At 42.1% G+C, this 215,514-nt stretch overlaps 2 protein-coding genes across 3 annotated transcripts; one reads left to right on the top strand and one right to left on the bottom strand.

Moving 5' to 3' along the window:
* Nucleotides 1-3,432: 3,432 nt before the first annotated feature.
* On the bottom strand, nt 3,433-12,351 carry hnrnpub (heterogeneous nuclear ribonucleoprotein Ub). Of its 2 annotated transcripts, none has more exons than XM_018735289.2 (14): nt 11,653-12,351; nt 10,489-10,603; nt 8,133-8,206; nt 7,450-7,589; nt 6,871-6,970; nt 6,672-6,784; nt 6,321-6,584; nt 6,078-6,197; nt 5,678-5,806; nt 5,424-5,592; nt 5,076-5,345; nt 4,617-4,849; nt 4,275-4,376; nt 3,433-4,104 (listed from the first exon to the last, which is right to left on the bottom strand). In XM_018735289.2, exons 1-14 carry the CDS (start codon nt 12,167-12,169, stop codon nt 4,054-4,056), a joined length of 2,397 nt encoding a protein of 798 aa, XP_018590805.2. In that variant the 5' UTR covers nt 12,170-12,351; the 3' UTR covers nt 3,433-4,053. The 2 variants fall into 2 exon arrangements, with proteins under 2 accessions (XP_018590805.2, XP_018590806.2); XM_018735290.2 differs by having other exon boundaries at nt 4,275-4,373.
* A 10,354-nt stretch (nt 12,352-22,705) lies between these two features.
* Nucleotides 22,706-113,827, top strand: kif26bb (kinesin family member 26Bb). Its single transcript, XM_018735255.2, has 15 exons — nt 22,706-22,830; nt 23,148-23,537; nt 59,890-60,426; nt 67,096-67,262; nt 79,607-79,790; nt 90,029-90,241; nt 90,435-90,528; nt 94,730-94,992; nt 96,142-96,325; nt 98,060-98,219; nt 106,548-106,710; nt 106,866-110,250; nt 110,733-110,935; nt 111,106-111,256; nt 111,713-113,827. The coding sequence occupies exons 1-15, from the start codon at nt 22,768-22,770 to the stop codon at nt 111,859-111,861; spliced, it is 6,306 nt and encodes a 2,101-aa protein (XP_018590771.1). The 5' UTR covers nt 22,706-22,767; the 3' UTR covers nt 111,862-113,827.
* Nucleotides 113,828-215,514: the final 101,687 nt, after the last annotated feature.

Raw genomic sequence — 215,514 nt, 5'->3', positions numbered from 1 at the left:
AGAGCGGGACCCGGCAAAACCCGCTGCGCCGCCGTGCTCCATGTCTACAAAATTATTAAGAGTAAATGGTGTGAAGAATTTGGAGCAGTACTTTCACTTTATTTGAGCTGCAGTATTTAAGGGGGGGGTTCAGTGGCGCAGCAGGTTTGACCACATCCTGCCCTGTGTTGGGTCTGGGGCTCAAGTCCTGCTTGGGGTGCCTTGCGGTGGACTGTCGTCCCGTCCGGGGTATGCTCCCCTCCCCCTCCAGCCCTGTGCCCTGTGCTGCTGGGCTAGGCCCCAGGCTTGCTGCGACCCCACTTGGGATAAGAGATTGCACACAGTGCGCGTGTGTGTTTATTTAAGGGGCGTAAGCCAGGCCTTACTCTACTTTACATCACTTCTGCAAAACATGCCAAAACACACACACACACACACACTTTCTGAACCCCTTGTCCCATATGGGGTCACGGGGAACCGGAGCCTACCCGGCAACACAGGGCGTAAGGCCGGAGGGGGAGAGGACACACCCAGGATGGGATGCCAGTCCATCACAAGGCACCCCAAAGCAGGACTCAAACCCCAGACCCACCAGAGAGCAGGACCTGGTCCAACCCACTGCGCCACCGTGCCCCCTATTCATGCCAAAACAGTGCAATGTAATAAAGTCCTGTTCAGCACAGTCATAAGACTCTGATGTGCTCTTGGGAACAATGTTTCTGAGCACTGTGCTTGAAAAAAAATCCAAGCAGTTTCAGATCAGTATCTTGAGTCTTTACATTTATTCATTTAGCTGATGCTTTACTCCAAAGTAATTTATAATCTTACCCATTTATACAGGTGGGTAATTTTTTTTACTGGAGCAATTTAGAGTAAGTACCTTGCTTAAGAGTACTGTAGCTAGAGGTGGGGCTCAAACCTGCAACCTTTGGATCCAAAGGCAGCAGCTCTAACTTACTTGGAGTATCTGAATTAATGGCTTTTTTCATTTGTTAGTTATTTGAATGGTATCCCTATGTCTGTTATTATGGGACAAATGTTATTTTAGCAGTTAGAACTAATGATGTAATATGTAATATAAATTTCATATGTGTGTGATACTGGTTTGAGTCTTACTCCTGCCAGTTGTAAATCGCTTTGCATAACAGTGTCAGTTAAACAGTATATGGTATAATGATGATATAACATTGTGGCAGTGGGTTGTGTAGTGGTTCATGACAGTGACAAGACTTTTTTCTTTGCCCAGTGTGGTATTTCACATTTCACAGCCGTAGGTTAGAGTGGGGTGGATGTGGCTGTAGTGGAGAAAGGCGCTTCTTTTACATGTCAGGTTTGTTAATCTGACTGAGATAAATGTAATTAAGTTTCTTTGCATAGGTAAGAGTGAATTTGTGTTCCCTAATTTTCTTAAATATACCCATGAGTTTATGCCATGTTAATTTTACTCTGTTTAGTAAATTCTCTGATCCGAAGATCATGGATAGAAGTTGTGTTGTTGGGAAACACATACTGTATGTAGGGTTGACTTCATGCATATGTGGTTGTACTATACTGTATGGTGCATGTTTGTCAAGAACATGTATGGAAGTACTTTGTGCTGGTGGCTGTGGAAGGGTTGCGAGTATCGGAGGAGAGCGAATACCAGAGTAATTGGACTATCATGAGCATTGGCCAATGAGTGCTGTGGGACTGAGAGATTGGGTGTATTAGACAACAGTCCCTGCACATTGCTCCAGCAATAGCTGTATCCTGGAAGTTTTTGGGATAGGAAAAGCTGACTAGAGATATGGAAGGGGAGACCTGAGGAGGGGGTAAGTTAAGGTGGTGTTAGTTACCTTCATGGAATCTGCTGTGCAGCAGAACCAGATTGATTATACTGTACTGGAGAACTAGATTCTTTTTCATTTCAACCTTTGCATTTCATGGAACACAAATAAACAAAAGATCAATACATGGTGTGGCATGATGCCTGAGGGAGGGTTTGGTTTTTCTTTTTTTTAAATGTATTTTTTTTTGACTATCCACCTCTAATTTCCCTAGCTGTATCACTCTATAATTCTACCTTGGGAAGGTGGTTTCATTTTGAATTTTTAAGGAGTTGTATTTGAAGTGCATCCACTGAATTTTAACAGATGAATTAAAAATAAAATGGAATAGAGGTCTTAACTCCAAGACCAGAACACTTTGTATTAATAAATTTTCATTGTGAACAAATTTAACCACTTATTTCCAGGTTTATAAAGTTGAGAATACAATCTCATGTTGAGAAGTGAATACATTAAAAGCAATATGCACACTCAAGCACTGTTAAGCGTATCTGCACATACATTTAAATGCAATTATTTGCATTTTCCAAATCCTGGTTTAAATAGTCAGAATTTCAGGGCTCCATATCACAGAAAGCTGTTGAAAATTGCTCTATGAAGCAAGTGTCCCATGATCTTTCTTTTTAAGAAGAGGTGGGTGGGTGTGTATGGAGGATTGTGGGTAGGTAGAATAAACTGAATATTTGTCATTTTATTTCTGTTTTAATTCTCATAGCAAAATACAAAACATTTCAATGTATAAAAACAAAACTGAATTTGTCTATTTTACAAAAAAGAACATCTGTGTACATCCAGAAACACTGCCAAGTAAGCTTTATGTCAAACCTGTCAAGCACTGTCACTCATTGAAGTACTGTAACCGTTTTGCCCTCAGTGCTCATTTGTGCGCTGCACAGGTGAACTGGCCAAGGAGGTTTTCTACAAACTACTATTCTGATCATTAATACAGTAATAGCCAGTGTTTCACTGCTCTAACCTATGCAAGATTGCAATCCATGAAAATGGCCATGGATCTAACCATTTGAAGGTTGAATCACAGCACCATTTGTAGACATATCCCCATTCCAAAATGAGTGGTAACCTGACTGCTGTATGCAATGTGTAAAATACAAACAAGCTTATGTGCAAGTAACTGCGCACCTTGCTAGATATATTCATTTCCCAAAATAAAGCACCACTGCAGGTCAACTTGATAGTAAAATGGCAGTTTCTCATCACTTAAATAAGTGGTCAAACAACTCCCCCCCCAAAACCTGTTAAGTGACAGTCAGGCCTGTGCTCCTCTGTAATACTATACCTTGGCCTTCATAAATAGCTTGAGTACTGCAAGTATTCCTAAACTACAAAAACAGCGTGTTATAATCAATGGGGTCACTACTGACAAAGACCAACAGCATGGAAATGTTGCTTTATTCATGATGGGTTCTTTAAATTCACTGTACTGCCAGCATCCCAGTGGCTTACTGTGGGAAGGCAATTCTGTCCCTTGGTGATGTTGCTTTTCTTTACCACAAGCCTGATCTTGTGTGACAAAGCAGGCTGGTGTCTCTCAGCAATCAGCTACCCCAATCACATTCAAAGGCTGCTTAACACCTTTGTTATAAATGGCAGAAACAAGCCATACAAGTTTTAAAAAAAGCAAAGAACCCATTTATTGTAAACCTGCTGTTAGCTATTACAAGGTTTTAGTATTTTTAACCAACAAATGAAGCATTAAAAGGAAAAAAAAAAAAAAAAATCCAACCCTCACAGCTTCATCCATTAGAAACACATTTGATGCAGCAAGACTACAATACAAATTTACCACAATGACAACATGCTTCTAAAAGGAGCACTATGTGCTCCTGATTTATAAGCGTCAAAGTTAACACTAATAAGGACAACTGGTACTATGCAAAAGTCAGATACTTCAGTAAAAATCACATTGTACAGATAAAATGTTGACCCCTGAAATTCACCAAAAAAACATCCCACCCTGAATCAATGCTGAGGTTCCTGACACTTAACGTCTTAAAGCATGGGATTTAAAATAAACGGATAACCAATATACAAAAAAAAAAAAAAAAAAAAAAAAAAATTCATAAAGCTGCAAACAGAACCCACAGGCACTTCTCCTAAGATGCGGAATGTTTTTTTTTTTTTTTTTTTCCATTAAAAGTAGGGACTTCCAAAAAAAAAAAAAAAGTAAGCATCTGCAGTGGGGGGTATGGGGTGTCATTGTGCCACCAGTCCATTCTTCTGCAAGTCCTCAATAATATCCTGGATGATACTGCTGGCTCCATGGCTTCTGGTTCCAGAACTACAGATGAAAACTGAATTAGTTAATATCAGGTTTAATGATGCATATATGTTGAATTTACAGCTCATAACTGAAAATGAAGTGTGTTGCTGAATGTTGATACATTTCATAAGTAAAATTACTTTAGCTTCTAGTAATGGAATGATAAAACTCATTTTATAAACACCTACCCCCTGTTGCCAGTTCTGGTTGAAGGCCTGGGCCTTATTCATTCCAAAGTTGCCGTTTTTGAAGCCACGGTTGTTGTTGCTGCCCCTGCCTCGAAATTTCTGCTGTAAAATATTTAAGACAACCTGTCCATGACACTCAACACCAGAAGAGCTACCCTGAGAAATGCAAGTATCAACCCATAACATCTGAAGCATTTCTGAATTCTACAACTTGACATTGTCAGCATATAAAAGTAAATACATAAAAATGGGGAATATACTGAATTAATTCTCAAAATGAGTGAATGCACCAGTGAAATAATGACTGCAACCTTCAACCTCCCTTAATGTCAATCCACATACCTGGTTGAAGTTGCCTCTGTTGCCGCCACCCCCACGGGCCATGCTGCCCCTGTTCATAGCGCCTCCCCTGTGGCCCATGTTCCCCCTAGCAGGTCCGCCTCTGGGGGCTGCGCCCCGACTGGGCATGCCACCACCTCGATTAAAGCTGCCGCGATTAGAGAAGCCCCCTCGGAAAGCAGGTGGAGGCAAGAATGCTCGAGGTGGCCTGCTGAATCCACCCCTGGGTCCAGGCACTACAGAGACATACACCTCATTGTCAGTCTCCTTGGGTCTTCTACAATCACTTCAACCAGTGATCCTGAAAATGAGCATCCTAACATATTCCATTTTCATTATGAGCCATACATGCAGAATACATGTAAATTACAAGAAATAACAGGAGGAAATTTGGTTTCAAATGGTCTGAGGGAAAAAAGAAAAAAAAAAAAATTTAAGCCTCACATAACCACTTGGTCTCACCTCCCCTGAAGCTGCCTCGGTTCTGGAAACCACCCCGGCCTCCTCTCTGTCCTGGTCCTCCGCCGCGGTTGAACTGGTTCTTGCCACCGCGGCCACGGTTTCCCCCTTTCTTAGCAGGAGCTCCACCCTGGTTGGGTTTTTTCTCTGGTGGCAGGGCAGTTTTGCTCTCCTCCTTGTACTGCTCCAGCAGCTTGGAAGCCTCCTCCTTCTGCAGCTCTACGTATATGACCTCATTGAAGCACTCGCCTTCCTCTGGCAGCGTGTAGATACCTGCAGCAGGGGGCCTGTAAGTCTGAGCTTTTGTACAGCTGAAAGTTTATCTGAAAAAGGACTGAAATGTGGTCAAACCTTTCATTTTGAGCACAGCATGCTCAGGGACATCTTTTCCATCTGTCTCAGCCTTCTTTTGTGTCCTCTGTTTGTAGTCCTCATCTGTTGGACAGACCACCACAGCCTTGCGCTGAAACCCAGCAAACAGGCACATTTTCCTCCTTTGGGCAGGAGCAGACACATTGGTCTGTTCAGAGGAAGAAATTAGGGGTTAATGTGTGTACTTGGACACTGAAGAAACAGCACTTTATCCACATAAGACAATTCTTCACCTGGTCCAGGATGTAGTTGCGCTTTTTGCGGGCAGCAATCTCAATGAACTTCCCCAGGAACAGAGGGGCACGCTGGGAGATGGCAGTCAGTTTTGTTGTGTCCTTCATTTGTCTCTTCAAGCTAGATATCTGCACATGGACACAAGTTACTGTTTAAAAGCAAGTTTCAATTCATAAGATACACATACTTGACTAGGGAAAACCTGCATTAATTACATTTTTGATTAACCTGTTTGAGCAAATCACACTAATTAAATGTCTTGTGTGGCACATTAAACAAAATTCATGCTGAGGCTAAACATCAGTGAAGATCACAACATTGCTACAGGTGCATTTTTGCTAATTAAACATTCCATTTATTGGATCTTTGTGAAGCAAGATAAATTAGTATTAAACTAACCATCATTTTCTCCAAGATAGTGTTGGTGCCCAGGACATTGTACTTCCCAGGGTTTTCTTCCACATGTTTAGTCACCCAAGCAGTCTTTCCAGCACCAGGGAGGCCAACCATAACAATGACCTTCAGAATAAGGTGTTCATGTTAGTAGGGACAAAACAGCAGCATAAATCCACAAATTGCCTGGCACAGAGAGACAATGACATTCTTTTCCCCACCACCTTCACTGAGCACCTCAAATCATACCTCGCAGTCCTTCTTGGTCTCTGGCCCTTTGGGGCCACGCACACGGTCTTCCACTGGAATCTGCTGCAGAAAGTTGAAGCCCTCTGGCTGGGAGAAGTATGGCATCTCTCGCTGGCCAAAGTTGAACTCCACAGCACAGTTATGACACAGGACATGAGGGAAAAGGGGCCGTCCAGTCAACAAATCCTTGCTGACTTTGAAGGCCACACCAAGGTCCCGACCATTCTTGGAGTAGGACAGCTCCACTTCGTCCGCTTCAAAGTTCTGTGATAAACAATGTACTATAAACAGCTATATTTTGCAACTTGTCACAGCAGTACAGCACCTGACTACTTAAAACTGAGCACTTACAACAAGACAACCGATAACATCGTTCTCATCATAGGTCTCCCCATAGTCTTCAGTCACACAGTTAATGGTTTTCTTTCCCTTGACGGAATAGGCGTAGGAGTGCTCCTCCTCACCTGATGGGAATAGTTACCAGACTTAATTTGGAAATCTCCAGATATTTAAGCATATGCAAGTCAAATTCACTCCTTTAAAACCTCACCCAAGAGAAGGCTGCCACTAGCCAAGGACCAGCCCACTTGGACATCGTGGATCTCAATGCCTTTGCTGGACACATGCTTCACAGGAATCTTCTCAATGATCTGTTCAGTTACAACAGCAATTCATTTTTACAGAGCGCTATTCTCACGTAGTGAAACAGAATGCTTTAACACAGGCCTAAGGCAAGAAAAACAAATACATCAGATAAACAATGAAGACAGCTGACTAATGACTACCATAATATAGTATTTCTATAGAGCTATAAGTATGCTTACTGGCCATGGAGCAAAGGAACAAAAACTCAACTGAAAATCGAGGGAGAAAAAAAAACCTCTGGGGATCCAAGGGCCAGTGGCTGCCCACCCCTCCTGGGCATTCTAGATTAGTAACAATTCTAAGCCAGTTAACAAGTAATAATGATATTGTTGCTATATGGTATCTTGAGAATCCCCAGCTCAGCATGGTACGTCTCATCTAATCTGGCAGTTGGTCATCATCTTCAGTGTGTAGTCAAATGGGGAAAAATACAAACCCTACCGCCCCTATAATCTGTTTAATGTAAACAGTAGCATGGTCTCACCTTCATTTCAAAACAGGCCTTGCCCTTAGCCACTCCATAGGAGGCCCTGCCACCTGCCCACAAGTAGGCAAAGCTCTCCATGGTGAGAGAGGAGGCACTGTAGCGGTCCCGTGACACTTTGAAATGCAGATCACTGTTGTCTGCTCAGAACCAAGAGAAGCCATGCAATCGGGTCAAAATGTCTTTAGAAAAATCTTTCATGTTTTACAGAGCAACAAAAAAAATGCTTTAGTATTAATAACATCTATTCAGAAAAAGTAGAATGTTATTGAACTTTCTTTTACTTATAGGTTTTTGGCAGTAATATTAAACACCCTGTCTCATTTCTTTTGTTTCTTGTATAGGATCTTGACCACTACCACCCTGCACTGGACAAGTAGATGTTGATTATGGACAACATGAATGGAGGAATATTGTAAATCAATATAAAAAAAGACTAGCCTTTATGCGTTCTTCGATTTTTGCAATAAAGTCTCTACAAGACGCTTTCGCTGAACATAAGACTAGCTACCAAACACTAATAAACACAGGATTTTAAATGAGTGGAACAAATGCTATACAGTAAAATAAATTTAAAAGGGATTAAAGGTCCTAACAGAGTAAAGGGTGGGATCTTTAAGCATCTTACATTCTGGTTAAGATTTTACCAGTATTGTTTAACCACGCACACACTGTTCACTCACAAGTGTCGAGACAGACGGTGGTGTCATCAAACTCCTCATCTTCCTCCTCCAAAGGTGGCTGTGGAGACTTGGCCCTAAAACAAATTGCAGCGTCAGCCTTATTAACTTTAAAAACCTACAGAGCACCTGAGGGCGAGGGACCCAGAACAGTCCAGGAAGAAATCAATGACGACTCCAGTGTGGTACATGTGGAAATAAAACCTTCCTTGAAATGCATGAGCGTTGCAAATATCTTGTTACAAGAAACAGTTCACAAAGGGCCATGAAACAGATGCTGTGTAGCATGAGACCCCCCATATTCAATAAAGCTGAAAGTACATCAGACCGGTGCGCAAGCACAGGCATCTAGTCTTAAATCAGAATTGCTAGTTATCTTTAACAAAATAACCACAGCAACCAGTGATGTTTAAGAAAAAGTGACATAAACCCTTAAGTTAATTTCAGTGAATTAATTGCAAGAGAATGCAGAAAAGCTCCACTCATTCTTGGTGAATGATCGTATGATTCCACACACAGGATACATTAAGGAGACACTATCTATATATGCCTGTAACAACCATGCCCCCCAGTGGTTATTCTCAGCTGCCAGCCAGGAATTAATTTGTTGAAAAATCCATTATCAGACATGAACAGGCTATGCAAGGTGGCACCCAAACAAATCAATACAGCTGGTGGATGTTCAACTTGCACAAAACTGGCAATGCATTAATCATTATGAAGATTTGTATTTTACATTGAACCAAATAGGTCAGTCAGTCTTGCCACCTATTACACAGACTAAACAGCCTATGCAGGCTACATTAAATAATAAAAATGCTGCTTTACCATAAGCTCATATTCTTTAACCACACAATTTTTTTTCCTACAGACACACTTCATTTAGCTGACGCTTTTCTAGAAAGTGACTTGCAGTGTTAACCTACTTACAATTATTTACCCATTTATACAGCTGGGTTTTTTTTTTTTTTTTTTTTTACTGGAGCAATTTAGGGTAAGTACCTTGCTCAAGGGTATTACAGCTAGAGGGGCCAATGAACCTGTGACCTTTAGGTTCAAAGGCAGCAGCTCTAACCACGACACCACCAGGTGCCCCCCTGTGTTTTATTAGTGGGCAAAAATGCAGCCATGCTATGCTGCAATACATCTGAAATTTACAGCTATACATTATTTAGTTGTCTAGGGTAACATATTAGATTTCTGTAATATACTTATGATTTACCCATTTATACACTGAAATATTCTTACAGAAGCAACTCAACACAAGTACCTTGCTCAAGGGTACTACATTAGGAGGAAGACTCAAAACAAGGACATTCTGACAGTACAAGCCATTTTTTTTAAACTACAGGTTAAAAGTTGCTTCATCTTGTGATCTGTTTATTAAAATAACTTTCTTCAAGAAGCAAAACTATTTTGTATTCTCAACAATATTACTGTGTGTAAATAAGGGGAAAATTAAAAGCACGCGGCACTTAATTTGTCAAACAGCACAGTTAACATTTATCAAACTTTAGTAGCCAGCTTATTACAACAATAAAAGGTTGATATAATTATATGAAAAACACCACATAAAGAGTTTCCTATAAGCACAAGTCTAACAAAAAACAAGATACACCGATTCAGGAACAAAGAAGCAAAGAAGCAACAAAATAAAATGTGCCTGTAAAAAAAGGGAAAGAAGTACATTACTGCACAATCACACAGCAAGGAAAAGACTGCAGAAACCAACTCACCGATGAAATGAAACGATGAAAATAAATAAGTCCAAACTGTAGCATCAGTGCATCCCTTCCCACCTCCCCCAATAGGCGCACTAGTCATGTAAATTCCCACTCCAAAGACTGACAGATGTTCCATATGGATTGTCCACTGAGCATGCGCGCTGCCTGCACCACCACTCGCTGCGTTCACTGCACAGAGCGACCCCCCCCCCCCTCTCCCGCCCCTCAGGCTCCGCTCCTTTGTCACCCTGCGCGAGGGAAACCCAACCTCATACCGCGTCCCCACAGATACAGGACACCCATAAAGCTCACTTTTCGTGTATAAAATATGGAAATGCAACAATGTTCGACTAAAACAACATTCGTGTTCACCAACTACACACAGATAACGTGTATTTGTGGAAGCAAAATTCTTTAGCCAGTTTCTTTTCCCCCCGTTTTTTGTTGCAGTTGTTAACCGCAGACAATATACACCGAGATATCCTTCACCCCTCCCCCCAAATTCATTTTTTATTATTATTATTAAAAACAGTAAATATAGGATGTACGCATTGGCTTTTTAAGCCAATACGGTGTTTAAGACGACATCGAGTGGCACTTCAGGCATACCGAAGGCCAGACTCTACCATCCTTACCGGCTGTATTTGCTCTCTTCAATAAATTCAAAGTAGCCCCTTCCATGTTCCTCCCGACGTCTCTTAACACCCTTCTTATTCTTCTGTTCAGCGTTCTTGTCTTTGTCCGCATCCCCTTTGAAAAATAAAACAGTACACAGTAATGAGGCGCTCCTCCTCCGTGTCGGAGCCAGGCTGTTAATGGCGGCCCACGACGAGGCACCGCTCGGCCTCCCTCTGCCGTCACCAAAGGACCCAGAGTCAGAGATTCAGGTTCAAAATACAGCACTGAACAGAAAATACCCCGGTGGGATGTCTTTCACCATTAACATCATATCATATACTCATGCCGGTCAAGCTTGAACTTAGTACGTCGTTGTAACATCATGTCTCGTCCTCACGGTATCGCATGATGATGAGGGGGAAAAAGGAAAAACCGTCCGAACTGAATAATAATGAATGATGAGCTGAGCGTCAAGTGCGCAAGATTTGGGTTTTAGATGCACCTTTTTTCAGCTTTTAACAGTGACTGGTAGTGCTCCTCGAGTCCAAATAAACCGCACAAACAAAAGGAAAGTCGCGTGTTATATAAATAAGAGCCGGTCTGAGCGCCGCGAAGAAGCGCTCGGGCGCCCGGTCTCCGAGGCCTCTCGTCCCCGCGTCGCAAAACCCGGCCAGACCGCGCCGAGCGGCCCCGGCGTTAGATCGAGACTGAAAGTCGGCACCGGGAGTACTGTGTGCGCCGTGTTTGCCTGTTAACCGCGAGCTAGAGAGACCGGCCGGAGTGAAACCTACTTCATCATCATCATCATGTGTCCTCGTTCCCACAACAATGGAGTCGGCGTGATGCCATGTGCATCCTCATCTACGATCTACTACAGCGTCGGTTCGGATCCACACGGGAACCTCCTCACGGACCGCGAAAAGCTAACCTCGGTGACCCCTGAAATTCAGGCTGAATATGTCTACAATTCCAAATCCGAAATCGTACTACTCTACCAAAGACCACAGAAGCTGCATCGCCGTCGGCAAGCTAAATTAACGTTAAAATGACCGCGGCCCGGCGTCCAGGCAGAGCTACGCAACGACTCGACAGCACCAGGCAGGGCTACTATACCGTATACCGCCAAGAATCTAATGATGCGAATATTAACCTGTTTCCGTTCATTTTTAACCGGGACTCACCGTCTATTGGCTGCGATCCAGGCAATCCGTCATCGTCGTCCAGTTTCTCCATATCCTCATCGTCCTCCTTCAGCAGCGCCGCGTCCTCGTCTTCGTCCACTAGCTTGTCCATCTCGAGCGCGGCGTCCTCGTCCTCCTCGTCGCCCATCTCATCGTCCTGCTGCCCGCCGACGTCCTCGCATCCACCTTCGGCCGCGGGCTCCTCAGCGTCCGCCTCACCCACCTCGTCCCCCTCCTCGGGCTCCCCATCGGCCTCCATGCTCTCTCCAGCCATATCCTCCTCTAGATCTTCTACCATCTCATCTGCGACGCCCGCGCCGTCGTTGTAGCCGCCCTCGTCGCCGTTCTCCTCGGCTCCGGGCCCCGGGAACTCTCCCCCGGCCTGGGCCTCCTCGTCAAGCGCGGCCTGCAGCCGGTCCATGAGCTCGGCCTTCAGCCCCTTGTCGGAGAGCTGCCGTTTCTTCAGCTCGTCCTTCAGCTCGTTTACTTTCAGCTTCTTTACGTTGATCGAACTCATGTTGCGATTTTATTCGTGCTTATCGCTTAATATATATATGACACAGATATAAAAGTAAAGATATAACAATTAAAAAAATAATAAATCGAAAAGAGAACCGCCAACAGACGATGTGTTTCAGTGAAAGGACAGAAAATCGCCCGGTGTTCGTACTGCGCCAAACGGCACCTCCCCCGTCTTTCTCTGTAGCCCCCGCCAGAACGCGGCCGACGACCGCCTACCGTAGGCGTGTAATAGACTCTGACCGTAATCCTACGATTATAGAGGCATTAAAATAAACCGTAACGAGGATTCCAGGAGTCCACAAAATTTTGTTCGTTTCGGCGCCAAACCAACAAAATACCTGCGTTTCGTAGTCCAGCCGTTAGTTCGCAGTGAAATTTACCCACACAACACAAAAGTGTGGGACCATCAATCATAATTCACTCACTTGTACTGTATTTAAAAGTTAATTTAACTTGTTTGTGGCGGTTGATCGTGTGCTGTTAGATATTGAGATTAACTGGTCAAGAACGTGGTCTGAATAAGAGTTAGTGGTCGGGAATATATATTTTTTTCTCTCATTTTAAACCGCTTTAATTGTAGCTAGACGTTAATCCTTAATAATTGTATTAAGATGGAAACTATTACAACACATCTTTATTTGTCAGACTTTTACCCAAGATTTTTTTTTGCAGAAACTAACCTGTAAATAATTTGAAGGACCTCTGTCTGTGTCTGCATTACTATTTTTTTTTTTTTTTTTTTTGCATGAGCTTTTAATTGTGTAGGTAATAAAATGACAACTGAAAGAAACCTACCACACTGAACATGTTGTGAGATGAAACATGGTTCCACATAGTGTGAGAGAGTGTGTGCGTGTTCGTTCCAGTGATGTATGGATGAGTGACCCAGTGTAAGTAGTGTATCTAGCCAGTGTAAGTCACCTTGGTGAATAAATGTGTGTGGGATGGTAACACTATATAGAGTTCATTGGAAGTAGCTTTGGAGAAAAGCATCTGCTAAATAAAGTAATGTAAACCAGTGCTGTGGAATCGGGGTCGAAAGCAGTTATTGGGTTACTGGAGTCGGAGACGGTAGAAATGTACCGACTCCAACTACTAAATGTACCGTATATGCCGGCGTATAAGTCGATCCGGTGTATGTCGTCCCCCTAAAATTAGAGGTGTAATATAGGTTGAGGCCTATATTTGCCGGAGGAGTCGACCCCCAAAATAATGTGCAACTTTTGGCCAGTTCTGCGGAGTCGGAAGCAATTATTGGGTTACTGGAGTTGGAGTTGTAGGTTTTGTGTACTGACTCCAGAGCCCTGATGTAAACGAGTTTTCGCCCGGTGGAGCGAGGGTTCGTATTGATGCAGTTGCTAAAAAAGTTGTGGGTTAAGTGTTGCATTTTTTGTTTGTTTTCAATAAAATACTCAGTAGATCCACCTGGACACTTCCTTAACCTGGTCTACCACATTATTTTGAAGTAATGTCTATTAATTTATTGCCTTTGTCCAAGATGTCATATGATGCAGAATGTAGTTGAGCTCCTGTTTTTGCATTTGTTCATTTTGCTGATGCTTTTCTTCAAATTGACTTATAATGTTAAGCTATTGACAATTATTTACCCCTTTATACAGCTGGGTAATTTTTACTGGAACAATTTAGGGTAAATAGCTTCCCTAAGGGTACTACAGCTGGAGGTGGGATTTGAACCTATGACCTTTTTGGTTTAAATGCAGAAGCTCTAATCACTATGCTACCAGCTGCACCAGCAATGTCAAACATAAACAGCTTTTAAACATATTAAATCGTATTTTAATACTAATTGAAATAAACGTGCATTAACATTGTCTCTTCCAGAACAGATACAAAATATGTACTGTAGTTTGTGCCGTGTGTGACCGTGCCAATGTAACAAGGGGAGGAAATGGGCACCCAAGGCACAGCAGTGCCCCATCGCCTAGTCACTGACTCCCCATTTGACTGTCTTTTCAGTAAGGCAGGGTGTTTGAGATTCAGGAGGCGAGCCTGCGATTGTGCCAGCACATCCCGTGTGTAAACGTGGGCCCTTAAATGTGTTGCCCTGTGTACCAAACCCGACATCATTTCTGCACTCCCGCTGTCTGCACCTTTGAAACACTGCACAGCACAAACTTGTACAATAAAAGTTTTTCTGTTTGCTCCTTACCCCAAGTCCACATCTCATCCTGTTCTCTGGAAAAGGGCTGTATAACATAGTTATTATAAGTATTATACCTTTATTATATGTTACGGGGGGGTGCTGCAGTGGGTTGGACCTGGTCTTGCTCTGGGGCTTAAGTCCTGCTTGGGGTGCCTTGCGATGGACTGGCGTTTCATCCTGGGTGTGTCACACACTGTCTGAACTGCTTGTCCCAGATGGGGTCGCAGGGAACCGGAGCCTAACCCGGCAACACAGGGCGTGGGGCTGGAAGGGGAGGGGACACACCCAGGATGGGACGCCAGTCCGCCACAAGGCACCCCAAGCGGGACTCAAACCCCAGACCCACCGGCAAGCCGGACCTGGTCCAACCCACTGCGCCACCGCGCCACCGCGCCCCCGCACCCCCCTACCATGGATATATATATATATATATATGTACACTAATCCTCCCAGGTAACTTGTGGTTCCTCCTACAAATCATTAAAATTTAATGTTTCTGATCAGCAGCCCACTTCAGAATCATAGCCATCAAACGGGTGAACACTTGGAAATCTGGCACTATTTGAATAGACTTAGCATTGACATTATCAGTATTCATGCATGGTTTGCAACAATAGGGAAATTCAAAAATTTGGAAGGATAGAATTATTGCAATTGTTAATTCGCTAAGAGCAATTTAAAGTGAGCAGTGTGATGAGAGAGAGACGATGGTGGAAACAGGAGAGGAAAGAAAGGAAACGTGCTATTTATAAGGGATTTTCAACATGTGGCTCTCAAACCTGCACAAAGGTGTCCAAAGCAGCTCTGAGGGCTTCTTATTTTAGGTTTGATTTTGAATTAGATTCTCTCTGTGTTTAAAAAAAATAAGTGGAGAAAGTGGTGGAATTTTTGTGGCTCATGAACACATTTTTCCTATTAAAATTAGTAGTGAAGTAGATTGGTTTCATAAGAAATCTTTTTAGTAGCAGATCTTCACCAATAAATTATGTTATGCAAGCAAAACCTGTACACCGACTCCTCACCTTAAAAACACAGTTGAGACCGGAAGTCTTTTCCTAACTCAATTTGTTCAAAGCTCCAAAGACATTTTCACAACTAAATCATAACAAGTAACAGTTATATAACACAGATGTCCTTCAGTTTATTCATGGGCTGGGTTCTGCGCAACACATCAGATAAAGTTATAAAAAGATTAAACTCTGTAACACATCCATCTATCAATCCATTATCAATACCTGCATGTCCCAATTTTGGGTCTATGCAGTGAGGAGCCTAACTTTGGTAAAAAGGGTGTAAAGTTGGACAGGTCCTGCACAAGACACTACTCTATTACAAAGTAATGTTTATGTTATCATTTTCTCTTTAAGTTTACTTTTAAATTGTAGTTTACAGTAGATTTACATTGACATTTGATTAACATTAGATTAACATTTAACATTGTTGTACATTTACGTTGTATTAGTTCCAGCTACAGTAAAAAGAATTTTTAAAATTAATTTTAATTGACTGAAAATAAAAACTCCTTCTGAAGTCACAATTGTCAGTTTCATCTTACAAACATGTTCAGTGTGTGTGAGTTTTTGGCCTCTTTCAGTTTTCTTTATTACCTACACAGTTAAAAGCTTATGCCCTATTAAGTCATAATTAACAGCATGTCTTTGGACTGTGCGCGGAAACCAGAGGACCTGCAGGAAATCCACACAGACACAGGTAGACTCCACACTGACCGAGTGAAGAGTAAACCTACATCTTGTCACACCACCCAGGCGCTGTGAGACAGCAGCACTACACACTGTGCCACCGTACCGCACCTCAAGTCCTTTGTCAAGCCATTCAACACTATGCCCACACCTGACCCTTGTCTCTTAGTCAGGTGTGACTGATAGTCCCAGAGGTGGGTGTGGCCATGCTTCTGTGTGCCACAAATAGTTCACGTTTTTAAATTTATTTTGCAGCTCTGGTGCTTACATACTTTAATGCGTAAGGTGCTATTTCACAAAATGTATAGTAAAACAATTACATACATGTTGCCATTTCCCAACTGTTTAGCTGAAACAGTACCAGTCATAGGATCTCGAAGGATGAAATATTTTCCCCAACCGAGCAGTTTGAAGACAAGTGTGATTAACAGTAGTTTTTCGGTTAAAATCCCTCATGTTAAAAGTAAACCTTAGTATTTCTAACCTGGATACTTTCCAAACTCTGAGTGTACCTTGATGTTCTGTCCCTGAATACCATAATTATAAGAGCAGACACGATACACCGTTGGCTGAGTCAAACACCTACACTCAGTGAGTACCGATCAACACTGGTAATGTGGACTGCAGTCCTGCTCTCCGGTGGGTCTGGGATTCGAGTCCCGCTTGGGGTGCCTTGCGGCAGACTGGTGTCCCGTCCTGGGTGTGTCCCCTTCCCCCTCCGGCCTTACGCCCTGTGTTACCGGGTAGGCTCCGGTTCCCCGTGACCCCGTATGGGACAAGCGGTTCTGAAAATGTGTGTGTGTGTGGTATATAGCTGGAACAAATGAGCTACAGAAGAAGCCTTCAGACCTCATATTCCTACCCAGCCTATCAAAGTGTACACTGCGGTAAATGAGCCTCAGTCCAGGAAGTGGTAGGTAACAAATTAGGTTTGCTTGAGACTTTCATGTCTGCAGCTATGTCTCCTTCTCTTAATGTAATGCATAAATTGTACTTTTGCTGAGATGTATGTCGCTTTGGACAAAAGTGTCTGCTACATGAGTAAATGTAAATGTAAATGACTGTAGGCCTTCTCCATTTCTACAAGGCTAATCTAAAATCGCTTTCTGAAATCATACAATGCCTTAAATGTCCTTACAAAGAGGACGAGTTGGTCCACTGGAATTGACATTGTTGACAATTTTCTTCTCCAGCACCATGGCGTAGGCATTCCCAGAATGACAGAAAAGCATGATTTCATGATATTTAGAGCATATTTTCTTGTCTACCTTTTAAAAATGGCAACCATCACCCTTATTTCCAGTTTCAAGGTACAGCTTCAGTGTTCCATGCAAAACTGAAGAGGTATCTTAATCAAGAAAACACAACAATATGCAGTGTTTTTGACATTTCTGGATGAAGCACGACCATCCCCACAGTCCAGTTGCTGTGGCGCTGTCTCACTGCAGTAACTTTGGCCTGAGGGATAAACCCTGATTGTTCAGGACCCAGACTCACATCTTACCTTGAGCTACTGGTGAGGGTCACTTTTGTCAAGTAGGTTGAAGGTAAGGATCCAGACACAAAAAAGTTTCAAATAGACTGGGTGGAGTTCAGTGAGGTCATGTGAAGTGAGTTTTGGATGTACTTGGCAATGTTCTGGAAACTGTTTTGTGACAAAGGAGGTGAACAGGATGGTACTCCAGGACTTCTCTGTAAAGTGGGGCTATATTGACCTCAAGTGGGGACATCATCGGGAGATGGGAAAAACGGAGATACCTCTGAACCCAACAAGCCTGCCTTTCTTACAAAAGGCAGTGCCACAGGATAACAGTAAGCAATAGTATGGTAATGTATGAAATTGCTCTTGGAATTATTTTGCTAGCTGAATAAAATTTCAAGATAAAAACAACTATAGCTGCTTCTATAAATAACAAGCCGAAATTAGAGATGCATCATTGAACACGTATGTAAGCAGCCAAGTCACTTTTAATGGAAGCTTCTGCCTAGTGGAGTAATAACTGAGAATAGCTCAACTCCGGTTTCATGTTTATTTGGTGATGTCTCCAGGTGTAAATTCAGTGCTGTTAATGCTGCCCTGTTGTTGGGTTTAATCAAATAAAAAGAAATTTTAATTCAGATTGATTTCCAGCATTGCAAATATTAAGCATCTGAATTTGGGCTATATTTCTCTTGCAGCAGCATCAGAGATTAGTTACATTTATTCATAAACCAGATGGTTTTCTCCAAAGTAAAAGGCTGAAGACAGCTATTAGTGTAGTGGTTAGTGCTGCTCAGTTTATGCCCAAAGGTTGCAGGTTTGAATCTCACCTTGAGCACAGTATTTACCCTTAGCTGTTTTAGTAAAATTAACCCTCTGTATAAATGGGTAAATAACTGTAAATAGGGGGTGCCGTGGCGCAGTGGGTTGGACCACAGTCCTGCTCTTCGGTGGGTCTGGGGTTCAAGTCCTGCTTGGGGTGCCTTGCGACGGACTGGCGTCCCGTCCTGGGTGTGTCCCCTCCCCCTCCAGCCTTACGCTCTGAGTTGCCGGGTTAGGCTCCGGTTCCCCGTGACCCCGTATGGGACAAGCGGTTCTGAAAATGTGTGTGTAATTGTAAATAGACTAACATTGTAAGTTGCTTTGGAGAAAAGCGTCAGCTAAATGAGTAAATGTAAAAATTGCTCTGCTAAATCGGTCATGTAATTTAAATGCACAGTGTGACTGCAGGGGTCCTTTGAGCACCAAAACAATATTGCAGCAGAATTCTTTTGATGCACAGAATATGTATGTAAAGCCAGTTTGAATTAATTAAAAGATGATGTCATTTTCCCTTCTGCAACAGAGCCTCAGTATATACACTGCCCCACTTTTGATTGGCACACACATTAATTCCATCACCTGAGGTTACAGTCATTCACATATGTCGGCATCCAGATGTTGACCCAGAAATATGACTCTATGTTACACTCAGTTGGTTATAGCAGAGCCATGTAGGTCACTATGTCTAGTCAAGCTTTGGATAAAGTCTGGGAGAAAAAGGATATAATTCAGACTTCAGATGTCTTAGAGCTCTGAAAAATGAAAATTAAAACGTGGACAGTCGCAAGTTAGCTCTGCACTCCAGCGGCTCAGTTGGGCCTTCAGTTGTACCTTTGGGGCCTCAGTTATTTTTTTATTTTTTTCCTCTAGGCAATTTAGTGCATCTCTGCTTTCTTGGTGATTAAAATAAATAAATTTTGACTGTTTTCAACTAAAGGTTTATAAGATAACTTTTAAAGATTCATTCACTGAAAACTTATTGTTTTTCTTATAGCCCGTACCATTACATTGGCTTTTTACTCCAAAAGTATTTGTAATATTTCACAGCCATAAAATTACTAATTTCATCTACCAAATATTTTAACGTAACATTCGTGTGCACTATTTGCACCACATTAATACGATCGTTGTGGTTCAGCAAGTGAGCAGAACCGAACGCACTCAATCTTGTGAGTGATTTTAAGCTTTTACACTGCTCCACCTAACCAAGATACTGTGGGTGAGATACCCTGACATGTTCAAGTTCATTTTACAAGGATAGAAAAAGATGTTTGAAGACAGTGATGTTTTTACCTAATACTCCTATAAGACCTCATTTACACTAAGTCGTTAAGCCAAAATAATTGTAACTTAGTAATTAGTCCATGCAGATAGCATAAGATATAAATATGTAAATTGAATGCTCCGGGGTGAAGCTTTGCTGTGGGTCCTTGGAGTAGTACTCATAGTTTATTTATTGAACTGATTATATTTTTAGTATCTTACAATACTAGGTTTGCATACTAAGCTACTTACAACTATTCACCAATTTATGGAGTATAATTTTTAGTGGAACAATTCAAGGGGACATCTTGTTCAAGGGTACTACAGCAGGGGGGGGATTCAAACCTGGGTCTTCTGTTTGCAGGGTGACAGTACTACACTCTGATCCACCTGCTGCTTCGGTAGTTACTAAGCCAGCAGAACAGTGAGATGTGTGAATGGGCCAAACTGTAAGCTGCTTTGCATGCATAATATAACATTTTAGCTACTGAAAATTCTAAATTACATGGATGTTCAAATGCTCTAAAGAAGTTGCATTGAAACAAATACCTTAATGTCAAGGAGGTAGAGAGACCATCTGAGAACTGTAGAAGATACCTTGCACTGAATCTATCAGAGAGAGCTGAGGGATACTTCTATGTATTGTGGAGTTCAACTGTACATAAGCACAAAAAAAATGACTATGAATAAATGACATCTCACTCATCATCTGACACATATTTTATGATCCATGTTACAGCATTGCACTGAATTATAAAATGAGGTGAAAGAGATATTACATCCCTTGCATTAATATTATAGTGTTTACCTTCCAAAATTGTTGATCTCAACAAATAGAGAATTTTGATCCAGGTTTTCAGCTTTTTAAAGTACCGTACGAATCTGCTATTGAGATATGAAAACCCATAAATCACTGTTTTCTTTTCATTATGATACATTGTGAAATCTGAGCCCTTCACCTTACAAATCTCCAAAAGGAAATGTGAATAGATCATTAAGTATAAGACACCTCTGATATTTCCTTGTTCTGTCATTCTGGGCCATAACAGAGGCTGTTATACAAATAAGAAGAGGACTGAAAGGAAGCGATGTGCATATTTCACACTGTATTTCCATATACGCAATTGCATCATTTTGCATAAATGTTATGTTGCTGTACTCCATCACCAGTATATGTCTGAGAAATTCCCATTTATCTTCATGCTCACCTGTTTCAGTTATACTCTGTCATAGAGAACCTATGAATAGAATGTTTTTCTTGCTCTCAGGAAAAGCATTTGCAGAATAAATAAATTAACTAAAACATAAATTCCTGTTTTAGTTAAGATCCAGGGGCGTGGTAGTGCAGTGGGTTGAACCGGGTCCTGCTCTCCAGTGGGTCTGGGGTTCAAGTCCTGCTTGGGGTCCTGGGTGTGTCCCCTCCCCCTCCAGCCTTACGCCCTGTGTTGCCAGGTTAGGCTCTGGCTCCCCGCAACCCTGTATGGGACAAGCAGTTCAGACAGTGTGTGTGTGTAGTTAAGATCTCAAGAGTAAAATGACTATTTCATACAAGTTACTCAGTTTGATCCAAAGTCCTCACTAGGCTGTGCTGATTCAATTTTCTTGTATCAGCAATTAATTTCATCTGGGGCAATTTAATGTTCACAGATGGATCTCCTGCACGTACACTGTAACATCTTAGAGATATGGAGCACGGTATCAAATCTTTGCTGCTTCGAAGAACACCTTGACATGCCGACTCACTGGGCCTACTGTGCCTTTAATTAAAAACCATGCAGTTACTTTAATGCATATGCCTAATCATGGCTATGAAATGGGCACAAGGGGAGCATAACCCCCCACAACTTTCATAAAGATGTTTCCAAAACAAATGAACGCATTTCCCCCCCCCCTCTGGTGCCAACTGCTGCTATTCAGATTAAAACAGAACCATGTAGATGCTGTAATAATTTTGATTAAAACCGTTTTACATATATCTAAAGGTAGGGTGTAAAATGAGGCTAGGTTTCGTATTTATATGAAGCTGATTTTTTTTCCCTGCGCTCTATGGAAGGGGGACAGGTAATAAAGGTAATTGATGAACATTTTTAACACCTAGTACTCGAATGAATACGCAACTGTAGGTGGCGCTGTTGAACCAAACAAGAATGAACGGTAACCCGATCACCGGTGTTGGGTTTCACTTTATCCGCGCGACAGACCCCCCCCAGCTGTATGGATTTATTCGATACATTTGTATTAGTGGTTCAAAGGATTACCTGTCTAGCGTGCGTTCTAAGGGAAAGAGCGTCATGTTGTAATGCAAAACTCGTTCTCAACGGTATACGTTAGTGAACAGTTCCAACTGTACATTATTACATGGTGGCTTCACGTGATGTGACAAATTAATAACTGTACTTTACAATTACGCGTGTGCATCAAGTCTCTCCTGTTGCTCTCACTGCATTTTTCTCTCTCTGAGACGCACTTCGCTGTGGAGAAAAGCGTCCGCTAAGTCAGTAAATGTAAATGCAAACGCAAGTCCACTTTTCCAGCGTTTTGTCGCAGGAAACGATTGGCGGAGCATTTTTTTTTTTTCAGTTTTCGCAAGTAGCTTAAGAACCGCTTCGGTGGCGACGCGCTTGTCCTCGCGCGGGGTGGAAGTGGGCACCGACTCCCGGCTCATTTATTGGCTCGTGGCGCGGGGGGCAAGTCCACCCACCGCCACAGGCACACGCTGACATTTTCGGGCTCCCTACAAATTACTCGCTGAGCCTCCCGGCGCGTCGCGAGCCAGGAGAAGGGCTCGCTCGTGCAGGCGCGCGCTTCAGGGCTCGACACCGCGCGCCGCCTCACCGCCCCGCTCGGCGAGCGGAGTGTTTCGCAGTCGCAGCGGCAGCGGCAGCGCACCTCGGACGTGCTCACGGAACATGCTGGCGTCGCGGGGGGTTCTCAAAGGGTCGAGGGAGGCGCGCTGAGAAAAGTGGATGTCATCTGGGGGAGAAAGTTGCTCAAGTGGCGTCCATTGCACATTTCGCACCGTTCGCCGGGCTACGGGGAGCAGTCGGATGCTCGCCTTCTTTACTTTGTTCGCGCTGCGCGCTCTCACTCCGGATCGTTGAACCTCCGCTGGATGTGAAAGAAGACAAGAGAAACATTATTACTGCTTTCGCGTCACGCTCGTCATGACTTCTCTCACAGGGAATAAAGAGAGGTCTTCTGCTACGGCAAGGAGCCGAAAATATGCGGTATGTTTCTTCTTTTTCTTCTTCTTAATAATAATAATAATAATAATGGAATTAAAACTTGTTTTCAATATTTGTAAGGTCTAGCACAAAGTGCTGTCAACATATTTCCAGAAGTATTTATTTATGCTGAACATAAAATGTCTATTTCTTTGTCTTTGGCGTTATGATGAGTACGGAACTTAGTAATTATGTTACATTATTACACATAATAATATATTGCCAATGCAGTTGTGACAGAATACATGGCCAGTACTTGCGGAAAAGCCTTCGGAAAGGGGCCATGTGTGGGAAATTACTTGTTCCGATGTTTTCTACAGATCATTGATGACTCCCCGACGAAATCAGCGTCTTACTCTCCCGAGATGTGGTATCGGAAGACGTGTGAAGAATCCCGGTCCGGAACCCGCCCAGCCCCGGAAGGTGCGGGGTCTATACCCGGTTCGTCTGGCACTCCTTCTCCCGGATCTGGCATTTCCTCCCCAGGCTCCTTCACTGGATCTCCGGGCACCACATCCCCGGGTGTGTGTACGGGTTCCCCGGGCTCTCTGGGCGGTTCCCCGGGGTTCGGGACTGGATCACCCGGTTCGGGTAGTGGCAGCTCACCGGGATCGGACCGAGGCGTGTGGTGTGAGAACTGCAACGCGCGGCTCATAGAGCTCAAAAGACAGGCTCTGAAGCTTCTCATCCCCGGACCCTTCTCCAGTAAGGTAGGAGCACGTAAACATGTAAAAATTACACTAAACGTTACGCCAGACTGCAAGATGCCAGATAAAGTTTTCATGAGATCCAACTCAATCAATGCCAAGTACAATGAATATTTTGTACATTATATGAGCTGAATCTGAGATCTAGTCCTACATTTAGATCTTATGGAAGCGGTATTGTGGAGAAATGATTTAATTTTATGAATTGCCCCCCCCCACACACGTTGCTCTAAATCAGGGATTTGGAGGTCCATCTATCTCTTGAGGATCAATGTATGGACTTAAGGAGCTCAGTGAAGCACACGCGTGCTTTAAAAAAATAACTGTTTAAAGTTAAAAAAACTAAAGAAATTAAAATGCAGTAAAAGATTCACAATTTTTTGTGGCCAGTTTTTAGTACAATAAATGAATTTAATATTGAATAAATTCAATATTTCCCAACTTTAATCTGATTCGGTCCTTGGACGAGAAAAGTTAAGAACCTTTGTTCTCAGAGAACAAAAATGGGCATATGTTCATTAAAGGAGTCCTAAAGATATTTAGAATGTGTGATCACTGCAAGTTCCATGTGGTGAACCTGAGCCTCAGGCTGAGGAGATGAGGTGACAGTGCATGTTCATGTTTTTAATTAACAATCTGAAAAATTATAACAGTACAGTTGCACCACTATTTAAATGATGTTAATAAACATTAATTGCGATTAAAGAAGTATGTTATGTCCCCAGATTTATTCAGTTCATGGATTATTACTTTTGCGCGTTGTGTTCTGCACGGCACTGTGTGTTATCGAACTCGTGAAGCATGGCGCGCGCGCGCGCCCGCACACGCGCAGCCAGTCGCTCGTGGCTTCGCGCAATTCGTTCCATATCAATATTTTTATTATTCATTCAGATGTTTCTTTCGTCCAAAGTAACTTCTATTGTCAGAACTTGGTTATGTAACTTGCTAACTCATTACATTATGCATCGCAAAAAATGATGGGTAATGCCTTTTTAATCATACATGATGTGCCAACTTTATCATTATCGAACTGCTGCAGAATTTAACAACTTGAAATCTGTCGATGAAACGTATCATTAGACCAACACATTTATGTTGTACGGTTAGGGATATTAAATGATCGACTTATGTACGAAGCACGTAAACACCGAGTCTACATCTACTTGATGAACTTGAAGAGAGAACTAATGCGCCTTTGCGTTTATTAAGTTACGTTTCTTTTGGCAGGTTTGCGTGTCAGATCTCTCTCTGTTTCAGATGTCAAATGTACTGCTTTTTTTTTTTCCCACACGGTCACACTCGGACCGATCTGTCCACACGACGAGTCTGTGCTGAAATGGGACCAGTTCCCACGGATTCCCGCCCACAGCGTTTTTCCTTTTGTGTTTGAACCCGACTGTCCGTGGAGCTTTTATGCCTGTCAGACAAACCACAGTTTGCAGGTTACGAACAGAAAACTATGTGCAGTAGAGACGACATTTTCTCCAAATCGTGACGGGCGAAGGGGCTCCCGCCAACTGCGGACTGTGGGGCTGGTTCGGGGGGGGGTGTGCACCGGATCAGCTGGAACACGACAGTCCTTTGTGGCCTGAAATGGCTTCAAGACTTATAAAGTGTGTCTGTCTTGGACGGCCATTGTCATCTGTACTTTTTCACGTAGTACACACTTTTCTGCAGAGTGACGTGCAGTGATTATTAATTAGTATTTAGTTAACACCTATAAAGACAACTAGTTGCACTACACTGACCTGCCTCCAATCGTCCGCCCATATAAGTAGAGCAGAGCAATGCAACGCGCACACACACACACACACACACACACACACACACACACACACACTATTATTTAGTGTCACAATTCACCAAAAACATGTCTTTGGGCTGTGAGAGAAAACACATACAAATATGGGTGGTACGGTGGCACAGCGAGTAGCGCTGCTCTCTCACAGTGCCTGGGTGGTGCAAGAGGACATGGATTTGATCCCTGCTGTCTGTGTGGAGTTTCCATTATTCTCCCTGCATCTGTGTGGGTTTCCTCCCACAGTCCAAAGACATGCTGTTCAGGTTCCCCCCTTAGTGTGTGAGTGACACAGCGTGTGTGTTCCACTGATGTATGGATGAGTGACCCGTTGTAAGTAGTGTATCTAGCAGTGTAAGTCACCTTGGTGAACAAGGTGTGTGGCCTGATAACACTACATAGAGTTCATTGGAAGTTGCTTTAGAGAAAAGTGTCTGCCCAGAGAAATGAATATAAATATGGAGAGCATGCAAGCTCCACATAGGCCAGGTTGCATTCAAGCCCAGCCCAAGAGCTGTGGAGCACAAACACTACCCACTGTGCTACTATGCCGCTCATTGCATTGCTCTGAGTAGTAATGGTAAAGCTTCTTTATTACTGCACTGATGCCACACACATACTGCAACATAATGTTTTTAAGAGCAATATGCAGATTACACATGCTTACCTTCCTTAAGATAAGGAAAGTAACTTACGTTATTTACATGTAACGTAAATGTTTATAACAGGGGGGTGCGGTGGTGCAGTGGGTTGCACCAGGTCCTGCTCTCCGGTGGGTCTGGGGTTCCAATCCCGCTTGGGGTGCCTTGCGATGGACTGGCGTCCCGTCCTGGGTGTGTCCCCTCCCCCTCCAGCCTTACGCCCTGTGTTGTCGGGTTAGGCTCCGTGACCCCGTATGGGACGAGCAGTTCAGAAAATGTGTGTGTGTGTGTAAATGTTTCTATGTATATCAAAAATTAAAAAATATTAGCAGGAAGGTGATCAGGAATTGTGAACATTTTGATCAAGTTTTATGCAGCTGCTCATGTGATGAACATTGGTTCATATGGTGGAAAGATACGAACTAACTGCACTTAAGAATCACACGTCTGCATTTATGTCTCTCTTCATGCTAATTTAATGCACACATTGTATTTTCTATGAGATGTTCGTCGCTTTGGAGAAAAGGATTGCTAAATGAATAAATTTAACTGTACTACAATTGTGATGACTCACTTTCACTTTCACATGGACTATAAACCGCAGTGGTTAAATGGAAAACGGCACAAGAGAGATGTGATTTGGAAAAGAAAGAAATAATGGAACATGCTGCTCCATCTCCTTTAGTAACAAAATACTTCTCAGAAGATGGAGAGAATATTTGGGCTGAGGTGGTTGCATCACTCACACGTGAAGTGAAAATCATTGTAACTCTGTCTAGACACTGAGAACACTGTGATGTTTGCACTTCAGAAGCATCTCCACAAGCCTAAACTTGTATTTAAACAGTATGTTAAATACAAAATTAAATGGAATTATTTATGTTTGTGTAGAGAAGGAAAACAGATGAAGAAATTACGAAAAGCAGTTTTCAGATTTTATAACTTCATTGTAGCGAAGCTGTTAGTAGCATGCTTACTGCATGTTTGAAATACATGCCATTTTACATTTCTTGTGTTGTCTTGGGGTTTGATGTGAGCTAAGTGGACCCAGCTGTGTCATTCCATAATTTGGCCCCATGTCCCCAGAACCTGCTGTGCAAATGGTGCAACAGCATTCACATGACGTCAGTCGTGGGGTTGTAGAGGAGCAGTCATCTGCTGCCTTTAATCGGAGGCAGTGGAGATGATCCCTTATCCCTGCTGAGGTCCTGGTGGCTCTCTGGGTGTTCCTACATTCTGCTGCATGAATCATTTGTAGGCAAAGTACAGGCCAGTCTCTTGGTCAGCAGTGTTTTCAACCATTATCATCTCAGCCATCTGAAACACAAATAAGAGTCCATCACACCAGAATCTTTGATACATACAAATTATGACCTTTAAATTTCCACTTCACTTACTTTTCTCCAGGTAATTGGAGCAAAATATCTCCGTTATGTAAAAACAACTAATCACAAAGAAGAACAAAAGACAAACTGGCAAGAACACAAAAAGTAAAAACTTTAAGACTTCAAGACACCGTTTGCTGTTGATGTGGAATTGTCGATGATGGAATTGAGTGTCTCACATTATGAAGGACATGTGAACGCTCAACTACAGAGCAAAAAGCATCCTGTTGCCCCTGCTGAGCAGATGTGTTTTAAGCCCCCCCCATGGAAAAAGCTGAAGTTTTATCGGTGTGTTTCTTCCCCTCTCTTTGATGGAGAGCACTTCTCAGGTTCATGTTAGAGGCATTATGTTCTCCTACACCTTTTATTGCAGGTCATGGTTGGCACCACGGAGAAAGAGATGGTGACAGAACTCAAAAAGGAAGGTGAAATCTAAGGGTCATACTGGTGTTCTGGGGGAGGGAACCAGGACCCTTTTCAATAGTGTGATTTGCAACAGAAGGCTTTTCAGTAAAGAGAGATGGAAAACTGCCATTTGCTGCTTCCGCTGGTCATACTTGTTTCTAGCTTCCTTCTCCTTCAAAGAGATGGCTTGACCTGGTCACAGTGCAAGCACCCACCCACGCAGACCCAAGGCGGACAAATTCTGACACGCATTCTGAAAGAATAAAGAAACCGAAACCAGGATACTAGTTTTTATTCTTCTTACAGCTGTAAAAGCCATTGTAACTGGCTTCTCAGAACACTTTTTGATCAGAGTACTTAGAATTTTCTCTTTTATGGTTCCGTTTTAGTTTGGTCTGAGATTCACCCTAGATAGGTTCGGTTTGTGCAAACATCCAACATGATCATTGTTCAAGCAGATGTCCGAGAGTGGGTTATGATCAGCTGAAGTAAACACTCCCGTTTCACACTCTACTTGCTTGTTGCTTTCTTGTCATGGAGGAAAGACTGACGCAGTTGGCAAGTGGAAAGATAATTAAAAAGCAAATATTCAAAATTGCAGCAAGTTAAGCAACAAGCACATTAATGAGCACCACTAAAGTGGTCATGTGAGAGGCCACATGATCGTAATGGTTTTGCGGGCTCAACCCATGATGGTTTGCCAAAACCCAGCACTAAAATGGAGCTCCTCTGAGGATGGTTCCTGGCATATAGACAGCGAAAAGAACTGTGACCTGTTCCCCACGAGCAAATCTCATGATAGATGCAGCCTGCATACCAATGTCACATTTATGAGTGCCTTATGTCTCTCAAGTAGAAAATGCATTATCATATAAAGAGACCGCATTATGGGCAAATTGCAGGAAAGGGGCAGAAAATGGAATGTTGATGGTTCTCATGCTTCTTAATTTCTTTACTGGTTTGAGTTCTGTTTACCATTACTGATGTGCTATTGCCTTGGGGTGAGCAGCACTGCAACAGATGCCACTGGCGAAATATTTCCGCTGTTCAGAGTGTCAAACGTGCTATTGGTCATGCTTCATCGGTTTGCAGATCCACAAACAACAGGCAAAGAATAATACAATTGCTATGAAACAATACCCCTCTGTCTGTGGCATTATGACCTGTGGCGTTTCTAGCCATACAGTGACAATAGTCATTTTGAAAATAAAGCTATTCTGAATACAAGCCACAATATGTACATCAATATACTGTCATGAAACACAGACGGTCCCTGAGTTACGATGGTCCCACTTACGATTTTTTGACTTTGACTATGATGCGATAGTGATATGCTTTCAGTAGATATACTTTGAATTTAGATTTTTTTCCCGGGCAAGCAATATGCGGTACAATCCTCTCTTGTGATGCTGGGCATTGGCAGCAATCCACATCTCCCAGTCTGCCACGCGGTCGCTAGTGTATACAACCGATACTCTACAGTGTTCCCTAGAGTTCTGTTCTGTTCTGTTGCCAGCATTTTTTTGGATACCCCCCGTATCTACGTTGTGTTTTGTGCATCCATCATGTCTACGAAACGCCCACCTGTGTTTCCTGCTACTGGTGAGAAGAAGAGGAAGGAAATTACTTTTGAGGAGAAACTCAAGATAGTTGCCCAGCATGAAGGCGACAAGCCCATAATGGCCATCGCACGTGAACTTGCACTTTCGCAATCGACGATCTCGACCATCTTAAAGGATAAGAAGCGATGATGTTCGGTAGGTTAGGTGTTTTAAATGCATTTTCGTCTTACGATATTTTCGACTTATGATGGGTTTATCGGAACGTAACCCAGTTCTAAGTCGGGGACCGTCTGTAAACAGAACTTGTCTGCAGTGTTAAAGACCTCAAAATCCACGTCATCATATTTCATCCAGCCACTGATGTATCAATCGCTGCCAGCGAAACAGACACCATTTCTGTCTCTGTGACCTGCATTGTCAGCCAATCTCCTGTTGGATTATCTCGAATGAGGTTATTAGCAGTGTCCAAGTAATTCTGGCTTAATAAAGACCTTGGATGCCCCGATGGACTAAATATGGGCTTGTTGGTGTTTCAGTGAGACCCTGTGTTAGCTGTGAGTCCAGGTTTGAGTACAAATAAAAAAATTACACAAAGGGCTTAACTTTCACTGAAATCCAGAGTAAAAACTAAAGCAAAAACCACTCATTAAAATCCATTGAGTTTTCACTTTGCAAACTAATGCCATGCATTATAAAAGGTTACATTTTATGGAATGATCTCACATATTAATGTAATTTCCCAGTAATGACCAGGGACATTACCGCAGGGCAAGCTAAAATCATGTCTACCTAGTATTAAAATTTGTGCTTAAGCTTTCTCAGTTTGGTCATCACAAACATTTAAATCTAACTGACTTTCCAGAGAACTAGATTTGAAATTATAGGTAGCCAAGAAATACATATTTTATCATATTTATATCATTCTTCACAGTGTAACAAAGTCAACACTTGTGCTGTGTTTGTGTTGTATAGGACTCGCTTTTAGTTTCTGGTTGAGTACGTTTTCATTTTTGAAAGTCACTTTGGAGCACTGAGCAGTTACATATCAAATAAATATTAAGGCAGTTTACGTAATAGGAAGAGCCATCCTGCAAGTTTTTTTATGGTTCTTCAGACAAAATGTTGTCCATGTAAGGATCGGAAATCATTCATCCGCTCACCCACACACACGTACACACTATGCACACTGTGTCCAGACTGTACGGTCACCTGTTGAGATGTTTTAGCCAAGGACGCTGAGTCATTGCTGTCATGGTAACCCTTACATGCAGCCAACCTATTCTCCTGTTTTATATAAAAAATGTAGAAAATGTTTATGCTTCCACATCAGTTACACCGTGTAGGTTGTGTCTTCTTGTACAGCATCTGTCTCTTTGTGTTCAAAGTATAATTTGCCAAAGTTTGTCTTCCCAGCTGAGCCTTATTTCTTGATTATTGCCCATATTTTGGGTATTGTCATCATTCCCTTGCAACATGAGTTAAAATCCCAGGTGAGAAACTTCTTCCTCTGAAATACTGTATCTTCATACTGACAATATTTACATTCAGTTTTTCACTAGTCTAACATTCAGTCACTCATTTTCCATAACCACTTGTCCTGGTCAGGATTATAATGGATCAAAACCTATCCTGGAGTCAATGACAGCAAGGCTGGGGGGTATACAGGACAACAGTCCATGACAGGTTAGTAACATACACACTCTAAGGGAAAATCAGAAGGGATAATTCACCTGCACTACATCTCCTTGTAGTGTGGGAGGAAATAGGAGCACCCAGATGAAACCCACACAGATACAGGGAGATCACGCAAACTGCAAAGACCCTAAACTAGATTAAAACATATACCTACACAGCAGAACCACTGTCATGCTGCACCACCATGCCATCCGGTAGCCGAACCTTTCTGCATTTCTATTGTCCTAGTTCTTCCAGTATTTTGTGTTCTGTCCTAGACATTCACAAAAAAACCTATAAACAACTACTTGTAGTTCTTCAGCTGTTTTGGATGTTGCCACTGTGGCACTCACTGACATGAACGTTAATATATGATGCAAAACAATTCCATTTTGTGCTTCCTGGGGAGAGTGCTGCCTATCCAGATATCTGCCTTAACTGAAAGTAAAGTGATGTTTCCAAGTATCTTTCAGTCTTGGATCTCCTCAAAATATAGGCTACATGTAATGGAACAGCACAATGTTTTTTTAATTTTGCTTTCTGTTGCACGGTTGAGTATTATCGTAAATTAAGCCCTGGGGAACTGATCCCATATATCATGGCTCTGTCAACTGTCAAGTGGGTTTTGCTGAATTCTCAGATGCTGACCGATACAGAGTTCAATCAGTGTGGAGACACACTTAGAGGGTTTAGGAATTGTATACAAGTAGAATAGTACTTTTTATTACTGTAGAGCTTGCTGTTGAAACAGATTTCTGGAGATTATTATGAGTTTGTATGAGATCTGAATTTCTTTTGCTAATGATTTTTTCCACCTATGCAAATATGTGCAATTCTATTAGCTGTGCTAACCATCACCTGCGTTGCAACACTGTAAACTTAAATTTACATTTATTTAATTTAGCTGAGCCCTGGGAACACAAGTGAATAATGCATCTCAATATATTTGTGAGATTATAAACAGTTATTCAGTTATTTGGTTATTTAGTAAGAATTAGAAATAATTATGTGGGTTTCGGGGGGCATGGTGGTGCAGTGGGTTTGACCGGGTCCTGCTTTCCGGTGGGTCTGGGGTTCGAGTCCCGCTTGGGGTGCCTTGTTATGGACTGGTGTCCTGTCCTGGGTGTGTCCCCTTCCCTTCCAGCCTTGTGCCCTGTGTTGCCGGGTTAGGCTCCGGCTCCCTCCGATCCCGTATGTAACAGGTGGTTTCAGACAATGTGTATGTGGGTATCCATTGAATTTCTTTTTTTTGCTGGTTAAGTATATCAGGAAAGTTTCAGTCTGATCATAAGTGAAAGCACGGCATACTGTAATTAGTAATTCTACTACAGAATGTTGAGCTGTAAGAGAATGAACTAATATAAAATAGATAGAGAAAGGATGTTAAATGCTGGATGAGAGCTGAGTCAAGGAAATGTTTTTTGCTTCACAAAGACATGAGTGTTTGCTGATGTAACTGTTTTGCCCATGGAAGATAGGAAGACAAAGCAAGACTTTTTCTAAGGACAAGAGTTGGTCACTCTCAACTATTATTATTTTGATTATACTGTAAGTGTAGTCTACTGTAAATGGGTGTTTGTATTAGACATTCCAGCGTTTTGTTTTCTTAAAATATGTTCATGGTTTTAAATAATTTCTTTCACCAAAGCCACTGCTAGAGGTGGTGGTGATTCTTAGCAGGGCTGTGGAGTCGATACACAAAACCTTCGACTCTGACTCCAGTAACCCAATAATTTCTCCCGACTCAGACTCCACAGAACTGCCCAAAAGTTGCACGTTATTTTGGGGGTCGACTTTTCCGGTGAATATAGGCCTAAATAGGCCACCTCTAATTTTTGGGGGTTGACTTATACGCCGGATCGACTTATACACCGATATACATGGTACATTTAGTCGGTGTCGGTACATTTTTACTGACTCAGACTCCAGTAACCCAGTAATTTCTTCCAACTCCGACTCCACGACTCCGACTGCACAACACTGATTGTTAGGGTACACACCTTGAGAGGGCATTGACAAATTCAAGACAAGATTTTTTTAAAAGGGAAAGAGTAAACCCTCAGCCTTGTGCTCAATGATTCAGGGTTAGGCTCCGATCCACCATGACCCTTCTCAGGTCAAGTGGTTATTGAAATTGGATGGATGGATGGGAGGGGAGATCATTATACTTTCAGGAGGCCCAGAATTCCTAAACATGCCTCTGTTTTTCACTACACTATTTTTGCTAAGTGTACAGTTTTTCTCTTTTTTTTTTTTTTACAAAAAGTATATATCGTACTAACTCATCAGTATTACACACACACATTTTCGGAACTGGTTGTCCCATACGGGGTCGCAGGGAACCGGAGCCTACCCGGCAACACAGGGCGTAAGGCCAGAGGGGGAGGGGACACATCCAGGACGGGATGCCAGTCCGTCGCAAGGCACCCCAAGCAGGACTCGAACCCCAGACCCACTGGAGAGCAGGACCCGGTCCAACCCACTGCGCCACTGCACCTCATCAGTATTAGTCTTTATGAATGTAAGATAAATTTTTAGTTTTCATTTGTTCTTTAAAAAAATCTTCCAACTCTTCAGCTGTAGTAGGATGTTGTTTATTGTGTCCAATTCCAGTACAAAGCTTCAGGGAACAATAGATTATCTGCCCTTGCCAACCTTGACGGGGCTCAAAGGAGAGACTCACACCATTCAAGCCTTTCAATTATTTCCACAACATGAAGAACAGCAGAACGTTTAAGAAATGAAACAACCTTAACTCTGTTATTGATGTTTTTTTGCTCTGCTGGAAGCACACAAAAACTGTGTGGGTGGGAAAATTGTACAAATCTCAGGGAAGACAGATCAAAGGCAGGCTGATCGAGGACTGGCAGATTTTTTTTTTTTTCCCACTGCCTTACAGTTATTGATATACGCTGCTCCCTGTGTGTTTTTCTATTTGTATTATGTATCTTTTCCTATCCGGTGTCATATTGCAGCAGACCTGTACCGCAGGATGGTCCTTCCCAGACTTTGGGAGTTTGGGATTTTAAGATTCCCATAGAAGAACTTGCACTGATTTATATGCAGTCTTTTGTGTTTTCATGAAAGGAAATTTTGTGTGTATGTCCAGTGTGTGTTGTGGCAGTGTGTTATAGCCCTGGCCTATGGTACTGCTTAGAGACAAAGATTTTAGGTCCCTTTATTTAGTCCGCATGTTCATGACTGAAGACTATAAAGTAACGTAAAGAGTTCTGCGAAGGTGTGCAATATCGCTGTTAGGGAAACCCAGTTTTTTTAACAATCTACTTTTTTCTCACAATTTAACGGTAGCCAACGCTACGGAACAGATAAAAACAAAGCCACCCTGGGATGGGTGTAAACAGGCACACCTCCTGTGATGTGCATGCTTGGCTCCACAGACATCCCTTCACTCCACGGGTTTTAGTCCTCATTTGGCAGCGTATCATGCTTGGAAGAGAGTACTACAGTATTTGTCTGATTCCACGTTCAGCTGTATAAATCAGAGGCACTTTGTTAGAAAAATTTAAGGGTAAAATCCATATTTTGAATTCTTATGGGCCTCTTAAACTCTTATTTTATAGAACTATGTTTTTAGACTTTGAGAGGGATTTCAGGTTTTGAGATAATAATATTTCTATGTTTTATATGTGTGTCTTCAGCTTAAATTGCACTGAGGAATCCTGGTGATCCCAGAACACATAGGTTAGTTTTATGTATATGATATGTAAAAGTATATTTATTGTTGTCAATTTTCATTTTTCTACATATCAAAAGTCTCTTTTGTAAATTATTATTAATTAGCTTGCCGATATTAACATCTGATCTGCCAGTACTACTGGTTTTTTCAAAGACAGCTGCTATAATGTGTGTAAAAATACTGTATTTGTAGTCTGTCATCTAACAGGCAGGTAGCAGATAAATTTCACTGTATCTTAGTATATATTATTGGTGAATGGAATGATGATAAAGGAACAGATAACTTTAGAAGATGATTCCTGAATATGACTCCGTCGAGCAACTATAAGTTGCATTGTTTTTGCTTTGAAATGTTCCTGTGGTGAGTGACGTTGGTGTATTGCCAAGTGACATCCTGAATTTTGGAGAGTTTTATCCTATATATAGGGTGCACCTAGGTAAAAAGTGCATTTTTTACCTAGGTATACCCTATACATAGGGTAAAATTGTGCATAATAGCTGAGATTTTTCTGTTTTTTGTTTTTTCCAGTCTTTTTTTCTAAAATTCCTCTGTTGCTGAGCAAACTGGCTTGGCCTTATTGGTGGGGCAGCTCCGTTGAGCTCTGCAGGACAAGTTTCATTCAGCGTATTTATTATGGCTATACTGTATCACAGACTTTTACAGAAAGTACACAGTGAATAAACTGCGGTACAGGACTATTAAATATTCTTCTTGATTGCAGGATGAAAGTGACCAGATGCTGACAGACATTGCACATACTTACGTGATGAATTGGTGTCATCCTCATTATCACTTTTGTTGTGCCCTCAGTCACAGATGAGACACATTTTTGTTATTTCAGACACTTTTCCACACTTTTTCTATTGCATACCTGTGGCGCCTGAAGCGCAGGAGGGTGCACTGTATTGCTTTTGTAAAGCAGAACACACTGAATAGGTTTTTGGAGGTTGTGGAGATATTGTGAGTCACTGTTAAAAGTAGGCTTAACTTTAATAATGTTTCAAGTTAATAAAAAATAATAAAATTAAAGCCCTGAGAAAGACTGGTGTCCCATCCATGGTTTACCCTGGATCTTGCCTTGTGTCTCCGGAACAGAGGGGCATGGAGGCTCTGCATTGAATGAGCTGTTTTTGAAAATAAGTATGTAAGTCTTGCAGTGATTTTTAAATTCATTATAGGAGTATTTGACTTTTTTAACAGAACCTACTTTTTGAATCGATTCAGGAACGTCTGTACTGTTACAGTTTTATTGATTGCAGGATAACGGTAGGACTTCTGAACAACAGAAGTTACAGGCTTCTGGTCCCAATGAGGTGCAAGTGTACAGTTCAGTAATGAAATATTTTCATTTAATAAATTTACGTGGTAGACTTGTGTCTTGATTTTGTTCATGTTTGTACTTAGTTTAATGTACACTATGCAATGATGTGGTATTTCAGAATGCATTTGCTTCTTGATTTAGAGTGAAAGGATTAGGAGAAAAAGCACACACACACACACACACACACTGGCTGAGGCCGCTTGTCCCAGGCGGGGTCACGGTTAACCGGAGCCTAACTCGGCAACGCAGGGTGTGGGGCTGGAGAGGGAGGGGACACACCCAGGACGGGACGCCAGTCCATCACAAGGCACCCCAAGCAGGACTTGAACTCCACACCCGCCAGAGAGCAGGACCCGGCCAAACCTACTACGCCACCGAGGAGAAAAAGCGAGAAAAGCAAAAATGAAATGCAAAAAAGCCCAAGATTAAAACTGGAATAAAATAAAAAGAACTATTGTAGAGCTCATGAGGTAAGAAGCGAGTTCTTTGTAAACAAACTCTCTTGCTCAATCTGACCCACAAAGAGACACTCACCAAGAGAATAAGCCTTCAGGCTGTTGTACTATGCCGCATTTATTCACTGGGGACAACACTTACTAAGCTTTCAGTAATTATACAATTAATGCTAAGTGAAAGGTTTTACTCAGTGCTTTTAGAATACTCCAGTATTTCTGACATACATCAGACCAAGTATATTACCAAGTACAGAATGTGTTCATGGAACAGGGAAAACAGACTAGCTGAGAACTCTAAGAAGCATCAAAACATACACTGGCATGCACTCGCACATAAGACACACAACAATATGGGGGAACACACAAACACTCAGAGATATGCACAAACGCATCACCCCAGTTTCTGTTACAAATAAGCAGAGATACATGTCTGATTAAATTAATGTTTTACTGGAAGGGTTCAATAAAAGGGAGTTATCCTCCATTTAACCTGTTTGACCTTTAGAAAACTCAGTCACCTTAGATAGCAGTCTATTTAAATTTTAAAGTTCTCTTATGGGATCTTCCTTGAAATTATTACAGTTCAGCCTTCACTTCTTAAAGCACTTATTCCTAGTTATTTACATCTATCTGTTACATCTCATGATTCATTATAATGATCAGTCTTTGCAATGTGCAAATGTTTCAGCAGGAATATAGCTGAACTAGTCATAACATGAGACGTGATATAATGGCATTATATTTTCATGGGGATACAGGGTATATGAACGGTTATACAGAAACAAAAACATTCTATAAATTCCAGTAAACCTATTGCACATCTTGAAAGAAAATTGTGCATTTCAATTACGAATTTGGTTTTAGTGAATATCAAAATGATAGGGAAAGGAATGTTATGATATTTGCTTGACTGTATTTCCCCAAGTTCCAGTGCAGGTTTCCCTTGCAAAAGGTGAATAATTCATACTTGAATATCTGCTTGAACAGAGAATTCTTGTCAAAACAGCTCATTACCTCTAGTTAGCATTAATTAAAATGGGAAAAAGAACACAAATTTTCAGTAGAAATATGTAATTCCTGCTTTATGTTTTAAACACAGAGAATATATAATTCAAAACAATGTATGTCCAGAATGTCAGAACTGCTTTTTGCATCATTATATCCAAGCTTGAGACCCACATGTTCAAAGTCAGTCCTATGAAATACATTTCTGTGGTCCTTCCCCTTCTTTATTTATAATTACTTATTTTACTGTTTTTTTCTTTTTATTGTTTTATTCTGTTGCTCAGTTATTGTTGTAATTTCTAAAATTCTGATATTTATTGCTATGGGGATGCAGTGGCACAGTAGGCTTGGCCAGGGCCTGCTATCTGGTCGGTCTGGAGTTTGAGTCCTGCTTTGGGTGCCTTGTGATGGACTGGTGTCCTGTCCTAGGTGTGTCCCCTCCCACTCCAGCCCTACATGCTGTGTTGCTGGGTTAGACTCCAGCTTGCTGGAACCCTGCCTGGAATGTGTGTGTGAGATTTATTGGAAATTGTTTCAAAGTTACACGCACATATATTTCTTTACTGTAAAGCTCTTTGAGGAGCTGCTTTTAAATGTCCCATTTAAAATAAAGGTTTGGGTTTCACAACAAATGAACTCCTTAAAATTTTGAACGGAAGGAGAAAAGATTGAGTTCTTTAAAAAAGTGAGGTGTTGAAAAATATTTGGAACACTTTAATGACAGAACTTCTTAAAACATACAATTATGTAATGTAATAATCAAGAATTATTAATCATTCCAATCTTCAGTTGTTCATTTACAGTAAGTAGCCTTGCATGCCTAAATATTATTAAAATACATTTATAACACCTAACCAGCATTTGACAGCAAAGAAAGAAAGAAAGAAACATCCATTGTTAACAACCACTTGTCCTGAGCAGGGTTACAGCAAGCCAAATGACGTGCCCAGGACGGGACGCCAGTCCATTGCAGGGCACCCGAAGCAGGGCTTGTACCCCGGACCTGCTACACAGCACGCACCGGTCAAACCTGCTGCACCAACGTGCCCTCCAAGTAGAGACATAGTTAATGCAATTTCACTGTTCTTCTGGTCTCTCTACTTCACAGTAGACATACAGTATAATAATTTATTCACTGCCATTTCATTCCTATTAAAAACTTGCAAGGAAGGGTGCAGTTTCTGCTAAAGCTAAATGAATACATGTAAATATATTAAACCTCTTGGGGTATCTGACTGGAGGTTTTGTTCTTCTGGATTAAACCGCGCTCTTGGGCTATGACTGTATATGAGCTGAAAAATATGCAAATAAGCTTGAAGCAAAACTATTTTGATAACCCATGCAAGAAAGTAAGGAAGAGAGCACATACCTTTTATTCCAAGAACGGCAAAGCTGGGTAAAAAATGAAATTAGGGGCTCACAACACTTGGAAAACAAGAGGTGAATCTAATAAGGGAAACATTTATGTAAAACTAATGAATATTTTAGCAAATAGATATTCGTCTAATAGAGATATTTGATTAAAAATTGACTTCCAAGATTACAGAATATATAAGTAGACTTTATTCAGTAGAGTACAGTACATTTGTGTTCTAACTGTATCTGAGAAGGAGCTTATATAAATGCACATATGAATGCAAATAAGACTACAATGTCTTAAAAGTAAAGATTTAATGGATACAAGAAATTTCTAGAAGAAAATGGTACCTGCACACAGGCTTTACACCCAGAAGGGCAGAACAATAAGCAGAAATATTCAGAAAATACTAACATTGTAGTCATATAGTGGTTAATCAATAGTTAGTTCTGAGAAAGAATACTAGTCTGAAATAAATTTTCACAATTACACCCATGCACAGGAGGAAAAGGCTAAGGGTGTCTCCAGACATGTTGTGAGCAGGACTGCAGCGGAAGGCTTATCTTCAATGCTCTTGCTACGTACTCCCTTCTGACCTAAGGAACTCTGTCCTGCAGATCCTGCTTTCTGCGGGAGCATGAGATCAGTCTTCAGACAGCCATAAGTGGGAGCACGCCAGCTTTAGGGTCAAACAGGCCAGGCTTCAGCTGGCTTCTGCAAGACCGGCTCCCACAGAGCTGTCAGGTACCCCCGGGTTTCAGCGCAGAAATGCACCACCTTCCAGCAGGTGCTCTCTCTCCTGCATGGCACATGTGACCTGTTCTTTAACCTTTGACGGAATGTAGGTTTTACATATTTATTTTTTCATGTTCCGTAAATATACCATAGGCTTTAGTGTGATGGCATGTCAACGCACTTCACCAAAGCATCACGCAATGTTAAACTATTGCAACCATTAACCCGCTTATACAGTTGGGTAATTTTTACTAGAGCAATTAAGCGTAATTTCCTTGCTGAAGGGTAGTGCGGTAGGAGTTGGGATTCAAAACTCAGTGCTTCAAATCTAAGGTCTCACCTCTATGCTACCTGCTACCTCCTTTATGCTATGCAATGAGATGAGTTTGATTTAAGCTTCAGCCATGCGTAACCACTCCTGCAAGAGCCCAAGGAGCAAGTATGATAACATGCTATGGTCTTTCTGAATGAGGTATTGTGATATGGTGCAAAGGTGTTTCAAGGAGTTGGCAAGGCAGCATGTGATGTTTAATGCCAGAAGTCAGTTTAAAAACTGGTAATTTGTTAAACAAATAGTCTTCTCCTGCTTTATGAAGGTAATACCTTCCTGAGAAAGCCTTTGTAATGTGTTCAGTTTTAAATTACAAAATGGCTTTATATAATAATAATAATAATAATAATAATAATAGTACTACATCCAAGCTTTGGAAGCATTGGCTGCAAGGCTGGGTGGTGCACCCTGGACAGGGTGCCAGTCCATTGCAGGGTAACCACACACACACTCACTCACCCATTCACATATTACAGGCAACTTAGAGTCCCCTAATCACCTGAACTGTGTGTCTTTGGACAGAGGGAAGAACATGAACATGAATAATAATAGTAATAATGGTTCATTAATAGTAGGATGTACTTCTGGATTTTGTTGTTCATTCATTTTACTTGTCGAAATAAAGCAGGAGTTATTAAGCCGTGTGCAAAGGCCCTCAAATCAAAGACTTGCAAATGAAATTATGTTTTACCCTCATAAACTGATAAAATGGTGATATTGCCAAGATTTCGATATATTTTGGAAGCTCCCATAAATACCCATATACATGGCTTGAATGTGGTCCATTGCATGTGTCTTCTTTGTGATGTGTTCTTGGTGGATCCACTGAAACACAGGCAGGACTTATTCTGCTATGGTAACGGAGCTTTGGAAAGGAAAAAAATGTGGCCATCCCTATTCCCCTCGTATCCCTTGCCATATTCAAAAGCACATAATAATTTGTATTGGTATAATTTTTATACTATACCAACCAGTATACCAACCTTTTCCTGCAGTCCAGGCAGCACTGGCATTTCTTTTGTCTTGAGCTACTAAATTTCATCTTGACACTCAAAAATTTCTGTTGCAGGAAAGCAACAGATTTTACCTCTGCTTTATATGTTTATGAGCCACCAGTTTGGATATAAATTTGCATGTTTTAGCCGGTCTGAAAAATTTGTTTGCTGAGACTGATGACAATTTGTAAACTCACATGAGGACCCCATGAACTGAAAAAAATTATTTTAACTGAACACTACATCCCACTGAAGAACACACAACTTGTCCCACGTTAAAATTTCGCCTAACCCATAGAGAATTTTGGCTCTTGCCACGATGTGGTAAATAGTTTAATCATTTAAAAAAAGCACACTGTTTTCACAATGTTCATACCCAGGTTTTTCTTAGCCTTTGCCTTTCGTACGACCAAAATCTCCTGCAGCCAACTGTAGTGCAAGTATCATCCATCATTCATTTCATTGCACAGGTAAGGGAGCAGCTCTGCGCACCACCCCCAGTCCTTCATTTTAGACACTGTGGCAAAGAGCCTCACCTTCCGGAAAGATCCAGCTGCAATTCATTACAAGATGACAAAGTGAGGCTCCCTGCTTTCTGGGAGATGGGCTCCATTTCCTGTGTCAGATCTCTCCTGTGCTCCAAGGTCTAATTTCCTATTCACTTCTCCTTCGGGGGAGCGGGCCAGGCTCGGGATTTGTGGTGTTTCTCTGGCAAAGAGATACAGGCAGGAGGCAGTGAGGAGAACGGAGCCACATGCATCTGCTTTTCTAAGCAAGATTTCCAGTGAAGGCTGGCAGTGGTGGCTCAGCCACAATTCTGTCAAATAACAAGTGGTCCTGTTTGCGTTTCACTGTAGTTATCGAGAGGAGCCGCTTACGGACTGCAACCTTTAGCCTGGCAAAAAAGGCATTTACATTTATATTTATTCATTTAGCAGACTCTTTTCTCCAAAGCGACATACATCGCACAAAAAATACAGAAAGTGCATTACATCAACAGAAGGAGAGAGTTGAATGCAGACACGTCGTTCTAGAATACAGTCAATTTATCACATTTATATAGATTTATATATATAGATATACATATACACACACTGTCTGAGACTGCTTGTCCCAAGGCGAGCCGGAGCCTCACCCAGCAACACAGGGCGTAAGGTTGGAGGGGGAGGGGACACACCCAGGACGGGACGCCAGTCCATCGCAAGACACCCCAAGCAGGACTCGAACCCCAGACCCACCAGAGACCAGGACCCGGTCAAACCCGCAGCACCCCCCCACTATATATACATACACATTTTTACTTTTATGCTATAATATTTATATTGTACATCTGTGATGTAGAATAGTTATTGACTGGTACTTAGCTGACACTCTTGTACAAGGCAGCTAACAACGCTAGATACTCTACAATCCACACTGTACAATCCTTCAGCATTTTTACAGTGGAGCAATGTAACACACACACACACACACACAGACACGTCTGGACTGTGGGAGGAAACTGAAGCACCTAGAGGGAACCGTTACAAACGTAGGGAGAATGTTCAAATTCCACAAAGACTGGAGGTTCAAACCTACGCCAGATTGCACTCTCAAGGTCTCACCTGTACGCCCTTCATGTAGGACTCACCTGTGCTACCTGCTATATGTATGTCTATACACATATGCACACAGTAAATAGAATAGATTTTCATGCACACTATATACAATACATGACTTACTGTGGAAAGAAATTACACAAGGTGTTCAAAATCCATTTAGCTTTCCATTTATTACCATGACTACACAAACGATATTTCTTTCTCACTAAGTGCACTTGGCTGGAAGCCTTTTTTCCTTACGTGTCCTCAGTCCACCACCACCCTTTAGTTCTGTCTCCTTAGCACAAAGAGGTCTTGATGGAGATAATCAATCAGCTGCACTCCAGTATAAAGTTCTTGCTCATGGTGGAAAGAAGAAAGAAAGCCAGTCTGGCTGGAATTAACTTGTGGGCACATTGAGTCTGGCTACTTGTCGTTATGTTGTGTGGGTGAACTTGGAAGGGGAAAAAGGCTCTCTTTCATGGAATACTGATGGCAGGTAACTCCCACTGCTGTGGAAAGCAGCTCACCTTGAGTGACCTGTACTGTACTCCAGTAACAGACACTGTGTTTGTGTGTATGTGTATGGGTATGTGTATGGTGGAGGTATTACTTAGGATTCTGGAAATTTTACACTGTAGTATGGGAAAGAAAGAAACAATAAAAAAGAATTACAAATTTACATCTGCAAATCATTTAATGTATTGCATTAAATGTTGAGAGCTTTAATTATGTATCAGCATTTTTCACCAAAACTTTGATCTTTATTAACGTTTGTGGAAATATGTATTTTCCCATTTTCTCCCTTGCTGTTGGAATGCATGTCTCTCAGACAATGCTTGCAATTTAACAAATAATTTTGATTAGAATGTGCCATAACACTTGTTAATTTTACCTACATAAATAAGTACGCATGTAATACACACACACACATTTTCAGAACCGCCTGTCCCATACAGGGTCGCGGGGAACCGGAGCCTACCCGGTAACACAGGGTGTAAGGCAGTAGGGGGAGGGGACACACCCAGGATGGGACGCCAGTCTGTCGCAAGGCACCCCAAGCAGGACTCGAACCCCAGACCCACCGGAAAGCAGGACCATGGTCCAACCCACTGTGCCACCGCACCCCTGTGCATGTAATACATAAATGTTATAATACGCACACATACATGTCAATATTCACCCAGGAAAGAAGAAAATGTACTTATTACAATAACCAAATAACGCTGTTTATAGTACAGATACCTAATGCCACGCCCACACCTCCGAGCCGACACGGAACACCTGGGACGCAACGCAGACTGGGGCATAAAAGGCTGCGTCAGACCAGCAGCTGATGCGGAACCTTGTTCAGCCTTCTCGTTTGCGACCTTCTAGCCAATTCCTGTTCCCGAACGCCTTCCCCGATCCCGTCCCTTCTTCCCACGATCCTGTGCCTCTTTATGATCCTCGACCTCTTGCCTGTGTACCGACCTTGCCTTTTGGATTCTCCCTGTTACGACGTTCGCACCTCGAAGACCAATCGCCTGTTCTCTGACCTCCTCTCTTGGATTTCCCCGAAGACACCACGTATACCGCTCTGCACTTGAGCCGGACATGACACCTAAGGCATGCCGAAAGGTCAATTTCCATAGATTTTTAGTCCCCTTTTCTTTTCATTATGAGAACAACATTTAACCAGGTTCACATACGATTTAAATATCTACCTGCAAAAAGCAATATCTTAATTTTTCCAAAGCAGAATTTACAAAATGTGCAAAAAGCTTTTCTGTTTCTGAAAATTACTGAATTGTATAAGATTAAAAACCTATGCTTCCAATTTATCTTGCTTTGATACTACGGAAACACTATTAGTTTTCATTAAAATGAGTTACTGCCCCATTAGTTGTTGCAGACTTGCATCTACTTGTCCTGGATGCCATAACATATTGTCACATACTTCCTTGTTCCTGACTCAGTAGTTGTATTTCCATAATATAACTTCTGCATACCACTGGGCTTGGGGACAGGGTTTCTGACCCCTTTTGCACGTTAGTGTAACTACTGGATGATATTATCTTGATTACACCCCTTAATGGGCCAGCATCCCAAACCTTAGAATGGGATGTTTCTCAGCTGTGTGAAATGATGACCCTAATATTTTTAAATGATAAAACTGCAAGCTAAATTAGAGACAGAATGTGAGACAGGCAAATGTAAACACACACACACTTATACACAACAGCAGGAGAAAAGGGATGGTATTGGATATAAGTGCAGAGGTTTTTTATGGTGACAAATGAACACAAAGTAAGGTAGCGGTACGAGTATGTATAAACACTGACAGATGAGAGTATATATGGAGCTAAATTGAGTATATCAGAGGAGACCTGGTGGGTGTGTACAAGAATCCACAAAGGCAGATGAGTTCAGCCTCCTCTTTTAAAGCCTCCCCTGATTGCTTGATGGAGCTGTGGTGTGGAATCAGGACTTGATCAGATGGAGTTTGTACAGAGAGAATCTGCATTAAACTCCAGACAACAAACATTATTGATTTAGATTTAATCAGTAGTAATCTTATAAAGGATAAAAAAAACGAATAAAATGTATGCAAATTGCGGTGGCGCAGTGGGTTGGACCACAGTCCTGCTCTCCGGTGGGTCTGGGGTTCGAGTCCCGCTTGGGGTGCCTTGCGATGGACTGGCGTCCCGTCCTGGGTGTGTCCCCTCCCCCTCCAGCCTTACGCCCTGAGTTGCCGGGTAGGCTCCGGTTCCCCGTGACCCCGTATGGGACAAGCGGTTCTGATAGTGTGTGTGTGTGTATGCAAATTCTGATTAAATTGAAAATTCTTTATTTGCATGATGAGTTGCCTTGTGTTATAAATATAGTGAACAGAAAAACATACATCAATGTGAAAGCATGAGCAAAACCAGAACAGAACAAAAAATTAATGACAAGAAAACAAGCCCATGTAAATCAAAACTACATCTGTTGCTATTAATATAATTATTGTAGCTGTTGCAATCATGTAACCATAATATACAATGTTTATTACAGTTATTAATTTTAAGAAGTTGTGTTTTTTAATCAAATGAAAACTGTGAACCAACTGTATGTGAACCAACTCACACTGGTCGCATCTTCCAGTAACGAAACATTTTTTCCTCTGTCGGGTTGAAGAAAAAACTGGCTGTTGGATGTGTAATGTGGGGTTTTTGGGCCAGGTCAACAGCATCTGTTGCTATTGCTCAACTTCACCGTATTGCACTGGATGTAATGACTGTCCTCTTTATTTTCTCACATGGTTTTATGGTGGAGAGGGGTGCTGTGGCGCAGTGGGTTGGCCTGCGTCCTGCTCTCTGGTGGGTCTGGGGTTCGAGTCCTGCTTGGGGTGCCTTGTGACAGACTGGTGTCCTGTCCTGGGTGTGTCCCCTCCCCCTCCAGCCTTATGCTCTGTGTTGCTGGGTTAGACTCTGGCTCTCTACAACCCCAAATGGGGCAAGTGTGTGTGTTCCAAAGGGGAGGCTGTGAGTACAAGTTCCTTATATCCTTATTGTAAATGTGATATATTCCTGAGACTGCTCAGGTTTGGTGGTTAAACATAAAAGGCTTTCACTGCCTTAGAGACACAAGCAGTTGATGCTGGAGATTTATAATAAGGGTGGAAATGGTGGTGCTGCTGCCTCACAACACTTGGGTGAGGTGAGAGAATGTGGGTCCGATTCCAGCTAAATGTGTGTGGAGTTCACATGTCCTTATTGTATTTATGTGGGTTTTCTCCTACAGTCCAAAGACATGCAGTTCAGGTGAACTGGTGGTCCTGAGTGTGTTTGTGTGTGGTTACCCTGCGATGGACTGGTGTTCTGTCCAGGGTGTGGACTGCCCTGATCCTGACAAGGATAAGCACTTATAGAAAGCGAGACATTGTATGTCTGATAACATTCTTGCTTATTATTTAGCTACTTTGAGCCAGGTAGAAATGTATGTCATTTTGTTTCTGAAAGCATTACATTCATTTCAGGCAGAAATTGGCTCCTTCATAAAAATCTGATGTAGTGGTGAATGAAAGCAGGTACCCTGTGGCTCACGCAACAGACCTTTTGATTGATATTATGTGATTTTTGCCCATTATGTTGGTCAGTTTATCAGTGAAAATGTTTTGAAAAATCATATACATTGCAGACCTGTTTAAAAATGACTGTTTTTCATTTAAACCACAGTAGGATCATGGCCCACAATGCTTCCAATGTTGTATCTGTTACAACATCAATACAGAATTCATTAAGGCCATGGGCCTGCCTCGTTTATTATGTATTTGTCCGTCCGCCCCCCTGCTGAATAAATAAATCTTATATATATGTAATGTAAGGCGGGTGCGGTGGCGCAGTGGGTTGGACCGGGTCCTGCTCTCTGGTGGGTCTGGGGTTCGGGTCCCGCTTGGGGTGCCTTGCGGCGGACTGGCGTCCCGTCCTGGGTGTGCCCCCTCCCCCGCCGGCCTTACGCCCTGAGTTTCCGGGTAGGCTCCGGTTCCCCGCGACCCCGTATGGGATAAGCGGTTCAGAAAATGTGTGTGTGTGTGTGTGTGTATTTATTCAGCTAAAAGTCTCATGGGACAGCAGGAAGCATCGTGGTTAGTAGGGCTGCCGCTGGCTATATGTTCCAGTCCCACTTCCCACAGTAACTCACCCTGATGTACTCCAGTAAAAGCTGTACTGTATATGGTAAATATGTATGCAGTTGTAGGTAGCTTAGTATAGCAAGTTACTCTGAGGCCTTATAACACTTTATTTAATTTTTTTGAAGGCTTTAGCACCCCTTGTGACAGCTTCACCTGAATTTTGGTGAGCACATATTTAAATTCCCATTAAAATTCATTAAAGAAAATTTTCACTAAGTGTTTAATCTTTTTCTTATTTTTGAATAATGCTGGACTTTATAGCCTAAGTGATGTGAATGAAAATGGTACTGTACCTGTTTTCCTGAGATCAAGCCCTTTTGTAGAGGACTGTGGCTTTTGGCCAGATTTACTTTCAATGCCCAGGAGGTTACTGTCTGCTTGGTCCTTTTGGTAGGTTACGCTCCGCTTTCTTTGTGGCTGTTTTACTTTATGGGGATTGCTGTGTGGCTCAATGCAAGGAAGTGTCTGTATCTGTGTCAGAAATGTGAGTCCTTGAGGTGTGTTTTTCTACTGACACAGGTCTGGAATTTAAAGTGTGCTATGCATGCTCCTCAGTGCCCTTTTTTTCAGTCACTTTACCGATTCCTAATTGCAACTCTTCTTTCACTCTGTGAAGGTCAGTCTTCAGGGCTGAATCATGCCATTCATCCACTTGATTCGTAGTACTGCGCAGTTCTTGTAGTTCAGGTCTATGTTATCTTATTAGGCTGCAGTTTTTTTTACTGGTGTACAGTTTCTTGTGCTCTGTTTTGAGGTTTATATTTGAATTTAGCACATTTGTTTGATATCCTGGAAATTCATTTCGGATTTGTCCACGTCAGTCTCAGAATCTTATGTCATTAATTGTGGTACACGCTGATTATTATTATGGTGTAGCTGTCCTCATTATTCTTCAGTGCTGGTATTTGCCTTTGCTGATGTGATTGTTAGTGAGTTGGTAAGACTGACTTCCAGGCAGTGAGATGCAGGGCAACGAACAGCATCTTGCATGTTATTCTGTTGTCTCTTGTTCCAGTGTAGTCTGATATTTAAGGTCTCTGGATAGTACCTTTGTTTTTTCTGTGCACTGATTTCGTACATGTCTTAGATGATAATTTCCATAATTTTTCTTCATACGTTGGATGATTAAAAAACGTTACATTCGTAGGAGACCTTACATGTTGCACAATGCAACTGAAATTAATAAATAACCTGGTAGAGCACTTCTGTATGAAGAGCCTGGGTGGTCAAAGAGGTCAAATGCAGGGAATGACACAAAAATGCAGAAGTCATTCCGCCTTGACTTGACTTGGCACCATTGTTACTGCCGATGCACTGAAGCATAGCTTGAATAAAGAAGCGTACAGAATAACGTAAGATTGCAGGAAGAATAATAACCCTGGGCAGTGGAAAAGCTGTGAGTGGCAGGAATGAATTCAGTTTGAATGTGAGAGTAACCATGGACACTGTTCTGAAGCTATTCTTCACAGTAGCATTCTGTATCTAAGCCAGATTTAATAGCAGCTCTCAGACACATATGGGAGATGGAAAGTCAACAGAATGGCAAGCATATGTAATAACCTCCAGATATCAAAGCTGATTTACAGGCACTGAGGACACTTCTGGAAAAGGTGGTAATTTTCACCAAGCTCCTGTGATTAGCAAAAGCAATTGGGCACCATTGCAATAAAATAATAGCAAGAATCCAGGTCAGATTTCCATACTTAGTGCATTGGGTTGTAAGGAAATGGAAAGGTCAAGACCACAAGCAAGGCAACCTTGGGTGCTAGTTACTGTACCTTCTCAAAATAATTAATATTAGCATGCTAAAATAAGCTTTTCTCAGCTCTCTGCTTTTTTAGTTAGATTCATAAGCAGTGTGTGTTCAGGCATCTGTATGTTCTACATAGCTGCAATATCGATTAACGTGCAGAGTGTAAAAGCTGATAAATGTAAAAGGAAGTTCCATGCACCCAATTTTAATATTCCTTGTCCTGAGCAGGGTCGCAGTGATCAGGAACCTACACCGGAAGCAATAGCCGCAAAGCTGAGGGCTGGTACACCCCGAACAGTATGCCAGTCCATTGCAGGGTGCAAAAGGATAGTGAATTTTTCATAAGCTGCTGCCAAGTAGAGACTGTAGTGTAATATGTAGTATGTTTGTAATGCAATTACATCAGGTGGCATGGTGGCATGGCAAATAACACTGCTGTTTCATAGTGCCTGGGTGGTGTGAGAGAAAATGGATTTAATCCCTACTAGTCTGTGTGGAGTTTGCATGTTCTGTCTTTGTGGGTTTCCTCCAAGTGCTCTGGTTTCCTCCCACAGTCCAAAGACATGCTGTTCAGGTTCTCCATAGTGTGTGAGTGACAGAGAGAGTGTGTGTGTGTTCCACTGATGTATGGATGAGTGACCCATTCTAAGTAGTGTATCTTGCAGTGTAAATCACCTTGGTGAATAAGGTGTGCGGGCTGATAACACTACATAGTACCCATTGGAAGTTGTTTTAGAGAAAAGGATCTGCTAAATAAATGTAATAATTACTAATGTGTATCGTTACAGTGAGTGTGATCATTTTAACAAAGCAGATGGTCCCCGACTTACAATGCGGTTATGTTCCGCAAAACCTATCATAAGCCAAAAAGGCATTTAATACACCTAACCTACCGAACATCATAGACTACTATACATGCGATGGACATTGTGGGCTTGTCGCACGCTGCCAGGCTATATTGCTTGCCTGGGAAAAAATCAAAGTAAAGTTTCTACTGAATGTCTATTGCAAGCTCACCGTCGTAAAGTCGAAAAATTGTAAGTCGAACCATCGCAAGTGGAGGAGCATCTGTACGTGATAAAAATAAAGAGACTTCTGGGTTAGTAGGTGACATTTTGCTCAAGGAAGAGAGGGAGTCAGCTGGTAAGAGTGGCATGGTGGTAAATTTGGTTACGAATCCTTGAGCAGGGTTCTGGAAAAGTGGCAGCAGAAGGAAACAGCAGGAGCTTCAGAGGGGAAAGTAAACTGCATCACTAAGAACTGGCACAGAGCAGTGCAGATGTGACCCTTGCAGAAATATTTGGCAGACCTACACAATGGGACGCAGAGCACCTACAAGAAATATACTTTTTCATTCAGCAAGGAAATACCTGCAGCAGTTTCAATGTGTACATGAGTCTGTTTCCTAGAAAAACTGCTAAAGCCCTCATTCCAGCCTGCTGGGCGTATGACAATATATTATTAGAACTTCCTTCAAATACAGTGGATTGTATTAAGAATTTCGCAACATTTCAAAATTCAGAATCACCATTAAAAAAAGAAAAAATTAGCATAGATTTTTGCGGAGTTGTTGTCACCGGTGCGGGAATCAATTGCGGAAATGTTGCGCTGATGCTAGCAATAAACAGAAAGAAGTGTCAGATGTTTTGTGTTTGGGGCATAACTCAGGGCAGAATGTCAGAACGATTCCTGGTGTGCTTGAGTCACTGATTGTTTTCTGCTGTAGATGAAAGGATTAATTGCTTTTTTGTTCTGAGATGAATCAGATTTTTTTCCAAGGCATTTCATTAGCAGAAAATGCAAGCTGCTTATAAATGCTGTTTTTTATTAAAAATAATATGGCATGGAATTGGGGGGCATGGTGGCACAGTGGGTTGGACTGGATCCTCCTCTCTGGTGGGTCTGGGGTTCAAGTCCTGCTTGGGGTACCTTGCAACAGATTGACATCCTGTCCTGGGTGTGTCCCCTCCCCCTCCAGCCTTACGCCCTGTGTTGCCGGGTTAGGCTCCGGCTCCCCGTGACCCCGAATAGGACAAGTGGTTCAGACGGTGTCTGTGTCATGGAATTTGTTTTATTTAAAAAAAAAAACAACCAGTTGCATAGACTTTAAACTGTCTACTCTTAAACAGTCTTGGAAACATGGCAGTGCTGCGGTGGAGCAGGTGACTCTGCACCCTCACAGCGCCTGGGCTGTTCAAGATTCAAATCCAGCTCATTCTTTGTGAAATTGCATGTTCTCCCTTTGTCTGCTTTGATTACCTCTGGTTTCGTCCCACTATGCGAGGAAATTTGTTTGCGGTGCATTGGATACCCGCCCGGTGCCTCTCACCTCGTGCAACTCCTGAGTAGGAGAGGGACCACCCCTTATCGAGGAGTTTGGTTCCAGAGCCAGCATTGTGAGTGGAGGTGAGCCCAAGTATATCTAGTTGGTATTTCTCAACCTCCCGCACCAGTTCCGGCTCCTTCTTCCCAAGTGAGGTGACATTCCACGTACCAAGAGCCAGTTTTCGTCGCGAGGGGCCGTGACGCCATGCGCCATCCCGCCCCCTCCTCCCGCTAGGTATACATAGCACCGGACCCCCGCGTTGGACCTTGCAGGTGGTGGGCCCACATGGCGCCCCCACGATGCCTTGGATACTCTAAATTGCCCATAGTGTGTCAACGTGTGTTGCATGTGGCTACCCTGCGACTGTCTGGTTTCCCGTTCTAAGTATACCGTGATAGGCCTTGCACCCTGTGCTTCAGGGATAGTCTCTGGACCACTGTTACCCTGAGTTTGACAAGTGGTCACTGAGATCACTGATATTGAGTAAGTGGGTTGCCTTGGAAAAGAAGCATTGTGTACAAATGTGAAAGATGATATTGAAAGGTTGCTCTGCAGGACAAAGACGTGTTTTAGGAGAATTGATGACTAAATTTCCCATTGCCTGTGTATATGTGAGTGAAGAATTGTGTTTGGTTGCCCTGTGGTGCACTCTGCCTATGTCATACCCCCAACTGCATGCCCAACGACTGCACCTGTGGGAGTTTAGGGAGGACGGGCATAAAAGCTGCGGCTTGGAAACACCTGATTGCGGAACCTCACCTTTGAGAAGACGCAACTCACAACCTGCTCCATGACCCGTTTCCCCTGTTTGCTCCTCATTCTCTCCTCTTCCCTCCGTGTCCTTGTGCCCTGGTTTCAGATATCCTTGGCTCTTTGACCTACGGCTTTGTTTCTCCGACCATGGTTTTGTGTTAACAAACGTTTGCTGATCGCCTCACCCTTGGCTTGCCTATCCCCAACCATGCCTTCGTCTTTCCCCTTGACTGGACTACAGCCCGTCGTGTCAGCTGCCCACCATAACAGCCTATTGCCCTGTGCTTCAGGGATGGGCACCAGGCCACCTTGACAAAAATTTACTGATCATTGATCACCTTTCAACAGATGCAGTTGTTTCATCTATTTTTGACCAATGAGCTACTGAGTTTACTGAGATTTTTAACATATTCTTTCAAGAAACCTGGAAGAAGTGATTTCTTGTCTTGTTCCATTAGTTATGCTCGGATAATCAGAACTGCCCTTCAGAGGTACTCTAATTTTTAATGACAGGGAATTCAAATTATCTCTATTTCCTTTGATAGAGTGCACATTTTCATGCATAGTCTTTGACCACCTCCACTGCCGTTAGCGATTAATCTTGTTCTCTTCTTTATTTCAGGGGGGCATGGTGGTGTGGTGGGTTCACCCAGTGCCCACTGTGTGGCAGATCTGGGGTTCAAGTTCTGCTGGGGGTGTCCTGTGATGGGCTGGCATCCCATCCTGGGCATATCCTCTCCCACTTGGCCTTGTGCCCTGTGTTGCTGGGTTAGGCTCTGGCTCACTGCAACCCCGGTCAAGACAAGAAGTTGTTGACAATGGATGTATGGTCTTTACTTCCTATAGGTTGCAAACATTATCCTCTGTTTGCAGCCGTAATATGTTTTCCAACACATCTCAGTGGGATTTTTGATTTCCCTCCATTATCACAGCGTTTGTGACTCTACATACATCCATGTGGTGTTTATGCTCTTTAGAATGAGATCAGTGTGCCTCTGCATAGAAATGAATTTTGTTTCTGCGTTCTGGCGCTGTGCTTTTTGGTCAAGTGTTTGTCGAAGAATGCTGAAATGTCCTCATGTATTGGTGCTGAAGAACAAATGGATATGCAGAGGGAAGAACGCACACACACACACACACACACACACACACACACACACACACACACACACACATATATACACATAGAGTCCGAAACTGCTTGTCCTGAGTGGAGTTGCGGCGAACCGGAGCCTAAGAGGGAAAAACGGTTATTATAAACATTAATTCAAAGAAAATTACATTTTAATTTTTTAAGACTCAGTGAGTCATGTTTATATAGAAATGTTATGGCATAGCTCTAGGAATGGGTGTCAGACAATCATGAAGTAACACAACTTAAACCCTTTTCATCCATGGTGTTGGTGTTTTTGGCTTTGTTCAAACTTGGTAGTCCATAAAATAGCCCATCTTTATTAGGATTTTCAAATTGAAACTCTCTCTAGGCTGAAATTGATCAGCTGATTGCAACAAAACAACTTTACTCACGACCACATACCATATTGAAAACACCAATAACCTTATCCTGTGGACGATAATCATTCTTCTGTCTTGGGCTATATTTACACTGCCTGCTAAATACATGGGCATTGATCATTTTTCCATTTTACTCCAGTTTTAATATGTGGTTTGGGGTCATAAACTAGGTGGCACCCGTTTCTAGAAGTGGACATTGATCGTTCTTCTCTTTGCGTCTTTATATTTTCTCAATCTGTAGTTATTTTGTCACTGAAGCATCTTTCAAAACACACATAAGATGAATAAACAGCTTCAGCATTAACAATAAATCACTACGAAACACAAACAACTTTAACTGGAATGTCCAAGTAGAGACTTCTGTATAAAAGTGCAAGATATTGTGCTTCCTGATTCTGAGATGCTCCACATGTTTGGAAACAAGCCTAGTGCTAAGTGTCAGGCAATGAGCAGTCTATAAAGATGATGTGAACAGCATCAGTTCATCCAGTCTGACCACAGCTGCATTATTGTGGCGCCATTTACTCAACAGCTGGTTTTTGTCTGTTTAAAACCCAGAAGGAAAATGTAATAGCTGTAGCTTTTAAAATAAAAAATGCCTTTTAATTTTTTTATGAAAAAAAAAAAAAACTCATACCCTCAGCCTTTATTTCTGTATTTCTTTAATCCCTCTGCATTTATTAATGAGATTAATTTTGATTTAACATCCAGTAAGGTCAACGTGGGTAAAAACTGAAGATGTCATTAATTTTCGGTGATTTGACTATGTTCTCTGCTTTTGGACCCAGAAGTCACAGAAGTGGAAACAGAAGTCTCCCCATGATTCCCTCTCTCTAGCTGTAGTACCTTTGAGCAAGACGTTTTTCCTAAATTGCTCCAGTAAAATTACCCAGCTGTATAAATGGGTAAATAATTGCAGCTAACTTAACATTGTAAGTCACTTTTGAGCAAAGTGTCAGCTAAATGAATAAATGTGAATGATGCACTTTTCCATGTTTGCTTAGTAATGTGATTTTATTGAAAAAGCCTCTAAACATAACAAAATTTTTAAAAAAAGTGGAAAAATTCAGGTTAAACACTTTGCTCAGGAGCCCCGTAGAAGTACTAATGTGACTTAGAAAAATGCTACATACTGTACTCAATTCACATAGTCATTCATCCCAAAAATCTACTCTAAGTGGAGGAATGGAAAGAAAACAAGGATGTTTATTAGTCTGCAGCATACAATAAACAGAGCTCTCATCGCATTTGTAGAATGGAATCCAAACAAATAATTACAAAATGTTGTCCTGTGACTGCTCTTTGTAGACATCAGGTTGCCCTTTTCAGTACAGCAGACACAGGTACATGGGTCAGTGCAGAGTACAAAGAGCACATTTCCTCTGAACTTCTGTTCAGATGAAAAACATTTCCCCTAAGAATTTACAGCATGAATTTTGACAGATTCTTTGCATTTGGAGAAAGTACATCAAGAATATGTAATCCTTCATATCTGAGGGATTCTGAACAGTTGTACTTTAATCACATGCTTTGTAAGTTCAGAGTTCTATGTATATTTGCATTTTTCCCTCTGTGAACATTATACATGATGTAGGTATTAAACGAATAAAAGGATGACAAAAATGACAGCTACGCTTATTCTGATTTGCCGTATCCATGGGAACAGATTTCCCAAAGGTAATGGTCTCTTCCCCTTTATGAAGAAGAGGTGCTGCTCAGCGCTGTTGGTTGGAGGGCAGTTTATTATAACAAGTCCAGAAACATATTCTAGGCCACCTAATGACAATTCCTGTGGACAGATCTATGTGCTTCCTGGGCTTTTTAAAAATAAATATTTCTAGTGATTTTTCACAGTGAGCTCCTGAAGAAATAAATCGGGTAAAATAGAGACTTTTTTTTGAGTGCTGAGTATCTGTGCTGTTGAATGATCTTACACAACAGCAGGATATGTGGTTCTTGTGATGTTTTTTGCATGCGTTTTGTCTTATGCTCAGCGGCCTTTAAAATTGTTTTAATGGCTCAAGTACTTTGAAACCATAACAATATCACACTGGATTTTATTTATGACTTTAGTTGCAATGAGATGTGACTGATGTGGTCATCAACAATATTCAGTCTTTTTATTGCCAGTACAGCCTTTGACATACATCATAATTTACTTTGAAACCATCATTTGTGACTTTGCTTAATGTTGCATTACTGAACCAACAAAGTCATCGCATATGTCAGTGGTTAAGAAGCGTTAGCAGATTTGCAGAGAAGTGACAGGTGTGTCTTTTTACCAAATGGGAGAGTGGGGTGTCAGTGTAGTCTGAAAGTTACCACAGTAAATGATCTTCGTAACCTTTGGGGTGAGCACATAGCATACACGTATGAAACATTTGTGACATCATACGGAAATGTGAGGTCTGAGAGATCTGTAACATCATAGAAATTTAGAAGTCTGGGATATTCCACTGCAAAGGGATGTCTGTGAGATCAGCCAAATGCTCAACTGTCCAAATGGGAGACATGGATTTACATTGACATGAGGGACCTGCTTCGTCAGTTAGAGCCAACCTCCCCCCCCTCTGCTTGAGAGCAGGCTTGGTGATCCAGACATGTGCCTTATGTTGCCCTTTCACTCATGTAAAGTTGGGCTGGGATGAAGGATGCCAGGCATATGTACTCCGTGGGGCTGATGAAAACCCCATACCAGCTGGGCATCTCCATGCCTGTCCGTCCTTTGACAAGGCACGACTCGCGTGGTAAGATGCTCACTGCTCACACAGGAGGAGGGTGAAACCATGCTGAGGATCTTCTGTCCATTTTCAACCCATTCCACAATACTTCCCTCAGCTTCAGCAACAAGAAGCTCTTTTAATTTTTTAGCGCCGGCTGTTTTACAGCCATACTATAAATGTCTTTTGAATGTCTTTTGAATTTGACATTTTACACTGATTATTTCTTTTTTTTAGCCTTTTTGACAATAATGTGAAATACAAGCATTTGATCATCTTACTTCTCACTGTACATTTTTATGAATATGTGTTCTTACATGTATCTATATATGTGTGTGTGTGTGTGTGTGTGTGTGTGTGTGTGTGTGTGTGTGTATGCTGCTTCAGTGCATGACTGGGTTTTTTGAGCAGTTCAGCCTGTGAACTGCAGGCAGTGTGGGTTGGTGGACCCAGAGTGCTATCCCGCCAGGCTTCACATGTGTTCATCTGCTTATGGCAAATCTGTGCTGTGAACATTTGCTTCTCCCTTTCAATTCTAAACTCAATTTGGGTTAATGAGACTTTTGGGTTGATCCTAAAAACACACTAATCTTTCAGGATTGATCTGAAAGTTGTTTACAAATTCCAAAGCACAATTTATGCCCCTGAACTACATTATTTATTATTGCTAGGTCGTAATTTAAAATTGCAGTGAGCTCTTAAGTAAGTGTTATGAGTAGTTTGGGTCATTAATATCTCATTACAATGATATTGCATTACTTGCTTTTTTTGATGTGTACGTTGCTTTTTCATCGCTGATCTTGTATTTTAACTTAAAGCCCCTTACAGTTTTGCCACTTTTTATAGCTGGGAATTTTATAGTTACAATTCAGATTAAGAACCTCAGCAGTAAGAGAACAATGTCCTGCTTAGGATTCTTGCAAGCAGACTTTAGATTCCAAGCCCATGTCCTTAAACTCTTCGCTGTGTGTTGCTGTACATTATCTACTGAATGTCCAAAAAAAAAAAAATCTGTCTAATTATTATACGAGAACAATCAACTCATCAAAAAAATTGACAATATACTGTCAGCCAGGCTGTCAACATGCTGCAATGTTCTTTACAGAGGTGGGTGGTTTGAAGCATGAGGTCCTGTAAGGTAAGATAGTGTCGTTATCTCAGCATCTCAGCACATGTTGCTGTGTCTTGTGTCACTGCGATAATTCTCAGAGAAGTCTTATATGGTATATGTTAATGCTAGGATTCACAGTATGACTAACAAATGAAAATGCAAGGAGAATAACAGCCATCAACTGAATCACTCCTCTGTTTTGCGCTACTTAGCACACACCAGAATTATATAGCATCCAGAAATGAATTCATTATTGATGAGGACCTATTCCATTGACGTGTTCCACTGATATAGCTTCCCTAGGCTCATTAGCAAAACCCTATGGAAGCTCCTGATGATCCTCCCCACCATGATTATTTGCTGAGTCAGGCATACTAGCATTAACCAGTAGGTGGCAAGGAGTTCAAACTTGTTACCCAGTAGATGGAGGGAAATGAAATCACACCATTGAAAAATGGACCAAAACTACTTGAGCTGCAAAGTAACTTGCCGCATCTACACTTGTATAAACATAATGTAATATGCTCTAAAAGTTGCTTGGTATAAAACCATCTCCTCAGCAGCTAAATAATATATTGAGCAGCAAAACTTGTTCTGTGTTGTATTTTTTTGCTGTGATGCCTTTGAGGACAGAACAATAATATGCAGTGGCTGGGGTGTCCTAGGAAGCCAAAATATGTCATCAACTGAGGTTCAAAACTTGAAGTAGCATGTCCTCTATTTAATTATGGATTAAATACTGCTTGAACTTTTTCTGCATTTTTTAAGGGCCTGTTAAGATTTCCGTGAAAAACGGTAAGAGTAGGCAACTCTGGAACTTGTTAATTTAGATGCCTGTATAAACCCCAACCCCTCCATGACCTCACACACTATGAATAGCATTGCGTCATTTCAACAATAATGCACAGCTAATGAAGATATGTCAAAAAACCTTTTTTTTTCTCTTCTTTGCCACTGGTATTTTCTCACTAGGCAGTGTTGACTACAGTGCTCTCTACTTCTTTTTGTGTAGGAATATTTGAATTGCAAAAAACAACTGTACATTTCCTTTTCCATTAATTAACAAGAAAACAAAATTAGGTCACAGCAATACAGACAGACATTGTATAAAGTTGGTCTCCTACCGGGGGTGCGGTGACACAGCCGACTTGGCAGGGTCCTGCTCATCAGTGGGTCTGGGGTTCGAGTCCTGCTTGGGGTGCCTTGCGATGGACTGGCGTCCCATCCTGGGTGTGTCCCCTCCCCCTCCAGCCTTGTGCCCTGTGTTGCCAGGTTAAGCTCTGGTTTGCCATCACCCTGTTTGGGACAAATGGCTTCAGCCAATGTGTGTGTGTGTGGTCTCCTGCTTACAACATTAACTGGGACCAAGAGTTAGTTTGTTACTTGAAAACTTTTAAGTTGAATGTAACACAGAGCAGCCAAGGGACTCCTCATCAACTCTGTACGTAGCTACTTGTACACCTGCAAAAACAGAGATATTGGACTAAGTAACTACTTGAATTGCATGTCTGTACCTCTGGTAGTGAAATGCATTTTATTTATTCTGAGCTATATGCTGTTTTGGAGAAAAGCATCTGCTGAATGAATAAATGCAACGTAAATATTAAGAACCCAGACAGCTATGCGGGGGGAGGGAGGCAACAGTGGGGATTTTCGGATGTGAACTGAGCCGTGCAGCAGACTGGCTCTCTCTGTCCTCGGTCCTCCCCTTGGTGAGCCGGAGCATCTTGTGCACATGCCTGGGTGTTCTGAGTTCCAGGTCATAAGTATTTATGACATGTTGTAAATAAGATGGCATAACCAGGGTGTTTGTGCTCATTTGCAGTTCCAGGATCCTTTTTTAACCAACAAAAAAATCACTACTATCCAATACAAATGTAGCAATAAGAAATGCTGACATAATTATAAGAAATGTATTAAACTATGGAAGTTTTACATTTTTAAGCGCAGACAGAAGCTGTGCATCATCTTGGAACTGGAGCTATTACATGGCAGTGTTACTAGCAGTGGAGGATAATGGAAAAGCGGCTCATAATTGGTAGATATCGAAGACATGGGATCATCAATAGCTTCTTCACCTGTTGTTTACTTCTCCACTCTTTTGAAAACGCAAGGCTTGTTATTTGCAATCGCTATCTGTCGGCACAGTGGGCAAAGCTTTGGCATGCAATCTGAATTGACATATTGGCTTTCTTTATGAAACAATAAATACTGCTAGCTCACTAATAAGAAAAAAAAATAAATACTGTCTTCTTAGGGTTAGATGATAATTCCGGCTAAATATCTATTATGTATTTGATCTCAGTACAGTGGATTTCATACTTACAAACTTTTTGCCCTTCGGAACTTTTTGGAGAATAAATGCTGAATACTTTTTTTTCTAAACACTTGCACAGGATTTACAGATGCAAAAATGCTGTATTCTCGAACACAGTACTTGTCAGCACAATGTATGTCACTGTGCTTAGTTACTCCTTTGTATTCTGTCACAGTGCCAGCTGCAGTGGATAGAGAAATCTGCCCGTGAGGGCTTATCTCATATCTTTGTGTCAACCATGATGCTCTGTCTCTTCCCCCAGGACCCCTCTTTCCCTGCACTGCTCAATGACAAGCTCCAGGTGCCCAACAGTGCTCGCAAGGCATGGAACGAGCGCGATGGCCGCTGTGATGTCTGTGCAACCCACCTGAGCCAGCTGAAGCAGGAGGCCGTCTACATGGTACTGTCTCTGGAGCAGGCTGCCTGCCCCGAGGGCTCTGAGCACTCCCCCAGCTCCCCCCAACCCCTTGCCAGCCTGCCCTCACTGGTGGGCTCACGCAACATCCTTCAGGGAGTGCCGCGGGACCGTGCCCAGCCCTCTGCCGCATATCCCTCACCCAGCTGTGGTGGCCCTGGGCCAGCCCCCGCAGGCTTCTCCAAGCATGGCCCCAAACCAAGCAGTCTAGGAGTTGGCAGTGGGGTGGAGCGAAGGGTAGGGAAAACAGGAGCACAAATTCCACCCCAGCAGCCCACGGTTCCCAGCAACGTTCTTAGCTCAGTGGCCCTACAAGCCCACCAATACCTGGAAAGCACATGGTCCATGTCCCGGGCCAATGGAGTCACCCTGTACCCTTGCCAGGTATGCATGAATCCTCATTCCAACAGCTTGTTTCTACAGTGTTGGATAACATCATTCTGGTAGACCATGACCTTGATCTGTCTCCTGTCTTCTTCCTGCAGTGTGGAATGAGTATTCACATTCAACCTATTCACACTGGTTCATCAAAACATGTATTTTGCATTCTATGTGAACAGACCACGAGTATTAACTCACTGTCAAAATGAGCATGATTTGTGATTAAATACATTAAGCAACACATTAAATAAATCCAAATCTAATTCTAATGTTAATGCATTGCACTCTTTTAGCATCAGTAGGGAAATTCCTAAAGTGTCTTGTGATGGGAAGAAAAAAGAGGCTTTGTGTCATTAATCTTTAATCTAGCAAAGGGGGATGGACGTTGTGGTTAAACAACAGAGTAATCATTCTCAGATCAGTCTTATGTGGTATATGTTAATGCTAGGACTCACAATGTGACTAACAAATAAAAATGCAAGGAGAACAATAGTACCAGCAATGCCATTAACACGCAAGAGACACAAGCTGCAGCAACGACAAAGCAAGGTTTCAACAGATTGTGTAATGGGCTCCTTGCAGCTTACAGTAAATGTACTCATATTATACAATCTTTGTGTTTTCTTATTATTCTCGTAATTAATAGTACTGTATTTCAGCTAGGGTACTAGGCTAAAATAAAGGTATAATGTTGCTCTACTCAATGTATACTTTAGGTATATTTATTGCGTACCTAAGTATGTTATATTTAATGTTTACAGTATATTAAAAATTTATTGAAGGTGACTATACATGTATATAAGAAATACATTTTTAGAACAGTTTTGTTTTCCCCCAAAAATACACTCCTTAGATAAGAAAGTATCTAAGACAACACTTAAAAATTAAATTTATGTACATTTTCTCTAAGGGTGTAGCAGAATAGTCAGTAAGCTAAAGAGGCCAGCCTCATATTGTGGTCTCACTGATTGCTTCTCTTCCTTCACTACTACTGAATCATCATCATCTGTATAGTATTACGCTCATAATGTGAATTGCCTTGATGTATGACTTTGTTGCGGAATGACACATACGAAAGCCATTAACCATTAGCACAGATCGTTGCCATTGCAAAGACCTGTTGTGTCAGTTATTAAAAGTATTATTGTCATGACTACCATCTTAGTGGTCTTCTTACAGGAACTTAAAATTTCTGTCTGATTGCACAAATATGTAATTGACAAAAATACCTCCTTCTCATCGTGATATGTACTCGATAATCAATAAGTGTAATTGCTAGAGGAACCTTTGTTTTTTCACCCAAGAAAGGATGAAGCAGATTTGGAAAAAATCTGCTTTCCCCACCCTCCAGTCAGTTCACTTTTAAGGTATTTCAAATGCTCGTCTCACAGACTGCTCCAGACTATAATAATTGTATCAAAAGTCTGCCCAAAAGCATTCAGTTACATTGTATAAATTATTTGGCCTTTTTTTTGTGGAATGATGCCGCCGCTAATTTAATTTTTAGTATAACTCAATACGCTAAGTGGTTGCATTGGAAAAAGACAAAAACAATCCACTTACTTTGAAAAAGCAGATATGTAAACTTTGGTGCTATATTTTGCATGACATATCATAGCATTAGTAGGTCAAGAAAAGACTTACTGGGAAGAACCTTTAAGTAGAGACTAAGAATAAAGAGATAAGGGACGAATTAGATAAAAACTGCTTTTTTTACGTTACAGTTAACAAATGACAACAAAAACAAATGAACCAGATCAGTTATTTTCCTTTTCCTCGTAATTCTCTTCACCTTTAATTAATTTTTACCTACTCTGACATTTTTTGTGCAAAAAGAAAGTAAGATGTGATCAACTCTGTGTTTTTCACAAAGTTTATAGCCTTAATATTTTGCATTCCGGTCTGGCTGTGGGGCTATGCCACTTAATAGAAAGGTTACATGTCCTTTGGTAATATTATGGAACCATAACAAAAACCGGTTTAAATCATACAACCTTAGTATTTTTACTGTTGAACGAGTCTTTTGCTTTGACTGAGCTCTGTGGTTTGCAGTCTGGCAATGGAATTAGAGCCGAGTCCCCTTTCGTAACTTAGGGACTATTGAGTCTGGCATTTATAAAAATTAATGAAACATGTTATGTATTAGCTAACCTATTTAAGCCTGCTGAAAATTAAATTGGTTCGCCAAAAGTCAAGGACACTGGAGGGCTGGGTATAGTGCTTGTGGTTGACCTAGGTCTTTTTTATGAATAATGACTGTGTCAGTAGAGAAAAGGGATGACTATTGTTTCTGCTTGTGGTTTTAAATGGGCACAGGCAGCTTCACACTGGAATAAAATGGCCCTTGGTTATTATTCTTTTGAGGCTGGAGCCCTAAGCCCCGATGTTCCTTCCTCTCTGTCCCTCCCCGCGCTCTCTCCCGCCTTCTCTCTGGCTAAAGTGCAGTCCTATCTCCTACATCTCAATGACTCTTGAGTGGTTTTCATTACTGTTTACTTTGTCCAGCTCTTTTCTCTCTCTGTCCTGGTGCTTAAAGGGATACAAAGGAATGCAGGAAATTCAGAAGAATTATATCAGAGAGCTTGTAAGTAACTATTAGTCCTAGTTCTGGACCTTGTTAAAAAAAATCAGTTTATGTAAAGGACACATTAGATTTCCCTTCTTCCCAGCAGGGCTGTGTCACTGACCTGTGAATAACTGTGGTGTGTTTCATGTGTGCTTGGTTTTCTGAGCAGATGAGGCACTTCAGTTAGATGGAAACCTAAGGCAGTAGAGATGAGTTGTCTGCTTTCCAAGATTCCTTAAACAAATGCATGTTGCCCAGGAGGGGTGGGCAGCCACTGGCACTTGGACCCCCAGAGGTTTTTTTTCTCCTTCGACTTTCAGTTGGGAGTTTTTCGTTCCTTTCCTCCACGGCCAGTAGGTGTACTTATAACTTTATAAAGGCATTGATAATGTATTACGCCAGTGTGTAGTCAACTGTCTTCTTTGTTTCCTTGTCTGATGTATTTGTTTCTCTACCCTATGCCTTTGTTCAAGCGCTCTGTGTCACTGCGTGAGAAGAGCGCTCTATAAAAATAAATTGAATTGAATATAGATACACACATTCACCTGACTGTACAATATTTAAAACTGGAAGCAAAACGTGTTTCCACTAGACTTGACAAAATAAGAAATCTACTAAATAAAACTGCTGTATTTGTAAGAATTTATGTAGAGTCACATGAACTGGATATTGAGCTTGTTTGCGGTCTTCTAAGAGCCAGAAATAAAACATATAGTCCTGTGTTCCCTTTTACTATATGAACTGCAGCACTGTGCACCATTTGTGTGTCTTCTGAATTTTTATCTCGACTGCCCTGATTTCAGCACTAGTTGTGCTGGAACAGCACCGCAGATGGGTGGGGAAGGGGGGGGGGGGGGGTGTTCCTATAGGGAAATGGGTGAAGTGGCTGCAGAGAAAGGAAGGGGAAAGGTGCCTTAATGATGATGAATGGGAGACCCACCTCACTTAAAAGGTGTATGTGTATGTGTGTGTGTGTGTGTGTGTGTGTGTGTGTGTGTCTCCGCTTCACTTGACTTGTGTGACACGTGGTCACCATCAACTTCTTTTTGTGCATTCGATGCAGGCAGACAAGTTCATTAGTCCTTCGTGGTAACGGTACAGTATACTTTGATTGGGACTGAAAAAGAGTACACTGCAGTACAAAATTATAATGTGGATAATTAAATACACACATAAATCACTTCACATTTTATTTTCTTACAAGTGGTCTTCCTATATGTATCATTATATACGTTTACAGTCAAAATTTAAAGGGAAGCAATACTTTAAATGTACTTCATAATGAAAAGCACCCCCTTTTGCATGTGTACTCTTGCAATGTATGCTTTAATGTAATAATGTAGTGTTTAACTTAATTTTTAACACAACGTTACTATTAAACAATTGAACAAGTGAGTACACCCGAAATGTGCTTTGTGCTGACCTACACTGAAAGCTTACAGATTTTCTATAAGGGATTTGAGTCAAGCTGCAAGTGACTGGAAAAAGGCTGCTCTTCCACAAGTGGGTGCCAGCCCACAGCTAGCGCCGTTCTTCGTCATACTTCATTACAGCGGTGTGGCAGTACATAACAACTCCTGAATCTCAGCTCCTTCCAATGCCCAAGCACTGAACGGCATAGTTTTTGTTTATTGTAGACAAAGAAGCATGTCTTATTCTAATAGCGCATGAAGCAAAACGCTCGATTATTTGTAAATATTTAATGGCTGGTGCAATGACCATAGTAAATAAAAATGACAGAAGTGTGGATGATGGGAATCTGGCTATTGGTAATGCCAGTATTAGTCTGTTAATGTTCATAATTCACTCTTTCTTACTGCTTGGAGCTCTGCAGAATACCGGTGAAATAAGCAAACAACTGCAAAAAAAATCCTACTGGGAAAGGATCAGAAGAAAAGCATTGGTCATGGTTCATTTCATTATTGGCTGTAACCATAAGTGTAGTTTACGTGTTTTTCTTTTCCTTCAACATGATTTATGCTGCTGGCAGCACTTCGTTCTGTAGCTTCCAAGTACAAAGTCTGAAAGAAGAGGATAGATTATTCCAGAATTCTATACATGGATGATTAAGAGCTTGATTGAAAACACAACCATATTCAATCATCCCAAATCATCAATCTTTGACAGAAATTATTCCAGACACATGCAAAAGAGAGGACTGAACAAGCAACAACAAACTATTCTGCTCTTTTGTCTGAAAAAACAGAAAAGGTCAAGTTTAACTCTGACAATGTACCAATCTCACAATCAGCTTTATCATGTAAACTCTTATCCTGTAATTTGTCTCATGATCTTTAAGTCAGTCATTCTGAAGTCATTACTGGAAATGAATGGAAGACTATAGTGCCTTAAAAGCAGCTGATAATTCTGGGTGGATTTGTAGGTCATTTACATCTGAAACCCTCCACCTTGAACTAGTTTGCATGGATTTATGACTCACTTGAGCATTTAGATAGAGTTTGGACTAGCATTTTGTCTCTCTCCGAAATTGTCAGGGTGGGAGAGATCAGTGAGGGACAGAGAACTGGACATGAGGAAGAAACTGTGGTTAGCATCATGGAGGCCAACATGGTGGTCCTCAGGTCTTTTAATAGGCTTGCTGACATGCTAGAAGACACGGAGACCCCCTTTTCACCTCTCTGATCCCTTCTTTTTGCTTTCCTCCTCCTGGGGTTTTCAACCTACCCACTTTAACTCCTTATTTATGCTTTAAAAACCCAGGGAGACATACAGATCCACAGAGTGAGGGTCAGTATGATTTACTACTTGGTCGCAGGAGGGGGTAATGCACACATCTAAGCTGGGGTAGTTGGTCCAGCATCCCTCTGCTCAGTATTCTCTTGACCTTGTTGCCTCCCTCTTACCTTCGATACTTCAGCCCAGCGTGGACAGGGGCCTATTGCATTGGACATGGAGCTCCAGATTAAGTAAAGAGGGGATTATGGTGCTGTCGCCCCTGGGATGTGTTGGCTGTCTGCTGAACTTGATCTGGACTCAGCAGCTGGAGACTGATTGCCTGTCTGCGTCACCGATATATGGGCCATTTATAAGTGACGGCTTGAAGCCAAGAGATACTTTTCTTGGTGTCAGAGACTTCACACATAATGTTATAATAGTATTAATGTGTCCTGTTGCAGCTACAGAGTGCACTGCACCTATGGAATCAGGAGATGGTCACGTTTCAATTGACTTACTCTTAACATAGAGTGTGAAAAACAGTCACCATGTTACCTTAGTCTTCTCCCAGTTTTACAGTAGTAACTTGTACTTACAATGGTCAGCTACTAATCAGAAATATACGGCGCTAACTGGCTCTCTGTCTTTCTGCTGGTCCTCATTGTGGCTTGGCTGTGTACAATCAGGTTGTTCTTTCAGAAGTATGTCATCACGCAGAACAAGAAAGTGTTCAACTAGTTTGTTCAATATTAAATTATATGTTTGTTTAAATGTCAAAATGAAATGTGTTATTTTTCAACTCTTGTGTATGGTGGATAAGAGGTAAGAGCATGCAACCACAGTCAAGGTTTTTGTTGCCCCAGTCTGTGTAACCATCTAGTACCTATCATGGACCTGATGATGTTAGTGTTGTGGGCAAACACAGAGCAGTGCAAGATACAAAGCCACTGTCTGCTCCATCTGCCTCCTACACTGTTTCCATATTTGGGCTGGCAAGAGCGATTTATTAATGGCCTACAGCCAAAGTTAACGGAGTGCAGCTTCTTTTCTAGCCTCTCCGGGTTCTCTTTCAGGGGCTGTCTTGCAAGCCATGTCTTTTCAAGGTTTTTAAATTCAGTTCTGTGGGCCCCGGTTCTTTCTTAAACATGTCAAACGTAATATTCAACGTCAGAAGTCTTAGATCTGGGAAAATAGGTCAGATTTAGGGTTTAGAGGAAGATGATCCTTGCAAAGACACAAATTCCCATCTTTGTGACATAACAGTGGTTGTAAGCACATGATGTACAATAGCATACTTTTGTTTTTCTGTGGAAGTTCAGTGTCACACCCAGTGAGCGCTGCTAATGAGCAGAGGCAGTGACCCGCACTATGTCATTCACACAACTTCTCCTGGATCCTTATGACCTCAGTGTGCTGCACTTCGCCTGCAGATCTCCCAGCTGGTTGCAGAGGGAGGCAGTGATGGACTGACAGAGGCCACTTTGAACCGCTACAATGCAGACCATCCGGTTCCACACAGCTCACCTGCCCAAAATGCTCCACCAGTCATCGCAGCACCCTCCAGTGGCACCTCTGCTGCTGCCTCTTTCTTTGCCAGGTCAGAACACTGTTCTCAAATGTCTGCTGAATACTGGTAACAAATGTTGCACTGGTGTAGTTTGCCTAACTATCCGATATTCACAATATTTAATAATGAAACTTATATTAGACCAGTTCCCTGGACACATCCCATGTTTCCATGTGTTTTTTTTCTCCTTGTCTTAGATGATGGAATTCAGAGTGTAACTGTACAGTCAATCTTATACTGTACAGCATCTCTGCTGTGGATTCTAATAGGCTGTAATGTAGCCGTACCTGTGATGTAAGAACAGCAAGCGTCATATTCACCACAAGCAGTGTGATCGCAAATTTGGTGTTAATGTAAGGTTCCTGTTATTAGTAAACCAGTTAAGAACGTATAATCTTTAGTTTCAGTGGTGTTGTCTATGTCTCATAGAGGCGGCTTAAAGTTCAGGTTCACTATGTATGAGAGATTTGACATCACAGGATGTGTCCTGCGGGTTTCTGAGCCGAATTTGCAGGCTCCTAACGGTGGTGCCTGAGGCCAGTGGTAACTGCCACAGCCAACACACAACTGAGAGCATCCCAGCAACAGCAGAATACCTTACATTGATCTAGTTGCAGGGCTGTCTTCACCCAGAGCGAGACAGCTGAAGAATCTGTTGCCCATAAATCAGAAGGGTTTATCCGTTACCTAATGCAGGAGCAAGAAGGTGGAAAATGCAGTAAAACGCTGTGGACTACCGGCTAGAGAGAGCTTCAGGAATGGAAACTTTGAATGGAAGGATGATCCTCCCTATAAATCCATCAGTTCACAGTAAATATATTTTCAAACCTGATTTGGAGTTAATGCACAACATAACACAGTGATATTTTTCCAGTAATTTTCTCTTTCCTCACTTTCATACCTAAATGTAACATAAAGCTTTAGAATGATTGTCCTGTAGGAATGGCTTTCTCTAGATTTTGACATCATGGCATTTGTATTTTTTGTAATGAGATCTAAGACATCACAGTGAAATTAAACCTTCAATTTACCACCCATGGTAACTTAATAAGATATAATAATATAATATAATATAATAATATTTTTCCTTTTCCTGGAACAGCCAAAATTGGTTTAGCCTCTACTGCTGTCATGAATGGATCCACCTGGTTAGCAGTAATGTTTAGGTATACTGTGGCATTCAAACAGTGCTCATTTGGCTCTATAGTAGATTGGACAGGCCTTTGTGATTTGCTTTCTTGTGTCCTGCCTATTTGCTTACAAAAGATTGACCATTCTGTTCTCTCTCATCATTAAGACATTTTTGCCCATGGACTGCTGCTGATTGGATTTTTTAACTTATCACACCCCCGTCTGTAAATTTTGACTCTGTTGAGCATGAAAATCCCCGAAGGGTGACCATTTTCTTGGCCATGCTGGAATTAAAATATTTGCTACCAACAGTCATGCAACATTCAAAGTTGCTTAGATCACATGGCTTGGCCCTTGTAATGTTTGCTTGAATAGCAATTGGTTTCTTGATCCTGTCTTATTGCTTTATGTCTTGAAGCAAAGCCTGGTGAGTTGCTGTTTTAAGGATGAGCTATATGTGGAAATGAGTAGATGTACCTAATAAAGTGGCCGATATGTGTATGTCTTTATTCTCTTTTGTTACAATACATTTGTTGTGTCTCTAAGTATGGCATTTGGCTGTCATAAGAGAAAATTGCTGTTCTTTTTCTGAATAATAGACATTTTTATTTTAGGTCCCATGCGAAAAAGGGAATATTATGTTGGTTCACCTTCCAAAATGAAATGTCTTCCTCTCTGGTTGGAGTTCCATCATCTCTACTGCCTAACAGCCTCACAAAATTATAAAAGATGACTTCACAAAAACAAATACAGATTCAACAGAGGGAGATGTTTCCTGAGGGAAAACTTTTATGCTGTTTGATACTAGTGATAGAACATGTTTTTTTTTTGTCATTTGGCAAAGAAATTTCTGAAAATTACTTCTAAATTAATGAGATTTATCTGGACAATATCCTCAATACTAAACAAACACATTTTTCTTTAGTGGATCAATCTGTTGTTTTCATTTCTGTTCCTCTAGTGATTATATAAGCTCAACTAAAGCAAAAGCAGTGAAGATTGTTTGACACTTTGGAATTCTCATATACAGATTGTGCATAACAAACTTGCTTTTTTTAAAAAGAAAAATGTGATGTTTTTTAGGCAATTTTTTCCTTACTTTCTTCTTCCTGGTTGAGAAATTTGCTCAAAAATGGCTTAATCAGCCAGCAGTTATCAGAAGGAATAAAGCTTATGATCCAGAAGGTTGAGGTTTCATATCCCAGAGGTGTATTGCTACTGCTGCCCCACCAAGACATGTGCAAGTGATGTAACAAACTGCAATACTGCTGCTAGTGCTCAAAGTACCTAAAGTGTAAAATATACATTGTGTTATTTTTATATGATATTCAACTTGAACTTCCATTGTGTACATATAGCCTAATTAAATATTTGCTGTGCTATTCAGATAATACTGTTAATTTCATACATATCATGTACAGCAAAGAATGTTTGTGTACTTTGTGCTTTATTAAGTTTTCAGGCTATAAAATGCATACATGCATGAGATTTTTATAGGTTGTCCACCTCTGACAGTGACTGTTATGGACTCAAAGTACACAGTAAGCATCCATCAGTATTCTCTGCCAAGGCTCAAAGCAGGAGGAAGTAAATCATGTGGATTTCAGCATCTTGGTCTGTGCCACTTTGCTCAGGGGTCAGTAGCTGTAATTCACCCTATGGTCAAAGGAGAGGGACTTGGGCTGTCGCTTTTCATCTACCCCCACCAGTCAACAAACCACATTAAGGCTCTTGGGTTCTTTGCTCATGCACCTGGTCCATGTCAGTTTCCGCTGTGTTGGGGCAGGAGTGATGCCTGGATTGCACTGCTCAATCTCTACTGTCCTCCTGAGAAGGTCAGCAAGGACAATGAGTTGCACCTTATCAGCCTCCTTTTTTGTCAGGAGTGCGTGACTAGATTTTGTTGTGTGCTCAATTTGGGCTTAGAGGGACTTGTAGTCTGGAGGCGATCAGTATTGTGAAGTATTTATTTTTGGCTGAGACACTCTCTGTTGCCTGTGATTCAGTAATCGTGGCATTTCCACCTTCTGCGCGAGGGGTGCACGGCTCCAGTCCTCAGGGACAACTGGAGTGTGATGATCAGCTCAATTATTTTGACAGTAAGTCACCTCAAGTGTTGTTTAAGTTGTCAAGTCAGTCAGACTGAAATGTGTTCTCTAAAACCAACAGGGCTCAGGTCCTCCACACGTTTTCTTGTCACCCCAGACCCATGCCGTTTCCCCTGCTCCGCAAAATGACTATGACCTTCATCAGTTCAGTCTTCTCTCTGTTGATTCTAATTCGTAGACGTCATCCTCAGCACTGCTCGGTCACAGACGGAGGTGGGTGTTATTGAGTTACGCTTACTCAGTCATCTGTTCTTCAGTAAATTTTTCAGTTTCTAAAGGAAAACTGTACTTTACCAAAAAAAAAATGTACATTACATTTGTTATTCTCTTTTTGTTACTTTTATTTTTGGTATTTAATGTTTTGACTTTCTTTCCTTAATTATTCGTAAACTTAATGAAGTCAGTGTAACCACAAACCATGATACCTTTTGTGCAAAACACTAGCCATAGTCGGTGTCAGCGACGAGGATGGGAGACAGGAGGTAGGGTTTGGACCCAAGTGCGGGTGTGTTTATTTCCGTGTAAAACACAGGGTCAAACAGTGAACGGAGGTCGGGGACAGGCGTGGGTCTTCCGAGGCGCGGATGTCGAACTCAGTAGACGGGTGAACAAGCAGGGGTCAGAAGCCAGGAGGATCAGGAACAATGAATAGGGAATAGGGTATTGCGAACAGACCGCTGAATCACAAGCCGTGGCGGCACTTCCTTTATACCCGGTCGTTCTGATGAGCAACGGGTGCGGTCGCTTGGCTTGCTGACGTGGGCATGACAGTCGGCTGTCAATCGCTGTCACATTTCTGGTGAACCATTAAAAATGTCTGCTTACTTCTTTTGGTGATTGTTTTGGCAAAGTTCACTAGCAGTGAGCACAGAGTTCAGTGTGGACCAATCAATCGGAATCGAGTTCATTTAGATCCAAGGAAGTGAACATTCTTAATATCTTGAATACAGTTATTTATTGCATTAATTTACATTAATACAACATGTTTTTCTTTGTATTATGCAAATTGTATGAGTTTAAAGGGCCTTCGTTTTGCAAAATGTTTTAAATATTTAAAATTTTTTGTTCAGTGAGCTGCTCCTGTTTTATAAATTTAAGTGTATGTGCTAACAAATGTTTTGCATTAATGGTTGAAAATACTCACCGTAAGTTAAATGCTTTAAAAGAGCTGTGAAAAATTATGTAGGTTAAAAACATTTTACTTAATTTAAATATACATAAAATATTATGCACTTATAATGACTGACCTTCATATATAACATAATGCATTTACTTACATTAATTACATTAACAGTTTTGCAGATGTTGTTGTGGGCTGCATTACATGACATAGCGGGCCACATGCAGCTCTCAGCCGCACCTCGGGCAATCTTGAGCGCTGTGTTTCTTCCAAGACTTCTGTTTTTTCCATGTTCAGTGATAGTTATCTTTCATTCATAAGAGTGTGATCCTATCTGTCTAAAGTACTGGTCAGATCACAAACACTGTAGCCACACCTGTATGCGGCTCCACCCCTACACCCCCAGAACCCCTCTCCTCTCTTGTTTACTCAGCCTTCTGAAATTGACTGCCACATGGCTGATCAGAGATTTCTTGATAGAACTGCTCATCCATGATGAGATGGCCCTAAGCCCATCTTTGTTCCTTACACAGTATGTACCAAATGGTGAGGAATGGGTAAGACCTCAGGTTTGAGCTGATTGGAGGAGAGAAAGCTCTGAATTTACAGAGAGTGACTGAAAGAACACCATGGGAGCAGACAGGTAGCCTACAGAAGCAGGAGGAACAGGAGCGACCTGGTGTTTTCAGTAATTCTGGTGTGTGTGGCTCAGTGCAAGGCAGTGTGTGTCTCTGTTTTCACAGAACATAGAAGAGTGTTGCTCTTTGTCTTTCTTAGGCATCCCTTCTTCTTCACCCTGGAAGAGAGGGTAAGGTGTGGAAGGAGGGAGGGGTGTCTCTGTCAGTACGATGACAGTGTCTAACACTGGCCTGTTAGGCGCTGCCCACTTCATGTTGTAATATCTGCTATGAAATGGTCTGGTTTCCTTCCACTGCTGAGTGTCTGATTGAAAGTTCTCCCTTTCTAAAAAACTCTGCTGAAAACACTAAGGAGCATCCCGCACATTAGCTTCATGCTTGTAAAGACATATCATAGCAATACTTCATATCGTTCACATACCATAGCTGTCATACATCAGCCCTTCCCCACCCTGCACACACACACACACACACACACACACACACACACACACACACACGCGATCGATGGCATGACTAAGCTGCTGGAATGGACTCATGTAGTAAGTGAGCACTTTCATTAGCTCCAGCTACGCTTAGAATATCTCATTGTCAAAAGAGTGAGCCTAATATATTCCACAAATATTTCCCCTGAGGGGCGTTCTGAGTGTGGCATATCACGTCACGTCTTTGCAGCGCATTATGCGCAAATTATGTATAAAACGGTTACAAAAACAAGATGCCAGAGCAGAGCACATAATTTTAATTTTTGTATTTATTTATCTGGCACAGTTACAACGAGTATGGTTAATGCTGCTGGAGGAGGACGATTTGTCCCGTGTTTTTCAGGGATTGCAGTGCTTCCACAACTCTGTGTGGGGTATTTAAAGATATGTGATTATATTTACTTAACATGAAAACCACAGATGGAGGCTGGGTCTGGGGCAGCTTGTGGTACTTATGAGAGAGGTCTGGAGGAATTTACGTGCGAAGCGTCGGCCACAGATTGCGTGTAATTAAGAAACCTGAAAACCAGACTTCAACTGTCATTGTTAGTCTTACAGCTTTAATTAGCTCTAATTTTTCAGTGAAAAATAATAAAAGATGTAGACATGAGAGGCAATTATTTAAAAAGGAAAAGATTCTCATACTTGGGTTATCTTGCAGTAACAGACATGTAATGCCATGAAAATAAGAATATTTTCGGCTGAACCATGATGACGGTACAATACTAATGTATCAGAGCAGAAAACTGTACAAGCATATACTGTAATAATTTAGCAGGAGGCTGTTACACTCAGTAGTTAAAAGGCAACTTGCTGTCTTGCGGCAGATCAAAGTCAAACATTACCAAATCAGGTCTAACATACCGTTTTGCAAAATTAATCTGTCAGTGGGTTGCAGGTAGGGAGGACAAACCACAACTGTTGTGCCTACAAATGCACCTTGCAGTGACTTTGCTCAGAAGAGATAAAAGGAAATGGGTCGAAACCATTTGGGCATTTAGCCCCATATCATGCACAAGGCCCTTTCCAGTGATCACAATTAAGGCATGGTTCCATCCATTTTAGCATGAAAGTGTGAAAAAGGAAGATATGTGACTGTGCCTTTACGCAACACCCATTCCTGCCCTGGAAATTTTGTCTGGACAGAGCTGTTATCATTCATTGGAAAATTATTATTATTTTTTTCCGTTAAACATGTTTGTAGTTGTCAATAGTTTTTTTGGAAAATTAATAGCGTTCGTAAACCAAATTTTATTTTTTTCCAAACCCTGATTTTCTGCCAGGGCACAGAGGGCAACTGAATCACAGCATATCCCTCAGATCCCCAACCTCTTTTCATATTGCCATGTCAGAGCTTCAATTGTTGGATTACCATCACCATGAAGTGTATCACCAGCTCATATTTGCAATGAGATATTATTACTCCTAACTGTTAAGTGCTTTATTATTAAACCACAACACCTTCAGCACACATTTTCCAACACTCAAAACTTCTTTTCAATTAACGAGTACTAACAGAGCTTTAAAACGTGCTCAAACAATGGTGTGTCCATTCTTCTAGTCCCTACTCATCATGTGAAACATCAGATGATTTCTCGCTATTGTAAGCCAATACATTAACACTACATTTACATTTATTCATTTAGCAGACGCTTTTCTCCAAAGTAACATACGTCTCAGTACAGTCCTACAGAACCCTAACACTCAATGTAGAGGTGTGCATTATGCATTTGTTTATGTTTGTACCAAAAGAAAATTAGCATGATTAATATTTATTTGCTATATAGTCCAATATCCTGTTAATGTCAGAAAGTGCAAGAAAAACTATAATGAGATTTATATGATGTACACACTCTGCTGGTTTACTATGAAATGCAAGTATATCATTTTAATGATGCGTAATGATGAATTTTTCCCAGATAAAAATATTATGTAAGAAAAAGCAATATTTGCGGGTTATTAAAGATGTCTCCTGTGGAATTTGAAATTACATACTTCTTGGTAATCCTAGACTAGTGGGACTGTTATAATTTTAACATCTAATGATGTTCTTTTCATTTGTGCTGCAGTACTTTCAATGCTTTATATGCCCTAATAGTTTTACTGGTGAAAGAATGGAAATCAAGGTGTGTGTTAGACCAGATTTTTGGGTATGTTTGTTACTTGGACTTGAGTTGATGTCTAATGATTTCTCCTGCAGAGCATGAGAGTGTCTATTTACACTCTTGCTCTAGTACCAGTTTAGGCTAATATGCTTCAATATGAGGGTTTTATTTATTTTTACGGTACCAGTCAAAAGTTCGACTAAACCTGCAGGTTTCACCAGACATCAGCCAGTGTATCTTCCCAGCCCTTCTGCATCAATTTCTAGAGATTGGATGACAGTAGCATTTCTATCACTTTTCTGTCCAGTTTGTCCCCGTGAAAGTATTGCTCAAACATTTGACTGGTACTGTACTTTTATGTGTGAGCATTATAATAAACATACATAGACTTTTGAACTGGAGAATTTTGGTTTACACTTATTTATTTAGCTGGCACTTTTCTTCAAAGCAACTTCCAATGAGCTCTTTGTAGCATTATCAGGCCACACACCTAATTCACCGTGGTGACTTACACTGCTAGATACACTACTTACAATGGGTCACTCATCCATACATCAGTGAAACACACTCTCTCTCTGTCACTCACACACAATGGGGGAACATGAAGAGCATGTCTTTGGACTGTGGGAGGAAACCCATGCAGACATGGGGAGAACATGCAAACTCCACACAGACTGAGCAGGGATTGAACCCATGTCATCTCACACCACCCAGGCACTGTAAGACAGCAACATTACTTGCTGTGCTGCCTGGTTTGCATAGCTGAGTTTAGAAGCTGGAGGAATCAAGACTAAAACCTCCTATAATAGTTTACATTTATTTGACAGTTTTTGCCAAACCAAAGCAACTTACAGCATTAAGCGACTTAATTATTTACAGGAGCAATTTAGGATAAGCACCTTGCTCAAGGGTACTTGAATAGGTAAAATTTGAACTGGCAACCTTTAGATCCAAAGACACCAGCGGTGACCACTATGGTACCAGGTCCCCCTGGCTAGTTTACTAGTGTGCAGTTCATTCTCATTTGGTTTTCTTGTCTTTCTCCCTCTCCTCCACTGCATTCATTTCTTCACCAGAGCAGTGATGTACCCCGTAGCATGAAATGCGTAGGTGGGAGGTGAGGGGGGACCGGCTGCTCAGGTGTGGGTGACGCAATGCTGCACAACAGTCAACTGTTTCAGGCTGTTGCCCCCAGCCCACACTGCCACCCTAGACCACTCCTCGGAAACGGGATAGAAGAGGTGGGGAATGAGTGGAATTTCAGAATTCTTAACTTGGTTCAAGGATTTTTCACACTGCATCTTCCCCTTCAATGAGATGGCATATGGGAGCAGAATGGAACATAGTGCACTACTGGAGGTGGCAGTAAGCTCTCACAGAGTGATGGACAGAGGAGTGCTGTGAGTAATCCAATGCACAGTCTGACTATGACTAATACGCACTGTGACTCTGCCGCCTAACATGGATTTTAACTGCGAAGATCTGCAATGCAGATTTGATTGCTGTTTTCTCATTGTGTATTAGATGCAATGATGCCGGCCCTTCATTTTCTGAAAACTTTATGAAAATCTGTAGGAAATACCTGATTAAGCTGTAAACAAATTACTTCACAGAAATCATTTTGAATGACTACCTATTAGCCTTCTTAAGAGTAAGTATCATGCTAACCAAGCAGTTCTCTGTAGTGAAATCATATCTTTAACATATTGAGGGCAATATTTCTGAAACTGGTAGCACATGGGTGGTGCAGATATGAGAATTATGGGAACTTTGAAAGCCTTCTCTGCCAGATCATTAAAAGTAAAAACTTTCTGGTCAGTGTGAAACCCAAGAGAAATTTGCTGGACAGCTAGACAGCCCAGTTTCACAAGAAGTAATGAGTGCCATGATTATTACCTTCCTTTGCATTTGACATTTTTTTGAGGTTTGCTGAAATTTTCTTAAACACTTGCAGAAATGTTTGAATACTGTGTAGGAGACACACACATCTATCTATCTATCTATCTATCTATCTATCTATCTATCTATCTATCTATCTATCTATCTATCATGTTCGGCACGTATTAATTGATGCTCACATCTCAGACCAAACCTTCAGAAACCAAACAATAATATTGGCCTGTGTGCAGGGAATGCAGCTTGCACATGTGCATAGCTGTATATTCAAGTGTACCGTGTATATTCTGCAACATAAAACAACTTGGACAAGATGAGAAATGATCACTTTTTAATTTAAAAAATTGTGCCATGTCGGGTGTGCTGGGTTTTGTTAGTGACCGGATGTGGCATTACGGAGTATACTTATGGTGTGTTTTATTAAAAACAGGAGCTTTTGGTAGCAACCACATTAGTCCTGGCTCGGGAGTGCGATCACCCCTGTCCTTCGTCCATCCATTAAATGCTATGGCTGCACCTGAGCCTTGTCTCTTAATAATACAATCCAGGAGATGGAGGTTGCCACACTCCTGTATGTCACTAATAATACAGGTTTTAAAATTTATTATGCAACTCTGGTGGTAGTGTGCTTTAATGTATAAGGTGTTATTCCAAGGTGGGGGGTGCGGTGGTGCAGTGGGTTGGACCACAGTCCTCCTCTCCGGGGGGTCTGGGGTTTGAGTCCCGCTTGGGGTGCCTTGCGACGGACTGGCGTCCCGTCCTGGGTGTGTCCCCTCCCCCTCCGGCCTTACGCCCTGTGTTACCGGGTTAGGCTCCGGTTCCCCGTAACCCCGTATGGGACAAGCGGTTCTGAAAATGTGTGTGTGTGTTATTCCAACACATTCGTATTAAAATAATTATGTATTGCCAGGTATGGGACCTCAGTAGATGTGGGATGTCCCATAAATCATGTGGTCTGTCTGTCTATATTGCTCTGTTACTATTCTGTTTTTCTTTAAATGCAAGCTGGGTGGACAGAGCAAAAACATTGTTTACTGTCTTATCATTATCATTTGTGCCACCTTCCAGTGTATTTTTCTGCTTCTACTGTATCTGTAGGTTCAGTGTAAATTATTCAAGTCCTTGATGTCCCGCATTATTTCTATGGAGAAAAAAAAATCAGAGACACAATGACCAGAATAATGTACTTTTGGCTTCTTTGAAAACCTCAGCAACAGTTCTCACGGAATACCACAACTTGAATTTAGTGTAAGTACAGTCCTGCCCAGCTCAGTCTCCCTGTGGGGTATTTCATTGGTCTAGATTTGGTTTTGAAAGTGTTTCTATGAGAACACACATTCTCTTCCCCCGAAGCAGACGACGGGTTCCCCTGGGAGAGACTGCAGGATGCTGAGAGTATTTCAAAATGCTGTTAAAGAGTTGACTCACGTATCTTGCGGGCAGAGATTAATGCGGTATGGTACGTTTCTGTTGATTCACTGTGCACATTTCTTATCCATACTGACAGGGGCTTTAATATCACTAATCACCTTGGTTATTTGGACAGTATTGTGTTTTATTCTTGGGGGGTCCGTTGCAGTGTCCTTTGCTTTAATCCACAATGGAACAAGGCTTCCAGTACATTTGAACATCACGGACTGGCACTCACAGCTAGTTGTACATTAACCCAGCTGTGACATCCATTCAAAACAGTTGCGCTAATCTTTAGTTATGTCATTTCAATTTCAGTCTTGCAATCACTGAAATTTTAGGTTTTCAGTCCTTTAAAGATTTACGGGGGGGTCTTTAGTGACATCATCTTTGGAGCGGTTACCTTTGGATCTGAAGGTTGCTGGTTCCATCCCCGCCTCTGGCTGAAATGCCCCTGAGCAAGGCGCTTGCCTTGCAATTGCTCCAGTACCTTCGCCCAGCTGTGTGACTGGGTGACTAGTTGTAGCCCTGTAATTAACTGGTGTCCCATCCAGGGTGTTCACCCATCCATTCAGCCTTGCGCCCAATGTCACAGGGATAGGCTCCAGCGCACCGCAACCACTGCTTGGGACAAGTGGTTCTTGAAATTGGTTGGTTGGTAAATATTTATGGGCAGCGCAGAATTTTGTAAAGATATCTAGGTAGATTTCTACATAAACTGCTGCTACTGTGGTCTTTGGCTTTTTCAGTAATGAGTACAGTAAATCATCCTACAGGAGCAGAAGTTGCAGGAGGAGAAGAAGGGTACAGTGCTGTAGAGCAGGCGAGCGTGACGAAGGCTGTGCAGATGTCCCTCTACTCCCCAGAGAGCAGTTACTGAAAGTTATGTTGAAAACCATCAAGGACACAAAGTGTTCATTAAGATTTTTTTAAAAAAAAAAAAAAACACGCCATGTTAGTCCATTAGGAAACAACAGAGAGAATACCAGCACGGTGTTGAAATGTGACTTGCTGTATGACTAATAGGTTCTTGTTGACTGAAGTGTGTATTGGAGGAGGTTCATTCGTCTTGGAAATGTACAATCAACAGTGTTGGGTGCAGATGGAAAAACACACACACACACACACATTTTCAGAACCGCTTGTCCCATACAGGGTCGCGGGGAACCGGAGCCTACCCGGCAACACAGGGCGTAAGGCCGGAGGGGGAGGGGACACACCCAGGACAGGATGCCAGTCTGTCACAAGGCACCCCAAGCGAGACTTGAACCCTAGACCTGCCGGAGAGCAGGACCCAGTCCAACCCACTGCGCCACCGCACCCCCCGATGGAAAAACAAAACACAAAAAAAAAAGAGCAAATAAATTATAAATGTCCCTTCACTGCTGTTTGATGTTAATTATTAATTTAGGCAATATAAATTGCTCCATTTTCAGTTTTTTTGATTACACCGTGATGATGTGCTACCTGCTTCTTCACAGAGCGGCACAGAAGCTGAACCTGTCTTCAAAGAAGAAGAAGCCTCGAACCACACCTTCACCTGCATGTGATCCGCCCTCCTTCCCCACCAACTTCAGTGGGATCCTGCAGACCTCTCCACCCCCTGCTCCACCCTGCCTTCTCCGAGCTGTCAACAAGGTCAAAGACACCCCTGGACTGGGCAAGGTGGGTTTCCATTCCACACCATATCTAACTCGAAAGGGTTGCTCATTTGGTTCAGTACTTTATGCTACTGATGCTGCCCTTTGGTTCCCTAGAAGCTCCTCTGATTTAAAGTCTAGACTCTTAAATAGTCAGATATTTTTACTGAAGTTAACAAATCTAAACATTCTGCAGTGAGATCATTACATCAGGACCTTAACCATTTCTTTTTCCTTTTGCTCAACTCCCTTCAAGCACAGCTTTATTTCGTACTGTGTCTGCTCTTCCACTGGTTCAGTGAATGTCTTATTAAGGTGTATCTTAGTCACATGATGAGGATATTTCAGTTTGGCCGTGACTGCAGGAAACTCAAACGAAGAGGAAACATTAGAACATGAAAGGAGGCAAACAGAAGACAGCTGAACTCGTCCTTCAACCTGTCTAAAACATCCTTAGTGACCCTGCGTTGAGTGTGAAGGTCATCCAGCCCAAAGCTTTGCATGGCTGCCTGCCATTTACTCCAGGCCCCGGATGGATCTCAGTTATGTGCAGCAGTGGTGATAGGAAAGAGGTGTGTGCCTGCGTGTGTGGCTTTGTATGTATGTATGGTGTGGTTCTGTTGTATTGATCTATCATGTAATAGCTTTTTAAACTCTCCTTTCTTGCATTTCTAATGGAACTGGGACTGCAGAGTAAAATGAGCATGCTGTGAACATGCTATTTCACAAGGAGTCAACAGTTGCATCTTTGAAACAGTAGACGTAGCATTGCTTAAGTGAATAATAGCTTTTTAAGCCATTCAGCTTTTCAGTTCACTTCAGTTCCATTTACAGAGCCCTTCCGAACATACTGTACTGCCTTAGAACAGTATAAATACAAAGAGCCCAGAAAGAAAGTACATTGCAATCAAGATGTACATTTTGACACAAGGGCAGGGAAAACCCTAGAAAACAAAGAGAAGAAATAAAGCTGCTAAGAAATAAAAAGTTCTTAAGGCCATCTGCCTATCAGTATGTAATTAAGAAAAATTCTGAAAGTTTAATGTTTAATAAGCAGTGCCAACCGGGTGGTCATCTGGCCTCGCCTTTTCTGAATCTCAGATGAGTGTTCAGTGGGTTAAGAAATGCAAACAAGATGGATTTTCAGGTTTCAGCATTGCAAAGCTCCCCCCAGGCATGCTGGTACCCTTGAGAGTCAGAGGGTGGATAAATACGGTTAAAGCACATAACAGAAAGCCTCACCACCAGCAGCTGATTTATTTAACAGTACATTTCCCAAGAAAGGCTGCATCCTGTGGCGGAAGAGTGCTTTCTGGCTCGTATGTGCTAATGAGTTCGGATAAACAAGTCGGGACCAAACCCTTCCAAGGCCTGGAACACAATAAGACTTTCAAGTCTGTCATAAACTTTACTGGGAGGCATTGGAGGGTCTTAAGAGCTGACATAATATGATTATATTTCCTGGTTCTTCTTGTTATTATACTCGCTGCAACATTCTGAATTTGTAAAATGGCAAGAGTGATGTTTGGACTCACTGACAGTTCAAATAGTCAACTTAGTTGTAGAAAAATGTAGGAAAGATCTGAATCTTGAATACAAAGAAATCTGGAAACATGTCCTTGACAAACAATTCACATGAATTTTAAAAGATGAAACGTGGTCCGAATGCCTTAATTCCTAGCTAAGTCTGCAAAGGCGAAGTTTAAATCCCTCAAGTTAATAGCTTATTTCCCCTAAGCAAGAGGACTTAGAAACAACGGTTTAGTTCAAGTGCTTTTAAGGCTGACAAGTGTGTCTGCTGTAATTCCTCAGTCAGTTTCAAGATTGATGTATGGTATACACATGATATAGCCTCCGTCGTTTATCTGCATATTTATTAACTGATCCATTACATCAGACATTGGTAATGCACTTTATGAACTGCTGTCTTTTATATTTACATTTACATTTATTCATTTAGCAGATGCTTTTCTCCAAAGTGATGTACATGTCATAGAAAATACAATGCCTGCATTACATCAGAAGAAAGAGAGACATTAGATGCAGATGTTTGATACTTAAGTACACGCACTTTGTTTCTTTCCACCATATGCACCAATGTACATCATGCAACTAGCTGCAAAAAATTTTATCAGAAAAAGCAAGATCACAAAACATAGCTCAGATGCCTAACACATAGCTCATGCCCCAAGGTTCCACAGAGTTTGCCCTAAGTTTGTCTTAATGTTCATGCTGTGAACCCCGGGGCCAGTGTGTGTGTGTCTGGAGGGGATGGTGTTGACTGAAGAACCATGGTGTATGCCTGTTTCTTCCCTCTTTTTAACAGATGATCCCGGTCTCAGTACGTTACCCTCCTGACTCAAACATTCCTCACTGATGTCTTTCATGGTCATCCACTTTACCAGTCTCTTTGAATGCTTGTTGCCTCCCTGAGCCCCTGTTTGAAAACATCTATTGCCAGAGGAGAGAACAGATTCTTCCCAACAGCTGTCATTTCATTGAACTGACTATAGGCCTCGCAGTGATGTCCACATGCCCACTGTTTAAAGCAATGTCTATCAATCATTCTGAAACAGATCTTCACGCTATACCTTTTCTAAATCTTCAGCTTTTTTACACTGCGGATTGAGAACGTCTGGAGGAAACACAATTGTCGCAATTAAGATTGTGGGGTGGGGGGGGCACTACCTGAACAAACTCAGTATTTTATAAAAAAGATAACTATAGTAACAGAATAGTGCAAAATAGCTAGTATATGTTCTGTAAGTGACATTATCGACCTCAGGTACTGTATACTGTCAGCCCCAGGTCTTCTAAAGACCTGTGAATTTATGACAGACATACATTATTGTTACTCTGTTCAATCTTTCTCAGTTTCTAACAAAAAATAATTTTGATTTTCTGTAGTCAAACCCCATTCGGGGGGTGCAGTGGCAAAGCGGGTTTGGCTTGTGCCTCCTCTCTGGTGGGTCTGGGGTTCAAGTCTTGCTTGGGGTGCCTTGTGATGGACTGATATCTTGTCCTGGGTGTGTCTCCTTCTCCTCCATCCTTGTGCCCTGCATTGCTGGGTTAGGCTCTGGCTTGCCGTGACCCTGCTTGGGACAAGCAGTTTCAGACTGTGTGTGTGTGTGTGTGTGTTTGAGAGAGAATTTTATTTATGAGCTTATTCACAAGAAGAGGAAGCCTTTCCACAATAATATTCCCACTATACCTAAAATTAAGGCTATAACTGCATGATGATAATATGATAAAAGTTTGTTTTCCTCCTATTGAGTCTCATTATTCTGGTAAAAAGTCACCACATTTCGATGATAATTTCAGGATTTTTGCTGAACCTTCTGTTATCTCCCATGAGGCCTTTCTCTCCCTTATGCCTGACTTGTCTATTACTTGAGAGTTGTCCGCAATGCCACTCGCAGACTAGTCTCATCAGCTGCCTTGGCAAATCACCCTCCAAGCACAATCAATTTTTAATGTCTTATTTCTAATAAGACAGAGATATAATATCTCAGTAAAAGCAAGAAAGCTTGTGGTATAGAAATTCAATATTCTTTGTGTCTTTTCCTTGGAACGTCAATTACAATTTAACTTCGATTGGCCTTGCTTCGCTTAGTTGTGTGACAGATAATAAATGGAAGCCAAGGCACAAGGATCATTACAAAGTGCAACTTTTTTGAAAATGATCTGTGGTGTTATACAGTATGTAATGGTATATTTTTTTTTTACATTATTTCAGTTTGACAAAAACAGACCCTTCAAACATGACAGTGGAAATATTTTAATAACCTGAAAATAAAATACTGAGTGTGTTGTACTGTGAAAGTTTATATCTGTGGTACTAAGGATGTGTGACTGCATTTATGTTACATTAATTCATTTAGCTGATGCTTTTCTCCAAAGGCACTTACAAGTATTTACCCATTTAAAAAGCTGGGTAATTTTTACTGGGGCAATTTAGGTAAGTACTTTTCTCAGCTGTACAAAAGCTGGAGGAGGGGTGTGGTGGCACAACAGGTTTGGCTGGTGTCCACTCTGTGATGGGTCTGGAGTTCAAGTCCTGCTGGGGGTGCCCTCTAATGGACTGGCATCCCACCCAGGGTGTATCCTCTCTAGCCTTGTGCTTCTGGGATAGGCTCCAGCTCACTGCAACCCTTCTTGGGACAAGTGGCAAAGGCTGTAACCACTACACTACCAGCTGCAACGGGACCATTTTTTGAGTTACAAAACCACCAACATTTCACACTGTTTCCATTTAAAATGAGTCTTCAGTTAATTGTCTTTCAAAGAGGGAGACTCATGCCTGCATCCTGTATTCTGACCAGCGAGTCTCCTGTCTCCTGTGGCTGCAATGTGCAGCACTGGGTGTTTACATCTCCTTTCAGAGCAACCTTTGTATTATGGGCCCTTGCGTGTCCCAGGGGTGTCCGGTGTAATTAAGTTTCACTGTAATTAGGTAGCCAGCTCTGGGACAGACACTGAGCGACTGTGCACTACCTGTTTGTTATCCAGATATAAAAGGCACAGGTCAGATAGAGGCAAGCAGTTAATTGTTTTAACAAAATCACATTATTGAATTTAAATTTATAAGCACAGCTGTTTAGGAAGCTTCCTGGAACTGGAACATATGTATTGACTTTGGACGTGCAGCTTAAGAGACAACAATTTACGAGTATAAAGGATTTATTGGTATATTTTGAAAAGCATTGATACGAATTTGGTTCTTCCTTATGTTTCATTCACCTATTTAATTTGTCATCCACGTCATGGCATTTCTCCAGTGGATAAATCTGTAACCCTGAACTGATGTGTGTGACACCCCAATACATAAATCTTTTCAGTGGGAGGTGTTTGTTTTTCAGGATTCAGACCTAAAATGTAAATTTGCCCTGTGTTTCAGTAAAAACCATACTGGCAAAGATTAAGATGCGTTTTACATTGAAATAGTCAGAAATGTTGTTCTTTTGCTCTACCCTTTGCATGATTAATCTCATCTTGATAACTGACAGTGCAGCCCTGGGATATTCTGGATGACATTATATGAAGAATAATTTAAAATGTAATGTGCCAACAAATAACAGACCAAAAAAAAACTTTTTAGCAAATAATTTAAAAAAGTAAGATCACTGATGACTCTGTGTCTCATCTTTATTGGATTATTTATTCAGCTTTTTAACTCTTTGCTTTTCTTCGTACGATCTTAGTTGTTGAAAGTCACTTTGAAGTTATAATATCTCTTACAAGTAAGTATTATATGCTTGTCATTTGTATTATCTGTAACTTTTAAATGCATGTAGGACATGGAAAGGAAAATGCTTACTATAGCAAAGTAACAAAGTACTTTGAAATTTAAAAAAAAACCCAGTTCTATTAACTTGGAAATGTTCAGTGCACTTTTAGAGGAACTCTGACTTTAGAAATTTTGGTTGAAATGAAGTGTGAATACTGGCATGTGGGGTGTACCGTCCCTCAGCCTTGCTTGCAGTGACTCTGGGAATGACTGCAGACCACTGCAGCTCCCGATCAGGGCAAGTGGTTATTGAAAATGGTTAGGTGGATGGAATAAATTTAAATTTATCCAGACATTGTATTGTACCATGCATCTCAATTGCCTCCAAATAAACTTAACAGCTTTGAATTTTCAGCATTAGTGCCTTCACACAAGCTTCTGTCACATTAAAACTTTTGGTGAAGATCCTGATGTAGCCTATTTTTACCCCATTCCTTTCAACTATCCCTACTGTAGATCAGAGCTGAGATTTGCTAGTATGAGTATGAAATGATCACCCCAGTAACAGTGTTTAATGGGAAAACAGCAGTCTTGAGAAACCCACAGAACACACTCAGCCCTCATGTCTAAGCATCATGCATGGTTGGCTCTTCTTGCATATAAACAAGCTTTCCTTTGAGAAACACATTATTCATGACTTTTCTGCAATGAACACAGACATGTAGTATGCCATGTCAGTAGGATCCATCCATGCTGTCTTCTGACTGAGGCCTGCAGCATTATGGATACTTTGCAGTTAGGGGCTGATTCATGACCAAAGCATTAATGGATCTGACTTTTGGCCAAACAATGACTTCAGTCACACCACTTGAGCAGTGAACATCTGTGGTCCAGAGAGGTGGAATGGTAAACCTCAGGCTGAAACTATGAAAAACAAAATGGTCCAGTATGAAAAAGTCCAGGACAAGTCTGATCCTGTGTGTGACCTTTGCATCAGTTCCTCTCAACACTTAAACAGTACCAAAGTAAAGATGACTGCACCCTTAGCTGCAGAAATAAGAGGTAGTGAAACAATTCAATTATTGATGTCATAGAACTAGTGTATGAAGAAGTCCAAAGGTGGCTAATATCTGCAGTGGGTTGTGTGAGGAAACTAACTTCCATCCACACTTCTTTTAAATCTAAAGTAGTCCACACATTGCAGATGGGGTCCTCAATCCTGGACAGACTCCTTCACATGACCTGTATAAAAGCCTTGATACCCTGTGTTGTGTTTTGATGGTATACTTGAAAGGTCTGTTTTACATTTTTCTTTTTTGTAAGAATGGCTCTGCAAAAATAGATTCCACCTTCTAGGGAAGTAAGTTCACATTTCTCTTGTTACAATGACCTGTTTTAGACAGAATTCTAAATCACAGCCATGTAGGGCATCTGTCTCTTGATGCGAAAGGAACATTCAGCTCTGTATGTGGCCTTACTCTCTCTTAAAGTGAATTGACTCCTGAATAATTCACTCTTGAATAATTCAGTGCTCGTAAATATAACCAGAAAGATGGTCAATAAGTGGAAAATGGATGCAGCCAGCTTTCAGCTCAGCTTTTACCATTTGACTATATGATTTTGTGATTCATGACCCTTCATTTGTCGAGAAAAGAAAGTACAGACAAATGTGTTTTTAACAGAGTTAAGCTGTACAAAGTTTTGCTTTTCTTGAATTCATTTTTTAAAATAATAAAGCCCAGATGCACATTTTTGCTGCAAATGCTTTTCGGGGTCAACACCCCTCCAAACACACACACACACACACACACACACACCTTTTCGGAACCGCTTGTCCCATACGGGGTTGCAAGGAACCGGAGCCTACCCGGCAACACAGGGTGTAAGGCCAGAGGGGGAGGGGACACACCCAGGACGAGACACCAGTCCGCCACAAGGCACCCCAAGCGGGACTCGAACACCAGACCCACTGGAGAGCAGGACCCGGTCCAACCCACTGCACCACCACGCCCCCTATCTCCTCCAAACAAAGGAATGGATTCTGCTAATCATTCAATTTTTTTTGAATGTGTAGCCAAGAGTATTATCTCATCCTATGGAAAGTGGGTATGGAAGATGAGGAGTGCCATGTAAAAAGCAACTGAGTAATCGCCACACACACACACACACACATTTGTCCCATACAGGGTCATGGGAAACCAGAACCTAACCTGGCAACACAGGGCAAAAGGGGACATACCCAGGACAGGACACCAATCCTTCACAAGGCACCCCAAGCAGGATTCAAACCTCAGACCCACCACCGAGCAGGACCTGGTCTAACCCACTGCGCCACTTCACCCCCATCCTGAGTAATCCATCAATCACTCATTTAAACTGAAAAACTTGGAAACAGTACATCAAATGATAGAATAAGTGGAAAAACAATAAAGCAATCTGGTCCTTTGGAATTTGGTTAGAATACACACTGTCTGAAACCTCAAGACCTTTATTCCTTCCAAGTATCTGTACAAACAGCATGCTGGGAGGCAACTACAAAGAGAAGTTCTGCGAACAATGCATCTCTATACAGTATATATATATGCGTTATACTATAAGGAAGGGTGCATGAATACTCATAAGTGGAAAACTATCAAAACAGAGCACCAGTGGTGGGTGCTTAGTGAGTACATAGGGTGAGTGCTGAAACAGTTTGTATGAGACAAGTGGCAAGTAGGGCATTGATTTGCAGAGCAGAGGGGTCCAGGGGACGGCAGCCTTGGCTAGGTAAGAGCAGTCCCATGTCATGCACAACATGATTCCATTGGACAAAAGACAAAACATCTGCTTCATCATTAATTTTCTATTGCAAAAGAAAATAATCAGTGCATCAATAAGCAAATTATTAATGAACGTAAAACAATGAATTTCTGCACAAATTAAACCTTGCATTTCCTATTTTGCTTTTCATATTTGAACATTGCTTTGGTATTAATACTGTACTACTGCAGTGCCTACTGTATTTGTATTTACCTTTTTTGTTTTACCTTTTCCTTTTTCCATTTTACAATTTTCCAGAAGCTTTTTAGTTTGCTTTTCCTTTCCCTACAAGCAACCGGGAGTGCCATGAATCTCATGCAACCAACAACTGGACCCACCCCCATCACTCTTCTCATCCATCACCTCTTCCTCCGTGCTGTGATGCAAACAGCACTTTGAAGTAGCAAACCTTAGTTTGTTAGCAGTAATAAACCAAGCATCCAATAAGAAGATGCCTCGATAGATCAGGCCGACAATACCAACAACAAAAACATGCAGTCCTCAATGAGCTCTTGTCCTCTACAGGTGGCTAGATCTCAGAGGGCAGCTAATGAGTAGTTTGTGTGCTACATGCTTTTACTTTTAGTTAAAAGTTTGCAGAGGCTGACACAAAAAGCAGATACTGTGGACAGAGCATGCTGGAAAATGTATAAATGATGAGTGCTGCCTTGCAATCAGAGCTGCAGAGGTGCTGTGGTCTAGCCTCAGGGAGGTAGGTCATCAGCAAGAGGCTGGCCTGACTGGAAAGATCCTGAGTCAGGGGCTGGCATTGAAATGTGGCCTCCCACAGCAGTGCAATTACCTCTATGCCCAAGCCATGGAGAACAAGGATGACTCCACATGAAGGAGAAATGAGTCACAGGAAGCGATTAGCTTGATAAAAGCTCATCAATGTGAATTTCCAGCTTATAGTCTTGGTCCTGACGGGAACTTTGCAAGTCGTAAATTCTGCATTTTGTTGGCTGTGTATTTTTGAGGCCGTCGTAAACTGACAAATTCAGTATTATCAGTTCTTAGAATACAATTTCTGGTGTGGAATGCCCTTCCACCCAATGTGTTGTCTCTGTTACAAGAAATGTGCTCGGATTATACAAACTGAAAGTTTTAAGTTTCGATGATTACGTCAAAAGTGTAACATTTGTTGGAAGTGTTAAAAAAATGTTTTTATTGCTAAGTGTATCAATACAGGGGATCTGCGGTGGTGCAGTGGATTGGACTGGGCCCTGCTCTCCGGTAGGTCTGGGGTTCAAGCCCCGCTTGGGGTGCCTTGTGACGGACCGGCGTCCCGTCCGGGGTGTGTCCCCTCCCCTTCCAGCCTTACGCCCTATGTTGCTGGGTTAGGCTCAGGCTCCCTGCGACCCCGTATGGGACAAGCGGTTCAGATGGTGTGTGACAATACATTTTTTAGTCTGACAATGCAGCAATAATAATTATAAAAGAAGCCATTCATTTATTAGTATTACCTTAGGCTGCTGAATCAGGTGTGAAAGGAAGACTGATCAATACACAACATGCAGCAGTGATTCAAACCGTGAGCACAGTCCTGGATGTCTGATCTCTCCTTGGTGTAGCTATGGAAGAGAACGCATAGGTGTGTGGTGGACGGGAGAAGTTGAGAAAGCTTTTAATGTTGTGGTAATACCTGCATTTGAACATGTCTGTGGAGCCTCGCTGACATATGACAGCACGCATCTCTGAAATATCAGCCTCGGACCGTCTGCATTGCGGGGGGAGACAGGCACTTTCATCCAGACGGTTTTTTATATTCACCAGACAGGCTGTCTGTAATCCCAGCCTTTGTCAAAGACCTGTCATCTCAAGGCAATGTTTAGCAGCAGCTTACAGGCCTGGTGTTCTCACTTTGCTTCTCACTATCCAGCTGAATGATGTTTCCAATCTGTGCCTTGCACCTTTCCGCCCCTCACCCTACCTTTTTTTTCTGCTCAAATGCCGTACCTTTTTTGGAAGTGAAAGATGAGCAAAGTTGAAAAACTTGAAAAAAACTGTACTTTAAGCTAAGAGAGGCTGACAGACTTCCCATCTAGAAGGACAGAAGACCTTGCCTACTGTTTGGTGCACCTCTGTGTGTTTGTTGAAAAGGGCAGAAATGCTTTAATGTCTGTATCTTCTGACAGCGTGCAGGTATAGAATTCGCTGACTGGCCTAAATGTGCAGGTGAAGCTTAATCTATGGTCCGCTTGTGTGTTTATGTGATCTGTGTGTCTGTATCCGTCCAGGTGAAGGTGATGCTGAGAGTGTGTCCAATCCTGTCCTCTGACACCTCAGAGTCACGCTCTTTCCTCAAGGTGGACTCAAGAAAGAAGCAAGTCACCATTATGGACCCAGCTGCCAACCTAGGACAGGGTGCCCAGCAGAAAAGAGCTGGTGGCAGCCAGAGCTCACCCAAAATTTTTGCCTTTGATGCCACTTTCTCCCATGAGGCTTCCCAGGTACAGGGCCAGTGTAGGTTGTTTTCATGGTGGGGTTTGGGCAGTGGGGGTGTCACATCTGGCCTGCTGCAACAGCTCGCCTTCTGGCACAACTGATTTGCACCTGCCTTCTGGGCAGTGATGACTGGAAAGACAGCATGCTGCTGGCTCACTGACCAGCCCCCCTTTCCGCTGTGCCACTTTCCCAAACCAGGCGGAGGTGTGTGCTGGCACGGTGGCCGAAGTCATCCAGTCTGTGGTCAATGGGGCTGATGGCTGTGTGTTCTGTTTCGGACACGCAAAACTGGGTGAGTGTGTACCTTCCTTTATTTATTTATGAGAATTTCATCACTCAATAATTTCAATAAACGTCAACAGACAAAACATAATAAAAATGAGCCAGTGTTTGGTTGATATGTTGGCGGCACTAAGTCATGTATAAAGCTGCAGCTGGATATAATTTCTGTACCTTTATATTTTATACCATTGTTAAAACAGCCATTTGAAACTGAACCTGTCCAAGCACTGTATCTGATGACTGCTTTAACAAAATTCCTACAATGGTTCTTAGCTTCTTTAATATCACTTTGTCATATACTGTAGCTGTAGCATATTGTCACATGTAGCTCGCTAGTCTTTAATTTTGTTGCTCTGTTGGTTCTTTGCCAAAAATATCATGAGTTTCCATTTATTATTTTTCAGCATAATCCTGCTACATTGTGAGGCTGAACATTATATTAGTGAATACTCACTCCACTCAGAGAGGTTTATAACAAATTAAATTAGATTCTAACCTGATTTTTACTAACCGTGGTTTAAATCAGAACTTATTACGGTCAATTCTACATTCTGGTTTTTTTCAAGGTGAGAAATTAAAAATTAAAAGCAGCCAGAAGATAAACAACATTTTGGCTTTTGTTGTTTTTTTATTAATTGGAATGTATTTTTGCAAGTTGATTTATCCCACTGAAACAGGCTACTCTTGTTTGAGTTATATACCAGTGATTTAGCACAGAATCAAGGATCTTTGACCTCTTGGGCCCATTGTCCTGTCAGTTTTCAGGATCCTTCAGACTGATGAGCCATCTCATACATGACGTAGAACATAGGATTCAGCCGGATGCTTTGATCTTGTTTCTGTTGTTCTCCCATGTGACCATGGTTCTGTCAGAGCCCCTGTCTTGCATTGCCAAAGAATAATGAAGCTGCCAGCCTAGAGAGTGCAGTGTAGAGGGATGGGACTAATTCCACACCAAAGGAAGCTGTCTGAAAGCATAACTGTATATTTACCTTTTGACAATTTCTGCATCAGTTTGACTTTTTTTTAACATTTTTAAAATGACCTCCTTCTCATCGAAATGAATGTCTCATTTTGTGATGCTGTGCACTGAACCAGCCTGAGAGAAACCATATGCTATAGCGAGCACTGTTGATGTGCTCGCTTTTCTGTTAAACATTAACTGGAAATGTAAAACTATTTAATAGTTTAAAACTACTATTTAAGTTAAAGATTATTCATACATGAAAAATGCTTAATAGCAATTACATAAAAATAATAACAATATTGAAAATTCAAAATATTCTGCTCTCAGTCTGTTGCTGAAACTCATGCCATGACAATGTATTAATATACAAAATGATCTAAAATTCTGGTTAAATAAGTGAAGAAGCCACTTTTTCCATGTGTTAATATAGTCTACAGATGTTTTACACAGTTTATACACCTCTGTGCAGCACATGCATGAATAGTCTTGTCGCTTGTTCCATATGAACAATTTCCATTTTGTTTTTGAGAATTTCATACTAAATGTCAGCTAAATGAACATGATAGTGTCTAAAGCAGGGAGCACACAGAGAAAAAACCTTTGCTGAACGATGGAAGTGTACTTCATTTCAGAATTCTGCTTACGTATATAAACCATTGCAGTACTTAAAGGACTAGAAACTTGAGTGCATAAACTTGTTTTATTATTCATTTTTTTAGTTTTGATGGTAGCAGTCCATAAAAGTGGTCACATGAAATAAACATCAAGTCATTCTTCGCTTACCATCACTCTCACATGTGGTTAGGACAAGGTAACAGAAACCTGGGTCCATCAGCATGATAAAAACTAAATGGATATAGTGCTATAAATTCTCAACCATGATTTATGGGAGTATTTTACCGATGCTGTTGATTACGGTCTGCAGCAGAAATAAATCAATAAACTCTAAAGTAGTTTTTTTTACCCTTTAATGGATGTTCTCAACATAATAAAAAAGAAAAGGGTGGTGGTTTGTGGAGGGGGGGGGGGGGTAATTGTAGCTTCAGACTGTTTCTCCACATTACATCACCCTCTATTAATCTGATTGAATCACTGCCTATCTTTAAGGGTTTTGGCCATTTAGCAAAGGACATTATTCCTTCTAAAGGTGCATAACTGTTTATGACTAATGGTACTTTGGCATATTAGATGGAGAAGATGTACCCTGCTGAGCAATTTTGACTGTGGGTGACTGCAATATGCTGATTGTAACTGGTCAGGTTTGGATCAATACTACAGCTAAATAGCTGACCTGGTCATCTTGTGTATCAGTTTATCAGCATAAAAACAGTTACCTGAAAAGATGATTGAATAAAAAATCTTCAATAGATCTATTCCTGTTAGATTGCTGGCAGACATACAGCACCAATATGCACACTTTGATCGAAAACTGAATCAGTGTGTCCCCTCCTCCTTCAGCCTTGCGCCCTGTGCTTCCGGGATAGGCTCCGGCTTGCAACCCCGCTCAGGACAAGCAGTTGTAGACATTTGTTGGTGGGCTGGTTTAATCAGTGGTCCATTGTTGATGTGACCAGATCTAGGCAACAAGGAAAACGTGTGCAGATGTTGACATATAACATCTGAGTTTTCCTTACATTAAAATTGACTAAACACTTTTCATCCAAAGCTTAGCTTCAATCCTTCATATTCAGTTTTGACTTTTTTTCCATTTTAGGCCTGTAAATGTTTGATTTGAGCTGAAGATATTGACAGATACCAGGTTTGCCTGCATGGAAATTATGTATTTCTACAGAAATGACATAGAATGGTCTGCGTCCTTCTTATCTCCCTGTGGCATATGAGTGGTTAGCAGATCACTGGAATTTTAATTGTAGTATGTGTGCTGGTGAAGGATAAATTAAACTTTATTAGTATTTAGCACTGCATTGGTTACTTCCTGTCAACCATAGATCAGACTAGTTACAACAATATCAATGAAAATTTGGGCTTGTTGGGCATCTGATGGAATGTATGCTTCAATCATAGAATATAATGAATATACAGATGAAACAAATCAAACTTCAGTGACATGAATGTTGATTAATTTTAAAAAAATGCAATACCTTTGCTGCAAATGTTTAATCCAAAAGTAAATGACTATAAGTATACTTTGGCTGACAGAACGTGTAAGATATAATAAACTCATCTAATATTTTTAAGCTCAGTATAAATTGAATGCAGCAGTTTACCAAAAATCTTTAATTTAAATAGTACAGAATTTGTTTCTCCATTTACAGTACTGTGCAAAAGTCTTAGGCACTTAGCTGCAAATGTTTGAAATCATGAAAAAGCCAGCTTGGCAAGAAAATAATATGGGTATCCCCCATTCCATAGCATTCTTATGATACATTCTAGAAAAATCCTCTAAGACTGAGTGCAGCACATGGAGTTGTTTTTCCTTGTTTGGTTTGCCTCAATGGGACTTGAATGACTTCAGATTTGTATACATCATGTTTATGGGTTCAACCACAGAAAAGCATGAAAAATATCAAAGTGCAACAAGGCTTGATTGGGGATGAAGTCACAATGTGATCAACAAAAACACCAATGTTTATAAAATAAATATTTTAGAAGCATAAAAAGCTTCACAGTTGCTTTATTTCACTAATGATTGATCTTATTTACTATACCCCTTTCAGCAATTTAGTCTTAGCAATTTCTACCACCTTCTGCAATTAACTGTCTAAAGTAGTGAAAAAGTGTAACTCTTTGGGGAATGTTGGCACATGCCCAGTTGAGGTGAAGCAATGTAGAGTGGACCTAGGGATGCTTTTATTCCAGAAAGTCTAAAAATATTCCAAAATTTCACACACACACACACATATTTTCAGAACCGCTTGTCCCATACGGGGTCACGGGGAACCGGAGCCAACCCAGCAACACAGGGCGTAAGGGGACACACCCAGGACGGGACGCCAGTCCATCGCAAGGGACCCCAAGCGGGACTCGAACCCCAGACCCACCGGAGAGCAGGACTGCGGTCCAACCCACTGTGCCACCGCACCCCCCCAAAATTTCAAATATTCCAAAATAAAACTTATAAAAGAAACATAAAACAGGAGGGTCAAGAAGCATCTGCATCCACACCAAAGCAACCTCTGCAGTGCAATCAATCCAGTTCTCCAATTGTCCATGTTAATGCAACCAAACCACATCAGCCAGTTACACTTTGCAGACACCGAAAGCCCATCTCTCTTCCCTACAGGAAAGTCCTATACCATGATTGGGAAAGATGACTCCACACAGAGCTTAGGCATCATCCCTTGCACCATTTCCTGGCTCTTCAAGCTCATCCATGAGAGGAAGGAGAAGACAGGAGCTCGCTTTTCTGTACGGGTCTCTGCTGTGGAGGTCTCGGGAAGGGACGAAGTCCTCACGGACCTGCTCTCTGAGGTGGCCACAGGCAGTCTACAGGATGGCCAATCCCCTGGTGTCTACCTGTGTGAGGATCCCATCTGTGGAATGCAGGTCAGGCAGGGGAATGTGTGTTTCTCACTTACCTATAGTTTTCTGAAAGCCTCTTGCATTCTAGAAGATTTACATTTATTCATTTAGCAGACATTTTTCTCCAAACAGATTTCCAACAAACTTTGTGTAGTGTTATCAGCACATACCTTATTCATCAAGGTAACTCATACCACTAGTACTGTACAGTACTCACAATGGGTCACTCATCCATACATCAGTGGAACACACTCTCTCTGTGAATCACACACTATGGCAGAGCCTGAACAGCATGTTTTTGGATTGTTGGAGGAAATCCAGGCAGACACAGGGAGAACATGCAAACTCCACGCAGACTGAGCAGGGATCAAACCTACATCCTCTCGCACCACTCAGGCACTGTGAGACAGCAGCACTAATTACTGTGCCACCGTGCCGCTCGTGATGAATAATACAGCAACAAAAAAATTGTTCTGGAAGCTGACTGTCTTAGACACACATTTCTAATTTCTCAGACTTGGGCCTGTATGTGTCGTACATCGTTGACATAATTTCCTTCTCGCTAGTTGGTTTAATTTTTTGTCTTGTTTGTATAGCACAGGGCTCGCAATTTGCTTTGGATTGTAGAATTCAAAGGTTTTAGTGTCTAGGCTATAGAATAAGAAGTAGATCTCAAAAGTGATCTCAGTAACTACAGGCTGTGTTCTGTTTTAAGGACGAACAAGACTATCACAGACGTGAACAAAAAATTTTATAGCATCTAGCCCAAACAAATAAATCAGCATAATGGTCATCTGTTGTCATTTGTAATGTTTTGAGTATAAACCTTTTCTGGCAGTCTTCACACATGTACTCCAGCTGGTCCATTTCTTCAAATACCTGTAATGTGTTGATAAGTGCATTTTCTGAAATGCATATAATGAAATGCGTTGCTTTAATAATAATTGAAAATTCCACAGTGCAAAAGATTATTTGTTACTGTCACGTGGATCTACAATATTTCGCTTCAAAATGTGGTTTTTATGTGTGATGCTCTATGCTGTGACCCCTCCCATTCTATATTTTTCCTCCTACGTGTAGAATGCAATTCCCTCAGTTTAAGTGTAACTGTGTTGAGTTGCCATGTAGTTGTTCTCGTCTCCTACCATCCTACCCATGAACCCACCTCCACAGCTTCAGAACCAGAGTGAGCTCCGAGCCCCCACCCCAGAGAAAGCGGCCTACTTCTTGGATGCTGCCATCGCCGCACGGAGCAGTAGCAGGCCTAGCTGTGGGGAGGAGGAGCGCCGCAACTCGCACATGCTGTTCACATTGCATGTATACCAATACCGCATGGACAAGGCCAGCAAAGGAGGCAGTGAGTGTGGCCAGCACCGAAATACTGTGACGCAATGCAACCCGTCATTTCTAAAAACTCATGTCATTTATATGCAAATAGAGTCAGTGCAAGTCATTTTTCTGTGGGTAACAAAAATTTGTGGCACACATCAGAACCTGTTCATGAGGGTTACCATGGCTGACCGCCAACTGGAAGGAGATGGTCTCATAACGTATTCACTCTAACAAGACCTACACTGTCACATTCTTTATTTAATTCTACAAGGAGCTGAAAAACTCCACCCTAGGTTTTAAGTTTCATATTAAGCCTGTTCGCTAGACCTTCTTTTCAAGGCTTTTTCATAGCTTATTCTAGTCATTTCAGATGTATTTTCAGGTCAGTTGTGCAGGCAGTTACTATGAATATACAGTACACACATATTGAATAGATGAGTTTGAGGCTTTATTTGCATTTCCTATTCGTCATATGCACAAGACACTCAAACAAGCAATTTCTACACTTCATGGTTAATTTTCATGGTGTCAAAGTATAACTAGAGCAATAATACAAGCAGCCTCCAGAGAGCAGAACTAATTTTCCTTATCATAAAAAACACCACTGGGCTGTCAGAGCTGCTTGGCCGCCTGCATTCAGAGAACACAGGGATGCAAACATATCCAGATGTGCTTGTCTGGCCTTGCATGGCTAACATTCAGAAGTAAGCGAATAATGAGAAAAACCATATAGTAGGTGTGCTGGGTGTATAAATTAGGGGCATCTCTCACTGGGTGACTGTTTATCAAGCAACACTGATGTCTTTAACCCAACTGTAACCTAGGAAAAGCTGACAGCATTTCAGCTAGGCTTCAGAACGACCTTTCGGGTACAGCCAGGAGTAAAAAAAAAACTGTCAGATGAGGAGATGTTTGACAGCATGCCGCACTCACCCTAACAGGCCCCCATTCTCGATGCTTCACAGGGGTCTTTATGTTCATCGTTGTGAGTCTATTTTTATCCTGCCAGCCATCTTTTCTACAGTTTGTCATAAGGTTTCTCTAACATTGGTATTTGGAGTTCTCATTCCATCACGACACATTTCATGGATGGTTTAAATGTATGTTTTGCAAGTTTGTTGGATGTTGATGCAGTTTATTGCTCTTGCCCAGCTATCATACCCCTGTCCCCAGCCACAATCCTTAGCAACACAAACTCCTGTACATACGTACTGTCTTTAAGGACCACAAATAATGCAGTCTACATGTAGCGGTGTCATGGGACCAGCGTGATATTTCATGAGTCAGACGTGGCTAGTGGCCTGAAATATGCTTTCAAAGGAAATATCAGGTGACAGTTTAGTTTGTCTGTCATGGGACAGTGAGAATCATCACAGTGTCAAAGTCAGGATGGAAATTGACTTAATTTTTGCTCTGAGTGTGCAGCTCGGGGAGGTGAGTGCATGTTGCCAGTCAGTCATCACTGTTAGCACAGTCCGATTGGTCATATAACGTGCTGGTGATTCAGTTCACTCCTGGCTTCATGAGACAATAACAGTCCTCAAGGGGTGTTTCCAGTTTTACGTGCACAATAGCATGCCGTGCAATGCTTTTTGTAAACCAATTGTTTCTCTCTAAAGTTATCTCATTCATTCCCCAGCCACCTATTTAGATTGCTTCTAAGCTACGTTTAACAGCTGCCTTCTGTTTTGTTTATCCCCTCCCCCTTCTCCATGCCCCCTACCTCCTGTTCCTCTTGCTTCTGAATCTTCTACTTCAGTGTCTGGGGGCCGAAGCAGACTGCACCTCATTGATCTGGGGAGCTGTGTGAAGGTGCTTAGTAAGACCCGTGATGTTTCTGGCGGGCTCTGTCTGTCTCTTTCTGCCCTGGGCAATGTCATCCTGGCTCTGGTCAACGGAAGCAAGCACATCCCCTACAAGTATGGCTTTTTTGGGCTCATGTTGTGTTTGTATGTGTTTGCATGTGTCTGTGTGTTGTTTGTGTCAGTGAGACAGGATGAAAAAACACATCCTGGTTTTATCTTCAGTGATTCCCTGAATGCAGCATTTCTTCAAATATGGCTCTTGAATCACGAGAGTAAAGCTGTGGTGTATTTTGAATTGCTGGATGTGTGTTTGAGTTTATGATCTTGAAGTTTATATTTTTGTGCTCTACAGTCACATTGCACTGTCATTTTGCCATAAATCATGTCATTTTGTCCCCATATCAGGACTTTGGGTAGGATCAATCAATTAACCACTTGTAGCAGCGATTGTTTTGGCCAATACTCCCACGGAAATAAATATACATATGCGTATAAGTCTCAGTTGCTTTCTGTGGGCTTAAATGAGTAATAAAGAATGGTATCCACAGTTCTGTTTACACAAATCCTCTGCTATTGAGTCCTAATTTGTTTAAAAACAAAATAACTAAAAAAAACTGATATAGAAATGACCATTTCCATTATTTCTTGTGGTGAAAACTCCAAGCCCATCTGAAGTTCACCCAGAATTCACCCTAAATTATTCATAATATTATAAGGAAAAAGTAGTTAAACTACTAAGCAGTGTAAACTACGATGAATAACAACGACATGGTTTTACTTTTTTGTGGCTTGTTCCTGGATAATAATTTTTAATAAATAATTTGTCTGTGTCACTGTACCCATGAAGCTTTTTTTTTTATTTTGCATACGTGACTGCAAATTAAAAAAAATACATTTGCATAACTTATACAATCATAACTTTGGGTATGTGGTTCTTACAAAGTAATGATTCTCAAAGTCTCTCTCATTCTTCTGCTTGGTGTAATCTTCAAATGTGGTCCCAATTTATTGTGCCAGACCAGATGTTGGAGGCCCAGACTGGATGTGGTAGACCAGATAGATGAAAATCTCTATGAATTAACGATAATTGTTTTTAACAATCTCAGACTGGAAATGTGAAAAACCACATCAGTACACCAAATCATGGAGAATGAGTGTATATGTGTCAAGCGGAACATAGGGGCCTGGGATGGCTGGACCCAAGTTCAGCATCGTTCACCTGGAGGTGAGGGATGAGGCAAGTTCTCGGTGTCGGGGACAGACGAAGGGTCGGTTGACTGGTGGTCAGGGTCAGAGCAAAGATCCATGGGCGAGGTCAGGGGACTTAGCAAAGGGTCGGTTGAACGATGAACAGGACAGGAACAAGGATCCGTGGACGTGGTTGGGAAACAAAGCGAAGAGTCAGAAACCGGAGGATGTGAATGAAGAGCTAGCGATGCTTGTGAACGAAGAGTCACAAGAAAGGGCGGTTGTCCCCGACGAGATTCCACAAAGGCCTGGGAGTTGCAGAGTGTCTTTTAAAGGGTAGGTGTTGAACTGGAGTCAGGTGCTGTTGACTGAGTTGTGGGCCTGGGCGTGACAGTACCCCCCTCCCTACGAGCAGCTCCAGCTGCCCTGCGACGCCTGGAAGGAGGGCGGCCCCGGGGACGAGGCACCGGTTTATCGGGATGGTCTCTGTGGGTCTCGAGGATGAGCGATGGATCGAGGATGTCGTGGGCTGGCACCCCGCTGCGTTCTTCTGGACGATACCCTTCCCAGTCCACCAGGTAGTATAGCCCCCACGCTGGCGCTTGGAATCAAGGAGGACACGAACCATGTAGGTGTCTTCCCCCTCCACATCTGGTGGAGGGGGCGTTGGCTCACCTCAGGTGGCTTGAAGCATGGAAGTGCTGTAGGGTTTGAGAAGGGAAACGTGAAACGTAGGGTTGAAGCGCAAGTGTGGGGGCAACTGTAACCGGTAGGTGAGTGGGGTGATTCTCCAAAGGATTTTATAGGGACCGATAAACCAGGGGCTGAACTTCTTGGAGGGTAGTTTCATGCGAATGTCTCTTGTGGACAACTACACCTGTTGGCCTGGCTGGAAAAACAAGGTGTGGCGGTGTTGGTCCGCTTGTTCCTTGTACCGGCTGATGCTTCACTAGAGGTGGTCCTTCACTGCCCGCCAGGTGGTCTCACTCTGCAGGTACTAGGAATTCATAGCCGGGACCTCTGAGGATGTGGGGTGCCAAGGGAACAAGGGAGGGTGGTAACCAAGGAAACACTGGAAAGGGGACAGGCCTGTGGAGGAATGGGACAGAATTATGGGTGTATTCAGTCCATGGCAGGAAGCGTGACCACTGGTTTTGATCTTTCCCGCAGTAGCTTCTAAGGAACAGCAAAGGTCTTGGTTCAGACCCTCCACCCGTCCATTGGCTTGGGGGTGGTACCCAGAAATGAGGCTCACGGACACTCCGAGCCTCTGCCAGAACGCCCTCCATACCCTGGACAAGAGCTGGGGTCCGTGGTCGGAGACAATGTCCTCGGGTAACCCGAATATCCGGAGGACATTCTGAAACAGAAGCTCAGCCATTGCCAGGGCAGTAGGGAGTCGGGACAAAGGGAGCAGACGACAGGACTTGGAGAACCTGTCCAGTACAACGAGGATTACTGTGTTACCTTCTGAGGGGGGTAGGTCCGTTAGGAAATCCACCTCTACATGGGACCATGGCCTGGTAGGGACCGGAAGGGGCTCCAATAGCCCTGCCAGTTTCTGGTTCCGGATCCTGGACTGGGCACATACCTCGCACGTCTCCACACACTCCTGCACATTCTCCCAAAGAGAGGGCCACCACTATGTCTTCTCGAGCAGAGCCCCGGTCCGTCGAGCCCCTGGATGGCCTGCGGCCGGGGTGTCATGTGCCCAGTGGAGTAACTGGGACCGCATCCTGGGAGGAACGTACTCTTTACCTTTGGGGGTGTCAGTTGGTTTGGGTTCCTTCCTTTATGCCTGCTGGAGATCCTGGGTGAACTGCCAGTGAATGGGACCCACGAAGCAGGTGCTTGGCAGGATGGGTTCAAGCGTGTCTGGAGTTGGGTCCTTATCATATAGGAGAGACAGGGCGTCCCCCTTGGTGTTCTTGGACCCGGGGCGGTACAAAACAGTGAACCTGAATTTGGCAAAAAAAAAAGACCCCAACAGGCTTGTCGGGGATTGAGTCTACGGGCAGCCTTAAGGTGTTCTAGATTCCTATGGTCCGTAAGAACCAAGAATAGGCAAGCAGCCCCCTCCAACCAGTGCCTCCACTCCTCTAGCGCCAGTTTAATTGCCAACAGTTCCCTGTTACCAATGTCATAATTTCTTTCAGCAGGCAACAGTTTACGGGAGAAATACACACACATGGGAAGAGCTTGGCTGGTGTTCCCTGCCTCTGGGACAACACCGCCCCGACGCCTACAATTGACACATCTACTTCCACGGTGAACGGTACTGACGGGTCAGGATGCTTGAGTATTGGGGCAGTTGTGAACCGCCGCTTGAGTTCCTGGAAAGCCTCATCGGCTTCCTTGGACCAGGAGAGCCGGGGCTGTTTGCCCTTGAGCAATGAGGTGAGGGGTGCTGCAATGCTGCTGAAACCACAAATGAATCGCCGGTAAAAGTTAGAAAACCCCAAGAAATGTTGAAGGGCCTTCGCTGTGGTCGGACGGGGCCAATCCAGCACTCCCTGGACCTTACTTGGATCCATCTCTACCCTGTCAGGACCAAGAACGAAGCCCAGGAAGGAGACCCTTTCCTGATGAAATAAACATTTCTCTCCCTTGACAAATAGGCCGTTAGCTAAGAGACGACTGAGCACTTGTCTTACATAAGTTACATGTTCAGCCATCGACGGCAAGAACACCAAGATGTCATCCAAATATACTAGGACGCACTTGTTGACTAAATCCCCCAACACGTGATTAACAAACGCCTGGAATACTGAGGGGGCATTGGCTAATCCGAATGGCATGACCAGGTACTCGGAGTGGCCTAGGGCAGTACTAAATGTGGTTTTCCACTCATTACCCTCTCTTATCCGGATGAGGTTATAAGTACTGTGGAGATCTAACTTGGTAAAAACCCGTGTGCCGTGTACCTGTTCAAGTGCGGCCGTGATCAGAGGCAGGGGATGTGAATATTTAACAGTGGTCTCGTTGAGACCTCTGTAATCTATACACGGGCGGAGATCCCCGTCTTTCTTTTCCACAAAAAAGAACCCGGCTGAGGCTGGTGAAGTGGACGGTCTAATAACGCCTAAGGCTAGGGCCTCTGTCACGTATGCCTCCATAGCCTTCTGCTCGGGCAGCAACAGCGGGTAAACTCGACCCCTGGGAGGGGTAGTTCCAGGCAGGAGGTCAATAGCACAGTCCCATGGGCGGTGCAGTGGTAGGGCAGATGCCCAGGATTTACTAAACACCTCGGCAAAGTCTGCATAGTGCGCTGGCATTGTCAGAGGCTGTGTGGACTCAGGGCTCTCAATCGATGTGGCTCGGCAAGGCAAAGCAAGGCATGAGGAGGTACACTGCTTTCCCCACAATACTAGTTCCCCGGAACTCCATGAAAACACCGAGTCATGTGCGGACAGCCAGGTGTAACCCAGAATCACTGGAATGTCAGGGGCCTTATTATGAAAAAGGAGATGTTCTCCATATGACATGCCCCTGTCTGGAAGCCAATCTCCACCGTTTTGGTGTCCATGTGTTTTAAGGCGGAATCTTCTGTCACGCGAAACATAGCGGCCTGGGACGGCTGGACCCAATTGCAGCGTTGTTTGTCCGGAGACGAGGGATGAGGCAAGTTTTCGGTGTCGGAGACAGGCGAAGGGTCAGTTGATCGGCGGTCAGGGTCAGAGCAAAGATCCATGGGCAAGGTCAGGAGACTTAGCGAAGGGTCAGTCGAACGGCGAACAGGACAGGAACGAGGATCTGTGGACGTGGTCGGGAAACGAAGCGAAGAGTCAGAAACCGGAGGACGTGAATGAAGAGCTAGCGATGCTTGTGAACGAAGAGTCATGAGAAAGGGCGGTTGTCCCTGACGAGATTCCACAAAGGTCTGAGAGTTGTGGAGTATTGGTGCTGTCGATTGAGTTGTGGGCATGTGATTTAAAGGGTAGGTGCTGAACTGGAGTCAGGTGCTGTCGATTGAGTTGTGGGCGTGGACATGACAATATGGACACATTTTCAGTAACAATTACGTGGATTTAAAAATGACCAAACTCCAAAAACATCTTTAAACTTCATGACATAGGTAAAGGGCTTTTCCAGGTGAAGCAGAAGCTTTCAGGAAGCAGATTGTCAACAAGTCAGACACCATTCTAATAAAATTTCACTTTTTCTTTGTATAATTTGTTGTTTTTGAGAAATTTTTGTATCAGGATCTGAATATGTGTTACTTTGAAAAATAATGACTTAACCTTTGCATGTGACATGTCATGCACTTTTACGGTTTCTAGTACATCTTATTTACTTCATGACTTTGACTTATTTGCTGTGGTGTTCAGGCACAGCTTTTGACCTGCAAAGTAATTCACTGATATCACTGCATGAAATTCGGTCCCAGAAATTCTCATCTGTATCACAACTTGAAAAAGTTTAAGAGCCTTCATCTTTAACGACAGTTGCTAAACATTTTATTTTGTAAACTTATGGTCAAACATGCATATATAAGGTTAATATATTAGCTCAGCAGGAAATATACAAGTAGAATTTATATCATGTAAATAATGCTTTGCATTTGCCACCACTGAACTGAAGACTTTTGTGCATATGGCACAATCAGGACATTATCGTGGAATGCTTAGCTTCAGGTCATGATGGATGATCAGAGCAAACCTGAGCACAGCAGCAGCTGTTGTTTCATATTCATAGCTTTGCTTTCAAACATGGGTTGTGCTGTAACGAGGCTGGGGCAAAGGCAGAGTGACTATGTTTATTCTGGCAGTCCATGAGGCATAGATTTGAAAAAACACCTTTGAATATTACCACAGGAAAGCTCTTTAAAAATGTGCTGAACTCCATTCCCTGCTTTGGGGCACATAGACTCTCTCACAGCGTACATATAATTTAATCATGCCACATTTACATTGCAAAGCACCCGCATCAGTGTAAGCCGGAACTGAGAACACTTCAGAGGGTAGAAACACTATGTACGTTTGAAGCTCACAGGAAGGAGCGTGGCTTTTGCTAGAGATGACTGTAATGTACACTTTAAGAACATGAATCTTTGGCAAATGTCAATGACCTCATGTTTAATTTAATCTAGGCTGAATAGCAATCTCTCAATTTCTTTGTTCTTCCTTTTTCCCTCATAACAAGACACTTAAAGGACTCAAATTTAGTTTAATGTAGGACCAGACATCGTCTATCTTAACTCAAAACAATGATCAATATGCTTGTAGGGAAAAGATAAGTGATTAATGTGATGTAATGCACTTGTGTAGAATGAAGGAAGCACCAAACTGATCATATGACTGTAATGAAAATGTGTCTCTTCTGTGTCCAAGATAAACAGATTCCATAACAATGTCTTGGGATGAGGTCACATCAACCTAAAACACAATACCATGCTTAGGAGACACATACTCAGGATATCCAAGAATATTTTGCTTTAATTAAAATGGTTCAGGGGGTGCGGTGGCGCAGTGGGTAGGACTGGGTCCTGCTCTCCAGTGGGTCTGGGGTTCGAATCCTGCTTGGGGTGCCTTGCGATGGACTGGCGTCCTGTCCTGGGTGTGTCCCCTCCATCCTTACGCCGTGAGTTGCCGGGTTAGGCTCCGGTTCCCCGCGACCCCATATGGGACAAGCGGTTCAGAAAGTGTGTGTGTGTGTGTGTGTGTGTGTAAAATGGTTCATAATTAACAAAGTCTGTCAGCTTCTGCTGTGTCTTAGGTACTACAAAGTGACTTCTTTCTTCTAATTTCAATTTATATTTTGTGGAAAATTGTGTTCTTCTGATCAGTTTGCTGACATAGCTATTAACTTTTTAAAAATAAATTTATCACTGGACTTTCTTTATAAAACAGCTGAATTTGAGAAGCTTAAATATATGGTATATGTATATCTCAGCAGTGTTCCAGCACTGTATTTTATAAGTACTATTTAAATTAAGGAAGGGAGTATGTTTACTTGTTTGATTGAAGTTTAATAATATCCAGTTTTCCACACAGAGACACATGATAATGTATGATTATCAAACACTTACTATAAGAAACTCCCTGTCAGAATCAGGGTCACAGTGGTTGGGAGCCTCTCCCAGAAGCATATGGTGCAAGGCTGGTCAAGGGTATACCCTGGGTGAGATGCCATTCCAATGCAGGGTAGCAACACACACATAGTCTCTGACCCATACATACGTTATGGAGAATTTAGAGCTAGCAATCCACCTGAAATGCATCCCTCTGGACCATAACAGGAAACCAGAATACCTACAGGAAACCAACACAACTCCATACAGACTGAGACTCTGTGAATGAACAGCGCTACCCACTGCAGCGCCATGCTGCTTAAAATATAACTATCTCTGTTATAATTTTTGTTATTGTATGTAACTTTACTTTATAGAATATAACAATTAATACTTTTGGATGTCTTGCTTTTGTCAGTTTGCTAAATATAGTCAAGTGCTCTAACCATGTTTCATTCACTAGTTTTGACACTAAAATGTTTAATAGTTTGTCTTATGTTAAATAATTGTTCCATCTTAAACTGCACTATCAAGTTAGTAATGAGCAATATATAGATCCATCTTACTGGCCACCAGGGGTAATGTTCACTGACATCTCTCAGAAATTAAGTGTGCTGGAGTTTAAAAGCCGATGCTTAATGCCTGACAGCTGTATTTTGAGAATGGGAGTATGGAGGCAGCTATGAATAAGTTACCATCCCTTTGGGCCACAAATGTTTTATCATTGCTTAAAGCTCTTGTAAGTAAGAGGATTAACATATCAATGTGGAATTTGGAGTATATACCATGCTAACTCTGCTGAATGTCCATAATAGTAAAACATCACATATGCATTTATTAAAATGCATAAAATATTTGCTCAAAGCACTTTTAGTGTTGAGAAAAACAGGCATGTTACAAACCAAGCAAACAAATAAATTAATAAAACATGTCCTCATTTGAAAACACTAAGGAAAAATGCCATTACAGTAAAGAACTGGCAATGCTTTTACATATTTTCACTGCTTTTACTATTAAACACACACATGCACAAACATACAAAGGGGTCTTCAGTGAGTGTCTTGCGACACGTGGTTTCTTTTGCAGAAACTGCAGCATATCTATGAGTAGGGACTAGAGCTGATATAAACATATAAACATATTAGGGTGAAACTGTATTGCATGATTAATAGCATATATGATTAATGCAACAAGGAGGAGGCTTGCAAGCAGTGTTAGTTCCTGCATCTTGTCACACTCTGCAGGGACAGCAAGCTAACCATGCTTCTGCGGGAATCTCTGGGCAACATGAACTGCCGCACCACCATGATTGCTCACATCTCCGCCTCACCCAGCAATTTTTCAGAGACGCTTTCCACCATCCAGATAGCTTCACGAGTGCTTAGGATGAAGAAAAAGAAAGCTAAGGTATGTGTTTGGGGCAGTGAAGTGCACTGAATTACTTTTTTGTATATTCATAATATAGAAATTATTTCCCACTTCACATTTAAAGTGCAGCTTTTTTGCATTCATCTGTCTCAATGAAAAATACAATGGCTCTTGTCTTTCTATCTGTACCTCAGCAATACACTTCAAGCTCCTCAGGGGGAGAGAGCTCCTGTGAGGAGGGAAGAATACGAAGGCCCACCCAACTGAGGACACTCCATTTCCAGAATGTAGTGGATTCTGAGCTCCCTTTACTGCACCTCTCTAGTGACCATGATGATTACTCCAGCAGTGAACACTCCTGTGACACAGTCATTTATGTAGGGCCTGATGGCACTGCCCTTTCAGACAAGGAACTGACAGACAATGAGGGGCCCCCTGAGGTTGTACCCATTGTCCCCTCTCTGCAGAAGAACAGAAATGAGAAAGGGGGGACGCCATTACGACCACCATTGCAGGAGCCACCACCCACTCAGCAGAAGTTGCAGCAGGAGCCTCCAAGTGAGGACAGTCAGACGGGCAAGCCTGAGCAGGACTGCCTGAAATGCAACACATTTGCAGAGCTGCAGGAACGACTGGAGTGCATTGATGGAAGCGAGGAGGTCAGCCGTTTCCCCTTTGAGGAGGTGCCAGCTACTAAGTCCCCCAAAGGTGACCTCTCCTCAACCCAGTCTCAGACAATCAGATATGGTCAGGAGAAACATCAGGCAAAGAAGCACTTGCATAACCAACAGCAAGACAACATCCAAGAGGTGACGGTGGAGGCAGAGATGACTCAATGCATAATCCAGAGCTTTACTCAGTCTTCACCTGGCAACAGTGAATTGTCCAGCAACAGGTGTGTGCCAGGAGGCAGCAACAGCATTTTGCCAATTGACCCCCTGCAGAAAACACAGACTCTTAATGAAAACAAAGAATCTCTCAGTACGGTCAACCACAGTGAGAGCAAAGTTCGGAACATGGGCTCTCCTAGGCTGGGCATTGCCAGCTTGACAAAAACATCTGAGTACAAGCCACCGTCTTCCCCATCTCAGCGTTGCAAGGTATACACTCAAAAGGGAATCTTGCCTAGTATGTCATCAGCATCATCACTGAGTTCAACTGGAAAATCCTCTACAGAGTCCTTGCTGCAACCCGAGGCTAGGATCTCTCCTGTTGGCATGGGTCCACAGGTTATCAAGAAGTCTACCTCCTCGTCTAGTATGGGCTCCAGTGACATGCAAAGTGAAAATCCAGTTCAGCCTGCTTTAGAGAATAAGGTAGAAGTCCAAACCAGCACAACTTTGACAGTACAGCAGCCACTAGAATTGAATGGAGAAGATGAGCTTGTATTCACACTGGTGAAAGAGCTCAGCATAAGTGGTTTGGTGGAAAATGGTAGGCCCACAAGCATCATCAGTTTCAACAGTGATTGCTCAGTCCAGGCCTTAGCCTCGGGATCCAGGCCTGTCAGTATCATCAGCAGCATCAGTGAGGACCTGGATGGCTTTCCTATCACTTCCTCATCCACCACCACAGCAACCTCAGCAGTAAGCATCACCACATTTTTGCCTCTCTCCAAGGTGCACAATACACTATCACCTAGTCAGCACTCCTCCATAAACTCCTGGCTTAGGGATTTGGACAGCAGCCATAATAAAGAGCAGCCCTGTACCAATTTCACAGTTCAACCATGCTGTAATCAGAGAAAAAATCAGGTTGAACCACTTAAATATAACCTTCCAGAAGTGCAGATTGACACTGAAGGAAAGACCTCTGAGACCGATGGTCATACTGCTAAAGTTAATGAAAAGTCTGAAGTATCTAAAGAAATTCCTCATTTTGGCAAAGCAACAGTTACCATTTCCAGCGTTCAAAATTTGGCAAACTCAAAAGACCTGGTCCCTATCAAGGCAATAATTACTGTTAATCCTTGTGATGTACTTAAAACAGCAGTGAAGCACGATTCTGCTGAAATGTCCCAGTGCATGAAAACCACACAAATACAAGATCTAAAGACTCCTCCAGTCTCCATTTCCAGCAAAATAAAGTTTGAGGATCCATGGATGAAAAGAGAAAAAGAGGAGTCAAAATTCAAAGAAAATGTTTGTGTGGTTAAACCAGAAATTAAGACTTCCTGTTCCGAGACAAACAAGAGGCAAATAGAGAGTTGTGTCCCTGAGAAAAAAGGCTTCTTGGGTGACTCTCTGAAAAGAGTGGTGGATGGTTGCGAAATAGTGTTGAACACACCTGATAGTCTGACCCCTGTGTGCAAAGAAGATATTCTCAGGACTGCAAGCCTTCCTAGAGGTTGGCATCGTCTCAACAGGCAGGATGAGCCTGAGGAGCCCTCGTCTCATTACTTCTATGGAGAATACAACAGCCTAGGTGTCACAACATCCACTCCATGCAGTCCAAGGGCTACTCTGGAAAGGAAAGGATTGTCTGCAAAGCAGAGTATCTTTGCACGGACAAAGGGCATCCCACCCTTACCACCTGTACGAAGGTCTAGTCTAGACCAGAGGAACCGTGTAAACCTCCAGTTTGGTACTGGCAACACTTCTACACTCAACCAGACATTAACCTTCATTCGCAGCCCAGCTGATGATGTAGGCAACAATGGGAAACTAAAAAGTACAAATGTAGAAAGCAGCAAGCTCTTCAGTGCAAAGCTTGAACAACTGGCTAACAGGACTAGCTCTCTAGGGAGATCTCATGCAGCTGGAAACTATGACTGTTTCTCTCTGGAGAGGGCTGATAGCTTGATGTCAGTAGGATCCAGGAGCAGCACTGGGAGGGACTGTACTATGCCACGAGTTGGCCGAAGCTTACGACGGAGTTCAGTGTCCTCACCGCCTAATGCATCCCCTGGCAATAACACACCACAGTCACCAAAGGCCAGCCCATCCAAAATCTCAGCTGTCAGTAAGCTTCTAATGGCCAACCCCAAAGCTCGCAGTTTGTCTGCTTCCAGCACTAAGACCCTGAGCTTCTCCACCAAGTCTCTCCCACAGTCTGTAAACAGGAGCTCCAGCTTGCCTCCCAATGGGAAGAACCAAAATCAAGGCTCATGGTCAACTCAGTCCTTGAGTCGGAGTCGGGGATCAGGGTTGGCCTCCAAACTTCCTCTGAAAGCTGTGAATGGGCGTATCTCTGAACTCCTCCAGGGTGGCTCCTCTCGTGGTGGCCATGGCCGCAGAAACTCAGGTGTTGATGATGGTGGTGTGCTGCAGGGGGAGGAAAGGCAGGCCACCCAGACTTTGCCCTCTCCTTATAGCAAAATCACTCCACCCCGCAGGCCCCACCGTTGCAGCAGTGGCCATGCCAGTGACAACAGTAGTGTGCTGAGTGGAGAATTGCCGCCTGCTATGGGAAAGACTGCCTTGTTCTATCACAGTGGGGGCAGCAGTGGATATGAGAGTATGTTGCGGGATAGTGAAGCCACAGGGAGTACCTCCTCTGCTCAAGACTCAACAAGTGACAACAGCAGCTCAGTAAGTGGACACAGGAGTGTCAAGAATCAAAAGAAAAAAAACAACACTGGTAAGAGTTTTTTCAATGTCTCTTTGGCCACATTTTTTAGATTTACAAAAGCCATATCTAATGACATTGAATGTTAAACACTTTTTAATTGATTGGTCTGCGCACAAAAATATAATGGGAACTTACATTTGATTTTCACACTTCTTAGCCCAAAGAGTAAAACAATTATCTAAAAAATATAAATGTAAATAGAAGTTTTACTCTGGATGTCAAGTCTTTGTTGGTTAGGACTGCATCAAATTGGATTTTATTTTAAAAAGAGCGCATCTTCTGTTATAGGGAATATAGACTTTGGCATTCATATGTGCAATGTATCTGCTTTGATAGCTAATGCCCAGATGAAGCATGTTCTAAAACTGGATGTTTGTTCAGTGCTGGTGTATTTAATTAACAAGATAAGTTAAAAACTAATATGAACCCAAAAGAAAAGTTTATATTGCCTCCGTCTTGTAGTTTCTGACCTCTGGCTTCTCTGTTCAAAGGGTCCCAAAGGCGACGGCTGATTCCTGCACTCTCAGTTGATACAGCTTCCCCTGTCAGAAAGCCAGTCATCAGTCCTGGAGTACGCTGGGTAGATGGCCCTCTGAGACCCTCTCAGAGAGGCCTGTCTGACACCTTTGAGATTAAAGTCTATGAAATTGATGACGTGGAGCGACTACAGAGGAGAAGGGGTGTGGCCAACAAGGTGAGGGGAGCTCAGCAGTAGGCTAGATATGCAGTTTTCATTGGTGTCTCCTGTCAGTGGAATTTAGTGTTGTAAGTAATGAGTTGTGAAACTAACATGCGGAGTCAATGAACAAGATCTAAGCGTTCTTGTCCAGCAGCCTCACTCATTTCCATTGGCTCTATTCACAGGAAATGGTCTTGTTTAGTGCTAAACTGAAGATCCTAGAACACCGACAGCAGCGCATCTCCGTGGTGCGGGCCAAGTACGACTGGTTGAAGAAGGAACTGGAGCAGACCAAGCAGCACTTGATGATAGCCCCGGAGAAGTGGACTAATGAATGTGAGCTGCTGTATACATCTATTTCCAGAGACACAATGAGAAACTGATGTTTTTTTTCCATCCTGCTGGCATATATATGACCCACACCTAGATATCTGGAGAAACTAGTCATAATTGGCATCATATAGTACATAATATAATACATAGTTACAGAGAATGACATTCATTGTTCAAATGACATTCATGTATGTTTTGGGACAGCGTAATGGTTAGCAATACTGCCTTTGGACCCAAGGGTCACAGGTTTGATCCCCCCTCTGGCTGTAGTATCCTTGTACTTACCCAGCTGTATAAATGGGTAAATAATTGTAAATACCTCAACACTCTAAGTTGCTTTGGATAAAAGCGTCAGATAAATGTAATGTACTTATACTAAAACTGCTGAATTATCACATTCAAGTCATCCATGATATGGGTTTGCTGCTTATGCTGTTACGTCTCTGGTATGTTTCACAGTTGATTTGCAGCAGACGTTTGAGGTGGACTCTCTGGAGTACCTGGAAGCCCTGGAGTTTGTCACTGGGAGACTGGAAAACCGAGTTAATTTCTACAAGGCGCATCTCATGATGATAACATGCTTTGATGTGACCTCCAGGCGGCGATAGAGGAGGAGATGGCACAAACCTCAAGAGCTGCGAACACCCATTGGAGGTTTAAACAATGCCAGAGTGATGTTCGGAAGATGGAGTAGTGGAAAGAGCTCTGTGCTTACCTAATGCTCATGTTAGTGTAAAGGAGGACATAGAAGATAACGGATTGACTCAGCGGGAATTACTATGGGATGTGTACGAAGCCAGGAAATCAGTTGTATTAAGAAACATTTTGTGGTATTTAGTTGTTCTATTTCATATAAATAGGGCTTTCCCTATTTACTTGCAGTCAGTAAACTTGAGATGTTAGGAGAATGTTGAGGGAAAAGAAAGTTTAAAAATAAACGAGAGAAAGAGAAGTAGAGAAGTGCCTTGTAATGACTCCATTTTCCAAACATATCTGATTACGTGTACAGACAATACTAGCTTATGTAAATCAAAAATAAATATACACATAATTTTCATTTCATTCATAGGATTGTTTACCCTGTACTGTTTATGCTTGCCGGGAAGGACAGCTAGTATTGATATATGTGGTTTTCTCAAATCTGTTGTCTTGAAAGATTTTTGCAAGAACTTTGAGAAAACCTTGATGAGAAGCAAAAGAATAACAAAGGGAAAAGGCTTAATATTAGTAACAAGTTCTGGCACAGTGGTTTTGTTTTTCCTGCAGCCATGCTTTCGGATGACCCGAAGAACCAATGGGGCGGCCACTTCACTGTCTGCATGCAAGTGGTACATGAGTATTGTGCCGCTGGAAGTTCACCTGCTCAAAACAAGTTGTTGCAGGAAATCACTGTCATCCTTGTAAATGACTGTCATGCTAGGTAATAAAAATTAACCTATTAAGTTGAGCACGGTGGAGATAATGTCTGGAGAACTGTTGCTGAAAGCCTCTTGAAGCTGTCAGTGTCACCTCTTAAGCATGTAAAAATTTTACTTGTCAGAGAATCATGCTTAATTCCATTAGCTGCGGTAGATATATTTGACTGTTATGCAGTAATATGCAGCTGGAGAATTTTGTCGCATTAATTTGTTTTTCATCAGGCGTTCTCCAGGTAGTATTGCCAAGAGCTTCAGCACACAAGGACTCAAGGCATGGATATACATGACCGAAATTGACTGCAATTTTGCCACATGATAGGTTGTCGCTTCACTATCAGATCATATAATGTGTTGTTGCCTCTGGGGTGCCTATGAACGCAAGAAAATCCCATTTTCTCTTTACTCTAATACAGTCAACTATTGCAAACACATGGTGCTTATTATCAGCTCAGCTACAATTTTTGTAAATATTAATTCATATTTTCATTTAATAACACTTTCATTTTTCAGAATCACATACATACTCTTACTTCATATATCATTCCTTACCTGCATCATTTGTAACCAATGTAATTTATTTCCAAACTCAGGAGGCTAGACTTGCGTATATTAAAGTATTTATTTACACTTGTTTGCAAAGTGCTATGCATTGAAAACTGTATAACAGCAGTTGCCATTTCATATATAGTGTATATAGAAAATTCCTGAATAAACTATCATTATATCAGTATGCATTTTCACCTATTACTGTAGTATTTTTATCCACCAGTCTGTGGATGCTGTGTCAGTGTTCCTAGTTACAGACATTAATCATCGGCATCTTTTCAATGTGAGACTAAAATGATAAACACAGATTGTCATACAGTCTGGTTTATGGTGCATAGTAGAGTGAATGTTTTTTATGAAATTTTCTCAAATGATTGACAAACTACAACACTGATTTTTGTTATCAACAGTTCTACCATTTTGTGTCTGGCAGAATTCCCTTCACGTATAGGAAATTGTTGTCAATAATTACCCACATGCTGACATTGTGTTTGTGTTGTTGTGTTATGTACAGCCAGCCAGAAAAGCCCTTGTATATGAATCAAGCTGCCATCCAGTTAATTTCAATTAAAGAGAAGAATGACATTCTGAAGATTAATTAAATAAAGAATGCAATGGGTGAAAGACATGATCTTTATTAAATTTTTCCATTTCATTTTCTCAGTTTTATTCATTCTACCTGGACTTGGTAAAAAAAAAATGCAATTTTATTTTTATTTTTAAATATATGTTTATTGTCTAATAAACACACATGTAGACTGAAATGTTACGTGGAAATGGAAATGTCACATGCCTTAGTTGTCTTCACAACTTAGGCATTCACAAACCAAGACTTATTGTGGGTTACTTTGTTTCTCTGAGGTGTTCTTTCGCACTGTTTGGGTGAACGTACTGATGATGTACGCTGCCTCCCTCCCTGATTGAAGTGTCCTCATTATGGTTTTCCACATCTTTCTTGACCATTTACTCTTTCATTGGTAGATGATGCCCTGCCCACATCATAGTATCTCAGATCAAAAGAACTGCCTGTTTCCGCCCCTGCCATGCGTTTCTAATTAGCTCTGAAATGGAATGCATATGAAACTAACAGAAATCTGACCCTTGACAGTACTATTTCTGTTTCAGCTCACTTTATTCTCCTCAAACATTTTGCCCAATAATTATCAATCATAAACAATTTAAGGGTTTTGAAAGAGAAACCACTCAAGCAACTCACAACAGTGTATATAAGATTGTCAAAGCATTACCAGGACCTTTAGATCGTCTTAATGTTTCTTGATGTTTCTACATTAACTTGACTGGTGCTTAGGCAAGTGAGATTACCAGCAACCATACAAAAAACCTTTAACATAGTAATTCTGCTTTGTCTTCAATTAAAGGCAGAATTTTGCAATAAGCTGCTTTTCATATTATCTTTAATTAACTTAAATATTTTATGATGGTTTCTTGCTGGGATCACATAGTACAAATCTACCTTCCTTTTGTCTCAAACTTCAGAAATTCAGCATATCAAAATTCCGTGTTGTCTTTGACCATGAATTGCTTCACAGGATAGCGAAAAATAACAGACAGCTTCCTTCTTTTTGATAATAGCTTTTGTCTGAAATGCTGGAATGCAATTATAATGCTTATACCAAAGGAATTATGAAATGTGACTCTCTGACAGCCACATGTAGGCTGCTGAAATAGAAAAGGGACAGGCTAACTACTCTGCCAGTTACCATGAACTGTGGAAGCTGCATATTTTCATGGATGAAATACTTCTCATTTTTGATCAATAATGCTATATGACACAACTATTCTTGTTTCAGAGTAGTAAATGAAGCTGAGAATTGCCACGAAATGAGTTGCAGTTAAATGATCAAATTATGTCATAATAACCATCTACTACTTTCCAAACACAACTGTGTTTTTGAAGCACTAGGGCTCTATTCAAAATATTTGCTATAAAAATCCTGTCATTTTGCAGTCAGATGTCACACAACCTTCTAGTAACATATGGGAGCATTTGGGTCACCCATATACCCATTTGATTAATCATCTTGATGGATAATCGCCTCTTCTCACGATGTGTGTTGCTCACCTAATTGCAACTGGATTTCTGCACTCAGCTGCCATTTTTTTGGGTTCAGAGCAGTGGGGTTCAAAGTGTTGCTCCAATATTCTCCAAAACAGTATGTAAAGTTTGAAAAACAGGCATAAAATCTACATGGTATAATGAATTTATTTAGTAAAGTATGTTTATCAAATACCATGGAAAATATTTAATAATTTCTAACATTTACATAAACGTGTTTGCAGGGCACAGTATATCTTATGAACAAGTCTCACTAATACAGGCATTGCTTTGCATTTGAAGAGTCCAGAATATTTCTCCATTCATAACACAGTGTTCTATACAATGGCCTGACAGTGTTTTGTTGATTTTGTCTTGGAGTCTTCAGTTTCACATCTTTCTCTACATTGTGAAAACCCTTTAACCCTTAGAAAACCTCTGATAGATACACTGTGTCTCAACAATGCCCAAAATGCTTCAACAACATAGTTAACATGCAGTCAACATCTTTATTGTTTGGCTGATCAAGGACAGATCTGGACTGACAACTCTTTCCAATTATGTGTTCATAATTCCTTTTTCAAAATAAAAAATTAGCAATAATTGAAAACTCATCAAATTCACATTTTCATGAGATCAGAAAATTTCGATTAAACCCTCACTGCTAAACCACTGCTCCTGAAAAGAGGAAATTGACACATTGTTGATAAAAGAATAAATGCACATATGTAAAACATACAAAACAGCTTTTAAAAAATTAAGCATACTGTCAGAAAAATGCATGAATAAAATACTCACTCCATATTGTCTTGTCTTGTCACACAAAAACTCTGAGTTACACATGATTATGTGACTTCTGACGGAATACCTTAGGAAAAGGGATGAATATTTTAACAATTAATTATTTTGTTTTTCATGTTTTATTTTTTTAACTCCAAGCCAAACATAAGAAAAATTCCTATCAGAGAAACAGTACAGATAATATACATACCATTGCACATATGACAAACACACACACACACACACATTTTCAGAACCGCTTGTCCCTCACGGGGTCACGGGAAACCGGAGCCTACCCGGCAACACAGGGCGTAAGGGGAAGGGGACACACCCAGGACGGGACGCCAGTCCGTCGCAAGGCACCCCAAGCGGGACTCGAACCCCAGACCCACCAAAGAGCAGGACTGCGGTCCAACCCACTGCGCCACCGCATCCCCCTATGACAAACAGCATATATTATATATATTATAGGAAACTGCATAACACTGACTCTGAGCCCCCATTTGTGTATTGTTAAATTAATCAGGAGAAAGGATATATTTTTGGAGCATTCTGCAAAATAAATAAACAACAGGTAGTGTTCAGTTCACAGGAGTGTGTGCTGAACAGCAGTAGCTTATGGATTATACAGCATGAGAGCTATCTGTTATTGTGAAGGACAATAAGCATGAAAATGAAAACTGAGTAAAGTCTCCTGAAAAATTACACCACTAAATAACTCCTATGCCATAGAGACTCTCTCCTATAGGTAAGAAGTGGGTCTGGTCCTGATCTGCTGTGACTGAATGCCAATCATAACATGGGGCAGACACAACCCAAGATAAGACCTGTATTTCATTTATCTGATGTTTTTTGCCAAAGCAAAATACAGCTTTAACCTACTTACATTGTACTTGTAATCAACCAATTTATTCAGCTGGGTAACTTTCACTGGGTTATTTAAGGATACATGTCTTGCTCAAGAATGTTGCACCAGGCGGTGGGTTGCAAGCCTGCAGCCTCCAAGTCCTGAGACAGTGGCTCTAACCATTGCACCTCCTATTGCCCACGCCTTGTGCTGAGATGAGGTCAATTTACCCTAAACTCTTTTAACAAATTTCATTCATATGATGACATTCTTAGGTTACTTTAATGCGCTATGTAGTACAGAAAAAGCAAGAATAAAGCACTGTGTGACAGAGTATGAAAAGCACAGTGCAATAATCACAATATGAATTATGTTTAGTTCATTATATCAAAAAATTGTAGACTAATATGCCTTTAATGCCTGTAATACCTGTATTTTTTTGTGTCAAGACAAGATTCTTAATTACAGTACCTTTATCACATGTTGACATGTTGCACATGTGAAGGTGAGAGATGAGGTTAAGCTTCAGGCTAACAGTGCAACACTGTTTTAACAAAGAATGGCAGAAACTGACTGGACTTGAAGGAATGACCTTTAGGGATACCTGCTAATGTGACTGGTTTTCCAGATTCAAACAATAGGTATTGTACATTCTTAGGGCTGCCAAAACTGAAAAACTTTTTTAGTGTTTAAAGTTTACATTTTCTCACAGATCTTTTCTTCACTATGTTGTGACATGGATTGCTACCTGATACTTCAGGTGTGAACGTTTGTCACAGACTGCTATATGTACAATTCTCGACTTTCTGTTTGTTCCTGATTTGTCTGACATTGATTTCTACATTGCATTCTTAAGCTGTATTTCAAGGCCTTCATGCTGCTAGTTGCCTTTGAACATTAGTAGGTTTGTACTAGAAAAATATTAACAGAAATATTATCAAAGAGTAATAAAGATTTTAATTTTGTCAGTGGTTCGTATGCTCATTCCATTCAACTGATGTCAATATTATTCAGGCACAGAGCAAGAGCACTCATGCCTTATATGTGGATGATAGTTTATGGGCATCTTTTTTTTCTTTTGCTACCAATGTCTGAAAATTATTCAGTGAAGCGTACTGTATCATAAAATTTAACTTCCAGTTACATTAACTAGTTGCATACTGTGGTTCAGTCCCATCAACAACCCTTACAGTGGAACATGCTATGTAACTTCATGTATGTAATTTCCTTTGAATTTGAGAAATAAAAATCATGCATTTAATTAGTTTGTTTTTTTTTTGATCGCCCTAACTGATCACAATTAAATCTTAGTATTAAGAACTTTTAATGAGGCACTAATTGGGGCACACTGATACATACAAATGAACATATACACTTTTGTTCTGCATTAAAAATCTCAGATGCATTGAATAAACACATTATAATTAATCTCTTCTGATAAATCACACTTCCCCAGGCTATAGCATTTCATTATCAGATGCAGAGCAGTTAAATAGGGAAGGATGTGCATCAGAATATCTACTGCACTGGGAGTAATAGAACTAAGTGCTTAATCTTTTCATTGCTGTCTGACTTACATTTGAGTGATAAATGATCCAGGCTTTTAAAAATACATTGCATTTTGTTCCAAAAAGATGAAATGATCGTGCTTCATAAAACTTTCAAATTCACTATATATGGATACATAAGGAATTGACTGTTGATTGGACTGAACATTTTGAAACCGTATGTTTATGTTTTGCATAAAATTAAGCAAAGAAGTATAAAACATATTTTTTTCAAAGTTATAAGCATACAGAAATATATGTTTTGATATATGCTACACATAATCTTGCTCTTGTTGCTGGTGTTACTTCCTGAGCTGCTGAGTTGGGCCACTAATCAGTTTGAATGCCATATTTAACTTCATGGATGCACCTTAAAATCCCACACAATATATTGTACTAAATGAGCACAGAAGCTAACAGGCCTAACAATGATAAAAATTAATTTATCCTATCCATAACAGTAACAGAAAAATCTTAAAATATAACCATCGACCATCTCTCAAGACATTTCTAAGCAGTTCACAACTGTTGCAGTGCTGGAGTTAAGGCTGGGTTCCTCTGTTGCTCTGGCAACCGCATCTATGTGGGAAAGGTTGATCTAGGGTTTCATTAACAGGAATCCTGTCTTTCTATTAATCTCCCAAAACAAGATCATTGCAAATAACAAAGAACCCTTGCTTGTCTTAATGTGTAGTGACTACCCTCTTTAGAAGAACATTAACTTGTGATTCCATCTCTCCAAACACTGCCTCAATGGAAAGAATTGGCATGAGGCTGCCAGCTTGAGACTTTTGTTTCTGCAGTAATCATTAATCTGTCTAGCCGTCAGGAATGGTACATTTATCAAGGCTCAGTCTGCTCTGAGGTTTAAGATATTGCAGCTTTGTACTATAACGAAGTGTTATTTCTTTCTTTCTCGTTTATCATTATCACTAAGCAGGGCAGCTACAGGTCCTGAGGTTTAGTTTTTTCCCTCATTCCATAAGCAAAATCAAAATTAATGCTTGGCATAACAGAACAGATCCCTTGTCCCTCTTTTCAGTCTCTCACCACATCATCCCTCACTTTGCCTCACAGTCGTATTTTTGTATTCTCCTTCTGAACAATGTTTGCACCTCGGATTGAACCACGCCTGTTCCCGACCACCAGTATCACTTTCTCCTTATACCTTAGCTGTAAATATTCCGCAACTGGGTCCACACTCTGGTGTCCAGCCTGCTGTGTGCAACAGAAGATCTTACCACTACAAATGGACGCAACGGAGACTGAGAGGCTTCAGACAGCTGTCATGGCACTGGGAGTGCTACTCGGTTCCCACGAACAGACTCTGTGGCAGCTGTCCAAGACCATGCAAGAACTCCTGCAGCTTTTCTAACGAAGGAAGACCGCAAAAATGGATGAAACAGTGGCCGCTCCGGCACTGGAGCTGGCGTCATTCACAGTAGTCACTGCGCCAGACCCCTGGCTGGACATACCCCTGAGGTACGACGGTGTACCCCAGAAATGCCATGGATCATATAAAGTGAGCTAGTCTTCACCAGTCTGCCATATATATATATATATACAACACATGATGGAAGGCAGGGTGACCTATCTGGTGTCCTTGCTGACTGGACCCATGCTCAAATCGGCTACAGCCGTCTGGAAAAGGCACACCCACATCACCTACGATCATTTTAAAAAACAGTTTCAGGCTGTCTTTGACCATCCGCTCTCTGGATGAACCACCAGTGACCATGTGATGAAGATCCAGCAGAGCAACCGATCGGTGGTGGCACATGCTCAGGAGTTGTGCACATTGACAGTTCAGAGTGAGCAGAACCCTGTAGCCCTTCTGGCAAGCTTCCCCAAATGTTTGACCTACCGGATCCAAGCCGAGCTTGTCTACCAGGGAGAGAATTGGACCTTCGATCAGTTTGTGGAGAACATGACCCTGATCAGCAATCTGGTCCAGGAGCGAATGCAATGAACCAGACAAGCTCTGTCGGTGTCTGGCCCCTTTGTCGGAACCCCCTCGAAACCCATGCAGATTGGGTGCGGACAGCTGAACAGTGAGAAGAGGCAGCGCCGGTTTCAGGAAGGACTGTGCTTGTACTACAGCAGCCCTGAACATCTCAGAGTCACCAGTCCCGTTTGACCATCTCCCAGAAATCCGCACCCGGAATGCCAGGTAGGTGACCTCCTCCCATCTGCAGCTGTTTGTGCCTGCATCTTTGATATGAGGAAGAAACCAGTTGTCAGCACAGGCCTTTGTGAACTCTGGGGCTGCTAGTAGTTTTATGGATGTTGCCTTTGCGAAGGCTCAGGTATTCCCACACGGGGGTGTGTGTGATGTAATGTTAAGGGTCAGTGTGCTCAACAGGCAACCGCTGGGATCAGGGGTGGTGGAATCACAAACAAAGCAGCTGCTGCTGCAAGTAGTGTCCCTTGTGGTATCAGGGGAGTACCAGGACCTCATGGAGTTTTTCAGTAAGCGCAGGGTGTCCGCCCTGCCCCCACACTGGCTATGGGATTGCGCAATAGATCTCCTACTGTGAGCCTCTCCTCCTCAGGGCAGAGTTTATCCTTTGTCTCTTCCCAGGCAGAGGGCCATGGAAGAATATGTATCATAGACCTTAGCCTCCAGCAGTATCCAATGCTCGACCTCACCAGCCTCAGCCAGGTTCTTTTTTACTGGGAAGAAGGATGGGGGATTGTGTCCTTGCATTGATTATTGTGGTCTCAATGCCATCACTGTCAAATATCCACATCCCTTGCCCCCCATCACGGCGGTGATGGAGGAGGTCCATGGTGTGTGACTATTTACCAAGATGCACCTCCTAAGTGCATATTATAAAATCCGGATAAGGGAGGGGGACGAATGGAATACAACATTTAGCACTTCCTTGGGCCATTATGAGTGCATGTCATGCCTTTCGGTTTTGCTAATGAACCATCAGTTTTTCAGGCCTTCGTAAATCACATACTAGGGGATCTGGTAAACAAATGTATGGTGGTCTACCTAGATGATATCTTGATTTATTCACACATTAGGGAACAGCATGTACAACATATCCAGCAGGTGCTGCGGTGGCTGCTAACCATTAAACTGTTCATCAAAGGGGAAAAGTGCCTATTCTACCAGATGCTTGTCTCCTTCCTCGGGTTCATCCTGAGCGCAGAAGAGTTAGGAATGGACCCCAAAAAGTCCAGGTGTTGTCACGAACCATTGGAACTTAGAATACTTGCGGACAGTTCACTGACTTAATCCATGGCAAACACGCTGGGCACTGTTTTTCACCCACTTCCAGTTCACTGTGTCATTCTGGCCTGGTACGAAGAATACCAAAGTGGACACATTATCCTGGATTCACGATAAAGACCTGATTATGGCCTCCAGTGAACCATCTCCCCTGTGCAGTTGCAGTTCCTGCAGGACCTCCCAACAGCCCATGCGGGGGAGCCAGGTCCAGCCAACAGGCCAGCCAGGAAAAAATATGTCCCTGTACGGTTAAGACCACCTTTGTTCCAGTGGGTGCACAACTCACCAGCCGCTGGGCACCCAGGCAGCTGAAGGACCCTTCCCCTGTTGCAGGGAAGATTGTGCTGGCCCTCCACCCAAGAGGACGTTCTGAAATATGTGGAGGTGTGTGAAGTATGCGCCCAGGCCGAAACTCCGAGCCAGAAGTCAGCCGGGTTATTGGAGCTACTCCCGGTGCCCTCCAGGCCATGGTCCCTTGTGGCAGTTAACTTCCTCACAGACCTGCTTCCTTCTGAAGGTAACACCGTCATCTGGTCATCATCGCCTGCTTCTCCACGGTATGTTGCCTGATCTCCTTATCTCAGCTCCCTACTGCTCTAGAATCAGTGGAGGTTTTGTTCTGCCAAGTATTTTGCCTAAATGGCCTGCCGGAGGACATAGTGTCTGACCAGGGACCCCAGATCACCTCTAAGGTATGGAGGGCCTTCTGGAGCAAGATGGTGGTATCGGTCAGCCTTACCTCGGGGTATCATCCCCAGGCGAATGGCCAGGTGGAGAGGCTTAACCAGGACTTACACCGCGTCCTCAGTAGCTACTGCTCACAACAGCAACAGCCGTGGTTGTGTGTTCTACCCTGGGCTGAGTATGCGCACAACTCACTGTCCCACTCTTCCACAATACTGTTCCCTTTTTAGTACATCTTAGGCTACCAGCCTCCCCTGTTCCCAAGGCACCCTGGTCCCAGCAATGTGTCTGCCATGGATGAGTGGTACCAGAGCAGCAAAGAGGTATGACAGACGGTTCAGGAGCACTTCTGCCAGAGCACCCACCGGTACAAGCAACAGGCAGACCAACATTGGCATATCCTCTTCTTCCAACCTGGGCAGAGGATATGGTTATCCACCAGGGACATTAAACTGAATCTCCCATGCAAAAAACTCAGTCCCTGATAAATAGATCCCTTCAAGATCCTCAGGTGGATCAACCTGGTGACCTACCGGTTACAACTGCCCCCACAGTTGCGCATTTGCCCCACTTTCCATGTGTCCCTCCTCAAGCTCTACAGGACCTCTCTCTTTCAGGCTCTTCAGGGTGCAACACCGCCTCCTCCATTGCAGGTGGATGAGTCCCTGGTGTACATGATTCCTGCGCTCTTGGACTGGGAGGAGTATGGGCCTGAAGAATGGTGCTGGGTCCCTGCTTGTGATCTCTTTGACTCTTCCTTGATTTCCAGCATACATTTACATTTATTCATTTAGCAGACACTTTTCTCCAAAGTGACATACATCTCATAGAAAATACAATTTCTGCATTACATTAGCAGAAAGAGAGACATAGTGTCACGTCCCCCGCAGCTGGCACATCGGCGACACCTGCCGTTTCCTAATGGGAACGGCAATAAAGAAGGAAGCCGAGGAAACCCAGACGCGGAACCTTGTTTTGCCTCCTTTGTTTCCCCTCGAGCCGTGCCACTGTGAACCTACTCTGACATCGACCTTTGCCTGTATATTCCCAACCACGTTTTTTGCCTAGCCCTCTGTACTACGTTTACTGATCGCCTGACCCATGCCTGTCCCTCGACTTTGCTTTTGGATTCTGATTTGGCTTTATTAAACATCGGTGTACGACAACTCTGCGCTTGAGTCCGTCCTTGCTACGCGCAACCATAACACATAGTTGGAGACAGGTGATTCTTAAGTCCAGTTAGTTTGTTTCTTTCACCATATGCACCAATGTTGATCACACAAGTAGCTACATAAAACTCTCAGAATATCGACAATTCCTAATCACCTTCCTAGTAATTTTTTTTAAAAGAGACATATAAGCACAGGGACATAGACTCGTTAGCAAGGATGTTAGCAAGACCGAAAGGCATGACATGTAGTCATAATGGCCTAAGGAAATGCTAAATGTTGTCTTCCATTCATCGCCTTCCCTTATCCAGATTAGATAATACGTGCTTCGCAGATTGATCTTGGTAAATATCCATGCACCATGGACCTGCTCCATCGCTGCCATGATGAGGGCAAGGGATGTGAATACTTGATGGTGATGGCATTGAGACTGCAATAATCAATGCAAGAACGCAATCCCCTATTCTTCTTCCCAATAGAAAAAGACTTTCACAGGGACAATTCGGATTAGCCGGTGCTACATCCCAGGGGTTGTCCCTCTTCCAGAGGTTTGCGGGGTGATAAGAGCTGTGAGGAGGGGGTGCTGTCATGCCCATGCCCTCAGCTCAACCGCAAGCACCTGGTAACAACTAACGCATAAAGGGCACCAGGCCATTGCTTCCCATTGTGGAATCTCTTCAATAAAACTGTCCCTTCTCCACCCACAATATATCTCCCTCGCTTTACCTGTCCTTCTCCGTACATCTCCCTCCTTGTTCTCATGCCTGACTGCTTGTCCCTGTTTCCAGTCTCCCGCGGAATCGACCCTCACTTTGCCTCATCGACCACGTCTTCGGATTCTACCCCTGAACAGCATTTGCACCTCAGATTGAACCACGCCTGTCCCTGACCATGAGTATCACTTTTCCCTTGTACCTTGGCTGTAAAAGATTCTGCAATTGGGTCCACACTCCGGTGTCCAGCTTGCTGTATGTGACATTACCAATGTGTAGCAGAGTATAGTGTAGTAAACCATATATTAATAATATGCCAGCCTTACTTTGTGTATTTGATTGTTTCTGCAGTATAGCAGAGTAATCACTTATTAACTTTGAGGTGTGTGTGTGTGTGTGTGTGTGTGTGTGTGTGTGTGTGTGTGTGCACGCCATCTGTTTACACACCATGGGTTACCCAATAATGTACCAACTTTGTATTTTTTGTTTTTACACCAGGAGTCTAGAGTAATTATACCAGCTTTGTGTATGAGCCAGAAAGACCCAATCACAAAATTTATTTGCTATGCAAAAGGATTCATGTCATTACAGCAGAAGATTTGCATCCAAATAAGCAATTGTCCCTTGTTACTTGTATCTATGCACAGCTGGTATAGTACTTTTGATGTGATGTCCTAACAGACAAACGTATCCTTATATGTGTACATGAAATTGCCTGTGATTCCGAAAGACTCACAAACTTAGAAACTGAGTTATTGCAAGATATGTATACACGATGCAATTCTGAGCAATTTATGTGTAGCTCAAATGACAAAACCCTTTACCAAGGACAAAAGAACAAACATTCCCCAGCAAAAATAAAAGTACCTTGCTCCCTTGTGATTAGTCCTTTGCCTTGCAATCGCATAACAATGTGTAGACAGAGTGTAATCCACCTTGAAATAAATTTGTTTAAAAATAACAAATGAAAACCACTGCATGCTTATTTTGTCCAATTGACCATAGAGAATTAATCAGGTTACTGATGTTTTGCTGCAAAAGTTGGCTGTGCTCCAGAAGACACTGCAATCTGGAGTGGAGGCAACAATGCAAATCACACAACAGCTCTCATCCCTAAGGCTGAGCAGCCAGTGTGGAGAGATACACAGGTCTCTGGAGACAGATAACAACCAACACCTTCCCCGGGTGAGTCCCATTGCATGTATTTGTTTTATTTTCTGATTCTAGCATTAGCATTTTTTTTCCTTTTTTCTATTGAAAAATTAACACATGCAGTGACCTTGATATGGACATAAGAGGCACACCCTTTACAACACATTAAAACTTGGTGTTTTTTTTTTATTAAAATCACAGCAGTTAGAAGTATTTCACCATTTGTACAATTGAGTGGAAGTACAATTATATACTTTCCATGTGGCTTAGAATTGGCTGGATGTCAATGAACAAAAGAAGTATAAAAATGAGAAATATGTACCTTTCGGAGGTATTTTGAAGGTTCCTTCCCAAGGAAAATGTATATTTTAGTAACCCTGAGAAACTTACTTAACCAACATACCTTAAATATGCAGCTGTATAAACAGGAAACGTTGTAATCAACTTGAAAGACAGTGTCAAGTGTGCAATAATGACCATGTGCACTGACAAATACAAGAAGTACAATAACAGCTTAGTGAATTTACTTCATGCAGCTTATAAGAATGGGAAACTCAAAATTAGTTTATTACAACCTTAAAAAACTAAATCTTTAAACTTTATATGCTACTGGTGATAATGATCCCATTACAAAAACACATATAAGCATACACAAAACACGGAGACTGGGGTGATGTACACAACAAAAAGGTCAAGTAAGCCTGTGTATAACTAGGTTATGTATTGGTAAGATATTTTATCCCCTAGTATTTGACAATGTCTCACCATTTCATATACTTAAGTAATTTGTTTGATGAAAAACTTGTATATTGTGGTGTGCTGTGCTCTGGGTTTGAATGAGGCAAAGAAGGATACATGGACAGTGTTCACTGTGAACATTTGTTGGAACACCAGCACACAAGGAAGTAATGCTCTCGGTCTGAGGACCCCTTTTCCTCAAGGATCTGCACCTCAAGCCATCCATCCCAGCCTACTTAGCGCCTCTCAAGCTTTTTTCTTTTCCTCTTACAAACACAGTCACCCCCTTATAGTCCCCATAAGTCCCTCCAGCGGCTGAACACTTAATTCCATTTCTCCCAGAATACAACTATTTACAATGAACTCATTTTCCTGCTTGAACTCACAGTAACTCGGGTAGTTACAATACTATTGCATGGAACAAATTTACTTCAACTTGTTGCTTTAGTGTGTCACTACATGAAAACTCTTGTTTAATATTTCAAGAATATTAATTCAGAATATTTCCCTTTCACCTTAAATTATTCTAAACTATTTTTCATTAGTCTTGAAAAACCTTTCAGTGATTTCTCAGAAAATGCACCATTTATCTTCTGTGTGGGTTCTCGTCCTCTGGTTCAGGATCAACGAAAGAATAGTCAGAATGCTTTGTTTGTGAAGCCTCGAACTATCACAGGATGTCAAAGCCATTGCTGAGAACAAAGCCAATCAAAGCATCTGAGGTGAAACATCAGGAAGTCTGAGGGTTCAAAACTGCTTAAAGATGAATTGCTTAACCATATTTTAATGGGACAATCAGTTTAGGCAGACTCTTTGAAAAGGTGTAGATTAATCTAGAAGTGACACAATACATTTCTTTCAACCGGTATCCCTCAGGAACCATCCTAATGGGAACACTAATGCATCAGTAAGCACACTGGCACATTAATAAATTTTAATATAATACTTATTGCACAACACTCCACACACAAGCAATGCAAATTATAAGTGAGAATGGACATAAGGCATACAGTATGGTACAGTTTTCAGATTGTTTTAATTGACACAGTATTTCCATATAGCCCTGTTTCGTAGATGTGAAATGAGAAGTTCTGCGTGCAAAACTGCAATCAAAGAGCTCTGCTCTGACGGGGCTGTCAATGTGCACCCCCGTACATGTTCTCACTTTATGTCATAGAAGATCATGTCCTCTCCCACTTCTTTCCAGCACTGGGAAGCTTGTATTTTATTATTTGACCTTGTTGAGAGAAGTTTCTGAAATCTCTCCTTTGTGACAGTGCTCAACCAATGATTTGCGGAGGCCTGGTTCATTACGACCATTTTAGTACATGTTCACTGATGCACAAAAAGGCAATGCAGCGGTCATAACGGAAAACACTGAATTACTTAAAGCAAGGAAAGAAAAAATACAGCAAATACAATGATGATGAAATCAGACTGTTTAACAGCTGTTTTTGGAATGACTTTATCGCGAACATATGAACACCGTCTCGCTCCCTTCTCTCTGCCATGGAACAGCTGACGCACAACAGCTGGTGATAACTGTGTCACAGATGCCTATGGACACATCCAGACACCACAAATACAGGCTTGCCAGCAGTGCTGTCTGGTTTATCTACAATTTTTTAGCTACAACACACCAGAAAGCAATGTGCATTCAGGGAATCTATGTGGGGTGTCTGTGACAGCCCATATGTCCTATGCAGAGAGTGAATGATGAGAAATTTGCTTAACCCTCTGCGATCACTGACATTTCCCTTCAGGTTACATTACATTTATAAATATACTTTTACATCTTACATTTATATATATACTGCACCTAATGGAGAAATCTATGGGGATCTTGTTGACTGAAGGGAGTGGGATTTTGGAGGATGGATCAACATAACGTCCACAGTTTTTCAGGCACTGCTCTGATCTGTGGTGGTGAAGCAGAATAATAAAATTAATAATAAGATTATAAAAGCATTTATAAATAGAAATGTAATGTCAATGTAAATGTAACATAAGGTTGATCTCTAAGCTTCCATATCAAATAATTCAAGGAAAGAAAGAAAGGCCCAAGTGGACAGTAAACAGAAAATCAATCTATGATTAAGCTTCTCAACGCTTAAAACTTATAATTAGAGGGGTCTTCAGACAGCAGGATGTCATGTCTGTCACCTAGAAGCTCATGTCAAGCATATTGTTGATCATGATGTGGGAAGGATCATTGTGGTGGTTATTTTGAAGGACTGGAGACACAGCATATCGTGGCTGTGATTAACCTACTGTCATAACCTGATGCAGAGGCTGTTGGAGGACTAATGTCAGAGACAATGAGCCAGCTCAGTACTTTGGTATTCCACCTGAGGACAACTCACATGACTCAGTAGCTTGGAAATGAGGCAGATGTCAAAGGAATTATACAGCTAGGAAATGTGCGTTCTCTGTAATGTGGCCAGCCACACAAAAGATTACTGTAAAACATCAAATGCATCTTAATCTTGCATTTGCAAACCTGCTTCTACTCAGTTAAAAAAAAAAACAGTTTTAATTGTATGTGAAACATCTGAGGAAGTCAAATTTTAATATAATCTCAAACTCCTGAAGTGATGAAGTGGAGTCATCTGGTGGGTTCACCGACTGAAAGATGAAAGGTGGGATTCAGTTGCAATATCAGGCAAATGGCAGGCATGAGCAGCATGGACTGAGATGGACTGCACCCTCTCAATGGAGACTGGCTTTGGGAATGTAAAATATCACCTCTTTGATAAGAAAGGAGCCTGAGTTGATGTGGGAGATGTTAAAATACCAGCTAGATATAATTGTTCTTACCTCCACTTATAATGTGAGTTTTGCAACCAAACTTCTTGATCGGGCATTCTCTCCTACTCTGAGGTCCTGGTGCTCTCCTAGAAAATAGTAGGGTGCCCTCTTCAACGGGTGGGAAACAGCTGCCCCTAATGGAGAAATCTATGGGGATCTTGTTGATTGAAGGGAGTGGGATTTTGAAAGATGGATCAACGCAACGTCCACAGTTTTTCAGGCACTGCTCTGATCTGTGGTGATGAAGCAGAAGCTGAGTTTTCCGATAAAGCTCATGGTTTACTGTTCAGTCTACTGTAGGTTTCTATCCTCATCTACATTCATGAGATTTAGGTAATGACCGAAAGAACGAGATTGTGGATACAAATGGCTGAAATGGGGTTCCTCTGTAGGATCACTGGGGGCTCTCTCCTCATGAGAAAGTGAGGTCTTTAGTGATCTGGGAAGTTGAGAGTAAGAGTTGTTCCTCTGGATTGGGAGGAGTCAGTTGAGGTGGTTTGTACATATCGTTAAGAATTTCTCCCTGTCGGCTCCCACTACAAGGACACCCCAGGACAGATCCAGAACATACTGGAGAGATATATGCCTTGGGGTTCCCAAGGGGTGCTGGATACTCTGACTGGGGAAAGGAAGGTCTGGGCCTGCCTGCTCAGTTTTCCACATCTAACCATCTGCCAAGTGAATGAACAGAAATGTAAAATTGTTTGTGTAAATTGCAATTTCAAGAGTCTCAAAACACACCTCTTTTGGAGCTACTTCTCTGCTGATCTCCTATCTATGTTATGTATTTAAAAAATCATTAACTCAGTCTTATATACAGCTATTTGTGCAAGGTATGCCGGCAAAAGTTGTAGTATTGGACTAACTGGCTGTACTTTGCGAATGGCTTGTCTGCAACTCCATCTCACCATCTGTTGTAACAATACACTTTTGTTTACTCTAGGTTTGAAGAAAAGTGCCAGCCAAATGAATAAATGTAAATGTGGAAGTGTCACTGGGCTTACATATGCAGAACAATAATAGTTCAGTGGCAGTGTCAGATATTTCAGAGTATTGTGACAAATGGGCAGGCTGCTTTAAAGACATAATGACCCAGAGCACCACCAACTCTGCAAGTAGTGACAACTCAGATGGCCTCCTGCCATAATGCTGGGGGGCAGTGTGTCCTCAGAAGGCGGACTGGCTCTGCCAATGGACAGTGCGTCACTCTCTGACAGGGGATAATGAGTCAGGCCGACTGTCGGTGCTGGTTTGTAACAGCATTGTTTGCTGGAGAACAGCTGAGAGAGGACCTCATTATGAGGATGAAAAGTACCCAGGCACTACAATAGTGTAACCATTACAGGGCCATTGCTGCAAATCCCTTGAATTTACAGTACATCCAGCAAAATCGGCTAACTTGTGCATTCACTCTAGCTGTTCATTATTTCTGTTCATTAAAACTCTTCTTGAAGAGCACCAAAGCATCTGAAACTTGAATAGCCTTAATGCTCTTCCTCCAAAACATAATTTTTCAGATAAATACATGTAAATAATATTTTTAAAAAAGAAAAATTTACCTGGAGAAGTCATATGACAGACGGCTGATGCATTACTGTCGAATGTACTTATTAGAAAACATGGACATGTTAGGAAGCAACCTCATTTTCTGTACATAGTCAAGCTTGGACTTCTGTCATGTAGACCACATAGTTAATAAATCTTGGGGACAACTGATGCATTTAAAAATTTGAACGGTGAAAAATGTTTATCAAACGTGTGATTAAACTAATTTTGGCATGTTAACTTACAGGTTTTCCCAGATTGTGGACAAAAACATTACTAGCATTACATTACTAAAGCTTAATGTGACATGTTAGACCTTAATTCCTTCCCTGCATTTTACAGAAATTTTATGAAGAAGATTGTTTTAACTGCAATGTTATATAGCGGTTTCTGCCATTTATGACATGTTAAAGAAGGATGATGCTGTAATAAGAAACCACACAAAGCTTCCTTACATTATATTTTCTCTAACTATACTTAGAATTCAGCCACCCCAGAGCACTTCAACAGTACTGTGACTCATTGTCAGGGTTTCCTCATACAATGTGAGATCATCTTTTCCAGCTTGCCTCGCATGTACCAGATTACCGAAAGCAAGATCACCTACATCTTCTCACTACTGACTGGTCTGGCACTCGAGTGGGCCTCAGCTGCGTGTGAGAGACGCTCCCAGACCACCTATGGAGACTCGTTTCGTGGATGTCCCTCTCATGGTGCTCACAGTGGGTATGAGCACCCACCTCAACTGAACCGAACCAGCACAGCACGCCTTTGAGGCCCTGAAAGAGTGATTCACCTCTTCACCTGTTCTCCGCCACCCAGGCCCAACATTTCCCTTTGTCATCAAGGTAGATGCTTCAGTCATGGGGGTAAGTGCTGTGCTATCCAAGGCGGAGCAGAATTATGATATAAGGAACCAGGAGCTCTTGGCTATCAAAGTGGCCCTAGAAGAGTGGAGTCATTAGCTGGAGGGGGCTGTGCACCCTTTCTTGGTCCTCATCAGTCACAGGAACCTGGAGCATCTCCAGAAGACCAGATGTCTGACCCCTAGACAAGCCCACTGGGCTGTTTTCTTTCCCTGGCTACCCCAGAACTCATCCTGCCCCAGCACTGTGTGCTTGCCCCTGTGCAGTGGTAATTCACCCAGGACTTGCAGAAGGCACAAGAGACCGAACCTTGACCCCACAAGACACCAACAGGGAAACAATGCATACCCACAAGTATGCGATCGATACTACTGAAGTGGACACACGATTCCCAAGCAGCTGAACATCCCGGTTTCAGTAGAATACTCTCCCTCTTCCACAAACAATTCTGGTGGCCCTCCGTCTGAGAAGACGTTTTGGACTACGTCAGTGCCTGTGCCACTTGCACCCAAGCAAAGACCCCGACCCAGAATCCAACTGGGATACTCAAACCCCTGCTAATCCCGGCCCATCCCTGGTCCCATGTGGTCCTCGACTTCCTCGTGGATATTCTCCCATCGTAGAGTAAGAACACAGTGTTAACAGCGATCAACCAGTTTTCCAAAGCATGCCATCTCTTGTCCCTCTCCCCAAGCTCCCCACAGCCCTGGTGACTGTGGAACTGCTCTTCAATCACTTGATTCATCTCTAAAGCCTTCCAGAGGACATCGTGTTGGACCAGGACCCCAGTTCACATCCTAGGTTTGTAAGACCTTCTGGCACAAGCTGGGAGTCTTCGTGAGTCTGACATCGGGCTATTTCCCCCAGGCCAATGGGCAAGTTGAACGGCTGCATTGGTCATTTCTTGCGGTGTTACTGCAGCTCCAAACAACATCAGTGGGCTCTATACTTAACGGGGCTTTCACCTTTCCAACGTGTGCTAGGTCATCAACTCCCTTTGTTCCTTTGGCACCCCAGCTCAAGTGACGTACCGGCCTGATATAAAGACAGTGCGGAGACCTGGCGAGCCATCCGGAACCACCTCAAACGCTGAACCTGTAGGTACAAACAACAAGTGGACTGCTACCGGAGTACTCTCTCCTTTTTGCCTGGTCAGCAAGTGTGACTGTCCACGAAGGATCTCTGGTTGAAGTTACCGGACAAGAAATTCAGCCCCCGGTATATCGGCCCGTTCAAGGTGCTCTGCCATGTTACCCCGGTCACCCATAGGCTCTAGTTGCCTCCACAATTGTGGGTGAATCCGACCTTTCATGTGTATCTCTTGAAATCGTGTGCTGCGTCCCTTAACCAACCACCCATGGCTGTGGCACCACCCCAGCCAGTGCAAGTCAAAGGGGGCCCAGCTTATGCCGTCCAGGAACTCCTGGATTCCTGCCACAGGCAGGGGAACGGCAGTACCTCGTAGACTTGAGGGAGATGGTCTGAAGGAGCAGTGCTGGGCACCAGCAAAAGATGTGTTGAATCCTGTCCTTGTTTCTGATTTTCACAGGGACCACCCAGACCGGTCGGCACCCCCCCCAGGAAATGTAGAGCGGCTGGGTACTGTCATGCCCACGGCCTCGCATCAACCCGACGCACCTGTGGCTGATCAGGGAGATGGAGTATAACAAGACGACGCTGGACTGCCCAGATCGCAGAACCTCTTTGAGCCATCCGCTCATCCATGTCTGTGCTCTCCTGTGCTATTGCCTGTGTTCCTGTTCCCTGACCCTATATCCCTGTCCCAAAAATTTCCCAGTGTTCTGATCTTTTGCTTTGTTTCATGGATTACAGTTTAGGATTCTCCCATCGTATCAATGTTCGCTCATCGGTGACCCCTGCCTGTTGTTGACGATTCTCTCCGCCTGTCCCTTGTTGGTCCGACAACAAAATAAAATGGTGCAACTGCACTTGGGTCCATCACCTCCTTGCAACTATGAAATGCAACTTCTTGGCAATACTTCAATATTGTTATTTTGACAAGTTTTGGTATAATTGTTTGTTCATACAGTTTAAATTCCAAAATGCTTTTACTTTATTGTTTTTAGTAAGCTTTATTTTCCTTGAATCACTAGCAGCTCACTTGCTGTAATATGCATTACGGTCTTATGTAAGTGGCAGATATGCTCTATGAGTAATAGATGGAGAAGGTCATTTCTACTGTATTTTTTTTCCAGTATGAAGAAGAAGGACCTTTACAGAAAATAACAATGCTTACATAACCTTGCAAATTTCACAAAATGAATATTCTAGTATTAACACCATACTGGGGCACACCAAAGCAGACAGGGAGGGGGGTGGAGACAGGGACGAGACTGCAGCAGCTGAGGCTAATTGAGAACCCTATTTCTCCTCCTGTGGTCAGCAGTGAAGGGAAGAGATGGATGGAGAGACGGAAAACCCCACTACAAGCACACAACAAGAGAACAACCCCCGGCTCCTTCCCGAACGACTCCCGAGAACCCCCCCAAGTACCCGTTCCCTGTACCCCCTTTTCCTTCCCTCCCTTCCTCGTGATCGTGTCGAGACGACACTCTTTGGCATGCATGCGAGCAGGTACTGAAGATTGACTGGGTGCCGGTCTGCCCCGGACAGTCACTCGTCTGTCTGTATTTTTGCGTTGTAAACAACCAGTATTACAGGGTGTACCGTGACCCTGCTAGTTGTTCCACGTGGCGAACCCCATGCGGACTCCATGGCGGAACACCTCGAGCAGGATAAAACATTATGGCAGTTACAAGCACGATTTTATTGGCTGGGTATTTGGCGGGATGTCCATCGATGGTGTGCTGTGTGCCAGGAATACCAGCAGATGAACCCGCCCGCTGTCCTGTGCGCACCACTGCATCCGCTTCCTGTCATGAAGGTCCTGTTCAACCAAGTTGGGCTGGACCTCGTCGGTCCATTGGAGCGGAGTGTGTGCGGTTTTTGATTGTTCGTTATGTCACGCGGTACCCAGAGGTGGCTCCCCTGCAGAATATGTCGGCTCGCATGGTGGCGGAGGCTCTGTTTGAAGAATTCACGAGGGTGGGCGTCCTGAAGGAAATCCTTACGGACCAGGGCACAATGTTTTTGTCATGTACACTCATGATCCTGTATAAGCTGCTGGGAGTTCTGCCCATTTGCACCAGCATTTTCCACTCGCAAATGGACGGTTTGGTGGAGCAGTTTAATAAAATGTTAAAAAATATGATTTCGAAATTTGTTGCTGAAGATTCCAGACATTGGTACCAATTGTTAGACCTCTTGTTTTTTGTTGTGTGGGAGATGCCACAGGCCTCCACAGGATTCTTCCCTTTTGAGCTGCTGTATGGTCAGCTTCCAAGGGGGGTCTTGGATATCGTGCAGGAGGAGTGGGAGGCAGGGTGCCTGTCATGCAAACATCTACAGCAGGCTCAGGAGAGGCAGGCGCGCACATACAACAGGGGGACGCACTTACATCACTTCACACCGGGTGGTAAGGTTCTCGTGTTGCTTCCCACATCTTCTTTTGTGTGGATTACCGAAAGGTCAACGCAGTCAAAAAGTTCGATGCCTACCCCATGCCCTGAGTGGGATCTGCTCAGTTTTATTAGACACTGGATTTCACCAAGGGCTACTGGTAGATTCCTTTATCTCCAGAGTCCAAGTCCACTCCTTTTGGTTTACGCCAATTTGTCTCACTCATGTTTGGTTTGCATGGGGCCCCAGCCACCTTCCAGAGGCTCATGGATCGGGTCCTCAAGCCCCACACCGGTTATGCCACGGTACCGGTTGACGTCATCGTATACAGTGCCAACTGGTCGCAACACATGGCCCACTTGTGGGCAGTTCTACAGTCCTTGAGGGAGGCGGGCCTCATGGCAAACCCGATGAAGTGTACAATTGGAAGGAGTGAGGTATGGTATCTGGGGTTCCCCTTGGGAGACAGACAGATTCAGCGTCAAATTAACAAGACGGCCGTGATTTTGGCTTGTCCAGTCCCGAAGACCAAAAAACAGGTGAAGTCTTTTCTGAGGGTGGTGAATTATTATCGTTGGTTTATCCCAGGGTTGTCCACCCTAACCTCCCTTTGACAGACCTCACCTGCCAAGGGGCCCCAGATCTGGTCAAGCGGATTGAGCAGTGCCAGACTGCCTTCTGGAAACTTAAATAAACTTAAAGAAATGCTTTGTGGGGGCTTCATCCTTGCCTGTCCTGACTTCTCACTCCCTTCCTCTTACAGACGGATGCATCTGATCGGGCCTTGGGGACGGTCCTCTCCCAGGAGGTAAAGGGGGAGTGGCGGCCCCTGCTGTACATTAGCTGTAAGTTAGCTCCCCTGGACCGTAAATACAGCACCATCAAAAAGGAGTGCCTCACAATAAAGTGGGTTTTCCACTCCCTCCGCTTTTACCTCATGGGACGGGAATTCCAACTATGCATGGACCATGCACCCTTGCAGTGGCTGCATTCCATGACACCAACCCTCATCTCACCTGGTGGTATTTGGCCTTGCAGCCCTACAGGTTCCAGATTGTCCATCAACCGGGTCAGGACCCGGTGGTCCCTGACTTCCTCTCACGGTGGAGAGGTGGGGAGAGGTATGGGGTAAGCAGCGTCCCCGCTGTCCCCTCCAGCCAGGGTCCTGGAGGTGGCGATGGAGGACTGTGGCATGCCAAAGTGGACAGAAGGGGGGCGGAGATAGGGACGGGGTTGCAGCAGCTGAGGCTAATTGTAAACCCTATTTCTTCCCCATTGTCAACAGTGAAGGGAGGAGACAGAGGCAGAGATGGAGAAAGAGACAGAGAGAAAGAGAGATGGAGAACCCCACGACAGGCACATGATGAGAGAACGACGTCCCGGCCCCTTCCCGAACACCCCCAGAGACCCCCCCAGTACCCATTCCCTGTACCCCCTTTTCCTCCCATCCCTTCGTCGTGATTGAGGATGGTGTCGGTCTCTCGTGAGAATCAAATCAAACAGAGCACGAGAGCAATGCATGCGGTCTTTGGCGTTGTTTGTGCTACAGATACCTTGGCAGACATAAATAAAGTATGGTTATCAAGTCTTATTTCTAGAGTTTCAGAATGACAAGTAGTGCTGGTGCTTCTCAGCTCCTGGGTTATGGGTTGCTATGTGGGTTGAAATTTGACCTGCCCTGTGTGGAGTTTGCAAATTCTGCTTGTCTTTATGTGGGTTTCCTCCAGATGCTATGGTTTCTTCCCATAGTCTAAAATTGTACATTTTAGGTTGCTCCAAGTTATTGGTTGCTCTGTGATGGACTGGTGCCCAATCCAGTGTGTACCTTGCCTTGCACACTATGTCTCTTGGATAGGCTCTGGACCACTGTCACCCTGCATTGGACAAGTGGTTTATGATAACTGATGCTGTCATTTTGCTTTAGTTAAGCTTCTCTTTGCTATTTAACCCATATGACCTTTTAATAGCTCATTGTAATCCTAAATTTACCACATACATAGTCTGCTTCTTGATTTCCAAAGTCATCACCATAACAAGCATAATCAGGCACTAAAAGCTTATTGGGAGCACTAATTATGGGAATTATTGATTGGCTGGAGTACTACTGGAGAAAGAAACCTTATTCCTAGTAGAATTAGTCTCACTTAGCAGAAGGAATGGTTATCCAGTGACACGGGAAACAAGCTAAGGTAATGAAACAGACGAAAGAATTGAAATGCAATCCTTTGGAACCAGCAGCATGCTGTTTCTCCAAGCGTGATGTCAACATCTGCAGCTTGGAGTAATGAAGATGTAACCATATGGAAATGCTGTTCAGGCCACTTTCAGCCAGCATTTAATAAGAGCAACAAACTTTAGAGCAGTACAACCAGCCATTATAGACTTCCAAGTTGTACAAACACTATTATTTTGTATTTAGACTCTGACACACACACACTGTCTGAAACCACTTGTCCCAAGCGGGGTCATGGCAAACCGGAGCCTAACCCGGCAACACAGGATACAAGGCTGGACGAGGAGAGGACACAACCAGGACGGGATGGCAGTCCGTCACAAGGCACACCAAGTATTACTCAAACCCCAGACCCACCAGAGAGTGGGACCCGGCCAAGCCTGGTATGCCACTGTGCCAGGAGAAAAAAAAAACTTGCGGCTTTGATTTTTTCTTTGTAGGTATAACAGCTTTTTTAATTAGTTCAGGTTCATAGCAGGCATTCTATTGTGAAAAATAATCTGATTGGGTTATTTCGTTCAATTAGAGGAACTCTCTGCAGAAGTAAGCTGAAAGTGGGAGTGTGAAATGTATGTAACATGTTTTTCTATAAAGCAGCTTGCATGTGAGTTTTTGAAAATCCAACTGCCTCACGGACCATTGGGGGAGAAAGAACAAGGGGCATTATTGTGAGAACAGAAATTTCTGTAGTGAAATAATTTCATAAAGCTCAGTGGTAAACATTCACTGATTCAGAGGGACATTTCTGCCTTTCAGTTCCATAGCTTGCATTGGATTATTCTATCTTCACTTCTTTTTTGATATGCCTTACATGCATTGCTTGTTTTCATCCTTTTATTGTAAGTATGACTAGCAATGCCCAGAATTAATTTCTTATTACAAGGCTACTATTTTAAAATAAACACATCAGTGAATGCTGGAATTAGAAGACACTCGGGCCTCAAACAATGTGTCCCAACCTGTCAGCCTTCGTGTACTGCTCTTCATGGCAACCATACTCTATCCTGTTAGCAGAAAGACAGTGTTAAACACAAAGCTCAGCTAGCTGCTATTTCTGAAACAATACAGGCTACTGATGCCTGCCATGGTAATTTGTGAAAATGTTTTGTAGAGGTGGGTGGAACGGTGAACCGCTCCGCTGCCTGACAGCACCTGGTTTATTTAGGTCTAGGTTCGAACCCAGCTCAGGCTGTGTGGAGTTTGCATGTTCTCCCTGTTTCTGTGTGGGTTTTTTTCTCACAGTTCAAGTTAATTGGTGCTGCTAAATTGCCTGTAGTTTGTCTGTTTATGGCTGTTGTCTGTTTATGTTTACCCTCTGATGGGCTAGAGACCCATCCAGGGTGTCCCTTCCTAGCACAGTGCCCAGTAATTCCAAGATGAGATCTGGACTGCTGTGATACTGACCAGGATAAGGATTTAACAAAAATGAATGAATGTGTCTTTATAGAGGTGACTGATGATTTTATATGCTACCAGATCAGCTGCCTTATTTGCACTTAATTAACTATAAAAGCTATACAACGGTTAAGCAAATATCAAAACAGATATAACTTATAAGTTATCTTCATTACACTATGTCTCCACTAAATTTGACTTTACAGCAGGGTACATATATGTATGTGTTTGAATTTGGTGGAGAAAAGCAAAATTACTTCCTTCTTCAAATCTGGTAGGCAGCTAGTCAAGAGTGCCTTTAATATCTAAATTATTCACAACCTCAAGGAGAGAAGAAAAAATCATGTTCATCTTAACAAAATTTCTGAAAAGACCTTGCAAGCAAGAACATTTTTTAAGGCTTCCTGGGGAGGTTTAGTGTTTCCAGTACTTACATGTACATGCTGGGTATGAGCACTGTGGGAAGTGACGAAATGCGAGATGATAACAGGTGGGTTTATGGTTATTGCTATTAGACTTATGGCCTATAATTATGAGAATCAAAGAAACAAGTAACTATCTGTGCCACCCACCAGCACAGACACACGCACACACACACGCATCCACAGGCCCAAGGCTGCACCAAACAAACAACACTCACACACCTGGTAACCTGTCTTGGTTGCAACTAACAAACACCGAGTTACCATCACTTCCCTGTTTAATCCCTGTTGCCAACAGTAAGACCTTATTCTGCAACCTGCCTACAGCTCTTATCCCCTCCTCCCAGACACCTAAGCCTACCTAAAATAAAGGTGGACCAGTGTCTTCTTGTCCCACAAACAGCTGACACACTAACCCAATAACGAACCCCTGAACATGACCTGGATTTTTCAATACTCATAAAGGCACTGAAAAACCAATTATGATTAGATATAGTGAGTGGACATGCAACACGGATGCACTGTACAAGAAAGGAGAGAATAGCCTTTACTTTCCAATGAGGCTCAGGTCGCTTGGAGTGTACAGGTGATTGTTTGTGATCTACCAGTCTATACCAGAAGGCATCAGGCTCTGCAATAAGTGGTCATGCTGCTAGGAGGGTGAATCACCTCTTACTGACCTGCTGTGTCCCAGCACATCCTGCACTTTCTAACTTCACTCATCACCTCACTTCAATGCACTCCTCTCTCAGGCATATAAATGTTTGCATTTAAATATTTTCATTCATTAACTCACTTATATTTTTTATTTATTTCACTTGGTAACTATTTTTTGCTTCTTATTCATAAGGTTGGTTACTTGTGTACACACATTTTCTGTGCCACTTGTCCCATACAGGGTTGCAGGGAGTCGGAGCCTTCCCGGCAACACAGGGCATAAGGCTGGAGGGGGAGGGGACGCACCCAGGACGGGACGTCAGTCCGCCGCAAGGCACCCCAAGCGGGACTCGAACCCCAGACCCACCAGAGAGCAGGACCCGGTCCAACCCACTGCGCCACTGCACCCCCCTGGTTACTTGTGTATGTATGTACATATATCTTATATGTATTTATGTTGTACATTGTATGCTGCTGCAGCCATGTAAATTTCCCTGTGAAATTAATAGTTTCATTCATTCTGTCATTCATTCTTTGGCCATAATTGCAAATAAATACAGTATGTGCCTTCTGTGGTGATTAAGCTTTATGAAAAGGGATGAAATCATTCCAATGGAAATAAATGAATCCTAGCGTATTGTCTTAGACAACCCTGCCGGGAAAGTACTGTAATGTTCATTCTTCTGTTATGTCTTTCACTAATATATCTTTATAGGATTACTGTAAGTATGTGGAAGAATTGACACCACATGATCCACACAATGTATAGGATTAAAGGGAGAGATGAAACTGTGGCATATGATTCACATGGATTTGATGATGGTGGCTACTGGGAAGAAATGCCTAGAGCGTGTCTGGAAACATTTATTAACACAGAAGAATTTTAACATTTCATTAACATACCTTCCTCGAGGTTATGTGCTCTAATGGCAATTTACCCTGTCAGTCAGGCTGCAGGCTTCCAAAAGCTGCTGTGCTCTGGTACAACATTGATAAGAATGTGCGTAACACTACCTGCAAGCTTCCACGCTACTGCATTGTTAAGCTGCCATGAAATCTACCCAACCTTTCGCTCATCATCACCATAGCTCAGTTTACATTAGCTGTATTAATCCACAGTTAAACGAAACACACCCAACTAACCTTTGAAAATGTTGATAAATTCAAAATATTTCTGACATCTACGTTTCTTACATAATGATGTGTACAGGATCCTTGAAAAAACAGTTTTTCCACAAAATAAATAAAAATGTGCAGTCTGGTTGTCTGAGTACGATAAAGGTCAATAGAATTTTGGCAATGACCTATAAATAGAATATTTAAAAATATATTATTTATAGGTATAATTATATTATACATATGATTATATGTATAATTATTTCTATACATCCCAAAAGCAAAATAATCTTCTTTGAATAAGCTAAGTTTACAAAAATTTCTCAAGAATGATCCTCATAAAGATTTCATTATATAATAGATACAGGTCTTTTTTTTAATTATGTGACAGATTGGATGACTGTCTTCATATTGGCTGTGTACTGCTGTTCCAAAAAAAAGAACTGCATCAGGGAAAATCAGCAGATCTTTACGCACTGTGTGAGACCTGAAGAAGCCAAAAGCAGACATGAATGTACAGGTGGTAGAGGACACATGCACATCTTCAAAATATTATTAAGGGATATCACCAGAAAACTACTGGCATCTCTGGGTGCTATTAATAAAATACATAATGCAATTAATTTTTACTTCTTTGTAGCTCCACAAGGCATGGTGGTGCAATGGGTTTGGCCGGGGCCTGCTCTGTGGTGGGTCTGGGGCTCAAGTCTTGCTTGGGGTGCCTTGCGGCGGACTGGTGTCCCATTGGGGGTGTTGTCCCCCCGCTCCAGCCTTGACCCTGTGTTGCTGTGTTAGGCTCCGGTTCGCCGCGACCCCACTTGGGACAAGAGATTGTAGACATTGTGTGTATGTGTGTAACTCCACAATACACTGTGGATCATTGAGGTATGATAAAAACAAGACTAATTATACCAGTTATATCTGAGTGTTTTTTTAACAAATAAATGAATTGCACTTGGTATTCTGTGCTTTTGTCTGGCCTATAGAAAGAACGGGAACAGGGTGCCCCAAACAGGTTACTTAAGGTTTAAGGGTTGTGTGGTATTGAACTGAATCACAGGCTGGAATAGCCAAAAGATGATGTGCTACATGCTGTTACATTCAGATGATCTTTTCGTGCAGCCCCGGATGACATGCAACAAGCAGCTTAGCAGTCATGGATGCTATAACCACTGACCTCCGCATGGTCATGACTTTTTTGAGAGGATCCTGCTCCTGTCCTTTAACGGAAAGTGTTGGTTTAAGCCCTGGGGGGGTTGGTCAATGGTGTCAGGAACATACTGAAAAGCAAAGAACCTTTTAACCTCCTATCCGTGGACTGGACTGAAAACAAAAGGCAGAATGGTATACAAAAAGACACTGATTCTGTCCTGAGGCCAAGGAAGGTTTTTTTCTGTTTTGCTCCGTGTCCGTGATGTAGCACTGAACTCTGTTTGAACTCCTTGCCATTCCATTAAATGAAAATATATAAATAAAAACATGAATAAAACTAATGATGTCCAAAGTGCTGGTCCTCAAGAGGTAAAATTAGAATAAGAGCTAATGACGGCACTGACCTCCAGGAAGACACCCTGCTGTGTCACTCCACCAGAGATGGTGACAGTGGTGGCTGGGCACACACAACAGTAGGTGCTGGGTGACTGGCCTGTCACAAAGCGAATGGGTTCCAAGGGAAAGATTCCCCCCACCAGAAAACAATGACTACAAATGATTCATTCAGTGGCCACTTCATATATACAGTATATTAAACAACTGCTACATTCCAGTTACTCTTACTGTACATTAGATCTCTTTCAAAGGTGGGAAAAAATAAATCACAGTGTCGGTTCCCGGGAGATAATGGCTTTATGGATTAAACGGAAATGTAGGGTTAACAGAAAAAGACAAAATCCTTCATGATTTAATGCATTGGTGCTTACAGTGACTGCTGAGGCTGCATTTTGCAAGGCCAGTTCCGGTTAAATAAGAATTTATATTTTTCTAATTTAAACGCACATTGTGACATTTGCAGGTGTTGTAAGTCAGTACCAGTTTCGACATTTTCTCCTTCAAAATCATACCTCAGTTCCAATCCAGCAACAAAAGGAACTGCAAATTGCATTAACCTGAAACCCTTTTTCAAAACGATTTCCTTTTAACAAAGAGTACCACAGTGCTGTAACAGTCACGATAAACAACTTAATAGGTATATAGCTAAAGCGAGCTGTCATATTTAAATCATAGCCTTTCCCAACAAAATAGAAAAGCTTGTACCATTTAATGGCTGTGTCATATGTGGTGTTGTTAAAACAGCTGGATATATTACAAAAGAAATTTTAAACCACTCAATTAAAAACCATGTTTTTCTGTACAGCACAAATAAATGATGTCAGCCACCTTAACTGCTTTTCTCTGCATGAATTTAAATTCAAGCTGTGCAGATGAATTAAAATGAGTTATTTCATGTTTTAGGGAACCATAGAACTCAGTTCTCACAGTTCTATAAACACTTCTTTTTCATTACTTTTCAAAATTTAATTCTGTTTTTAGAACATTATCCAGCAAAAAAGACTCAGTGATCACCTTATGATATTAAGGAAGAAGAATAAGAAAATTCTGTGACATTTTGTTGGATTTCTGTCAGCTCAGCCTTTGAGCTTCTTTCAAAATATGCTTTCAAAATCATGTGACGATAGAAGTGACTGTCATGTGCAACTGTATGAAGGTTTTAAATTATTAAATGATGTTGACTTTGCAAGGGTGACAGTGGCAGTGGTGCACCATATAAAGCCACCCATGATCTATCTCTCTTGAATCACAAAGAAGGAATAGCTTTGGGTTGTTATACTATAACTAGGATCAAGGCCGCAATCCATATGGTTATCCTGCTAATGTTTGAGGTTTGAGAGGAAAAAGGCAGGGAAGCCCACAAGAGAGCTTATGCTGCCCAAATGACTTGATTCAGCTAAACTGAGAGCATTTCTTAAACACACTATCACACAGAGCACCCAAAGCAAGGATGTCTATTGTAACAATAGTTGTATAAAACTGCTTTGGGACAACAAAGATTTATTTTCTTCAGCACAAAAATATCTTGCTGACATTATTGCCGATTAACACTATGAACTCTGAGTTTATAGTTTTTCTTTTCTACATTTCTTACATTTCAGTTCCTACATGTTCAACATGGTAAGCTTTTAATTCCTGTTCATCCAAACGACAGACATTGCCCATGGGAGGAACGTATCTCATGCAGTGGGACTCGCCTTCAGCTCAGACTTGTGTGACTAATTTGTATTACACAGCTGCTGCATACCAATGAGCACGTCGCTATGCCCAGATTGTATTTAGAAAGCAACCTGATGCATGCTCATCTTCAATATTTGACAGATGGCTCCTGGGGATCCACAAGACATATTGTCCGTTATACAGAATTATACAGAAAGTTTTACATATAACATCACCAACAAAGCAGAATTAGATAATATAGAAAGATATGTATCTTCATTTAATTTATCATCATCTAGTTTTGCTTGGATCAACGTACAGGGAGCACCTATGTAGAACTGTGTGCAATACACCACTTATAGATTCAACTTATAATGTGATGTTAGAAATCATGTAGTATACGATATCCAAGGTAACTTCATGAGATTAGGCCTAATATAGCACAACTTGAAAAAATTATTGCAGGTATGGTAATGATCTATCTGAGAAACATCGATAGACTGTCCTCCTTTTACTTTACATCTACTTCTTAAACGTGAATGGACTGTCTTACAAATGGTAAAATGTGTGGATCATTCCTTTATACATTCACGTATAAGACTTTATATTCTATTTTCATTAACAGTTAACACACTGAAGGTTCTCGTGTTCCTTTAAACACTACTGGAAACATACAGTATGATGTGATGCAGATTACAACATGAATAACAGTTTATTTCATGACCTTCTGTTAGCATGAAACAACATTAAAATCTATATTAAACTGATAAAAAGAAAAAAAAAACAAATCGTCTCCAGAACCTCCAGTTCAGTATATTGTCCCCTTTATACAGGTGCAATGGAGTCTAATTGCTTTGATGCATCAGGTAAGTCAAGAAAATTAAACAAAAGAGAAAAAAGTGCAGTTTCCTGGAGAATTACGTGGGGATAACAAATTAAAAAGTGTTTCACCTTGAATCTAGGCCATGTGTGCCATGATAAACTTTAACAAAACTAGACACAAGGAAGAGATAACATAATATGTAGGTCAGAATCTGATTTATTTTAATTTAAAGTTTCTTTAAAAAAAACTGCAATACTATAAACGTACATCTATTTATTCACTGGGCAGTTTTGGAAGTTAACAATACTAAATTTAGACACTTGCTGAAAAATTGGTCCACGAAGCTGCACTCCCCTCCTTTCTCCAAAATGTAAGTTTTGATTCTATTTGAAAGCAGTCTGGTGCCCTTAATGACAAAAAGTGTAAAGGCGGTCAATATTTCATGCCACCCGGAGAAATTTTAGAAATTTGACCTTTGAGAAAAATGAAATCATAAATAAATAAACTTTGAAATGTTTACTTTTTTGAATTTCTAAGTAGTAAAGTGTGTACTATTGTTATATATGCATTAAAGCTTAGGTGGCTTAGAAGGAGAAGGCATGATCCTGCCCAGGCTGTGCCATCCAAGGAAGATTACTGAGTGGTGGAAGAAACATTTTGAGTTAATCAACCCGTTAGACATGCTGTCCTATCAGGAGGCAGCGTTTGATGTACCTGCTGGACTAAACCCATCCCTTGTCTTGAAGTCACAATACTCATGCAAGGCCTCTGTAGTTCAGCCACAGATGTTAAAAACATTAATCAGTTTGAGGTTTTTATGTTTCAGACTTCTCTTCTGTCTTGCATGGAAGACAGGTGATGTGCCTCTGGATAGCAAAACCCAAGTGGTGAACCATACATTTCACAAAGGGGACTTTAGGGTATATTCCGACTACCGGGGGACCACACTCCTCAACCTTACTGGTAAAGCTTATGTCATGCCACTCCATGGAGTAGAAGAGATTCCCTTTGAAAGATGAGCCTCAGATTCAGGAGGAACAAAGATGATTTTGTCCTTATCATGGAACAGTGGACCAGCTCTTCTCCTTGGCACTGCTGTTTGAGCAGCCATAGTAACATGTTAATCCAGTCTACATGTGTTTTGTGGATCTTGAAAAGATATATTTATTGTATCCCTTTGTCCTTTTGTACATACTGCTACCCTAAAGTCCTATAGGAATGTAGAGGGCTGTGTTCTTATTCTTGGTGATATGTCAAATTCATTCAATATGGGCACCGAACTCCACGAACCCTGTGTTCTGTCTCCACTCCTGTTTGTGATTTTCATGGATAATATCAAAGCTCAGCCAAACCATAGAGGTACTCCAGCTGGGTGAGTAGGGGTAGAATTTCTACTGTTTGGAAATGATATTGTCTTTTTGACCTCATCTGACTGTGACCTCCTGGATGGACTCGAGTCATTTGTGGCTGAGTGTGAAGCGGCTGGTATGAGAATCACCACATTCAAGTTTAATGTCATAGTGTGTCTCCCAGGAAAGAGCGGGTAACTCTCCAGATGGGGGGGCTAAAGGAGAAATTCAGATTCTCAGGGTTGAGAAAAGTCAGCTAGTGGTTCAGGAATGTCATATGAATGTTACCTGCTTGGCTTTAGATGGAGTTATAACGTTGCAGTAAGAATAGACCCTGAGAATATCTTTGGATATAGAATGAGCTGGAGTCTTTGTACTACGGAAAGGAAGGTTTAGGCCTGACTATTCAAATACAGCAATCCTTTTCAGAACAAACAGAAAGAATCTGATTAGCTGAGTGACTACTTGACCACATGCAGTATATGTTTGAAAACACACACACACACACACACACACACACACATCATCTGAACCACTTGTCCCATATGGGGTCGCAGGGAGCCGGAGCCTAACCGGCAACACAGGGCGTAAGGCTGGAGGGGGAGGGGACACATCCAGGACAGGACACCAGTCCATCACAAGGCACCACAAGCAGGACTCAAACCCCAGACCCACCCGAGAGCAGGCACAGGCTAAACCCACTGCACCACCACACCCCCAACAGCAACTCAGTCCATTGGTAAACATTTACAACTGTTCATGTTACAGCACTGAAATTCATTAAGTGTAACAGTGATAAATATTCAATTAAACATTCTTAACTGTGCAATTTTAATAAAGATAAAATTACATTAATGCCATTTAAAGGGAAACTATGGAACATTTCCCCTCAAGGTGAACTAGGAGAACTGCTCTTTATACTACCAATAGTTGTCATTTTTTCTTGCCTTAGGCTACCTCTGCTTTCCTATTAAAGATTCAAAAGCATTTCACTTCAACACAGAGAAACTACGCCTGATTGTGAATTCACCAAATAACTTTGTTTTTTTCACGCTAAGAGACTCTGGGCAGAAAGACCAAAACCTGACCCATGAATTTAACTCAACAAAAAAATACACATAAAACAGACTGCCAGAGTGATTCTCTTGATGAAATTAGGTATTTTGTTTTTATTAGTGAAAGGAACAAACATCATGAATGATTTATGACTTATCAGGAAATGCATTGCAGCAAAATTTTAGCTAAACAAAAATACTCAGTAATTCACCTGAAACACATGGCTTTGGAAAGTGGCGAAATCAGGGGACCTGGAGCAAACCAACACTTTGTTAACTGTGCAGTATGAAACAGCTACAAAATAAGTGCAGGTAAGCAGCTATACACTATTATAGAGTAAGTAACAAAGGGAAACTACCTTGTTATGTTGTTTGTTGAAAGATAATATTGACTATTGAAGTAACTGTCCATTTTAATATGACTTGGTGATATAGTGGCTGGACTGAGTGTCATTTTTGGGACTCAGGAATTCATGCAAATTTTTACCATTGAAACCAACAGTAATTATGTATTCACATGCTGTGAATTCATTTCAATGAAGGGTTTTTAAGGCAAACATTACCTTTGTAAGGTGGGAGGAGACTGTACGTGGAAAGAAAGAGACAGAAAGGAGCTTGTGTGCACTTTTTTTTTTTCAGAACCGCTTGTCCCATACAGGGTCACGGGGAACCGGAGCCAACCCGGTAACACAGGGCGTAAGGCCGGAGGGGGAGGGGACACACCCAGGACGGGACGCCAGTCCGTCGCAAGGCACCCCAAGCGGGACTCGAACCCCAGACCCACCGGAGAGCAGGACTGTGGTCCAACCCACTGCACCACCGCACCCCCACTTGTGTGCACTTGATTACAGAATTTAGATGAGGTGTTGTAGAAATCTACATGATCTCCCCCTTTAAATGTTAGGGTTAAATGGGGATTACAGGGAATTGCCAGCAGTCGAGAGGCAGTATGTGGTCCGCTATCAGCTCTCCTACCCACCCACTGCGCAATGAACCATCCTAAGGCACAGCATGCCTTTGGCTGATGTCGGTGTGCCTAGGAGAACTGTTTTATTGTTACCCCCTTATATTTGCCTTTGTTCTTGTCTGGTAAATATTTCCCCTTTTTCCTCATATTTTAAATACATTTCTTTTAAATTAGGCTTTTCCACTCATTCTCATGATATATATTGCTGCTTGCTGTTGTAAGCCTTTTTGCTTTATTATATAGATCAGTGATACAGTGCTGTTAAGGGACTGTGACCCACCATGAACCCTTTCAATTATAATTTTGCTCTGCCAGCAGAAGCCAGGCCTGGTGATGAATTACTGCTGTTGAAAATCCTGTAGTTATCATTATTTACACGTAAAACAACAGGTCTTCATAGTATTCTTGCTCCAGTCCCAGTAATATGAGATTAAATGTGCAATATTTGGCAAAATGTGCTTCTCCATGAGACACATTTGTGGATTTAAATTTTTCTTTGATGAAAATACAGATTTTTTTTGCTCTTTCATCTGTAGGAGCTGTGTTTATTCCCAAGTTTTGTCGCATTTCTGATGCATATAATTGGTTGAAATTTAAAAATACATTTAATTAATGTTAGCGAATTAAATGTTATTAGTGGAATCATGAATATTTTGACTTATGAAATTTCCTCTAAGTGAAAGGAAATTATCTGAATCATGAGAAAAGCTGCTGTAACTGGTTGTTTACCTTAACATGTTTAAATTTAATTTAGGCCTTATTTTAGTAATAATTTAATAAAAGTGGTTTTAATGTCTTTCAATCTGAAGCATATTTCAGAGATATGACTGGGTATCTTTGCTTTCGATAGATGCTGGTTTATATTTGTGGTGGCTCAAATGTCACCTAATAATTTAGAGAAATATAGTGTACGTTTAGCTGACACGTTTCTCTAAAGCAACTTACACAGTTCGGCTACTTACAGTTATTTAGACAGCTGGGTAGTTTTACTGGAGCAATTTAGAGTAAGTACCTTGCTCAAGGGTATTACAGCTGGAGGTGAGAGTCAAACCTGCGACCTTTGGGTCCAAAGATGGCAGCGCTAACCCCTACGTCACCAGCTGTCCTCTAATTTACCTTACCTTAGGGGTTCCTTCACTAGCGCAATTTAGGATAAGTACCTTGCTCTAGGGTGCTACTGCTGCAGGCGAAAGTTGAACTGGTAACCTTTAGATCCTAAGGCAGCAGTTCTAACCAGTACACTACCATCTGGTTGAAGCAGGGAATGACTATTGTAGTCAGTTATTAGAGGGTCCCTCATTCTTTCTGTAATGCTTGTGTCCCAGCACTCTTCTAAGGACTTTAGGCATTTTAAAGCACACCTAGATATATATAGCTTATTCTTAAAGTTTGTTTAAGCAGTCCTTAGTAGGAGTCTTCCACCCCCTGGTACTGGGTGGCTCACATCTCCAACAGAGAAAACAGCTGAAGTTGCTGAAGTTTGGCACAGCAGGTAATGTTTTTAAAGAGCAGCAATTCAATCTTTAATTCATGAGCTTCTGTCGGGGTGTAGTCTACATTGCAAAGCTCAATTTCCTTTTTCCCATCAAACGGGTGAAACAAACCGTGTATCCTTACAATTTATCATTCCTTCATGCCCGAAAAAGAGCTTTGATCACAAACCTTGGGTTTGTGTGTGACGGTTTCATCGAACAAGGCTCTTATTTGGTAACTCTATCTTACCATCAAAAGTTCCACTACAAAGTCAGAAAATGGTTCCTTCCTGATAAAGATGAGTGAAATCCCACTTTCATTTCTGAGTTTGAAGATTCTTTTGCCAGCTACTATGTGAACTTTATCACTAATTCTTTTTCTCACTCTGTTTTTGACTATTTTTTATAGTGCAAACTGAATTCTATTTTATACTTTGCATATTTGTACAAAATCCTGAAGGTTAATATCTGATCTGCTCTTAAATTGAAAATGCTCCTGCATGAAATTTATGGATGCATTACATATGCTGATTTATGTTGTATGTTCAGGAAAGAAACATGAAAACAATTTGGAAACTGCGTTTGGGAAGGACAGTTCTCAACGTCTCAGTTTAAATATAAAAGGGAGTAAAAAAGGGCTTGAAGATGGGCAAAGTGTAATTATAGGTCAATAATGACGTCTGATGTAGCACAGATCCACAGGAGAGAGCTGTGGAATGCACAATTTCACAATTGTCATGTTTGGTTTAAGCTTTATTTTTGGAATTGCAGGATAAATTAATCTTTTGTCTTTTTACTTCTATACAGTAAAATGATTGATATGTGAAGAATTGAATTTAGCCATACACATCTAAAAGAAGTGTGGAGACACTGACATAAAGAAAAATCACAGAGAATGGAAAGGAACAGTGTAAAGGTAGCAGGTATCATAGTGGTTACAGCTGCTGTGTTTCAATCTGAAGGTTGCTGGGTTGAATCCAACCTATAAACGGTCTATATAACCCCACCCTTCTATGAACTGGTAAATTATTCTAAGCAGCCTAAGACTGTGGAGAGACACTTCAGCTAAATGAACAAATGCAAATGTAGGCAGTATAGAAGGACTATAAGAGAAAGCAAGGTAATTGGCACTGTCAGCTCTGAGGAATGGCTTCCCCTTTTCTCCCACTGGAGCCACTTAGTATTTCCTAGCAAACCACACATTCACACACACGTCTGCCCTTGCGTCACCTATTGTAAAGAGGCCAGGTTTGTGGCCTCTTTGGAGTTTCCTGTTGCAAAACAGCAAAGTACTCAAAACAGAATGACAATGAAGGAGAAAGAGATTGAGCAATGGGAATACACTGAAAAACAAGTCCATTTACATTAATTCATTCAGGTGAGCTATTCTCCAAAGCAATGTGCATCTCAGAAAGCAATTTAAAAAAGTGCATTACACCAACAGACGGAATTTTGATTTTCATTGTAATTTTGTTGCTTAACTAATGTTGCTTTTATCCAGAGAGACTTTAAGTTTTAGTCACCTGGGTGAAAATGCACCATTTTACTGCAATGATCAGCTACGTTTGTCAATGGCACAAACACCTCCTCCTAAGGTTTAGCATGGTAAATAGGTTACATGTAGGCATCCTTAACCATTATGGTTCCTCCTGCCCGCTGACTGCCTTTTAACCTGAATAGAGAGACTCTTGAAGAGTGAAGCCTCAAGGCTTAAAAAGAAAATATGAAATACACCTATTCCCAGTCAGTATGTTCTGGAGGATTTTAAAGAAAAACCTTACCGTACAGAGATATATTTTCATATGCTCCGTCTCCTAAGCTGCTGATCCTCTGTGGCCATATAAGAAAAACTTATACATATTAAAAATACTGTTCATATTAAAAATCCACCACTGGTATAAGTCATTGCATCCATGGGTGTTATTCATTACACAGATGTAGAGTGCTGCTTTTTTGCATACTGCCTGTAGCGAAAAAATGAGAAAATGTCACAAGGAAAGAACATTTGTTTGGACAAAAGGCTGTGCTAAATTTGTCCCCATGTCCCTGGCAGGGAGATAGAACCCAGAGAGGTCACACAAAACAGGGCTGTGAGATCTGGGAGAGGTGAGTTACTCTCACCTGGGGATTAAATAATGGCTCAGTCTGTCCTCACTGAGGTGTCATCTCAGAGTTTTAGAGCCTAACCCTTCTAGTCCCGCTCTTCATCCTGCCTGTTCCTGTGCTCTTGTTATACTCATTAGCTGACTGTGGTGCTAGGTTCTCATCCAAACTAAGCCAGTTGGGATAATAACTCCTGCTTTACGACAGCTTCCTTGCCTTTCTCACTGTTCATTTTTTTTGAACAAATTACCATCGTACACTTTTGTTGTCACACTCTTTCGATGTGCTGCATTCTCTAAAGAGCTTCAACACACTCAGAACCAGATTTTTATCTTGGACATATCAGACGAGGTTTTTCTGTGATTTTTAAAATTATATTTAATTATGTTTTACGAGCGAAAACCGACCGAGAAATTGATTTTATAACTGTGGCCAAATAGAAAGCTGAAAAAAAGAAGAAACTGAGAATGCATGAACCCATAGTTCTTAAACTGATTTGTACAAGCTCCTGGTCCTCATAACCCCAAACTGGGCACATAACTTTGAACTCATAACCTCAAGTAAAGCCATATAGCTCTCTTAATTTAGGACCAACACTGTACTTTAAATGAGGCACATAACTTAGAAAGAACTGTTGACGCTGATCTGACACCAGGTAGTGACAGGATACTGACAGCACCTCTGTTTGTCTCTCTTATGGTTTCTCATCTTAGAATAGAAGGATAGCTTCAACTTTGTAGTGCTGAATTCATTTTGGACAGTTATTCTATATTACGTCTGCGAATCTTCTCCTTTGTTATAAGCATTATAGGTGGTGAGTTACTTCATGTACATGCCACCTTGCACCAGCATGTGTACTTTGTATAGACTAATAGGATGAAACATGTGATTTTATTTCCTAGCCTGCAGCAGTTTCCTGCTGCCCTGAGATGTGAGACTTACAACACCTAGCTCTTTACTCGTGTGTATGTGTGTGTGTTTTACTATCATGCCCTGTGATTTAATACCTTCTGTTGGTTTCCTGGTATGTTAGTAATAAACCCCTGCCTGAAACCATGGCAATTACTGTCATCCATTCGGCACCTTGACAGAGCATTGCAGAGATGGCAAAAATGAGCTCTCTGAAACCTGTACCGTATATGTATTCTGTACACCTCTAATAACAACCAGGCAGCAGAATTTATTGGCCTTGTAACCAAAAGGCTGTGGTTTAAGTCCTGTGAATCCTACGGGGAACTCCTGTTGTACTGCTAAGAAGGTTCTTCAGATTGCTTTGCTAAAAAGTCAGCTGTATTTGTAAGTGAAAAATAACAGAAGATTCTGTAAGCTGACGATTTATAACCTGCATATTGTATCATGAAGAACTTATTAATGCATGTCAGGTGGAAGAAAATGCCTGGAATAAGTGCAGCCTTGGGTTACTGGATGATTGGCTCGAACAGCAACAGGAAAGAAAATCCCATGAAAGAACGAAATTCTCAGCAGAAAAAATTCCGATAATTTATGGAAGAGTAGCTGTAATGGATATTTTGAAATGTATTTATTTTTTAATTGATTTTGGCATTGATAATTCATTTTGGCATGGAAGAGTGCCAAACTTTTACATCAAATATTTAAAAAAATCTGTAGAACATCTCAATTTCCCTCTTCTTTGTGATAACATCCATGGTGTGCTCCGTGGCCACTGGCAAAGATTTTGTGATTCCCATCTTCTGTTGTTCATTTGTTCCTCACTGGCTTTTTCTCACACCTCAGCTGCCATTATTCCTGTGTATGGGCCTGGTGAGAATCCCAGGGAGAGTGCTAAATTAGTTCCTAGCAACTCTTTTGCTTTTTTTCCCATCCTCAATTGAACAGGAGAGCTGTGAAACTTTATTTCCCTGCTTGTTTGTCCTCCTTTCAGTGTCTCCATGGAGGGAATGATGAGCTAAAATGGATGTGCCCTCCACTAAACAATGGGAATCATGGGAAGTAAAAGTGCAGGGCTGAGGCCAGGTTCTTCCAGCCTCCTTCCTGTCAATTTATCATCACCTAACCTCGTTAACCCCAATTAATGCTTGTTTGAGCCTTCCATTGAATGTAAGGTAAAATATTATACACAATTCACTATAGGAACTGTTTCATAAAATAAATTAAATACAAGTACCCAAGTACCCAAATTTGGACTTCTGTGCCACTTTTGATTCATAAGATCGTACTCCAAATAGTACTGCATTTCCTCATAAAATGATGTTAGACACACCTACATAGAACCCTAACAGCCCGGACAGTACTTATATGGGATGAATGCGACAGAAGAGTGAAAGTAAAGCATCTCTGGAAACTGCTGCAGAAGAGCTGGGAAGACATGTCAGTTAATGTCCCAGTGAAACTTGTTAACTAAATGTCATGTAGGAAAAACCTATTTAGCACACTCAAACTTTTGACTGGTATTATGTTCCTAAGTTCTCAAAGATTTCAGCCTGTGATGCTGGCAATTAGTTTGATATTGTGTTATGAACAAAGAATGTACTTTATTATTATTATTAGCAGTTCTACACACACACACACACACACACACAGACATTGTCTGAAACCGCTTGTCCCATATGGGGTCATGGGGAGCCGGAGCCTACCCTGGCAACACAGGGCACAAGGCTGGAGGGGAAGGGGACACACTCAGGATGGGACGCCAGTCCATCACAAGGCACCCCAAACGGGACTCAAACCCCAGACCCACCAGAGAGTAGGATCCAGTCATAAACAAATTGTGTCTGTGTTGTTTGTAATATTTCCCACTATATGACACTGACTTTTCCACAGAGAAATAACCAGATATAAATGAAAATAAATAGTCCTGAAAATAAAGTATGAATAAATGTTTGCACAGCAGCACACATACAAATGCTGAGAGTTCCCATTTTTCTTCTTGTTAAAACAATAAATGCTTTATTTGGGGTAAAACACGATAATATCATCCTGCTTCTTTATTGTTATTGAATGCTTTATGAGGATACAGCTTTTGACACCTCCCTGTTCGTTCAAATCAGTGTCACTTTCAATTACATACCCACCATCTGGGGTCACTATGGGATTTGCATTTGGTCTCCAAAATGTCACATTGACATAGCAGTTTTTCATCTTTTAGCAGATGAGATGCAGTCTTGCGAGGGGTTCCTTGGTGTCAAAATTGCCCACCAGCAACGAAAACGTGAAGACATTCCTAAGTAGCAATGTTAATGATGGCAGTGAATAAGACACAGGAACTTTTTATACTGTTTTTTATGGAAAAATGTGGCTCAAGGGACAAGGAATCTGTGCAGCCCACTGCCTGCTTTCTGAGATGACCCTCACCTTCACAAGTATTCAGCGACTTTCATTTATTTTTGATGAATTTCTATATGTGGGTTTGTCTGAGAATATGTGTGGGAGCCTGTTACGACAATGTTAAACTGTACGTTTATAAAAGGCATTGGCAAACATTTACCCTATCAAACTTCTAAACCAGTCAAAAATTCGCACCTGTGTTTTCGTCAAGAGCGCAAAGCTTAACGTAATCATTGTAAAGTGCAATAGAATTGCAGTTATAATGGAATTGCAAATATAATTAAAATTTTAGTGATTTTCTGCCTTCCCACAAAACATTCACAGAAATACATGGCACGATGTAGTGTTAAGTAAGAGAAGGCATAGTGTGTGTTCTGATTACAAATGTTCTGATGTTCTGCATCATATTCTTTAGCCAGTATGGGTATGTACGTCATCTCTTTCTTTCAACCTCTTGGACGATGGTATTTAAGTACCAGGCACCCCTACTGCCCAGTCAAGTCTGCTTTGTTGTTACCAAGAGGACTGCTGCAATAAAAAACGTTTCTGTTTATGTCTGTCTTTAAAATGACACGTCTAATCTCGACATGAAGGCCATAAATGTTTCGCTGAGTGTGTCGCTCTTGTTTCCTTTTCAGTCAGAGTATTCTCTAAATGTTCACTGGCCTTGTAATTTTAAATACAGCAGAGGCCCTGGGGGAGGTACTGGTGAACTGGTGGCCTCTTGGAATGTGCTGTGGGACAGGTCTTTTGCAATGGAGCTCCTGCTGAAATTTAAATGTTCAACCTTCACACTTCAAATGTGCAATATATACTCATTGTACTGTCAAAATTGATTTATTTGTAGTATTTTTTTGCACTATGAATTATTCACAAAACATTCAGAATTGCTACATACACAAGTTGACTTATCTCAGTTGCTGTAGACATATTACGTAGTAAAATGCAGTCAAACCAGTTTTCACACCTATGAAAATTAATTCTAAAATTGCTTTAAATTTAATGAAAAAAATTTTCTTTTTAAATTGCTCTATTCCATAGAAGAGTTCTACAACAAACATATCGTTATCCTACTTTTCCTTTTACAGAAGACACATCTGGTAATATAAGTCTGAAGCCCTGAAATTGGCTTGTTAGGAACCCATCCTCAAGGCCTTAAGCATATGCACGGAGATAAGTGATTCCAGTGTGTGTCAATGCCAAAGACAAGCTCACTATGAGACTGTGTGTGGAGGTGGGACTCAAGGTCACAGGAAGACAAAAGTATGTGGTATGAGAAGGGCTCGTAATCCACTCCCCTGTGTTGCTTTGGCGGAGGCTGGCACTGGATAGAAATGCTACTGGTGATGCTGTAATTAGCTTAATGGCAGCTTAGTGTAATGGTTTTTACACCATTGTGGGGCTAATGCGTCACAGTTTTTAAGCATTTATAGACAAATTAGTGTTAGATGCTGCTTCTCTAATTAACTTGTGTTGTATGTAAAAGCTGGACACTAGGACTGGACTGTTAGAATGATTACACAAATTTTTCTCTGTTTCCTTTTGTTTTAGTTCCTTCTGTTTGCCTGTCCATTTCCTTGCATTATAGAGTCTTCCCCTACCTTCCAAAGATAATGTGTTCCTGAAAAATTCTTTGTAAGGTGAAATCTCAGTGATTACATACAGTACTTGTAACAAATACTCAGAAAAAAATCATACATATAATACTCAGGGGCAGTCACTTGCCATTTTGCTTTGACCCAATCCTCTAGCCATCATAATTTGGCCCTTGTCAACGTTGCTCAGATCCTTATGCTTGTCCATTTTTCCTGCTTCCACACATCGAATTCAAGAACTGACTGTTCATTTGTTGCCTAATATATCCCACCCCTTGACAGGTGCTACTGTAACAAGACAAGGAATGTTATTCACTTTACCTGTCAATGGTTTTAATGTTGTGGCTGATTGGTGTAAATGGTCAATGTTTATGTATTGATTCAATGTTTATTGCAAAAAAAAGAAACAGAAGAGTAAAGAAAAAAGAAATCAATGAAAACAATGTGGGGGTTGTGGTGGCACAGCAGGTTTAGCCAGGGGCTGCTCTGTAGTGGGTCTGGGGTTTGAGTCCTGCTTGGGGTGCCTTGTGGCAGACTGGTGTGCTGTCTAGGGTTTGTCCCCTCTCCCTCCAGCCCTCTGCCCTGTGTTGCTGGGTTGGGCTCCAGCTTGCTGCAACCCTGCTTGGGGCAAGTGGTCGTAGCTGCTTTGTGTGTGTATGAAAACAATGTAATTCACACTCGCTGTACAAGCTGATAGGGGGTCTCATCACAGCCCCTGTGCTACAATATTTAAATTTATTCATTTAGCAGATACTTTTCTCCAAACCGACTTACATCTCATAGAAAATACAATTTGTGCAATACATGAGAGACATAGGTGCAGACACGTGATTCTTCAGTGCAGTTATTTTGTTTCTTTCCAACGTATGAAGCAATGTTCATAACACGCATAGCTGCATAAAACTTTAACAGAATATCCACGATTCCTGATCATTTTCCTCGTAATTTTTTTTTTTTGGAGATACAGATGAACATTTGGGTTACATTACAGGAGTAGGTGTGTAAAGGTTTATTTGGGCATGATCTTAAAGTTATGGTGTATGAACATTTACACCTTACATGAACTTAAGAGATCATGGGTGAAGTGAGTCTGGAAAAGGTGAGTTTTAAGACGCTTTTTAAATGTGGACGGAGAATCAGCAGTTATGAGTGACAGGGGAAGGTCATTCCACCACAACGGAGCCAGAACCGAGAACCTTTGTGCTTTACCTTTTGTGCCTGGGACCACCAGGCGGGCAGATGTGGAAGAGCATAGCAGTCTGGTTGGGGTGTAGCGAATTATCAACTCTTGTAGATATCTGGGAGCAGTTCTATTGATGCATTTGTAGGGCCATAACCAAGGTTTTAAATTTGATCCGTGCAGCTATTGGAAGTAACTGACATGGGTTCAATTCCAGCTCAGTTTGTGCATTGTTTGCATGTTCCTCTTACAGTCCAAAAACATTTTTCAGGTCAGCTGATGACTCTTAATTGCCAGTAGTGTGTGAATGTGTATATGTCTTACAATGCTGTATAAATGGATGAAAAACTATGGAGATTAAGGAAAATCACTCTAGAGAAATGTGTCTTGCTGGATAAATAGATATAAATATCTGTTGGGAGATGCTCAAAATTCAAAATTTGGTCCTTAACATTAACATCAAGTATATACAGTCATATACAGTCTTACATGCCTTACAGAGGTAATGTATTTCTCAAAACCCCTTAAGGTGAATTCTTATATGTCAAAGATATTATTATCTTCAGTTTCAGTGGTAAAAATCTGTGTGGCCCAAAAGTGACATCCATTTACTGTAGGGAGTTTAGCGCAACTTATTAGTCATTGTAAGTCATCTAGTGAACACTCAGTTTCAGAAAAAAAGTGCCTACTAAATATATGAATGTAAATATCTGCCCCTCCTAGCATTCGTTACTTGCAGATCAGAAAAATGTCTTGTAAGTTGAAGTATGGTATTTAATGAAACTCCAAGTAAAGTCAAATGTTCATGACGTGGAAGGGCATATCTTATGCAATGTATTTAAAACTGACTAGTTTATTATCATATCTTTTGAAACATATCAACAGAGTATGTTGGAAATGAATGGGATGACATTACCCGAATAAGTACCATGGAGTTCATGTTACACAGATCTGAAGATATTGAGATTTTTATTAATTATTTTGCTGTATTATTTGTTCGAGAATAAGTAAAACATTTTTTCAGTGAACTTTAAAAGTCTACTTTTAAGCCCCTGGATAAGCACTTTGAGACTGGATTAACCCCTGGATAAGACTTCAGATCACTGTTATCCCAGTCCAGGAATATATCCAAGGCAAACTGGAGGGTCACCCGCAGGTAATGCTTCTACTGTGAACAAGCTGGCTCTTGAATGTGCTATTCTTTCATAGCAGAGACCAAATGTAAGGGTTAAAATCAGTTCAATTCATCAATCAATGACCGTTTGCTTAGCAAAGGGTCAGGGTGGACCAGAGCACATTTGGACATGGGGTACAAGGCAGCCTACACTCTGCATGGGACACTAGCCAACTGTAGGGCAATTAAACACAGAATTTTACTTATCACACACTACAAGCTGTTTAGAGGCAATTTACCTGAAACACATGTTTTTGGATTATAAGAGAAAACAAGGTCATCCAGACAAAACTTGTGTTAACACAGGGAGAGCATGCAAAATCCACACAGATTGGGCCGGATTCTAACCCACTTCCAAATGCACAGCCCAGTCGCAATTAGGCACCAGTAATTACTACTGCTGAACCATACCAGTTTAATTCAATTCAGTTAATCTTCTTTATGGCACATTTTCCAAAAAGAAGACTTTAGAGGACTTTAAAATGAGATCAAATGGATAAAGCATATAGAAGCACTAATACCACTGCTAAAAAAAACAAATGTTCTTAGTATAATGTTAGAGTAAAAACTGTATGTATACATATGGATTTGCATATATTGTATATTACATGGGTGGGCATGGTGGCACAGCGGCTTTGGCAGGGTCCCACTCTCTGGTGGGTCTGGGGTTTGAGCTCTGCTTGGAGTGCCTTGCAACGGACTGGCGTCCTGTCCAGGGTGTGACCCCCTCCCCCTCCAGCCTTGCGCCCTGTGTTGCCGGGTTCGGCCCCGGTCAATTGCGACCCCACTCAGGACAAGCAAATTCAGCCTGTGTGTGTGTGTATATTACATTGGTTATATTACTCTTTCTGATTATTATGTACTGTGGCTAATTTATCATTTCATTCTTAAGCTTAATTAATTCACTCTTTAAGCATTTAAATTAATTCAACACTTCAGATTAGTCTAAGTCAACATGGGGTTGTAAAAATTTACTTTGAGAAGATGAAGTGCTTTAAACAAATAACATCAAGGACAGTGACACAAAGTTTTCATTTCTCATATCAATTTCAATGAAAAAGTATTTTTTTATATATCACAGATCTTGCAATGCACCTAGATACTTGATCAGTGTCATCAGTTTCATCCCACACTCCATGATGCTATGTTCCTACCATCTTAACCAACCGTTCATCCTCCCTTGAATGTACTGCCATCTCTATCACCTCTCTGTCCCCTGGACCCTGTCATATCTTCCAGAGCCCATTGTGAAACTACCTTGCTGTGCTGAAGCTGGGATTCTGATCACTTCCTTTCTGTCATTACCTTGGCATCTGTGCCAGCACACCAAAAATCAGAGGAGTCCCTCTGTAGCAATACTTTCCTTGCCTCCCTTACCCTAAACTCTTCCTCTAGGCTGCTAAAGGTTAACTTCAGCATTTCTGCTCAAGCTTTGGTGCACATCAAGCCACTTGTGGAGGTAAAAGCATATTTTTTTGTCCAATGCTACAACTCTCAACAATGGAACTTTGAAAACGAGAAGAAGCCAGAGGACTCATGGCATGATCTTATACTGATATACCCATGTTTCAAACCTACCTTGAGGTCCTGACCTATCCACTACTGCAAGTCACCCCTCCAACTCTTTGCAGGTTGCCTGAATTGCCACTATATCCCTGAAGCTTCTATCAAACAGCTTGCCTAAGTTCTTCACTGGCTTCTCCCAGATGGATGGAGGAAGTGTTTTAATTTATCTATATAATGTATTCAGTATGGTAACCAAAACTTATCAATAGAATTTCCATTGCACCAGTGATCTGGACTTTGCAAGCCTAAAACTCATCCTAGTTCATGTGATAAGCCTCTCCAGCCCTTGAAAAATCTACCTATTTACCAGGACGGAAGTTGTCTGTGACTTGGTGCTTGGACCTTTACACTCATCCTCTCCCAACTTCACAAGAAAGCTCCTAGCCAGTACAAACAGGATGAAAATGTTTAAATATTTCCTCTGGGATTAGATATATTTCAGAAGTCTCTGATTTATGCGTTGTCGTAAGTATTAACTGATGTACTCAAAATGCTTAACTGATGGAAAAATGATCAAAAAGATTCAAAAAGCACCATTCCTGCCACATGACATTTTACCCAGAGCAGATTTCAGCCATGTCAAACATGTGTGCAAGTCGAGGGATAGAAATGAGAAAAGCAGATGAGTGGAAACAGTGTCTGGTACAAGCAGGCCTATGTTTTATTTTGCAATATAAAACTTGGCAAGCTACCCCATGAGAGTAATATGAAACAATGTTCTTCTACACACTTGCTCTATCCTGCCTGCCAAAAACCTGCTGGGAGAATCAATGTGCATTTATAGCTCTTTTGGACCCAAGACACTTTATCATCTCCTACAGGATTTATCAGACTTGCAGTATTTACTGTTAAGTTTATTTATAAATATAATAGATGTATACATGGTGTAAGGATACAAAGGCAAATTGAAGCAGCATTGGAGACGAATAAGTTAAACGTGTAAGATGAAACAATGCTCTTCTATACATTTACTTAACTGTCCCTTAAATGGGATTGTGTAGTGGTTAAAGCTGTTGTCTTTGGCTCTGAAGATACTTACCCTAAATTGCAATAGTCAAATTTACTCAGCTGTACAAATGGATGAAGAATTGTAAGTAGTTTAACATTGTAAGTTGCCTTGGAGAAAAGAGTGAGATAAATGTAAACACAACTGATGACTTTTCTGATCCCTTAAATGTGATGCCACACCACTTGTTTATGTAACTATTTTTTATTGATTAACAACAAAAAAGAACAGCACTGGGTCACTGCAAAAAAAGAGACAGAAACACTGTTTTGAAAAATTGCAAATACATACACATGCTGCACATAGTACAATTCAAGGACAGAAGGTTAAACTATTTAGTGATGGGAGGGCTAGGGTCTGCTCTGCGGTGGGTCTAGGGCTCGAGTCCTGCTTGGGGTGCCTTGTGACGGGCTGGAATCCCATCTTGGCTGTGTACCCTCCCCCCCCTCAGCCTTGTGCCCTTTGTTGCTGATTTCGGTTCCAGCTCGCCGGGACAAGCAGTTGTAGACATTGTGTGTGTATTTAGCAAGCGTAGTCATATAGCACTAAGAACTTCCAAAAATGTGATATTCCAGAATTAATTTCAATTATATGCAGATAAAAAGTTAGACTCTCATGGGTCAACCACAGATTAGTAGAACATGACAATTAAAAAGTAAATCTGATCACAAAGTAAAAAAGTACATTGTCCTTGCCTACAGGCATCGCTCAGCCAGACAGCGGGGTGAAGCAACAGGGCAAAACACTCAATAATGAGATGATACACAACCCCTTGATCTGGGTAAAAGTCGATAATTATCTAGGTCAGGAGCCTGGTATATCTTTTGTTTTAAATCAGGGTGGATGCAAAAATATTCCTTGTAAGGGAAAATTTTCTCTCTTTATTTCTTTGGGGAAATTACTAAACAACGGTTGGAAACAACTGTCTGATAATGTGTCCAATAGCGTCTGTTCCTTTTCCACTCTTTTCTTCCGATGCTAAGGAAGCCGTGCCCCCTCCTACTCTCCCCCTCCCTCCAAGCCAGAGAACGCAGCCCCATCATCTTGGAGCATGCCCGCCAGACATCCTAAATGCCTGGAAACTTCCTCAAATGAACATGTGCTTCTGAGCCTTTCTTCCCCCGGCCCCATGCCCTTGCACCTAGAGAGCAATCAGCTGGAAATCCATGCATAACGAAAGGAGGCTTTGTTTGGGGCTTTCAAATGCTCTACTTTCAAGGTTGTTAACAAACTTTGTGACTTGGAGACTTCTCTGCAGACATAATCCTATTAAAATGTTCTCTGTCAGGGCTCCTTTGAGTCACAATTTGTGGTTTTCGGCTCCTTAATGAACAAAATCGTTCAGAGATATATGACTAACCTGGGTCTCCTGGAACTCCTGCGCACACCAGTCCAGGTACGTGATGGACAACTACTTATTAGTCCTACTCCTAAGGACACAGTGTTGTAGTAGCAAACCAAAAACTAATAAACATAAGAGATTGTTCTTTTGGGTCAATGACTATGCAGAAAAATGAGTAGCCCCACATCGAAATTGATGTGTAATCTCGACTTTGCATTTTGGATCCTCTGGACCTGCAGGAAAAAGTCAGCCGTCTCAGTCACTTTTGATGTGGCCATACCTAATTTCATAATAAATTTCCAAAAATAAAAAAAATGAAATTCTTAATTAGTCATGTAAAATGAGAATAACTGTAGAAATGTATGTCACTCATAGAGCAGAATAGACTAAAGTGACTCGTGTGCTCCAGTGCCTTTTGAACATTACATGTAGTTCTGTTTTTCATAACCTAAACATCTCCTCCATATGTACATGCTATGGTTATTTCTTGTACTATTTAAACTGCGTTAGAGTACCTTATGTGACACACGTATATTACTACTTCCTGAAGCTGTTGAAGTTGTGAGTGAAGAAGGGGTTACCAAATCTGAGGGATTTTCTCAGTTAATTGTAGTGCACAGAGTTCATTCTGGTCACCATATGTGTTTTCACCACAGGGCTTTAAGGAGGGGAAATAGAACTTTTCTCCATGGCATCTACAGGTTCTTCAAGGATACTTCAGAGAGCAGGCACCGGTAGGTTGTTATTCTCTTTCAGCACAGGGCAATCCACATTTGGCTTTCAACATTCTGACTGAAACCAGTGTCATAAATACACCGTGGCACAGTCATTGCGCTTCACCTAGAACCCAGGTAAAACACATTTGTCCAACACTTGGTGATTCAGACTGTGGTGTTGGAAGCCGGGTGAGCAGAGCTTGACTCCTGAGCATTGAGGAGGTTCAGTTGTGCTACCAAAACACATCAGAACTGTCTGAGGATGCCTGGACACACAGATCATTAAGTTTTATCGTTGCTCGGTTAAATATCTGAGCGTTTCGACTAACCAAGTGCAAAACATCAGAAAAATTAACAGTGATAGGGGCACAGTGTTAAGGTGCAGAGTTTAATTTTTTTTTCTGCTTGCTTAGTTTGCATTGTTTTTCATCTATACTGAATTCAGTAAGTCCCCACTTCACAAACATGAACAGGATTAGTTAAAGGATCAGTAAATCTTATTCTGTAAAAAAAAAGCAGTATGGCAGTTCCTAATTCTGCCTGTCAGAACAATTCATGTCAAAAGCACAGGTTACATTGGTACATATACTTTACAATTTTATATATTCTTACTATTTGGACAGGTTTGTTTATGTCCCTAAAAGTTCACAAACTTGAAGTCTGTAAATAGAGCACTTGCTGCAGTTAATGAAGTAACAGAATGGTTCAATAAGAATTTTCAGTTTAAGTTCATGTCTTTTCTTTTCTTTTCTTTTCTTTTCTCTATCTGGGAAGTGTGTTTAGTGCTTCAGCTGCAGAGTGCTGACAAAAGCAAGAAAATTTTATTACAGGACTACAAATCTCAAGCTGTGCTAGTTAAAAGAAGGGTGTGTGAGTGTTTATGAACATGAGGAGTTTGCCACGATCCCGTTCTGTTCATAAAACTAATAAAGAAGCGAGAGCTTTACTATGAATATCAAAAATTTGAGTCCTAGAATTTATTCTTCCTCTTTTATCCCTACAGCGACATAAAACACACTTAATAAGTCAACTAAATGAACTGGCATTAATGTAAAATAGGGTCTGTTGCAGTCTATAGGCATGGTTTTGGTGGTGAAATGCGATTTGAAAACCAACTCCAATAAACACTACTCGTGTAATTTCGGAACGACATGAAGAAGCAGACACAGAACATTAAAAAGTGGGAGATATAAGAGGAGCAATATGTCCTGGTGCTTTCCGTAGAGAAGGAACTACTCCAGCTGTTTCGCTGTGACTGACACCTCACACACGAGTCGGCTTGCGCTGACACAACAGAGGCATCTGAACAAAGACCAGAAAACGCTTGCAAAAAATTTCAGGTCCAAACAAAAACTCACATTAAAGAAAACAACATTTCCAAGCACATGTGAACATGCTTTCTAAACTTGCTCTTGTTCATTTTTTTCCTCTTGAATCCATCCAGTTTCAATAATCACTTGTTCTGATCAGGGTCACGCTGAGCCAGGGCCTGTCCCAGAAGCATTGGCCACAAAGTTAGAGGGATACACCCTGGACAGAATGACAAGCCATCACAGAGCATTCACACACATACATACACACATAGACAAAGTATCACCAGTCCTCCTGAACTGCATGTCTTTGGACTGTGGTAGGAAACCAGAGCAGACCCACAGAGGCAGAACATGTGAACCACACATAGACTATGCGAGGATCCAACCCATGTTCTCTCACACCACCCAGGTTCTGTGACGTGGCAGTGATACTTGCTGTGCTCTTTTTACAATTCAGTATTCCAGATAATTTCTTACATAGCATGGCAAAACTGACCTATTCAGCAAACCCTATGAAACAGTTAAACCCATAGTTTATAACTGCTCTTAAATGATGCAGCTATTAAGAAATACTGAGCTTATAACCATTTTTCTGTTTTTGTGCTCAGTGAATGGATCATCTGTTAATATTTAACATTTAAATCAAATGGCATTGTCACCAGTTTTCCATGTTTGCATATCGTGCGAAAACACTGCAGAAGGTCCACAGCTCCCACGGTTAGCAACAACTGGCTTTTCAAGTATAAGGTAGTTCCCAAATTCAGGCAACAGCTGACTTTAAAAATGAAAAATGTTCATGTTTCTTTCAGTGAAAATTAGGACATTAAATTATGGACACAAGAAGAAAAGCACTGCCACTGTTGTCCTTGGACACCTCTGTGTTATTGTTCTCGTCCCCTATACGTATAGTTGGGTCACCGCTTGTCTGTTGTGTACCAGCTTGGAACTAGTGTGTGAGGACCTTAGGATGCAAAAAAAAACTCTTCACCAGATTTCATCTTTGCACATAGCAAGGTAACAATCTGTGTAAGATGTGACCTCAGTGTCCACATAACATCGGTTTGCTGCTCTGCACTATTCTGTCTTATTGTGTGACAAAATTCGGCACTATGCTATAACTAGTCTGAGAGGTAAATTATATTTATTTTTCACATAGCTTGAGATTCTTATTTTTTCTTGGTCTGGCCAGAAGTAAGTAAAAGGCAATATGTTTACTTGAAAAAGTCCTGATCCTGATTTTGTTTTTGTGCATCAAGAGGCTGTACACTTTAAACACCTTGAACTATCATGTAATACACACCATCACATACAGATTTTTTTAGGGAACAGATAATCAATATTATCTCTTTAATGCTTCTGAAGTTAAACATTGAAGTTGAACATTGATTCCTATGAAATGATAAAATTTTGAGTAACTTTGTGTGTATCCAAGTAAGATATTTGGACTCAAGTATGTCTTCAGACAAGAGATTTGCTCTTGCATTTTTGTGAGGATTCTTAGCATCTTGTACAGGCAAGAAAACTATAACAACCTCAACATGTTTTGATCTTATCATCTGCTCATGTCTGCTATTAACTTCATTCCTCTATATATGATGTATATCACACGTTTGCTTTTATTGGATTTTTCACCCAACTAAGTGATCAAATATGTAACCCACAAATAAAATAAAATAAAAAAGTTTTAGAAGTATGTCACAATAAAAAATCTATATATTTTTTTCCTTTGCAGCAGTTCTTAATCATGTTCATTTTCTGCACTTAGAAAATTTTTATTCTCCCGGTGTACTATGCTTTCCGACTCTACTGTACAATGTTGTGACCCTGTGCTGTTCAAAAAACCAAAAAAAAAAAAAAAAAATCTATTCCACAAAACAGTGATGAAAAGCAGAAAAGGAGAAAAACCCCATTAATCAGCTAATATGAACACAAGCAGAGACTAGAATATAATAAATTAAGACTAGCAGTGGAAACTGGATTATAATAAGGGGTCACCAGTGACATAACCATATGAAAACATTGACAATGGACATAATGAGTAACACGAACATTAATACCATGTCACAAATCAAAAAGCACCATATCAAAAGCACCAGAATCATTTGTCACAAGGGCAAAACATGCTAGAAAACACACACATTGTCTGAACCGCTTGACCCATACAGGGTCGTGGGGAGCCGGAGCCTAACCCGGCAACACAGGGCGAGAGGACACACTCAGGACGGGACAACAGTCTGTCTCAAGGCACCCCAAGCGGGACTCGCACCCCAGACCCACCGGAGAGCAGGACCCGGTCCAACCCACTGCACCACCACGGCCCCCTGCTGGAAGGCAAATGCCTTCAATTATACAGAATTTAAACACAAATAAATCTTGGAAGAGCTTAAGTCGAAAAATTTTAAATTAAACCTGGAAATGTAGAGTTCAGATATCATTTGGTTAAGGTGAGGAACTGTGCCTTTAACTGAGGTAGCACCTGTCTTACGGTGGGTGTCACGTATGAGGTCATGGAGAAGGTAAGAACTACTCTTCAAAGGCATTTCAATCATGATCTCTGCCAAGGAAATTCTGTCAAGGAAAATACTCACAGGTCTTTTTTTACTTATACATTAATTTGGTGGGTTGCACAACAAATAGAGGGAAAAAGTACACATGGGAGAGAACAGCACAACATTTCTTTGATCTTGAATAAGAATCAGGTAACAGACATGAAACCTTCTTTGATGACTGTTGCCAAGCAACACACCTTGACAGGTGTTTAGCTGACACCTGGGATCTAAAACGGAATCTGATTCATTCACTTGCTGCTATATTTTTCCCATAATTTATACAGACCATTTATATCGCATCATGCTAAAGTGAGTTCATATGACTTAAATCACACACACACATTTTCAGAACCGCTTGTCCCATACGGGGTCACGCGGAACCGGAGCCTACCCGGCAACACAGGGCGTACGGCCGGAGGGGGAGGGGACACACCCAGGACGGGATGCCAGTCCGCCGCAAGGCACCCCAAGCGGGACTCGAACCCCAGACCCACCAGAGAGCAGGACCCAGTCCAACCCACTGCACCACTGTGCCCCCTGACTTAAATCAATTTATCAATAATAAAAATTTAACAAAAAACTTAATTTCACAGTGAACATTATTAAATACACAATATACAATAGCTCTTAAGCACAGAAGCTAAACCACAGAGAGTAAAACACACACACACATTTTCAGAACCGCTTGTCCCAGACAGGGTCACGGGGAACCGGAGCCTACCCGGCAACACAGGGCGTAGGGCCGGAGGGGGAGGGGACACACCCAGGACGGGACGCCAGTCCGTCACAAGGCACCCCAAGCGGGACTCGAACCCCAGACCCACCGGACAGCAGGACCGTGGTCCAACCCACTGCGCCACCGCACCCCCTGAGAGTAAAACATTTAAAGGAATCTAACTTTCCTTTAATTGTAAAATGAGCAGTGGTGAATGAAGTGAATCACTGCATTATTCTTAACACAGAAACTAGATCTATTCTTTTAGTTGAGGCTTTTCTCCAAAGGGGCTTACAATTACTTGCCCATTTATACAGCTGAGTAAATCTACTGGAGCAATTAAGGGTAAGAACCTTGCTCAAGGGTACTATAGCCAGAGGAGGGACCAGCATGCTACCAGCTGTTGCATGCAATACAAGTCCAATACATGCCGAGTTGCTCATGACAGGTTTCTGGATATATCCGATTACAAAAAAAATTGAGATGATTCACAAATTTCCATGGAATGTATGTACACACACACACACACACACTCTCTGAACCACTTGTCCCATACAGGGTCACAGGGAGCCAGAGCCTAACCTGACAACACAGGGCATAAGGCTGGGGGGGAGGGGACACACCCAGGATGGGATGCCAGGCTGCCACAAGGTACCCCCAGCGGAACTTGAACCCCAGACCCACAGGAGAGCAAGACCCAGTTCAACCCACTGCACCACCAAACCCCCCACTTCCACAGAATGTAGAGATGTTTAAGTTTAGGGGCAGCATGGTGGCACAGCAAGAAGCGCTGCTATCTCACAGCGCCTGGGTGGTGCAAGATGACATGGGTTCGATCTCTGTAAAGTCTGCGTGGAGTTTGCATGATCTCCCCGTGTCTGCGTGGTTTTCCTCCCACAGTCCAAAGACATGCTGTTCAGGTTCCGCTGTAGTGTTTGAGTGACAGAGAGAGTGTGTTCCACTGCTGTATGGATGAGTGACCCATTGTAAGTAGTGTATCTAGCAGTGTAAGTCACCTTGGTGAATAAGGTGTGTGGGCTCATAACGCTACATAGAATTCACTGGAGATTGCTTTGGACAAAGTTGTCTGCTAAATAAATAAATGTAAATACACACACACACACACACACACACACACACACACATTTTCTGAACCGCTTGTCCCATACGGGGTCACGGGGAACTGGAGCCTACCCAGCAACACAAGGCGTAAGGCCAGAGGGGGAGGGGACACACCCAGGACGGGACACCAGTCCGTCACAAGGCACCCAAAGCAGGACTCAAACCCCAGACCTACGGGAGAGCAGGACCCGGTCCAACTCACTGCGCCACCGCGCCCCCCTAAATGTAAATATTTAGGGGTAAAACATCCATGTAGTATGTTGTTAAGCCAATGGAGCCCAATGATCTTACGGAAATCTGTTACATACCAGGATCACAGGCAACAGCAGTTCCCTTTGGCTTCAAGTTGTAAATTGTGGTACAGACAGTTTAGAGGATGCTATAAATCACTAATTATCTATTAGTTATTGGAAGTTGTAGTTCTTAATGTGTGAACTACTATAATATTCCAGAAAAATGTAAGATTTTTCTATGAGAATTTAGTGAAACACTGCATTCCAAGGCTTTTACTGATACTAATATTATTATGAACACTTACAAGAATGTAAGTGTAACAAGAATGAATGTTGAAGTACATTAATTAAGAGAATTACTATTGATAGAATGGAAACAAAAAAAAAAAAAAAAAACTGCCATTCACTCACACACATTCTCTGAACCGCTTGTCCCATACAGGGTCGCGGGGAACCAGAGCCTAACCCGGCAACACAGGGCGTAAGGCTGGCGGGGGAGGGGACACACCCAGGACGGGACGCCAGTCCATCGCAAGGCATCCCAAGCAGGATTCAAACCCCAGAACCACCAGAGAGGAGGACCCAGGCCAACCCACTACACCACCACGCCCACACCATTCACTCAGCATGATTTAAAATTAATTTAAATTTCATTGTGTTTAAATGCGTTACCTGAATGCCTGAAATTATATCACATCTATTTCATATTTACACGGCTTGGACAAAATGATGTGCCCCGAGTTCATGTTGCTGTGTGTAATGCTGACTAACATCCACAATGATCACAATCATTAAGAATTTATTAGTTCAGTCACAGCATGGGTGATTTTTACATTTCAAACTCTCCATTAAACACAAAATATTAATAGCAAAATAATAAATGAGTAAAAATTATGCTGTTCAGGTCAGCTACAATGACTCCTTAAAATCTATACGTTTTGGGCTCCTCCCATAAATGTACACAGCTTGCAGTTTTATCACCACTCATCACTACGTGTATTTGACCCGTCTCGTCCAGTTCATCTCAAACTGTCTACGGTGTGTGTGGCAATGGGGACAGAACACACCCACCAAAACAGCGGGTACCAGTCTTCCTAACAAGCTAATTATGCTCTCTTCAGGTTTAATTCCAATTTAATTCCCCCACTGTGAGAATAAGGAGAGAGACATAGAGATACAGAGGAGATACAGGACGCTGATAGATGTTGCTCACTAGAATTTCATCTAATTGCCTTTTTATTTATATTTCTGCAATTTTGGTTTTATATTTTGCTTTAGTAATTTATATCTAATTTTTTTCTTCATTCATGGGAATGAATATCTCAGTGTTTTAGTTCTAAAACACAATGTCTTGACAGACATAAGGTATGTATTCTTTAACCCACAGTCAGGAATAATGTTCATTCACAAAATGTCATTATATTCCCTGTCATAATACAGATTAGTCTGCAATATTCTGAGGGACATGTATCGAACAGTGAAAGTTAAACTGATAATATTAATATAAAACTGCATTAATATCTTTAATAAAATTCCCTCCAGAAACCCCTATTTGTTCCCGACATCTATTCATTCCTACGCAGCAATCCTTTACAATTTGGTGTTCTCGCCAACATTTCATATCTGCTATATGCAGTTATGAATAATGTGGATGGTTCTCAATATAACCCTTATCAAATGACACTTTTTGCTTTCTCATAACCTTAGAAATTCCGGGTGCCAAAAATACACATTAAAACACTTTTCATATTTACATTTAAAATTTTGGCTTTGTCAAAACATAATGTACTTAGCTAACATTTCAGTTTTCTTGTGTCCCATTGCAACCTGTTATAAGTTTTCCTATGAATTTTATTTTAAATTTCATGTCTTTATATAAAGAAGGAAATAGACACACTGACTTTCTGGAAGCCAAAACCATTGTCAGATACATTTAGAAATGCATTAGAATTGTGATTTAAATAGCTTCTCAATGCCAGTACATTTCTCACAGAAATATTGCACAGTTGTGGGGTACATTGGTCCACAGGCGGCTGCTGGTAGAGCTCAACTTATCACTCCGCCGTGTTTTCGTCTGGCGGTAGAGGGATGGAGGATCAACCCTCCAGCAAGTTGTAACAACTAATATCCACAGTGACCGTAGTCATTTACAGAACATTGTTCCTTAAAGAGGGGGGCGGTGGCGCAGTGGGTTGCACCGGGTCCTGCTCTCCGGTGGGTCTGGGGTCCAAGTCCCGCTTGGGGCGCCTTGCGACGGACTGGCGTCCCATCCTGGGTGTGTCCCCTCTGCTTCCAGCCTTACGCCCTGAGTTGCTGGGTTAGGCTCCAGTTCCCCGCAACCCCGTATGGGACCAGCGGTTCGGAAAATGTGTGTGTGTGTGTGTGTGTGTGTGTGTGTGTGTGTGTGTGTGTTTTCCTTAAAGGGCACTGCAGGTAGTTTTCACACTTCTGAAACATCTAGAAATCAAATTGCATTTATTCACATGACATTCAAATTACAGTGTGCACTGTGATCAGTGGAGCAGATGCAGGGATTTGAACAAACTGCAGAAAAGTGCACTGTGCTTCCCACTAACACTGGATATTGTATATTGTATATTTTATTATGTGAATATTGTACCCACTGTACATACTATACAGTCATTTATTATGTATATTGTATATATTCTTTGCGGTCTGTACATCTGTAACTTATGCTGAACAGCTGTGGAGAATGCACCTAAGATTTTCACCACCTGTACACTTGTGGTTATGGTGAGTGACAATAAAGTGATCTGATTCATTTGAAACTAAACATTCTTTTCACACATCAAGACCAATGACCAAGAGAACAGAACCATGAACCAGCAGTTCAAGAGTGCAAAATAAATACACACACACACACACACACACACACACATTTTCAGAACCGCTTGTCCCATACGGGGTCACGGGGAACCGGAGCCTAACCCGGCAACTCAGGGCGTAAGGCCGGAGGGGGAGGGGACACACCCAGGACGGGACGCCAGTCCATCACAAGGCACCCCAAGCGGGACTCGAACCCCAGACCCACCGGAGAACAGGACTGTGGTCCAACCCACTGCGCCACTGCACCCCCTATGCAAAATAAATAATCAGAATAATTTTATGTGAGATAAACCAATCGAGGAAATTCAGGAACAGTGCAATCTCCACATTTGTGTTTGTTTTGCCAGCAGGAAATATCACACACACACACACACACACATTTTCAGAACCGCTTGTCCCATACAGGGTCACGGGGAACCGGAGCCTACCCGGCAACACAGGGCGTAAGGCCAGAGAGGGAGGGGACACACCCAGGACGGGACGCCAGTCCATCACAAGGCACCCCAAGCAGGACTCGAACCCCAGACCACTGGAGAGCAGGACTGTGGTCCAACCCACTGCGCCACCACACCCCCTGTTCCAGGAAATATCAATGCAAAAAAAAAAAATAAATAAAAAATATTAAATCAATCACACAACAAGGAGAAAAAGAGGAAAAACTTATTCTTGCTGGTGGCTCTATCTAAAAATTGGTAGTATCAGATCAAGTCTGAAAAAAATGTCACCATGAGGAATAGGAATCAGTTAAAGCAATAGGAAAATGGCCTGCATTTAAAATCTGATAGTTACTTATTAAAATTAATGGTTTAAAGTTTGGTCGTGATTTCAGCATGGGACTGACATACATGCATTATTCAGGTAAGGCTCAGAAATATTGCATAAAAAGGCCCCCAGCACAGTAGTTCATTTAACTTTGTCACGCCCCCCATGGCTGCGCAACAGGGAACACCTGCTTCGAATTAGCAAGCACAAGCTTAAAAAGGGGCTGCGGAACACAGCCCGATGCGGAACCTTGTTCAGCCTTATTGATCACTTGCGCTCCTCGTCTCGATCCTCGTTCCTCGCCCTGCTCCTTGCTCCTCACCCTGCTCCTCGTCTCCGACTCACGGGTTTGCCTGATCACTCGCCTGTTTCTTGGATTACGGTTCTTGGATTTGCCCCTTTGGATTCTGTTTGTACATCGGTGACCCTTTGCCTATCCCCTGACAATGTCTACTGAACTGCCCCTTGACCAAGCTTCCTGTGCCCCGCACTTGGGTCCTACGCAACCGTGCAGCGGGAATAGCATGACAAACTTAAATTCATTATCACAATTTACATCATTATTTTTTATATTTATTATTCATTTAAAATAATTGTATTATTACTAAAGGGGGTGCGGTGACGCAGTGGGTTGGACCACAGTCCTGCTCTCCCGTGGGTCTGGGGTTCGAGTCCCGCTTGGGGTGCCTTGCGGCGGACTGGCATCCCGTCCTGGGTGTGTCCCCTTCCCCCTCCGGCCTTACGCCCTCTGTTGCCGGGTAGGCTCCGGTTCCCCGCAACCCCATATGGGACAAGCGGTTCAGAAAGTGTGTGTGTGTGTGTGTATTATTACTAATCAATAATTTTTTCATTTCATTTTTGTTTTTTAATTTTCGTTATGACAGTACAGGGTCACAGCAGCATGAAGGTACAGACGGAACACAAACAGATTACAAACATGTCTACATCCATAAAGCAAAGGCTTTGGGGGAAAAATTACAGTTTATCACAAATAAGATCATGTTGTTTTTTCTAATAACTCCAAGAAGGGTGTCCAGATATGCCAGAATTCATCAGAATTACCATACAAATCAAATGTCATTTTTTCACTTTGGAGAGATTGAAACACTTCAGTCATCCACATGTTTACAGAGGGAACTTAAGGTGTCGACCACAGCATTAAAGTACATTTATTTGTCAAATATGTCATAGTTTTTAGTCTATGCACTGTAATATCATCAAGAAAGGAGTTTTGGTTGTGATTGAACGAGATTGTAGTTGGGGAGAAATCTATTTTTTTGTTAAAGGTTACTTGGATGGTTGCATGAACCTCAGTCCAGTAAAACTGTGTCATATCTCATTTCCAGAACAGATGTATCTGTGAGGGAGTTTAAAAGTGCTATTCAGAAAGTAAAATGAGCAAACGCTACTATTCTTTCCGTTTTTCCAGAGAAGGCCTTCGGGAGAACGACAACACACAGAGCAGAGCAAAGAGCTGATGGGTAAAATAGGGAGTTGTTGTTGCCCACAGTGAGGTCCCAGCAAATATGAGAAACATTTTACCAACTGTCTGAAGGTAAAAGAGACGAGAACGAGCAAAGTCTCCCAAGCTGGATCTCCTGCTGCTTGCAAGGTTAGCTTGGCAGCACATCTGATAGACAGTGCAATTACAAGTGCAGAATCGCTTGCCTTCACGCTACGTTATATGAGACTGTGCAACATGGTGAGACACTGAATGAACTTTTAGATAAAGCAAAAAAAGGAAATGAAAACAAGAAAAATCCACTGAGAGTGTAAAAGGAGCACAGACTGAAAAATAAACAAAAGCAATACAGGACTTTTACTGGAATGTTAAAGTGTGTAAAATCTGATGCATTAAATGAGATGCTTAGTCAGTTGCTGTGGGTATTACACAAAAGGCTCCACATTTCACAAGCAGTTTATTAGTGTATACTAATATAATAGATTGACTACATGTTAAGTAAAAATAGCCAGTCATATAAATCTCATTCTTTTTAATAGCTGAACTAAACTCAGTCATCAGTTGCTCTGGTGCGCTGAAGCAAGTGGCTGATTTTATAAACACTGAAAGAATTTTGCATGTGGCTACATAGTCCTCTTCTTCATCTGTATTTATTGCTCCTCTTAAAAAAGAGGGCACATTGATGTAACTAGTTTAACACTATAAGCATTCAATGCTTTGTATTTTAATTTTCATCTCTTTCAGGAAGTCTTATCACCGACATATAAATGTAAAGGCTCCTATCCATCTGACTCAATGTAAACAAGCAAGAATGCTATGTCACATGAACTGTAAAAGCTGTCAAAATGCCTAAACAATTGCATGTCAGACACTCACATATGCTTAAAACTCATGCATATGCTGTTTTCAAAAATACTTTTTTTTTTTTTTTTAAATTGAGAGTGTCTTGAGGAATGAAAAGTTTTATGTCTGGTCTTTAACATCTGCATCCACTTAGCCTCTTTATAATTAGTCCAGATTTGGACTCAAGCATTAACAACTAGCAATGACATAAGCTTCAGTGTATTCTGACATGGGTCCCAACATCATTAATAAATCCCACCTGATTGCAGTAAAACCACAGTAAATGAGAAAGTTGAGGCTGTGTGCATCATTTCTTCAGTGGGTTTCTTTTAATCCCCAGCACTGGAGGAGAGGTTAGAGCTCAGGACTGTTCAGCCTGCTGCTTCTTTGTCTTGAGCCCCGGATTAAACCTCGAGAAATGTGCAAGGTGTCAAGAATCTTGTCCATCCCTCATGTTGTGGAACATTGCAATGTGCAATGTCTTCTTCACACTGCCAAAATTTTATTTTTCCACCGAACATAATTATGAGATTATTAATGTATTTAACATTTTTTATTATTTCAAAATTCCACACATACATCTTGACACTCAAATGGATTTTTCCTCTGAGAGATTAAATCAGGTGCTTGGGGCACCTGAGATAAAATCATGTTGCCTTACTAGGGTTGCTCTGTGGTAATGCAGAACATGGAGTCACGAGCACTGCACAAAGATGGCAGTAAGATGAACTGATGATTATTATATAGATATAGTAGCAAAGTATTTATTTCCTCTGGTGACAAGGTAGGGCAACTTGGGAGATAAGATGCCGTGTGTTTCGTTTACTGTCCATATTTTTTTAGTTTACATCTTGGAAGGTAGTTGAAATATCTAAACTGCTGCTTTGTATGTACGAGCTGAAATCTGCGTAAGCATGAATTGCAGAGTAGAAGTTCACTCAAAAACATAGAACATATTTGTACAATCAGTGGTTATTGGCACTATTTCATTATTATTATTATTATTATTATTAGTAGTAGTAGTAGTAGTAGTAGTAGTAATAGTAGTAGTAATAATAGTAAGTAAAATAATAAATTACATTACTTTTGTGACTGATCTATTACCACAAGGGATCCAAAAGCAATAAGATTTTTGGTTTTGGCTGCTGGCCACTGAGAACATGCTGAAGCTCTCTCAACATTCAAAAAAAGTCTCACACTCGCCTCTTTTCAGATCCACTTCTCCCATGACATGCTATGTACCCCATAAATGTGTATTGTGTTTTCTGTTTATCCCTACACGCAGCTACTCGTGTAATGTATATCAATTTGTAAGTATGTCACAAATTGTCTGTACTCAAGAATTACTGTGTGAATCTAAATCTCTCCTTTTGGTTTAACGTACTTTTGCATTGTTCCCTGCTTTGGAGATAATGCGTCTGCTAAATGAATAAATGTAAGTACAACTGGCATATTTTTAACGACACTTGTTGAAAAGTTTCGATTAATACATAATGTAATATATTTACGGGGGGCGCGGTGGCGCAGTGGGTTGGACCGGGTCCTGCTCTCTGGTAGGTCTGGGGTTCGAGTCCCACTTGGGGTGCCTTGCGGCGGACTGGCGTCCCGTCCTGGGTGTGTCCCCTCCCCCTCCGGCCTTACGCCCTGTGTTGCCGGGTAGGCTCCGGTTCCCCGTGACCCCATATGGGACAAGCGGTTCTGAAAATGTGTGTGTGTGTGTGTGTAATATATTTATTCTTATATGAAACCAGAAACAAAATAGTTAATGTATTGGTGTTATACCTACTGCAGGTCTTAAGTTAAATGCTGCATTATTATCTATTATTCCTCTGGGATTTCGAAGGGCGCGTTAACTTTTGATCTACAATTAAAATGTTTTGAACAATGTGCAGGTTATTACTCATCAGCACTGATACACAACACTGGAGGGGAAGAAAGCACAAACAGACACTAAGCACATGAAACAGAAAAACATCACTGAGAAGGAATTCAAATAAAACACCTAACAACATCCTCAATAAACTGTGGTGACCAATGGAGAAAAATTAAAAGAATGACAGAAGAACGAAATGATGCCTTGTGATGTGGTAACAATAGGAGACATGCACTTTGGTCATCATATTAAAAAGAAAAAAGGTGACAGTCTTAAACACTAATAATAATAATACAGCAACTAATAATTTGCTGCTAGATGCATATGGCACAAAACACTGTCATTAGCTTAGTGTCCATTGAAGGACAGATATTATAAGATATTATAATTCTCCAAGTGGGCAAACTAAACACTTCATGAACAGCACTTGCAAACCTGAGATTTAACCCCAGCTGTCTTCCATATTCTTTGTAACCCTATTTTATTTGTTCCCTTAAATTTCAAAACTGACTTCTAAATGAAAGCAGAACTAATTTTAGGTAATGCCTCTTTTTAAATGCACATTACTCTAATTATAACTTTTGTTGCTGACAAACCTTTGGTTTTCCACACTGACTTCAACTTTTAATCTGTCACACCCTCGACCTCATCCCAGCTGTACGCACCTGGCAGAAATCAGCAGGGACGAGTGTAAAGGATGCCACACCATCCTTCCTAGATCGGGGAATCTCCATCAAGACAACTGTCCATTCTACGTTTGCAACCTGCCACTTCGCCTTGCTCGTCCCTTGCCCTGTGCTCCTGCTACATCTCCCCTGTCCTGATTCCTGGTCTCCAAGTCCTACTGCTCTTGTCCATGACCTTCACCTCATTCTTCAACTTCAACATCAGATCCTCCCTCAGTACAGCGTTCGCTCCTCAGTTCTTCGACCCCCGCCTGCCCCAAACCACATTTCTTGATTTGCTCTTTGGACAATGGATAAAAGATCCTGCACTTGGATCCTGCCTTCTGTCTCCTGCCCTTGTGTGCACAACATTATCCATTTATGCAGCAGGGAGCCACTCACGATAATTTCTTTTCTCAAGGGCATAACAGCTGTGCCCGTCCTGGGACCTGACCAAGAAATTTTTATGGCAAAAGGTTTTAATCCTGACACTGTGCTTCTCAGCATGTGTGCTCTAACAGCTCTTCCCTTGGATGGGGTTTCCAGCAAAGAGAAAAGGATTATGAACCTGCTCTAAGGATGAGGCTGATGGCACCTAAGTCCAGTGTCTGGAGAAATTAATGATCAACTTTTTTACAGAACTTGTTTCACGTGTATCCATATACACCTCTGACCTGCAGTAAGGTGGACATGTGAAAAACATACCACTGAAATGTCCAAAAGTCAAACCTGTCACTGACAACTGAAAAACTTTTAACAGGAATATACCCAGCGTACTCCACTGGAGCTGATATATGACACAGCTGGAGTAGAACAATGTCACTACCACCTTTTTGTACTTCATGGACTAGGCTGACGGCATAGAGGTTCAATTTACCAGAGTACATAAGATAAGGTGCGGCTGTGTGTTGCTGAAGCGGATGGGGTTTTACTTGTCTGTCCCCGAAATGAAGCTCCGTCAGCTCCCCCTGCATTTTCGGGAGGTGCATAAGCTCACATATATTTTCACACTTCCTGCAGCTGACTTACAGAGCTATTTTTGCACTTGTTTTACCCTTGTCAAAGCCCACAGAACTGAAGCATACAAAATTTAAGAGACTGAAAAAATCTCCAAAAGTTCTTATTTCACTTCAGAACCAAAAAGGATACCCAGCTCTGACTAAGCTAAAAACCTGTTCAAAATAAAAGAAAGAAAAAAAAAATATAATAATAATAATACACACACACACACTTTCTGAACCGCTTGTCCCATACGGGGTTGTGGGGAGCCAGAGCCGAACCCGGCAACTCAGGGCATAAAGTTGGAGGGGGAGGGGACACACCCAGGATGGGACACCAGTCCATCCCAAGGCACCCCAAGCAGGACTTGAACCCCAGACCCACTGGAGAGCAGGACCCAGTGCAACCCACTGTGCCACCGCACATCCCATATAATAATAATAATAACAATAATAATAATAATAACAATAATAACAATAATAACATATTTTTGATATTATTCTCTCCTCAGGTCTTAAAAGCAAAGTACTTTTTTACACCTTCAAAGTAATGTCATACAAATATAATTTTATTTTTTATGTTATTTTATTATCGAGGTTTTAAATCAAAACAGGATAGTCTGAATGGCTGCGAAATACCAGAATGACTCAATAAGCTATGGATGAACATTCATTTCATTTATTTTTTTTAGCTGATGCTTTTTTTCAAACAGCTTGCAATGTTAAGCTACTTATAATTATTCACTCGTTTATACAGCCTTACTGGAGCAACATAGTGTAAGTACCAAGCTTAAGGGTATCACAGCTAGAGATGGGATTCAAACGGTCAAACTTTGGGTTCAAAGGCAGCAGCTTTAACCACTACCCTACCAACTGTAGTGTAAACTCATAGCACTTGCTGTCCTCTTCCCACTCAGGCATCATGGCTTGATCAAACCCACACCAACATGTGAGGTCAGAGGGAGCCATTGCAATGTGTTTTGTACAAGACTTCAACTCTTGTTAACCCCGAGTGCAGCGAAATGCATTCCCTATGCATTTTTCATGCACTCCAGTGCATAAACACACTCTTTAAAGAACAAAAATACTCTAAATGCATTTGTAAAACAGCTAGCCATCATGCAGATTTGAACAAGTTCTACTGTTTGTCAAGGTCATGTTCACTGGCAGCTTTATGAATGCCCGCCTGTCCTTTCTTAAGCTGTTACAACTAATTAAGATGACACCACCGCCTGCGGAGAACATCAGCTGAGTGACATTAGTATCATCCCCTTTAATAGCCATCATTTATATACTGAAGCCTCCCCTGTATATCAGACAGTGCAGTTGTTAGAGCTGCGACTGGGTCCACCAATGGAACCAAGTTCAAGGAGTCCCTCTATGCAAGGTGCTTACCCTAAATTGCTCTTCTTAAGGAAGCGGGTAAATTGATGCAAGTAGTTTAACACTATAAGTTGTTCTGGAGAAACATATCAGCTAAAATAATTAATATTAAAGTATTAATTTTAGTCTTGAACATTGAACGAATTTAGCCTCTTGATAACCTCTGTTCCCAAGTGCAATAATGCAATATTATCACTTTCAGTTTTATTTTGCATGGTAAGAAGGAATGCCAAGTTCCTGTCACAAATACATACTTGGCAAGGTTTGAAAACATTTTAGCAGTGTTAGCAGTTATTTATTTATATACGAAACCTAGGAGAGGGAGAAAAATAGAACCAAATATATGAGCAATGACAGTGACAATACATGACAGCCCTTTTCAAAACATCTGCATGGTGGCCGGGTGTGAACCCGGTGCTGCACTGGTCTGAAGTTTTTAATCAGCACACAGGCAGACATTTCATTCACAGCACAAGGCAGCACTGCTGAAACTCCAGTATTCTCAAATCCCAATATATTAAGTCAGTAGATTAAACACTGTGCTTCTTTGTGAAAATATAATTCCAGTTGCCCCGAAGCACAAAGGCAGAGAGCCTGACATTCAGTAAAAAGCAGCTCCCCAGTGCAAGTATGGAACAATTTTATCCAAAGTAAAGCAATGCAAAGCATATTTAAAACTGGCAAAATAAATGTTTACTATATAAATAGAGAGCATGCATTTTTAATAATCAAATGTTAATTTTGATGGTAATTTAATTTAAAGGTCACTATACTACAGGCATTTATTGTGTGAGAAAATTTCACTGTGGAAAGCAATGTATTCCTAGGCAGAATTGCAGTATTGATTGGGCCAGTGTAGACTGCATACACATATTGGCATTAAGTGCAGGTCATATCCATGTGCCCTTCTGAATAGTACAGGACATCATTATGCATCCTAAGTTGTTGTGGACAATGAGCGAATCTGCAAAACTAAAGAAAATTGTTATGAGTATTTATTTTTCCTAGTGTGAAAGTTAGAGAAGTATTTTAACAAAACTTCCAGCTTTAAATTTATTTACATCAGCAGAAACTAAGCAGACTAGAATGAGTTCTTCACTTCGACTATCATATAAGAAGCGTTTCAGAAATCTGTTTTGAAATTATTTTTCTTTTTTTTATGTTATTTGTTTGGGGGTGCGGTGGCACAGCGGGCTTGGCTGGGAATGGGGTTCAAGTCTTGCTTAGGGTGCTTTGCGATGCGCTGGCATCCCATAGTGGGTGTGTCCTCTACCTTATGGTTTTATGCCCTGTGTTTCCAGACTGGGCATTGGCTTGCCACGGCCTAGCTTGGGACAAGTGGCTTCAGCCTGTCTGTGTGTTTATTCTACTTTATGCGAGTCAAGGTGAGTAGAGGTTGGTTTCTTGATTTTTCTTTACCCCTTTCCCTTGTTGCCACCTGAACTACATGCTTTAAGAAGAATAGGTCTACAATTCGCAACAGTTCTTTCAAAAAGCCAGAAACAATTTCTGACATATTTCATCGTAATACATTTTTTTCCCCTATTATGTATGCTCCATTTAGCAGTGGCCATGAGATCCTCAAATAGCATAGCTACAAAATTATTTTTAGATCACCTCTGAATGATATGACTCGTGATTTTCAAAAAATTTTTCCCTCTCTCTGGATTGAAAATTAATGAAATGTGAATGACAAAGTCCTAGCAGGAGGATTGGTTTTTGAGGGAGAGCGGTTCCCTTGCATATTAAACACCGAAGCTGGCTGAGATTCACTCCTTGTTTCACCTATGCTTGCAGTCAGGATGTGATGGGAAAATTTTGAATGTCATTCAGTCGAAAACTTTCTGATATGAAGGCTTTTGGAAGGCCTATTTGCCCACTGCATGAACCAGAAGAATCTATTCTATTATGCCCATACCCATCAATTTTCCAGAATCAGCTTTCACAAGCAAGTGGAATTAGCTCCTTAAATTTGGCTTAAGAACTACCTTTAACATTTAAAGGAAACATCTTATTGGCAAAACACCATGCTGCTTCATGATGAAGAGGAATGCAGAACAATCACAATCAACATCAGAGCCACCATTTGAGCCACCTTTCTCCATTTCAGCTCTTGCATTTACCTTTACATTCTTTAATGATGCCTTTCCCCAAAGTGACTCACAGTTCCTGACTTCAATTCAAAAGCATTTTAAAGTTCCCCCTTAAGTTTTTTTTTAAAACTTTATTCCTTGTGTTACATTTTAAAAGAAAGGCCCAGCATTTGTTCATACCTATGAATTCATTAATGTTATCCATCCATCCACTAAATACATTTCTGGTCCAGTACAGGGTTAAAGTGGTCCAGAGCCTATCCCAGAATCACAGGGCTCGAGACAGGACACTCCCTGGCCAGGATGGCTGTCCATTAAAGGGCATTCACACTCTTTCCCATATCCGGGGCAACTTAAAGTTACCATTTCTACCTTTTTTTAAAAAATACTGTACTTTCTACCAACTCTTCATGCAGCTACCCATGTGAATGTGAGCACTCATGTAATGTGTACTGGTTTAAATGGTCACGTTTGAGAATCGTGTGTCTGCATCTGTATCTCCACATCTGTTAGTGAAATACACTTTTGTTTTCTCTGAGTTGTAAATCACATTGGAGAACAGGGTCTACTAAAAGGATGAATTTAAAGTCACCAGTTCACCTCAAACACACATGGGAGGGAACCAGAGAACTTGAAGGTAACCCACACAAACATAGGAAGAACATGAAAACTCTACACAAGCAGAACCACATTGGAACCCACGTTTGATGCCATGGTGATGATCATTGCCTTCGCTCAAATCATATGTGCCTCACAACCTGGGGCTACACAAAGGACAGAATGTCACAACCTCCGACCAGGTGGTAATCAGCAAAACTATCGATGGAATCTATGATTGGAAATATAAATATATTACATCAATATTTTTTTGAATGCGCTTGAAGTATACAAAGTGTGAAGTAGCTGGCATGAAAATCTGAGTCTGAGGTCATAGTTATTTACAGAAGGCGAATGAACCTAGGGAGGATGGGGTTGCTCTCTCCAGGTGAGTGGAGAATAACTGCTCCTAGTGGAGGAGTAAAAGTATCTTGGGGTCTTCTTCATGAGTGATGTATGAAGGGAACTGGGGATTGAAAGGCGGGCTAGCTTCAGCAGTCCTGCAGGCACTGTACTGGTCTGTGATGAAGAAGCAGCACAGTCTATGTCTACACCATCACCTACGGTCTTGAACTTTGAGTAATGCTTGGAAGAACAAGACTGCAGATATAAGATTCTTCAAAAAACACCTGAAGATTCCCATGGGGGAGCTGGGGAAAAAAGAAAGATTCGTTGCTCAGATTGCTACCATCGTGATCTTCTACAGGACAAGTGTGATGAAACTGAATGACTGATGGACTGATAAATTCCCAGAATGAGAACATCACGAAAACCAGGCAAACTTCAGAAGCACAAGTAACAGACAAACATCCCACATGTTAATCGTGCTTAACTTTTTATCTGTTATTTTTTCTTGACATTAATCCTAAATTAATTTATTTAGTTTGGTTAAATTTGTTTTCATTGCACTTATAGAATTTTCTCCATCCCTTCACTCACCCTGACTCACCATTTTCCATTTGCACGCATTTAAACTATCAGGGGACAATTTAGTACATCTAGGTTAAAGAATTATGAGTTTTTACATGAAGGCCTACGCACATTATAATTTTAACAATTACAGATAAGGCTAATTTGCTGCTACAATTTTTTTTTTGATTTTCTGGAAGGTTAGAGTAATGAAACACTTCATAAAGTTATGTCAATGGGTATATCAGGGTATTATAAATGTACATACAGTATTATTCTGTAGGCTTTGGGTAAAGGAATTTTGATTAATTTATATACTAAATGTAAATAAATAAGAATTTCCCAGATTAAATTCTTAGTAGCATGATGACTTTTCCAAAGCAGTTTTAAGAATAGTAATAAAGAAGAAATATTAGGTCAAACAAGAATGCATATAAGGAGCTAGAGGTGAAATTAACATCAACAAAGGAATTGAAGGCTTTGAAAGCGACACTATCAAAGGAAATTCCTAGTACTTCTACCTGTTGGACTACAATGTTGTGACCTCGGCAGTCAAGAATGAGTCACAAACCACGGGACTGTTAATATTCTTCCCTCAACTGTGAGAACGGAGATAACTGCTGAACTTGCAGATATCTTGAGGCCCATGAGAAAATCACATCACATGAGTGGTGAAGCCAAGGGAGGAGAATGATGTTGAGGCTGGCAGGAAATGTCATAAAGATCTCTGTCTTTTATTACTCAGCCCAAGTCTGTCTGCTAGTGCATTCAAATAAGCATCGAGATTCCTGCAGGCGTAAACACTATATTATGAACATGGCACTCAAGGGAGCTAAATGGATTTCTACACCGAATTTCAAGCTTTGTTACTTTAAATTACATGCACATGAGGGAAATCATGCTTTCAGTGTTAAAATGTGGAACAATTTAAAAACAATCAACATTTCTTGATTATCCTCATTTGACATAAAGAAAAATTGGATTGATTGCAAGGCTGAATATTAAAGTTAAAAAAGTAAAAAACAAAAATGAGCTAAAAAATAAAGAAGGAAACACTAATTATATAGCTTTTTACCAGCAGTGTTGGCTATATTTGTAGTCTTGCAGTAACTAGACAGCTCTCTCTGTCTTGAGCTGCTATCATCTCTCATTTGTTTCAGGTGAATTCCCTTTGCACAGTGCTCAGTGCTTATTCAAAACTTTACCATGTTTTACATTTACAATAGTTTGACTGGGTATTTCGTTCTTGGGTAGGATGGGAATTTAGTTTCTGTCTCCTATGAAGTTACTCCTGCCCTGCCCAAATGTAGAGCTGTGTTGGGCTAATGAATCAGACACCAGGGAAAGCTGGTAGCATAGTGGTTAGTGCTGCTGCTGTTAGACCCCCAGGTTTCTGGTTCCAATCTTGTCTCTGGCTATAACACCCTTGAGCAGAATACTCCCCCTAAAACTGCTTTACTAGGAGGAAAAAAATTACCCACCTATACAAATAGGTAAGTAATTATAGGAGTATTGAAATTGTAAGTCACCTTGGAGAAAAGTGTCAAGTAAATGAATTAATGCCAATGTTTCAAGTGTTCCTGGATTTTTCTTCTATCAGAGAAAAAAACAAAATATTGACAAAAATACTTTAAATTTTCTCAGACGTAGAAAGCCTTAGAGGAATGAACACTTTTAATGTCTTATAAGACATGAAAGAGAAATGCATAAAATAATAACACCCTGGGTTGCCAGGTAAGGCTCCGACTCACGACCCCGTTCAGGACAAGCGGTGGTTGACGTTGGTTGCTATGTTCTGTATTTTTCTTAAATATTTATGATTTTCTGCTTTCAAGCTGAAAATAAAAGAAAAGAAATAATGGGAATGTAGTATTTATTGAATGTGAAAATTTCACTGAACAATAAGAAGCTGGAGGTAATCAACATATTAGATTAAAAAGCTTATTTAAAGTATATATTTGTACTGCTGACAATGTTACAACTACATTTCATTGTTTTGGAAAGGAATATACACAGCCTTAGATTTGCAATTCCAAGGTGCCTATTGCGTATGCATGAAGCATGACCAGAAGGATAAGCACTAATCTAGTAAATTGCCATAACTGATTCCAAGCTATCTAATATCTAACAGCTTCCAAATGACTCTTAGACTATCTATAAATATATGAGGATACATCAGCTGACTGCCTGAAATCATTACAGAGTATCCAAAAAATTTTCTTGCATGTTGACAGTCTATAAAATATATGGACTCAAGGGTCAAAATGTGAAAACATAATTACTGTATAATTATTTGTGTTAATGTTGCATGAAAAAATAATGAATGCACTGATGGAGTATGTGCTACGAATAATAAGGTAATGCCTCATAAAAAAGTATGCTTTTCCTGAAGCTTTTAGATACTGATCAAAATGAATGCAGAGTTTCAAAAAATATCTGAGTCAAATGCTGCCTCAACTACATGTAACTACATGTGAAGTGAGATTTCTTCACAAAGAGCTTTTTTGTTTAGAAATGTAAAGTTTAAGTTGCTTTTTTTCAGATTAGTCCATCCATCCATAAGCATCCATGTATTTAGCTCAGGGTCTTGGTGGTCCAGATCTTAACTCTAGTTGCATAGGGTGTAACTATACAGTATACCCTAAATGGGACGTCTGGACACTGGAGGGCAATCTCATTCTCTCGCTCTCTCTCTTTCTCTCTCTCACACACACACACACACACACACACACACACACACACAATGCAGATGTCTTTGGACTGTGTATGGAAAGGAAACCCACACAAACACAAAGAGAAAATGCAAACTCTACAAACTGGTTTTGAACTGCAATTCAAATCTAAGACCCTAGAGCTACAAAGAACCTTTCTGCCTTTGTTTTGCATACTTCTTAGTGCATGATGGGTGTGATACAGTGCCATGTTGATGCTCATTATGCTTGTGGGTCATTGGAATAACATTTCAAACTGTAGTTACACAATCTGCAGGAATAAACAACTGAGCCTGCTCACTTTCAACAGCACAGGAAGAAGGGGAGGTTGGCACTGCACACAACTAGTTTCAAAGTGAAAACATCAGCACTTGTTAATTGGAAATGTCACTCTTTATACTGTTCCATCGCAAGGCACCCCAAGCAGGACTTTAACCCCAGACCTGCCAGAGAGCGGGACTCAGCCAAACCTGCTGTGCCACTGCGCCCCCATTGATCAAATCAGTTCAAGCCATAAATATAAACAGCTTTTTCCTTGGTAAGCTTAAGCTTAAGCTTAAACATTGAAGTCACAACCCGGACCAGCAGATACATCCTGAATAAAATCCGCAGGATCCATCCTTTCCTCACAACTGACTCTGCCCAACTCTTTGTCCAGGTTATAGTGACATCCCATCTGGACTACTGTAACTCTCTCTTGTGTGGCCTTCTCACCACTGCAGATCAAACCTCTACAACTGATACAGAATGCTGCTGTATGAGTTGTGTTGGACTTGCCAAATCTTTGCATGTATAGTATCTCCTCTACTTGCTTCTCTACACTGACTTCCTATAGTTGCCCGGATCAAATTCAAGACCCTGCTTATTGCCTACAAATGCATCAATAGAACTGCTCCCAGCTATCTCCAGGACTTGATTATTCTCTACATCCCAACCAAACTGCTTCACTTGTCTACTTCTACCCACTTTGTGGTCCTTTGCACAAAAGGTAAAGCACTGAGGTTTTCGGATCTAGCTCTGTTGTGGTGGAATGAGCTCCTCCTTTCACTCAGAATTGCTGAAACTCTGTCTACATTCAAGAAGGGTCTGAAACCTCACCTCTTCCAGAGTCACTTCGCCCATGATCTCGTAAGCTCTTGTAAGGTGTAAATGTTCATGCACCATAACTTTATAATCATGTCCGGATAAGCTTTTACACAGCTGATACTCCTGTATTGTACGTGTAATGTTTGTGTTTCTCCAAAAAAAAAATAAAAATTTAGGACGGTGATTATAATTCGTCTGTTCTGAGTTTTATGCAACTACTCGTTTGATGAACAGTGATGTATATAGTGGAAAGAAACAAACTGTATTTAAGAATCACACATCTGAAACTATATCTCTCCTTTTCCTAATTTAATGCACAAATTGTAGTATCTGAGATGTACTTCGCTTTGGAGAACACACACACACACACTGTCAAAATCACTTGTCCTACACAGGGAGCCGGAGCCTAACCGGGCAACACAGGGTGTAAGGCTAGAAGGGGAGGGGACACACCCAGAATGGGACGCCAGTCCATTTCAAGGCACCCCAAGCGGGACTCAAACCCCAGAACCACCGGAGAGCAGGACCCGGTCCAACACAGTGCGTCACCGCACCCCACTTTAGAGAAAAGTGTCTGTTAAATGAATAATGTAAATGTAAATGTAATCTTAAGAAAAACCCAAGATGACCCTTCAATGACATTTCACATTCCAGATACAGAGGATGAATGTTGTTCACTTTTGGAAGGTCTCCATGTCACCATGAGGCAATGCTTTAATGTTTGACTCAAATGAGTTAATTTTACAGTTGATGGGCTTTGAATAGCTTTGATCGCATGAGCAAAAAATAGCACTCTTTGGGTTGAGCTCTGTTACTAAGCACAGCTATTCAAACCATTTTAAAATTTCTGTTCTGGTGAAAATTCTGAATTTTTGTTTTTTTTTGTCATTATTCTTTCTGTAGCTTTATAGGCATCCATTCTGTGTGAATAAAACGCTGTTATAATGCCACCAGTGAACATTTCACACTAATTATTGGCCTTACTGGGAAGAGTGCCTTAAATGTGACTGAAATCAAGTGGGAGACATGAAACCTGTCTTTGATAAATGTTAGCTAATGACTGAAAGAAAAGATATCAAAACAAAATCAAGGTCTTTGTGAGTCTAGAAAGTGTAACATAACATGGATGTGCAGTTTGATCCATTAAAATTAACCAAAATTGTCTTTGTGATAAATATAGTTTTGACTGACATTTTATGTCTGTTTTTAACAAAATCTTTCATTTGTGTGTCTATATATACGGAATTATTTTTTACATTATTTGTACTATGTTCCAACAATATTTACAAAGAAATGTTTCTAATGAATGTCCATTCAAAGATGTCTGAATTTTATTCTCAATTGCGATTGCTCCCTGACTTTTAACTTAAGCACAACAGGAGAATCCATCATGGTAAATAGATACTGCACTCATACAGAAACCACTGTGTGGTTTTTGTTATTTTTACCAATTTGTATCTCTTATTACTTGTCTGATGCTATTTCCCTCTGTATTGCATTTATTCTTGCTGTAAGGTTCCTCACAAGGAACAACTGCTCATTCTTCTGACTCATCCCGGTTTCTTGATCCAGAAACACGGCTCACTGAGCATGTCGTCGAAGACAGAAGTGGAGCTGAAGTAACTGCAGCCTTCCCTTCCGTCCTTCAGCGATGCAACAAAGTAAATTGGATGAAAATGTGATGACTGCATTTAAAGTCAACCGTGTGTCATGTCAGTGTGCTTCTAGTACATGAATTGTGTTGCTCTAGGCTCTGTGGTGGGAAAAGAAAATTCTAAAGATGAACAAATACTTTTTTCTTCAAAGGGTTGGTGGCCTCTGCTTTTCCAAGCCACCCAGAAGTGCAGTAAACCTAGCAGTAAGATCCTGCTTTATCACATCTTTAGACTTGTGTTGGTTTTATGCAAAATATGTTGTTTTTTTCTATTAATTACAAGAGGTTTATTTATTTAACACTCAAAAACATGTGGTGTTTTATGCAGTGCTGGACACTAAAATGTTTGACATTTTCATCATCACCAGCCTCCATGCTATGTGACTTGCGCTGACTCTTCACTCTTGCCATTCTGTCATAATATTTAAACATTATTGTGCTGCAGTGTATCATTGAGCACTTTGTATCTACACCATTGCACCATAACATCTCAGTGTAGTGCTTGTGTATATGCAGGCGCTCTAGCACATGGAATAAATGTTTATAAAATGTCAGCTCGCAAAAAATCTTGAATTATGGTTACAGTTCTACTTGCCGTCCTTTTCATTTGTTTTTGTGGGACCTCTCCACCTTTAATTGATCCTCCTTCACTCTTCGCTGACTCTGTAATCAGTGAAGCTGGAGTTAAATAACCCTGCTGAATCAGATGGCATGTTTTCTGGCGGGACAGTGAAAGGATGTCGGGATCATGTATGTGAAGAGGGAGTCCAGCTGTCAAACAGAAAGTTATGTTGATTGGTCAAACATCAGGCTACTTTCTGTGTGGTTATGGACTCACAGCACCAAGGCCAAGAAATGCAGAGTGCAGAAATGAGAGTGTTTACAGCACATCCGCTCTCCGCATAGTGGGGTGCAGTACACATCCATCCATGAGGAAAGTGTCTTCCACATACAAGTACTAATAAGAAATTACATAATAACTCTTAAAAATTGCTTAAGTCCTCCAGCAGGCCTGTGAAAAGACTTTCCACCCACAGACAATGTTTGAAAGTGGGAAGTAAATTATATTTATAGATGTGCGAACTGTGGTATTGTAGGAAAGGCCTTCTTATGCTACCTATGTCATTCCATTCAAAATAAAATGCTTCAGTAAGAATTCAAATGCATATACGCATGTATAAGCAACATTGTAGGGTGTTACAGAGAAAAGGATCTGCCAAGAAAAAAAAAAAAACATTATTATGATTATTATTGTAAATACCTGAAAAACTAATAAAAACTGATCCCTTCTTGTTGTGCCGCTCCTTCTCTAAGTAATTGAGTAGCTAGGCTATGAGAAAGCTCTGTGATGCGGGTCAGCAGATCAGTCAAGCGCACCATGTAGGCTGCTCCGAGACCTAGATTATAGTTCATATTAGCCAAGGTCTATGGATTAAAAGGGAGCAACAAACCAGATGTGAACCATGACAGACAAAGGCCAATCCTGCAGATCCTGGAAATGAGCGAGTTGCTCAAATAATGAGGCTGACTAACAATTCATAAATTGGTCACTGTATTCCATGTTTTTCTACAGGCAAACAGCTCTTGCAGAATTTGAATAAATTTGAAGTGATACCAAAACTCCTAGCAACAGGCATGGTAAGGACACATGCAGTATGTAGAAGGATGTGGCAAGATATGTCACCTGCTTTATTTCACCTCCTATATTTGTTTTCTTCAGGAGTGAATAATCCATTGTTAACGAATCATGTACGTGAAAAATATTCCTCAGAAATATAACAAACCGCCTAATACAACTGATGATATTAAAAGTTTTATCTTTTAAAATTGTTTAATACAAATGACGCACACTTAATTTTTTTGGTTGACAATACATACAAAATGCTGTCACAAAAACATGTAACATGTTATACAGTAGTATATGTGTTTTACAAAAAAGCGATAAAAATAGCTTATTAATGCTCGTTGCTTCTTCAGTCTGTTGAAATGCATCATTAAGCAATTCGGGCAATGTATATTGTATATTATCAAAACGTAAAACCAAGATCCGGGAGGGAGAGCTCATTGTCGCCTCAGCTGATGACATGGTCATGATCAGCCATTCAGTTCTAAAAGTGTCGTTCCAGTCTGCATTGACCATTGACCACAGCGGATCCACCGGCTGCTTAAGCTTTTGTTTTGTGTCCCTGCTTCCAGGGTTATCCAGGCCTGTGGAACTGAGATGAAAAGCAGCACACCCTCGGTGGGCCCAGTGGGGCGTATAGCACTGGGCACTGGAATCTTAATCTTGCATCAAGAAAAATCCTGGTGAAATTTACTGTCCGTAGAGTACACTGATTGCCGCTACATCAAAGTGAATCTCTGAAACTGGACACGTCAGGCCAAGTCCCTGATAAGACTGAAAGTAAGTGGTTGCCAGCCCTGGTAAGCCATAAAGCCATCACAGATTCTGCTCGGAGATATGAGGGATGTGATTCAGAGTTATTTCTGAGTTTTCCATGTTTTCTGAGTGCTCCATGCATTATGTGCCCTTGTGCCTCCTACTTAGTGTATCCTGATGTATTACGGAGTGAATATGTTTCTGGAACCCACGCGAAACAGATAAGTCAACTTCAAGCTTTGAATTTATTTTATTTAAACGTTTCTTCATAAGCTACACACAAATCCCAAGAGATATAACTAGTACTGAAAGGCATAATGTTAATAAAGTTGGCAATCATGCCTGTCATCACAGAACCGATAATTAAATCCTCTAAAAAGCAAAAAAAGATGTACTTCACACAAGCATGGCAACACAAATTATTCCTGATGCTTAGTCTGTATACAATTTAACCTGAAGGCTACTGATTCAAACCCAACTTAGCACTACAGCTCTAGTACCTTTGCTCCAACACCCAGGTGTACAAGTGGATTTGGTACCCTAAGCTGTTTTGTGTAAAAGCAAATGAGTGACATTGATATAGCATAATGTAACTGCTTATATATAGCTCAAAAAAAAATAACTATGAAGGTGATCTGGAATTGTGGATACTTGGATAAAGTTTTATGCAGCTCCTCGTGTGATGAATGTTGGTTCATATGGCGGAAAGAAACAAACTAACTTTACTTACCAATCACACGTCTCAATCGATGTCTCTCTTTCTGCTAATGTAATGTACACAATGTATTTTCTATGAGATGTACGTCACTTTGGAGAAAAGTGTCTGCTAAATGAATAAATATAAATGTAAATGTAAATATAGAGAAATCATGGGATTTTTGCATTAGTTGCAAGCAGACTGACTCCATCCAGTTGATCCTTCTGAAATGTGAAAGAGGATCAATACTAAGCTGGGACAAGTATTGATTCCTCACTCAGTAAAGACATGCTTTGGTTCACCACATTAGGTTCTTGTCCCGACCATGACAGTGACATTCGGATTCAGGGTGTTCTACACGTACTGAGCACTGCAGACCAACAGCACATGTTACACACCAGTTTTCTCACACCAGTACAGGGCAGCCAAGGCAAACCCTTATATTAACACTCTTCACTCAGGAGCAGAGCTCAGAGGTAGCCGTTTTCCCAGCCCACACAGTGAAAATAATAACATTTTGATTGCCCCATGGCGACGGGTCAGTGTGGAGGGCGTGTGTATGATAGTTATACCAAAGGCATTAGCACTCATTAGGAATAAACAAAATTACACTTAATAGAGGGGGGGAGGCAATTATCCCTGTCTTTAATGTTTCTCTAATTTCCTTTCCAATTGGCCTAAATGCCCCTGCACCCTTTTCAAACAAACAAACAAAAATAGAGTGTACTCTACATGGTGGTATTGTACGATTTTCCCAGCACCAATCAGTGGGTGAGACCCCTTCTCTCCCTTGTCCTTCTGCACCATAGTGTCCCTCAGTGTGTTCTTTGCAAAGGCTTAATGCAGTAAATAATAGCCCTATAATTTTGACTAACTGCAGCCTTCCATACCATAACTACTTACAGCACTAAAACATTTACTTTAGATTAATTACGTGCACTGTATCTTATAAATGAAAATATTTCAATGCAGTTTTATAACTTTCCTCATGCTAAAATATTTGTGACAATGCATAATGAAGGGTATAAATCATATTAGGTGAGGTATGATTTAAAAATGGAATCTTCGCTAATCTAAGCCCACAGTAAAACATTCACATAACACTTATGAATGACACATGTTTTCAATTTTACCATGATATGAATGTGTAACATAATAACTTACAACTTAACAGAGAGGAAAAATATATCCTCAACACTCTTATAATGAGGTCCTGTACAATGAAATACTGCAACAGCTTATGAAAACACATTCACATTGTCAAAGAACGGTGTTATTAACTCAGTACAAAGACATGTTTGCAAATTATGCAGTCGACATACACATCCTTCTTGTAGTGCTGACCAAGACACAGCATGTGCACACACTCATCTCCACATATGTTGATTGATTCCCAACACAACTCCTATGATTGGTCATAAATGCACAGCAGTTATTCAACACAATAACAACCTAAACATGAAATAAATTCTCAACAGAACATTAAAGAAAATTAAGGAGCACAATAAAGAATATACAAAACCATAATTATTCTTAGCACAAGGTAACATGGGAGAACTATTTACTACTTCCTGACACATTCCCAGTCTCAACTAATCACAATAATTGATTAGTGTAATAATCACAAGCACTGCCTGACTTTACATGGTTCCTTTTTGTTTAAATACATTGGAAAACAATACCTAACATCATAACTGAAATAGCAGATTCAGTACTATTTGCTGTTATATATTCATACAGTTGGCATTTTTCTTCAAAGCAACTTGCAATGTTAAGCTATTTACAATTATTTTTTTTAAATTATTTACCCATTTTGTGGCCAGTTGTGAGGAAGGAGTGGTTACGTGGGCAGGACAAAGGCTCTGTACAGCAGCATCTTCTATCACTATGGGCATTACTGCTCAAACAGAAACCTCAACCAAACCTGGGATGTGGCTCCTTCCATGAAACCAAACTGAAGCAACAGAAACCTGTAGAAACAATAAAATCCAAAGTAACCCCAAACACTACACTGTGTGCAGTACAAGAGGTCCTCTCTAAGATGCACCCATGACGTGATCTGGCCGCAATGTAACCAATGAGCCCTAGCTGTTGGCTTGTGACTGGGAGGGAAGCGTTGGAAGTCGGACCAGCAGAAAGAGCCTTTTTGGGAAAAGTCCCATAAGAGTGTACTGAGTGACAGTCCCTTCAGAACACAGACTGAGAAGAAGGGAGATTCAAGCCATCTGTTGTGCGTAAAGTAGAATGCCAGAATCCCAGTGCCTTTGTTGCCTCTGTGCACACATGGCCAGTTTCTCTCCCATCTTTCACTTAAAACTCACAACTACAGCCTCCACAGCAGGGCAGTGGCTGGGCACAGGCAGCTCTGCTGTTCTTTAAATCCAGCATGACTTGAGTCCATTCTGTGCCAGGGCAAGGTGAAACACTGTCTCCTTGACAAGGAGAATCATTATCTCCTCAGGTCCATCCATTCTGTCATTTCGCCACCTGGCAATCTTTAGGTAGGACTTCGATGACAGCATGACACCACCAGAGCAGGCCTCTTCTGTGTGACAGCAGAGGCTGACTGCAGGATGCTACACAGTGGTTGGTGTACCTGTGTATCAGTGTCACCTGGTTTGCCATGTGGCAGGGGGCGTACATGGTGCCGTAGGTACCTTGGCAGTTGGACTAGAGCAGACTTGCTGTGCGGTGCAACCAGTGGGGTTTGGAACCAGACTTCTTGATCAGGTCTGGTCTCACAACTGCTCTGGAGTTGCTTCATGTCAGAAGCAAGTCTGGCGATATTCATTAGCATATGGTTAGGTGCTGCATAACTCAATTTGTCCCAGTAGACAAGCCAGCTTGATGTACTGGCTAGCTGTAGCTGTATTGTGCAGCACTCTGACAGTTGTGTTGATTATCAAGCCTTTCTATAGGCAGTAGATGAGGTGCTAAAAAGGATACCACCAACAGAATTTGTAGTCCTGCTGTGAGATTTTGATGTACACAGAATTACAACAGAATTGCTTGCTTGATCTTAAACCAAAGTGACAATTTATTAGACTTCCATGCTAGCCACAGACACTCCATAACAAACACTATGGCCAAGCACTAGATTAACTTAATGCAAAAGCTGATGATCAACTTTACATTATCTGATGTGAGGCCATATGTTGTGGGACTACCAAACATATTGGGGACCAAGGCAATTAGAAAAGGTGACTTGGGAGAACTCGTCTTTCTGGTGATTTCTTGTGATTTTTAAGGATGAACTTTTCCTGCCTTCTGAGGGAAAATGGGAGCAAGAAGTCCAAACAGACACTGTTCAAGTCTGCTGTTATGGAGGCTGCAACAAAAAGTAGTCGTTGGGAGGTGTATGGTGTATGTCATAGACCTCTAAGGATTGCAGGAATTTGCCAACCCATACTATAGGCACTTTGTCAACCTGGAGAAAGCTTCATATGTCCCAGTACACTTTTAGGGAGGTGCTCCCAAGGCCTCTTCTGTAATTCATTTGTTCAATGTATGAAGTATAAAATGTGTCTACATGAAGTCTAAAACATTCACTGCCATCGCTGCTGATTACAGCTTATGTGACCTTGAGATCATTGTCAGTCTGATCTTAAGCATTAAATAGGTGCACTTTGAATTCTGACTGTAAGTTAGGATGAAGGTCACCACCCCAAAACCTGAGCTGGTTGTCTCTACCCTAGTGCAAGGCAGCTGCCTCAAGTGGAGAAATTTAAATGTATTAGGGTTTTTTCATGACAGACAGCAGAGGTCATCATGAGATTGAAAAACAGTTTGGTGAAGCAGCTACAATATTGCAAACACTATATAGAACTATGGTGGTGAAGTGGAAACCGGATCCTCAGAAAAGCATTTATCATTTGGTCTACATCCCCTTTCTTTCCCCTAGCTGTGAGCTTTTCATAGCAACTAAAATAACAAAAATGGAAGCACATGCAAACGGGTTTCCTCTGCAGGGTTTCCGGGGAACATACTCCATGACAGGGAGAGGAGCTCAGTGATCAGTGAGGTCCCTTGAGTAGAATCAGTGCTACTCCAGATCAAGGAGCCAGTTGAGGTGGTTTCGGCATCTAGTTAAAATATCCCCTAGCTGTTGGTGGTGTACCAAGCATGATCCACTGGGAGACACAATGAGGAGGAACTCCTTTCTGGCCTAATGAGTGCTTGAGAACCCCCCAGGAGGAGTTCTAGAGTTGTTGATGCTGAAAGAGAAGCATGATCTGCATTACTCAATTTTTCATCACTTCTACCCTCACCAAGATAAGAGGTTTTCAAATGGATGGATGGATGGATGGATGTATGGATGGATGGAAATTGTGCAATCTTTGAAATCAGTGCTCACCATTTTTGCTGTCTCTCCGATGACAATTTCACGAAACCATCCAACAATTTCAATATAAAAAACAATTATTATACTTTTAAACTTCGTATTCATCTAAAAAGCAGTAAAGCAGTTTAAGACTATTATATTCAAGTTTAGGGTTAAGGTTAGGGTTAGGGTTAGGCATAGGCTTATTGTTACTTCAGGTAAATGTATTTTTGTAAAATAACTTCAGAAGATAAAGAATGTGTGCTTACCAAAACAAAGAACAAGTGTTTACATTGGTAATTTAACATATTGTATTTTATACTGTTTCAAAGCAATCCAATGATGAAACATGACCATTTGAAGCAAGTTACAAAATTTGGAAAATTTGCAGATGTTGACACTTCTGCAATGGCATCATGTGTTTCCTATTAGTAGAAAATTTAATTTTCGTTTGAAGCCAATGTGAGTCTTTAGAATAACATTCCACTACACCTTCAGATTAGTCAAGTTTTGTATGTACAAACATCTCATCAGGCTATTCGGAAATTACACATTTTTTTCCTCTCATTTCAGTTCTGAAAAGGCAAAGGAAGAGTTTATTTTAGCTTGAGGTAAGAAAATGTAAAGATTGCATTTAAATTATTCTTTTGTCCAGTGCAGTTTACAGTGTTAGGTTTTTGTATACTAAGCTACAGTGCCGTGAAAAAGTATTCCCCCCCCCCGATTTCTTTATTTTTTTGCATATTTGTCACAGTTAAATGATTGAGATCATCAAACAAATTTTAATATAACACAAAGATAACCCAAGTAAATACAGAATGCAGTTTTTAAATGATGATTTCATTTATTAAGGGAAAAAAGCTGTCTAAACCTACCTGGCCCCATGTGAAAAAGTAATTGCCTATCCTCCCGTTAAATTATGAATGAACTGGGATTAACCACATTTTTTGGAAGACTGAGTTAAATTTCACTTGCCACACCCAGGCCTGATTACTGCCAGACCTGTTGAATTAAGAAATCACTTAAACAGAATCTGTCTGACAAAGTGAAGCACATCTCAAAAAGCAATACATCATGCCGCGATCTAAAGGAATTCAAGAACAGATGAGAAACAAAGTAATTGACATGTATCCGTCTGGAAAGGGTTACAAAGCCATTTCTAAGGCTTTGGGACTCCAGCGAACCACGGTGAGAGCCATTATCCACAAATGGAGAAAACTTGGAACAGTGGTGAACCGTCCCAGCAGTGGCCGGCCTACCAAAATTACTCCAAAAGCGCAACGACGACTCATCCAGGAGCTCATAAAAGAACCCAGAACAACATCTAAAGAACTGCAGGCCTCACTTGCCTCAGTTAAGGTCAGTTTCATGATTCAACAATAAGAAAGAGACTGGGTAGAAATGGCATCCATGGGAGAGTTCCCCGGTGCATTGTGATTTGGGCGGTGGTCGGGGCCGAGTGCCCGGCCGACCCAAACCTCGGGCGCCAACTCTGGTTTTTGGGACTTGGAATGTCACCTCACTGGCGGGGAAGGAGCCTGAGCTGGTGCGGGAAGTTGAGAGATACCGTCTAGATATAGTCGGGCTCACTTCCACTCACAGCTTGGGTTTTGGAACCACTCTTCTCGAGCAAGGGTGGACTCTCCACTATTCTGGCGTTGCCCAGGGTGAGAGGCGGCGGGCTGGTGTGGGCTTATTAATAGCCCCCCAGTTTAGCCGCCATGTGTTGGAGTCTACACTGGTGAATGAGAGGGTCATCTCCCTGCGCCTTCGGGTCAGGGAACGGTCTCTCACTGTCGTTTGTGCTTATGCGCCTAGTGGCAGTGTAGAGTACTCAGCCTTCTTGGAGTCCCTGGAGGGCGTGCTGGAAAGCGCTCCCACTGGGGACTCTGTCGTTCTACTGGGGGACTTTAACGCCCACGTGGGTAGCGACAGTGACACCTGGAGGGGCGTGATTGGGAGGAACGGCCTCCCTGATCTGAACCCGAGCGGTGAGTTGTTATTGGATTTCTGCGCTAGTCGCGGTTTATCCATAACGAACACCATGTTCATGCATAAGGGTGTCTATCAGTGCACTTGGCACCAGGACACCCTAGGTCGGAGGTCGATGATCGACTTTGTAGTCGTTTCTTCTGATCTTCGGCCATATGTCTTGGACACTCGGGTGAAGAGAGGGGCTGAGCTGTCAACTGATCAATACCTGGTGGTGAGTTGGATTCAATGGCGGGGGAAAAAGCTGGACAGACCTGGCAGGCCCACACACATAGTGAGGGTCTGTTGGGAACGTTTGGCAGAGGCCCCTGTCAGAGAGGTCTTCAACTCCCACCTCCGACAGAGCTTCAACCAGGTCCCGAGGGAGACTGGGGACATTGAGTCCGAATGGACTATGTTCCACGCCTCCATTGTCGGGGCGGCGGTTCGGAGCTGCGGCCATAAGGTCTCCGGCGCCTGTCGCGGCGGCAATCCCCGAACACGGTGGTGGACACCGGAGGTAAGGGATGCCGTCAAGCTGAAGAAGGAGTTCTATCGGGCCTGGCTGGCTCATGGGACTCCTGAAGCAGCTGACGGGTACCGACGGGCTAAACGGAGCGCGGCTCTGGCAGTCGCTGCGGCAAAAACTTGGGCTTGGGAGGAGTTCGGTGAGGCCATGGAGGAAGACTTTCGGTTGGCCTCAAAGAGATTCTGGCAAACCGTCCAGCGACTCAGAGGGGGGAAGCGGTGTTCCACAAACACTCTTTACAGTGGAAGTGGTGCGCTGCTGACCTCAGCTGAGGATGTCCTCGGGTGGTGGAAGGAATACTTTGAGGATCTCCTCAATCCCTCCGACATGCCTTCTGTAGAGGAAGCTGAGGCCGGGGACTCGGAGGGGGACTCGTCCATTACCCTGGCTGAAGTTGCTGAGGTAGTCAAAAAACTCCTTGGTGGCAAAGCTCCAGGGGTGGATGGATCCGCCTCGAGTTTCTCAAGTCTCTGGATGTTGTGGGGCTGTCTTGGCTAACACGCCTCTGCAGCATCGCGTAGAGTTCGGGAACGGTGCCTCTGGACTGGCAGACGGGGTGGTGGTCCCTCTTTTTAAGAAGGGGGACCGGAGATTGTGTTCCAACTACAGGGGGATCACACTCCTTAGCCTCCCTGGGAAAGTCTATGCCAGGGTATTGGAAAGGAGAATCTGACCGATAGTCGAACCTCGGATTCAGGAGGAGCAATGCGGTTTTTGCCCTGGCCGTGGAACACTGGACCAGCTCTATACCCTCACTAGGGTGCTGGAGGGTTCGTGGGAGTTTGCCCAACCAGTCCATATGTGTTTTGTGGACCTGGAGAAGACATTCGACCGTGTCCCTCGTGGCATCCTGTGGGAGGTACTTCGGGATTATGGGGTTCGGGGCTCGCTGCTACGGGCTGTTCGTTCTCTGTATGACCGGAGCAGGAGCTTGGTTCGCATTGCCGGCAGTAAGTCAGACCTGTTCCCGGTGCATGTTGGACTCTGCCAGGGCTGCCCTTTGTCACCGATTCTGTTCATTATCTTCATGGACAGAATTTCTAGGCGCAGCCAGGGAACGGAGGGTGTCTGTTTTGGTGGCCGCAGGATCTCGTCTCTGCTTTTTGCGGACGATGTGGTCCTGTTGGCTTCATCGAATCAAGACTTGCAGCGTGCACTGGGGAGGTTTGCAGCCGAGTGCAAAGCAGCTGGGATGAGAATCAGCACCTCCAAATCCGAGGCCATGGTTCTCAGTCGGAAAAAGGTGGATTGCCCCCTCCGGGTTAGGGGGGAGCTCCTCCCTCAAGTGGAGGAGTTTAAGTATCTCGGGGTCTTGTTCACGAGTGAGGGAAAAATGGAGCGGCAGGTTGACAGACGGATCGGTGCGGCGTCCGCAGTAATGCGGTCATTGTACCGGTCTGTTGTGGTGAAGAGGGAGCTGAGTCGTAAGGCGAAGCTCTCAATTTACCGGTCGATCTACGTTCCTACCCTCACCTATGGTCATGAACTCTGGATCATGACCGAAAGAATGAGATCGCGGATACAAGCGGCAGAAATGAGTTTCCTTTGCAGGGTGGCTGGGTGCACCCTTAGGGATAGGGTGAGGAGCTCAGTCACCCGGGAGCAGCTCGGAGTAGAGCCGCTGCTCCTCCGCATCGAGAGGAGCCAGTTGAGGTGGCTCGGGCATCTGTTCCGAATGCCTCCTGGACGCCTCCCTGGGGAGGTGTTCCGGGCTTGTCTCACTGGGAGGAGGCCTCAGGGCAGACCCAGGACACGTTGGAGAGACTCTGTCTCCCGGCTGGCCTGGGAACGCCTTGGGGTTTCCCCAGAGGAACTGGAGGAGGTGTGCAGGGAGAGGGAAGTCTGGAGGACTCTGCTCGGGCTGCTGCCCCCGCGACCCGGCCCCGGATAGCGGAGGAAGATGGATGGATGGGAGAGTTCCAAGGCGAAAGCCACTGCTGACCAAAAAAGAACACAAAGGCTCGTCTCACATTTGCCAAAAAACATCTTGACTATCTCCAAGACTTTTGGGCAAATATTCTGTGGACTGATGAGACAAAAGTTGAACTTTTTGGAATCTGTGCGTCCTGTTACATCTGGTGTAAAACTAACACAGCATTTCATAAAAAGAACATTAAACCAACAGTCAAACATGGTGGTGTTAGTATGATGATCTGGGGCTGCTTTGCAGCTTCAGGACCTGGACGACTTGCCATAATTGATGGAACCATGAATTCTGCGCTCTACCAGAAAATCCTGAAGGAGAATGTCCGGCCATCAGTTCGTGCGAACTTGAGATATGCAGCAGGACAATGATCCGAAACACCCCAGTAAGTCCACCTCTGAATGGCTCAAAAAAAACAAAATTAAGGTTTTGGAGTGGCCTAGTCAAAGTCCCGACTTAAATCCAATTGAGATGCTGTGGCATGACCTTAAACTGTTCATGTTCGAAAACCCTCCAATGTGGCTGAATTAAAACAATTCTGCAAAGAAGAGTGGGCCAAAATCCTTCCACAGCGATGTGAAAGACTCATTACCAGTTATTGTAAATGCTTGATTGCAGTTGTTGCTGCCAAGGGTGGCACAACTAGTTCTTAGGTTGGGGGGGGGAATTACTTTTTCACATAGGGTCAGGTAGGTTTGGACAGCTTTTTTCCCTTAATAAATGAAATCATCATTTAAAAACTGCATTTTGTATTTACTCGGGTTATCTTTGTGTAATATTCAAATTTGTTTGATGATCTCAGTCATTTAACTGTGACAAATATGCAAAAAAAAAAAATCAGGAAGGGGGAAAATACTTTTTTCACAGCACTGTATGTACAGTTATTTACCCATCAATACAGCTGTATATTTTTACTGGAGCAATTCAGGACAAATACTTTTCTCAGGATGGGGTGCGGTGGCGCAGTGGGTTGGACCGCAGTCCTGCTCTCCGGTGGGTCTGGGGTTCGAGTCCCGCTTGGGGTGCCTTGTGATGGACTGGCGTCCCGTCCTGGGTGTGTCCCCTTCCCCCTCTGGCCTTACGCCCTGTGTTGCCGGGTAGGCTCCGGGACCCCGTAAGGGACAAGCGGTTCTGAAAATGTGTGTGTGTGTGTGTACTTTTCTCAGGTACCTTAGACAGAATAGGGATTCAAACCAATGAGCTTTGATTGTAAGACATTGGCTTTATCCACCACATTACTGCAGCACTGCTATGAGGCCTGATGCCCCCCTTCCTATGGAACTATGTACATCACCTTTACTAAAGGGCAGTACAATTCTCAAACTTCATGCATTAATATGAAGCTGGAACTAACTATGGTTGATAAATCTTGAATGAATGATAAAAATGCATACCTTGACAGTCTCTTTTATGGAGAGCACTAGAATCAAACTGAACAAAATTGATCACAGGCATCCTATATATATATATATATATATATAGGATGTCTGTGACCAATTTTGCTTTTATATATTATATATATAAATATTATATATATATATATATATACACACACACACATACATATATACAGTATATTTGTGTGTATGTGCGCTTTTTATTCAGTGTAAACTGAATACATTCTAAAGCAGGCCCATGGCCAAAAACGTGTCATGGTAGCGCATCAATTTTGTGTTTCCACTGTATAAAAATCATACCTGTATATATAGTTACTACTGTGAGTGCTGGCCTCGTAATGCTTTAATCAGCACCTGTCACGTCCTCCACCTCGGCGCAACGAGGAACACCTGCGGCAGATCAGGGGACGAGTGTATGAAGGAAAGTGCAGAGCGCACACAATTGCGGAACCTTGTTCAGCCTTGTTACTCGCGTTTCTTGCTTTAGCTCTCCTAACTTCGTCCTCGTCCTTGTCCTCACCCTCACCTTCTTCCTTGTTTCCCTGTGCCCACTCCTGTATCTCCACAACTTCTCACTCATTTACTGGATTATGACTCTCGGATTCTCCCTTCGGATTTCGTTCACACATCGTTGACCATTTGCCTGTTTATTCGACTATGTCTTTTGGATTACCCCTTGATAAACGTTCCTGTTCTCCACATATGGGTCCGGTGCTTCCGCTCCAGGGGGACATCATGACAGAAGGTTTCACCTCACACTCAGACCCAGTGGAGTCAGAGCGCTTCCAGCACGCACTAGCTTCTCATGAAGCGTTGCTGGGAGCACACGAAAAGTCACTCACTCACCTGTATGATGCTCTGCAGAATCTGATCAGTGCGTTCCAGTATGAGGGGAGACCGCCACATATTGCGTACACCCTGCGCACACCTCCTTCTGCCCTCGCCATGCCAACGCCCCAACAAGATCTGCAACTGGCCACCCCCACCAGGTATGATGGCACCTTTGCACACTGTGCTGATTTTCTGCTGCAGTGCGAGCTCATCTTTTCCAGTTAGCCCCAGGTGTACCGCTCTGATCTAAGCTGGATTATTTACATGGTTTCTCTCCTGAGCGCTAGACTAGGCCACTGCTGCATGGGGGCACTGTTCCCAGTCCTCCTATGAGGACTTCAAAGCCCACTTCCAGGCTGTGTTTGGGCTTCCCTGCACTGATTAGCTTGCCAGCAAACACCTCATGGACCTGACTCAAGGCAACCGCTTGGCAGCAGACTATGCGGTGGAGTTCAGGACTCTTGCAGAGAGCAGCGGCTGGGGCCAGACCACCCTGCTTGCCTGTTTTTGGCATGGACTGAATCCCAGGCTACAAAAGGAGCTGGTGTTCCGTGGCGATAATTGGACACTAGGTCAGTTCATCGAAACCGCCATCACGCTGGACAGCCTTGCCTGGGATAGAGAGCCCCGTTCGCGACAGGTCCCGGACGGACAACTCCGTCCACGTGAGAAGGTCGACTCCATGCAGCTTGGCAATGGTCGCCTCACCACCACCGAACAGCTGCGCCAGATCCAGCGCCGCCTCTGCCTCTGCTGTGGGGAACTGGGCCACCTCCGGGTCCAATGCCCTATTCGCCCTGAGCCCCAGGTGAGTGGAACTCTCCGGTGCAACAGTCTCTCTGTACCCGTGGTTATTTCCTGGGAGCCCTACTCAGTTGAAACCCAAGCTTTGGTGGACTCGGGGGCTGTTGGTTGTTTTATGGATGTAGGGTTTGCCAAGGATCACCACTTGCCCCATCACCAGTGTAGGGTTCGGATGAAGGTAATCGCACTGGATGAACAGCCTTTGGGAAGGGGGTACGTCGACACCCAGACCGAACCCCTCCACTTGAGAGTGGGGGCCTGCCACAATGAACAGCTGCAGTTCTGTCTTATTTCTGCTTCCGAGACCCCAATAATTCTCGGTTTTCCATGGCTCGCCCTGCATGACCCTGTCTTTAAGTGGAGCACTGGTGACTTTGTGTCTTGGGGACCGCAGTGCAGGAGGACCTGTCTCTGTATCCCATGCAGGGCCATGTTGGTCAAGTGTGCAGAATCTCCCCAACAGGTGCACATACCCCCCGAGTATCAAGACCTGGCTGAAGTGTTCAGCAAAGAGCAGGTGGCAGTACTTCCCTCACATTGGCCTTGGGATTGTGCCGTTGACCTCCTCCCGGGAGCAACACCTCCCCGAGGCCGGGTCTACCCTCTCTCCATACCAGAGCAACAGGCCATGCAGCAGTACATCATGGAGGCCCTCGTGGTGGGGATCATTCGACCATCCACTTCACCCACTGTGGCTGGGCTCTTCTTCGTCAAGAAGAAGGGCGGGGGTCTCCGCCCCTGCATCGATTGTCAGGGCCTGAACAACATCACGGTGAAGTATCCTCACCCCTTGCCACTAATTACAGCAGCCCCAGAACACGTCTACTGAGTCCAGTGGTTCAGCAAGTTGGATCTGCGCAGTGCTTACAATCTAGTAAGGATACGTGAGGGGGATGAGTGGAAGACCACTTTTAGCACTGCCCTCGGACACTTTGAATATTTGGTCATGCCCTTAAGTCTCGCTAATGCTCCTCATGTCTTCCAGGCCTTTGTGAACCACGTCCTCGAGGACCTCATCAACTGAGGGGTTCTGGTTTACCTAGATGACATTCTGATCTATTCTCCATCTATGGAAGAGCATGTGGCGCTGGTCCAGCAGGTTCTTCAGTGGCTGCTGCAGAATCAACTTTTTGTCAAAGGGGAAAAGTGCATCTTCTACCAGAAGCAGGTTTTGTTTTTGGGGTATATCCTCAGCAAAGATGGAGTGGCCATGGACCCCGAAAAGGTAAGGGCAGTTTTCCAATGGCCGCGGCCGACCACGGTAAAATCTCTACAGCGATTCCTAGGCTTTGCTAATTTTTATCGCCGGTTCATTCGGGCTTTCAGTATTCTGGCCGCCCCTTTGACAGCCCTAACCTAGTCTAAGAAGGCCAGACTCACCTGGACTGATGAGGCACAACGTGTCTTCGACACCCTAAAGAAAAGATTCACGACAGCACCCATCCTCCGCCATCCAGATCCCGATGCCCCGTTTGTGGTGGAGGTCGATGCTTCAGAGACAGGTGTAGGGGACGTACTGTCCCAACACCAGGGAGACCCTCCTAAATTGTACCCATACACCTTCTTCTCAAGGAAGATGTCCCAGGACGAGAAGAAGTACGACATAGGGAATCGAGACCTCCTGGCGGTGAAGATGGCCTTCGAAGAATGGAGACACTGGCTGGAGGGGGCTCGTCATCCTTTCGTCATCCTCACAAACCATAAGAACCTGGAGTATCTGCAGAAGGCAAAGTGCATCAACCCCTGACAAGCCAGGTGGGTTCTCTTTTTTACCCGTTTTAACTTTACTGTTACCTATCAGCCTGGTAGTAAGAACACCAAGGCTGATGCCCTCTCACGCATGCATGACCGGGAGCTCCTAGAGCAAGACCCCGAATACATCCTGCCCCAGTCCTGCTTCATGACGCCAGTGTAGTGGGATTTCAGCCAAGACCTCTCCAGAGCCCAGGCCACAGAACCAGAACCTCCAGGTAAGCCCGCTGGCAAACAATACGTGCCACCCGGGATAAGAGCCACAATACTGCAATGGGAGCATAACCATCCCACAGCCAGCCACCCAGGGTACAGCAAGACCCAGGCCTTCCTCTGGAAGCATTTCTGGTGGCCGTCGCTGCTGGAGGACACCCAAGACTACGTTTGGGCATGCAAGGTATGTGCTGAAGTCAATCCCTCAAACCAGAAGCCTGCGGGACTCCTGGAGCCCCTGCTGGTACCAAACCGCCTCTGGTCCCACATAGTACTGGATTTCTTAGTGGATCTGCCTGCCTCAGACAGTAAGACTACCATAATGACTGTCGTTGATCGTTTTTCTAAAGCTTGCCATCTGGTACCTCTCCCCAAGCTCCCAACAGCCCTAGGCTGACCTAGCCATTCAAATACCCCTGCCGTGCCACCCCGGTCTCCTACTGTCTCCAGCTGCCTTCACACCTGAGGATCCACCCAAATTTTCACTCCTCGTTCCTCAAGTCCTGCGCCGCGTCCCTACATCAACCGCAAGTGGACTCGCCTCCTGCGATTCCCCTCCAGGACGGAGGTGCCCCCGCCTACACCGTGCGGGTGTTGCTGGACTCCCATTGACGAGGGGGCATCCTACAGTACCTTGTCGATTGCAGGGCTATGGGCCAGAGGAACAATGCTGGGTGGCCACTAAAGACATCCTGGACCCTGACCTGCTCGCAGCTTTCCACAGAGACCATCCAGACCGTGCCGTGCCCAGGCCCCGGGGACGTCATCCGGGTTGTCACCGAGCAACAAGAGCCGCTCGTGGAGGGGGGTACTGTCATGCCCTCCACCTCGGTTCAACGAGGAACATCTGTGGCAGATCAGGGGACAAGTGTATAAAAGGACAGTGCAGAGTGCACACAATTGTGGAACCTTGTTCAGCCTTATTAGTCACTCACCTTTCTTGCCTTAGCTCTCCTGACTTCCCTGATTCCTCGTCCTCCTTCTCCTCTCCCGCATCCTTGTCCTCACCCTCCCCTTCTTCCTTGTTTCCCTGTGCCCGCGCCTGTATCTCCACAACTTCCTGGTTTACCACGACTTCTCACCCGTGTACTGGATTACGACTCTCGGATTCTCCCTTCGGATTTCATTCACACATCGGTAACCTTTTGCCTGTTTATTCGACTATGTCTTTTGGATTACCCCTTGATAAACCTTACTGTGCTCCGCACTTGGGTCCAGCACTTCCGCTCTGGGGGACACCATGACAGCACCCATTATAAAAGTTTCTCCCGCATTTTGGTGAGGATGTATTTAGCTTTCTATCACAGACATTTAACAAATCAACAACCAAAAAGGCCTTTGTAAATATGTTACATTTACATTTATTCATTCAGCAGTTGCTTTTCTCCAAACAAAGCGATGTACATCTCATAGAAAATACAATGTGTGCATTACATTAGCACAAAGAGAGACAGATGCAGATGTGTGATTCTTAAGTACGGTTAGTTTGTTTCTTTCCACCATGTGAATCAATGTTCATCACATGAGTAGCTGCATTAAACTTTATCCGAAGATCCATGATTCCAAATCACCTTGCAAGTAATATATTTTTTGAGATATATAAACATTTTATACTCATAAATGTTAATAAGATTTTTCACTGAAAGTTACTATGAAAGAAAAAACTTGGAAGAAAAGAAAGGTAATATCTTCATTTCATCCAAAAAGCATGGCAGCACTGTGGTGCTACACAAAGTCAGATAAACTAACAGTGGTTCTTTCAATTATTATAATTTCCATTTAACTTGACTTTAGCTAAATTACACACATGGACTGAAATGAACAGAAGACCACATGTGCTGTGATACTGAAGTGTATCTGAAGAACACAGCAACTGTCTGAGGTGTAAATGATTCGGTTGTGTGTTTGTGTAGCGTTGCGTGGCACTGTAATTATTTTAATTGTTAAGTAGTTAATGCATAAATTGTACTTTTGCTGAGATGTACGCCGCTTTGGACAAAAGCGTCTGCTAAATGAGGAAATGTAAATGTATATGTAAATGAGATATTAAAGCGGCTAGTCAGACAACACACATAAGAAAGGCAGAGTCAGTGGCAACTTTTTTTTCTCTTTCTCTGCATGTCTCTGATTTTCTCACGACCGAGGTGAGCTTCCTTTCCCTTTCTATCCCATTCTTTGCGACCCCATCAGAGAATGCAGTTAATCTGCTCAGCACTGTGTCCTGCTGGCCTGCTCTGCAATTCTGCTGGCCACTGTTCTGGAGCAGCAGATCTGAGTAGCTGAAAGGCCGCATTTGGGAAAGCTATTACTGGGGGCTTGGGGGCAGCCTGAGCAGAGCTCCTCGCCTGTCACAGCCTCCAGACATCAGAACGCATGTCACTCAGTGGTGGGGAAATGTCTGGCCTGACAGCTAGAAAAGGAGCTCTTGGCATTGCACACGGAGGCATTGTGTCTGTAAATTGAATTTAGCAATTCCAGCAGCCGCAGTGGTGGAAGACGTTTCTCTTGCTGTGAGTCCAGATTGGAGAGGGTAGAGCAGGGGTTTTTTCATCTGTTTCTGCGAGGGACAATGCAATATTTTCTATTTTTCTTGAGCACAGAGTTCTCCTTCTGAATGGTGATGGGTCCCATTGTAGCAAAGGGAATGAATGTCTACCCTGACACACTGTGATGTAGAGCATGACCGCTTCTTCAACCATCAAGTACAGCTGGGACACTATCAGATATCCTATAAACAGTAATAAACCAAATAATATGCACAGATGTCACTTATGGCCTGTACACAGTGCGTATGTTTGTGCTGAGTATGAAAAGACGTAGAAACAGGAGTGAATGATTCACAGTGCATGACAGCCAGATGACTATATAACTAAATTGTCCAAAACAAAGTCCGAGGAGCTCTTAACAATATGACTCATAAATTTAACAACACTAAAGCTGAACTCAAAATATCTTTTTGAAGACCTCCTCGTGGGGTTTGTTACACCAGAGAATTAATCAGTCCAAAAGCAGCTGCATGGTGTCTGCACTTACCATCACACCCCGACTCCGGTTTCCAGATCAAAAGGCAAGGTCAGATCCCTTCGTTGTCTGCAGGTTTTAGACCTGCAGCAGACTGTATATTGCTGCTCAGAACAGCAGTCTTTCCATCACAGAGCGATGTGATGAGACACACGATTCCATATTAGCAGCAGCTTCAGACTGGAGCAGACAGGATGATACTGTATATTAGAGAGGGAATCAATATAGTGTATTTCATAATCCTTAAAACACAAACCTGGAAGAGCTGAAAAGTGGTTAACTGAAAACGAGAAAATTCATGCAGTGAGACCACATAGATGAAACATGGCCCAGCCAAAAAGCAATTTATATCTTTTATTTTTCAATGCGAATTTTGTCAATTTATTTAAGCAGGTCCAAAATGGCAGGAAGAAATGGTGCACCTTTACATTTAGTCCAACAAAAAAGTCTGGGATTAGTCTTAGAACAGTGGTCACCTTCTTCTGCTAATAACTGGCTCAGTGGGTGGTTAGAGATGCTGCCTTTGGACCTAAAGGTCATAGGTTTGATTTCCACCTCCAGCTGTAGTACCCTTGAACAAGGTACTAACCCTGAATTGCTCCACTAAAATCACCCACCTATATGAATAGGTAATTAATAGTAAGTAAGGGGTGCGGTGGCGTGGTGACACAGGGGGTTTGACTGGGTCCTGCTCTCCAGTGGGTCTGGGGTTCGAGTCCTGCTTGGGGTGCCTTGTGACGGAGTGGTGTGCTGTTGTGGGTGTGTCCCCTCCTCCTCCAGCCTTATGCCCTGTGTTACTGGGTTAGGCTCCAGCTTCCTGCATGGGACAAGCAGTTTCAGATGGTGTGTGTGTGTGTGTGTGTGTGTGTGTGTGTGTGTAAGTGTAATAGCAAGTAGCTCATCATTGTAAGTTGCTTGGGAAAAAAGCATTAGTTAAATGAAAAAAATAAATAAATACAAGGGATTAAAAGTGCTCCCTTCAGAACAGTGGTTTTACATTGTCTAGAGAATCTTTTTCTCCTTGTGATTTGTTCTCTATGTCTGAAGAAATTTACAAAGACAGTAAAGTGAGAGAGGTCTCTTTTCAAATTTAATCTGTTCCAAAGTCTTCAGTGGAGCTTTGCCAAAAGACACAGTCGTATAGCTATGTGTTAGATTAGGTTTGTCTGACATCTATCCATTGTTTGATATTTAATAACTGGGCAAATTATGATTCCTGCTTCAGTTCCAGCAGCACTGGAATGTGTCCTTATAGGAGACTGATCATTAACACACATGGTCTGCATACAAAAAAATAGATTTGTGCAGTATGCAGTCTTTCTTCAGGATTATCCCCTCAATATACTTTAAATCTGAAATGAGAAATGCTGGTCTGTTAGGTATTGGAACATTTCAGACTGCAAAAGCAGATGCAATTAATCTAAACAGTGAAATGTATTTGGCCAACTGCGAAATTTGTTGTTTTGTGACTATCAAGTTTCTTTATGTGAAAGTGGCAGAATGTAGATTTTTACCAAACCACTAATTAGATACAGTTAAAACGTGTCACCGGTATCAGCTGTTCTTGATGGGATCACTGTCATACTAGTCGGATTCATGTCAGATGAAAATCGTAAAATTCAAAATCAAAACGGTCAAATCCTGCCACCCAGTGTTCAAATGTCGACATTGCAAACCTTTTTCTGAAATCACTTTTTACTTTTTTGTTCCTCTGTGTGTGTGTGTGTGTGTGTGTGTGTGTGTGTGTGTGTGTGTGTGTGTGTGTGTGTGTGTGTGTGTGTGTGTGTGTGTGTGTGTGTGTGTGTGTGTGTGTGTGTGTGTGTGTGTGTGTGTGTGTGTGTGACCTCAGGGGGTGCGGTGGCGCAGTGGGTTGGACTGCAGTCCTGCTCTCCGGTGGGTCTGGGGTTTGAGTCCTGCTGGGGGTGCCTTGTGACAGACTGGCGTCCCATCCTGGGTGTGTCCCCTCCCACTCCAGCCTTACGCCCTGTGTTGCTGGGTTAGGCTCCGTGACCCCGTATGGGACATGCGGCTCTGAAAGTGTGTGTGTGTGTTCCAAGTTCAAACAAACTGCAGAAAAGAACGATAATTCGGTTGTTGTGGGATGCAATGGGTATTGCAAAATATTATATTGTACAAATGAAATTTGCTGTTATTGTATATAATGTGTGCCAAAAACCCAAAGCTATTTCCAATACATCTGAAATTAAAGCATGATGTGCAGCAGTATGAGAGGGCGCGGTGGCGCAGTGGGTTTGGCTGGGGCCCGCTGTGTGGCGGCTCTGGGGTCCTGCTTAAGGTGTCTTGCAACAGACTGCTCTCTCATCCAGGGTGTGTCCCCTCCCCCGTCAGCCTTGCGCCCTGTGGTGCCAGGTTAGGCTCCGGTTTGCCGCGACCCCGCTTGGGACAAGCGGCTTCAGTCAATGTGTTTGTATTCAGACAAAAGAGATCCATAAGGCTCCAACACATCACAGAGTACTATAAAAGTAATCCTGGTAGCTATCAGCAAAACAAGTCTTGGGAAATGTTGACTTTTCAGTGTATTAAATTATAGGTTTTCTTATTTCACTTATCATTTCAGTGTGATGAATAATATGTATCAGCTGAGTGAACAGGGGCCCATAATGTCATGGCATGAAGATGTGGAGCCAACAACCTGTCCCTGAATGTGAACAAAACAAAAGAGAAGATTGTTGACTTCAGGAGAGCACGGAGCGACCACACTCTGCTGAACATTGATAGCTCCTCCGTGGAGATCGTCAAGATCACCAAATTCCTTGATGTTCACCTGGCGGAGAACCTCACCTGGTTCCTCAGCATCTTCTCCATAGCCAAGAAAGCCCAGCAGCATCTGTACTTTCGGCGAAGTTTGAGAAAGGCCCATCTCCCACACCCATCCTCACCACGTTCTACAGAGAGACTATTGAGAGCATCCCGTGCAGCTGCATCACTGCCTGGTTTGATAATTGCACCATTTCGGATCGCAAGACCTTGTAGCGGGTAGTGAGGACAGCTGAGAAGATCATCAGGGTCTCTCTTCCCTCCATCTCAGACATTTACACCATACGCTGCATCCCCAAAGCCACCAGCATTGTGGATGACCCCATGCACCCCTCACACAAACTCTTCACCCCCCTGCTGTCTGGCAAAAGGTACCGACACATTCAGGCCTCACAGCCAGACTGTGTAACAGTTTCTTCCCCCAACCCATCAGACTCTTCAATACCCAGCAACTGGACTGACACAAACCCACACACACATACATGCACGCATGCGTACACACACACACACACACACACACACACACACACTCAACTGACCACCATTCCACTATAATGTACTGAACATCATTCCATGATTCTACTGACCAACTGTATTTTTTAGCTGCTAATTAGTGTATTTATATCTGTAGTATTTATTATTATATTGTAATATCTTCTATTTTTTACTGTGTTTCTCATTTCTTTTTTAGTAATGACTGTACTGTCTTGTGCTGTTTGCACACGTCTTGCACACATACAATTTATGTAGTCCCATGTAAGTAGCTTTCTGTTGTTTTATGTAGCACCATGGTGCTGGAGGAACGTTATTTCGTTTCACTGTATACTGTACCAGCTGTATATGGTTGAAATTACAATAAAGCCACTTTGATTTTGACATGATGTACAGCCCCCATCTCATGAAAAAAACCCGTTCCAGAAAAACCCTTCGCAAGGTGAATTCTCATAACGCAAAAATGTAGGTCGCATTACATTTATCTGACGCTTTTTTCCAAAGTGATTTATAGTTTTACAATTATGTACCCATTTATACAGCTGGGTAATTTTACTGGAGCAATTTAGGATAAGTACTTTGCTTAAGGGTACTACAGCCAGAGTCAGGGATCATACCTGTACCCTTCAGATCCGAAGGCAGTAGCGATAACCATTACGCTACCATCTGGGAACCCCAGACTATCAGAGGGTAGCCACACATGCTTACAGACAACAAAAAAAAATTGAAAATTGCCCAAAGCTCATGAACAGTGCATATGCTTATGGGGTCAACTGGTAAGCAATCAGGACTGAATAGGAGACTTTGCCAAAAAATAAATTGGGATGCTCCTTCTTTCAACCTTTCAAATTGGATTTTAAAATCATAACCAAAATCTGTGTCATATACGTTGGTGACTCTTTATCCAAAAATCATTTAACTTGACAGGATTATTTAAAGCTATAGGTTTGACTTGTATGATGTGGTATTACAAAAGTTATTACTGAGAAGCAGCAAGCTGTGTTTGTTACTTCTCGAATTAGAAAAAGTATTTGACAGGCTAAATGGGGTTTCCTGTTCACTGGTTTGGCAAAGTGAAGGATGACTAAGAACTTTATAATCCTAATTTAGCTTTTATACTCTAATCCTTTGGAACAGGTTAATATAAATGACTTTATGTCAGATATTCCCTGTCAGAAGAGGCTGCTGGCAAGGCTGTCCTCTTTCTCCATTTTTATTTGAGCTGATGACCGAACCTTTGGTAGAAGCTATTAGGAACAATTAGACTATGTCCAGTGTACGGCTAGAAGAAGAGGATCATGGCTTTGCTCTTTATGAAGACACTGTACTCTTCTACCTGGAGAAGTCCCACCAGTTCTAAAAGGTGATATTATATTATTCTAAAACTTTTAGGTTATAAAATTAAATTATAAATTTCTGGCAATGTAACTTAATATGGGAAGGGGGTGCGGTGGCGCAGTGGGTTGGACCGCAGTCCTGCTCTCCGGTGGGTCTGGGGTTCAAGTCCCGCTTGGGGTGCCTTGCGGCGGACTGGCGTCCCGTCCTGGGTGTGTCCCCTTCCCCCTCCGGCCTTACGCCCTGTGTTGCCGGGTAGGCTCTGGTTCCCCGTGACCCCGTAAGGGACAAGCGGTTCAGAAAATGTGTGTGTGTGTGTGTGTGTGTGTGTGTGTGTGTGTGTGTGTGTGTGTGTGTGTGTGTGTGTGTGTGTGTGTGTGTAACTTAATATCCACCCATCTCTGTTCCTCCCTTGACTTGCCTTGAAAACCCCGCGAGTGGTTGCTATGGGTCAGGTTTGAGTCGGCACCGGATGCAACTTGATACCCGCTGAAATTCTCACTCACTTCCATTTACTGCTTGTCTAAGTCAGGGTCCTGGTAGTCTGGAGCCCATTCTGGATGAACAGGCTGCAATTGTAGTCGAGGTACACCCTGGATGGGTCGCGAGTCCACTGCACTGCTGCTAACACACACTCAGTCACTCACACAGCTGCTGATCAACTGGTGGTGAGCTTTGGACATCTGAAAAAACAACTTTGGTCTGTGATTTCTGTGAATACTACAATTATTGTGCATTTCTGTAGCATTAGACAAAAAAAACAATAAAGGCCACAGTTACATTTATGCATTTAGCAGATGCTTTTCTCCAAAGTAACTTAAAATATCAAGGTACCTACAGTTATTTTCCCGGAGCAGTTTAGGCTAAATATGTTGCTGAAGGCCACTACAGCCAGAGGTGGGAATCAAACCTGCACCCTCGGAGTCTAAAGGTAGCAGTTCTTACCCGAACGCTACTAACTACCTCTTGTGAAAATGATGTAGTGTTATCAGCCCACACCTTATTTACCGTGGTGACTTACAATGCTGGATACACTATGTTGAAAGTTCTATTCAGTATGCTCTCATGTTAGTGAAGTATTGATCACATGACCTTCGTACGTGCTGCGTTCTGATAAAGCACGTATGTAAATGAATATTCTTCTCTTCCGGTTTAAGGAAACTGATGGTGCGAGCGTGTATTTTGTTACCTCTGTTAATTATAATTAATTTACCATTTCTCTAAGACATAGCTGCACCAACACACTGCTTACAATGGGTCACTTTCAGAATCACCAATCCACCTGAGTAACATGTTTGAAGTGTGGGTGGAAACCAGAGCACCTGATGGAAACCCACATAGATACAGGGAGAATGTGTGAACTCACCACAGACTGAGAAAGGATTGAACCCAGGTCCTCTCATACCACCCAAGCACTGTTCTACCATGCCACCCACAATACCCCTTCTCATGATGCTCTGACGGAGAGATGGGACCATGACCCGACTCGTGTTTCAGTAATGATATATGCTTAGCTACATGTGCTTTGTAGGTAGTGTTTACATGATGTCTTTCCTAACTTCACCTCCCACAGCATTCCAGAGCACGGATTGAAGTTCATTCAGAGAATGTACCTTACTATAGTATGTCTTCACAGGATATGTACAGCGACATCTCTGCTGTGTTTCAGATGTAAGGTCACCTGGCACTTTGAAACCTTTTTCTGGTAAAATGATATGATACAAACT

This window comes from Scleropages formosus, chromosome 1, assembly GCF_900964775.1.
Source record: "Scleropages formosus chromosome 1, fSclFor1.1, whole genome shotgun sequence".
NCBI classification, from domain to species: Eukaryota; Metazoa; Chordata; class Actinopteri; order Osteoglossiformes; family Osteoglossidae; genus Scleropages; species Scleropages formosus.
Note: the sequence above shows the minus strand (reverse complement) of the source record. Positions and strands in the feature narration are given on the sequence as shown.

What these genes read in the sequence shown, in the direction of transcription:
- hnrnpub (XM_018735289.2), bottom strand. Translation starts at nt 12,169, where the DNA reads ATGAGTTCGATCAACGTAAAGAAGCTGAAAGTAAACGAGCTGAAGGAC. An exon ending in CACCGTCTGTCTCGACACTT is followed by an intron (nt 7,590 to 8,132) that starts GTGAGTGAACAG and finishes GGTTCTGAGCAG; the next exon opens with ACAACAGTGATCTGCATTTC. An exon ending in AGGCCTGTTTTGAAATGAAG is followed by an intron (nt 6,971 to 7,449) that starts GTGAGACCATGC and finishes GTAACTGAACAG; the next exon opens with ATCATTGAGAAGATTCCTGT.
- kif26bb (XM_018735255.2), top strand. Translation starts at nt 22,768, where the DNA reads ATGACTTCTCTCACAGGGAATAAAGAGAGGTCTTCTGCTACGGCAAGG. An exon ending in TCTCCCATGAGGCTTCCCAG is followed by an intron (nt 90,242 to 90,434) that starts GTACAGGGCCAG and finishes TTCCCAAACCAG; the next exon opens with GCGGAGGTGTGTGCTGGCAC. An exon ending in CAAGGCCAGCAAAGGAGGCA is followed by an intron (nt 96,326 to 98,059) that starts GTGAGTGTGGCC and finishes CTTCTACTTCAG; the next exon opens with TGTCTGGGGGCCGAAGCAGA.